Genomic DNA, 288358 nt, shown 5'->3' on the forward strand with positions numbered 1-288358 from the left:
TTCAGATCATGCCAACTCCATCAATTCTTGGCTACTCTCAGTCTGTGATTCCATCGCCCCACTTAGGCGGGTCCCCTCTAGACGGACGAACGATTCCAACCTCTGGTTCAACGATGAACTGAAAGCGCTAAAACTTTCAGTCCGTCAAGCAGAACGGGCCTGGAGACGCCAGTCCTGCCCCATTCTCAAAGCTCAGTACACCTCCCTCTAGTTGCAATACAAAAAATCTATTCTATCCACCAAAAAGGACTACTTTTCTTCAAAAATTCTAGTCGCGGAGAATAAACCCAGAGAAATCTTCTCTATCATTAATAAACTTGCCTATTCCGATAGAACTACCCTCAAGCCTTCCCCTTCTCAACCTCTATGCGACTCCTTGAATTCTTACTTTCTGGAAAAAATTGCCACTATTAGAGCTAAAATATCCCCCCCCTCTCCTTCTATTCACAACCCGCCCTGCACCCCTACAGAGGCTTGCCTCGACTCCTTCCCTCTTCTAACAGAGGAATCCTTTCTCTCCCTCCTTCCTCTGGTTAAATCCGGGTCCCCACTTGACCCGTGCCCTGCCCATGTTCTTTGTCACATTTTCACGAATTGCCCGCTGCCTCCGCTCACTTTTCTCAACTGCTCCCTGTCCCAGGGCGTGGTTACCCCTGCTCTCAAAACCGCCATAATCCTCCCCATTCTTAAGAAACCTGGCGCGGACCTCTCTGTCCCCGCCAACTATCGCCCTATCTCTCTGCTCCCCTTCTTAGGGAAAGTCCTGGAGCGACATGTCACCAGAGTACTCACCACCTACGTGGAAGAAAACCGAGTCTTAGCTCCCTGCCAGGCCGGTTTTCGCCCAGGTCACTCTACCGAGTCAGTCGTACTCTCAGTACTTGACAATCTTAGAGAGGGATTAGACACGAACATCCCCCAGGCCTTGGTGCTACTCGACCTCTCCGCCGCCTTTGACACGGTGGACCGCTCCATCTTACTCTCCCGTGTCAGGGCGGCGGGGATCGGTGGCTCAGCCTTGGTCTGGCTGTCCTCCTTCCTAAATGATCGCACTCAAGCGGTCCGTCTGGGAGATTTCTCAGCCGATCCTCGGAAGGTGCTATGCGGGGTCCCTCAAGGCTCCTCGCTCTCCCCTTTACTATTCAACTTGTACATAGCTCCCCTCATCTTTGCTCTTCAGCAAATGGAGGTCTCCGTATATAACTATGTGGATGACCTCCAGCTCATTTTTTCTCTCTCTCACTCTCCTGACTCTAAATCTAATTTCCAATCCACTATGCTCTTCATCCGGGACTGGATGAATCACAACCACCTGAAACTAAACCCAGATAAAACAGAGTTGGTTTTGACAGGTGGTTGCTCCAGTCCCTGGTCCCCCCTATTTTGGTCCCCTTCCCTTGGGCCCCCTCCTTCCCCTTCCCCCTCTGTTAAAACCCTCGGCATTAAACTCAATGACCAACTCACTTTGCATTCCCAGGTGAGCTCGGTGGTTTCCTCCTCTTTTTTATCTCTCCGTACTATCCGCAAGGTCTCCCGCTTCTTCTCCTTCACGGCCCTAAAACTTATTGTACTTGCTATGGTCGTCTCTCGATTGGACTATGCCAATGCCCTCTACCACGGCATGCCTGCCTACAATGTACGATGACTACAGCTGGTTCAGAACCAAGCTGCTCGCTTGGTTTATAATCTCACCAAATCCCACCATGTTACTCCCCTCTTAAAATCCTTACACTGGCTTCCCATTCGTGAACGCTCCCAATTTAAGGTAGGCTGCCTCGCCTTTCAGGCCCAGCTAGGCTCTGCTCCTGCTTTTATCTCATCAGAGATCAAACCTTATGCCCCCGCCAGGGAACTTCGCTCCTCTTCTCAACAGCTGCTGACCGTCCCCCGATTTCGCCGGAAAAAATGGGGAGGCTCTAAATTCTCCACCCTTGCCCCCATTTTCTGGAATTCCCTCCCAGCCCACCTCAGATGTTCCACCCAATATTCACTTTTTAGAAAGGCTTTAAAAACCTTTCTATTTTCCAAAGCCTTCCCCCAATAATCTATCATTAGTCCCCCCCTCTGCTATTCTCGCTTTTTAGGACTTGGCATACTTTAGCGCCATGGAACCGTTCTGGTGAACGCGCGCTTTATAAATAATTTAAAACTCAAACTCAAACGCCCTGTGCGTGGTAGCATCCCCAAGGTCATCTCTGCCACTTGCCTTGCCAGCCGGCTGATGTCGTCCCACCTCTTGTGGCTGTGGGTGCGTCGTCTGCTGGATACCCCCAGGGCTCGCACCTTTTCTGCAATGGCCCTCCACAGGGCCTTACACTGGTGTACCTTGAGCTGCAGGTATGAGAGAAAAGAAGGGTAAATGACCAGTTATACAATGTAAGGTACCAACATCTATCAGTACAGTAGCAAGACACAGACTCAGGACTAATTGTAACCTCCCTCCCTCCAAAACTGTGGGACCCCTGATAAGGGCACTCTGCATGGCCCAAACATTTGTGATTGAATGCACACATTGGGGCGTAGAGGCTCCATTATAATCTCACAAATGCAGGATGCCTCAACACAATATGCATCGACAGAAGTGTGTAAGTCTGAAATTATACAGGGCACAGATGGGGCATATCTGCTATTCAATGTGAAGGAACTGGAGCAAGGAGCATGTAAGTCTGGTGATGTTTTATCGTTTGGGTGGGCAGGCACTGAATCTACTCTCTGGGTCACACTGACTCAGACTATAGGGGCACACTGAAATATTCAAACAAGCAATTACAGTCCTGGCACCTACATGGCTAACATCCGTTGGCTCTGTATGGCTGACAATGCAACACACCCCAATCACACATACAAGTACAGGCATGGAAAAGAGTGACAATGGGACACACACACTCCCTCGCCCAGGAGACAGCTTCTCTGTCAGTGTTTAACACAACCCCACACCCTCAGGCATATGCTGCAGCTGCACAACTACACGTCTGGCATCCCCCTGCCCTACAGCTACCTTCATGGTGACTTACCACTACATTGGGACCACCAACCAGCCTTGGGTACTGTGCCAGCACCTCGTCCACAAGGACCTCCAGCTTCTCACTTGTGAATGGACTGGCACGGATCTTCTCTGTCCTTGCCATCCCTGTGGACATGGAACACCTGTGGTGGAAGTGAGTGGTGAGGGGTCCCAGGCAGCAGGCTCTTCAGGCAGCAGCAGGAAAGATTAACAGGCAGAAGGCTCTTCAGGCAGCAGCAGGAGAGGGTCCCGGGCAGCAGGCTCTTTAGGCAGCAGCAGGAGAGGGTCCCAGGCAGCAGGCTCTTCAGGCAGCAGCAGGAGAGGGTCCCAGGTAGCAGGCTCTGTGAGCAGTGGAAATGCGAGGCTCACACCCACAGATTTATAGCCCCCTGGGGTCGTATGGAAGCTGCAAAGCTGCAACAATTGCTTATCCAGGTCTGCCTCTTTCAAAAGTATCTAATGACCGCCTCCACGGTGGCGGAGCACACCTTCCGCGATTTTCAAATCTGCATCATGCCACCGCGTTCATCACTCCCATTGGCTGTAGGCAATGCTCCATGGCGGTGATGCACCGCGGGTGCCCGGGATGCGCTACCACGATGATGCATCATTCAAAAGTATCCAATGACCGACTCCGCGGTGGCGGAGCATGCCCACCGCCATCTACACATGTCCATATTCCAATGGCTACCGCACTTGTGAAGGGGGTGGTGCTGGTGTCAGACCGCCGGGGCCAGGCGGTAGGTACCGCGATTCATGCGGCGGAGCATGCCCACCGCCATCAACACATGTCCATATGCCAATGGCTACAGCACTTGTGAAGGGGGTGGTGCTGGTGTCAGACCGCCGGGGCCAGGCGGTAGGTACCGCGATTCATGCAGCGGAGCATGCCCACCGCCATCTACACATGTCCATATGCCAATGGCTACCGCACTTGTGAAGGGGGTGGTGCTGGTGTCACACCGCCGGGGCCAGGCGGTAGGTACCGCCATTTTCATAACATTTCATGGCTATGTCCATCGTGAACACTGTATCAGTCCCTAGCAGGAACATGGTGAAGGGCACATCATTGTACACACAATGCCATTCTTCCATGTCATTCACAGGTGGACGCACGTTCTGTGTGACACACTGTGGTCTGTGGTCCCTACCATGTTAGTTATGCATTTGATGGTTGATGATGCTTGACACTCTTGAGCTGATGTTAATGATGTTGAAGAAATCAATGTGTTGTGGGTTTGTGCTGACCTTGACAAGGCTTGCGTCACTGTATGGTATTGTACCAGACTAGTGCGTTCACATCAGCTCATGCACACAACTGGAAGTTTTCCTGCTACTGTGATCATTGTGTTAATGCATGTGTGCAGACTTTACATGATGCATTGAGGTGTGACAGGTACTGCAGATGGGTATAATACAGTCATGGTAATTTCAGACACATTGGCAGATGTTACAGCACCTGGCGTGCACATGTGAAATGTGTGGTTCAGTATGTGTGCATTCACATTCACCGATGTGTTTGTGGCACTTGTGTATTGTTAGTGGAGAGGTGTGCCCTCTGTGTGTATCAAAAGGCAACCCATGTAACCTGGTGTGCCATGCATCTCTCAGACAGTCTTTTTTTTCCCATGACATCGTTGATGGTATGTGCTGTGGCCACCTCATGATGGTTGTCACTGACATTTTCAAATTTACATCTCAATTAGGAGGAGGCCAAATCTCCTACGTCACCTGACAGTGCTGGAGGACATGGAGAATGTTGCAATAATTCGGAAATTCCGCCTGGACAGACCAACACTGAAGATCCTGTGTGATCATTTGGAGCCCCACCTGCAGCCTCGCCGTCACAATCGAACTGCATTCACACCCACATACAAGGTGATGGCAGCCCTCCACTTTTTTGCAACTGGTTCCTTCCAGGAGACCATGGCTAGCACTGGACGGATGTCGCAGCCCATGTTCAGCCAGGTGCTGAGGGATGTTCTTGCAGCCAATATGCTATATAGTAATCGCTACATTCATTTCCCTAGGGGAGCAGAATTGACCGGTGTGAAGGGTGACTTCTATCCTCTTGGGCGCATCCCCCATGTTCTTGCTGACATCGATTGCACCCATGTAGGTCTGGTGCCACCACAGGCAACAGAGCACATTTATAAAAACCGTAAACATTATCATTCTATCAATGTGCAGGTGGTGTGCTTTGCGGATATGACCATTTCGCATGTGTGTGCAAGATTTCCTGGCTCTGCACATGATTCGTACATCATGAGGAATAGCATGGTGCCACGGATGATGGAAAATCTGCATCCCGAGTGTGCTTGGATTGTGGGTGAGTATGCCTTCTGATATGGCGTGCTGTGTGTTACCTGCTGCACTATGGCTGTGCAACATTGCAACGGGTGTTTGTCATTCACAGGTGACTCTGCATATCCCAGTAGGCCATGGCTGTTGAGCCCGCTAAGGAATCCCAGGACCCCGGCTGACATCCGGTACAATGAGGCCCATGGCAGGACCCGACGTGTAATAGAGCGGACTTTTGGCATGCTGAAGTCAAAATTCCGCTGCCTTGACTGGACAGGAGGTACATTGGCATACTCGCCTGGGAAGGTCTGCAAGATCGTTGTGGCATGCTGTATGCTGCACAACCTGGCCATCCACAAGGGGATCCCAAAGCTCCTGGACGATGGTGAGGAACCAAGGCCACCACCTGCTCAAGGACCGGAGTCCAGTGATGAGGACAGTGGAGAGGAGGAAGGAGTTGATCTGCGCCAACAGCTCAATGACCGCTACTTCACTTGAAGGTGGGTGACGAGGTACGACATGTACATTGTCTGGTGTGGTTGCTGTTGTTGTGAAGGGCTATCCGTGGATGTAACAGACAGGCCCATGTGGAGTTACCTGTGTGTGAAAATGTGGCAGTGACATTTCAAATGTGAGCATATGCAGGACTATGTTTGTTGACACTTGCTGCACATTGTGTTGTCTGCCTGTACAGTTATGTTGATGTTTGGTGTTGTGTTATGTCTGTGATAGCACACTGACGCCAGTGACTGTTGTTCTGTTGTATCTCCCTAGGTACTACGGAGTCATCCTGTCCAACATAATGTACATCTTCTGTATGCATCATGGACATTTTGGACACTGTCAAAATAGTACTAAAGAACAGACTGCACAAATTGTAGTGTGTAAGGTATTTTATTTACAAAGTTGACATGTGAGGGGTGTGGGCATTTTCACATGTAGGTGGTGATGGAGCAGTGAGTTGACAGTCATAGTAGATGATATGCAAGAGGAGAGACCACATGGATGTGGTGACCCAGTCCAACAGACATGTGCCATTCACAAGGCAGTGCGGGGAAGGATAGTCCAAATAGTCAATGGAGTGGAGAAGAGGGTTGCCATCAGGGCTGGCTCCGTGACTGGCGTGTGGTTGGTGCTTTGCCTCCGGAGACTCCCAGGCTCTTCTTTGGATGCCCCCTAGATCTTTTTGGCGGTGGGGGGCCTGCTGAATGACCAGCGGCATCAGAGGACTCGCCCCTCTCTGTTGGCGCAGAAGAGGATGGTGCACTGTCATCCTGCGGCACAACAGGAGGGGGCGGAGGTGTTGGTTGGGACACAGGCCTGTCCCTCTGCAACGCCATTTGCTGGCCCATGAGGTCCACCATCTGTCCAAGGCGGTTGTCGATGGACCTCATCAGCAGGATGAGCTCCCTTAATAGTTCATCAGACCGGTCACGTTGTCCCTGGACTTGTTGGTATGCCGCCACAACTCTGGTGAAGTGATCCAGGGATGGTGTCCACTCCTCCCGAGGTCTGGTGGTGACCCTGGCCCTCCCACCTGCCCTGCTGCCACGGACCTGTTGCCTCACCACTGTGGGTCCACGTACACTCTCCCTGCCCTCCACAGTTGTTGGTGTGGCCTGGTCATCCCCTGGGACAGGGAGGGTGCTGCTGGTGGTACTGGTGGTACTGGTGGTACTGGTGGTGGTGATGGTGGCACTGGTGGAGGCACAGGCCGTGACTGCAGGGGTCTGCTGTGCTGTTGTTGTTGCAGCAGACGTGGTGGTGGGGAGGATGGGGTCTTGGGACCTGTGGGTATGTGGCACACCAGATGGGCCGACCTGGAGCTCATCGTCCAAACTGTCCTGGGAGTCAACATCTGAGAGTCCATGTACCGGGGGTGGAGACTGGCACTGCTGTTCGTTGTTGTGGTCCTCATCAGTGAGTTCTTCATCACCTGTGGATTAGCTGGGGAATGGTCAGCATTGGGCACTGTGCAAGTATTGTATCATCTGCGTATCATCGACTGATTGTACACTACACAATTGTGAAGTCTCCACTAGTATTATTAATTGCAACACTGTGTGCAATTTCATAGTGCAGAGGAACAACATTTAATCATACATGTCAGGTGTCAATGCATTGCATGCTTTGTGTAGGGATGCAGGTCTCACACACACACACATCGGGAAGAGTTAAGATGGCTACCTACCTGTTAGGTGAGGGGGAACAATGCAATGACTGACACATGCTCCTGGGTGGGGGAGGCCTCCATCTTGGTAGGCTGTGGAACAGGAGGCATGGTGGGAGTTGTAAGGCAGGCCTCCCTCCCACAGACAGACATCAGAAGTTAGATGGCTAACCTACCTGTTAGGTGAGGGTAGACAGTGTAATGGCTGACACATGCTCCTGGTGGGGTATGCCTCCATGCTGCTGGAGTGTAGGACAGGGGGCATGCTGGGAGTAGTGATACTGGCCTCCCACCCCCAAACAGTCCTCCAATACAAGATGGCTACCTACCTTTAAGTCTGTTTGATGAACAGTGCAATGGCTGACACATGCTCCTGGGTGGGGGAGGCCTCCATGCTGCTGGAGTGTGGGACAGGGGGCATGCTGGGAGTAGTGATACTGGCCTCCCACCCCAAACAGTCCTCCAATACAAGATGGCTACCTACCTGTAAGTCTGTTTTCTGACCAGTGCAATGGCTGACAAAGGCTCCTGGGCGGGGGAGGCCTCCATGCTGCTGGGGTGATGGACAGGGGGAATGGTGGTAGTGGTAGTGCAGGCCTCCCTCCAACAGACAGACATCACAAGCAAGATATCAACCTACCTGTTAGGCGAGGGTGAACAGTGCAATGGCTGACAGATGCTTCTGGGTGGTATTGGGGGAGGGATCCATCTTGGTAGGCTGTGGTACAGGGGGTATGGTGTGAGTTGTTGTACAGACCTTCCTCCCCCATACAGGCCTCCTAAGCAAGATGGCTAGCTACCTGATGAGTGAGGGTGGACAGTGTAATGGTGTTTAGGTTGTGCAAGGAAGTACTTCTCAGTGTGTTGGTTGCCATTTGTTTGTACATACCAGCCTCCGTTCCCCCGGCTACTCCTGTGCGACATGCAGTATGGCAAGTACCTTCTCCTCCTATGGTGTGAATGTTTTGTTTGGGATGGGAGGGCCACTGCCAGTCACGTTCGCTAGCTCCCAGTAGTTCTTGCTCCTCTTCTCTTTGACAACCCTCTTGAGATCATGGCACCACTTCATAATCTTCTTCTTGGATCTTGGGGTGGTCCCTACTGCATTGACTCTTTGTACTATCCTTTCCCACATTTTATGTCCTCGTGGCTAATGGTGTCTGTTTGACCAGGCTACCAAAGAGTTGTAGCTCTACTCTCACCATCTCATTGACCATGACTGTCAACTCACTCTCTGTGAATTTGTGCATTTTCTGTGATGTCATGGTGTGTGGTGGTTGAAGTGTTTGTGGGTGCAGGTGTGTGGGTGGCGGCTGTGGTGTTGGTGTGTGAAGTGTGTTGTGTGCTCGGGGATTGTTGGTGCTGGTGTGATGGTGGTAGTGATGGTGGTGGTGGATGTGTGTGTGTGCTGTGCTCTTTTGCCTCTCCCGTCAGATGTGGTGTATGGCCTCTTTTGAAGTGTTGCAAAGGATTATGGTTAGTGAAGGGAGTGGTTTTATACTCAGCTGTGTGGGTGTGTCCAAGTGGAATTTGGCTGTCAGGTGTGTTGTGGGAGTTGTCCTGTGCTTTTATATTTTTATTTGCATTATTTTGTTTCATTTGTATGTGTTTTATGTATTTGGGGGGGCATGGCTACCTTGATTTGTGCAATATTTGGCATCACTGCAGTGTTTTGGCATCGTCCGCCATGTTTTACATGTACCGTCCGCTGTAGTGGCTATGCTGCAGCTCTTCCGCTATCTCTCCTGTGTGCAACCGCGGCGGTCGGTAACAGCGCTTCCGACTGCAACGCCCTCGAGATATCCTAATTTCTCGTGCGGTGTCTCCACTTTCCTTGTGGCGGGTTGTTGCTTTTCCGACCACCGTGGTCGGTCTTTTGTGGTGGCTGATCCTAATGTGGCCGCCGGTTTGTCCGTGGTGCAGGCGGGCGGTTGGTTTTCGCCTCCATTGCGGTCGGGATGGTATTCCGCCCGCTATCCTAATGACCCCCTTAGTCTCTTTTTTGGAAATCATAAATCTCCAATGGAATGTAGTTGGAGGCTGTAGCTGAAAGAAGTCCCAGGAGGCCGGATTATCTTTGGCGAATGCCTACTGAACATGATTTGCTGCGAAGAAGAAGAACTTTTTAAACAAATTAGGCTTGGGTCCTTGTGCTATCTGGACTCGACCACTATAATTCTATAACATATGAAATGTCCAGCTAGAAACTTTATGACAAATTAATGGAAACAAGGCCTTAGACAATCAATTGAAAGGCCTGAGTGCTGTATTTTATTTTTCTTTACAGGTTTTTTAGAACAAGATTAAATCATTATTTTCATGTCATCTTGTCGGGCAACACTTTTTTTGTTGAATAACATTTTCATAATTATAAGTAATATTCATACATAAACAATTTGAAATGAAACACAGTGGAATGCAAAAACATTAAACATGACAGTGAACAAGTGACATAATCATAAGTTGTGAAATAAATTCCAAATGACCAGTCCTTATTTCTAAAGTGCACTGGGTGGACACTTAGGGGCCCATTAGAATGTCGGGCGGATTGCCACCGCTCGCATTGCAGTTGGGATCCGCCCGACATTCTTTCCTGCCCGCATGCCATTTCCCCAGCCACATTACTAAGGCCGAGGGACCCTGACGGACGGAAATACCGTCTGCCGGTTTTCCGCCCGGTCAATGAGTTGACCGGGCGGAAAAGGTTTTTATATGGTGGCGGTGTCTGTTAGACACCGCCATCCATATCATGATGCATGATGCATGTACATGATGCATGTGGGGATTTGCCTTTCCGCCACAGAAAGGCATGCTGTGTTTGCTATTAGGCCCCAGGAAATTGTGGGGTGGGTGATGCACATGGGGGGTACCCTGCAGTTTCATGCACAACATGGCAGGGACTGCACGGTGCCTGCCACGTTGAGCATGAAAATGAACGACATGCCTTTTTGGCATTGTGGCGGGCGGTGCTGAAAGCACCAACCGCCGCAATGCCAAGAATGCAGGATGCAGCTGCCAGTGTGGCAGGCGCATCCTAATCACCCCCAAGGGACCACTGCACTTATGGCGGGCGGTCCTTTTCTACATCAGGATGGAGGGTGGAGAAAGTCTGCCCGCCTTCCTAATGATGCCCTAAATGTTTGTTGGCAAAGGCTTTTGCCTACTATCCTGCCTGTGTCTGATGCTTAAGGAATAGTCATTTTCAAGGGTGGTGTCCTTGTGGGAAAAGAGAAGGGATGGAGAATATTCCCTTGTGGCACACAGTAGGTCTTATCACTTAAGCTGAAGTCAACGTGTTTCAAACCCCTTCCTTCCGGGGGGTTCTTATCAGGACTTGCACTCGGTCGTGGACAATGTTTCTCGAAATGCCAAGCATTTACTTTTTAGTGGAAAATTCTTTGGCGTTGTCACTCGTTCCGTTGCTGGGTACTGGAATATGTTGGAGATAAACAAATATCTGTTACATTTTTGCCTCTTAAATTCTAAGCAATCCAATGCGGCACTGCTGATGGGTCTCTGCTCCGACTCATCTATTAGTGGTGAAGAAGAACTTAGCACGAGCTGCTGCAAAATCATGACAACTGGTGTTGGCCCCTTAAGTAGGGAGACAAGCAGGTTGTTCCCAGTCTCCTATAAGGTTCTAAGAGCTGTTTTTAGCCAAACATTTTCTAAGTTTCAAGTTTGGATTTTGGCATTATGGGCACCTTTAATACCACCACCAATGGCCTAGAACTGGAAGGGCAATACTTGGGGGGCCAGGGGGTGGATTAGACTCACTCAGAATGGGTCCAGGTACGGGTTCAAGATGGTTGAGCCTTTTCTGTCCCTGAGGCTGTGATCTGGAGGCCAGCCAACTAGCTCTTAAAGTCACTCTGGTAGTCCTGGGTTCAGCAATGGAACGGGGCTCAAGCAGCAGATCAGACCTCTAAAGGTCCAAGCAAGCTCCAGGCAGCAGGCCAGTCTTGTGGAGTATACAGCAGGCCACAGCAGCAGGCTGGCTTCTGAGAATTCTTCTGCAGGTACAGAAAGTGAACTGAAGATTTGGCCGGAGGATCGTATTTTTAAACCTGGTGCCTTATTTGAAGTAACAGATGTTTCTACAAAATGTCCTTTGAAGTGACTGAAGTTTGCCTATTAATTTGTAAGTGGGTCTGTGCCAGCTCCACCGCCCCCACATCCTGCCAGTGATAGCCCATCAAGGCACACCTAATCCCTCAATTATGTGACTGTCTGAGAGGAGTAAGCAAAGTCCAAATGCCAACTACACCCAGTCACGTGACCCCGGAACAGGCTGGAAAATGGCAACTTTCTAAAAGTAGAACAAATGAAAATGGAAACTCAGCTGAGATGCACTCAATCTAAACTCAAAGTAGCCATTTAAACCAGTTTTCCACAAAGTAGTTATCTCTGGTGTGCACCCTGTGAGGGGGCTCTGGCTAGCCATCCGATTCAAAAGAGGAAAAGAGAACTAGGATAAGTGTCCTAGATACTGGGTGCACTACCACAAATCACTATAAAAGTGTGAACAATGTAAACAACAAAATGTGGGACATATTTATCATAATTTAAAACCATAAACATGAAAATGAATCAATGAAACAGTTCATAGTCCAAACAATAAAAAGCATTGACTGTTGCTCAATCTGTTTTATTTTCAAATGAAACATACACAAAATGGTAAGGACAACAAATTCAGGTAAAGGTCACTACTGTAATACACTCTAACAACAAGTAAGTACTGCATAAAGGTAACATCATGAGGACACATAAGTAGCCCGGTCAAACACACATGCTAGATGGTACAAGTAATACATGAAGAACAGGGATCACACATGTGGTGCTCATATGAGGCCAAGGTTCCTACTCTCTAAATGAAACAACATAGTGAATTCACAAAAAAAAGGACAACTCAAGTTTATCATTGAGACCCTTCAGTATAAGTGAGTCAAGAAACTATATCCAGTGTGTCTCACGTTGAGACAACAGTTTGGATATGTCCCTTTCTGGTGGAATCCTGACCACCTCCAAGATGGTGAATCTTATCTGAGCGATAGTATTTTGACATTCATACCAATGTGAAGCTAATGATCAACTGAGGGTTTTGGTTCTAATCCTGCTTCTGTGCTCTGTTATCTGGGTGCATAACGATCTCTCTGTTTTACCAACATAGTATAGTCCACTGGGACACCTAATCACATAAATGACATGCTGACTGTTACAGTCAGCTGTGCAATTGAAATTTAAGTGGATGTGTTTCCATGACCATGGATGAGAAATGCTTTGACCAATGAATGTGTTATTACAATGACAGCAGTTAACACATTTCAGCATTCCTTTGTGTACAATGTTAGAAACATCTAGCGGCCAGGCGAGAATCTCCTTTAAATTGTGTGATATTTTGTACGCAAATAATGGTGGGTTGGCAAAAATCCCTTTGAACTCAGTTTTAGACTGTAACAGATCCCAACATTTCAGTAGAATGCTCTTCATTTTTTGAGAGTGTGTAGAGAAAGTTAAAACAAAGACTTCACTGGGTATCACCTGCCTGGTCTGTTTCTTCAGAAGATCAGTCCTGTCAAGGGATAAAGCCAGTTTCTCTGCTTGATCCACAACTTCACCAGGGTAACCAGGTGCCAAAAATGCCTGCTTGTACTCATGCAAAGTGCTCACGCATTGTTCAGGGTCCGAAGTGATACGTTTGATTCTGGTAAATTGAGAGTAAGGTAATTGGTGTTTAAGAAATAGGGGATGAAAAATGCTATACAATAAAGAATTGTTGCATTCTGTGGATTTCTTGAAAACACCAGTTCTGATCCTGGATCCCATAGAATCACTGCAGATTATTGACGTCGAAAATATCGACGTCAAAAATATTGGAGGCGGAATATCGACGTCAAGAATATCGAAGTCCTATCTAAATTAGGGAAAGTACAAAAACACCAAGAAAAAAATATTGTTGTTAAAAAAATATAGTTGTAAAAAATACCGTTTTTTAAAATATTTAAAAACTAATATAACATTAAATAAGTAATACATATAATACAAATAAACATAAATAACAATATAATTAAAATTATAAGTAATACATAAAGGGGTCGATTCCGATTCAGGAAAAACCACTCCGAATAGTCGTTCAGAACGTTTTTCCTGTACAAATTATACCCTGCAACGTCCCCCATACGTACGACAAAGTACGATTCGTACCCAGAGCTGGACTCGTACGAATCGTACAGAGACCGTACGACTCAAATCCCCGTACGAATCTCCCTCGGAACCCGCTGTACGCGACATCCATATGGTTCGCGGCTGGTTTTTCCGACCCAGCAAGTACGATTCATGTCGGGTACGCACCGTACGACCCTTTTTCTACGGGAGCTGAAAACAACCGTAAAAGCAGAGTTCGCCTCGAAACAGGTATGGAACGCCTCCCCCGGGTATGGTGAGTAGACCCCATGATCGCAGGGGTACGGTGCGTACCCCTGCGATCATGGGGTGTACGCACCGTACCTCACGATCATGGGGTGTACGCACTGTACCCCATGTTCACAGAGGTGTACGGACCGTACCCCATGTTCGCTGGGTGTACGGTGCATACACCCTGCCACCGCAGGGGTACGGACGTACCCCCGCGATCATGGGGTGTAAGAACCGTATGGCGTGTATGTGATTGTGTGCTTTACCATACAAATCGCACTTACCTGACGTGGACCGTATGAATCGCGTCCTCATACCCCGGTCCGGATCGTACTTTTCGGGTCGTACGGCATGTTTACGATTCGTACGGAAAGGGCTCCGGATACGAATCGTACGGACGTTTTTTTTCCAGGATTGGAATCGACCCCATAAAGTAAATATATATATATATATATATATATATATGTATATATATATATATATATATATGTACATATAAAATATAATATATATACTTACTTAATATTATTTACAATTAATTACTCTAATAACTTATAAATTGTTAAAAAACATTTTATTAATTATAAATACATACACCTACAACAATAATATAAATAAAAATATCAAAACTATACATAACATATATTTTAAAAAATAAATTAGACACTACATTAACTAAAATAGTAAATTACTGTTCCAACTCCAGAGAGTGGAACAGTAGGGAACGTGTTGGATAGCGTAGGGGTTAAAATTACTATTGCAACTCCAGAGGGTGCAACGGTAGGGAAAGTGTTGGATAGCGTAGGGATAAAAATTACTATTCGAACTCCAGAGGGTGCATCAGTAGGGAAAGTGTTGGATAGATTAGGGATAAAAATTACTATTCCAACTCCAGAGGGTGCAACAGTAGGGAAAGTGTTGGATAGCGGAGGGATAAAATGTAATAGTCCAACTCCAAAGGGTGCAACAGTAGGGAAAGTGTTGGATAGCGTAGGGGTTAAAATTACTATTCCAACTCCAGAGGGTGCAACAGTAGCGAAGTGTTGGATAGCATAGGGGTTAAAATAACTATTCCAACTCCAGAGGGTTCAAAAGTAGGGAAAGTGCTGGATAGCGTAGGGGTTAAAATAACTATTCCAACGCCAGAGGGTGTAACAGTAGGGAAAGTGTTAGATAGCGTAGGGGTTAAAATTACTATTCCAACTTCAGAGGGTGCAACAGTAGGGAAAGTGTTGGATAGCGTAGGGGTTAAAATTACTATTCCAACTCCAGATGGTGCAACAGTAGGGAAAGTGTTGGATAGCATAGGGGTCAAAATAACTTACTAATAATTAAAATTATAAATTTTTTGTAAAAAAAACAATTTAATTAATAAATTACAACCAATTATTTCCAATACCAATAAATAATTATATAAAAATAATTACCAATTAATAATAATTAACAATTAAAATAAATACAATTAAACAATCATTATTAAAAATGTATTAACAAATAATAATAAAAAAAAAATGTAATACCAAAAAAACAATAATTATTAAAAAACATTTAGCAATTAATAGTTAACAATACATTATTGATAAATACCAATACATTATAAAAAATTCTAATTTAATTACCAATTAATAATTAATGAACACTTATTTAAAAAAACTAATTATGAAAAATGTATTACCAATTAATAATTGATTAACAATAATTTAAATATCAATACTCAACACTAAAAAAATTATTACTTAATTACAATTCAATTACTTCCCACCCTATTACCTATAACCTCACAACACACGTCAATAATAAATGAATACACTTAATATAATTACCAATTAATTAATTAATACAAATGATTTACCAATTAATAAAAATTAATTACCAATTAATAATTAATTCACATAAAAATATTTAACAATATCAATAAATACAAATTAAATAGTTACTTAATTACAATTAAATTACTTCTCACCCTATTCCCCTATAAACTCACAACCTGCTATAGAACTAAAACACAAAATGTATTTAAAAATATTTAATAATTCCTAAAAAATATTTTATGAATTCACTGTAATTAAAGTACTTCCCACCCTATTCCCCTATAAACCCACAACCCGCTACGGTACTAAAACGCATAACTTACTTAAATAAATTATTACTAACTTCTAAAAATGTAATACATATATTTTAAAACTAGTACAATAATTTACTAAAATTATGAAAACAAACATATAAAATGCATAATAAAATATATAACACTAATATTACTATCGATATTAGTAACATAGATATTTTTGCTATTGATATTACTAACTTCGATATTAACAAAAATTATATTTCTTACCTTCAGGTCGATATTCTGGTTGTCGATATTCTTGATTTCGATATTCTGTCCCTCCGAAATTTTGAACTCAATATTATTGTGTGTTGAAATAGGAAAGTCAATATTTAGACTGTTTACCGTTCCGATACATTGTATATTGACATCCAAGTATGCATTGCTATGTGGATCCATGTTGAATGTGAATTGAATCCTTTCTGTTTTTGTTATTTAATGCCAAAATTCGAATCTCCAAATCGATCCGTGAACATGCCAAATGATCAAAATATTGTCAATATAGCACCGATATAGTATTATGTTCCTCATCCATCCTTCATCTGGTAGAGTATGTTCAACCTCAAATTTCATCATGAAGATATTAACGTAGCTGAGTGCACCAGAAAAACCCATTGAGGTACTGTTTGCTTGGAGATAGTAGCCATGTTGCCACTTAAAGTATCTGTAAAATAGGCAGAAGTGCAACAGCTCTAATAAAAAAACTTTGCTTGCTTGCAGTTCATCGTGCCTCAAAAGTGCCCATTCTATGGACTCAATGCCCTCTAGGTGGGGAATAGAGGTATAGAAAGCAACCACATCCACAGAAGTTAGCCAAATCTCTTCAGAATCAGGTATTGGAACTCTTGTTGTAAAAGATGGATCGTGTCCTGTAAGTATGATCTTTCCACTTTCAAAAACATTTTCTGGTACTCAATTATGGACACGCAGGGTATGGGTTGTTTCCTATGAATGGTGCTGGCACAGATGTACACAGTGGAATATGCGTCCCTCTGGCATTTTTTCTGTATTTCTTATCTAGTTTTTGGGTTTGCAGTTCTAGATTTTGGGTTTCTGCACTACTTCAGTCTTGGTAAAGGTCAGATCGTTTTACATGTAAAATTCCTCTCTGTATCTAGATCCTTAATCATATGTCCTGCCCGTGTTTGAGCCTTTCTTTTCATACTTTATGTTGGTGTTTGCAAGTCATACTTACGACTATTTTTGACATTGTTGTTTGCAGATTCCCCTGTTGAAGAGCTTTTGTAATGCCCGAATTGCATTAGGATCAATTGTTTTGACTGCATCATCTTATGTCATCATTGAATTCAGCTTCTTTTGAAGAACACTATTGCTCCTGCATCGTTTGAAAATAAAACAGATTGAGCAACAGTCAATGCTTTTTATTGTCTGGACAATGAACTGTTTCCTTGATTAATTTTCATGTTTATGGATTTAAGTTATGTTCAACTGTGATAAATATGTCCCACATTTTGTTGTTTACATTGTTCACACTTTTATAGTGATTTGTGGTAGTGCGCCCAGTGTCTAGGACACTTATCCTAGTTCTCTTTTCTAACTTTATAAAAGTGGCATTTTCAAAATTGTAATCCGACTTTACCATTAAAGAGGGTTTTAAAACAAACATGAAATTGGCGCCTGTTCCCAAACAGAGGTAAGCATGTATTAAATGTAATAAAGCAACCCAATGTTATCTTATGGGGAGCGGTAGGCCTCACACAGCGAAAAATGATTTTAGAGGTTTTTCTCTACGGGGCATTTAAAACTTATCGGTACATGTCTAATCTTTTAATTGCAATACACTGTGCACAATGGCTTATCTACCTTTGGAGAAACTTTAATATAATAAAAAGTTAGCTTAAGTAGTGGCAAGGGGTTTATTTTGTCAAGTCAAATTGACAGTTTAAAACTGCATTTAGGCTGCAATGGCAGACCTCAGACGTGTTTTTATGGGCTACTTAAGTGGATGGCACAATAAGTGTTTTATATAATTTAATTTACAGGTCTTGGGCACAAGGTATACTACTTTACTTGGGACTAAATAAATTAAATAGGTCAATCCGGTGTAAGCCAATTTAACCATTCTGTAAGGAGACAGTACAAGTACTTAAGTCCTAAGGTAAGCAAAAACTAATTCAGCCAAAAATAGGAGTGGTGAATGCATAAAGTTTGAGGGTGACTCTGCAGAGAGGACCAAGTCCAACATGTGGTTTCTAATGTAGTTAGATTACAACCACACTGGGTCTGTCTCTCAGCCATGCCAGCCCAGAACAAAGTAACACCACCAAACCATCAGGGTTCTTCAGTTTTTGCATGTATTTATGAGTCTCGAGAGCTTACAATATAATGCGATCAGCCTTACGCCCTTCTCATAATATTTCAGCCCCAAATATATCTTGTTTCTGCATGTCTCGTACATTCAAATCTGTTTGTGTTCTCCTCTGACTTCACATAGAGATTTGAAGGTGTGAGGAAGGCAGCCAGTCTTATGCTGCTGTTGAAGTGCGCATTTATCGGGCTCAAGCTCTTCTTTCCTTGCTCTGAAATGTGGCTTTATGTGAAATGGCTTTGCCTTCCATTGTCCTCCTTTGCAACATCAAATACCACGGTGAGGGAAAATTCCCCAGTATTGCTCTCGTGAAAGTAGTGATGGATGACAATGTATCTGAACCTTAAGCATTTGTTTCCTCACTTTTGCTAGCCTCTCAAAGAAGTGATTTTAACCTCATATGTTGTCCCCCTCGTGACTCTTAGGGGCCCATAAGGATGTCGGGCGGCCCGACATCCTTGCCCTCCCACCACCCATTTCCCCTCGCCATATTACTATGGCAGGGGGGACCACGGTGGACGGAAACAATGTCCGCCGCTTTTCCGCCCCAGTCGCCTTGCGGAAAAGGGTTTATATGGTGGCGGTGTCTGCTAGGATATTAGGATGCAGGCGGGAGAGGATGCAGGCGGGAGAGTGCCTTTCCGTGGCGGCGTTGCCGCCACAGAAAGGCATGCGGTCTTTCAGTTTGGGGGCTCGTTGTGGGCCCCCAGGATGATGGGGGGGTGAGGGAGGCACATGGGTGGTACCTATGGTACCCCCCTACATGTGCATGCATTTTTAACATTGTGAGCCATCAGTGAGTGCTGTAGACCCTCACCTGAGTCTTCTTTGAGTGGCTGAAATTCTACCATTCACATTTTTTCCTTAATCCCATTATTATTAGAGCATGGTGAGTGCTCTTCCAAAAGTCCACAGACACAAATATTTGCTAGGGCTGTGCTATCCCTTTTTGAAGATGAGGCACATTACTCATGGGTTGTGTTTTATTTATGGAAAAGTTATCTTTCTCTATCACATAATAAAAGCCATCTCAGAAGATGGAGCAGCGATGAGAAGTGAGTGAGGACAGATGGATTCCTTTGTTTAACCACACACACAGAATACAGTATTCAAAACCTCAATCTAATCATTTTGCTTCCTGCCACTGATTGGCCACAGGGGTATAATGTATCTAAGTGTTCTACAGCAGGAAATGCTTCTGAGAATTGACAGCTTCTTTGGGACAACCTCCCTGGACAGCATCAGTCTTGCATCAGGAGCAATCTGTCAGCACAGGGGAGAGTTATAAAAGGCACTGCTGTCTCTAGACTAAGCATTAGATCAACAGGGCAGGTGTGCATGGATCTTTCGCTGTGAGATCATGATGACCTGTGGGACTAGATCTTTTATCCGCTCCTAGTGGGTGACTTCAGATGAAAGCAAGATGAATTTTACATTGGGAAATATCTTTAAAGCTTGTAGCCTCTTGGAAACAGAGGGTGGGGTAGTCAGCAAGTGGTTACTATGGCTATTAGTCGAAGAATAGTTTGGCTCCTATCTTCTTTTACTCATTGAAGAGGGTCTGCAGGTCCATAGAGGTTATTTCCTGTAAGTCAATAGAGGGCCACAGAGGGCACAGCAAGCATGAACACAGGGGATTTAGAGTTAGTCTCACCGCTCTCAAGCAAATGTCACCCATTGTCTTTTCTGGAGTAAAGATCACGTTATCTGAAACTTTAGGCTCTGTCAAGGAAAGGGTTGTATCAAGGTTGGAGAAGACAGATGGTACATCTGACATAGCACTTTCCAGCTGCTTATGAAGGTAAGCAACTTTACTGCTTTTTGAAACACTGAAAGCTTTATGGAGATGCCTAAAAGGCACTGTGTCAAGATGACATCCACTCTGCTTTAGGTATCAACAGCCTCCATCTATCATTGATGTTCACATTGATTCCTGCACATCGGCTGTGGGATTCACTGACTGGCTCCCCAAATCCAAGCCTCCACTATAACATCTGCCTGAGACTGAGGACTCTTTGGTAAAGACTGAAAGCTGACAGGTGGGGAAAACACTACTCAGGGCGATCAGCCAAGTAGTGCAGGCTCGCGGAGAGGAGGAGCTGGATGGTTGAAAAAGGCCCACGAGAACTGTGTTTTAAAGTTATTCTTATAATCCGCTCTTCAGGAGCACCCAGATGTAATTTTTTCAAAACCTCTTCCAACCAGTAGATTGCCCTGTGCTGCTGACTTTTTGCCAAAGCCTTGACTCAGGTGGTTTTCTTTTCCTTCCCATTTTGAGCCCTTGCTGTTGTCTACATATGTGTAAGATACAGTCATCTACCCGTTGGCTGGCACTGTGTCTTATTTGCCAGTCCACAACTTTCATGTTAATACAGTAGTCATTATTCCAGGGTTTAAGTCTGCTTACAACTTTAATTGTCTTAAAATAAAACTCATCACCACTACACACAATAAATCACACACAATATAAACACAATATTGCATTTAGGAGGGTGCTTTGGATCACACGTCTCCTGCCACTGGCAACAAACACTGGCAAAGCCAATAGGTTTCCCCTATGCAAAATCTGTTGTCTATGTCAGTGTTTTTTCAATGTTGTTATGCCTTTTGCCAGGAAGAAGAAAAACTCTGCTCAGGATCTCTCCCTATAAGATGACAGAGTTAGGGATGGGGTGCTGATTAATGAGCAACTTGGTAATGAAAAATGTGGTTCACATATTTTTCTCTATATACTCTGAATGTTAATATATTTGCTGCTGACAAGGAAAAGCAAAAAGAATATGCAAAATCTATGCCTCCTCATCTTAATAAAATTAAAAAATGTGTACACAATTAGTCAAGAAAATCAGTATTAAACAAAATAGCTTAGAGAAAACATTTCTAAAACCAAAGCTAATCTGCAAGTGACCAGGTTTCCAGGCAGGTGGGTTAACCTGCTCTTCCCTGGCTGAATACAAATGAAGTGGGAATTGTTGAAATTAAGGGAAGAGTTCCTTTCTCCCACCAGTTAAAAATACACAGTTACTCTCTGGGTGCCCCGAACTCCTGTTTCAGGTGGCAATGTGATGAGAGGTCAAGTAATCTGAAACAAGGGGAGAGGGCGGTCACAGGAATGAGGAATCTGCTAAGCTTGAAGCCTGGATCCAGAGCCCACATAATCTGCTTTCAGGGGAATTTCATAAAAGCACATACCTTTACTTAGGACTCCCATGAATTCAATACTTTTACAGACTCACAAAATGTGTAAATCCTGATGGAAACAATTTAAGTTATGCAAACACTGTCCTGATTAGAACACTGCCCAGATCTGTGTGTGGCCACCCATCATGGGGAATGGAAGGTAGAAAAGTGCACTGCCTGAGGTGTGCTTTATGAGGAATCGGCAAGCTGTGCGACATCAGCTCTAGAGAGGATGTGAAAGGGTAAACAAAGCTTGGGTCCAATCAGAGCAGGGAAAGGAAACAGCAAGAGCATGAGAATAAAATAAATGTGAGGCAATGCAGTTTCCAAAGGATGGGAGGGAGTGAGATGCTAAGGAATATAGGCTAGGAATGGGAAAGAAGGTGTGAGGAGCAGAGGATGGATGGCAGGGGGCAGAGGGGTAGGTAGCATGAGACAGAGAGGCAGGAAGTGAGAGGCGATGGAGCAGAGAGGAAGGGCTATAAAGGAGTGGGGGTGTGGCTTGGTGCAGCTTCGAGATGGCTAGAGTTTGAGGAGCTCCACAGAGGTTACGGGACAGAGTAGACCCGGACTTCTTTAAAATGCTCTGAAGTGATACCACTCATCAGGATAACAAATATAATCCTCTTCTGCCTACACAGGTTAGGTATCTCACCAGCTTTATTGTTTATTTAGGCTTAATTGAAGCAGGCACACTGACAGGAACGCCCACCATTTTGAAAACATTCACAAGCGTTGCCTCAGCAATACCTGCCTCATTTTTTCGGCGTTTGAGTTCATCTCATGTTGTTTCTGTTTTTGTAAATGGATACCACCAGAATGTTAATGTTTTTTTAAATATAAAGCAAAATCATCTTCCTTCCTGTTGTTTAATACTCCCTTTCCTCATCACATTTGATATACTTATTACAGACATTATCTGCACTTTCTACTGTAATACTATTTTTTGATATATCTTAACTCATTTTTCTTTTGGGATGAGCCAAACAAAAGAGGCATCTCACGTCCATGAACAACAGCTCCTTACATAATTTCTGCGTTTGCACTGCCAATTCTTTTACTGTGCTGGCAGGCGATATGGATGGCAGTAATCAAGAGTTGACCCTCCATTTCTCATAAACCACATAACGTCATTTCAATAAAGCTTTTTGCTAGAGGAAATCTGAGCTCTTCAGCCCTATATGGAAGGCACTAATATTAAAAGGCCGATTTTAAATGATAATTGGTCCCTAATGGACACCGGAGTAACACATGTAGAACAAAGAGTTAGTGACATTGAAGATACTATGCAGACTCTTACAAATCTATGATCTGCGGTATGTCAACCCAAAAGGCATGCTGAGGACTCAGAAAATTGAAGCAGACTAAATAACCTTTGTATTTATGGTTTGGTGGAGGGGGTGTAAGGTAATAAACCTGTATCATTTTTTCGAACATTTCTTCCTAAAATTTGAGATCTCCCTGCCTCTTCATTACTAATTAGTTTTTCTGCCAAAATACTGTCATCACTGACAGTTTGTGACAGTAGATATGGGACTGACAAAATATTTTCTCATTATCATAAGGGTGGTGTCTGAAATAAATATAATATAGCAGAAACGCTGTTACACATAAAAAATGCTTTTACTGGTGTTCTACTGATTAAGCCCACTGCTCAGCGATGTAGCACTAATTACCACTTGCTAACTGCATGCCCCCAGACCTATGGGCCTAGATAGAAAGGTGCTTCATGAAAGGAATGCAAATCAAATTAACAGCAAGTAATGCTCACCAATTAGCAATTATAATGCTGTTAGAGTGATCTATCATTCATAAAAATATCCCAACAATCCATGTCTGCTGAATGTGCCAACTTCACTCTGTCATTGCCATCAATCAGCAATCAATCTTTTTATTGTTTTAAGTTAATGAAAACCATCACAATATTAGCGTACACATGTAAATGTCATAAACATATAACATTTAGACAGATAATACATAATAGTTGGTCACCCTAAAAAGTTACCATTTTCAACAATTTTCATAAAATTCCTATTAATAATTAGATGTTTGGCAGAAAGTTTGAATGCTACGATCGACCTAAGCAAACTGAGCATGTAAGATACAAGTATAAATACATGTTTCTTGCTTCAGTAGTTATGAAAACGTTTAACATTACAATATTGATTCTTGAGCTGCTGACGAATATTTAAAGAGCTAATGTACATAAATACACATTGATAAATATGTAATCCTGTCTTCTAGTAATATAGGAGATGTTGTGCATTAAAATATCAGCACCTAAATCACATAAAATTGTTAAAATGACATGGTATATTGATGATCAAGTTCTTGGTCACCAGGGTGCCGCAGTGCTACTAAAATGGTCCAAACAACCATAATTTATGCTATTTCCAGAGAGATCAAGCTTTATTTAAGTAGTTCATCATGTAATGTCAGATATTTCAGCAGTTTGCTGTTAATCTATGGGCCAAGGCTCTTTAATATGGCCATCCGACAAGTTTGAATCCCCTGTTCATTAAATATTTATTTAAGCAGAAAAATATGTGATTACTTTATGGCTGGGCCTATGCAAACCAGATGTATGATATCTTCTTTTGGGGCACAGCATAGTCTGCATGAATTTCAGCTTTTATGTTTTCAAGCTGGTTGATCAGTCAGAGATGCCAAGACTCTTAGCGGATGGCCAACGGCTTTCTCTTTTCAAACGCTGGATATGTCATGCTGAGATATGCTACTGGCTTTAAAGTGTCAAAGGATTGTATTGCCATCCAGGCATATTACAGAGCAGTAAGTTTGTGCTTATCTTTGATGAGGGAGTGCAATTTGGTGACCTTAATGATGGCACGGCCAAAAGCAGAATGCTGTAGATTTAGGTGCTTTGGGTCAATTGTGTTTGTTACTTGTGGTGAAGACCTCAAATGGATGGAGGTCACTTTCCAAAGCATGCTATAAGGTGCTGAGCAGATGGCTGCTATGATTTATCCATATTTGTACCATGTTTTAATGGTGAGATATCTTTTCCCTATGGTTTGCTGCATAATCCAAAATTCCAGGTGAAGTTGTGCGGGAGAGGCTCTCAGCGGAAGCCCACAAACTCACTGATAGGTGTTTTTTTGCAGTTTGTCCAAAGTTGAGGCATATTTTCCATGCATAACAGTACTTGCTTAAGCCATAACAGCTGGTAGAGGTTTAAAAGATGGGCCATCCAACTTGTTGGTAAGAACACAAAAGGCACAAAATGGCCTTACTTTTCTTTACCATGTACTTTTTATGCGCTGGAAGTTAAAATTATTATCGATATAGAGTCCCAGATATTTGTAATTGCTGGCCTCTTCTAAACATACATCTAGCTTGAACTTGAGGGGGGGGTCCTATCTAATTAGACATTGCTTTTGTCTTAGTCATATTTATTTCCAATTTGTTGGCCACAACGAATTCTACTAATTCTGCAATTGATCTTTGCAATCCGATCCTCGTGTGGCTCAATAGGAAGATGTCGTCCGCATATGAGAGGTGAGTCAGACTTAGTGGTCCTCGTCTTGTAGGGTGTGAATTTACCTGATCAAGCATGGGAAATAGGTCAACCATAAAAATATTAAACAATTGTGGGTCGAGAACACACCCTTGTTTAAGGCCGAAAGCTGTGGGTATACTCCTGGACAGCCTCGTCCTCTCCGGCAACTTGATTTGGATCCAGGTATGTGTATAAAGTTGCTCAATGGCTCACAGGATTTTGTCGTGGAGGCCACACTGCCTTAGCTTTCCCTAACAAAAGAGCTCTGTACATCCGATCAAATGTGACTTCAAAATCTACAAAGCGTAGATGCAGCTTTTTTTCTTTAAGCACTTCCATTTGTCCGCAATTGTTGTCACCACTAATGTATTGATGGTGGTTCCGTAGCCTTTCCAAAACCCTGTCTGGTTGAAAGAAACCAAATTGTTGGTGTTGGACCACTCAACAAGGTCTCCCGGGATAAGTGAAGCATAATATTTGGCTTTTTAATCGATGAGCGTGATTAACCATTGCTGGGTTAGATCGGTTTGCTCCCTCGAAGATTGGGTTTATATCGACCCTCTACAGCTGCTGGGGATCAGACCACCTCATTATATAGTGCAGTTAGAAAGTTGGCCAAGTAATCGGGGTCTAATTTATAAATGGTCTGCAGGATGCATTTTGGGCCTGGCGCTCCATCCCTTTGTGCTACCACGATCACCTTTGCCATTGTACGATGTTGGTTTCCTAGTATGGGTGACTGATGTAACATCTCACATGTTGTAAATGTGGCCAGGTCTTTTACATCATTAGCCTCAGCATCATTGGTTAGCCCTTGCTCTGGACAATATTTTTATTTAGCAAAAGGCTTAGTCAAATAAGCTGCTCAGTCTTTTTCAGAGACACTTGAGCTATTTGTTATTCTTGCTTCCCTACTAATGTTAATAACGGTTGCCCTGAAGGGTTTGGTGTTGGTTCGTTTAGAGTTGAAGAGGAGCTTGCTCAGAACTCATTGGTTTTAGTTTTCTGCTCTACCCAGAGTTGTTTTTAACAGTGCTTTTTCGTGTTTTTTATATTCTCCCATATGTGTGTTGTAACAGTGGATTTCCTGGCCATCCTGTTTGCACATCTCAATTCTTTTCTCAGCTTTAAGATTTTCCTGATCTCTGGTTACCAGGTTATATGCCTCTTTCTGGGCAGAGGTACTGAGCTATGCATTATCAGTCTTGTTGAAAACAATATCCATGTTATTATTGGACTAACATAAGATGTTGTACTGGACTCAAGTATTGCTTTCGCCCTGGCGGATAGCTTTGCGAAAGAATGGTATAACCATTTTGGAAGCTTCTGGTTGATCGTTTATAGGTTCTGAATTTCCACTGGTGCCTAATGGTGTTTTGCCGGGCTTAAGCTCATCGCCCGATGTTGATATGAGGGCTCGCTTTGTGTAGAGCTTTGCTTGTATATTGCTTTAACTGCTGTAGTAGTGGCAAGGAGAGATGTGTATAGTCAATTAGAACATTGGAATGTTGGGAGCTCCATTGAAAACAATGGAGTGCTCCGGGCTTCTAATGGCTGGTATAAGCCTGGAGCTCCAACATTCAAATGTTTCTTTGTTTACTGCTCTGGCTGTGAACAATGGCTTCAGGGAGCCTGAGGGGATTCCAATCCCCTCACGCTTCCATAAGGCTTTGTTTTTTTTTGTTAGAACAGTCTGCCCTCTAGTGGTAGAATGTTCTAATAGCCTTATAGCCCTGCGTAGTCCGGCCATACCGGCTATTAAAGTCCCTCTCCCTTGTTAAAGGCCCTCGCCTTCGGCTCGGGGCCTTTAACGCTGGAGAGGGCCTTTAATAGCCGGTATAGCCCTCTACGGCGGGCTATAAGGCTATATTATTGATCCTTAGGTCCCTCCACAGTATGTGAACTTGAGGGGATTATCATCTTGAGTTCTCCCATTAATTACCCTTAAGCCTAGGTGTTCCAGGGCAGTGACCAATTCTTTCCCAAAGTGGGCAGGTCGTTTTTCAGGATGGCTGGCCTGCGGGTGTACCATCCAGATTGCTTTTTCGGCTGCCAAGTGCTCATCTTCTTCCGATGTCTATATTAAGTTGGTGTTAAAGTCGCCTGTCACAAGTACTTGCCATCTGGAAATCATGACTCTTGTTCCTGTTACTTTGTAGATTAGCTTCTTGAATAATATAGTCTTTCTTTGTGTATTAAGATGTGCATAGATACTGAATACTATTACTGGGGTTGCCAAATTGCCGTGGCGGAAACTGAGCTTAATTACTTGTATATCTGGAAACAAGGTAGGTAATTGCTCCAATGTAATGCTTCATGCTGTTGATACATAGACCGATAGTCCCCCTCTGGGCCTCCCAGATTGATGACATTTATGTGTATCAGCCTAGTGGGGGACATAACCAGCCAATTGCATTGGATTGGTCAGCCAAGTCTCTATCAGGGCTATGATTTTGTATTCTTCCCAGTTTGCTGGTAGTGTGCCATCTTAAATGTATGCTTTGCTCCTGCGATGTTGCAGGATAGAATGCTTAGAGAAGTCTTGTCTTGGTTGTGTTTCACTTGGTTTAAAAGTCATTCCTTACTTGGTGCGTTTATGACAGATGCTCGCCAGTACCATTGCTCTTGAGTCTCATCAGTTGCTTGTTTCTTTAACTGGGTGCCTGTTTCAGTTGATCCACATGCATTCTGTAAAACAAAATACACAGGAGCGGTACCCAAGCCGGAGCTTGGCCTCTGGGCTGGAACTAGCATGGATGATGGCTAACTCTGTTTATGGGTTTTAAAAAAGAGCTATATCCCAGGATTCAAACTGTTGATTTTTGCTGCTAACTAAGGGCTATTGCCTCCGATCTCCATGTAGTGAGAGTTTGCTCCAGATGGCTGCGATCTTCATTGGGTAGAAATCTAACCAATGTTAGATCCGTTGACTTAATGTGCTGCGGTGTCTGTATAACTGCGAGTAGCCTCATGATGTTTTCCCTATTCAAAATGTCCTGCTGGCCTTGTGACACGTATTGAGTCATTCGAAAAATATGCTTAGTAACATTATTCATGTTACTAAGTATTCACAATTAAGGTAATGACAATTTTTTGTGATTACCTAAATTGTGACTGCAAATAGGACATCACAATTTGCGAATCACTAATGCACATGTAAGAAGCCTTTCCTAAATATGACCTGTGCGTTTAGGAAAGGCTAACTATCATCAACTTCAAGTTGATGACAAACATGTGCAAACTTTGAAAAAAGCACAAAACGGCATTTTTCAAAGTGCCATGTAGCGGACATTCCCCTAGGGCATGTATGTGCTTTACATGTGCACACTTTCTTTTTTTGGGATACTTTAGGGGGGCCTTAGGCCCCCGGACACGCTTGGCTTTGCCTCAGCTAATTTATTATTACCAATTAGGTAATAGCAAATTAGCTAATGCAAAACCATTCCTTCCTATGGGCCTCGGCCCATAGGAACAAATGGAGCAATATTACCTAATAGTGATTTGCTATTTACCGAATCGCTAATTGGCCATATTCAAGAATCGCAAAATCTTTGGCTATTTCTGCATACTTAGCATTTTTTTATTACCAAATAGCGATTTAGTGAAAATCGATATTTGAAAATTGCAAAATGATTTTTTGATACATCTGGCCCATGTGTCTCTTAGCCTGATCATTAGGGTTTTTGTTACCAAAAGATCTTGATAATTCTGCCTGACAGTAAAGATAGGGTATAAGTTATGAGTGTGCGCGCCATTCTTCTCTGTACAATGAGGATTCTTTATTGCCTTCCTAGCACATTTCTTTTGTCTTTTAGTTTGCACTGGAGTCTTCATTTCACATTGTTCAGTAGCCTTGAGACCCTACGGGTGAGTAGTGCGCTATATAAATGACCTGATTGATTGATTGATTGATTGATTGGTGGTTCTGGAAGGAGAGGGCCTGCTCGGTTGTCTTCGAGTTCACAGGTATTATGCAAGGGATATTGCTTATGTTACTCGCGTCTGTTTTTTGCTGGTTGTCTATTATTTGTGCTTGCTGAGAAATGTTCCCCACTGGAGCATGCCTGGTAGATGTTATTACCTTCTCATGGTTTTTAATCTCGTTTAAGATGCCAGTTAGAATAACTGGTAAAAACCTTAGCTTATAGATGATAAAGCTGCATCTGCAAGCTTCGTGTTGGGCTGGGTGAGTTACTGTCTGTGCAGTAGTAATCCAATTTGTTGGCCTTTCTAGCTTAGTGTTAATATCAGCGATATGCGATGTCATGATGTTCATCAGGGCCATCTGGAAATCCAATTTGTCTGATTGCAATTTAAGTGCAGAGATTGAAGTTTGCAGAATGCGTTGTCGCAGGGATTCCATTCTCACACAGAACTGTGCATAGAGACTTGGAACCTCAGTGAATTAGGGTGTGCCATAACTCACCTTAGTACCCAAAATCCCCTACCAGACTAGCAAAAGTGTCTCATTGGTTCTTACAAACTCCCAATTTTTTGACAAACTAGAACATGGACTTAGAACACCTCAGGTAACGTGGAACACATGAACACTCTTTCGTTATACAATCATTTCATTCCAGAACAAGGAGTAAATGAGGACACGTGCACATTTGAAATGTTTATTTTCTAATGCAGTGTTCTCAAGCGCAGTATCTTAGCTAATACAAGCAAACATATTATAAGAAACACAGTAATCAGCATAGTTACTAGTCCATAGAATACAAAAGGTGAAAGCATGTTAAAATGCTAGAGGGAAGAAGGCTAAAAAGACACCTAATTCTCACCCTCCCTTTCTAGTATATTATATTATATCTAAGAAGGTCTCTTTGTTTTTTAGCAGGGCGGCCCCATACCTCAGATTCTAGTGGTAAGGGATCACATCATCTTCCACCAGCTCTCTGCATGCCAAGCACCATCAAGTGTGTGTAATCGCTGTGCGTTGCAATATTAAACACGCCTAAAGCCCGAATTTGGCCGCAGCTGCATGTATGTTATGTCTAAGATGTGCGAAGATCAAACCTCACAACAACCACTGTGTTGAGATATCCTTGAAGGCCTCGGCACTCACTGTACAGACACAGCTCACCAAGCAAAGCTGATATCAGAGTAACAACATATTATTCTCATGTGAAGCAAAACATTCTACTAGGCTCAAAGCTAAAGTAACAATTATGTGCCGTGTGCAGAAGCAGCAGAAAGGTAAAATGGCGTTTAAACTCCTAATAAGCTCATGCTAACTTAACACAGTATGCAGGCAAAGCATATCTATATGACAACGTAATGGGGAGGAATGTAAAAACAACATGTTCACTGCCTTTGTATGTTCGTGGTGCGCATTAGACTGAGGTCCCCTACATTTGTCTCTATTATTACTGCTTGGCTGTGTTCTGGGTGTGACCAAGCTGGTTCTGCATTAGACCTACGGTATCATGTTGTATTACCTTGCGTGCATTGTTTAAATTGGCTTGGGCTGATAGTCCTGAATGACTTGAAATTTCTATTATTGTAGGAGCTAAGACATGTTTTGCCATTTCTGAAGTTTTGGTTCGGTCTGTTTGTGGCAATCAAACAGTTTGACTCAAGTTCTCTGTTGGAAAAGGTGCACACACTTCATGATTACTAGTCAAGATGATGGTCTTGGCACCTGGAGCTTGTATAAGTTCCCTGTTATTCTTTACTGAAGTGGAATGGAGTCAGGTATTCTCCAGGTCTTCGTTTGGATTACCCGTACTATTACACGTGATCCTTCCATGTATGAGGGAGTGATTTGGGTCCGCTCTTTGAACCATTCTTGGTGTTGAGTCCTGGTAGTTCAGTGCATGTGGCTTAACGTGTGTAGGGATGGTGTTGCACCCTGACAGTACACTAAGTGCTAGAGCCAGTCTTTGTTCTGGTCCTGCCATTGGCTATTGGCAGCTTGCGGCATGGACCTGAACTTGGATCATGTTGGTGTTCCCCTGGGTGGACCACTTGATGCTGGGCTTTTGTTATTTGTGCCCCTTTCTACAATAGGATTTTGGCGTGGCCAGAATAAATTAATAATGAGTCCAATGAGTCAAATTGTGACATGCAAGGGAGTTTGGCACGCCCTCAATATTTTCTGTTGTATAGTAAATAGTTGCAGCTGAGTCCTTTAAAAATGTGAATTTACCAGTAAAACCTGACTTCCCCAAAAAAGCTTGGAAAGATGATATTAATGGGCTGACCTGGCCTGTGACAGTGTTTGCTGTGTTGGCTGCAAAGCCAAGTATCTTCAAATTCCTTGAAGGCGTATTTGGATTCTGGATCTTCTGCGCGGCTTGTTGTTGTCTGACCCTGCCTGAACTCATGTTCCTTTTAGCCTGTGGGTATCTTACTTGAGAGGATCCCAAAGAAAGTGTTAAAATGTCGTTATATGAGTAAGAAAACTTACCTCCTGAGAGATACAAATATGCTGTTAATGATATCACAATTGTATTTCTCCAATGTGTTGACACATGGATTCCAAAATTATCTGAGGATTGTCACTAGACCATCCCATCGGTTTGTCCTCACTCGATTACGATTAGGAATAGTCCACCATCTGGTGGCATTCCCTCGTATGAAAAATCATTCTCCCTCCCCCTGCCCCTGTGACAAGGTTACTAAGCAAAGTACTGTGCATTTTCTACTTATCTGTGACCTTTACTTGCACTTTAGAATTATGTACCTGAAACCATTATTTAAAAAAAAAAAGGGTGTAACAACCACAAAATCAGCAATGAGCCTACTGTTCTCCCTAGAGGATCCAGATATATGTTTTTGTACAGCTGTATTTATCTTAAAATCCATGGCCATTCGAAAAAGTATGGTTTTTTAATTTCTTTTAAGTCGTATTGTATCTCAATGTGTTGTACTATCTTTACATTTCTGTTGTGTTTTCTACCTTAATGTTTATGTATTGGTATTTTAAAGTGAAATTTACAACAGTGTGTATTTCGAGGAAAGTAAATTGTACACATTTTGTATGCTTATATGATTGTTTTCTGAAAATAATCGAATAAAGCTTTTGAAACGAAACGAGAGGATTTGGCAATATTTGATGAATCAATGCCTATTTGGTAACTTTTCAATTGGTAAGTAGGTGCTGCGTTCAACTTACAAACTGCACCCCAAATGGGTGGGGCTGTTTCTGCAAAGCTGCAGCCAGTCCCAGGTGACACTGCGCTAGTGGCCTGGTCCTCTGCTGCGTGTTGCCTTCTAATGAGGGCTAGGATGCCCTACCTTGATTAGCAGATAAATTAAGTAGGGCTGGTTAACTAGTGGCATGCCACCACACCTTTCTTAAGTGGATTGCCGGGATCCTTTGCCAGGTATCGGGGGCACAAGCACACACACACTGGCAGATGTACCTATGCACCAACACACCCTTTCTATATGAAGTGGGTACGAGCACGCATTTATGATGCTTACAGGCATAGACATGGGTTGAGCAGGTGAGGAGCTTAGATGAAGGCCTGCAAAAATACAAAAAAATAAAAAATTGACTGCATTGTACAAGACTCAGACACAGCAGATTCACAGTCAGAAGCTTCCTCAATGCACAATGGGTATCACAGTCCACAAAAGTAGCCATTTTCAGAAATTATCCCCTGGGACTGTGACCACGCCTAGGCGCGTAATCTGAGAAGTGTACTCTTAATGTTGTAATGGGACTCAGTAACAGTGTATTGTGTGCCCCTCAAGATATGCTCCTCATTGGAGTGTGAGCTATCAATTCAAATGTACAACATATCACAAAAACACTATTTTAACACATGTAATGCACAAGAACATAATCATTTGCACTAGTGTCTGCCCTGCCGACCGATTAGTGGCAGGACACAGTAGCCATATCCGAACCGAGTCCGTAGCACCCATTTGCTGTTGGTCATCATGGTGAACGACACAGGTGAGTATTCAAAGGACGCATGGTGAACGACATGAGTGAGTATTCAAAGGACGTGGTAGACGCATCCGAAATGAGCCGGTCGCACCCATTTGCTGTTGTTCGTCATGGTGAATGACACAGGTGAGTATTCAAAGGGCGCGGTAGACGCATTCGAACCATGTCCGTCACACCCCTTTGCTGTTAGTGGTCAGGGTGACAGATGAGCGTTTTCTTTCATGTCCAATTCGCGTGCAAAACTAATCGGTAACCTTCAATCACCAATTCATCTAAGTCAATAGTGGGACAATGTGGGCATTTTGAACATCGCGATAGGCGTGTCCTATGCTACCAATGTTATGGATTGTACAGATTCGGATAGTGCGACCAAGTCGGACCTATTGCGTTGTCCGCATGGAAAAGAGTCCGCCTCTGCTGTACCGATAAAAGTCTGTCTGTTCCCTACAGACCTCACCTACCTGCACTACCTGCATATTACTTGCATCTCCCAATCTCTCTGCTACTGTCTCCGCATCCTCTGGGAGCTACCATGGGACGTATAGTGGACAGGGCCTGAGCATTTACTGAAGAAGAAAACCAAGCCCTGCTGGACACCTTCCTTCCACTGTACATCCAGCTGTATGGCAAGCCAGAGGAGCAGCTGAGAGATCAGTCCACTGCCTTTTCATTGGACATGTACAAAAACGTGCACTGCTAGCATTGGGAATCTCAAGTGAAAGCATGCAAACAGAGTTTATGTACGTTTTGCTGTGTGTAGAATTGTGTACTGGGCAGGTACATTGCTGTAGAAGTGTGTGTACTGGGTGGTGTTGACTTCTCAGCACTGTTCAGATGGGATGGAGGGATCATTGCCCACAGGACAACTGGCCATAATGCCATTTGTTCGCCCCTTAGACATTGTTTGCAATCTTATCCTGAACAATGTGTAAACTTGTGTGACCCGGAAACATGTAGCATGTGACTTAAGGGACTGTCACCATGTCATCCTCACAGGTAGATTCCCATTAGAAGGTCAAGATGTGGCAGACCAACGCCCGGAGAGTTAGTTCAGTGGGGGTCACCAACCGACATGCCTGCCACTGCCAGAAGAGGTGGTAGGACCTCCGGAGCTGGACGCGGAGTATTGCGCTGGTCCAACAGAACCTGTCACCTCCACGGAAGAGGGCCGGACGCCGGACCCTGACTCCCCACATGCTCCGGATTCTGGCAGCGGTCTTCCCTGACAGGGATGGGCAGTTGAAGGCCAGACAGCAACAAGGAGGAGGTGAGTATGTGCCATGTCACACACCTATGTTCAACATGCATATTGAAGTCTCTCACCCTGCTGCCCCTATTACAGTTTGTAAGTCATCCAAACACACAGTTCTATCTCTAGAGATGCATATGCACCATGACTACTAAATTCCCTGTTGTGCCCCATTCCATCTCCTACATGTGTGTCACTTGTGTCCAAGGTTGTGACTGTAGTCTCATGCTCATGTGATCTGCACAATCTACAATAACATGTGCCCGGAGAATACCTTCTTGGAGTGATGCAATTGTCTGACATGTGTCATCACGGTGACTAATATATAACATGTACTCAGAGTGCTTCAAATATATATGTGCTGTATGTTGCAAGTGGTATAGTTTAAGAAACAAGGGTACCCCATAAAGTGAACCTGGGGTTGTAATGTATTTTAGAAAAACAATGGTTCAAGGGTGGCCTAATTAGGTCCTGAATAGCGTAAAGGAGCTACTTAAATTTGATATTAAATCAGTCTGGGAGCAGAACATGTAGGGTAACGTGTGAATTTTTTTTTAATCATTTCATATTTTCAGCATGTAGATATATTTTCAGGTGCTCACATGAGTGACGGAGTGCATTTCGTAACTTGAGGGAAAATGTGAAAATAGACGAAATGTCACACAAACAACAAGGGGTAATCCACAGAAATATATACAATGGGGTGGGGGATTTTCCTAGGGGGGGTCGACGACGTTTCGATCTTTAGCGAGTTAAGATCATCATCAGGACAAGGTGAGCTTCCTAAATCTTTCTCTTTCAGAGGCCCAGTTAATGGGGAGTGTAGGAGACACTCAGTCCGGGGAAGTAGATACTGCTTTGCTTGGGTACAATCAGGGACAAGATCTAAAATTGAGACTAGAGTAGTAAAGTCTAGTCCACACCGCTTTAGTAGATCAAGAATTATTAATTCTCTGTTGTTTGAAAGTCAAGGTAATTATTTTCATGGTGCTTGGGTAAATTAAGGGGATCTTGCGGAGCACCACAACCAATGTGACATACGGAGTCCTGCGGGGAGTTAATCGCCGCGGTCCGCGGCCCTAAATAGAGTCCTGCCTTTCCCCGCTTCACTCGGGTCTGCTTGGATGTTGCAAGTGGAGCACACAGGTGTGTGATGCCAGTGTTATACATCCTGGCTGCAGGTGACACTAATGGGGATGCCTTGTTGAGTTTATCTTGCTCATTCTGGCAAATTTCTGTCCCAGATGTAGTGCTCAGCGTAATCACATGTATACCATGGGCCAAGGGGAGGTATGCCACTTCTGGGCAACTGTGGGACTGGCCTATCACATGTTTGTATGTGTTATTACTTTTCCACATTAAAATGAGAAAATCCATGTGTTAGACTCTGTTACAGTGACTACAGGTGACAATCTTTGACAGACACAGGTGGTCACTGTTGTTGAAAAAAAGGCTACACTTCAAATGTATTGTTTATGTTTTGCATACACAACTGTTTACATGTGTGTGAAATCTCTTGACTAGACATACTTGTGGCTTGGTCATCCATGTGCATGCTGCATTACTTTCATCGTGATAGATGTCAACTGTGCATCCAACGTCGCTTGTGAGTTCACAAACCCTGATGGTGAACAAGAGCAATGTCAGCTTGTCAAAATGTGCAAATTGTGTCTACCACTTAAGGGACATGCAGACTTGGCAGCCAAAGATGTGGACTGAAGTAGTCTGGACAGGATTGGAACACAGTGTTGACTGGAATCATGTGATGTTGAGGTTCTGTACTAATAGCCCATACAGATGGTGCACCCAGACAGACCAGTGGCATAGTGTACCACATGAATCATCGTAATGATGCTGTAATTGGTCTTCAAATTGTGTTTAACATTGTACACATATGTAACTGTCAGGCTGCTTACAATGTGCATGACATCCTGGAGAATCTCCCTAACACTGTCCATGGCTGACAGAAGACAGTGGACCAAGTGCCTCCACCTTGTGGTTTATAAAATGAGAATCAGATCTGTGACCTGACAGCAGAGGACCTAAGACACTGGACAAATTACCACTATCACTGCTATCTGTTTAAAATGAGTCATGCACTGACTATGACATTCTGCTGTATTGCAGGCTGATCATTTTACCAGTCATGCCATAGCCATGGCTTCAAAATTTGAGGACTGGGGAAGGAAAAATGTTTACCATGTCACATTTCAAATGTGTGTATCCCATTTACAGTGTTAGTTCAAGACTCCCTTGCAGGAGATGAGACAGGTATGTAATGACACAAGACCATCAGGAACTTTACAAATCAGACCACATGCTATGTAGTGTAGGAGTTGACAGTGTGGTTGTGGGCTTTCACATTGATCTAACCAATGTGTCAGTGGACCATGGTTAAAAGGCAGACTGGCCAGTGCCATGTACACATGTGTTTAATGTGTAGAAAACTTCAGTAAAAAATGATGTATATGATTGATTTGTGATGATACCCATGTGTCAAGGACATGCGGACAACTCATGTGAACCTCATTGGCATTCTTGTTCACAGTATCAGCACCGGCAACTAGAGGAGGCAGTTACAAGGGGAAGCAGCTCATCAGACTGGGTCCAGTGCGGAGGAGGTGGAAGAAGGGCCTAGTGGCACACAGGGTGAGGTGAGCCACACTGAGGGCAGCTCCACATCACCATCAGAGGTAGCTGCTGAAGATTACACCTCCAGTGATGACTCCCTTGTGGTGGTGGGTGAGCCAGGATTGGTTCAAAGTACATCTGGGTCTGCCACCACCACCATCTCCACCCTCCCAGCTACTTCCATGCCCAGTCTCCATAGCCGTCCCTATGTAGGGGAGCATGTCTCCTTTGGGCCAGGCATGGCACCCCCTGCACCAGTCACCCGTGCTGAAGTGTGGAGACCATGGATTTGCTGAAGCAGATCCATGTGAGGCTGACATCCATGTTGAATGTCCTCCATGCACATACCAGTCTTTTGACACAATTGGTGTCTTACATGGAGGGCATCCACTCGGACATGTTTGCCCTACGCAGATCAAACTAGGCCCTGGCCTCCACACTGATGGCAGCAGTCTCCCTGATCCAGCAGTCCCTCACCCCGCCTTCTGCTTCCCCATCCACAGTCCCAACTACCCAACCTGACCCAAGCACACGCAAACATGCACATGCACACACATCAACATCCACATGTAGCACACGACCCCATACACATGACTCCAAACACACAGGATTGCAAACAAAGGGGACTGACAGTGTACAAACCAGGAAGAGGATGAAACAAGACAAACATGCATCCACAGGCACTCCACATACCTCAGATCCCTCTGCCTCCACAACCCCTAAACTTGACCCTCCTGCTCCCCCTCTGCCCAGTAGCTATTCCTCTCTGACCTTGGTTTCTTCCCCGAAGACCCATCCCAAGGGAAAGATGAACCCTCCCTGACCTGACATTTAAACCCGGCCCCACTACCCCACCAGAGAGGAATAACCCAAATCCCCCCACCCAAAAATTCCCTTCAGAGTCCCAAAGCAAAAACAGCACTTTCGACCCGTATTTCCCCTGCCAAAAAAAGGTCATCCCACTCCAAGGACCCCCTCACAAAGATCCAGAGTCCATCCCATCATACACCCCTCAATCTGCCCCATCTACAGCAGAGGACCCACACACCCCTCCAGATCTCATCCACTGCAGTGGGCCCACACACCCCTCCAGAACCCATCCACTGCAGTGGACCCACACACACCTCAATCTGGCCCATCCATTGCAGTGGACCCACACACCACTCAATCTGGCCTATCCACTGCAGTGGACCCACAGATCCCTCCATATCCTATCCACTGCAGTCGACCCACACAACCCTCCAGAACCCATCCACTGCAGTGGACCCACACACCCCTCAATCTGGCCCATCCACTGCAGTGGACCCACACACCCCTCAATCTGGCCCATCCACTGCAGTGGACCCACAGACCCCTCCAGATCCTATCCACTGCAGTCGACCCACACACTCCTCCATAACCCATCTACTGCAGTGGACCCACACACCCATCAATCTGGCCCATCCATTACAGTGGACCCACATACCCCTCAATCTGGCCCATCCACAGCAGTAGACCCACAGACCCCTCCAGATCTTATCCACTGCAGTGGACCGACACACCCCTCCAGAACCCATCCACTGCAGTGGACCCACACACCCCTCAATCTGGCCTATCCATTACAGTGGACCCACACACCCCTCAATTTGGCCCATCCACTGCAGTGGACCCACAGACCCCTCCAGATCCTATCCACTGCAGTGGACCCACAGAACCCTCCAGAACCCATCCACTGCAGTGGACCCACACACCCATCAATCTGGCCCATCCATTATAGTGGACCCACACACCTCTCAATCTGGCCCATCTACTATAGTGGACCCACACACCCCTCAATCTGGCCCATCCACTGCAGTGGACCCACACACCCCTCCAGATCCCATCCACTGCAGTGGACCCACACACCCCTCCAGACCCCACCCACTGCAGTGGACCCACACACCCCTCAATCTGGCCTATCCACTACAGTGGACCCACACACCCCTCAATCTGGCCCATCCACTACAGTGGACCCACACACCCCTTGATCTGGCCCATCCACTGCAGTGGACCCACAGACCCCTCCGGATCCCATCTCTCCCACAACCCAACAGTCTTCCTTAGTCCGGTCCTATTGATGCCTTGCATGCCCCAAGATGGCCCTCCTAGGGGAGATATCAGCATGCAATATTTTTGCATTTCAGCAGATGGACGTCACCATCTACAACTATGCTGACGATCTCCAATTGGTTTTTAATTTATCCTCTTCCCCCGAGTCCATTCACAATTTTCACTCTACTATGTTGTTTATCAGGGACTGGATGAGCTTTAATCATCTGAAGCTTAACCCCGACAAAACCGAGCTGGTGTTGACGGGAGGCTCCTCCAGTCCCTGGTCCTCTTCCTTTTGGCCTCCTTCCCTGGGTCCCCCTCCCCCCTTCTTTTTCGGTTAAAACCCTAGGGATTAAACTCAATGCGCACCTCTCACTGCACTCTCAGATCAGTTCAGTTGTTTCTTCGTGCTTCCTCACTCTTCGCACTTTCCGTGAGGTGTCCCGTTTTTTTTTTTTTTCTTTCTGTGCCCTCAAACTTATTCTGTCTGCGATGGTGATCTCCCGCTTGGACTATGGCAACGCCTTGTATAACGGTGTCCCCGCTTACCATCTTCGGAGACTCCAACTAGTGCAGAATCAGGCAGCCCGACTTGTCTACAATCTGTCCAAGACCTATCATGTTACCCCGCTGCTCAAAGCCCTGCACTGGTTGCCTATCCGGGAGCGTGCCTTGTTTAAGATGGGCTGTATCACCTTCCAGGCAAGGGCAGGGACAGCCCCTCACTTTATCTCTTCTGAGATCAAGGCATACTGTCCTAGCAGAGAGCTGCGTTCCTCCTCACAATCTCTTCTGGTTGTCCCTCGTTTCAAGAAGAAGAGGTCAGGTGGCGCAAAATTTTGTACGCTTGCGCCTACCTTCTGGAATGCCCTTCCTCCCTCCCTTAGATCTTTCATTCATTACTCAGAATTCCGCAAATCCTTAAAAACATTTTTGTTCACCCAAGCTTTCCCATGTTAGTTGGCTGGTTCTTCTCTTCCCCTTGGTTTTATGTCCTAGTGCCAAGAAACCGCGTGGTGTATGTGCACTTTATAAATATTTTAATTTCAATTTCAATTTCAATTTCATGCATATACAGTGAAAGCAAGTGCTGGAGGGGGATTACCCCGGATTCCCTCAGAGACTTTACAATTATGGACTGGCCATTGGCCTTATGTTTGAGTTTACAATTCTTGCATTTTCATGCTGAATAAAGCATATTTGAAGTATCTCACTGGTGATTTCTGTGTCCCACAACTTGTTTATAAGTCAACTGTCACTCATGTACAATTTTTTGGGGGGGTATTCAATGAGGTTGTTATGTCATGGACAGCATGTGGTCCATGGAGAATGTGACCTATTACAGTATGTATACAAGTCGACATATTTACCTTTGCAGGGTATCATTATCCATATCATTTTGGGCCATGAAGGTGACATGAATCTGCCAAGCTTCCCTGTTTTCATCTCAGCTTTGCACATAGGCAAGACTGACATATGTTACCATAGTGCAAGTGTTGCAATGTGTAACAGTTTATGATGAGCATTCAGAATATGTTTGTGATATGCAGCAAGTCACCTATCTCATCAGTACATCTGGGCACATCTGGATTTTGTGGTGGTAACTAGTTTGAACAAGGTATTGGTCCAAAAGCTGTCATGTGACTTGATAGTGTTGGAGCCATATCTGTGTCTCCTTTTGATCTGGTAGGCACAGGTGGCCTTCCACTGTAGGGAATTAACTCATGGCAGTGTGACCGTCTGTGACATATCCTGACACATGGTGTGTGTGAGGTGATCAGGAATCTGACAGTCTTCAGACCCTGTTGCTTCCAAATACTCATGTTTAAGAAGATGTTCTTGTTTGACAAGGTTTCCATGGTCTTACTAGTCCAGTGCTTTCTCATCCAAATGTGTGTGGTGCTATCCTGCTTTTGTCTGGATACTTCATGCTGATGCTGTTTTTGTCAGTGCAAGCTTTAACATCATGTATTCACCAACACACCATTTTTAATTGAGCATGAGATTTGTGTGTAGGTTTTTATTTGTGCTAGACCACTAATGCTGTCCTTTTGAGCTATGCATGATGCTGAGCCTAGTCACACTGATCTGGACTGGGATGTTGTGATGTATGTTGCTTGCCGTGTGCTCCATGTGTTCAGACAGGTGGACTGTGTGTGCCCAGATGTGTAGTGTGTCCGTCTGCCATGCAGATGCCACTTGAGCCTGTGTCATGTCTATGCTCTGCAAAGCCACACAGGTGAGTATGGTGAAAGGTGTTTGAGGAACCTAACAGCAGGAGTGTTTGGCAATGTTGATATTGCATGTTATGAACTGGCACAACAAGGGTAGAGGTGATGGAGACTGGTGTAACATTACATTTCTGTAGTGTAGACTCCTATGTGATGGCGAAAGTACAATTTAGGAGGATGTCAGAGGGTGTGGGTTGTGACTAAAGTACATTGGCAGTTCTTGTGTTGGTGACATGGTGTGTTCACGTTGTCCCTATGTGAGTGCTTGTCATGCAGGTGTGTGATTCAGAGTATGCAAGCTTGATTTCCTGCTCCCATACTGCAAAAGGTACGGTAAGAATGTGTAGATGTGATAGGGGAAAATCCAGCTGGACAAGGTTGGATTTTTTCAGGTGATGATTGCTGTGCTCTGTTGCACTATTGTGCAATTTGGCAGTGAAGGTGCATTTTTGATGAGTGAGGTTTGTTGATACTGTGCATGAGTCCATGATGTTCTTGCTCATGGAAGTCTTATGTGCATGTGACTAGGCCACATTGAGACAAGGTTTAAATACTCATATGTGACAGAGTTGATAAGTGTTTGGGAAGGTATGTACACCAGTAGTGTGATTATGGGTGCTGGATGGTGAAATGAAAGGTGTGTAGGGTTGTGGTATGTTGTTTTTGATTCTGCAGGAGACAAGCCTGCACTTACCTGCAAGACGCCTGTAAAACGCCGCCACCGCCAAGAGTCATTCTAAGGCAGTCAGGAAGCCCTGAAAGCACGCCGCCACCGCCAAGAGTCAACTAACAGCAGACTCCACGCGCCGCCGCTCCGGGACTACAATTCCCGGCAGCCTACGCGGCGGCGCGCGTTCTGACAACGCGAGGGCGCCAGGAGGCGCACTTAAGCGGCGCAGATACCGGCGGAGCGGGGGAGACAAGCCTGCACTTACCTGCAAGACGCCTGTAAAACGCCGCCACCGCCAAGAGTCATTCTAAGGCAGTCAGGAAGCCCTGAAAGCACGCCGCCACCGCCAAGAGTCAACTAACAGCAGACTCCACGCGCCGCCGCTCCGGGACTACAATTCCCGGCAGCCTACGCGGCGGCGCGTGTTCTGACAACGCGAGGGCGCCAGGAGGCGCACTTAAGCGGCGCAGATACCGGCGGAGCGGGGGAGACAAGCCTGCACTTACCTGCAAGACGCCTGTAAAACGCCGCCACCGCCAAGAGTCATTCTAAGGCAGTCAGGAAGCCCTGAAAGCACGCCGCCACCGCCAAGAGTCAACTAACAGCAGACTCCACGCGCTGCCGCTCCGGGACTACAATTCCCGGCAGCCTACGCGGCGGCGCGCGTTCTGACAACGCGAGGGCACCAGGAGGCGCACTTAAGCGGCGCAGATACCCGCTCCGCGGGACGCGAGCGGGACGCCCGGGGCTAAGCCCGGGCAAAGGGCGGGCCCTCTACGGCCCTCATCGGCAAGAAGAGGCAAGGCAGGGCCAGAAACTCTACAGGACTCATATGCAAGTAAGCTACACTGTCGCAAACATTACAAATATTAAGTATTTTATTATTCAAAAGTAGGCTGTGAGTACATTGAAAATTATGCCTGCTAAAGTGAAGGAAGCCCCACAGAACACCCTTGACAATTATCTTGTCCAGACAGTTAGGAAAATAAACACGCAAAGGAGAGACTCCCTTGGGTTAAGTCAATCCCCAGACCTTCGCTGTTTGTCCCCGACTGCTTCTACTGTGATTGATGACACTATTCTGCAGGAAACTAGTCAGGAGAATGTAACTGGCGGCCCCATTCTCCTTGATTTAAGCAGTGCACCTGATAATGCAGTCCCGGCTATCGAGACCTCCAATATACAGGTCGAGGGTGGTTCTGACATTGACTCTGATCAAGAGAGACATGTACGAGTTGCACCTGAGGAGACGACACCAAAAGGGCGTGCAACAAGGCCAAGACGTTTATGCACCAAGAATCCTCCTAAGTTGAGTGGCCCACGCATAGGGGCAAGAAAGAAAAGGGTTACTACCCCAAAGATAAAACAAGCAAACGCCGTGGAGGACAATCAGAGTCATACCTCCGAGGATGCCTTCTTTGAAAGGATTGCTGACTTTCTTGAACAAAAAATGAATGCCATTGTTAAACCCTTAATATCTAAATTAGATAAATTGCATGCAGAGGTTAAGAGGTTGGGTGGTCTAAGCACTCAGGTCGTAGATGGGGTAGAAAATATCACCAAGATAGTCACAAACTTGCCCAATAATATAGGGGGAGATGTGATTAGTGAAGTCTTCTGTGATAATGAAGGGACTCAGTTACCTGTTGAAAATGTATTGCCCCAGCCATTAATACCTCTGACTACCATCACTGAGGGCCCTCTTCTAGTTAACATCCCAACAGATGATCTCCCTTCTGCCAGACCACCTCCAGCAACTACCCACACTACGGCCCCCCTCCAATTTCTAGTCGAGGCCACTCCGGTGGTCCTGGTGCTAGCAAATGTACCCCCCTTGGAAGGGGGAACAGTGGAAAGCCCTACCTCCCTTACAAGCAAGGCTCTGCACTGGCTAACCAGTAACATGCGGTTAGCCCCAGGGGGTAAACATCAACTGGCAAATGTTATTAAGTCCGCGACCAGGGTCCCCTGGCTGGGAAACCGGCCGAAAAAGTTTAAAGGGGACTGTGTGGCAGTGACCCTTTCGAATCAAGATGTTCTCCCTAACATACTGGCCAATTTATTCCCCCCCCAACGCAGACAAGGCACTGTTGTTCCTCTAACCCTGAAGTTTTTCTATGGGGAGCAACAAAATGTCACTTATCCAAGGACTCCTGCGCTGGGGTGGGATAGATCCTGGGATTTTAACCCCAGACGGGGGCAGGATATAAGACATAACTCAGTGGCTCATTATCCCTTTTTACCACAGCAAAACTCTTTTGTTGAACCTCTCCAGTTATTTAACCGCTATGCCCCATTGTCCTTCATGGATCAGAATGATTGACTCGCCCCTACAGAAGATACCAGTAATGAGGGTTCTTTACCTGCCCCTGCACTCCTAGACCAAAAAATCACAGGTAGCAGGGTTTGTAGTATCTTGAGCTGGAATGTCGCTGGTATTAGTTCTAAAATTAGTAATAAGAACTGGTTGAAAATGGTTAGATCAAACGACATTCTTGTATTCCAGGAGACTTGGGAGACGTCCGAGGGATTTGCTCTAGACGGCTTTTCCCATTTCTCTGTACCTGCTGTATCTAGCACATCCGGAAGGGCAAAGGGAGGCTTGGCTATATATATTTCCTTAGATGTTCAAGGGAAGCCAAGACAGATTAAAACTAACTCAACAAATATATTAGCGGTTGAATTAACAACATTTAACTCACAGCCTATTTTATTAGTTAATTTTTATAATTCCCCTGTCAGTCAAATGTTCAACGAGCATTTGGTAACTCTAGAGGATTTCTTGTCTACCCACAGCGAGAATAGTGCTCACGGCTTTGATGTGATTCTCATGGGGGATTATAATATCCACCCATGCAACATGGATTGCCGCGAGGAATATGAGGATTTTCCCCCCTTCCCCTGTATTCCGCACTTTGAACACTCATCGCGTGGAGAGGCTTTGGAATCACTCTTAGCAACTTTTAACCTTTATGAATTTTCCAGTAGCAATAGAGGCTTGAGGTTACCAACATTTGTGGGTAACAACTCTGGCACAATAGTAGATTATATTTTTTTGTCGCCTAGTATTTTGCCTGAGGTTTCATCCTATAAGGTAGAAACCTCAGTTTTCAGTGATCACAACCCAGTAATTTTAGAGATTTTATCCCAGGGAGTTTTGGGAAAGAGAGAGGCTGCAGTTTTATGCGCGACTAACCTAGTCCTGGGAGATCAGAATCGTAGGCTGAAGTGGGACCAAGTCACCCCAATTACCTTTATACAGGACACTTTGTCCAAAGTTGAGGGTGAGGTTGCAATCTGCCTGGATAATAATAACCTGCCTATTATTCTGATAGAAGCATTTAACACCATCTGCAGCCAGGTTAATCTAGATCTGACTGTAAGGAAAAAGACCCGGATATGTAGGGGCAAAAAATGGTTTGATTCAGATTGTTCAAAGGCCCACTCAACCCTCCTGAAGGCTTTAAAAATTGTGCCAAGAGATAAAACACAGATAGCGTCGCTAAGGAAAAATTATAATGACGCTATCAGGAAGAGAAAAACAGAGATTAAAAAGGAGGCCTTGATGTCGCCCGACATACAGAGAGACAGCTTAAAATTCTGGGCGATAATAAATCATCCTTTTTTTGTGGATCTAGACAAGCAGAGAGCAGATTGCATCATACCGGACGAACAGTGGGTCACACACTTCAGTAAAATTTATAGTTGTCCTGATAACATCCCAGGCTGTGGATCACAATCCACACAAGCAGCACCTCTTATTTCCCCTTTTAGCATAGAAGAGGTAAAAAAAGCGATCAGCGACACACATTCTAAAAAGGCTCCGGGCCCCGATGGGGTTCCCGTAGACTTTTTTAAGAGTGCTCCTGAACTAAGTGCCAAAATTCTTACTAACATCTTTAATGCCACAAGAGACTTTGTTTTCCCTATCAGCTGGTCAAAGTCTACCATTATACCGATTTTTAAAAAGGGTCAAAGAACAGATCCAACCTGTTATAGGCCAATTTCCCTAATCGATTCTAGTATCAAGATTTTGGGAAGAGTTCTTTTAGGAAGACTGACCCAGTTTTTAGAAGGGAAGGGCATCCTTTCGAATGCACAATATGGCTTCAGAGCCAAAAGAGGAACCTTAGATCAGTGTTTAAATCTAGAACTGATCATAAGCAAGTATGTAACTGCCAAGGGGGGCTCTCTGTACATGGCCTTTATGGACCTCTCCTCAGCTTTTGACTTGGTTCGCTAAAAAGCTTGGTGCTCGCCCCATGGAAAGCATTATAAAGGTCTATAAATCCAAATGTTTGTCGGTCGCTCAATACGGCTCTGTTATCTGGGGGCATACTAATCACGAGCATGACAAAATCCAGAAAGTAGAAAACAAATTTTTGAGAACCTTGCTTTCTGTCCCCCAGTCGACCTCTACATATATAATACATACAGAGCTTGGTCTGGGCTATATTACCGACATTCTGAAGGCAGCCCCAGTTATTGGTTGGTTGAAAGTGTGGCTCAATCAGGAGCTTACTCTAAACCACCAAATTCTAAAAGATTGTTTAGCCTTGGACAAAGCACATAACATTCCATGGTTAAAATATGTTAAGACGCAGTTAACTCTAGTTGGCCGATCTGAACTTTTTTCCTCCCCACATTTGATAAATTCGGAAGACGTAAAGATAGTCAAAAATCTTTTGACTGACTGTTATGTCTTGGAGAGGGAAGCCACAGAGTTGAACAAACCTACGGTTAGGAAACATTGCATGATAACATCTGTCCTAGGTATGGAACCATATCTTTTTTCGGTACATAAACCATACCACCGTTTCCTCCTAACAAGATTTCGTCTTGATTTAATTCCTTTTATTCTGGGCAATTTTAAAAAATGGACTAGACCTGAAAATGCTGACCCATGTGATTGCGATCAATTTTCTATTCAAGACACGACCCATTTTATCCTGTTCTGCGGTCACTACAAAGAGAGTAGGAAAAAATTCTTGCTGCCTATATTGTGCAATATGGGTTTTACACAGGTAAAACCAGCTATGCTGTTCCTGCAACTTTTACCTAATCTAAAAGTGGCATTTCATGTTGCTAGCTTTTTGGTTGCCGGTGCACGTATAAATAAGCATCGTTTTAGTATTAGGCACTCTGTCCCTGATTAATGTTTACCCTCTACATTTTATCGATTTTACATTTTTAAAGATTATTGCATAATTTATTCTGTAATTTATCCTGTATAATGTGTTTTTAGGGTTTTTTAAACAAACTTTTGATTTATATTATTATGTGTCATGATGAAATGTTCCCGTGTATTGCTCGCTCTTTTATGATTTTAAATAATCGAATAAAGAAACTTGACTGACTGACTGATTCTGCAGATGGATCTTTTACTCAAGTGACAAGTGGTTGGACTTGTGCAGATATGAGTGGGTATGTGGGATAAGCAAATGACTGAGTACGCATCCATTAAGATATGTATGTGTTGTTTTGTGAGATGTGGTGATGTGTGGGGTGTGCATGTCAGGGTGTGTAGCTATGCTGCACGTTGTGGCATGAGTGCAGTCTAAGGTATAACTGAGTGTGCTACTGGTGATGGGAATCGTCCATCTGGCATGTTACGTTTAATGTCTGCTGAGGAGTGGATGTGTACTGTACATTTTGTGCATGTCATGCATGTTAGAGGTGTTGTGCACATGCTGATGGATAGTGGTGCTGCCAGTGTAAGTGCGGATGAGATGAGGGCAGTGCACATGTGAGTGAGGATGACTCCGATTGTATTGGTTTGTGTAGTGGGCCTGAGCTTGTGTGTCAGACATGCTTTTATGTTTAGATAAAACAAAGGGTGCTTGTGACATGCGTGTGTGTCTGTTGGTAATGAGAGTTAAGCATGTACTGTGAACTGGATGTTAGGGGGGTGATACCTGCATATGTTGACGTGATGCAGCCCTTGTGTTGAAGTTGACATGTGTATATGTGTTGATTATGTGAGTATGAAGAAACAGTAGCCAGAGTGAATCTGTGGTTGTGTTATGTGTTTGCTGAAGCTTACTATTTGACAATGTATGTACATGGATGATTGTGGTGATGGTCTCTTTGAGGACACTAGTGTGTGCTAATACAATTGGAATCACAGGAAGAGTAGCCTCCACTTAGCCTTGGCTTGTGTGAGTCGTTTGTGCGCATGAGTAGCAAGTAACCCTTTGTAGTCAGTAGTGGACACTGATTGGTCAACAATACCTTGTATGATGCCCTGGGATTGAGGTGGTGCTTGCTTCTAATGTTTAAGCATAATGCGGGATCATTTTCTGGCATTCCATTGCTTAGGGTGTTATTGGCCCCTCAATGGAATGTGCAGGGATGTGTGTTTTTATGCCACCTGTGCTCAAACTAGTCCAGACAGGCATCCCCAGACTTGCCAGTAGACTACACATGTGTGGATATTCATGGCATTCTGACTTTGAATGGCAAAGATGTTGGGGCACCAGGGGAGTGGACTCATTATGATGACATCTCTGGTTGAGCTGAGGACAACACTGTGCACGGTGAGCAAAGTCACAAGTGGCACTGGAACAGTTTCCACATTTTCAAGGGTATTGGCATTGTGAATTTCTCAGTAGCTATCATCTGGTATGGGAAGGATGGCCCTCGTAGGAGTACACGAGGGCTCCCAATCAGAACTTTGTACCCTGCCCTGGAGCTTGAGGTACATATGTATTTGTTGTGGGTCTCCTTTACGGATTAATGGATACAGATTAATGGATTTAGATACAGTGAAGTACAAAATGTGACCAAGACAGATTTCATTCTGCACATGTCCACCATCCTCATAATATGTAGCAATTTCCACTATCTTGTGGATAGCTATGTGGATTATGTATGTGAGCCACAGATTGATCCCCCCTGGCATTGACACCAGGGCTGTCGCATTGTCTTACACATTTGGCTATGCATTGGAGCCTCCAAAGCCTATTGATGTAGCCTTTGTCTGGTGACTCATCAGTCATCCAAGTTTTCTGCAGTACACAATCTGCATTATTGAAATGGCATTAGTCATTAGCTGTACATACCTTTGCAGTTTTGTGCAGACTTTCTGTGAATGACATGCAACAAAGTTGACAGTGTACATGTTCTGGATTAGAGTTATGTGTAGCACCACCAGGACACACATGGCGACTGTCTCCAACATTGTTGTTGGTTTAATGATTTTCCCTAATCAATTACTTACTTTCTCAGTAGGAATGTAGTCTACAGATTGGGCTCTGACAACTGTGACATATACACTTCTGATTTGTTGTAGTGGTAGGTTCATAAATTATTTTTTATAGTTTGTATACTTATGAGCTGTTGGTCTAGTATCCTCTGCATCAGTGTACAGAGACTCATCACAAAGTCATCCTTCTGTGAGTATGTGTACTCCTGTTGCCCTGCAATGTTTGAGTGTGTGTTGTGTTAGACAGATGCTTGGACTATGTGTCAAATACGCGTTGTAGGTTTGGCACTACCTGAACCACCTCAAATGTGTGTTTCTCCTAGTATGTAGCGTGCTGGGTGTACCTACCTGATGCTGATATTCCCTCATTGGTCATACTCAACATGCTATGAACCCATGGTACACAATAGAATATGACTGGTTTGTGCGCGGTGACAAGGATTCCGCAAATTCTACTTAGACTATATATGGGCCACGGTGCAATACACTGTACCATTTGACAATTTTGAAAACTTTGAAAGTATTTTGTATTTTGGATCAGTTGGTTTGGGACAGCCAAATCACATTGCGGCGCTCCATATCATTTTTCCGGTTGAATTTTCGTGTACACGAAAATAACAAACTCTGTGGAGTGTTTCGAGGCAGCCACAACAGTTTATTCGTGGATATTAATTAGCTTGCATGGGGCTAGATTACTTCAATTGGATCCACATGTCATGAAATATCTGGCGTACATATAGGATTATACCAAAGAAGTTAACCGTTGCTTTTACAACCGCAGTTAACAAGTACTGAAGGCATCACTTACAAAGTATTTTCAACTAGTGATACATTTTTTGCCCTGAGGAAGTTCCCTATAAGGGAATGAAACGCGTTGGCTGGATTGTTTATATTTGAGATATTTAAAAAAAAAGAGATTTTTGGAATAAAAAAGTTATTTTTTAACTATTTTGGTCTATTGGACTTCCTGAGCTGCGCACCTCCGTTCATCATAATATACTTTGATCTGGAGCACAGTGACTCCACTCAACGGCTGGCATAGGGGTAGCTTGCACAGTGAACTCATTTATAGGAACTGCCATGAGGTGCGGCATAGGAGGTCTGCCGTTGTTGCTTTGAGAGATCAGTGTACATAGACTAATCACAAAGTCATCCTTCTGTGAGTATGTGTACCCCGGCTGCCCTGCGATGTGTGAGTGTGTGTTGTGTTAGACAGATGATTGGACTATGTGTCAAAGACATGTTGTAGGTCTGGCACTTCCTGAACCACCGGCAAATGTGTGTTTCTCCTAGTATGTAGCATGCTTGGTGTACCTACCTGATGCTGATATTCCCTCATTGGTCATAATCAACATGTTATGAACCCATGGTCAGATTTGAATCACAATGATGCCTAGGCACCCATGGAGTTCTTACCATACATTCTCTGATCTTCACCTTCGTAGTGGCCTCTGCAATGTCACCTGTCGATGTTGTGTTAATGAGGCACAAAGGTGCTGATCAGGGGGTAGACTGTCCAATAGTGACTCTGCTTCCTGCAAACCCCCTACCTCCAATACAGCCTTCCTGCACATGCCCTGAAAGTCATGATTGGGTGTGTGAGAAGATACTGCTACTTGCAAGGCACGTGACACAGGGCGCAAAAGAGTGTCTGCTCTGAAGTCTAGCCCACATCATCAATTTACAGCACAGCAGCTCAGCGGACCAGATACTGTCACCACTGTGCAGTGACATGGTGGGGACTTGGGAAGTGAGTCAGTCTCTTAATGTGGTTGTTGGAGGCCACCCACAGTGTGGGCTGCAGGTTACCCTGGTGCAAGCGCTCATCAACAAATGCCTAATTGCCCACATTGCCAATCCAAGGCCTATCCAGGCCACTGACCGATTGGGCTCTACACACATATGGCTCAATGGAGTTCAGAACCCCTGTTGTGTGTGTCATACCAGGCTGACACAGCTTACACACACACACATGTTGAAATTGAACTAATGTGTGTGGCTGGCATGTTGCCTTTGTGCATCAGCACCGGTGTATTTCACCTGCATTTGATGTATATAGAGTGGATGTTGTTCTTTGTTCTTTTTTTTCTCCTGGCCCTGGGCCTCCAACATCCCCACTCTTGCCATTCTTTAAGCTTGCCAGTCAACATTAATGCCAAAGTGTGGCACTGTGTTTCGTTAAAAGTGAGAATTGACTTGGAATATTTTGTTTTTGCAGCAGCTTGTACTCCAAATGTGAGTATTGATGCATTTTGATGGTAAAATGTTACATTGTCCAATTTCACATTGCTGGGAGTGTTAACCCACCCAAACACCAGATTGGCTACAAATAGCTGTGTGTATGTAACCCCCAACCAATTGCCTGTACATTTCTGTGGGTATTTGACCCCCAACACACAAATATTATCTAACAGCCATTATGATTAAGCCATGCTACGGTATTTGACGCCCAGATTGGACTCTACATTGCAAGGGGATTTACCACGAAAACCCCACATTGTCTCCACTTTGCTGGGGGAGTTAGCCCCGAAAACCTCATATTAACTCCAGTTTGCTGAGTGGAAGGGTTAGCCCCCAAACACCATATTGTCCCCACATTGCTGGGGGGTTAGCCCCCCAAACTCCATATTGTCCCCACATTGCTGGGGGGTTATCCTCCCAAACCCCATACTGTCTCCAAATTGCTGGTAGTGTTAGCAAACTAGTCCCCTATGGGCATTAGATTACTGGTAGTGTTAGCCCTCCCCCCTATGGGGTAGACAACGCTGGTAGTATTAACCATCCACCCCCCTTTGGGGTAGACAATGCTAAGAGTGTTAGCCATCCCCCCCATGAGCATTAGATTGCTGGTAGTGCTAGCCATCCACCCCCATTAGGCATTAGATTGCTGGGAGTGCTAGCCATCCACCCCCCAATGGCCGTTAGATTGCTGGTAGTGTTAGCCATCCACCCACCCTATGGGGTAAACAATGCTGCAAGATTTTCCCCCACCACAATGGGGACAGTGGTTTCTCACAAGGTGTGTGTAATGTTGCCTTTAACGGGTAGTGGCGTTTTTGTGTGTCGTAGGTGTCTGACTCACCATCTGCGATGAATGCGTCAGTTAGGGTTGTAGTATTGGCCGTAGGCATAGAGTATAGGTATGTTGTGAGTGACAGGATACATGGCTGCATCGTCTCATTTGCAGGAATCTTGTTGTGGCGCGAAACAGAGCTGAAATACTCCTCTTCTGGATGCTCCGACGTGGGGGTAGTGGTGACAGATTTGGCACATGGAAAGTACACATCATACTTTGCCGGTCATAATCGGGCTGGGATTATGCCTCCGTATGACTCCATTAAGCGTTTACTGAGGCTTCTCGATGGGAAAAGGGAGACGGATTCAAGGTGACTATAAGGGATTTTGAGCATCGCACTTCGTTGTTTGAAAGACGCAGCTTCCAGTACAAGTCGATCGGAGGCTACAGCTCCGGACGGCTCTGGGAAGGCCTTCCATATGGGATCGAAATCGACCCCTTACTCTAAATTCAAGAGGGTCAGCCTTTATACCAAAAGGGACAGGGTACGTAAAACAAGTAAAAGACAATTTTCCTTTTGTGCTCACACTATTTATCCATTGATCATCTGTATCTTAGATCAATTAGAATGCATTGAATAAAATCCTTTTTGATATCAGTAATCATGACTGCCTCCTTATTATAAGAAAAATATATATTTATTTAAATAATTCAGATTAATTAAGTTGTGTCCACAGTATAAAAGTCGATCAGTATACAATACAAATAAAAGATTAAAACCATGAAACCTCTTAATTAAATACCCAACATCATCAGGGCGAAATCACAGCATTCATTAAACAGTTTCTAAAAAAATCATAGGTAACCTACGTAGAACATACATGTAAACAAACACACATTTATTTACAAAACTGACAATTGCTTTACATCAAAACACTGTCACTCAACAAACCCTTTATTTGAGCAGAAAGATGAGGAAAAATAAGTGCTGGTCCCCTAAAAATGATTTCTAGTTGGCCCCACGTGCAACCACCGGCTCAAATTAAGCACTGACCAAAATATTCCAATCCGCGCCTGCAGACTGTTCAGAATTCTGCAGCTCATTTTGAATTAAATCTGCAGAGATATCTTTCAGTTTGAAACCATCTTAGTGATTTGCCTTGGCTCCTTATTTGTACACAGGGTTTCTTCATCACCCATAGAGCAGTGATGAAGACTGAATGAGTACATGTTTCTGAATCCGTGACTGCTGCTGCTCCTAGAGTACGGTGCTGTAGTATGGGTGGTTGAATTTTCTTACTTCAGGCTTCAAAGTACTGGAACCATCTTCCAGGGAATGTGTGATCGAGACCACCTGTTTTGGAAAAAGCATAGTACCTGGTTCTCCCAGCATGACTAGTTCTCCTCGTTTCTCCTCTTTTTCAGTTGCAGCCTCTCCATTCACACTCAAAAAATGGTCTCATCCCTTGATCTACTGTGAAGCTACTTCTCTTGATATTGGGAAAATACTAGGTTCCTCATGTACAAAGAATTACCATAGGACAGCGCAACAAGTCATTTTGATGGGCTGCCCTACGCCAATTCGAAAGATCAGGAATGTACCATATTTACAAGATTCAGTGTATTTCTGTTCTTTCAGCAAGCACTGGCACACAATTTGTAGCCAAGTGCCAATGCAGCCACCCTTGCACCATGGTGCAAGGTGTCTGTGTTGTTGGCATGATTGTTTTTGCCCAAAAACAATAAACGAGAGGCTGTTCCCTCATTCTATGTGCCTGGCAAAATGCAGCATATGTGGAAAGCATTTAGAGTAGTGGGAGGAAAATTCCTTACACCTGAATAGGCCTGGTCTGACTTACACAATGCTGTCTCAACCTCCTGCCAGGAAGCTGGACCAGAGAGGACACAACTGGTTTGGGTTAAGCACAGAGTTTCTCTTCCACGAGATAACACAGGGAAATGTGGTATACATATCGGGGCCCACACCCCAGAATTTTAGAACTCTTTTGGGTCAAGGAACCTGCCAAGAAGAAGAGTTGGAGAAGATGTCATGTATGTAATGTATGTATACTTGTAAAGCGCACTGTTACCTTGTTACGTGGTGTCCTGGCGCTGTATACCGCTGGGGAACCCATCCTGGCTTTCCCTGTGAGAGGGCACCCCAAGGTGAAGCCAGGCATCCCCGGCGTTGCTGGGGCCGTTGTGGAGATTAAGCAAGCTATTGCCCAGAGTTGCAGAGTGGGATCCATGGTTAGCGTAGGCACCTAAGCGAGAATTATCGAGTCCGCGGACATTGACCCAAGACCCTGCCGCGTCAGGAATTGAACCCTGGTCCCGGGCTGACCTCTGCTTCAGGGTCTGCCGCTTCTAACCAGTGAGCCACTGGCCTGGTCTGACTTACACAATGCTGTCTCAACCTCCTGCCAGGAAGCTGGAACAGAGAGGACACAACTGGTTTGGGTTAAGCACAGAGTTTCTCTTCCACAAGATAACACAGGGAAATGTGGTATACATATCGAGGCCCACACCCCAGAATTTTAGAACTCTTTTGGGTCAAGGAACCTGCCAAGAAGAAGAGTTGGAGAAGATGTGAGGAGGAACTACCACTTTGCTCTGTGCTTTACTGTGTTGGTCTGCAGTGGCTGCTTCGGGCTTGGGCAGAGAAAGGACTAGACTGATCTTTCTGCAACTTCTTTGTATGAGTTTCTCCAAGGGCTTGAGGTGGAGTTTGCCCCCTGTTTAAGAAGTCTCTGGAACAGTAAAGACTTCAACTTCATCTGCTACTGAGCCGGTGCCTGCACCGCAACCTGAGGGCCCCACATGCCGCACCGCTGCACTTTGCACCACAGCCCTGACGCCAGCGCTATGGACTTCAACAGCGAGGAGCTCAATCTTCAATGCGTGTGACTTCAAGTGCCCTGCAATAACCTTTGGAAATGACGCCGGTTCTTTGAAGCTCAACGAGAGGTCGCAGACACCCTGCATTTCTAAAGACACTTTTTGTGGGTCTTCCCGATGCCTTAGCCGGCCAACAACACCGGGGTCAGCTAGAAATGTTTGGATTTGTTCTTCATGATAGCCCAAACGGAGCTGTCAACTTCAAGGAACTGTATTTAAGTCTATTTTTGGTTATTGATATGAACTGTATGGTGGATTTGTATTGTTTTTGATATTGTTTGCACGGATAAAATATTGGATATTTTTCTAAAACCAAAGTTTTCTCCTGTTGTAGTATTTTCAGTGTATTACTGTTGGCTATGTGCAAATGCTTTACATACTGTGGCAGACTTCAGCGGTGGGCAGGCTACTTGCGCGTTCCTACGCTGACTACTTTCATTTTTAAACTTGCACAACCCAGCCGACTGAGGGCTGTGTTGCGCACGCTGTGTGTATTTGAACACTGTTTTTATGCTGATTAAAAGCATCGCGCCTGTGTAGTGATTTTGAATATTGTGAATGTTGGCAAATTGATCCCAGCTTACCTCCATCATTTTCGCTCCCGACCCCGTTCCGCCCCGGCTGTGTGCCGTTTGAGCGGAGGGTCAGCCCATGAGCGACACTTCCTGTCTGGTCCTGCACCACTTCCGCCCTGCCTCTCCCCCGTGCAGGTCAGCGGACTAGTGGTTGCAGTATCTTTTTGCATATCTTGTTTCCTGTTCCACCCCGCGATCAGACAACTGTGGCAGACTTCAGCGGTGGGCAGGCTACTTGCGCGTTCCTACGCTGACTACTTTCATTTTTAAACTTGCACAACCCAGCCGACTGAGGGCTGTGTTGCGCACGCTGTGTGTATTTGAACACTGTTTTTATGCTGATTAAAAGCATCGCGCCTGTGTAGTGATTTTGAATATTGTGAATGTTGGCAAATTGATCCCAGCTTACCTCCATCATTTTCGCTCCCGACCCCGTTCCGCCCCGGTTGTGTGCCGTTTGAGCGGAGGGTCAGCCCATGAGCGACACTTCCTGTCTGGTCCTGCACCACTTCCGCCCTGCCTCTCCCCCGTGCAGGTCAGCGGACTAGTGGTTGCAGTATCTTTTTGCATATCTTGTTTCCTGTTCCACCCCGCGATCAGACAACTGTGGCAGACTTCAGCGGTGGGCAGGCTACTTGCGCGTTCCTACGCTGACTACTTTCATTTTTAAACTTGCACAACCCAGCCGACTGAGGGCTGTGTTGCGCACGCTGTGTGTATTTGAACACTGTTTTTATGCTGATTAAAAGCATCGCGCCTGTGTAGTGATTTTGAATATTGTGAATGTTGGCAAATTGATCCCAGCTTACCTCCATCATTTTCGCTCCCGACCCCGTTCCGCCCCGGCTGTGTGCCGTTTGAGCGGAGGGTCAGCCCATGAGCAACACTTCCTGTCTGGTCCTGCACCACTTCCACCCTGCCTCTCCCCCGTGCGGGTCAGCGGACTAGTGGTTGCAGTATCTTTTTGCATATCTTGTTTCCTGTTCCATCCTGCGATCAGACAACTGTGGCAGACTTCAGCGGTGGGCAGGCTACTTGCGCGTTCCTACGCTGACTACTTTCATTTTTAAACTTGCACAACCCAGCCGACTGAGGGCTGTGTTGCGCACGCTGTGTGTATTTGAACACTGTTTTTATGCTGATTAAAAGCATCGCGCCTGTGTAGTGATTTTGAATATTGTGAATGTTGGCAAATTGATCCCAGCTTACCTCCATCATTTTCGCTCCCGACCCCGTTCCGCCCCGGCTGTGTGCCGTTTGAGCGGAGGGTCAGCCCATGAGCAACACTTCCTGTCTGGTCCTGCACCACTTCCGCCCTGCCTCTCCCCCGTGCAGGTCAGCGGACTAGTGGTTGCAGTATCTTTTTGCATATCTTGTTTCCTGTTCCATCCGGCGATCAGACAACTGTGGCAGACTTCAGCGGTGGGCAGGCTACTTGCGCGTTCCTACGCTGACTACTTTCATTTTTAAACTTGCACAACCCAGCCGACTGAGGGCTGTGTTGCGCACGCTATGTGTATTTGAACATTGTTTTTATGCTGATTAAAAGCATCGCGCCTGTGTAGTGATTTTGAATATTGTGAATGTTGGCAAATTGATCCCAGCTTACCTCCATCATTTTCGCTCCCGACCCCGTTCCGCCCCGGCTGTGTGCCGTTTGAGCGGAGGGTCAGCCCATGAGCGACACTTCCTGGCTGGTCCTGCACCACTTCCGCCCTGCCTCTCCCCCGTGCAGGTCAGCGGACTAGTGGCTCACGGCAAGCCAACATAAATGATGACCTGGAGCAAGCGCAGCGGGAGCGCCGACTTCGCGCCAAAGTCTCGCACAAGTCAAGCCCGTCTGCGCCCGTCCGCGGCCTGCCGGGGCTCGGGGCACGTTACTCTGCCCAAGGCATTACCTATTCCCCCGCTCAACTCCGCTGTCTCCAGGGCCCATGGCCTCTAGCCTCCACTACCTGTTCCCGCATTTTTTCCCTTGGTCTGTCTCCTGCCCTCTCGTCCGTTACCCCCCCCTCATCACATACCCGCTCCGCAGTAGCCCACTCGCATGAACTGTCGGTACTGCTGGAACTTCATGCACCAGACCTTCTCTTTTTAACAGAAACCTGGTTTTCCGAAGATTCTCTCCCCGTTCTATTGGCCACTCTTCCAGCCCCATATTATGCTATACGTGCGGAACGCCTTAATGGTAGGGCTGGAGGTGGCGTAGCGGTCATCGCCCGGGCTGACTTCCCTTTTCAAAATCTCTCCCTTCCAGATATTGCCACTACGGAGTACCTGGCTATCCGCACCACTGCTATTACGCCCTCTCTCACCTGCGTACTTATCTACCGTCCCCCTCAAACCCCTTTATCGTTTCTCCCCAATTTTTTGGAAGTATTGGCCACGATCACGGTCAATAACTCCTCCATTTTGCTTTTGGGTGATTTCAATTTTTGGCCCTCAGACCCCGCAGAATGCCCTTCCTCAAAAGATTTTTCAGACACTCTTCAATCTCTCAATTTTATATCCCATATTCACTCCCCTACCCATGTCAAAGGACATATCCTGGACCAGATTTGGTCCTTGAATTGTCCCGTAAAATCCCTTTCCATTTCACCTTGCACGTGGTCGGACCATCATCTGATTTCATTTGCCCTTGCCACCCACCCCCCGGTTAAGCCCCCACTTCCTAAGAATGTCTGGGTTCGTGGTTGGGGGCGAGTAGACCCCGACAACTTATCCGCCCTACTCACTGCTTCCTACCCCTCACTACAAGGTTTATCCACTCTTTCCCAGGCTACGTCCATTGATCAGTGGCTTTCCTCAGGTTGCGACTCCATTGCCCCTCTGAAGCAGGTCACCTCAAAGCGGGAGAAGGATGCCAACCTGTGGTTCAATGAAGAGCTCAAGACCGCCAAATTAGCGGTACGCCGAGCAGAGCGTGCCTGGAGGAGAAACTATTGCCCCTCACTCCGATTGGAGTTCATTAACATCTTGACTCAATATAAAAAGGCTATCTTGGCGGTTAAAACAGCCTATTTCTCCTCTAAAGTTCTCGCAGCTGAGAACCAATCGAAGGAAATTTTCTCGATTGTGCATAACCTGGCATTCTCCGACATAACTACCCTGAAGCCCACCCCCTCCCAGGAACTCTGTCACTCCCTAAACCCCGTTTTCATCCAGAAAATCGCCTCCATCAAAGCCAACATTCCTCTTCCTTCTCCTACTTTTGTAGATCCTCAGTGTCCTCCTCCCAAGGGACAACTCAATGCCCTCTCTCCCTTGACCAAGGAATCCCTGGCTTCAATAATCCCCCTTGTTAAATCCGGCTCCCCCCTAGACCCTTGTCCTGCTCACATCCTCCGTCACATTTTTATCACTTGCCCTGACCCCCCCCTTCATCTCCTCAATAGCTCTCTCTCTCAGGGTATCGTACCCATCTTACTTAAAACAGCAGTTATTGTCCCTATCCTGAAGAAGCCGGGCGCAGACCCCTCAGTCCCTGCCAACTACCGCCCCATTTCCCTCCTGCCATTCTTGGCAAAAGTGCTCGAGCGCCATGTCACCTGCGCTCTGAGCTCTTTCGTGGAGATGTATGGGGTTTTAGCCTCCCGCCAGGCCGGTTTCCGCCCCGCACACTCTACGGAGTCCGTGGTACTTTCGGTCCTTGACAACCTCAGGGAGGGAATGGATACTAACCAGACCCAGGCCCTGGTCCTCCTCGATCTCTCAGCCGCCTTTGACACGGTTGATCATACCATCTTACTATCCCGTGTCAAGGCGGCGGGGATCGGGGGTACTGCCCTGGTATGGTTGTCCTCCTTCCTGAGGGACCGCACCCAGGCGGTTCGCCTGGGTGACTTTTCTGCGGACTTCCGGAAAGTTCAGTGCGGGGTCCCCCAACGCTCTTCCCTTTCACCCCTTTTGTTTAACCTCTACATCGCCCCTCTTATTTTTTCACTGCAGCAAATGGAGGTCAATGTATTTAATTATGCGGGTGACCTCCAACTTGTCTTCAATCTGTCCTCTTCCCCTGCTTCTGTTCTTAACTTTCAATCTATTATGATTCATATCCGGGACTGGATGAACCACAACCATCTGAAGCTCAACCCAGACAAGACCGAGCTGGTGTTGACGGGTGGTTCATCCAGTCCCTGGTCTTCTTTGTTTTGGCCCCCTTCCTTAGGTTCCCCACCTGTCCCCTCTACCTCAGTAAAAACATTAGGCATTAAACTCAATTCCCAGCTCACCCTTCACTCCCAGGTTAGTTCTGTGGTGTCTTCTTCCTTTCTTTCATTGCGCACTATACGCAAGGTGTCCCGTTTTTTTTCTTTTGACGCTCTGAAACTGATCACCCTGGCAATGGTCATTTCCCGCCTGGATTACGGCAACGCACTATATGCAAGTATACCTGCTTATAGTTTAAGGCGTTTGCAGCAGATCCAGAACCAGGCGGCACGGCTGGTGTTTAAATTGCCAAAGTTCCACCACGTCACCCCCCTCCTCAAGTCTCTACATTGGCTCCCAGTACGTGAACGTGTCCAGTTCAAGCTTGCCTCTATCACCTTCCAGGCTCAACTGGGCATGACACCGGCTTTTATCTCATCTGAGATCATCCCATATGTACCTACTAGGGAACTGCGCTCATCCACTAAAGCCCTTCTCACAGTCCCGCGGTTCCGGAGGAAGAAATGGGGAGGATCGAAGTTCGCGACTCTTGCTCCACTCATTTGGAATTCCCTCCCTCCAGAGCTTAGAGCCTTAACTCTCTATCCGCAATTCCGGAAACAGCTCAAAGCTCATCTGCTTACTAAATCTTTTAATTAGTATACTAGCAGTCCTGATTTCTTTTAAACTTAGTTTCTGCCACTCTCGCCCTGATATCTGTAAGTTGTAGCGCCATGAAACCGCTGGTGTACGTGCGCTATATAAATAATTTTAAATTCAAATTAAATTCATACTGCCTCTGTGATAAGTCTGACTGCTTGAGCCAACCTACCCAGGGGGATGAGCAGGGGTTATCCTGACAATGTAGAAGGGTTCCTACTTGGGTAGGGTAACTACCTGCTAACTAGAAACCCCCATTTCTAACAAGGGTCAAGACTGATTTGTAAACAGCTGGGTTTAAATGGAGGTGACATGGTGTGCAAAATAACAATATATTGGGTACTGGTTCTGAGTAATTACCAGTGGCTGAGATTAATTCAAGCATTCCATCCGTCCCTTTCTGTATGCATTACAAGTTGATAGCACGGGCATGGATATGTATGTGTCAAAAAGCAAAAATGTGTAGAATAATATTGATGTCAGTTAAAAATTCAAGTTAGACCTAAAAATCAATGTAGATTAATGATTGCCCTTCACCCATCTGTGTTGCTGCCAGAGGGGGAAAAACATTAATTATCTAGTTTTCTAAGACACTTGAATATCACTACAGTGTCATGTGTGTACACCTAAAAGTTCAAGCTAAGGCAGTTGGATAAATAACAAAATGATCACAGCAGTGTGAAGACTAAGCACATTTTTGTGGAAGTACATTACATCTGCCTAATCAAAACTTGTACTCCTTGTTCCCAACATGGGGGTGGAGCCCAAAGCTCTCTCCTGGTGATTCTCACATAATTGTCTGGCAACAACTGCGCTATCAAGCCAGACAACGAGAATGATCTGTTGATGGATGTCATGAGATCTCCACCAACATTATCACCCCATCTCTACTAAAATGTTTCACATGCTTTCACTTGTCAATTTTTGAGATACCCTTAACACCAGATACGTTGCAGCCACTTCTAGTACAAAAGCTTCTAATATTAAGTCACTCATTCATTAGTATATCAGTGATCAAGCACAAGCTATGCTTTTACCATGTGTAGACCATCTTTTAGTTGTGATGGGTTACATTGTCTTCCATCAGCATAATGTAAAGTTTAAAACATGTAATAGCTAAAATCTTTGTCCTGGAAATTCAGGGTGTTTCTTTGTGGTGAAATTGTTAATCACATTACACATATTCCATTTACATTTAAGGTGTTTTCACTTGTTTGTTCAACTGAATAAGTACAACAAGATAAGTATCCGCCCATAGAGGAAAGAGATTTAGCCAATTGAATCGACATTCATGGCTCAAACTGCAGACTGAAACATATGAATGAGGCACTGTTTTTTAACAAATGAAATTATAACAAAAGACAAATGTCCAGTAAGGGGAACCAGAGATATGAATGTGTGAAGTTTTAAATAAAAATAGTGGCAATAAGAGTTAAGCACCAACTGGAGTCAACTGGTCGCAATTTGCAGCACATCACAATGGAGAACAGGAGGACACAGAATCCAGGTTTGACCCGATCAGGTGTTTTACTTCGAGACTTAGGGCCAGATGTAGGTAAATGTCATTTACCGATTCTTAAATACCAAATTTTACCGATTCGGTATTAAAAAATCGGTAAATGAGATGTAGGTCAAAAATCTGTATTTTTTACCGATTCGGTAAAAGTCGGTATCGGACTTTCTGTAATTACTGATTCGGAAAATACCGAATCGGTAATTACCAAATCGGTAATGCCCATACAACCCTATGGGCCAAAAGGCCCATAGGAATGCATTAAAAATACCGATTCGGTAAATACCAAATCGATAATTACCGAATTGGTAAATACCGAATCGGGAAGCAAGCAAAAGTGAAACTAATGAGAACAGCCAATCAGGTGCTACCACCCTCCCCCTCCCAACCAGGAAGTGGCTACCCAGGCAGCTGCAACTAATTAGAAAGTTCTGTAGAGGCAGTCAGAGCTGAGCAGAGAGACAGAGCAGCAGGGAGAGAATTGTTTAGTGTGAAATATAGAAACAATGGCAAGCAGCACAGAGAGCCAGAAGGTTGCCATAGGGGAGAAGGTGAATGCTGTGGGTGTGACCAGCAGGAGCCAAGAGGAGCTGAAGAAAAGGTTTTACGACCTCAGGAGCCTCACCAAAAAAAAATGGCAGAGATCCACAAGCAGGCTGGTGTGACCGGTGGATGCAGGAACCCTGCGCCCCCCCTGACTGACCTTGAGGAACTGGTGGCCTCCACCATCGAGCCTGACAGTGTCGTGGGAGTAGGAGATGTGGACAGCTTAGCCAGAGCTACTACGAAAGGTAAGAGGCCTGCGCAGCGTGACACCCCAAAGCAAACTGCTTCCCTTTAGCCTATGTGTACAGCCCAACCCCAGTCCAGTACTGCTAGCACTATACATGAGCAATGCATTATGGGAAATGTAGTCAGCAAATGTAGGACCACATGTAAGTGCACAGAAAACAGCAATGCATTGAAAGCCAATCACAGTAATCAAAGTGAAATGTGCAATGCATTTATTGTAGTGACTGTAAGACAATAGCACTCAGTGTACATACGCTTCTTTATACCTAGGGCCAACATCAGGCAGTGGACCATCTGCCTCACAAGGAACTGCGCCAGCGAGGGAGGAGAGTGTTCAGGCAGGGCCAAGCACCGCAGAAGCCTCGCAGGAGGAAGAAGATGCCACTGCCCTCTCCCATGAGGATGACACTGTTCGTTCCCTTGTGTTTCCCCACTCCCCACACGTTTCCCAAACCCCCCCATTGGTGTTCTCACCTGAGAACTTCCCATCACAGTCCCTGACAACACCTGCTACCTCACCAGCCAGGAGGAGACATGTGGCCCCACTGAGAGTCATGGCGGGAGGAGAGGGTGAGGCTCCAGCAACCATTGAAGTCACTCCTACTGCACAGGTGTCCACACATCAGTCCAGCAGCACTCGCAGCCGCCAATGCACTCCCAGCAGTGCACGTCCACCTGGAGAGGGCACTGTGTTCCGTGGCCTTGAGGGGAGCATGGTGCGCATCCAGCGCATGCAGGGGAAATCGATTCAGGCCTGCCACTGCCAGTTTAGGATCCTGAATCAGCAAATGGGAGACATGGGCAAGGACATCAGTGCTTTAGTGGAAACAAACAGGGAGGTTGCAAAGACCAACACTGACATGACCACCGCCATCAACCAACTGTGCGCAAAGATGGATGCCCAGGAGCAAACAAGGCGCAGGGATGCGCGTGTGCACAACAGGGCTATGCACCGGCTGGCCACGGCAACATCCCAGCTATGCCGTAGGAGTGCCAACATGCAAGAAAGCCTCACGCAGAACACCGCGGAGGTAACCAGGGGCATGGCCAGGATTACCAGTGCCCTGGAGGCCATGATAATCTCCCATACTGCTGCGAATCCTGCCCTGTACGTGGCTGAGGCATACGACAGCAGCAGCCGCAGCAGCCCGGCTAGCACAGTTGTTGAGCCACGCCGGAGCACCAGGCGCTCAGCTGAGCCTGCAGGCCATGCCGAAGGGAGTGAACCACACCCCAGTGGGTCTGCGAAGCGCGCCCGTAAATGACATTTACAGTGTGGGTGAGGCAACCTGGGACATTAGCAGTCCCCACGTTCAAAAAGTTATTATTTGTTCAACATCAGTGCATTAACATTGTGGCAACATTAAAAATACTTTTTTTCACATTCACAAGCTGTCTGTGTCTCTTTACTCACTCAGAAATAGTTGTCTGTTATCTCCTCACGTCTGTATCTGCCATCACTTGGTGTTGACACTCCAGCAGGTTGTCTGTCCGGCACAGCATTGTCGTCGTCATGATCCTCGTAGTCAGACAACTCCACCTCAGTACCCTTCCTCACAGCCAAGTTGTGCAACATGGCACAGGCAGCAATTATCTTGCAGCAGGTGATGGGGGTATACTGCCTTGCACCTCCACTCTTGTGAAGGCATCTAAATCTGCTCTTTCAGATGCCAAAGGTCCGTTCTACCACATTCCGTGTACTTTTGTGGGCCCGGTTATATCTCCTTTGGCTGGGAGTGGAGGGGTTGATGTAGGTAGTGAGGATAAATGAACGTAGGGCATATGCACTGTCTCCTAAAAGGGAAATGGGAATACATTACTCAAATGCATACTTGTAATTCTTACTGCAATAGGTGTTGAAGGGGTCGCACACTGTGTCTTACCTAGGAGGTATCCTTCGCCAAATTCCCCTGCAGACAGCCGTGCATAGATGCCGCTGTTCTGAAATATATAGGAGTCGTGGGTACTCCCAGGGAATTTCGCAACAAGGTCTGTGATGACGAACTTTGCATTGCAAATCACCTGTACATTGATGGTGTGGGTGGACTTCCTATTCCGGTAGATGTATTCTGTGGCAGCAGGGGGACAAATGGGGATGTGTGTGCCATCAATGCAGCCGATGATATGGGGAAATCTAGCCATCTGGTAGAACTCGGATTTGGTTTGAACCAGTTCAGCATGGGTGGATGGAAAAGAAATGTAATGCTCCATCCTATGCAACATGGCGTCAATTAATTTTTGAAAAAACCTTGAGAGGCTGCTCTGGGTCACCCCACCCACCGCAGCAACCACGCTCTGGTAGCTCCCTGACGCCAGCAGGTGGAGGCTGCACAGCACCTGTACATGGGGTGGAATTGCATGAGCCCTTGGGGTGGTGTGCTGCAACAGTGGTTGTAGGTCCCTGATGAGCTCCAAGATGGTGTCTGGAGCCAACCTGTACCTCTGCAGTATCTCTTCCTCTGTGAGCATGAACAGGGTCACCCTCTGCCTGTAGACCTGCTCCTGTCTCAGCCATTCCCTCTCTCCTTCCTCCTGTAGCCGTAGCCGTCTTGCAATGACATAAAATGCCGCCAGTGTGCAAACAGAATTGCATTTTTGGGTCCATTTTTAAAGGCTGCACCTGGTTTCCATCTGATTTGAATCCATGTTAAATACAGACTCTTAAATACCGAATTTTAAGCAAAATCGGTATTTCAGAGCCTCCCTACATCTCAATCTTCAATTTTACCTATTCTTAATTACCGAATCGGTATTTTACCGATTCGGTAAGTTTACCGAATCAGTAAATTTTCCGATTAGGTAAAATTTCCGATTCGGTAAATATTCCGAATCGGTAAATATTCCGATTCGGTAAATATTCAGATTCGGTAAATATTCCGAGTCGGTATTTTACCGAATCGGTAAATCTTCCGATTCGGTAAATTTACCGATTCGGCCTTCTATCACCTACATACCGATCGCTCAATACCGGTCGGTAACGGCCGAAAATACAGATTTTCGGCCGTTACCGACCGACCTACATCTGGCCCTTAGTCTCAAAAATTACATTCCAGATCTTCAACGGAGCAAGGCAGCAGGCTGTAGCCCAAGAGGGTTCCACGAGGTTGGACAGTCATCTGACAAGGTCATGGTGAAGCATTTGTTTTTTACTGAAAATGCACAGGGTGGGAAAAAATAGAATTTCACTCCCAAGGAAGGTACTTTGCCGTTGGAATACTTTCACCACCTTCGCCCAGTCAAGATTTCTTCCTTCACACTTAGTCACTTTTGTGGAGCTTGGTTTCTTCCAGTGAGGTAAAGCTGAAGCCTGTAACTGGTGGAGGCTCCCCAAGGCTGTATACCTTCTCCACGAGGTCTAATTGAATCTGAGTTGCTGCTGCAGAAAAGAGTGGGAGAAAACTGAATCTCTAGCCTGGCAACAATGCACCCTGGTCACATCAGCTTGGCAGGTTTCTCCCTTTCTTCTAGAGGTCTTTGGAGCCGACATGTTTCTAAGTCCATATTTTCAGTATTGGTAGGAGGCATCCAGCCAGACACAGCCTACGGATCCAGGACCTCAAGAACATCACTTGGGGGACAAGAAACCCTACAACAGAGGCCAACAGCAGGATCCAGGGAAAGTCCAGTTGGAACTGGTCAGCTGGCAGTTGCAGGAAATGCCACTTGTAGTTTGTTTTGTCCCTGTAGCTTGAGGAGGAGGTCAGCTTTATGAACCTTGGAGTCCACATCATTGTCTTGGGTGGCTATAAGAATGAGCGAACATATATATGTCCGTCTTTGAGGACAAATTTGTTGACAACGAGGTGGCACCATTCTTCGAGTCCATTTCCCATTGGTCCAGATACATAGACGATATTTTCTTTATCTGGACCAATGGGGTGGACTCGTTGTTGGAATTTTTAGAAAGGATCAATCTGACAGACAAGAATCTGCATTTCACTGCCCAATATAGTACCAGCCAAGTGGAGTTCTTGGATCTACTTATTCGTGAAAATAACAGCAAATTGGAAGTAGATCTTTTTGTAAAAAGTACAGCTCGTAACACGCTGTTACATTTTGATAGTTTTCATCCAAAAAATCAGCGCGAGAGTATTCCATTTTCTCAATTTTTAAGAGTGCGTAGAAATTGCACGAACCTCGCAGATTTCGACAAACAGGCAGCAGTGATGCGTAAGAAGTTTTTAGAACGGGGTACCCGCACAGATTGGTCAGGAGCTCCTACAAGAGAGCTCGGTTTTTTGACCGAGACTCATTATTAATTCCCAAAGATAAAAAGTCAAAAGATCAACTGGTCTGTATAACTACACATTCAACATTGAATGAACGTGTACGCCAGATAATTAATGCAAACTGGCATGTCTTAAACTGTAACCCGACTTCCCACAGCAAGCTACCTAAACCAATGTTTGCCTATAAAAGAAATAGAAATCTGAAAGACAAGATTGTCCACTCTAGATTCAATTCGAAATCCCCAAATAGAACTCTGAATCAAAGATCTCTGCTGACTAACATTCCAGTACGAGGAACTGTGAAATGCTCCTCTTGCAAGTCCTGTACCAATATTATCAGTGGGGAATCTTTCACACATAATGGATATACAGCAAGAGCAAACGACATTTGGAACTGCAAAACTACAAATGTAGTTTATTTTTTGAAATGCACGTGTGGCTTAGGCTATGTCGGAGAGACTAGTAGGTCTATCCAAACACGCCTGACAGAGCATAGATCTGCCGTGAGAACTCACAAACTCACTGCTCCCCTAGTCAAACACTTTTTAGAGAGCAATCATAAACCTGAAGACTTCCAATGGCGCATCCTCGAAAAGATAAGAACACCTGATAGTAAAGGAGGATGCGCCATTAGGAAGAAAAGGGAAGTCTTCTGGATTTTCGTTTTTAACACTTTCAAGATAGGGTTGAATTGTGACATCCCTTGGGAAAATGCCATCACATAGGGACTCAGTATAAACCTAGAATCTGTATCCGCTAGGTCTTTAATATGTAAAATATTGTGAAGTTTTTACAGATGAAAAATGTTGCTATTTCTAGGCTGGAAAGGTAGTTTACGTATACTTTCCTCCTTTTATGATAATTATTGTCAATATATGTTGTGAAATCTTGTTTTGGTTCATTTATATTTTTAATTAAATTCCGTAGTATATTGCCATTAGTCGACCTATCTGTACAGGACACATTATCATTGGCATCTAAAACGATGATAGAGGAACAAAGAGATCGATAGATCTGTAGATACAGTTCTAACGATGAGGAGATCAGACATAGGAGAATATGGCTCTATACGATGATTATTATTGATGACTACTGACGGCTCGCTGTTTGAATCCCTTACATACGGGTTCCACAGTGTAGCCACCATCCGGAGGGTACTGTCGCTTTAAAACATTTTGACCACAACCGCTAATGGCCCATTGGCTGATCGTGTCACATGGGCCGTTTTGATTTTTGCGCGCGGGAAAGCTCCATAAGAGAGACTGCTCTGTGGTGCGCAGTTAGTATCAGACGCAACGGCCGAGAGACGCCGTCTCAGAATATTTGGCAGCCCCGCTGAGCCCTTGTCCATCGCTTTTCGGGTAAGAGGATCGAAGTAAATCCTTAGTACCGTGTAGAGTAGATGTAGGTAGTTTGGAATATCTAAAATGACAATAATATTAAATAGGATTGTTGTATATGTCTTTGTAGGGTATAGCGGTATACATCCATATCTAAGGAGTTACCCGACAGGAAAGCTAAGTGCAAGAATCCATGACTGCACGCTTACATATTGTATCACGAGTATCCCGGATAACTATTTAACTTTCACCGACAACCGGAATACGGCTCAATAAATTAAGACAATGTAAGTATTAGGAACATTCTCAGTAAGTGTAAAACGAGTTTGGAATGAGACCGGCATTTCGAAATAGTGAAAATGGTTTCTTTCGTTTTTTTCAATAGTGGAAAGGACATTGTATTATAAACGTCCCTGAAAACCGGCTAATTTCTAAAAGCAGCGAGACAATGTTTCAGCTAACTAAACAAAAGTAAGTGCAATTAATATCCCCGTAAAGGCTAAGTTGATTGTCTAAACAGAGAGATATCACAAAACAATTAAACTGGTGTTTGTCTTATTAACAGTTAAAATACCTAAAGAAATCCTGGGTTGTTCTACATTACACGAGAGATGAAACATATATCCAAAGAATTCTCTCAAACTAACCTGGAACTTTTAATTTAGGTAAGCACTTTTGCCCAGAAATGTGGTCCAGATTGTACTGAACATTGACAAAGGGAAAGGAGAGCCTTTTATCAGATGATGCATCTTAGCTGTAGTTGGACCTATAAACCATGCTAAATTAGTAGCTGCTTGGTATTTCGTACTTTTTTAGCCTGGCACTGGCCACATTTAAATGAGTACCAGTGTGTTTCAAGTGTATAGAGCGAATACCATGATAATACGACCTCATGTAAATGTTGAGATGTATATGTATATACATAAAAAATAAGGGGAATTACCGTTTTCAAGATGCACAGTACTTGGAGATTTGCTTGAGAGAAGGGTTTACTTATGTCTCCTAAAAAACGTTTTCCAAATCCCCCCTCCCCCTCGGTTTCCTCTTTTTTTCCCCCCCATTTATCCTCCCTTTCTGTTACTAAAAAGAAACTGCTGATTTAAGTGAGTTAGATATTAGAATGCCTTTCTTATATTTTAAATCCGTAGAGAATAGCCTAGACGTGTCCCTCCTGAGGATCAGCGGACTATCAGATAAGGGGACTTGAGCGGTGTTACTATCATCGACACCAATGATCTATGATCCTAGTAAGTAGATTGGTTTTAAGAAAAGTTAACTACTAAGAAACTAATAAACGCATCTTTAGATCACTATATTAAAAAGAGATGTCTAGATAGGAAATTACCTAGAAGGGTGGATGTTTGAGGTGTCTGAAGATTAACCTGCTCAACACCCTCTACTATAGCAGTAGATTTCACACTTTCGGTTGTAGCTAGAGTTTAACATTCAGATAAACCCCCTCAATAGTTACCCGCTTAGCAACTGCTCAAAAAATTATTCTGTAACTATGAATCTGTGCTTAGGATTATCTAATGTATGAGTTGTCGTATAGAGATGGCTACACGCAAAAGAGGACATGAAACTTTGTATAGAAGGATAAGATTGCTTAAATGTTTAAATGTTTGAATATGATTATAAATATTAATGATTCGTGTTTCTTGGATTTCGAGAATGAATGGTAGAAGTACACAAGAACAGTAACTTGACAAATTATAGACAGGTTTGAATAAATTGTGGAGGATTGTGAGATTTGTTGAAATATGTGCTTATATATGCTCTTTCTTTTTTATGTATATTTTAGTGTACTTGTGTGGCTCCTGAGGAAGGCGTTTGTTGGAACGCCGAAACGCGCGTCGAGAGACTATATGATGTCATGCCACTTTGTTTGATATGTTCTGTAACATTCAAATGTTTGAGTTTTTAATTTAATATGATTTATGAAATATAACTGTCATATTTTTAGCTGTGTGTTTATACATATATATTAGGTACTCCTTGTGAATAGGGTCCTTTAGATTATTGTTTAGGATCTGTGTTTTGTTTATTTTTCTTTGTGTACAAGATATCATGATTTTAGATGTTTGTATTTTTTAATTAATAAATGTTGAGCTATTGACAAAAACAATTTTCGAATTTTCTAATTAATGCTTATCCTGATAGTTATTAATTGCTTTTCATGAGTTTCCTCTGTAGCTATTATATGTTGACCAAAGAATTCCAATATATAGGAATGAGAAGGTACAGTCCTTCAGGGCCCTACTCAAGTCTCAAACAGTAGGTTCAGTCCTCTTTTAATCTTCCTCAGGTCTAATAGTGTTCCTAAAAGAATGCTGGGGATGACGCATTTATACCTGGCACCAGCTTGTTGGTAGGAGTGACTCTAGGTTCCAGGCCCCTCCCAAACCAATGGAGTAAAAGTTCCCAGGGTTTCCCAAACCACTTGTGCATTTTATCTTTTGTTATCTACAGCAAATAATCCTACTCTGTCTAAATCCAAGATGGGGAAACCCTTCTCCCATTGTGCAGAGCATCTGCCTATTACAGAGGTGTGGCCAGGGAAATGAGCAACCGCTCCTCAGTGGTCAGTTCAAACTAGTTCTGCAGGAAGCTCCCTCCCCACAGGGATTGGATACTGCCTGACTAGAAGAACAATGAAAGGGCCTGGCCAGGAGCCATCTACCTGTGACAAGAGAGGCCCCTTTGAAGTTAATGAAGTCACTGAGGATTGCTAAAATGGTATTCCTGCCAGAGGAACTGAAACGCCTCTCCACACCCTGGCTTTTGTCTCTGCTCTGGGGGCAATTTACACACGTCAGTCAGGACTTGAGGACTTAGAGGGCTCCAACTGGAGACTAATGCACATTAGCTTTTAGATGTTCTAGGCAGGAAAAAGTTAATTTTCTAGATGTATCTTTTCCATAACATCTATCAAAACTTCGCCCGTGAAATGGGCTTTTATCAAACCCTACAGAGTCCAATTGTTACATTTCTATGTGTTTTCTAGCCATAGAAACCATTATTAGACCTAATAGCGCATGTCATTGTTTCTTTCTCTATGTAACAGCCAGCTTTGGTACAGGGGAATAAGCTATTCAGTGCTTTCTACCTGCATTCATTTTAAATACCATGCACCCTGCATTATGGAGAGTAAAGCCTAGTTAAGGGGTCGCCATTTATCACTTGAAAGGAAGATTTGAATCTGTTAAAACATATATTTTGACACGTTGAATTGCAGTTTAAGAAATGCTTTAGTCAGGCTCTAATGTGATGCCTGAATCCATGTTTGCACTGCCACTGCAGTAAATGGGACAATAGATGCTGCAGTCCACTAGTTGCCTTTACCTTGCAGATCAAGGAAACATTTTATACCATATACTAAGGACGGATAGGTAAGTGAAATATGCCAATTAGGCTTATGCTAATTCACCCATGTTAAAAGGGGGAGCTTTACAACTGGTTTGCAGGTGCAGACAGGGTACAAATCTGGTGGTTCCCCACGTAAAAAATGGTTACTTCCTACAAGGAACATTATTTCCATAACCAGTTGACACTGAAAGACATTTGCAGCAAGATTTTAAAAAATAAAAAATAAGCTGCTACACTATTTGGTAGGGGGTTTCACTGCTTCAAATAATGTGGAATGTTGTTTATATTAAAAATGTAATTGTTCTCATTCTACAAAATTGCTGTGCAATAATCTAACAAGTTCTCTTTTCAGCAGTTTTAATTAATTACACACCATGCAATTCTATTAGACCTGCCAGAAGGAAGAATGCGAATCAGCTCACTGCCACTTCTGAGATGGCATTGTAGCATTCCACCATAGGGGAGGTTGGATGCTATCCGTAAAACTTACTAGTTGTTCTAGTTAATTCTACTTAAGTCACTTCATTAGTTGTCATTACCATTGAGAAGAATGGATATGGGTGTTGTAGCTACTTGCATCAGAGTAAATATGCATACATTATGTGACAAAGAAGAGCACTAGGTAGACAGCGCCCCCAAACACTCCTCTTAGAGGCTGCTTTTTTTTACACCAAGCATTTCTTTGACAGGTTTTAGCAGATAAACAGCTATAGAAATGCAAGAAATGTAAGAGAACTACCCGAGTCTGCCAAAAACATTTAACCACTGACGACATAGTATCCTGATGCCAACCTTTTATGAGGTCTTTATAATAACAGAATACAAATATATATCTCAAGTGTCATTCTCTATCTACTTTTTCTAGTATTTTTGATACTTTTAGTGTGGACTGTCTGTAACATGGAATACACCATCTATAAATATTTACTGCAAAAAATCTTGCTGCCATCACAATCCATGTAATCCTTCCAAGAAAGTGAACACTAGAGTACGGTAAAGCGGCTGTGAACACAGTTTACTGCTTACTGGCCATCTCAGTGATGATCCCAGGTACACTGTCTCATCACTCTCTCAGGGAAATACTGCTCCTCATCAGCAACAACCTACACACAGGAGCTGCAGAAGCAGTCAGTACAGAAGAGCAGTGAGCGAACTGGGCGTGGCCAATTCACAACCCAAGAAAACAGCAGTAAATATGCCACTTCAGAGCAAAAAAAGCAACCAGCGAAACCTATAATCGGCTGCTCGGACCCGTTGAAAATAAGATCCTGGACTTGGTGCAAGAAAGGGAAGCCCTAAAGTGCACTATGCCGAAGGCGGCCCCTATAAAAGGAGGCCTCTGTGAAAGAGTCAGATGTGACTTCAGCTCATTGATCAAGAGCCCCAACGATATCAGGTGGTTTGCTGGTATGTGGAGGTAGTCTTCGACTGACAGTGGCAAGCGTGCCTTCAACAGCCAATCATCAAGGTAGGGAAATACTGGTATGCTCAACCTCTGAAGTAGGGTGGTGAACACCATCATTTTCATGAACAACTGTGGGACACATGTGAGGCCAAAGGGGAACATGGCAAACTTAAATTGCTTTTGGACTACTGAGAACCACAGGTAACATCTGTGGGAATCCAAGATGTGTATATGGGTCCTCAAATGGTTCACATGAGAAGGATACAAAACCCAACCTGGCCAGAAAAAGAATGTGTTTTTTTTTTTAAAGGCACTGAAGTTTGTCCCCAAGAGTACAAGGCAGGGGAAGGGGATGCCAAGTGTCCCACCAGGGCAGAGCCCTACACTGGTGAGCAGACCCAAGGATTGGCCAGCGTAGCACCAGGGCAGGAGATAGACCAAGTTAGTGTGGTGGTAGGGTGACAAAGCGATGATGCCCGAAGCCCAGATGCCTGCAAATACTTCCAAGTGCAGGCAGGGGATCACCATCAATTGGTGGAGGATGGAGGTTCTCAGGGACACAGAAGCCCTTATGACTACTGTACAGTGTCATCTGTGGTCCTCAGAGCAGGCAATCCCCAATGCATTCTAGCAAGTTTTGGTAGCTGACAACCACAGGAGTCACTTTCTCAGGTTCTCTAAACATTGTTGTGTGTTCTGCCACGCCTGTAGATTGTCTTCAAAGAAATGATCTGAAGCACACTCTCTGGAAGGAAGTAGAGTTCAGGTCTCACTAGGAGATGGTAGGTTTGCTGAAGTCGGTGTGCTTGACAACACAGTCTGTGGCCACCCAAGAGCGGAGTCATGAAGGCCTGGGAAAATGGCCAAGGCGGTCGGGAGATAAAATATCAAAATTAAAATATCGATATACAATAATATCGATGTTTTAATTTCGATGGTATAGAATATCGATGTGCAACAATATCGATGGACAGAATATCGATTTTAAGGTATGTATGTTACTAATATCAAAATTTTGTTTAGTGTTATGTATTTTATTATGTATTTTATATGTTTGTTAAACATATTTTTAATGTATGATTAGAAATTAGTAATTTTGTTTACATTTAGCGTTTTAGTATCAGAGTAAAGTAAAGTAAAGTCCACATTTGTAAAGCGCACAATCACCCGTAAGGGTCTCTAGGCGCTGGGGGCCGTCGGGAAGATTAAGCGAGCTATTGCCCAGAGTCACATGGTGCTGGGCTAACCTGCCGCCGGAGCCGGGGATCGAACCGTGGTCCCCAGATTCCAGCATCAGTCGCCCTGGCCGCGGCGCCACACCTCTTCCCTGGGTTGTGGGTTTATAGGGGAATAGGGTGAGAAGTAATTTAATTATAATTAATTATTGTTTTAATATTTTTGATTCATAATTAATTGTTAATTAATAACTAATTGGTAATTAATTAATATTAATTATTTAATTACATTAATTAGAGTTAATGTAGTAATATTTTTACATTTTTGTCATTGTTAATTAATAATTAATTGGTAATTAATTATTATTATGTAATGAAATGATGATTACATTTTTATGTGATTTATTTATGTGTAGTGGGTTGTTTGTTTATAGGGGAATAGGGTGTGAAATAATTAAATTAAATTAATTAAAGAGATTGTATTTATTTATTGGTATTTATTATTAATTAATTGTTAATTAATTAATTGGTAATTCGTTTATTTTAAGTTATTTTATAATATTAATTATACATCATTTATTAATAAATTGTGTTTATTTTTGTACATATCTTGTTAATTAATTATTAATTGGTAATTAATTATTAATTAGTCATTACTATTTGTCAATTACTTAATTTATAATTACATCAATTTAATAATATTAATTGTTATTAATTGATATTTATATTAATCGTGTCTTTTTGTATGTGTAGTGTGTTGTGTTTTAAAGGGGGAGTAGCGTGAGAAGTATTTTTTGTTATTTAAGTAAATATTAATTATAAATATCTGGTATTTAGTAATATATTTTTGTAAATAAAATATTATATCTTTTGTTTGTTAAAAAAAAATCTAATTGATAAGTATGTTAATATAACGTCTACCCTATTCTGCACTTTTGCTACTATTGCACCCTCTGGAGTGGGAATATTAATTTTTACCCCTACGCTATCCAACGCTTTCCCTACTGTTGCACTCACTGGAGTGGGAATATTAATTTTTACCCCTACGCTATCCAACACTTTGCCTACTGTTGCACTCTTTGGAGTGGGAATAGTAATTTTTACCCCTACGCTATCCAACACTTTCCCTACAGTTGCACCCTTTGGAGTGGGAATAGTCATTTTTACCCCTACGTTATCCAGCGCTTTCCCTACTGTTGCACCCTCTGGAGTGGGAATAGTAATTTTTACCCTTACGCTATCCAACGTTTTCTCTACTGTTGCACCCTTTGGAGTGGGAATAGTAATTTTTACCCCTACGCTAACCAACGCTTTCCCTACTGTTACACCCTCTGGAGTGTGAATAGTAATTTTTACCCCTTTGCTATCCAACGCTTTCCCTACTGTTGCACCCTTTGGAGTGGGAATATTAATTTTTACCCCTACGCTACCCAACGATTTCCCCACTGTTGCACCCTCTGTAGTGGGAATAGTAATTTTCCCCCCTACGCTATCCAACGCTTTCCCTACTGTTGCACCCTTTGGAGGGGGAATAGTATTTTTTCCCCTACGCTATCCAACACTTTCCCTACTGTTGCACCCTCTGGAGTGGGAATAGTAATTTGTACCCCTACGCTATCCAACGCTTTCCCTACTGTTGCACCCCTTGGAGTGGGAATAGTAATTTGTTCCCCTATGCTATCCAGTGCTTTCCCTACTGTTGCACCCTCTGGAGTGGGAATAGTATTTTTTACCCATACGCTATCCAACACTTTCCCTACTGTTGCACCCTTTGGAGTGGGAATAGTAATTTTTTCCTCTACGCTATCCAACGCTTTCTCTACTGTTGCACCCTCTGGAGTGGGAATAGTAATTTTTACCCCTACGCTATCCAGCGCTTTCCCTACTGTTGCACCCTCTGCAGTGGGAATGGTAATTTATACCCCCTACGCTATCCAACGCTTTCCCTACTGTTGCACCCTTTGGAGTGGGAATATTAATTTTTACCCCTACGCTACCCAACGATTTCCCTACTGTTGCACCCTCTGTAGTGGGAATAGTAATTTTCCCCCTTACGCTATCCAACGTTTTCTCTACTGTTGCACCCTTTGGAGTGGGAATAGTAATTTTTACCCCTACGCTATCCAACGCTTTCCCTACTGTTGCACCCTCTGGAGTGTGAATAGTAATTTTTACCCCTTTGCTATCCAACGCTTTCCCTACTGTTGCACCCTTTGGAGTGGGAATATTAATTTTTACCCCTACGCTACCCAACGATTTCCCTACTGTTGCACCCTCTGTAGTGGGAATAGTAATTTTCCCCCCTACGCTATCCAACGCTTTCCCTACTGTTGCACCCTTTGGAGGGGGAATAGTATTTTTTCCCCTACGCTATCCAACACTTTCCCTACTGTTGCACCCTCTGGAGTGGGAATAGTAATTTGTACCCCTACGCTATCCAACGCTTTCCCTACTGTTGCACCCCTTGGAGTGGGAATAGTAATTTGTTCCCCTATGCTATCCAGTGCTTTCCCTACTGTTGCACCCTCTGGAGTGGGAATAGTATTTTTTACCCATACGCTATCCAACACTTTCCCTACTGTTGCACCCTTTGGAGTGGGAATAGTAATTTTTTCCTCTACGCTATCCAACGCTTTCCCTACTGTTGCACCCTCTGGAGTGGGAATAGTAATTTTTACCCGTACGCTATCCAGCGCTTTCCCTACTGTTGCACCCTCTGCAGTGGGAATGGTCATTTTTACCCCTACGCTATCCAACGCTTTCACTACTGATGCAATATGTAGAGTAAGTATATATATTAATTTATATGTAGAGTTTTTAATTTATTTTAAATGTATATGTATTAGTTATTATTTTTTAAATATGTTTTAATGTTTATATCTATAATTTGTTAAATTATATGTATTTTTAAATTATTTTTACATTATTATTAACACATTTAAAAAACGATATTTTTTACTTCTATATTTTTGTACTACGATATTTTTTTTCTCAATATTTTTGTACTTACCCTTATGTAGATAGAACTTCGATATTTTTGATGCCGATATTTTTGCTTCGCTATTTTTGTATGTCTATATTCTGTCTGTCGATATTATGTCATAGATTCGGTCTTCTGGGCCCCAAGGAATTTGAGTATTTGAATAAAAAATCACCAAGAACGCAGGTTCTTTATTTTTTGCCAAAGATCCACAAAAACGACCAAAGACCACCAGGCCGACCAATTGTGTTGGGCTGTGATTCCGCATTAGAACCGGTCTCTCAATACATTGATTTTTTCTTAAAATCGTTTCTACCGCAGGTCAAGTCATACCTCAGGGACACTACTGACTTCATCGCTAAAATAGAAGGACAGTCATTTAATGAAACAACACAAATGATGGTGACCTTAGATGTCGCCTCACTTTACACCCAAATCCCCCAGGATGAGGCCCTGCAGGTATTAGAACTATACTTGGACGAACGTGACAGACCCCATAAGGTACCTACCTCATTTATTCTATCATTGGCTGAAATCACTTTACGCAGCAACTATTTCAAGTTTGAAAATGCGTTTTTTGTCTAAGTCAAAGGCTTCGCCATGGGCTGTCCCTATGCACCTGAGATGGCGGTACTATATATGGCACAGTATGAAGAAAGATTCATATACAACAACAATCCATTCTCTGGCCATATAAATCAATGGTTAAGATACATTGATGACGTCTGGCTCCTGTGACAGGGGAGCCAGACCGAGCTCGATCAATTTTACGACTGGCTCAATTCGAGACAAACTGATATCACATTTTCGATGGAATCTAGCCGAATCAAAATGACCTTCCTTGACATCACAGTAGGCACCCGCGATGATAGTCTAACAACCACTTTACACAAAAAGGAAACTGACAGAAACACCATCCTCCACTACAAAAGCTCGCACCCACAGTGCTTGAAAGAGAATCTCCCTTTTGGACAACTATTGAGAATAAGACGTAACTGTACGGATTTGGCGGATTTTGAGTATCATGCGACACGGTTTTGTGCTGAAATGGCGAAAAGGGGTTATCCAAAAAAACTTCTACATCACTCCAAAAAACGGGTGAGATTCACCCCTAGGCAAAATCTCCTTCAGAAAAAAGAAAAAAGTGAACTTAATAAATTGGTCTGTGTAACAACCTTTGGGTCACACACAAACCAATTCAAATGTATCATTTTGAATAATTGGCATCTATTGAAGAATCTGGAACATCCGTTGGAGAAACCCATCTTCGCCATGCGCAAAAAACACTAGCATTGGCCAGCAAAGTTACATTCCCAAACAGAAGAGCGACTTGATAGCACAATGGAACTTAAAACCTATATGCGGGCACCATAAATGTGGCAATTGTGTATCATGCTCAACGACATTGGAAGGTAACGTTTTTGACCATGACGGGGTCAAATGGAAACATGAGATGTTCACAAACTGCAAGACCAAGAATGTGGTCTATGCCGTGGTGTGTCCCTGCAACAGAGTGTATATTGGCAAAACTTGCCAATCTATAAATGTACGAATCACGCAACATCGCTCGAGAATAAAGAAAAAGGTATCATCTGCACCTATGGTTGAAAATTCTTTGTTTAACAACCATGGGGGAAATCATTTCAAGTGGACAGTACTAACATGGGTTGATCCAAAACATCAATCGTCAAATGTTGAAGCGGCACTTCTGCGCAAAGAGGCGTACCTAATCATGAGATTTGATAGCGTAAATAAAGGTCTGAATTGTTTGAGTGAAGTGTACAGGATATAACCTCTTTTAACACACTCATAAATAAAACCCAATGTCGTTTTCATGCTTTAAGTATTACTACAATTCCCATAATTCATAGCAACCAGCACGGATGCCCCCGATACACTTGATTGGCTGCATCATATCATGTGACCGTATTGCCGATTGTTAATTTAAACCACGCATGCACGGGAGACTCTGTTTGCCCCAAGCCGCCGGCTAGAGATATTGACAACGCGTCAAGCTTATAACCAACGGTAAGACTTGGCACCTCGACTTTTAGAGTATACCTCCTGTTGTCCTAGTAAAATTTGAGTCAGCTTAGTGATTTCTCCTTATTCTTTCCGTAGGACACGGAATTTGGTGATTCATATTGATAGCGGTACCCGCTTCCGCCTAATTGCGGGGCCTTCACAAGTAAGCAATTTCTCTGGTAGCCCGTGGCGCATATTTTGTTCAAAAATCATGGGTTGCTCCCGGGTGTTCGATTTACATGTTGTCCAACATTATTTTTCAGAATTAAATAATAATCAACATTGGGAATTAAAATTCCCTCGTCCGTCGAGGTTATATGGATGTATCGTCAGACCTATAAAATACAGGTAAATCCATTAGATGAACATTGCGCCTCAATTTGTGGCTGCAGCCCACACTCTCGAAACAGTACATTCAAAGTTATTTCGCTCTGTTGCAGGTTGATACACACAGAAATTGATGACATTCTAGAAAGACCAGCAAATTCCTGGTCCTTTAAGGTATGCTGCATCATGGGATGCACTCTTTAAAAGCAATCTTGGTTGGATAGAGGACCAATTTCTAAAATATTTTCTCCCTCCTTTTTTTAAAAACAGTTCCTATGGATATGACTTATCCTGCCCTGATGAGAGTCCTGTGACTAATACAGTGCGACTCGAAACGCGTCAGCATCCATTTATTCAGTAAAGGAATTGTGCCATCAGCATTTGTTACATTCCCTGTGTTAAATAATATCCAAACATAGTAAATACTGGAACATGAATGTGGGTGGCATCATAATCTGTTCACCCCCTGGAATGTAATTCATTTGTCAACCGCAGTGTTTCTTTGTACTGTCCTTTGGCAACTGTTTAATGATTTTTTTCATATTAATTTGTTTAGTAATTAGAGAGTACATTTGTATTGTATGATTATTTGTTTCATATCAATTGGACATATTGCTTTTGTTTTTCAATAATGATGTATGGTTTAATGTGAAGTTGATGATGTTTCTTCTCTGATCTGAAATGATACAAGTTTTAAAACAAAAAAAAGAATGACATAAATCAAGTGTCAGGGCAAACTAATAAATGTTGGTTTACCCATCTTTACGCATTAATTGTTTTTCAATTAGTATTAGAGGTATAGGTACAATCCCGCTTTTGTATAGATTCGGCCTAGGCAGTTACCAAAACAAGAAAAAAAGAAGGTGCACGTGAATACAGACCCTGAAACTGCTGTGATCCAGAAAGAAAAAAACACAAGATGATGGACGGAATGTTGCACTTTGGCAAAACATTCACCCCAGTCACAGATCTGAGTTTAATCCATTGTTATTTTGCTCACCACGCCACCCCAGTTCAGACATGGCCATATGCAAATCAGCCTTGAACATGTGCCTCAGGGGAACAGTCCAGCCCGAACTGCCAAGCCATGTCTTCCCTGGACCGGAATCAAGCATCCTAGGACAGGTTTCTGGCTATCAGCCGTCATCAGCCAGGATAGCTTGACTCCAGTATCGTCGTGAGCACTAGACCCACGTCTGGGCATACACTTCCCACACAGGGCGAACAGCAAAACACACAATATGATGGAAGGAATGTTGCACATTGGCAAAATATTCACCCCCGTCACAGATCTGGGTTTAATCCATCGTTATTTTGCTCACCACTCCACCCCAGTTCAGACATGGCCATATGCAAATCAGTCTTGACCCTGTGCCTCATGGGAACAGTCCAGCCCGAACTGCCAAGACTTGTCTGGACTGATTTGCATATGGCCATGTCTGAACTGGGGTGGTGGAGTGAGCTAAAGAATTATGATGGATTAAACCCAGCTTAGTTGACTGGGGGTGAGTGTTTGATTTGCTCAATCGCTCTGTCCATCATCCCCTTTGATATCGCTTTGTTCGCCCTAAGTTGGCAGGGTATGCCAAGACGTGCGTCCCTTGCTCACTTTGCCACTGGATTTAAGATAGCCTGGCTGATGAGAGTTATGAAACCGAAACCAGTCCCAGGATGCTTGTTTCCGGTCCAGGGAAGATATGGCTTGGAAATCCGAACTGGACTGTTCCCATGAGGGACAGGGTCAGATTGATTTGCATATGGCCATGTCTGAACTGGGGTGGTGGAGTGAGCAAAAGAATGATGATGGATTAAACCAAGATCAGTTGACTGGGGGTGGGTGTTTGATTTGCTCAATCGCCCCGTTCATCATCCCCTTTGGTATCGCTGTGATCCACAACGAAGCAGAAACTGAGTGCACTGACCTGGAGCCTAGAGGGGAAGACATTGCAGCCCTGGGAGACCTGCCTGAGCTTGCAGCAGGGCAAGTTGAGGGTGGGCCTACCAGGAAGGATGTCTGTGGAGCTCAGAAAGAGTGTCAGAATCTATAGGGCTTGGGATGACATGCTTAGGCCCAAGCAGCTGCTGACATCTCTGGAGTTCACCTTATCTATTGAGGGGATGACTTCCCATATAGTGAGTTTCATACACCAGGGGCAACCCATGTGTTAATAGTCCCCCAGTGCTACAGAGCCTTCCTACTGAGTCAGGCTCATAATGCACCCCTGACAAGGCTCACAAACTGTTATAGGCCATGTCCCACCTGCCAGATTGTGGGAAGTGAGTGAAAAAACTCAAGGCTCCCCTGTTTCCATTACCCTTTGAAAGGGTGGGTATTGACATTGTTGGGCCCCAGGACAGCCTTATGAAACAGGTTTACCCTGCTTTTAGTGGACCTTGCCTTTAGGTACCAAGAGACCATATCTCTGAGATCTTTGACTGCGGCCACAGACCTTGGTTTCTATGGCCATGATTCAGATTTTTACCCAATGTCTGCATACATGATGAGGGTGAGTGTGGGGTGACCTATGTGTTTTTCACACCCTATCACCCTCAGACCAATGAGGATGTAGTGAACAAGACCCTGCCTGAGCCCATTCGGTGGAAGTAGGGTGTCTTCTTACAATGGCTGCTTTGGTCTACAAGGAGGTGCCACATAAGGGAGTTAGGCATTGCCCTTTTGCGCTCCTCTAATGCCACGCTGTTGAAGGATCTCTTAGTTGAAGATGAATTGGTGGGAACAAGCTCCCAGGAAGCACCCTCAGGATGTAGTCAGCTACATGCTGGATTTCAGAAACCAGATGCAGCACTTCTGGAAGAAAGCCTCTGAGAATCTGGAAACCATCCAGGAGGTGATGACGCACTGGTATGAACAGAAAGCCACTCTAGTCTAGTTTTAATCTGGAAAGAAAGTGTGAGTGGTGGAGCTAGTGAAGCCCAGGGTCCCCAGAGACTGTTGATTATAGCCCTATGATGTAAAGGAGAGAAAGGGGGAGGGTCCCCCACTTGGTAGAACTCAAGACCCCCAGGAATCCCTTAAGGTTATCCCATGTCAATCCCCTCATAGCACTCTATGGGAGGTCTGAAGTCACCTTGCTTCCGGTGTCAGATGATGAAGTGGAGTGTACCTCTCCCCTATCTTTTATCTCCAAAGGAGCAGGATGGGTCAGAGGATGGTGTCAAACTCTCCCCTACCCTATCTCTAAAACAGCAGAGAGACAGTCAGCAGTTGCTGGGGCAGTTTGCCTCCCTATTCTCCCTCACTCCTGGGCTTACACATTTGTGTACCCATGATATTGGAGACATCATGCCTTAAAAGAACAACATTTACAGACTGTGTGCCAAGGTAAGGGCTAGCATCAAGGACAAAGTATCCAAGATGCTTGCTTTGGGAATGATTGAGACTCCAATGGTATCTAGTCCATCCCAGTGGTGCTGGTACCCAAAGCTATCATACCGAGTATCACCCCAGAACTCGATTTTGTGGGGATTACAGGGAGCTCAACTCAGTTACCAAAACTGATGCTCGTCATCCAAAGCTGAAGAGCTCATAGACAAGTTGGGAGCTGCCAAGTTCCAGAGTACCGTCAGTCTCACATCAGGCTACCGGCAAATTGCCCCGATTGAGGGGGCTAAAGAGAGGACTGCATTCTCTACTCAAGAGGGCAGTGTCTAATTTAGGGTGATGCACTTTGGATTGAAGAATTGCCCTGCAACTTTTCTGAGGTTGGGTAACGGACCTGGCTGGGATGGAGGCATTCAGTACTGCCTACCTGAATAGCATAGCTGTCTACTGCTCCAAAGCCACCTGTTCGACCTCCAAGATTGGGTTCTTGCTCTGCAACTGGGAGCCCTTACTATCAAGGCCAGCAAGTGCTAGATAAGAAGGGGACACCGGGAGGGTGGGTGCCACATGCGGCCCCTCCAAGTCAAGATAGAAACTCTTCTGGCCTGGGAACCCCTCCCGCACCCCAAACAAATATTATACTGAAGTGAGGGCCTTCCAGGCCTTCACTGGATACTTTAAGAGGCTTGTGAAGGGGGATGTCACCATTGTCTCACCCTATTGAGCATACCTCAAAGAAGTAGCCCAAGTGATCTGGACAGAGGTCTACCGGAAAGCCGGTGAGACTCTCAAGCAGACCATGTGCACAGCACCTGTGCTCAGATCCCAGAAAATCATTGTGCAGACAGCTGCCTCAAAACATGGCATAGGGGATGTATATCACACTTAAATGAGGGCCTAGCCCAACCTGTAGACTTCATAAGTAGGACGTTATTTGCCAGGGAAGAGAGGAGGAGTGCTATTGAAAAGGAAGCCTTTGCTGTGGTCTGGACAGTGAAAAACTGAGAAAATAGCTGGGATTTACTTTCGAGTTCACTTTTGAGTAGGGGAGAGGAGTTGACCTAACGGCTAGAGTGGCTGACCTCAAATCTGGGAAACTAGGTTCGAGTCTCGGCAATGACAATGAACATCCTGTGATTCTGGGAAAATCACTTAATCTCCCAGTGCCTAACAAAATGAATGTGACCTCATGTAATGCAACTGGTGCTATGTAAGGCGCTCTGGTACCCGATTTGGGTCAAGTTCACACTATATAAAACTCTGCAAAAATAAAAAATTGCTCATGCTGAGAATACCAAACTGGAGAGGTGGTCCATCACCCTACAGAGAATGGAGTTTACAATGGAACACTGCCCTGGGTCAGACGACATCAGTGCTGATTGTATGTCCAGGTTCTTCTGCCTTAGTGATGATAACTCTCATAAGGCTGGTTAGTTTTTCCCCACTTCCAGCTGGGGGGGGCACAAATTATACATAACAGCCTGAAGGTGGCCGTCCCCCAAACTTGTTGCCTTCCCCCCTCCTGTTTTTCTGAAATTCAATTTTGTTGGCTTTATCACTCTGTGCACTTTACCATTGCTAACCAGTGCTAACGTGATTGTGCTCACTCCCTTAAACATGGTAAAGCTGACTTACACCCAATGGCACATTTCATTTACCTAAAAGTTCCTACTAAACTGGTATAACATGTACTTAGGGCCTAAAATTAAATGTTACTAGTGAGCAGCAGCACTTATTTTGCCACCCTCTAAAACAGCCTTTTAAAACTTGCCTCAGGCATGCAACTGTAGCCTCTGGTGCAGTTTAAACTACCATTTGACCTGGAAAAATAAACCTTATGCCAGGCTTAAACCTTCCTTTTTAATACTTATAATGTATTCATAAAGTAGGCTCTAAAGACTCATGTAGCAGGGTGCATTGTATTTAAAAAGTAGGGCATTTGACCTTAAATTTTATTTGCCCAAGCAGTGATAAATTCCCCTAAAGTAACTTTTCCCAGTCATAAGGCATAACTCTCCCACTGAATAACAATAGGTTACCTTATTACCATTAGTAAATGCTAACTGTGTATTGGGAGCAGGCATGCTGTTTACACTCAAACGAAAGGGAATTTAAAGAACTCTTTAATGTTAAAGTTGGATTTCAAGTCGCAGAAGGACTGCCCAGCTGCTTGAAGGATTGCCTTGCTGTCTGAGAAGGAAGACAGGACCTGCTTGCTTTCATCCCAGGCTAGCTGGAGTGACTTCAAGGGTCAGTTGGCTGACTTCTGTGAGCTACAAGGACACAATAGGGTGACTTTTCCCTGGTCTAGCACAACCAGACGACTGCCAGTGGCTCTCATGCACTATTTCACAAAAACTTTTTTTATTATAAATTTAATTTAACGTCATATCTCTGGTTCTATTGACCGAGCTTTTGTCATTTTGGTATCATTTTAGTTATTAAAATTGACTTTTTTTTCTAAATTGGTTTGTACTTTTCTTGTGTTGTGTTTTCACTTGATTACTGTTGGTGTGCTGCATGAATACTTTACACATTGCCTCTAAGTTAAGTCTGATGGTTTGTGCCAAGCTTCTAGAGAGTAGAGCACAGGTTAACTTAGTCACTTTTATGGTTCACTCTGACAGGGATTTTGTTTGTTGCTTGACTAGGTTTCCAACCCCTTCAACCAATAACCCAATTTCTTACATAATCTAATTCAAAGGGGAGGTAGTTTGGGCATCGGTAAATCTGAGCTGCATGGTCAGGAGTGAGCCTTAGACAGAAAGGCAGTGGACATGATGGAGTTAGCTGCCAGGGGGCAAGGGGAGGGTTGGATTTAGGATTTTACTTTAGCAGCAGTGTATTTTTTTACAGATTTGTTCTTATTTTTCTACAGGTAAGAGAACAAGAGATTGATGGAGACGTGGAACGGAAGTTCAGTGACAGAGTTCCGGCTGGTGGGGCTAACTGAGGACCCTACGCTGCAGATTGCTTTCTTTGTGTTATTCTCAGTGATGTATATGTTCACGCTCATTGGAAACATTATCCTGATCACTGCCTGTGTCCGTGAGCCCAAGCTCCACACTCCAATGTACTTCTTCCTGGTCAACCTCTCATTCTTGGACATGTGCTACTCATCAGTGATTGTCCCTAACATGCTTGTTCAATTCTTTCTTGTGAGGAAGATGATCAGTTTCGCCGGATGTGCAGTCCAGATGTACTTCTTCATGCTCCTGGGCTGTACAGAAGGTGTGCTTCTAGCAGTCATGTCATATGATCGTTATGTAGCCATCTCTTTACCATTGCATTATAGCATCAGAATGAGCACATCTGTTTGTATCAGGTTGGCAGTCTTCTGCTGGATCAGCGGCAGCGTGGTAGGACTTCTGGATACTGTTTTTACACTGATATTACCTTTCTGTGGTAAGAACGTGATTGATCATTTCTTTTGTGAATCCACAGCTCTAGTAAAAATGGCGTGTACAAACACCTTTGTCACAGAGATGGTGATGCTTGCTGTCGGGACGTATGTGTTACTGATCCCTACTCTGGTCATTCTCTTCTCTTATATCCGAATCATTGTCGCCGTGGTGAGGATCAGCTCATCCGCAGGCCGAATCAAAGCCTTCTCCACTTGTGCCTCCCATTTGATTGTTGTCACCATGTTCTACAGCACCGCCATCTATATGTACATGAAGCCCACATCAAAAAAGTCAGCTAATCTTGATAAAATTGTGTCAGTATTTTACACTGTCACCCCCCCAATGCTGAACCCCATGATCTACAGTCTAAGAAACAAGGATGTTAAGATGGCTGTGCATAAGATTACACAGAGGCACAGAGTTTAATATATACTGCCATCCTCTTTTGAAATCTATGTGTAACTTGAAGGTCACAAGTTTGAATCATTGAAGTATAACCTGAGCCTTTTAACCATCAAAGTCAGTAAATTGAGTACCAATAAACTAAATAGCACTAACACCTGGTAACAAGCCTGTGTTAAGAGGTGCTATGTAGAAATAAGCAATTATTATAAGTTCCTATAAACAAAATTATATTAAGAGTTTAATGCTAGCATCCTTTTAGGATTGATAATGGTTGCTTTGTTGTTAAAATAAAACAGCACATTACCTTCAACTGACCCAGTAGCCCTGCAGCTTACTGTACTATATAACAGTTGGGTAACATATATTTGTGAAATGCAATGTGTTTAATGTATATTATTTACAGTGCTAAATTTCTATTCAAGAAACCTTTTCTTTTATGATGGTGCAGGATGTGTATCATGTATACATGCTATACTTGTCTGATGTCTAATGTCTAACCTGACATCCTTGGCGTGGTAGTACCCCAGGGTTTTTGTCTTCACTCCCCTGTTTTGCTGAACTCATTAGTTGGCATTAGGACTCTGATAACTGGGGTAAAGTGCTTGTGCTCCCTCCTTTAAACACAGTAAAACCACCCTACACCAGATTGGTAACTTTAATTTACTCATCAGTCCCTAGTATATTGTGTTTACATGTATCCAGAGCCTTGCCTGTAAATTAAATGCTACCAGTGGGCTAAAGCACTCATTGTGCCACACTCATGCAAAGCATGTCTCAAGCCTGCCACTGCAGCCTGAAGTTAAGTTTTAAACTTCCATTTCAACTTGCCGAAATGAAACTTTTGCAAGGCCTATAGTTTCCCTTTTAGTACCTACGAGTCATCGCTAAGGTAGGCAAAGTCTTATAAGGCAGGGTACGTGGTATTTAACCCCTTCGCTGCGGCCGCGATTTTTCCGCTGTGCGGTAAACAAAAGAACAGGGCGGGGCCGTGACGAACCCCAGCCGTCATCCGCACACGCCCACCGCGGGGCGTGACGGCTGGGGTACGTCACCAGCATGGGAGGGGTTAAAATGTTGGTCATGTGTATTTAGGTTTTACATGTCCTGGAAAACTCTTAAAGTTATTTTCCACTGCTGAAAGGCTATCTCTAAGATAGAATAACGCTGGATTACTCTATTACACTTAATAAGCGATAACTTACATTTGGGACAATATAGTGAAATGCTGTTTCCACTTGAATAGATTGTAATTAAAAACATCTTTACTGGTGCAGTTGTATTTTAGGTTACTATTCTGAAAATGCTGCTTTTAAAAAGTTGAATTTTTTCTGCCTAAACCAAGAGTCTCATTCTGTTAGTGTCCGGGGTCACAGGACTGTGAATTGCTCCACTGTGGTATCTTGTGTGACAAGGTATTCAACTCCAGAGCAGATTGTACTGTGGGGTTCCTGAGCTTCAACGGGTAGCATCAGGGCTTGCCCTCCTTTCCTGACTCCTAAGGGCAGCCTGCCCTGCCATTGACAAATGCTGCTCACACCTAGGTCTGCCTGTCTTTTGTTATCTCAGGCAGATTGGTGCCAAACCAAGCAAAGGTGGTAGGTCAGTCAAAACCACGGATTGCCACTAGGGATAAAAGTGGCAAGTTCAGAACCTCTCACCAGAACACTTCTGGACCTGTGGAAGATTCAGAAGAATGACTTCCCTGCTGTCTAAAAGAGAAAGACTGGTTTTGCTTGCCTTGAACCCAGGCTCCCCGGAAGAGTCTCCAAGGGTCACTTTGATGACCTCCTGTTTGAGCTACAGGAACATAACAAGCTTGCAGAGGCCATTCCTGCTTTCCAGCTCACCGGACCCACTGGACCAGATATGGTCCCATCTACTGGCCTCTGTGGTATAGAGTCGTGACCCTCCAAGTGCTGTCCTCCAGAACCTGGACCCTTGGCTTGAGTCGGAGGGTACTATTCCCTGCACAAGTGAAGAATTTTGCGGATCCAATGTAGTGCAGCTCAGCCCAACACAGGGACTCGAAATGCAGCACCTCACTGCTCCGGATTGGCAGCTTCACTGGAACCGATGCAGTGAGGTGCAGACTCTGGTAGGACCTTGCATCACAGTCCCATGCAACTCCTGTCTGAGGCTTAACCAGAACCGATGTAGCGCGATATAGAGTGACGCAGAACTGTACGGCTCCTATGTGAAGACATCAGCCGATCCAGATCTGAGCGTCGGTGAAACACATAAAGCCATGCCATGCTGATCTCACATCAAGGACAGAAGGTACAATTCCCAAAGGGTCAAATTCTGTCTTATACCCGCACAGCGGTCCATCCCAGTCAGCCTAAATCTGTGACTTTTTCCCCAGTCTAGGGTGACCAGATAACCGTTTTATACTTTTTGGTACTTTTTTCACTAGAAACTCATAACTCTGGTTCTACTGATTGGATTTTTTGGTTGGGTGAAGAGCGGTTAGGTGACTGATTGCAATGAGCTGTACAATCTACCAGTGAGCTTATGTTCAGTAATTGTTTTTCAGAGCTGTGCCAACATGTGATAGACTCCAAGATCACTGTACCCCAGGAGCTTGCAAAGGAAGCAGACCGCTGGTTCAGTATCAGGATCCACAAGAAGCTACAGGGATCACCAAAAGGGTGGACATGGTCCCCCCAGAAAAAAGTGAGGTAACAAAAATACGCCTAAAGAGTTCCCTAAAGGCCCCCGAAAGAATTTCAGAGGAAGTATTCCCTGTTCAATGCTACATATAAAAAAGGAGGTTCGCCAAGGAAGAACACCTCATGTCACTTTATACCCAAGTGCTATGAGTGTGACAATTATAGGCACTTTCAGGGGAAATTCCATCTTCAAGCATAGGAAGCAACCCCCCGCTGGTGGATCTAGCCCGGGAATGGGGAATGCAGTGTTCGGGTAGGAGATTGCCCCAGTTAGTGGTGGAGGGAGTCCAGATGTTACCCTGGTGTCCCTGGGGCAAGTGCCAGTTTGCTAACCTCCGGTTTGAACTACAGGGACAAAACAAGCTACCCGATGCGCTTCTTTCCCGCTGATAACACCCACTGGACCTGGCTTAGTCCCATCTGCTGCACACTGTGGAAATGGGTCCTCATCCCCCAAATGCAGTCCTTTAGGTCTTGGACACTTGGCTGATACTTGGCTGGTACTCTTCCTTGCCCAACTGAAAGTTTGAGTGGATCCGATGCAGCGGGGAGCAGACCGACGCAGGATCTTACATTACAGCACCTTGTAGCTTCTGAATGGTGGATTAACCGGAACAAAAGCAGGACCTCGCATTGCAGCACCATGTAGTTCCCTATTGTGGATTCATCTGAAGTGATCCAGTGTGCACTAATTGATTATGAGTCCAACAGTGCTGAGCAGCTCCTACTCAAAGGCATCAACAGATCCGACAGCAAGCAATGTAGAGCCTCGCAGAGTCGTGCAGCTCTTGCAGCAAGGACAAAAAGGTACAACTCCTGTGGGATGAACACGGTCCTATACCCGAACTTCGCTCCAAAGTGGTCAGCTTGAACGTGTGTCTTTTTCCCAGCCCAGGGTGACCAGATAACCACAGCTGGTGCTTTGTGGTGTTTGGAGCTATTTTTACTACAAACTGATGGCAGAAATAGATCTTTTTGCATAAAGGTTTAGGCAACTGCTAGTGAGCATAAAGGGTCAATGACTAAAAGTACATTTATTTCTTGTCTCAATTACAGGTTATTGTGTTTTTATTTTAGTCCTACATGTACATGATTCAGTGATTGTCAGATTAATGTGGAAACGTCCTCAGGAAACACCATTACTACTATGCGTTTAGGGCTGGAGGCCCTCAACTTATCCATCAACCCAAAGAATGCACTTTCCGGATAAGTTGTCACTGATTAACCACTGGAGATTTGTTTTCAGAGATGTGGAAAGAAGTACCACAGGGTCAAGGAGTTCACACAAAACCTAGCACTACATCTCCTAATTGAAACATGAATCGTTTTTTGAACCCCAACAGGCGTGTTATTTATTTCCTAACATATAGCCACCAAGGACCACAGGTGCAAAATGCTGGTTGAAACTGTACTGTGCAGACTCACTGATCTGCACTTCTTAGTCTCTCTATCTCCAGGCCAGACCCCTGCTGCTATTACTCTGCATATGGGAGGGTTTCCATGGGTGTTGAAGCAGGCGTTTCTACCCAACATCTATGGATTTTGAAGCATTTCCAGATTTACCACACCTGGTAACCTAGGAGTGCACCTCTATGGATTGTTTTTGTGGAGGAATGTGTCCCTTTATGCACAAAAACAATCATGCCTGCAACGCAGGCACTCTTGCACCATGGTGCAAAAGTGCCTGCATTGGTGCTAGGCTGACAAAATGTCACCATAGCAGCGGAAAAAGACAGGAATGAGCGTACTGGATAAATCTGGTGCATTTCTGCCCTTTCTCTGTAATGTAATGTAATGTAATGATGTCTTGTAAAGTGCATTTATCACCCCACATGGAGTATCTCAGCGCTGTAGACTGCTGGGGAACCCATCCTGGCTTTCCCTGTGAGATGGTCCCTACTGGGTATCTCCAAGGTGAAACCAGGCATCCCCGGCGAATGTGGGGGGCCGTTGTGGAGATGAGGCAAGCTAATTCCCAGAGTTGCCGAGTGTGATCCCTGGTTAGAGTAGGCACCGAGGCGAGAATTATCGAATCCGCTGACCCTGGTCCACGACCCTGCCGCGTCGGGAATTGAACCCTGGTCCCGGGCCGTCCTCTGCTTCCGGGTCTGCCGCCTATAACCAGTGAGCCACACCACTCCACTGTGATGCAGGGCAGCGCCGTAATGTAACTTGTGACGCTGCCCTGCTCCACAATTCTCGAAAATATGCCCCTCTTGCTTTTTCCAGCACCTCTGTGAAATGAGGCACGTCGAAAAAAATGCCTCAATATCATAGAAAAATAACCCATGTCTGCATCTCTGGGTGCCTGTCTTCTTTCTTCAACTCTTCGTGACTTTTTAAACAACCTGTCTCCAATAATCCATATATGAAAAAATTACCATTAACAGGAAAAAAACAATTCATCTTGAAAAAACAGGGTTTTAATTGGAAAACCGTCACCGGCAACTCAATTATTAAAAATATATGCATTTTGCTGCTACAAAACTCACTGTAATAACAACAAAAAAATTCTAAAACTTATTTTCTGCTACAGTAATTTGGAAAAAAAGTCCATCTCCAGAAGAAATGATTTCACGAAAAAGCTAGCAGTAAAGAACATCCATATTGGAAGCAATGTTAATGGAAACATCACCTTGAAAAATAATACTGTTACCAAATTATAATGTCCCAAAATTATAGCTTCAGTACTGTATTCAATACATCTATCTTAATCCTGAAGCCATGTGATGTGTGTTCAAATAGTATAAAAAACACGTAGGCAAAAAAATTAAAATGCTGATTTTCTTTCAAACAAGTTTAAAAAACTTTTACTAACTTATCTTATAATTTTTCTGAACTGACTTTGAAAAAAAACAACCGTCCCGGCGTAAGAGTGTAAGCATATGAACACAACCTGCATAGGACTGAAAATAGAACAAAAACACATTACAAAAACACAATATTTTAGTATCTAACATCTAACTACATACCTCCTGTATTTACAATAAGCATAGCCATCAATATACTAAGGGCCAGATGTAGGTATCCAAATACCGGTCGGTAACGGCCGAAAATACAGATTTTCGGCCGTTACCGACCGGTATTTGGATACTGAGATGTAGGGCATCCTAAAATACAGATTCGGTAATTTTACCGAATCGGTAATTTTACCGAATCTGTAAATTTACCGAATCGGTAAAATTACTGAATCTGTATTTTAAGATGTAGGTGGCACTGTAAACAGTGCCACAGGACTTTAAAGCTTTGTTATTTACCACCAACTATTAGTTGGTGGTAAATAACGAATACCTGTGTATATGCAAATCTAAGCATGTACACCTGTGCCATGTGGCACACATACATGCCCTTAGGGCACACAAGCCCTAATCAGGGGTGCAACAGGGAGTCAAAGTAACACCCTGCCACCCTTGAATTTTATCGGTATTTACCGAATCGGTAATTACCGATTCGGTAATTGACATTCATTCCTATGGGCCTACAGGCCCATAGGAATCAATGGCAAATACCGAATCGGTAAATACTGATTCGGTAAATACCAAATCGTACCGATTTGGTATTTTTTACCGAATTATTACCTACATTGGATTTACCGATTCATAAATACTGAATCGGTAAAATTCGGTATTTATGAATCGGTAAATCCAAATTACTTACATCTAGCCCTTAGTATTGTAACGTAAATTGTTCTTACCTGACCACAGGTCTTCCTTGCTCCAAGCCTGCTCCAAGCTTGACTGTAGCGCTTCAACGACTGTTGAAACATACATACAACCGCAAGTTTAATGTCAAACCGCGAGCAAGTAACAGTTACATATTATGATAAATGTGTTTATATTTTTTTAATATGTTATATTATGTACTATTTTTGTAAAAATGTTTGTGTTTTTATACAATATTAAAATAAATATTATAAATATTAAACATTTGTATTACATTCACATTTTTACAAGTATTGTGTTAAAAAATATTTTTGAAAAATAAATGTTTGTAAATTGATACATTATATTTTAGAAATGCAATAATATATATTTGTGTATAATAAAAAATAAACTTTTTGGATTTAATATCTCATTTCATTATTAATATTCAACTTCTCCAATTAATACCAAAGTATTAACACATCTCACCAACAAATGCCCCTCCATCCCTTACATTCCATCCCTAAATACAATTTTATTTAATTAATATTTTTGTAAAAAATTCCAAATATAACATATTAATACTAATAGCATGAATACACTGTTCCACCCAAAACCCCTATATTAATTGCATCCCATCCATAAAATAATTTTAAAATGTTATTTAAAAAGAAACCAATTTAAATAATTTATATCAATTACAATTAATAAATATCAACACGTCAGTATACAAATTTATACCCAAGTATGAATACACTTACCTGCCCAATAGCCCTGTATTCCTTACAACTCATCCCTAAAAATGAATATGAAATATTTTAATTAAAATTGTCATTAATTAAAAAAATTACTATTCATAAATATTATTCATAATGTATTAAAAATAATACCAGTGTTAATACACTTACCCACCTAACCGGCTTATATGCCTAGCATCTCATCTCTAAATACTAATTTTTGCCTTTAAAAAAATATTTAAATACATTTTCATTAATTTAAAACAAAATTCATAACTAATAATAATAACTTATTCAAATTAATACCCGGGTAGTAATACACTTATCCACCCAATTACCGATATACCTTACATCCTGTCCCTAAAACTTATCAATAAAAATATATAACAATTATTATAAAATTAACATTTACCAAATACCTATAATATATAATTACTTATGTACTTACATATTGGTGGTAATGACACAGTGATAAAACACAAGTATTAATTACACTACTATTAACAAAATGCATGGTAATGAAACTAGTTGTAAAACACATAAGTAGTAACAAAACTAGTGGTAAAAAAAGCATAGTATTGACACATGAGTGCTAAATATCCAACTCAAGAAATTGGTGGAAATTAATGTATACTAATGAGACCGATATCCAAGGTTTAAACTCACCCCTCCTCATTACAATGACGGGCGTCAGTTAATCTGACTGGCTTTTGATGGGCTCAAGGAGCCCGTCCGCCAGTCAGAAGCCGCACATGATCCTTAACGGACAGCGTTTCTCTCATCAGGTTTATGATGTCGGTTTCCCATTTCTCTATGGGAGCTTGTGCTGCAGTGGGTTTCCTACCGCTTCACAAGTTCCCATAGAGAAATGGGAGTTTGTGACCGCACCATATGCAGTCGCATCATATTTGCAGTTTTGGGACCATCTTATCCTATCTTACCTTAGTAGGAATTTATAAAGCGCACGGTCACCCAGAGGTTTCATGGCGCTACTCAGGCAGAAGTCATACGAGAGGGGAGTTACCCAAGAGCTTGCTCATACAGCCAGGTTTTGAGCATTCTTCTGAACGCCAGAAGATTGTTGCTCATCTGGAATGGCAGTGGTAAGGAATTCCAAAATTTAGGGGCGAGATAAGAAATCCTACACCCTCCCTGGCGTCTGAGCTTGAAGGTAGGGATAGACAAGAGCAGGAGATGGGCAGACCAAAGGTTGCGAAGAGGTGCATGCCTAACTGTTCGGCAGCTGATAAATTTGGGGCTACTGCCATGCAGGGCTTTGAAGATTATACAGCCTGACTTAAAGGCAATGCGTTACTTCATAGGAAGCCAATGAAGTTTGTCCAACATAGGTCTAGCCGATAGCCATCTGGATTGCTTGTGAATTAACCTAGGCAGGACGAAACCACTGCCCGCACTTGGTCTCTAAGGGAGAGGTTGGCGTTGATGATGACACCCAAACTTTTTACCGATGAGGAAAGGGCAGGAGAGGGACCCAGTTCCGCTGGCCAATAGTGAGGGACCCAGGAAAGTTCGCTCTTCCCAGACAAGATTAGTTCAGTCTTGCCCGGGTTGAGTTTCAGATGGTTCCGGTCCATCCAGCTCTGAATGTGGAGCATAGTAGTTACACTTTTTTTTTTTTTTTTGGTAAGACCTTTATTAACAACAATCATTTATTACACAGCCGCGAGCCTACAACCCGGGGGCCGGCTGGCAAGGCGTGAGCAGTCTGAACATAAATGACAATAGTAAGAGAATCATGTTCATCAAAACAGTTGATGCTGCCCCTTCGTGTAATCTCCGTAGTGCATGCAACTAGCATCTTTATATGAGTCTTGCTTTTTGTAAAGTTAATAATCGGAACATTTTGAGAACTCAACTGAAAGACCCGACATTAAGAACATTTACATTGTAATCTTCGATCAACATAATCGACCTGGTTCCCCCCTCAGAACAATTAAATAGGAGCGTTCAGCCTGCACAAAATTAATTAACACCTTTAACCGTATAGGCATACAGTTTAAACTTCTGTGTCTACCTCTAAGGAGTTGATATAGTCCGACAGGTAGCACCAATAATCCTTGGGCCTAGATTTTGCAGGGAGGTTCTCCTCGTACGTCAGCAGCTTATCCCTACAGAGGGCCATATCGCGTAGCCATGTGGATTTCTTGGGCACCCTGCGACTATGCCAGCATTGTGCGACCTGTCTTTTAGCCAGTAATAAAGAAATAGCACAGAACTTACGCTTCATCGCCCGAAATTGTGGGACAATACCAAGGAGACAGGTTTGTATCGTGCATTCCACCTCCTCTTCTAGCATGAGAGTGAGCGTGGAGGTAACGTCTACCCAGTAATCTGATATCCTGGCGCAGTACCAAGCTAGATGCGTAAAGTCTGCACCTTCCCTGTTACATCTTTTGCATCTATCCTCGTCTTGAAGCCCGAATTTATGTAGTTTTGTAGGGGTATAGTATGCCTGATGGATGAATTTGTAGTGTGTAATTCTCAGGTTCCCATTAGGTGTGAGTATTTGTGTCAATGCACAGGTCTGCTGCCAGTCCTCATCTGATAACAGATTCTCTAGCTCCGAGTCCCAGCGTGCTTTGGCCTTAGCTGCGGATTGTGCTATCTCGGACTGCGCTGCTGTATATAATCTAGATACCAAGTGTGATAAATCCTGTGTGGTAATAATTAATTGTAGTGATTGTAAGCAATCCGGTTCCACCGGTAATGATGGATAGTGTTCTTTCAGTGCGCGTGTTAATCTATAATACGTGAAGCGAAACATGGGGGTCTTGTTCTGTATATATGTTAAGTGGTCGATGTCCATGAATGTGCCCTCGTGAAACAGATCACCCATCTTGTCTATGCCCGCTCTCTGCAAGAGAGACATGCCTACCCTCTCGTTGGTGACTGACAGCGCATGATGGTGATGTAAGGGCATTGCTGGCGCATATAGCGGGAGCTTGTTAGCCAGTTGTCCAAGTTTATGCCAGGCTTTCACTGTGGTATCTACGGTGTTAATGTCTTTCGCATGTAGCGGTAGTCTAGTATGTGATACTATCGCTGACAGGGGGATAGGATCCGTGTCTCCCTCTTCTATGGCCGTGTGAGTGAGATATGGTATCTCATGATACCAATAAGCCGCATATTGCGCTTGGGCACAGAGGTAATATAGAAGAAAGTCCGGTACTCCAAAACCGCCTTTTATATATGGGAGTGTTAACGTCTGAAGATCGATACGGGCTTGTTTGCCAGCCCATATCAGTTTCAAAACTAGTGACTTTATACGGCGAAATATTTCTCCAGATGGTGTGATGGGAATATTGTTAAGGAGGTATAATAGTTTAGGTAAGATATTCATCTTCACTATTGCTATCCTGTCCGCCAGTGATAGCGGCAAGTGGATCCAGCGTTGGACTTTGTCCTCCAGTTTAGATATTACTACCCCATAATTAGATCGTATGACTTCCTCTGGGTCCCTGTGGTACATGATCCCTAGGTAGCGAATGGGTTCCTTCTGCCATTCCAGCGGATAATCGGTATCAAAGAGAGCGGTAGAATCCGTTAAGGGTATTATAGAAGATTTGGACCAATTGATTGCAAGTCCTTAATGACCCCCAAACCTAATGTATTCTCTAAGCAGGCTGTTAAGATGAATGTCGGGATCGCGCACATATAGCAGCATATCATCTGCGTACAGAGATATGTGCAGTGGTCTGGCCGCAAATTGTAAAGCGGACGGTTTGTAATTTTGCCGTACTATGCACGCCAGGGGCTCTAGCGCCAACGCGAAAAGCAAGGGAGAGAGAGGGCACCCTTGTCTGGTGCCCCGTTCCACGTCAAATGGTGCTGATATGTAACCATTAATACGGACTCTGGCGCATGGTTAGGTGTACAGTAGGGAGACCCATTGAACAAAACATTTGGGGAAGCCCATCCTGTGTAAAATAGCAATCATATAGCTCCATTCAATGGAGTCAAACGCCTTGGCGGCGTCAAGAATGACCGCTACGGCTTTAACGGAGGGCTGGAGGTAGTGAGACAGGGCAAATAGGGATCGTGTATTGTGGGAAGTCGACCTGGTGGGGATAAATCCAGTCTGGTCTGGAAGAACCAGATGCATCATCAGAGGGGATAGGCGTACTGCAAGTAGTTTCGCGAGGATTTTTGAGTCCACATTAATGAGAGATAGGGGCCTGTATGAGTCACACTCCTCCGGGTCCTTGGACGGTTTCAAGAGGGCAATGACCAACGCCTCACGAAGTGTAGGTGGAAGTATGGCCTTCTCGAAGGAGGTGCCAAACATGTCTACCATGTAAGGTGCAAGAAGGTCGGCAAAGTGTTTGTAGAATTCATTAGTGTACCCGTCTGGGCCTGGTGCCTTGCCAGTAGGTAGTGATTTGATTACCGCTGTCACCTCTTCTACTGTAATGGGCATTGCTAAATGTTCCCTCTGTGCATCCGACAGCCATCCAATTGCTATATCCTGCAGGTAATGAGAAATTTCATCCGCCGGCGCTGTGGGCTGAGATTTATAGAGTGTGCTGAATGAATCTACAAAGTTATGTAGGATGTCCGCAGCTTGTGTCTGTAACTGACCGTCCCTTGATTTAACGCGAAGTATGGCCGACTGACCCCTCCCCTCGCATATTTTCCTTGCCAGTGTCCCTCCTGGCCTGCCTCCTTCCCCATAGTTCCTGGCAATGTGTTTGCGATCTAGATATTTGATTTCTGCATCCATGAACTCGTTATGTTCAGTATGTAAGTTACGCAAGTCTGTCAACAGGGAAATATCTTGCGTGCTTTCAAAAACCCTTTCTATGTCTCTTATGCGTGTCTAGCAGCGTTTAATCTGATGTCTAATGTCTTTCAGAACCCCTATAGTGGTGCTGATGCATACACCCCTTGTTGTGGCCTTGAAGGCCTCCCATAATAAGCCTGGATCCTCAATAACTGGTGAGTTGATTTGAAAATATTCTCTGATTGCCTTTGTTAACGTATCTGTGTAGATAGAATCGGATAGGGCTTGCGAATTGAACCGTCACTGAAATGGAGGTGGTGTGTATTGCGGTATATCGAGCTGTAGCATAACAGGGTTGTGGTTCGACAACGTGCGTGGCAGCACCTGCACCCCCTTTACCCACAAAGCAATAACTTTCGTGCCCAACCAGTAATCCAGGCGGGACCAACTTCCATGTGACGCTGAGATGTGAGTGGCCCCTGGCTCGTTAGCATATCGAATTCTCCAAATATCTGCTAATGACAAATCGTTCAACATATGCCCTATCATTGTTCGCGTTTGCTTATGCTGTTCAGTGGAATTGGAGGAACGGTCCAGCCCGTCCATAAGGGTGACGTTCCAATCCCCCTCACAAATGATATGCGTGTGCGCGAGTGGTTGTAAGTGGCCCCATATCTCACGGAAAAACTCTGGTGTATCCGTATTCGGACCATATACGTTAAGGATTGTGATGTGTTGGCCACGTACTGTGCCTGAGACTATCACGTATCTGCCAGTGGGGTCTAGCACTACTTGATGTGATGTGAAATTTGCTCCTTTCCGAATCAGTATGAGTACTCCCCGGGAATAGGAGGAATAGGAATCCCTATATGTTGATTCTGCCCACCGTGTTCCCAGACTTGAGTGTGAGTTGGGTGCGTGGTGAGTTTCCTGTAATAATGCAATGTCTATATCCCACCTGTTGAGACAAGCAAAAATCTGTCTGATTTTCCGTGGTTGGGTGAAGCCCCTAACGTTCCAGGTGAGGAAGTTTAAGTGTTTTCTACCTGCATGTCCAGTATTCTGTGTCATCCTATGGGCCGTAATGAGCTATCCACATGCAAACAACAGCTAGAGGTGAAGTTTGAACCCGGTGCATCGTGAATACATATATCAGAGTCAGCAGTCATCCGCCAGGGAGAACCTAGTATCACGTCCAGTTTTAATGTTCGCGGTCTTTCTAAACAATCAAAACCCTCAAATTCACCCATCCCACCCACTTCAGCAACCCAAACATGCCGAAGCCATATTCCCTTTGAAAACAAACCCCACAATTCTGAAACAAACATACTATTACCCATATTGTAGAAATGTGTTGGGTATTACCCTTGTGGAGGACCGCAGGGAGCACAACTCTGCACCCGATGTATCGGGTGTGGGCGATACTTTCAATAGCTATCACAATTGCAATTGTTCGAGTCTGAGTACCCACCACCCCCCACCCCGCCAATGGTAGCAGCGGTAGAGAGCGAAATCCAATGCAGTAGTGATAATCCATATCTCCTCATACCATGTCGTTAGGTGTAACAGAGAGTTCAGGCTTTTCTGCGGTGTCCACAATATATAGCCCATCGCTCCCATAGATCGAAGCGCACCTTAAATGTCAAGCACCATAGATTCACGGGTACACATGCACGTCTATATAGTTCTAGCGACAAAAATGCATATGTCTATAGCCTTCCACAGTTATGTAGCTGCGCCGTCTACAACCCATTGTGAATGTGCGAGTGGGGTGCGCTTGTGACCAGAGTAAGTAAGGGCCTCCTATAACACCGTGTCTCCGTAGTAACCAAGGAGGAGACCATCGATGATGAACAGAGTGGCGTGCGTAGTATCAGTGTTTTCGGCCTGCAGCCTCATGACTCTGTGTGCTAGAGTGCGCAATAAGTCTACCCGTTAAGCAACCCAAGGCTACATATCCACAAGTGTATTGAGAGGCACGGGGAGCGGACCGGGCCGCCGCTCTGAGTAACCAATGTTTTGCCACGGTAGTCAGTTCGTCACACCCACAAACACACAACCAGTCATAGTCTATTGGTAGTGGTGATCCACCGGATCGTGTGCAGTCATTACCCAATCATAAAGAGTCTTACCGCCAGGTTTCGGTGGGTCTTACCGGCGCCTTCAATCCGAGTCTTGGTGCTGACCTTCTCGTTCAGTGGACCTGCCGTCTCGTAGCACTTTTTTACCAAATTCATGGGCTGCTTTAGGTGATGGCAGCACAATCGCCTTGTCCTTCCATGTGACGCGGAGCCGGGCCGGATACAGCATAGAGTAGCTGATGTTGAGCTCCCTCAATTTTGCCTTGACGGTCGTGAATTCCTTCCTAGCCTGCTGAACCGCAACAGTATGGTCCGGATAAAATTCCAAGGAGTTACCTTGATGGGTGATTTTTCCCTTTTCCCGTGCCAGCCTGAGGATGGTATCCCTGTCGCGATAGTTGAGTATCCCCGCCACTATCGGTCTTGGCGTCGCTCCAGGTGGCGGTCGGGGCGCCAGTGATCTGTGGGCCCGCTCCACAATAAACACTGGTGAGAGCGCTTCTGCACCAAAGAGGTCTTTGCATAGGTTTTCAACGTATACCTCCATACGCCCGGTGTTGGTCGTTTCCGGCAAGCCTGTGATGCGCACATTATTGCGCCTTGAGCGCGCTTCCAATTCTTCCTCCTTCGCTTTAATCACTTCCAGAATGCATTCCATACCGGTACACTTTGCGGTTGAAGTGCGTGCTTCGTCCTCAACGGCTGATATGCGTGTTTCAGCTTCGTCCAGGCGCTCACCATGCTTCTCTTGTCTTGCAGCCATACCATCCATTCTACATGTCAGGTTATCCAGTTTACCGTTGATGTCTTGCAAATTCGCCTGGATGGCCAGTAATATTTTCTCCATGTTGGAATTCGGCGTCAAATCAGTCGCACCGCCGGCGTCCGTCACGTCCTCTGCGGGCTTGTTGGTTTTCTTGTTGTCGAACGAGAGCTTGGGCTGCTGTTTGTCTGGCTTACCCATTGTCTCAGTCCGAGGAGTAGCTGTTCTAGAAGCGGGGCCCGATGCCCTCGTGACTCTCGCTGCTGCCGCCGTGTTGCCCTCGAAGTGTGGAAGACGCCGATGAAGGCTATATGCGCGTGGAAATGCCTGATGCCTCAGGCTTAGTGTGCCATGCGTGCCCGCAGGACCACGATGTTGTTGTGTGTTGCCTGGAGGAGTACCCCAGGTGCCCCACCAGTGAAGGAGATGCGAGGGTCTACCCCACAGGACAGCTGGGGGGTTGGGAGGGAGTTCGCCGCTTCAGGTGGCCAAATCTCAGCGAGTTACCCCATGGATATTGTCCCCCTTCTATCTCACCCTCCACACAGGGGTATGGGAGTAGACTCACCAGCGCGATGCCTGCCCGTTTATTTCCGCTGTTTCTCACTGCTCCGCCCTGTCTTCTAAGTGGTGGTGCACTGCTGCGTCAATGCGTGAGTCTGCGGGTAGGCTATGCCGGAGCGTCGGCATTCCGACGTGCTGCAGCGCGGTTTGAGGAGCAGGCAGGGAGTTATGGCTTTCCCTGGGTCGGCTCCTAAACACGCTCGGTGTCCGATGGTGCGGGTATCTGCGCCGGCTCCGTGGGCGCCACCATTTTGCCGAGAGCATGGTCGGGACCAGCGCATGGGGTATTAGTTTTCTTTCGCGCTCCGGTATGCCTGAAAACGCTGTCTGCAGCAGTTAGGGGCGCACCTCACCCGCTCATAGTCCGCATCTTGACCGCACGCCTCCCATGGTCCACTCGTCAGCCGCGATCACGATCCAGTCGGTGAGTTGCAGTCCGCCATCTTGTTAGTCGTGCTGCACTTCAACTTGGTCACCGCTGATTATTGCCGCACCTCCGGGGGGTAGGTAGTCCATTTACACGCCTGCATATGCACTGTGCCCTCCCATGTATAATGATCTGTTCGGCAGGCGGTATGGTGGGGTCAGTAGCGGGGACAGACCATGTTGTTTGTGGTCGCCCGGCGGAGCCGTGTATCACACAGCCATACCGCTGTGCGCCCCCTAGCGCCTCTTGGAGCATAGTAGTTTGGAATTGAAAAATGTAGTCAGTGGAACTGTCCAGGGTAAAGACCAGCTGGAGATCATCTGCGTAGTTGAAAGTGGTAACCTTCATGTTTTTTAAAGAATGAATCAGGGGCCGGAGATACAGATTGAAGAGGAGTGGTGAAATGGACGAGCCCTGTGGGACTCCGCATGAGGTTGCGAGTTTAGGAGCATTGAAGGAGGTGAGATAGACAGCTTGGGTTCTGCCCTTGAGGAAGGATTTGATCCAATTGTAGGCAGCGCCCAGGATGCCGGCCTGTTTGACACGGTCGAGCAAGATTTTGTGGTTGACCGTGTTAAAAGCGGCCGACAGGTCTAATAGCACTAACGCCTGGGAGTCACCTTTATCGGCATTGGCTCTCATAGTATCCAGCATAGCCAGAATTACAGCCTCAGTAGAGTGGCCAGGCCTGAAGCCTGCCTGATGCGGCTCTAAGTATTCTATGAAATTGGATAGGCTCTTTGTCACATGAGCCTCTAAGATCTTAGCCAAGAAAGGGAGAAGAGAGATGGGCCGATAATTAGAGAGATTCACAGGGTTAGCCCCCGGTTTTTTGAGCAGGGGGACAACTATAGCATTCTTAAAAGCAGAAGGGACCCTGCCCTGCGTGAGTGACTCATTAAGGAAGGGTAACACACTGTGAGGTAAGTAAGAAAGGACGTCTCTCATGATGTGTGGGGGGGGGAAGCAATCATTAGGGGAGCTGGATTTGACAGGAGTCAATAGATCTGAAAAAGTCAAAGGGCAGATGATGGGAAAATGATCCAGGGTGTATACATTAATTATCGGGTTGTCCGGGGATTCTGTAAGCCATGTAGTGGGAATGCTGCCTTTGATGGTAGAGATCTTCTCCAGGAAGAAGTTGTTCAGGGAATCACATAGGTGTTGAGTGGGAGTTTGTTTGGGAAGGATCCTTTCGGGCTTACAAAGGTCGTTAACTATTGAGAAAATGTCCTTCGACTTGTTCTGGGAGTCTAATATTCTTTGTGGGAAGTAGGCTGCTTTGGCTCCCAGAATGGCAATTTTATATTCTTTACGGGCTAAAGAGAACTGGTGTTTGTCTTCCGGGGAGTAGCGTGATCTCCATTTTCTTTCCTTTTGACGGAGCTCAAGTTTCTGTTTTTTTAGTTCAGCATAGAACCATTTTTGGGAGTCAGAATGTAGTGCGGGTGAACTTGGTAAGTGGGGCGTGAATATTATTGGCCGATCTGAGTTGAAAGTGGGTACTGAGCTGGCCAGTGTGTCCGCAAAGGCTTGTTTATTTAAGGCCCTCCACTTTCTAGTGACTCTGCCCCCTGAAGAGATGTTCTTGGGCTTGGAAAGCATGACAACATTAAATTGTATTAAGTGATGGTCCGACCATATGCAAGGAGAGATGGACAGTTCTGTCAATGAGAGATTGATAGACCAGATTTGGTCCAATGCGTGGCCTTTAACGTGGGTGGCAGAATGAATGTGCGGAACAAAATTTAAATTTAAGAGTAAATCGAGTAACTCTGTGGCATGGGGTCCTCCTAGGGTGTCGTTGAGCCAATAGTTCAAGTCACCTACGAGTAAGATACTTGTAAAATTCATGGCCAAATTAGCCAGCTGTTCACATAAGCAGATGGGAAAGTTGGGCATGGGCTGGGGAGGCCGATAAAGCAGGACAAAAATAAGAGCTCCAGAGCTGGAGTCAAGTTTAATAACTATATTGTCCACCGCCAGCAGAGCCAAAGGAGATATACATGAAAAGTTATGGTGATTGAGTATAATAGCGGCGACTCCACCACCGGGTCTGCCTGAAAATCGATTAGCCTGCAGAATGTAATATTCCTGGGGTAGGGCGGCCAAGATATCAGGAATAGAATCCTGGGACAACCAGGTTTCTGTAAGCAAAAGTATATCTGGTTCGTCTGCTGCGAGCAGTAAGAAAATATCAAGCTGATGTTTGACAAGGAAACGTGTATTGAGATACAAGATGCGGAGAGCAGAGTGTTTAAAAGTGGTTGAGTCAGGGGTAAGGAAGTGGTAAGGAGTGCAGGTAGGGGCAGGAAGGGAGCTATGTATGTGGAAGATTCCGTTATTTTTTAGGCGGTTACCAGCGGGTGCATCAAGTGGTGAATGCTGTTTGGAAAAGGACCTGAGTTCCTCTGAGGAGTATGTAAGAGAATGGTCAGAGTGCCTAGTCCCTGGGCCCGTCGGGGCACGGACGGTCGCAGACGGGCTTGCCTTTGGCGCGCCCGCTGCGCTCTCGCGGTGTCGCATCCATTTAAGCTTAGGCTCAGCCTCAATCTCCTCCCCCCTTGCGGCCGATTGGTTGAGGCCTCAGGGTGGTTTCAGGAGTGTCAAGAGGGCAGCAAGAGTTTCGAGTGATTACTGGTGAGTGCAATTTTAAAAAGACACAGAAACAAAATCAGGTAACAGTTTTCAAGTGACAATTTTAAAAGTAAGTTACAGCGAGCAACAGCCCGTCAGTGTGACAACAGGCCTAGAATCGCCTGAGGTCGCGTTGCGGTGAGCTTTCTAGCCTAGGCTCCGCCTCAATCTCCTCCCCCCTTGCTGCCGATTGGCTGAGGCCTCAGGGTGGTGTCAGGAGCGTCAAGAGGGCAGCAAGAGTTTTGAGCGATTACTGGCGAGTGCCATTTTAAAAACACACAGAAACAAAATCAGGTAATAGTTTCCAAGTGACTTTTTTAAAAGTAAGTTAGAGCGAGCAATAGCCCGTCAGCGTGACCAACGTGACTGTAGGTCGATCGGTTCAGCAACCGCAGAGATGTCGGTCGAAGGCAACTCAGACTGACATCATAATGAGGCCCTTAATAGTTGTTAAAACCTACAGGGTAAAGACTGAAGCGTGGTTAAGACTACCTTGTAAAAGTACATTGTAGTTTAGACTGCATTGTAAATGCTGTTTCCCCTCTTGTTCTAATCGGGTTGAGTCAGTCCCATGGGACAGGTTAACCTTGGACTAACCTAGATTCAGGTTATTTGGTTTGAAGTATAGATAGGGAAGCACAATCCTCTCACTGATATTTTCTGTGAGTAGTGCATTGGAAGCAGGCCCGAAGTAAGCGGCCTCTGTTTTGCCAGAAGTGGCATTCTTTTGGACTTGGATCAACTTGTTAAGACCTTCAGTGATAATGATGCAGTTACTGAGACTATGGATGCTGGGGATGGTGCTGAGGAGAGGAAGTTGATCCAGTGAAATGCTGACATTCCTTTCAGATTAATTCCCTTCTCTATACACCGTTGTGTTTCTCTCCGCTCTGCTCTCTCTCGCAACCCCTCACCTTGTGTCTTTTTTCTCCACCTTTCCTGTTCATCCTTCTTCTTTCAGTGCTTTCATCTTCCTCTATTTCTCTCCCTCCTTCCTTCTCTTGAATTGAATTGAATTGAATTGAATTGTGGGTTTATATAGCGCTAGGAATCGACTCCCGGAGGAGTATCTCCACGCTTCGACCGCTGGGGAACCCGTCCTGGCTCACCCTGAGAGATGGTCCCAGATGGGTATCTCTAAGGTGCGACCAAGCATCCCCGGCGATCTGGGGGGGCCGTTGTGAAGATGAGGCAAGCTGATGCCCAGAGTTGCCGCGTGTGGTCTCTGACTAGAGTAGGCACCGAGGCGAGAATTATCGAGTCCGCTGACCCTGGTCCACGACCCTGCCGCGTCCGGAATCCAACCCTGGTCCCGGGCCGTTCTCTGCTTACGGGTCTGCCGCCTCTAACCAGTGAGCCACACTTCTCCACAACTCTTGCAACCTTTACTCTCTTTTCAAACTCTCAATTATTGTGACTTTCATTCCCTACCTCCTTTTCCCCATTCCTTTCTTCAGCTTCCTCTTTCTTAGCATTGGTCTTTCCTTCCCCATATTCTCACTTCCACCTTTTCCCCTTCCCTCTCCTAGTTCTTCTTCTCCTCTTTTCTTGGGCCCTTCAGTTTCTTTCCTCACATCATATTTTGTGTATTCCTCTCTTCAGTCATTTTTCTCTCCCTCGTTCTCCCTTTCTCCCTCTTTTACACATTACCTTCCCTTTTTCACTCTGATCTCTTCCCTCCATTACCTCCTGGTTGGACACCTGCAGGTAACAGGTAAAGGGTCTGAAATAGATCCAAAGAGAAACTGTGCATGGATTCTGCACACTGATCCACAATGTTTTGAGTTAGACAAATTAAATGTATAATGAATATTGTTTCCTTGTTAATTGTCTGCTAATTAAGAAGTGCACTGGTGCTTTGCTGAAAGACAGTGCTGCCTCTTGGCGAAACCTCAAGCTTGATTAACCACTGGGGTGTTTCACTTCAGATAACACCCTCCTAATTGGTGGTATTTGTTTGTGTCTGATTGTGAAGCCCTTGTGAATCACTCATTAGAGATGTATTTAGTGGTTGTAATGTCCAGGTAGATTTGTCTGTTGCTAATATGTTTTTAGAAATTAATCATTCTAATTTAAGCCACTTCATATGTCAACAGTTGGTTGGTCTCTGGTGTCTCTGTTGTTCAAAACGTAAAATTGGTCTTAACATTTTCTGGGGAAATGGCTTTTTGATTTCTTCTTGGAAAATTCAGCACCTGAGGCATTGCTCTAGTTAATGAGGTTGAACCACAGGAAGAAATGGCTGATAAATTGTCTTTAATATACACCCTTAGGTCCTATTTTATTGATAAAAAAGAATACAAGGAGGGAGGCTTATTTTAAGGACAACTTCATCAAAGCATGCTAAAAGGCCCCTTGGCAGTTCTTAGCCTCTAAGAGACCCCGAAGATTTTAAGCTGGCTTCTGAGTTTGCCTGTTTCTAAACTTCATGTTTGCAACAAGCAGTGCATCCAGTGAAAATAGTTAAGGCATTAAAACAAGTATCACTCGACAATAAAGCAGGGAGTGGGACCGCTAAACAGTAGTTATAAATAGTGCATCTTTACCAATACGTGGAAATTCATGGAGTCCTGAGCAGTACTATGTCGCCTTACCACGTAAACAAATTTTTTAGTTGGTTAAGTAAAAATAACCCACCTCTATTTCATATAAATATACTTTAAAAAATATACCTATATATATGTGTGTGTGTATATATATATATATACACACATACACTCACAAACATGCAATTTCTAGTAATATAATGTACCACATGATATAATGTTTGGCACCCAAGTGGTCATAAGTATTATAGAAAGGATGGAAAAACCTGCCACCGAACAAAAGAGCCTCCGTCTAACTTCTTTGAATTCCACAAGAAGCTGAAGGTCTGGAATTGTGTGTAGTCTCACTAGGCCTTAGGTGTACCTTGACTAAGCACTGTTGGAGAGCCCCGCTATGCCTGTGGAGTGTGCGGAGATTTGCCTACTCCGCGTTCCGCGAAGAAAGCGGAGCAGGCAAATCTCCTCAGCGGAGCGGAGTTGTCCAGCCCCCGCCTCACCCCTGCCTCACCCCCCTTAAGAATTAATAAAAATAAATTTAAAGGATAAAGAAAAAAGACTTACCTTGAATGCAGCATCCCCGGACTGCCGTCCTTCTCTTCCTCACGTCTCAGGGGGATCTGCCCATTTTTCCCAAGGGATACGCATGCGGGGGCACGCATGCATGCGTGGGCGTGCGGGCATGTGCAGATCACCCTGAGACGTGAGGAAGAGGAGGACGGCAGACTGGGGATACCTCAGTCAAGGTAAGTCTTTTTTTTACCTTTAAAGGTAATTTTTTTATTAATTCTTAATGGGGGGAGGTGGGTGACGAAGCCGAGTTCCACGGAATCTGTTCCCAACTCTGTGGACCTCTACGTAGTCCCGCTCTGCCAGCTTCACCCAGGATTAGCCCTGACTCACATCCACTCAGCGCCTGGATACCTTCCAGGGTGATCGTGTGCGCTACAAATCTGCATAGCATAATATAACATAACACACTGGTTCTGCACTCCCCTAGTAGATTGAGAGGCGGTCTGGTCTTGAGAATGAACTGCTAGGAAATCCACTGCTTTGTCACCCACTTCATACTTGAAAAATTGATTGAGCCTAGTTTGTTAGCTGGGTCCCACACTATAAAGCGATTTTTTAATGGATCTAAAACATATAATTTTCACCCAGTTATTTAAACTTCCTGGATGTGATGATTGCATTTGAGATGAATGTTGGTCTTCAAGCAAACCGAGTTCACCCCAAGGGTATCCGTAAATGCATGTTACGTTCTTTACTGTTGGGTGATGTATTTTATTGCAAACCCTCTAATGCAGAGGTCTTCAAACTTTTGGGTGCCGAGACCCCCCTGTCAACATTTTCAGTCATAAGCACCCCCTCCTGACAAACATTTCTAAACCTGTAGGCAGCGCTACTGGAATTATGACGCAGGTAAGGACCAAATTAAATGACAGGCTTGACTAAATTGTGTGGGAAGAAAATGTAAATAATGTTATGTGATGCCGCGTTATTTTGGGATAGAATTGCTTAATTTTTGTGACATTTTTTGTACACAGTAACACTGAGAAAAGATTTCACCCCATCAGTACCAGTTTATAACCAAAATACAGCAATTAACATCTAGTCAACCTTTGTGATGGGCCTTCCACTCCACAGGAATACGCGCTACCACATTAGAAGCTCACCTGGCCGGGAGCAGCAGGGGTCCTTTAAAACCCTGGCGGTTTTGCGCAGAGTTAAGGAATTTACCCTCTCCTCTCCTCTCCCAATCCTGTATGCCTCTCTCACTTTGCAGGCCATTTTCTTTCACCCCATTTTACAACTTCAGAACTCTCCCCATTCAACTTCTCACTTCACCCTTAATCACCTCTTGTCTTCTCACTGCCCTCACCTCTAACAGTCTCTCACATTTATCTCATGGCCTCTCTGGCCACGTCACCCCCCTTGCCCATCTGCACTTCTCATTCACCTTAAGTCTCTCCATTCAAATTGTTGTCTATTTGTACTTTACACCTCTCCAGTCCCCCCATTCATCTTTCACATCTCCCCTTTGTTCTTCTACACGTTCCTGAACCAATGTCCCTCTCCCCTGTTACCTCAGCACCAATGCTTAATTTGAGCAGTTTGTTACCGGTGCTCCACACTGGCAGCTAATTGTGCATACTGGCAATATGACCGTCTGCCACATAGTGGCTCTGTCTGTGTACTTCAGAGATGAGCAGAACAGCTGTTTATTAATTCAATATACATTAAAAACGATAAACTCCTGACATCCATGCCATTCTTATAGCCTTAGGGGCTTGAAATAGACACACTTGTACAAGTGTTATGATTGGTAGTTGCATAGGTATTGTCATTGGCCGCACTGGCAAGGCAATGGGTGGGTGGTTAAAGTTGCAGTGGCCCACTGGTGAGGTCCCTGGCACATGTTTTGTTACAAATTAATCACTGCTCAGCACCCATCCCAGTACTCCCTCTCTTCCCTGATTGCTGCTGTCCCTCACCCATGTCGCATCAAATTACTTTATAGGTCACAGATCATCTCTCAGCTATCTTCTCCTCATCCATGACCTCTTCAATCGAATTCTTTCACTCCCTTGCTGTACTTTCTCATCCTCTCATCTCTCCTCACCGAGCATACTGGTTGGACCCGTATGCTCCTCTTGGCCTGTGCCACTCTGCTTATTGTTCCCTAACTCAAGAAGGCAGAAATTGTCGATCATGCTGTTTTGGTGCAAGACGAACAGTTATGGAACATGCACCCTTCTTTGCTTCCCTCCACCAACAATCTATTATCCTTTAGGAAGATATAAAAACCTGGCTCTATGTTCTGTAGGTTACCCCATTTGGCTGGTTCGCCTTCCCCTTCTGTGTGTTTCTCATTTGCCTTCAGGCAGCAGATGGCTATTAGCCCCTGGGCACCTTTTGGTAACAGTAGCGCACTACAAATGTAAAAAATAATAGTAATAGGCAGAAGCAGGGGAGCCACTAAACCCAAACTTCTTGTGTTCTGAAGTACCAAACTTCGCGGGGGCCTACAGTCTCAGGCAGGCCTGGCCCTAGCACTGGTCACACACGGTGCAACAGTCTTTTTTGGTGCCCCCTCCCCAGTTTCCTCCTTCTCCATAAATTCCCTCACTACCACTCTCCAACAATGCAGCTCATCTCTCTGTAGCACCTTTCTGACAAACTTAAATTTTTATTTATAGCGCTACTCATAGTTTACTCACACTCAGTTCTGTGATCTGCATAGTACATGTTCTTTGTAGCAGGCACATTAACCCTCTGCACTCTGTGGGTGACAAGAGTGATCCTGTGAGTGCATGGTGAGCGAAGCAACAGTGTGAGAGTATGGAAAAAGGAGTGACTGCAGGGTGAGTGAGGTGACCATGTGCATTTGGGGGCAGATGTAAGTGCAGAGTGGGACATTGAATGCATGGGTAATGATGGGCTTGTTTGAGTGAGTTGCAAATTGAGTAGTGAGGGGGCAGGTGAATGAGGTGTCACATGGTGCAGGATGAGTGCAGATGAGTAGTGTGACTGCAGGGTGAGGTACAGGGTGAACAGTGCAAGTGCATTGTGAATGCAAGGTGATCGCTGTGAGTGCTGGGTGAGCGGTGAATGATGTGAGTGAATGGTGATCAGTGTGAGTGCATTTTGATCACTGTGAGTGAATATTAATCCTGATACTTCTTTTTATTTTGTATGGGGTGCTTGTAAAGCCACATCTAGAGGATATATAATAGATTATTTTACAACCAAAATTAAATGAGCCCTTAAGGAATCCATCTTGTACTAGCTTCTATAAACAACCTGAGTACGAATATTATGCCTCAAACCTAAAACATCTTATTCAGGCCAAGTTGGAGTTTAATAAAAGATCAGTTGAAGATGCATCTGGTGTATTAACAATAAATGCTAAATACTATGGTGGCTGCAACAAAACTGGTAAATGCTACCTGATTACTTGAAAGTATGACAACAGAAATCTAAAATTGTTACCATTACTGTTAAAAGGGAAAAAAGCATTTTAAGGATGCTAAAGTCTTGAATTGCTCTATGGAATATTATCAGACATTATATACATCAGAACACTCTCCAGCCGAAGATGCTTGAAACACTTTCTTTGACTCTCTTCCAAAAAACCAAGACCAGTTAGTTGATCTTTCTGCCTTCAACAATGACATATCTGTCCCTGAGATAAAAGGCAGAACTTGCCAAACGACCTAAAGACAAAGCCCCCAGGCCAGACTGTTTTTCAGTTGAGTTTTACTCTTAATTTTCACATATTTTGTTACTACAATTGTTGTCTTGATTTCATTAGTTTCTTTCCAATAATGAACCCTGTGGCACTTTTTTTGGAAGCTATGCTTTGCCTAATTCCCAAAAAAGACAAACTCTTATTTATTTGTAATAACTGAAGGCTAATATCCCTTATCAATTCATATTAAAAGATTTTTGCAAACAATGTGGCCCTACCTATCAATGATTTTATTACAGATTTGATTATTCCGAATCATCATTTTAATTTACTCAGTGGTACGCGACTGGAATGTTCCTGGTCATCTTTATTGTTTATTATGTCCTAGGAACTCTTTTTAGAAACTCTTTGTCAGCCATCCTCCTTTAATGGTTTAAAGTATAAAGAAACAGAAATTAAATTCACTGTGTATGTAGATGATGTTATATATGTCTCAGACCCACAGACCTCTCTTCTTGCCCTTAACTCAATAACAATATCTGTCCGGCTATAACTTAAATATCAAAGAGTCAAATGTCATGCCCTTAAATAAGTATTGTTTACATTAAATGTTTATAAATTCCTGTTTCGGTGGAATTCTAAATATATCAAATGTTTAGGAATTAAATATTCCACCTCTATCAAAGAAACAATTCCGATTAATTTAGCTGATTTTCTCATAAAATCCTCAGCATGTCAGAGAAATGGTCTGCGTTGTATTTATCATGGTAAACAGATCACATACAATTAAAATGTTGATGCTACCTGTTTCTGTTTATCAATGCGCCCTGTGAAGCTCCCTCGAATGTTCTTTAAATCCATTAATAGGTTGGTTAGCAAATCTCTACGTAATAGGTGTAAAGCATGTATGTATTATGTAAATCTGAAGACTTGGGCGGGGTAAATATTTCTGACTTTCGAAATATCATTCCTCTTTTGTATTGAAACAAATCTTGCCTCATTTATACAGTGATGAGGGTACTCCTCTTTATGTCTGGCGCAAATCCGAAGATTTAAATTTTTCCCCTTTCCCCTTTAAGGCTAATGCTTATATTTATCATTCTCCCAAAAATGTTGCAATTCCTACTGTTATGAATTCAATTCAACTAGTACAACCTATTCTCACCTAGTCGCTGTTGACAGGCATTTTTAGAATCTTCTATATGGTACAACAAAAATATTAAATTATCTAATCAGTCAATTTTTGGGGAGGAGTGGGTGGCAACATATGCCCTTACAAACTATTGATACCGCTATTCCTAGAACACCTCATTATATTTTAAAAGTTTCTCTTGTTGTTAAGGCTTCCATCTTGAATACCTCCCTCCCACTGATCCAATCCTAGAATGGAGTTACAATGTTTAAATTGCACTTTTCACCACACACCTGGAATATTATTTGGTCTGAAATTCACTCCAGTTCTTGCTTGGCTAGCAGCAACTACACCTTGTAATATTCCTATAACTTATTATTTCTAAGTTCTACTTCCATTCACAAAAAGAATTACAGCATAGATAATTATTGTTGGACTTGTAGACGTGCAACTGATACTCCTATACATATTTATTTAATGTATCCCTCAATTAAAACATACTAGCTGGAAGTTTGGACAAAGGTTTCCACCATTTGTTCTATTACTCTTCCTTTTGACATTCTACATATTTTCCAAGTCAGCTCTTCCCAGATATAGTTTGCAAATCTTAGAGTTGGAAAATGAGTTTACTTACTTACCACCATTGCTTTACAAATTATTAAATCCAGCTGGAAGGATGGGAATATGGTCAATATTACTAGATGGTGGAATGTTTTATGTCCTTATCACAGACTTGATTGAGCAAGTGCAGCTTCTATAAAGCAACTCTTTAAGAGAAACTGATTGTGGCTACCACTTTCTACATATTTAACTTGTAAACCTGTTCAATAATGGGATGCAAATACTACCTTTCAGCCTCCATGAATAATATATTCTATTTGGTGTTATGTTGAATTGTAATACATGATTCATATAACTAATAATTGCATTGGTTTATATTTTTCTTCACAAACGCTTCTTGGATTTTATTACTTTCTATTTTCTTCCCGCTCTCTTTTTTCTTTCTCTTTTTACTCCAACTCATAATGATACAAAAGATAAAATGCTAGTTATTATGATTTGATGGTGCATACTGCTATAACTTTTTCTACAGTTATATATTTCTATTTGGCTTATTGCTATTTATTATGGACCAACACTATTGTCCTTTTTACATTCAACATATTGACAAACTATAGATATGTTAACTAAGTTATTTCCTTTGAAATTCTTTCAATCAATCAAAAATCTTTATTCAGAGACAAATATATCCATAAAAGCACAGGTCAAATAGCAGTATGATGGTACACAAGTCAATAGGAAAAATAAAATCAATTAAAATAAAACATCATAAAAAAACAATTTCCAATTAGGGCCTTTCAGTTTATACATGATCTATGTCATAAACATTGAGAGAAAATTAATTAACGGTGGTCATAATTACAGTATAATATAGAATTGATAAAAAACGGCCTTCAGAAAGTACACATACTGTCATGAGCCCGTACTACAGCTTTCAGGAACAAGCCTATGCGGAGGATTAATTCTTCCTCTTCCAATTTGAGGATTTTCATGTAAGCTGCTTTATAATGAACAAAGGAGCTTTTTAAAAAAAATATATATCAAAAACCATTTTGTATATTTTAAATAAAAATGACAATAGAATAAAAAGTGGAACATTGTTTGTCTACTATGATCATCACAAGGACATAGCAGTTGGTTGAGATGGGCATTGTAATCCAGAGGAAAGCAAAGTTCTTTTAATAAAGCATTTTCAAACCAAAAACTGGCTATGGTCAGTACCATTAGAATTATGTAATTCTGCGGTTCTGTCATGTCCCACATGGTGCTTGGCACTCAATCCCTCATCTTCTGCATAGTTTTCAGGTTTCAAAAATGTTTTTTGCTCAAACTGATCAAAAATGACTCAGAAAAGCACAAGACAGTGTGCTATGCTGAGACAGGATGCTTGCATGTGTTAACGGGTAACATATCAGTTGCTCATTACTTATTCAGATGTAAAACTGATATAATTTTGATGTATGTTAAAATGACACGATAATCGAATAATACAGTGCCAAAATATGCTCCATCATGCTGCCTAACTTTCTGTTTCTGTTTCTTGTCACATAATGTGGCCAGCCATGCTAAATAATTTTATCCTTCTATATCACATGATTTCAGTGGTCCTCGGTATGTTGCTTTGAATATCACACAGTTCTACCTTTCAGTTTCCAGTATATTAATGGGTTTTTTGGCGCATGCATTCCCATGTAATGGTCTTAGGTTTTCTTTTAGGTTTCACTTATCCGTATTGTTCAATGTTCATGTCTCTTAATGGCTCTTGTGTCTTCTAGTATCTTGTGCTTTTATCGCCATGTTACGCTGTCATGTTACTTGACAGTTTGTTGACTGGGTACTGTTAAAATGGTTCTGCGGCACCCAACAGCCTAGAGGCTTGGTCTTTCTGTCTCAGTGAAAGTATTGTGACAAGGAATGAGTTTTACCTTGCGTGTATTTCACCAAAATAAAATGATAAAGAATGAACATGAGATGCTACTAACAGGGGCTACATAGAGGGAGTAGAGGAGCTACCAGTGTGGATCAATTAGGATAGGTTACTTGTGTCTTCTACGGTGTGCAAATGACAGGTTTCTGGTCAGATCCTGGTCTTCAGTAGACATTGCATGAACCGTATATGCAGCTCGGATCTTCTTGAAGGTTATCAAACACTTGCTATCATTGTAGAAGAGATGATCAGCCAGCTCTTGTTTGACCCTAGACAAAGAACCCAAATAACTGTCAAAGCAGGGAAAACCCTTAGGGAGGTTCCACTGCATCATATTAGACAAGTTTGGGTCACCATCTAATTCTAACTGTGGGATATTATTCTAACCATGGGATATTACTATAAACACCTCAAGACATATCAAAAACTCATATGAATGACTGGAAAAGTCGTAGCAGCTCTCTTGACTAATAGTACTGAAAGCTGCAGACAGTTCTAGTGATGTTAGTACTTCCAGCTGATGTCAATCTTGTGCCCAGAAGGTGTAATCTCTTGCACTCATCGGGATAACCCAGTCCCATGGACAAGAAAACCTTGGACTGACCTTTATCCAGGTTAAATTGGTTCTAAGTAGAGATAGGGAGCCACAATTCTCTCACTGATATTTTCTGGAAGTAGTAAATTAGAAGCAGGCCTGAAGTTTGTGGGCTCTGTTGAGCCAGAAGTGGCATTCTTTTGGACTTCACTCAACTCGCTAAGACCTTCAGAGATAATGTTGCTGTTAGTGAGACTATGGATGCTGGGGATGGTGCTGAGGAGAGGAAGTTGATCTTGTTAAATGCAGACTTTAATTACTTCCAGTATGTTAATTTCCTTCTCTATACACCATCGTGTGTCTCTCTTCTCTGCTCCCTCGCGTCTCTTTTCTCTCCACCTCTCCTATTCTGCTTTATTCTTCTGAAGCTTTCAACCTTCCCTTTCTATCTTCTTCTTTCCATATCTTGCAACTTTTACTCACGTCAAACTCTAAGCTACCTTATCTTGCAACCTTTACTCACATGGCAAATTCTCAATTATTGTGACATTCATTCCCCACCTCCATTTCCCTTCCTTCATTTCTTCTGCTTCCTTTCTTAGCATTGCTCTTCCCTTCCCCTTATTCTTATTGCCACCTATTCTCCTTCCCTCTCCTAATTCATCTTCTCCCCTTTTCTTGGCCCCTTCCATTTTTTCCTCACATCTTATCCTGTGTCTTCCTCTCTCATGCCCCTTATCTCTCCCTCATTCTTCCATTCTCCCTCTTTTACACATTACCTTCCCTTCTTGTTTCCCTCTGATCTCTTCCCTCCATTACTTCCTGGTTGGACTTCTGCAGGTGACAAGGCATGAAATAGATCCTAAGAGAACCTGTGCCTGGATTCTGTGCACCAATCAACAATGTTTTATTCTAAAATTGGTGATATTATTTTACTAGAACACAATGGAAATTGCACTGACTCATGCAGCCAGGGCTTGTTAAAGAATTAGACAAATTAAATGTAAACTGAATTCTCTTTCCTTGTTATCTGTCTGCTTGTTAAGGGCACTGATGCATTGCTGTAAGACAGTGCTGTCTCGGTGGGAAGCCACAAGCTTGATTAACCTCTGGGGTGTCTGACTTCTGGTAACACCCTTCTAATTGGTGGTATTTGTTTGTGTCTGATTGTGAAGCCCTTGTGAATCACTATTTAGAGATGTATTTAGTGGTTGTAACTTCCAAGCAGATATTTTTTTGTTGCTAATATGTTTTTAGAAATTAATCAATCTAGATTAAACCCACTTCATATGTCAACAGTTTGGTTTGTCTCTGGTGTCTCTGTTGTTCAAAACTTTAAATTGGTCTTAAGATTTTCTGGGGAAATGGTTTTTTGATTTCACTTTGGTAAATCCACCGTCTGAGGCATTGCTCTAGTTAATGAGGTTGAACCAAATGAAGAAAAGGCTGGTGAGCTATCTTTACTGTACACCCATAGATCCTATTTTATTGACAAACAGAATGCAAGGAAGGATACCTCTGTTATGGATAGCTTCATTCAAAGAATGTTAAAAGGCCCCTTGGCAATTCTTAGCCTCTAAGAGACACTGAAGATTTTAAGCTGGCTGCTGAGTTTGCCTGCTTCTGAGATAGAACTTGATGTTTGCAACAAGCAGTGCATCCAGTGAAAATAATCACATCATTAAAACGGGTATCATTTTGGCAACAAAGCCGGGAGTGGGACCTCTAAACAGAAGTGAAATCTAGTGCATCTTTACCAATATGTGGAAATTCATGGGGTTCTAGGCAGTATCATATATATATATACACACGTACTCAAAAACATGCAATTTCTAGTAGTAGACTGTACCACCTGGTAGAATATTTAGCACACAAGTGGTCATAAGTATCATACAAAGGATGGAAAAACCTGCCACCCAACAAAAGAGCCTCCTCCTAACTTCTTTCAATTCCATCTGACGCTGAAGATGTGGATTTTTGAGTAGTCTCACTAGGCCTTCGGTGTGCCTAGACACACATCCGCTCAGCACCACGATATCCTGCAGGGTGATCGTGTGCTCTACAAATCATATAATATAACACTCAGGTCCTGTACTCCCCTAGTAGATTGAGAGGCGGTCTGTTCTTGAGACTGAACTGCTAATTTATTGGCTTGATCTCACACTATAAAGCAATTCTTCACTTGGATCTAACATATTATTTTCAAATGAAGCATCAGGGTCCAATCTAGCACATTCCTAACATCCAAGTATATAAGGGCAAACTATTAAGCCTCCTGATCATTTCTTGATATACAAAAGATTATCCAATAACAGTGACGGTTGGACATCATAAATGGACAAAAAAGTTCAGTTTCTCATGTTCTTTATTCAAAATTCCATTGAGGTATGCTTGACCAAAAAACAGCCGACACGTGTTTCGTCAGTGCTAGAAGTAAGCACTAAAGACGTTTTCAAGGCTAGAAAAGACGAAGAATAACGTCATGTGTCACACTGGGGTTTGTCCAGACATGTCAATTAAAATGTGGAACCATATACAAAAAAATCCGGAACGTCAAGTAACAGTCCAACGTATAGAAGAATATGGAATCAAAGCATCCTGGTCTGTGTGCTATAATAAAGCACTTAAGAAGTTCTGCATGCACGAAACGCAGGAATCCCTCACGCAAATGTTGTAACCAAATATGCTCAATCAAGACGACAGAATGATCGTTGTCTTAGTAAAAATCTCCAATAGTGGAGAGTAAGCTTGTCGAGGGTGTAATCCAGTGCTCACATATGATTGTGTGAGTTTACAAAAATAAACGTCCCTGGAGGAGTAATCCAATATGCTGCAGCCAAACCCCACTGCAGCGAGGGTGGAAAGTACCGCTTAGTAGCGGAGTCAGCAAACTTATTATTTTCACCCAGTTATTCACACTTCTTGGATATGATGATTGTATTTGAGATGAATGTTGGTCTTCAAGCAAGCGCAGTTCACCCCTAAGGGTATCTATAAATGCATGTTACATTCTTTACTGTCGACTGGCGTATTTTATTGCAAATCTCTAATGTCTGCCTTCACGGTGTCCCACACAATAGCATATGGGCCAGATTTGATATTTTAAGCATGGAGCATTATTATATGTACTTTTAGATGTTCTGCAAATACTGTGTATTTTATTAGAAATTGTTTGAATGTCCATGGTGGCCTATGTATTCTTTTCATACATGATAACTTGATAGCATGATTGGATACCCAGACAACGTGATATCGCACCCAGGATGTTTCTAGTTGGGACCAAATTATTAGATCACAATCAATATTAGAGTAGTGTTGGTGCGTTATGGAGTATAAAGAGTATGCCCTTGCCTGACAGTGTCTCCAAGGGCGAGTGATATTTAGGGTTTGAGATAGTGGAGATGTGTTTTTGTACTTGGGACATTGTTAAGTGCGACTTAGCATTGGTGGCACAATTAAATTCTCCTGCTATCATATACCTATTGGCAGGAGTGATTAGACAGACAGACCTTTCGGGCATGGAATGAGATAAAGGTTAAGGAACTGACGGAGTTCTATTCCAACACAGTTCCTTCTTTTTCAGGTGACATTGATCACAATGAGGATACAGTCAATACCTGGCTCGGTTGGCCCTTTTGGCTTTAAAGTCATCCTATATGCTGATGATACTCAGCTGCTTCTCTATTTTGAGACTAGTTTGACAAATGTCGGGGCATCATTTAAAGCTTGTCTCACTGCAATTTTCAATTGGATGCACATGAGTCAGCTGAAGTGCAATTCTGGTAAGACCTTAATTCTTCTGTTTGGGTCAGATGATGGCAATTGGGGGGAGCCAAGCTGGCCATCAACTTCATCATTTCCGCCACCCCATCACAGTTCATCCTGTCATTAAGTTTGACTACCAACTTTCCTTTCAGCCTCCGGTATCGGGAGTGGTACGCTCCTGTTTTGCGTTTCTCTGTGTCCTCAAGAAGTTTCTTTTCCTGCTCCCACTGCAATCCTGGAAAACAGTGGTTCATGCATTGATGACTTCTAGACTGTATCACACCAGATTTCTCTCTTAGCCTGTCTGAAGGCATTGGTAGATGGTTGCAAGTGGTACGGAATACCTCAGATCATCGAATTTTGACATTACCTTGGCAGGTATTGGTCTCTAGTCATCTTGGTTCTCTTCATTGGTGGTTAATTAAGAAGAGGCTCCTGTTCAAGTCCTTTGTACTAGTTCACCACAACCTTTTCTCTTTGGGTCCTCAGTATATTTCTAAAAGGTTTAAGTTTTATCGCCAGTCAAGAACACTTCAGTCAGCTAAGGCTGCTGTGGCAGTTGTGTCAAGACTCAGGCGGCTGAGACAGTGGGGTCACTCCTTTTCTTTCTTGGCAGCCAAGGCATGGAATCAGCTCCCTCTCGAACTTCGGTCCCTGGTATCACAAGTATTATTTTAAAAGAAACTGACAACATAGTTGTTCACGTGGTTGTTCACTTCTTGCTAACTGTAGCAAGGACTATTTGAGTTTCGCACTCTACAGTGCCGGGACACTTTCTTGGAGTAGCTGCGTGTTATCTAAATCTTCCTCATTCATTCATTTATTCATTAGTGCATTTAGGACTTGGCTGGGAAGTATAATGTAATTATTGGACCATGTAGGGAGCAGAAACGCATTTCAAAACCCAGCTTAATTGTAACTATGACCCAACAGCCAATACTGCCTGGCATAGTCTGAGTAACTTTTAGGGAAATATTAAGCTTAATCTCCTCCTTGATTTTATATCGCTTGGTCCATGTGTTTAGGCCTTTACCACGTAGTGGTAAAGGTCTAAACACTATTGCACTATTGGAGACTGGCCATTATGCTATTGCATAAGTGACTTCTGATTTCAAGTAGCACAAAACGCTAGCTTTTTTTTGCATCTGTTCATAAACTCAATTCCTCTCTCCCCACCATCTTTGCCCCTCCTCTAATCATGAAGTTGCAGATATCATGAATGGTCCCCTCTCTCTATTTGCTCCTAGTTGCAATGCTACATGGCTTTCCCGAAGAAGGGCATATTGCAGCTCCTGCTCATTTTTTTAAGGAGAAAAAAGGGGGATGTGGGAATCCCTCAGGCTAACAGTCAACTACTCTTAACCATAATTTGAAAGTCTCTTGTTGAAATATGAGTTTATTTAGTCTCCTCAAACATTTTGTAGTTTACTTGCCATGAAACTTTCAAGCTCTAGTTCAGTTTGGCAATTCCTCACTACCCTTAGGGCCAGATTCAGAAAGTTTTAGCGTTGGGTTAACATTAACACAATCTAAACCTATTTGGTGATTAACAAAACAAAGCTACATGATATTAGCATTGGTTTGTATGGAAAAGTAACACAAAGGAGCCCGAAACACTGCTTTGCATTACTTTGCATCAAAGGGGCGCTACATAGGCACTCCCATGCCACCACCTATGCTGCAGTTTTCATTTCTCCATTATTTTCCAACTTTGCATGTGTGCACCACTGTGCAGCACACATACAAAGTAGGTAAAGCTTTAAAGTGTGTCTAGACATCGTATTTTGTACATGAAGGATACCTTCCTGTATAAAACCTATGCTAGACTCGGGTAACACCCTAGCAATAAGGCACTATGGTGTGTACCTGACACACAATAGTTGAAATCAGCACCAGCCCTAGAGAGAGGAATGGAGAGTACCATTTCTCTGTGAATATGGCGCTCTCCTGGTCTACATTGTCAAAATGTATAATTCCCTTTGAATAAACCTATCTTGAAAACACTCCACATGTACTCATATACGTGGAACCACACCCATCAAAATCACAAATTCACAGGCTATAAAAACACTTATAAATTCATTTTAATAAAAAGCCTTTATTCACAAGTCCATAATATTGGGTATAAAAAAGTCAAAAATGCATAAGTCAAATAATTTGATAATATAAAAACAAAAAACAAACATTTGATAATATAAAATTTGGGAAAGGACTCTAAACAGACTATCACATTTGTCATAAGAATGTTAATTCGTAAGAATACATAAAACCAACATGCAGCCAGAAATCAGTTCTTTGTCCCAAAGTCGTTTTGTATAATACGAATTTAACCACAAACAGGGCGTCAACGCATTTCGGTGGGTTACAACGAATGGGACCACCTTCTTCAGGACAAAAGCTTATGTAACTTCTCCTCTCTGACCTATTTTTACTAAGACCGGTAAATAACACTCGATAAGACACAGTCTGGTTAAGATAGAATGGAGGCAAGACAAACATTAGCCTAAGAGGGAGAGGTGTGGCGCCGCGGCCAGGGCGACTGACGCTGGAATCTGGGGATCAGGGTTCGATCCCCGGCTCCGGCGGCAGGTTGGCCCAGCACCATGTGACTCTGGGCAATAGCTCGCTTAATCTTCCCAACGGCCCCCAGCGCCTAGAGACCCTCACGGGTGATTGTGCGCTTTACAAATGTGGAATATTATTATTATTATTATTATTCGATAAAATGTTTGCAATTTCAACTGTGCATCTAGTCGTTAATGGAGAGTTGTCTATATTCTGCCCCTGGTACCGCTCTGATCAATGGTCAAAGATCAAGTATCCTGCTGCTCATGTAGATAAGTGTCACCTCGCATAAGGAGTGGAGATACTATTGATAGAGTGTGCGGGACCACTAGCTCAATTTTATCATACTCACCTGGTACCATAAACATTCACAGGTTTGAACTAGTAGTCCTGCCTGGCTTACTACTAACAGTCTTTCAGCACTTGAGTCCTTTAGGACTTATACCTTTAAACCATTGACTAACCAATCCTTTGTCACATTAGCTATAAGTCCTGTGGATCGAAAAGGGAGTTAGCATAAGGTATTTATTTAAACATTTATCCTTCCTAAAATAACCACAGGCTCGGGGAAAAGTTTTAAAGTTTTATCTATGCAAGATTCAAGTGAGTCTTTGACCACATTATAGAGATCATGAATTTCATGAGCAAGAATATGGTTAATAAAAGGTAAAGTTTGCAAGGAACCACAGTAACACCTTTAGACATTGGTACCTGGGAAGGGTGAGAAAGGGAAATAGCACAAGGACATACCACACAGATTATATTTACCTAGAATGACGCGATGACCAGTCCTAGCTACGGGCTGGGGCAAAACTCAGGACCAGGCACCAAACTAATCAGGCGCCCACGGAACAAGACAGGTGCAGTTCAGGACAGGTGACCTCTGCTAAAGTGCACCGCCAGCGTCACACCCCTCTCTCTGTATAAGCCAATTGGGTAGCCTGATTGGGTAATCGATAATTTCCCACACCCAAATTTTCTGGCGGAGTGCTCCGCCAGCACCTCTGTTCTCGATCTCCTATAGCAGTCATTGGGTCAGTGACAGGTCAGCTATTTGGACAAGTCGGACAATTTCTCTATCTAAACCTACCTTAGATATACTATTTCGAGGGCAATATACTACCCCTAAATGTTGCAAGTCTATGTGTTCCCCTTCAGTGATTGGTTAAAAAGACAAGGAGAGGTCATCGCATCATATTAAGATGAGATTCTCTCAATGGTCTTGAAGTGACCAAGTTCCCCCCAAAAATGTTTCTCATGTCTGTATTCCCCCCACAATATTATTTCATTTTAGCATACAATGTTACATATTTTGTATGTCTTCTTCCTTTTCCCAGGTCAAGATTTGTGGTTTCAAGGTGCATCGTGGGTAATACAAGTGTTGGCTCCTGTTCAATGCCAATGCTTCAGCAATTTCGGAGTCTGAGTGCGCGTGCGCGGCGGCTCAAAGATGGAGACTTTCACAGTATTCAGGCCCAAATACGAGCTAGCAGCAAAGTAAAAAAGAAACACATTATAATACAAAAAATAAATGAATGCACTGTATACCACTTATCTCTACTCTAACCCCATTACTTTATTTTAAGTTGTGCATTAATAGTTAAGCAGAATGAACAAGATTTAGTACAAGCAGCAGCATAAGCATTAGCATGTGAGGTTTAAAGCGACCATTTTGGCAGTATTGCACAGAAGCAGAAAATTCCCTCCAAGCAAAGAACGTCACACGACGCGAGAGTGACAAACGCATGCGCAATACAGTTCCCGCATTTTAGGCGGGCATGTTAATACACTCGAGTTATGGTTAGTATAAGCACATAGGTAAGCTTCCCCTAGATACTAGAAATGTCATATAATGTGATTATTAGTTGACAAAACATGCTGATTAATATAATACAAGTTATTTAGAGAGAGTTGAGTACGAGAAAGTTTCGGTATATGTAAAACCTTGCTCCATCAATCCCCTCTTTGATGATATTTTATATCATTACAAATTAAGGAACCAAAATCCCAACTTCAACATTCTTCCAATTCAATCTCTTCAATTACTTGAGGAGTTTCCTTTTTACCATTATTCTGATAAACTTTCATCTTTTTTGTATATATCCCCCTTTAATTCTTCTATTTGAATTTCATCAAGTTTACGTTTCTTTGTTTTCTCATTCACAGTATACCTTTTTCTATTTCTGCAGCATTTGCACCAAATCATTATCACTAATATTACTAGTGATATTCCCATTATTGGCATCAGTACTTTACCTACGATACTTCTACCTACATTCGAAATCCAGTTACCAATAGAGGAGAGACCATCAGTTAGTCTCTTCCATGCACTATCAACTTCCAGTGGTTTCAGTTCTTCTTCCAAATGTGTAATATTTTTTCACATACCTTCCAATTTCAACACTTTTATCAGGTATGTAAGTGCAACAATGTTGCACCTTCAACAGTCTACAGACTCCGCCTTCTTTAGCCAATATTATGTCAAGAGCAAGTCGATTTTGTAAAACCATTGATCTGATCGCAATATACTCAGTATTGATCAACAGGAATCCTCCAGCAGTATCAGACGATAAGTGATCCACCACTGTAGATAATTTGCAAATTCTTTAAGTATTCAGAACTACTCCCACTGAAGGTATCAATGCACTGAATATATCATCTACAATGTCTGAAAAACTAGATCTTTTATAACGTGTTAGTTCATTTTCGTGTTCATTGCTTCCAGTGATCCTTTTTATATGGTATACCTTTGGGAATACTTTTCCGAAATAGCAACTCCCATACCAATGATCAGGCAGCTTAAAGTAAGCTTTGTCCCCACAAATATAATAGACTCCAGAAAATACTGGATCAGTTCCCCCTGTTAGTCCCCAACCCCCAATTATGAGGAAATTGTGTTCACATTCACTGGAACCGATGAATGCATTGTTATACTCAGTTTTCTTTCTATGGAAACAGATTTTCCCTTTCTTTTAAAAATCCAGTGACATAGCAGCATGAGTCTTGCCAGTTGCCATAAATTCCTCCCTTTCAGCCCATTTGGGTATCTGGGGTTTCGGTTCAGTGGCTTTCTTATGGAAATCCTGTCTTCTTTTCTCTACTAAATTCAGAAATATTTTCTTCTCCTCGTGTAATCTACAAGTTAGATTGTCTTTGTGTGCTTCAGCTTTATCTATTGATTTCATTGTTAGAAAATATTCATCCATGAATTGGGAGTCTTTACTACTAAGGACAGGATTCATTTTCCTACGGATAGGAATTTCAGAGAAAATGACATCCATGTTAGAATAATAATACTGTAATCTTCCAGTTCTATAAAACAGACTAGTTATTATACCACAGGAAATACCATAGGACAGGGGTAAATGGTGGTAAGTAACACCTTCAGTTACAGATGCTGGTAGTTTCATACATACATAGGAATCACTAATTTGCATTGTCTCTACATAGTGTACTAACAGATTTGCAAAAACATTCATATCTGTTTAATTTCCATTTCTAAAGTGATGTAAATCTAACTCATCTGGTGCTTCTAAGTCTACTCTATCTTGTTTGTGGTGCGCTATCTTTCCATGTATACTAGTGTCATTTTGCTTAGCAGCCATTATGTAAGGTCTTGCTATCGTCAGTCCTAGCCATACTATGAGCACTATTGCTACACTACATATGTATATTCTGCAGCATGTCTTTATACAACTTCTTTTCGATTTTCCAGTAACTCTCTTATCAACCATTTTTGACTAAGGAGGCTTAACCCCTCTTTGAGAATTTTACACAAAATACACCTGTGATTTTATCCCAAGTTGGCCTCACTTCTTCAATATTTGGATCAGTAATCAATTCTTCATCACTGTCATCACTGATTTCCGTATTCTCGAAATCCTCAAGGATGATATACATCCATTCAGGGCCTTTGAATTTATTATTCAGCTTTTTCAGGTGTGGACTTCTCCTTCTTTGATTACTTGTAGATGGTTCAGTTTGACTTGTCACTCCGTCCACCTGTTCAGGTTCCTCATCAATTGTGACTAGGTGACATTTCAGTATTTTAATAAAACCAGGCCATTTATCGCCCTTTCTGAGTCTTTCAGCTTTCTAATTCTTCAAATGTTCTTTTGTTTTCTTTAAGTTGTGGCACAACTTCATTTTCGTCAACTTCAGGTATCCTCTCTAACTGCCTTGGACCAGGGCTTATTCTAGACTAATCTGACCTGATTCAGGATATGACTTTGTTGGGCCTGGAGTTTTTTCTTCGTCCTGATCCCGTTTTGCTAATCCTGTCTGGCCCTGCACAGGTCTTGCTGATTCTTGATTGTCTTCTTCCTGTGCGTTTTTTATAGTATCTATCTGTCACTCCTCAGACAAAGGCGTTCTTGTGGGGATTTCGTTGGTCTGAGTATATTGCTCTTTCCGTTTCTGGTCATTGGCTTTGTTTTCTGTAATCTGAGTACGTTCTTCTATGCCTATCTCGTTCTCACTATCAGTTTTGCTATCTAGATATGTTTGGCTTCTTGTTCTTATTCCTATTTCAGGTATGTTGACTACTGGAACCCATTCATCCTGACTGGTGCTCAGTTGTTCATCATGAACTACTTCAGGCTCAACTTCTTGAGATCCTTCAGCTGCACAACCTTCAGCCTCAGATTCTGGTACCCTTTTGGTATGGCATGCGTGGATCCAGTTGGCGATTCCCTTGCACTTTACAGCTGTGGTGGTAACCAGTATCACTTGATGTGGCTTTCCCTACCTAGGTGCTAAGCAAAATTCCTGGGTGTGATTATTTATCACTACCCAGTCTCCAGGGTTCAAATCATGTGCTGGAGTTGAATGTCTGGCTTCATCGTCTTCCCCAACCTGGTGAGATATAGAACGCACTTGGTCAGACGATTCTTTGCAGTACTCCAACACTAAATCATCAGATATAGTTAACAGCTGTTGTCCTGTACACAAGCTTGCCTCATTGCCCTTCCCATGAGTATCTCATGGGTTCTCAAGCCTGTTTTCTTGTCTGGAATGCTTCTGAGTCCCATCAGGAAAAGAGGTAAAGCATCAGGCCATTCTAATTGGGTAGATTTGCACATCTCTACCAATCTTGCTTTAATTGTGCCATTCAATTGTTCTATCACTCCAAAAACCTCTGGGCGGTATACACAGTGCAGCTTTTGCTCAATTTTGAATGTTTCACAAATCAATCCAATTATTTCACTATTAAAATGTTTTCCTCGGTCTGACTCAATCGTTACTGGAAAACCCAACCGAGGAATGAGTTCTCTTAAAAAGAGTTTTGCTACAGTTAAGCTGTCATTTCTACGTGTGGGGAATGCTTCTACCCATTTTGAAAATAGGCAGACAATGATCAAGACATATTTTAATCCTCGACAAGGAGGTAACTGAATAAAATCAATTTGTAACCTAATGAAGGGGCCTTCTGCTCTCCCAATTTTCCCGGGGCAAACCACAGTTCTCTTTCAGGGTTAAGTCGCTGACAGGTTAGACATCTCTGGCAAGGACTCTCTGCTATGTTCTTAAACTTACTATTGAACCAGTCCTGTCTGATTAATCGGACCATAACATCTCTCCCTATGTGTGTATCCCATGGTACATTCTAGCCATTGGTACAAGCATACAGTCAGGTAGTACTGGCCTTCCATCTAGGTAGACCATCACACCGTCTTCAGGTCTTACTCGACACCCTATTTTCTGTCAATCGTCCTTTTCTTTCTATTCTGCCTCATTTTGTAAGTCTTTCACTTCTTCCCAAGTATTCACAACACTCAACAACATAAGTTGGCAGCTGCGTCCACATGATTCTATTTTCTTGTTTATTAGTTGTGAGAACAAGAGGTATCCCCGACTAAGATTCCTATACCGAGATAGACAAATAAATTGAAAGAAAAATTTTTAGGAAACATATATAAAATTGCGGACCTAAACAGACATGATGTGGTAAACGTTACCATATAATCAAATATCTTCTAATAGACAATAAACCAAAATTCTAAATGTATTTCATATTTATTTTTCGATTATATAATCACTTCAACAAATTCTATTTCAGTGTACAATGTTGATAATATTCCTACTGTGTTAATACATATTTAGTTAACACAGCAAGTATAGTGCAATAGTCACTTTCAAAATTCATCAGTTCTGATTGGACACATTTGAGAAGCAGAATACAATCATTATTAACATGGCTAAGAGTTTTAAAATTGCTACGCGCGTTTCGGCTATCAGCCTTGATCAGGAAGCCATGTTGTGAATTCAAGAGACACCTAAACAAAACAAAAGTAACCAAACTTCCACATCAGTGTCGTAACACAGTCCTATATACATAATTAAAAACATGTCTTATATATAGTACACTATTTACAATAAATTTAGCCACATAAATTCATTAACAATCATAGAAACCTATTTCTAACAATCCTAAACTGACTACCCAAAATGAAGAGGGTCTGTGTCATTTAATGCCTAACACCCTATCACCTTCCCCATGTGACTTTGTCAAATATTGTCCTATATTCATTATAATTTGGATTCATGAGATAGGCACAAAAATGAACAGAGTCTAAGCAAAAAGTCACAAAAACCAAGAAAGAAGAAAATGAGAAGCAAAAAGGATAGGGCTATTTGCAAACAGTAAGGCACGAGTTGCACTAACTCTAGGTTTTGTTAACTAGCCAGGATATAAAAGGTTATACCCTGTTACCATACTTGAATACTTCTTCATGGTAAGGGATATTATATATAGATGGATAGTTCTGCAGACTTACTGTTGTTTTAAAGCAGATATACTCTTTGTAATCAGGTGGTACGCCCAGGTTTCAATCTAGGCTGGAGCAATTAGCTGTATATTATGGCCCTTAGCATAGATGTGATCTCTACGCTGGGGATATGTTCTTATACAATGCCTTATTACCATGCATGAATGTTTGTCCTTTATAGGATAGTTATATTGGTTCTAGATGCTTAGTGTTGTTTTAATACTGATGTACTCTTTATGATCAGGTTATCTTGGCAGGTTTCAATCTCAGCTAAAACAATACACTCTATGACAATGGGACCCTTACCATAGAGTTAATCACTGTACTGGGAGTATGTTCCTTTCTTTTCTAATACCCGGAACACCGGTATTGTGAAGAGGTTTGTGTACCACCAAACCAGTAGAAAACCGATACCTTAAGGAGGAATAGAGCTGTACAAGCGTTCTTAATTTCTAAGAAAAGTGGATGTAGGGTATGTATCCTTGAAGGTGAACAACTTACCGATTGGTTAAATTATGTGTAAACTCAGTATTGAGTTTTCAGTATTTGCCGATTTTTCAATGGATAGTAACTGCCTCAGAATTAAACACTGGTTCCAGTGGCACAACAAATGTATGACTAATAATCAATACAATCTATGTTAATTAATAACAATTAAAGGGTTGAAGGAGGGTGTCCGAAAAAGAAACGACTCTACACCATAAGATTTCATACCATCATTGAAATTATATTTATTTTTTTATTTTTTAACAATCAATAAATATTTCTACACGTAGTGTTACAAAATTAAGTGCAAAAGTGACCCAAAGTGTAATGTGAGAACCAAAAAGGTACAGACCATTATACAGAAACAATAAGAACAGAAATGATATACAGGGTTTCTAAAAGGAATAATGTACAAGAAAAAGAAAACGACCAACAAGTAATTAATAATAGCAACAATCAATGTAACAATGGCTATCGAGAATCATAGGCACTGTTTGTAGGGTTCGTTTTCTGGGGGCGTCGATGGCGTTTCGACCCAAGCAGTATACTGGGTCTCGTCAGGACTGGGCAATGTGGGACTTCTAGACGTGTATGACGCACGTGGACAGGATAATAGAATGAGATTGTAACCACCATGCGTGAATCATACAATAAATGCACTTACAGTTGACCCAGCCGGGTACACTGTAGTGGTGCAGTCAAGAGAAATCGACGAGTTGGACTGGATATGTCTATGATTTTGCAAAAGGGCAGGACAGGACGATACCAAGTAAAGCTGAGTCATTCACGTAGTATATGGCTTGTTTGGGCGGCGTCTGGCAATTGCCGACTTAGATGAATTAGAGACGCCTCAGGGATATTGCTCAATGGCAACGCCGAGCCGGAACGATACCCGATAGATTACAAAATGTGGCTTGCTCTTTGGATAACTCGCGAACTCTTCCGGGATAGGATTTCAGTCTGACTTGGCACTACCCATGCAGTCATATAATCACTCAGACACTACCTATGCATGCATTCAATCATTCAGGCACTATCTTGCACTCAACCATTCACTCAGGCAATATCCATGCAGTCATCCAATCACCCAGGCACTACCCATGCACTCATCCAGTCACCGAGGCACTACATATAAACTCATCCAGTCAACCAGGTACTACATTTGCATTCAGCCATTCACTCAGTCACTACGCATGCACTCGTTTAATAACCCAGAGACTATCCATGCACTCATCCAATCACCCAGACACTACCCATGCACTCATGTAATCATTCAGGTACTTCTCATGCACACATCCAATCACTCAGGTACTACCAATGCACTCATCCATTCTCTCGGGTGCTACCCATGCAGTCCTCCAATCACCCAGGCACTACCCATACAGTCATATAATCACTCAGGCACTACCTATGCATGCATTCAATCATTCATGCACTATCCCTGCACTCAACCATTCACACAGGCACTATCCATGCAGTCATCCAATCACCCAGGCACTACCCATGCACTCATCCAGTCACCAAGGCACTACATATAAACTCATCCAGTCAACCAGGTACTACATTTGCATTCAGCCATTCACTCAGGCTCTATGCATGCACTCGTTTAATAACCCAGAGACTACCCATGCCCTCATGCAATCACTCAGGTACTTCTAATGCACATATCCAAACATTCAGGTACTACCCATGTACTCATCCATTCTCTTAGGCACTATCCATGTACTCATTCAACCATTCAGGTACTACCCCTGTACCCATCCATTCTCTCAGGCACTATCCATGCACTCATTCAATCATTCAGGTACTATCCTTGAGCTTAACCATGCACTCAGGAACTATACATGCCGTCACCTAATCACCCTGGCACTACCCATATTCTAATGCTTTCACTCAGACACTACTCCTGCACTCAACCATTCACTCAGGCACTATCCCTGCAATCATACAATCACCCAAATGTTCGAGGGAGATTTAATATGGGGCAAAAGGACAAGGGGCTGAGCGCAGAGCTCTGAGAGCCTGCAGGGAATGAGCAAGAGAGTACGTTAGGGACAAAGAGGGCACCTTAATTTGTGCTGGGGTGTCCAGGAACGCTTGCTCTAAAAATAGAGAAAACAGATATGTGAGCCATGGAAACTGAGGCTGAAAGTTTAACAGTTTTATTAAGAAGATGCAACTTCAAGAAACTTCAATATAAAGGCTTAAAAATTACGAAGTTCTGAATCCAGTGCTCCGCATTCTTAGATAGCCGCATGGAACAGATTGCATTTACAGAATGAAAACTTTTGAACAGTTAGAGAGAGTCTACACCTTAAAGACACATTTAAAATTTGTTATAATTGTGAGGTAGAATGTATTCAAAACACAAAGTACATTTTTATCTGGGAATGCTCACATTGGCCTATAAGTGAAAACTCCTGCAATTACAATTTGAACACTTTAAATGTAAAAAGGATAAAACCAGGTTAAAAGAGAACATAGCAAACATAACATTTCATATGGCAGAATATAAAATAGAGCAGCACATTTAAAATAGGTGAACAAGAGCTCTTGAGTAGCTCTTGGGAAAAACTCACTGTCTGTCACTTATGTACAGACGAGGAGTAGTCCAAAGATGTCTTTCTGGCCCCCTTTTTATATTCTTTAAGGTGGTGAGAAGTCTATGGTAATGTCATCTCACGCCACCCCATGCCACTTCTACCTGCTTCACTTATGGGATTGTGCTTCGTACTTCTTTCTCCATACATTGTGCAGCCCTTCCTGTAACTGTGGCACGTAAGCTAGGTGAAGGGTCATGCCTCTTAGACTGAGCGCCTGTCGTAAATTTGCCCTATTTCACCACATCCATCACTCCAGCTTGACGTAGCTGTGGTGGGAAACTTCCCTAATTTCATGCACGTACCGAGGATGTGGTCTTATTGTATGTCGAAAGAACGGGGGGGGGTTGAACTTTGACGTTCGTGACTGGTCAAAAGTGTAAACAACTGTGTTTTGGAGATTACTGACCCAGTCTGATATTTGCGCAGCCTGTTCTTTTTTAAGTTGGGTACGCGATGTATATCTGACTGGCACTTTCTTGCGACCAATTTTATATATGACACTTTGGTTTTTTTTTACGGCAACGTTTAGGCGTACCTGACACAGGGGGATTCAAGGTGATATCAAGTACCATGTCCCATTCTGTAGGGTCGGCATGGGATGTGGAAGGTGTCAGGGTGGGCGGTACATGGGTGTCATAGCTACTGCTGGTACTTATCCCAGTTTGCTTGTTACCGTGAAGTGTCTTAGACATGGGGTGGCCTGTGGTGGTGGTAGGTCTGATATTGCTAGCAGCACCTCTCTCTCTCTCTGAACGCACTGCAAACCAGTGGAATAGAGATATTGAAACAACAAACATAACAAAGAAAATAATGGCGACTGTACATATCTTTTTGACTGATAGGTTGGTTTGAGGGGTGTGTCTCAGTCCATAGACCACCATACGATCTCCATGCTCATGTTCTTGGGTAGTCAGTGGAAATACGATGCCCTCCTCTCAGTCAATATTCAGATCTTGGATGGTGCCGGGTGGATCCTCACTACCCATGCACTCATCCAGTCCTCCAGGCACTACACTTGCACTCAGCCATTCACTCAGGCACTATGCATGCACTCATTTAATAACCCAGTCACTCCTCATGCACTTATCTAATCACTCAGATACCACTCATGCACTCATCCCATCGCCCAGACACTATCTATGCACTCATGCAATCACTCAGGCACTTCTCATGCACACATCCAATTACTCAGGTACTACCCATGTACTCATCCATTCTCTCAGGCACTATCCATGCACTCATTCAATCATTCAAGTACTATCCTTGCACGCAACCATTCACCCAGGCACTACCCATACACTCATGCAATCACTCGGGCACTACTCCTGCACTCAACCATTCAAGAAATGGTCCTTACCTTACTTATTCCAGTAGTTTAGCTAAAATGTTTTGCATTGCTTTGTGAACATTTTATTTTGAAGGAAAAGAATTATCAGTCTTGCTTTCAGGCTTCCGAAAATGTTTGCATCTAATTGGAAAACATTCTGAGAGCAGTCTGCATAGCGTCACATTGCTAAATATTGAAAATGCGTGTACACATTTCTGTACGATAACTACTATCAGAAGTGCAGTCTGAGCTTACAGCTATTACTTAGAGCATCACCCTAATAATAAGGCCTTTGCATTTATGAACAATTTTTGCCCTTGACCTCATAGGAATTCCACATCGCTGGGCACAGTTTGACAGCTGTGAGTGTTTTGATTCCTACAAGTGTTACTGTGAAAGAGATTTCCATCTGTGTTTGCTGTTGGGTCAAGATATAATCATATGTTTTAATTCTTCCTTTGCTTTTGGAGATAATACCTTTCTTTGTGAAATCTTATACTGGGATGACAGTATAATTATTAGATTCTTTTATTCATTTGGAGTTCCCTCCTTACCTCAGCTGGTCACCAAATGCAGCGTGCTGCATTTTATGGCTCAACTATTTCAAGGCTTGTTGCTACCAAAGTTTCAACTGTAGAATGTGCTGCACACATCTCCTCCAAGGCCTATGTATGAATTGGTAAAGAATGTATTGATACAGATGTACAAAAAGGAATAGCATTAACTGATTATGAGTACACAATGGTTCACATTGCCTCTACTCCACTTGATATAATGATATAAAGGTGAAGGATGATGATATGCTATGCACTATGACCCTAAGTATACTGCTGAAAAGGGGGGGAAGAAAAGGAAGTAGGGAACAGGGTAGGATGGAGGAAAACAGAAGAGGGAATACAGATAGGCCCAAATGAAAAGAGATGTTTACCAATGATAATGCTTGCTCCCACGGCCTGACTTTTTCATGGTTCATAATGGGCTGGGACAATCAGACTATTTTCCTAATGCTGTATTTTCACTACCCCTGGCCACTTCATTTCCCCCCATTAAAAGGACTTCATCAACATACCCCCCTACTCAAACTACCAGTACGTGTTGGTTATTGTGTGCATGTTCAGCAAATGGACTGAGGTATACCAATCCACACACAACAATGCACAAACTGTTGCCAAATGCTTCCAGAAAGAGTTCATACCGCGCTTTTAAGTAACTTTGATTTTGCGTTCTGACATTAGACCAGCGGGCATCTCACATGTGATTGAGGGGTTGTGCAAGGGGCAAGGAGCCACACATAAATTACATGTGTTCCACCAAAACTACCAAGTGGGAATGGTATCCCTAGCTGATCCTGAAGGGTTGCACGTGCTACAACTACACGGGAGTTAAAGGAAGAGTGTGTAGGCGGTCCCAAGGATACATCACCTAAGGAAACGTCTGGAAACATCAACGCCCCAAACCCCTCAGTCTACAAGTTGTGACAACGAGACATCTTTACCTCTTCATCACTTTGTTATTTTCATATTAAATGTGCCTAAGTAACAGAAGTGCTTGAAAACCTCTCAAATTACTTGAATACAGGCACCAACGGTTAATTTTTCTGTTTACAGGTATCATCTCTGAGGCTCCACATTATTACTCAGCAGACTTTTTTTTTTAAAAGAGTAAAAGTAGAGCAGGAGTTAAGACATTCTTCCAACTAGTCACACAAGCCATACGTACCAATGATTGGAACAATGCCTCAAGACTTTCAGAATAATTATAGAAATGATCATTATAATGACTATGTTCCATATAGTGAATTCTGATCACAGTGTTATACCTGAGATATTGTACCAAATTGAATCAATGCCCATTGATAAAGAAGGGACAGGGGGACAGTGGACAGTGCAGGATGTTATGTTTGCACCAACTGGCCACCCACACAGAAAACAGCATGTGTTACAATGTCATACCTGTCTGTCCTAATGTACGATATGCTCTTCAGTCAGCACACCAAGTCCCTAGTGGTTGCACCTCCTGAGGAAAGCACAATTTGCAAAGGGAGAGCAAAGATAAAACAGGGATTGTGCATAACGTAGCACTTGTAAAAGTTGTAGAGGTAACAACAATAGGGATACACTAAATGCAGCCTGCTGCCATAACGTAATACCTCAAAGACCTGAAAGGTATGCTGTAAGGATTTTGTTCAATAAATGAATAAGAGGAGGGAATGACAGAGGGTCTACTTTTTTATCATGGGGTATTCCTGGCCCGTTCTGCCCACGCCTGAAGTATGAGCCCCTACGTAGGACCTGCCAGCCTAATTTGTAGGCCTTTTGATAAGTTGACCAAACTTCTGCACCCATCTTTACTGAGCAGCAGGCTCTGAGCTTGTCTGACCAAGAATCACAGCCAGCCTCTCTCTGTGAGGCCTCTTGCTCCAGACTAAGCCCCCACCCTACCCGTGCACCAAGTTCACGAACGTTAAAGTTCAACATCCCCCCTGTTCTTTCGACATATAATAAGATCACATCCTGGGTACGTGCATGAAATTAGGGAAGTTTCCCACCTCAGCTACGTCAAGCTGGAGTGATGGATGTGGTGAAATAGGGCAAATTTACGACAGGCGCTCAGTCTAAGAGGCATGACCCTTCACCTAGCTTACCTGCCACAGTTACAGGAAGGGCTGCACAATGTATGGAGAAAGAAGTACGAAGCACAATCCCATAAGTGACGCAGTTAGGAGAAGTTACACGGGGTGGCATGAGATGCCGCTACCATAGACTTCTCACTGCCTTAAAGAATATATAAAGGGGTGTCAACAGAGACATCATTGAACTACTCCTCGTCTGTACATAAGTGACAGGCAGTGAGTTTTTCCTGAGAGCTACTCGAGAGCTCTTGTTCATTTATTTTAAATGTGCTGCTCTATTTTATATTCTGCCATATGAAATTTTATATTTGCTATGTTCTCTTTTAACCTTCTGTTATCCTTTTTACATTTAAAGTGTTCAAATTGTAATTGCAGGATTTCTCACTCATAAGCAGATGTGAGTATTCCCAGATAAAAATGTACTTTGTGTTTTGAATACATTTTACTTCAAAATGATAAAACATTATAAATGTGTTTTTAAGGTTTAGACTCTCTCTAACTGTTCAAAAGGTTTCATTCTGTAAATGCTATCTGATCCATGTGGCTATCTGAGAATGCGGAGCACTGGATTCAGAACTTTGTAATTTTGTATGCATTTATATTGAAGTTTATTGCAGTTGCATCTTCTTAATTAAACTGTTAAACTTTCAGCCTCAGATTCCATGGCTCACATATCTGTTATCTCTATTGTTAGAGCAAGCATTCCTGGACACCCCGGCACAAATGAAGGTGCCCCTATTGTCCCTAACTCACTCCCTCGCTCATTCCCTGCAGGCTCTCAGAGCTCTGCGCTCAGCCCCTTGCCCTTTTGCCCCGTAATAATCCTCCCTCCAACACTCAGGCACTATCCATGCAGTCATCGAATCACCCAGGCACTTACCGTGCACTCATCCAGTCATCCAGACACTACCCATGAGCATATTCATTCTCTCAGGCACTATCCAGGCACTCATCCAATGGCACAGCCACTGTCTTTGCACTCATCCATTCACTCATGCACTCCTTTGTACTCATCCAATCATATAGGCATTACCCAAGCACTCATCCAATCACTCAGTAACTATCCTTGCACTCATCCATTCACTCAGGGACTACCCATACGTTCATCAAGTTACATGATTTACAAAGTTAAGCAATGTGTTGGTCATTCAGTTATTGTTATGCTAGGTGATTGTAAAGCAAAAGACACACAGATGATGGACGAAATGCAGAGCAAATCAAACCTTCACCCTCAGACAAAAGATCTGGTTTAAATCCATCGTTCTTTTGCTCACCATACCACCCAGATTTGTGACTGGGAGTGAGTGTCTGAAAAGTTACAGTACTCTGTCCATCATCTCCTTGTGTTTGCTGTGTTCGCCCTATGGCAGGGTATGCCCAGACTTTGGCAGTTCGGGCTGGACTATTCCCATAAGGCACAGGGGCAAGACTGATTTGTATATAGTTGGGTCCGAACTGAGGTGGCTAAGTGAGCTACAGAACGATGATGGATTCAACCCAGATCTGTGACTCGGGGTGAGTGTCTGCAAAGATTCAGCACATAGTCTATCATCTCCTTGTGTTTGCTTTGTTCGCCCTAAGTTGGTAGGGTATGCCCAGACGTGGGTCCCTTGCTCACGTTGCCACTGGATTCAAGCTAGCCTGGCTGATGAGGAATGTTACCCTGAAACCGGTCCCAGGATGCTTGTTTCCGGTTCAGGAAAGACCTGGCTTGGCAGTTCGGGCTGTGCTGTTCCCATGCAGCACAGGGTCAAGACTGATTTGGATATAGCTGGGTCTGAACTGGGGCGGCGAAGTGAGCTAAAGAGCGAAGATGCATTCAACACAGATCTGTGACTGGGGGTGAGTGTCTGAAAAGTTTCAGCACTCCGTACATCATCTCCTTTTGTTTAGGTGATTGTTAAGTACAGCTTTTGCACACAGCTACACTACCTCCCTGAGAAGCCTGTGACTGCTTGCTGTTGCCACCTAGACACGTCAAGTTCTGAAAATGTGTACCAGGCCCAGTTTGTAGAGCCATTTAGGATGTACACCAGGACATCAAAGGCAAAAAAACTCAAGTCCCCACGGCTGTGCTCAATAGCCTCCCATCCCTGTTTCTTGGCCCGTTGTTTCCCGATCGTGGTCTAACAGTACCTACAAAACAAGTACTAAGTACTGAGGTCAATTGCTTGCTCATTCACACTGGCCATCCTTCTGTCTTGCCAGAGTTGTCTTCAAACTGACAGCTTTTCATTGGCATGAGTTAGTATTACCATGTTAAACAGGATCTAGAAGTTTACTTAAACTTTACTTATTTAAGCTTCAGCTTCTCACTTAGACTCAGTATTAATAATGGGAAGGCTTCCCGGTCAAGAGCATTTGACGTAATGAGTAAAAGAGGTATCATTAACTACTAACCAAGGAATGTCCCTTAAAGAGATCTCACAATGGGTGACATCTCATGGAATTTCTTCACCTCGGCAATACCTAAAAATTAACCCCACAGAGTGTTCACTTCTGGATCTGCACCACATTTTTACTCACAACCTTTTTCTATTTATCTCCTATCTCAGGTGTAGGAGCAGCCCAGTCAGGCTCAGCATTCTTAAGCGGCTCTGCTGAGACATCCAATCAGCATGCGCTATTAAGAACAATGTAGTAACTTTACTATTTAATCATTGCACTAGAATGTCATCTACTCCAATCAAGTGGCATATTTACCCAACTTATATAAACAACCATTTGACAGTACAGCATGATGGCAACCCTCGAAGTAATTCTGCACTGCTGAATCTTATATTAGTTTATTTATTTATTTGACAAGTTGTACATAGCGCTGGCTAGACCCAGAGGTATCAGAGCGCTGTACATGAGGACAAGCATTGTTTTAGAGCATAGTTACAAGTTACATAGTTGCAAGTTACACATTTTCAGAGCGTAGTTACATGCGTTAAAAAATTATACGTACGAGAAAAAGCAGGTAAGGGGAGAGATAGAGGGGATAGGAGCAGGGGAGAAAGACAAAGAATGAAAGAGGGGAAAAGGGTGGGGGAGGGTGAAAGAAACACAACCGGGAGATGAGGAAAAACAGTGTCCAACGTCCGGTGTGCTGTGATCCCAGTGGAAATGTTGTCATTCCCACACCTCTGCTGTGTGTGGCTCCCTTTTTGCTGTAGACTCTCTCAGAGGGGTCTCTGAGACTCTAGGGCATACACACTGGATCCCTCCCCAACAAAGGGAGAGGGAGTGCTTTGGCAAGGGGTGCCATTCCCACACCTCCGCTGTATGTGGCTTCCTTGACCCTGTGGACTCTCTCACAGGGGTCTCTGAGACTCCAGGGTATAAATGCTGGATCCCTCCCCAACAAGGGGAGAAGGAGGGCTTTGGTAAAGGGCACATTGTTAAAATAGTTAGAGTTGCAAAAGTCCAATACAGGAGAAACAAGCCCCAGGAGAGAAAAGAGGGAGGGAGGCAGGGGGCTGGGAAGCGGGTCAGATCTGGCAGATCAGAAGTGGGAGTGAAAAACCTTGTGGGGGCCCAAGAAGGTAGAATAAACAGCCCAGTGCTTAGATGGGGTCTCCTAGTCAAAAATAGAAGTCTGGACACCATTATAGAGTCAGGCAAGTCCCAGGTAAGGAGTGATGCTTAACCCGTTCAGCGCGGCGCGAATTTTTGCGCTGTGCTGAACGTTCTGAAAAACGGGTGTGGTCGTGACGGAACGGTTCCGTCATGAGCACAGCTCAACCGACGCTCATGACGGAACCGTTCCGTCATGAGCATGGAAGGGGTTAAGGATGGACTGTTTAACCCCATGACTCAGCAGCATCACTTACTAGCAATGCAAATAGTGATGTGCAATTCTGGTCACATCAAATGTTGGATTTCATACAGAAAAGTGAAACTCAGCATTCACCGACAAACACATCTGAAAGGAAAATATTAACAAGATCATTTGTGAAGGAGTACAGATAACAGTATCAAAACATACGGTAGTTGACAAGAATATGAAATTTGGTTCACATTATCGGACGCCTCACAGGACAAAAAGGTTTTTCATATTTTTAGGTGCTTAAAAATAGAATTCCCCACACACATTCTATTCTGGCATGGCTAGGACAGAAGGAAGGTGGTGTGTATGATGTTGCAAGTAAAAAAGTAATGGTGAAATTAAGGATGCTATGGCAAGAAATTGGCAGTAAGTCATATTTCTTTATTCAGACACACATAACACACACGTCACTCTAGATCCATGGCACTCAATTTAAACAATTTTTTAGTGTCACATTTTCCACAGAGCTACCCAACATTGGTCAAATTTGTTTCAATTTTTTAACAGTGCTCAGGAAAGTTTGTACTGAGCCACTGTGAGAAATCATCTTTGACAAAATTATCCGAAGTTAATACTTTAGAACCTTATACCATAGCTTTCCATTAAAGCATTGCAAATGTATCCTGGACCACTGTGACATGTTTTTTTGAGCCAGGATCTTCACTAGCCCTGCAGAGAGACAGGTCTTTGGGTAGTTGTTCATGGGACGTGTGGTTTGAACTATCTTCAGGGATGGTGCATTGACAGACTGAGCCAGAAGCTAGACCAGGATCACTGGTAGACTGAACTCCATAGAAGCTCTCTTCATCTTTTCTGATAAAATCCCCAGAGCATTCATCTTGCAGCACAACACGCGGCCAAGAGATCTTGCAGGCTCAAATCATACTTCTGGCCATGAGTACACAGGAGAATATAGTTTGAAGAAGAATTACTCTGACTGGGTAATTAGTAAAACAAGAAAATGCAAAGTGCGGGAAAAGATTATTAGGGAATGACAGCTTATCATATCATTCAAACAAATCTCTCAGAAGGTGAACTCAAGGTAAGCTAGCAACTATGTGAAAAGGCTTCAGTTCCAGTGGGATGGGGAGAAGTTGTAAACCTCAGACAGGAAGAGCTTGGACAGAGCTCTACTGTCTCCAGTCCCGGGATGGCTACATCTGGATTTGCACAAAGGCCTCCTTGCAGTTTCATGGTCACCTCCACACATCAGCTCCACTGGGCAGGCCAGGGTACACGGTGCGAAATGTCAGGTTGACTCTTGCACCCCGGTTGTAATACTCCTTGGGCACCCGGTGCTGCAAGTCTTTCAGAGTAGTGCCTTCCATCAGCAGAAGATTCCCATGAACCAGAGGACACGGACTTGTTCCACATATGTTTAATCTCCATGTTCTTCCGGTGGTGGCTTCTGTCTTATTTCAAAGACTCGAGTGTCCCCAAAGCTGAGAGAAGTGATGATGGGGTTCTTCCCCAACGCGGGTTCATCGTTGCTGTGCCAGTCGATGCTGTCCTTGTCATTTATGTACAGGTTGCAGAGAAGAGAGTTAAAGTAGTAACCAGTCACCTCTTCAATGCGGTCCTTCAGCATGGTCAGCAATGGATGCCAGTGAGGGTTGGGCTGCATGGTGCTGTTCGAGTACGTGTACGGGAGCTCCCCGTACCAGGCGGTCAGCCACGGCTCCTGGTAAGAATGCTCTTGGCCTCTGTCCCGTTGAATGTTGATGACTAATGTATAATGTATAATGACTAAGGGCCAGATTTAGATCTTGGCTGATGGGTTACTCTGTCACAATGGTGACGGATACCCCGTCCGACTAAATATAAATCCCATAGGATATAACGGGATTTATATTTCGGTGGACGGGATATCCGTCACCTTTGTGACAGAGTAACCCATCAGCCAAGATCATAATCAGGCCCTAAGTTTATCAACATAGAGAATCCCACAGTACACCTGCATTCTCCATGGGAATGCCTCCAACCTGACTTTACAATAGGTTCATGTTGGGTCCCTTTATGTGAGGGCTGGCCAAAACTTCACCAAGAATGTCCAATGTGTCATTGATGAAGTGTTATTATCAGGGAGAGCATGAATCTCTCTAAAATCTAGTTTTATCCACAAGTGTGCCCGCAAGAAGTCTTGATCAATGATGGCTAACAACGTTAACAATCTCAACAATTTCAGTCAGACAAAGTAGAACGGTGTTGCAGACAGTGTGTAGGTTAATTATGTTAAGCAGCTTTATTTCAACAACTTGGGAGCAGCAGCAACTCCGGTTCACCCACCATCTTCCTACAGTTTAACTCCACAAGATACCCGCATCCGGGGGGCCTAAGTAATAGGCATCATCAAATCAATGAGAAATGACAGGGCCCCTTGACCCAATAGGATCCCAGCAGTAGTCTTTAAATCAACTCAATTATATTGGGCCGGGAGGCTTACACCGTTATTTAATTATGCCTTCTTTACTGTAATGGTGCCTCTGACATGGAGCGGTTCAATCCTCTTTCCCATCCACAAAAAGGGTGACTGTTTTAACTCAGCCAGCTATTGACTCATTGCACTATTAGATCTCGAAGCAGAAGCTTATGTCCAAATCCTACTAAATCCTACTTGGTGTATTAGAGGCCTGAGTAACGGAAAATACCATACACCATTTTTTCAATCTGGATTCAGACCAGAAAGTTTCACCATTGATAACATCCTAGCACAAACATAACTGTCCAGTCGAGCTACTCATGCCAAGCAACCTCCAGTATTCTGTTGCTTTGTGGACTACAGTGCAGCGTTGGATAGAGTGGATTGGGGTACTCTGTGGGTGAGCTAACCCTCTGGGGGATACTGCCACACCTTTTTACGCCCACTAGATCTCTTTATCAGGGGCATGGGTCAAGACAAAAAACAGTCCACCACAGTAACTGTGAAAGTCTCAATACAAGAACCTCTCTTTCCGAGCTTGTGCTGTTGTTGTACATGTATTTCCAATCGCATCATAAAAGCCAACTCTGAAGACGGAGCAGCCATGGGAAGAGAATGAAAACAAGTGTACTCACGAGACAGCCTGTCTCAAGACTCTGAAAACACAATTCAAACCCTTCTTCTAATGATTGTGTTTACTTCCATTGATTGGCCCCAGGTGTGGATAGTTAAGTGTACAGAACCATGGAAAGCCTCATAGATTTAAGAACTCTGTTGAGACATTCTCCCTGCACACTGTCAGTGTAGGATATTGCATCAGCGGCAGGTTGCAAAGCAGAGGACACTTTATAAAAGGTCACTCTCCCTCCACTCAAAGCAGCAGGCTCGGCTTGGATGTGTGATGCTCTATAAGTTGAGGATACTCTGTGGTACTTAACTGCCACCTGCCAATTGCTAACATTCTTAACCAGTAAGACCTAAATGTAGAACCTCTATTAGTGTAAGTACTAGAGCCGCTAAGTTTTATCTATTTTATTACGCAAAAGGTAGGATACTGGCTTCTTTTTTATCACTCTTTCAGCCTATTGCATTATATGTAAATGAAAAAAGGGGTAGTTTATGTTGTATAATACATATCTGTACCATGAATGTTACTCAGCTTTTACATCCACTGTGTATATATTTGTTGTTTTATGCAATGCGATTTCAACAAAGGACGTAAATTATGGAAACGTCTAACATCTATATTCATAAATAACCCACAATTGTCCTCTTTATCGCTATTTTTGCAGTTTCAACAAATGACGTAAATTATGGAAATGCCTTACATCTATATTCATAAATGACCTACAATTGTCAGTAATCTAATTTGCAATACTGTTCAGCTCTAAGAAGCTTGCACATAACTGCAGCGCCAATCCTGTCAATGAGCAACAATTCCAGAAACCTCACTGCAACAAACAGGCGATTCTTTGTTCTCGGTGCTCTTGATTGTAAGCTCTGCTTCACTCCCCTTCCCCACCATGTGTCTCAGCCCTGGCTGCTGCAGTTAGAGCTGTGGGCATGGCTGGGCAGAGTCTGGAGTCTTATCTCCGGCACGCCTAACGTTTTCACAGGTCTTTAACCACAAGCGTGCGGCCGTTTTTCCCGCGGTATGCGGCAATTTGCGAATTACCTCGTTACATGATGAGCTGAGCTCGTCATCAGCATGGAAGGGGTTAAAGACCATTTGCATATTTACATACCGTTGTGAAACTGGTTACCGAGGCCTAGTTTTTTTCTGGTTCCAGTACCACCTGGGCCCCCACTCTGCCTATCCCTTTTCCATAGTGTCAGATTGCATTTCATAAAAAGGAATATAACAGTAGGGTTGTCAAAAGAAAAATGCCAGCCATGTGTTGTTTAGAGAGCCTGCAAAGACCTCGTCTTTACACTAAATGGGGTTATAAATAAAAAAAGTATGTATTCATTTGTAATGTGACTTTTCTGTCTTTGTTCCCTTCAATTATCAGTCATGGATCATTCAGGCACACAATTAAAAGTGATTTCTATTCATATTTGCTGTTCTAAGTATGAACAGATAAGTGCTGAAAATATGGCTTTAGGTGACTGTTTATTTTTGTACCATCTGGGACATCAAAATAATGAGCTGGCAACCCTAATCATAAGACTGGAACTTTGTTGCAGGATCAGCACATTATTTATTTCCTTCACCATCGATCCCTGATTAATGCCTTAACAGAAATAGTTTAACTTATATCTGAAACATTGCGCCGCTGTCAATAACATGCTGAGGTTTTTTTTTTCAGAGTTTTATATAGCGCAAACTTGACCCGAATCGGGTATCAGAGCGCTTTACATAGCACCAGTTACGTTACATGAGGACACACATTCATTTTTGTTAGGCACGGGGAGATTAAGTGATTTTCCCAGCGACATTACCGAGACTCGAACTCAGTTCCCCAGGTCCGAGGTTGAGCGTCCTAGCCGTTAGGCCAACTCCTCTCCCCAGTTACTTCAAGTGTCTGGGAATGCACCCTGTATTCAGGCAACTTACTCCTCATTCTCACCCTTCACTTTCATACTCACCCTGCACTCACAGTGATCAGAATGCACTCACACTGATCACCATGTACTCACCCCATTCACCCGCTCACCCTGCACTCATAGCGATCAGAATGCACTCACACCATCACTAACCATGCATTGGTTCGTCCCACTCAGCACCTACACCTGCACCCAAATTCAAATGGTCACCTCACTTACCCTGCAGTCACTCCTCTCACCGTATTGTTGCATCACTCACTGTGCACTCACATGGGCTCTCCTGCCACCCACACAGCGCAGAGGGTTAATGTGCCTGCTACAATGTATGTGTACCTTGCAGATCACAGACCTGTGTGTGAGTAAACTATGAGTAGCGCTATAAAAAAAATGCTTTCGAGAGAGGAGGTGCATTGTTGGTGAGTGGTAGTGAGGGAACTCATGAAGAAGGAGGAAATGGGGGGAGGGGCACCAAAAAAGACTGTTGCACCGTGACCGACCAGGGCTGGGGGCAGCCCTGGCTGGGAAAGTTAGTCTCCACCCCCCGGAGTTTGGGTCTTGCTGCGCCCCTGCTGCTCACTAACTACCAGTTATTATCCTGGGAGCACACTCCTGGTTAGTACTTGGTTTTGCACCCCATCTGGTCTGTTTTTTGCTGCCAAAACAAGGATACAACCCTCCCCCCTCTCGCTGCAAACACATTCACAGGATCAAAGAGGAACTCGAAATCTGTGGTTTTAAGACCCGGAACGCACCAGCGTTTCCAGCCAGTACAGTAGCCCCATAGCACCAAGATACCCTTTTCAGGATAAAATGTGCCCTTTAAAAATCCCCACAGCATACCAGAAGTGTAAATGATAACTAATGGATTTTGATTGCGCGATGGCAAGGCGGAACCCAGGTTGTACGCAAAAGGTCAAGGATGTTTAAATATATGGATTATGGATTATCTTGAAAAGTCAGGTGTGCACACCACCACATTCATTATTAAATGATGACTATGTCAATTTTTGGGAGATTGGCGCAGTCGATGCTCCTTTGGAGCTTGGGGGTGGTGGAAGAGAGGCGAGAGTATATATCATGGTCACTTGGAGAGTATAATGGTCTGTGCTGCTGAACATGTCAGCTTCAGTGTCCCGTTTGATGCACTGATGATGCATGAGTGATTGACGTCTGCCGGTCTTTTGGGGCGTCTATGCCCCCTGTGCACAGTGCGGTCCCTGCTGAGGTGATGGGAGGGGAGGGAGGTGGGGGGGCTTGCTCTGCTGTTTCCTGGTGAGTTTATCTTGTGACTCTGAGCTCTGCTTTGCATTCCTTCTGCTGGAGGCTGTGTGTGAGGGAAGCTTGACTCTGGGACACTCTTCTGGTCATGTGTGAGGGAAGCTTGACTCTGGGACGCTCTTCTGGTCATGTGTGAGGGAAGAGTGACTCTGGCAGGCTCTTCTGCTCAGAGGACGGAGGTCGCATCTGTGGGGGGTCCTGTGCGCCTTCGGGAGTGGGACAGAGTTCGGCTTCAAGGCGCTCGGGCTTGTTCAGGTGCTGGTGGGACTTCAAAGGGCGGGGGCAGGTCTGATGGGGCGGTAATTTCTTCTGGTAGTTTCTCAATGTAAAACCTTCATGCTACCTCTAATTTACCGCTCAAAAGGTGTTGGGCCCTTCACACCATGTATTACCTTCAGGAGACTTTAAATAATCATGAACAGTAAAAACTGCAATTATTATTCAAGCCAATAAAGAGAGTTGTTGAGTATTTTAAAGGGTTTTATTTTCTAGTCAAAAGTTAATTTTTTCTCTGACCCTTTATTCATTAGTAAAATATCAATCAGGTTACAGAATTTGTAAAACAGGAAAAATATCAATAATACAGAACACATTACAGTCTGCATATAAGCATAACATGTAGGGAAGAAAATGTGGCGCAAAATTTCAGTCACAATTCTTAAAGAGTTTCTAAGAAAAATAGTCTTGCAAGGCTAATCAATAATTAAATAGTTGGCAAAAATCTCCCATTAAGAGAAATAAATGCATAAAACAAATAAATCTTTTTAGACCCAATTAATTAGTCAAAACATAAACTTAAAGTTTAGCATCTAAATCTAAAGAGCCTTTCTATCTGTTGCTGCTCTGTCGTCTATCTGTGTCTAAAGAGCAAAAAGGAGGGAGACAGCCCGCCCTTCACCAGACCTCAAAGGAATGTGGCCTGATGTGCCAAGATATGACGTGGAAGCAAGAAACCTCCCCCTGACGCTCCTCGGACGCACCTCCCCTTCAGCAATCTCCCGGGACGTTTCGCGTACCTAACCCATAGAAGCCAGCTGAGCTGAGAAAGCCAGCTCCCATCCGGAGAGGACATTATTTTATACCCTAATTATTGGCAGACTACACAAAGATGTAGCATCTTTCAGGAAAACCTGTACGTGATTGGTCAGTCATGATGGCATGAGTTCTCAATACCCTGACTCATTCTAAAATCCTTACTTTACCTGTTTTAACAAAAGAAGCATACATGAATAACTACATTTATAAACATTTGCAACATTTACTAGGAAAAATGTTTCATTCTAGTTCTCCTTCCTTCCTTCCACAGCGTAGTCAGATGGACACTTTTAACTAACACTGGTACATTGGCAGAATCACAAGAATGTACAGTTGAAGATGTCCTTCACTTCTTGTCATGAGGAAAGCTGCCACAGTCTGCGCATGCTCCCTTCTCATTAAATTGCAAGCCATAGCCTTGATGGATTCACAGGCAGCCATGTTTTGTGTAGGCCCCAAAAATAAAACAAACACAAAGATAATATTAATTTCATGTAAATCCGCCCATTATGTTTCCCTCCCTCATACTAATACCCCTTATAAATGTTTACCTAGCCAAGTTATTAGTATAAAGCTGCTTTTTCTAATTTGTGTACAACATGCAAAAATGTGCAATGTGCAAAATAGCATCTTCATGCTTTAGTGTAAATTTTAAAAGCACACACAATTAATATAGTGCACACAGCAACATGCATTAGTGTTTTAGATAGCTTTTCATGCAAAAAGCATTTAGTCCCCTGTGTAGTGTTTGGTGCATTTGTTAATTCACACACATTATAAAAAGAGGTGTTATTTAACTGAAAATATTTATCAAAATATGCAACAAGTCAAAGTCCTTTAAGACAGAAATTACATGGGATGAGCTGGGAAGAGAGAAACACATTCTATTAATCTTCAAAGGTAAAAAGGCCACTTTTCTCTACATTGAAAAAAAACACATGTTAATTCAGCAAAAGCATTTCAGACTGAATAGGTCTCATCTTTCATGTTTTTCATGTGCCATGTTTTTAACTTGCACCAAAATGTGCGTGGCAATTTACATGCAGCCTGTCTGAAGCACAAAAAATAAAACAATGCCTGACTGCAGATGAAATCTGCTCCATCAATCCACCCTTCTGATGATTCAAATCATAATAACATGATTTATAATTCATCACACATATTTAATTTCACTAGTGACATTTCTGATTGCAAAAGCTGAGCATACAACAATGTTACTTCTATTTCTAAGGCAAACACAAGTTTGGTCTGTAGTCAGATCATATATAGCCAAGCTCAAATGTTTTAGTGCAGAGATCTGTAAGTAGCTTCTTGGAACAGTTAGTCTTCTTTAAAATAAGTAACTAAAATAATAAAAGGAGAATTCAACAGGACAGTTTCAGCATTCCTTTGCTCTTTGTCATCAGCTTGCCATCAGAATGGCTCATACAGTGTGGCATTCTGTACTTTTTCCATGCAAATTAGACTACTTAGGTGCTGAGAAACTCTGACAGAGCACCATCAATCTTTTTGCACTTTTTCAACCAAGGCCTTTCACTCTTATTTTCACTTTGATCAGATTCAGATGTTTCACCACAGCATCTCCCAGATCAAAGCTGTTGCACCATCCATTATGCAGATCTTGTGTAGCAGCTGCAATCTGGTGAGAAATTACACACTGTACATCAACCAGACCTACACAGCAATGGCTAGTGTTCTCATCAGTGTTTTCCACAAGTGCATTTGCATATGTATTTTCAAGCCACTTTAGTGTTGCTGAAACACAGTCTTTTGCAAAAGGTAACTCAGTGCTACCATTGTGTTGCTTTATTATGCTTGACACTTCAGGCAGATAGCTACAATCCACTCCTTGTCCAATCTGTTGTTCTGCACTCATTAACTTTGGGACCACATTATGATCTGCTTTCAGAGAAACTGGCAATCTATACCTGGGCATCAGTCTTTGCAATAACACTTTTGCCACTTTGAAGTTGTCATTTTTCTCAAAAACTGTTCTGATACAACACTGTTGTTCTGCTTCAAAAACATTTTCTTGAGCCTCTTTTAATTCAACTGTGAAGACTCCACAGAATGTATATGCTAACAAAACACAAATTTGTGCAACTGAATTATCATTTCTCTCTCCCATGACAACAGTAACTCTCATTTGAGCAGATAAACTGCATGTTATGGTAAGGGCAATCAATTTCGAATTTTGGGCTGGGGTAACTACTGAAAGCCATGAAGCTTTGACAACATAATGTATAAGGAGCACAGCATGTGCTGCTTCTAATGTGTCACCTTTCAAACATGGGCCATCTACAAAATGGACATTGTTGGGCTGACTCAGACATTTATCATTAAAGTCTGAATTTGGCTATATGCATATTTTCATGATATTTAGACACTCATATTCGGTTTCATCATAATCCAATTGATTTGCTGACATTTCTGTGAAGTTAGGGTCAAAGGTCATTGGGCAATACACCACAGACCTTTGAACACAGTCATCTTTTTCAATAGGCAATGAGAGAGCGCAGCCCTCCCTCTCACTGCAAATTAGTGTATTTTCTTTCAAATAAACTTTCATTCCTAGTGCTGGGGCGCGACATTTTTTCTCTTTCAACTCTAGGAATACTTCTGTGTAATTGTTGTCCAATGGAAGCCGATCAGACACACCTGAGTGTGTCAGCCTCAGTAAAGGCTTAGCCACTAGGGAAAGGTTTAGTAACCACTCTCTACAGCAGCTAACCATTCCCAAAAATGTCCTGACTTCTTTCTGAATTTGAGGTGGATTTTTCTTGGAAATCATTTCCACCCTCTCTGGTGACACCTTTCTACCTCCCTTTCCAATTTTGTGTCCCAGGTATTCATCTTCTTTTTGACAGTACTCCTGACTATTCTCATGCAATGGCACTGTGACATGAACTTGGCAAAAATCAATAAAAATAAGCCATTCCTCACCACATGGAATGTGAAAAAATATACTGGCTGGATTCGGTACCACAGGACAACATGGAAAAAATATGCTTTTAATCTCCTGCACTATTCTGTTCTTTTCATTTATTTTCTGTGAACCTATGATCAGAAAGTTACACAAACTTCCAATCAATTCCATAAAATTTTATTGGTAACATTCCTGCAATTGAATGTGTTCCTGAATACATGTCATCTGGTTCAAATTTTAACAAGACATGTTCTGCACATTTTATTAATCTGGCATCCTTCTCTGTGAACTCTCTTATTTCTGTGTTTATTATTTTTTCCAAAGCAGAAGGTAATTTTTCAACTGTCTTTTCTGAAATTAATGCTACAGCTGTCTCTTGTTGGGCCATTTTAAAATGTACATCCTCATCAGGAATCTGAAAAATAACATTATCTGATGTACAGTAATCTGTGCTGCTTAATTTGCAAAATAATCGTTTTTCTACTAGGCCTGAGTCACAGACAACAGTTTTGCAGTTTTCCTCAAATGGGCCTAATTTTGGTGCAAATTCTTCTAAAACTGTGTTTGTAATTTCTCTGTTTAAAACTCCTGCAACTAAATCTGGACATTCCACTGCCTTCACAATGGAATTGGTAAATTCAGAATTGTGAGTGTTAAAACTCTCATTTGCAAACAAAGCAACCTGTTTGACTGGGTTCTCATTTTTTCTCTGGAAATAATTCACATTTGCTCTGGACACCTTATTTAAATTAATTTTAGCAGTTTTCATATTTTGTGGGACCATCTGTGCTTGAAAAATTCCTGCCATTGGTACCTGTTTCTGAACTGACATTTGCATTTGCTTAGCTGGCATAATTTGCACCTGCATTTCTCCATGTTTTTGTGCATCATGTTTAAATTTATTTTTCTTCTTCCAATGCTCAAATCTGTTATAAAGATGGCAAAAGGACACATTTTCCAGCAGTACAACATCCATGCCTGAATTTGCACTAACCAAAACACCTTTACTTCCATCCTGTGTTCTTTTAATCTGTACCCACTCAACATCCTTTGCTAGCACTCTGGCCTCTAGGAAATAAATCACTGCTATATTTTCCTCCATAACAACAGAAAATGATGGTGCATTCATGCAAACCCTTTTCACTGTTTCCTCACCTGGCCCTTGAACAACAACTTTAGATTCAAACCACAATTTAGTCAGCATGGCAATATAAAAGAACATTTCCAAATGAATGCACAACTCTTTCAATATTTCAACAAATCCATCAACTTGTGGGTACCACAGCACAATCTTGTCTCTCAATTGTGGGAATGTGTTCAGAAATGCTGCAAGTTCCCTTTTATTCTGTGGCATATGCACATACATTTCTCCCACCGTTTCTCTCAATGAGTAAGCAAAAGCTTCTCCCTCTTTCTGCTTATTATTTTTCTCAACTAGGTCTGGTGGCTTCTTTTCCTTATCCATTTTCCTTGCTAGGTCTAGTGGTTTCTTTTTCTTCTCATGTTTTCTTGCCCACTTGTCTCCTAATTTCTCCAACCCATTGCATTTGAAAATATATTTTATTTCTGCAATGTGCAAATGCATTCCTGAAGAACACATTTTTTCATTTGCCTCATTATCCATGTGTACCCTAAAACTTTTCTGAAATGGAAAACTTCCTGAAACATCAGTTTCATATTTTTGAGCCAAATCTGTCAGTCCATTATGTGTAGTTAATGCACATGCAGCTGTTTCCATACTCAGGGAAATGAATTCTTTTTCCTGACACTGGTTTACATTTTCATTATTTAAACAGCAGGGACTGTTAATTTCTTCATGTTCACATGTTCCATTTAAAACACTAAGCTGTTTCTCTTTTTCAGGGCCTGTGTTAATATGTTCCCCAATATTTTCTATATTTTTAATCACTGCTGCTTCCTCAAAGCAGGTTTGAAAAATTACATTTTCAATTACATTTATTTTATCCTGGGCTGCAGAAGTTGTAAATACCATTTTTCCCTCACCTTTCAGTGCTTGGGGTAATTTCTGTTCACTAATCTGTGTATTCTGAGTTTCTGAAATAAACCCTGGCACTGATTCTGCAGCTCTTTGAACCTTTTCAATAGGGACCATATTAATTGGGACAGTCATAATTTTCCTAGGCATTATCTGTGCATCTGCAGTTAGCAATTCTTGGACTGAATCAGGCACATTTGAAGCAGTAACACCTGGAGGTATCACTGTCAGTACTGAATCAAAAGGTAATGGGTCAATGTAAAACGTCTGCACAGTTCTCTCAGTCTGTATTTCTCTCTGTTCAACAGAAGCAGTAGCCCCTGTAGTTTTTACTGGTGCACTATTTTCAGTGTTTTTCATGGGAACCACATAAAGTGGCGGACACTCAGTTAACAATGCATCCATTATTTCATCACCTGAATCATTATTTATTTGAAGCTCTTTATCATGATTAATTCTCTTCTCCTGTATCTGGTGTTTTACCTTTTTATCCTCACTTGCTTTATCTCTGCTTTTTCCCACAGGCTTAATGCCTCAAATTGTGCAGCTTTAGATTGTGTCTTTATTTATCACACAAAAAACTTCCCTTAATTTGTCAATAATTTGCAATTCAAAAGTACCATCTTTTGGAAACCTCAACTCACCCTCTTTTTCAGCAATCTTGCACCATTGGTGAACCCACATACATGTATTTTGTCCCAAATTGGTAGACATAAAATGCACAGGTGTTCCTTCAGGAGCATCACCGATAAAAAACGCATTTTTCACTTTACCTCCTAACAGCTTCTTTAAACCTTCAAACAATTTCATTTTTGCAATAGTTCAATGCAATTTCTTTTCTCCAAAGCTGTCAGCCTCAATTTTAGTCAGTTTTACTCCTACCACTGACCCTCCACAAAATCTTACTTCAATATTTCTCTTAATCAATACCTCTGTTAGTAACAACATAAATACATTCGCTACTCTGTCAGTGGTGCTAAATAAAGGATAGAATTATATTCACTGCGAGTAACACATTCCGCTTACCCTTCACAAAGTAAGACCTTCCGTTTACTCTTCAAACACCACAGGTAAATCCCTTCCGCTTACCTTTCACTCAAGCTCAGAAGAACCTGCTACTCTTTGGACTTATCCTTCATGGTTATATCTTAGGCCAAAGTTTCACCAGCGAACCCTTGTGCTATCAATCAAGCTCAGAAGAACCTACTACTCCTTTGGTGTGACCCTTTCTAGGTGATATCAGACCAAAGTTTCACCAGCGAACGCTTTGCTATCAATCACTCACACAGAAAATAGTCCCTAATTTAACACTGCCAGCCCTACCTAGCTTCTCAGTGTTATTCCAACAGACGAGTAACCTTAGTGCAGTGTGGCTTCCATTTACCACCCGCTATTCCTTCCCGGGATTCCACAGGTGTGCATACCTGCGTGTTCCAGACAACACAGAACAAGACACTAACTTAACATGAAGAGTTAAAACATGTAATCAATAACCAAAACAGTATGTCCTATGAAATTACCAATATAATCAATAACACCATCAATTCAAAATGAGCAAAATTTCACCAACAATAAAAAACTTAATATTTTCAACACTTCAAAAATACATGCTAGCATATTAACAACATTTCACAACCCTATTGATAATCACACCACTTCTTGCATCACCTGCCAGTACTGCTTTGCCAGTCTTCAGGTTCTGAGCATTGGAGTCAGGGATCAGGACTTGGGCATTTATCTAACTTGGGCAATTATTTTATTTCCCTTCTAAGGTCAATGATCCATTAGTTGAGTAGTTGATGGTGAAATCAATAATCATTAATCACCAAACTAATCAATAATGACCATCCTCTGCTTACCAAAAACTGATGGAGCGGTAATTTCTTCTGGTAGTTTCTCAATGTAAAACCTTCATGCTACCTCTAATTTACCGCCCAAAAGGTGTTGGGCCCTTCACACCATGTATTACCTTCAGGAGACTTTAAATAATCATGAACAGTAAAAACTGCAATTATTATTCAAGCCAATAAAGAGAGTTGTTGAGTATTTTAAAGGGTTTTATTTTCTAGTCAAAAGTTAATTTTTTCTCTGACCCTTTATTCATTAGTAAAATATCAATCAGGTTACAGAATTTGGAAAACAGGAAAAATATCAATAATACAGAACACATTACAGTCTGCATATAAGCATAACATGTAGGGAAGAAAATGTGGCGCAAAATTTCAGTCACAATTCTTAAAGAGTTTCTAAGAAAAATAGTCTTGCAAGGCTAATCAATAATTAAATAGTTGGCAAAAATCTCCCATTAAGAGAAATAAATGCATAAAACAAATAAATCTTTTTAGACTTAATTAATTAGTCAAAACATAAACTTAAAGTTTAGCATCTAAATCTAAAGAGCCTTTCTATCTGTTGCTGCTCTGTCGTCTATCTGTGTCTAAAGAGCAAAAAGGAGGGAGACAGCCCGCCCTTCACCAGACCTCAAAGGAATGTGGCCTGATGTGCCAAGATATGACGTGGAAGCAAGAAACCTCCCCCTGACGCTCCTCCCCTTCAGCAATCTCCCGGGACATTTCGCGTACCTAACCCATAGAAGCCAGCTGAGCTGAGAAAGCCAGCCCCCATCCTGAGAGGACATTATTTTATACCCTAATTATTGGCAGACTACACAAAGATGTAGCATCTTTCAGGAAAACCTGTACGTGATTGGTCAGTCATGATGGCATGAGTTCTCAATACCCTGACTCATTCTAAAATCCTTACTTTACCTGTTTTAACAAAAGAAGCATACATGAATAACTACATTTATAAACATTTGCAACATTTACTAGGAAAAATGTTTCATTTTAGTTCTCCTTCCTTCCTTCCACAGCGTAGTCAAATGGACACTTTTAACTAACACTGGTACATTGGCAGAATCACAAGAATGTACAGTTGAAGATGTCCTTCACTTCTTGTCTTGAGGAAAGCTGCCACAGTCTGCGCATGCTCCCTTCTCAATAAATTGCAAGCCATAGCCTTGATGGATTCACAGGCAGCCATGTTTTGTGTAGGCCCCAAAAATAAAACAAACACAAAGATAATATTAATTTCATGTAAATCAGCCCATTATGTTACCCTCCCTCATACTAATACCCCTTATAAATGTTTACCTAGCCAAGTTATTAGTATAAAGCTGCTTTTTCTAATTTGTGTACAACATGCAAAAATGTGCAATGTGCAAAATAGCATCTTCATGCTTTAGTGTAAATTTTAAAAGCACACACAATTAATATAGTGCACACAGCAACATGCATTAGTGTTTTAGATAGCTTTTCATGCAAAAAGCATTTAGTCCCCTGTGTAGTGTTTGGTGCATTTGTTAATTCACACACATTATAAAAAGAGGTGTTATTTAACTGAAAATATTTATCAAAATATGCATCAAGTCAAAGTCCTTTAAGACAGAAATTACATGGGATGGACTGGGAAGAGAGAAACACATTTTATTAATCTTCAAAGGTAAAAAGGCCACTTTTCTCTACATTGGAAAAAACATATGTTAATTCAGCAAAAGCATTTTGCACTGAATAGGCCTCATCTTTCATGTTTTTCATGTGCCATGTTTTTAACTTGCACCAAAATGTGGGTGGCAATTTAAATGCAGCCTGTCTGTAGCACAAAAAATAAAACAATGCCTGACTGCAGATGAAATCTGCTCCATCAGGTCTGCCCCAGGTGTTATGCAGGTTACTCCTGTGATGTGCGTCCCTGACTTCAGCTCATTATAGCGCAGTGAAGTGAGCGGGTTTGCGCATGAACTGTGCGTCAGCTGACAGGTGCAGGGAAGTAGGGGCACGTACCTCCACTTAAACACGACTGGTGTGAGACAGGCATGGGCGCGAGCTCTGCCTGTGGGAATCATGTCCAGATCTTCATAAACCCTCTTTCCGCCCCTCCACTGTGACACAACCGGTGTGACCCCGAGCTCAACACCTGTGACTCATGTTCCATTCTTCGTGGGCCCTTTGTCCTTGCCAGAAGTGTTTCCAGAGCCCTTCGGAAGCAGGCTCTGGGGGGCACAGGTTTAGGTTCATCAGGGCACTTTGTGAGGTATCCTTTTGTTACGGTGGGTGGCAACTCAGTAAAGTCTTGGAGCAGCGCGAAGTGCACTTGGGAAATATTACTATACATTTTTTGGCATGAGAATGAATGATACAAGTCCAGTGGGAAATAATACAAAGCAATCATGCAATGGATGGATAAAAAGGTTGTTTTAGAAGCCCCATGGGCCGCTGGAGTGTCACTTTTAAAATGGGTAAAATTGACACACTGATGGCGCACGGCGCTTGTAAATAAGCCCCCACATGCTTTGTTCAATGTAAAACATGATTCTTAGAAGCTGTGGGCCTTAGGGTGACCAACCGTGTGTAAATTTCAAGGATTATCTGTGAATTGGATCTCACGAGGATCTCTTTTACCAACACCTTTTATCCATAATTTTGGGCGTAGCGGGGAGCAAAGCTGTTCCCCTGCGAGAAGCCACAGCCCCCTGATGGGGCCCCTCACACCCCTCCTCTGAGCACAAGAGCAGCCCCACCCGCCGTTGTCCTTCTGTCTGGAGCTGATGATGTCACATACAGAATGACAATGGGTCGGTCTGGGCTCTTACAGCATGTGGTGGCCTCCCCCTGCCTCAGTCTAGGGCAGGGCACTCTGTCAGATGGAAGAAATGTGCAAACACACCCCTGCCGCGAAGCGAGAATCCAGAACCTTCAAAGACGCTGGTGAAAGTAGTTAAAAAGAAGGGGTTATAGTTCTCTCACAGTCTCATCATTCTAGAACTGACGCATTTTCAATATTGTATTTAACAAAGCCATGGTTGTGCTTTTTAATTTGTGCAACTAACAACCACTGGCAAAGTCAATAGGTCTGGCTTGTTAGAGTGTAACTTTACTTGTTGTATTATATATCTTGAGCAATGATAGAAACAGCAAAATACCAGTCCGGTGCCACACTATACTAAGCTCAGAATTTTTGCTTTGGTATTTTAAGCCATACCCTTAGTTACATTGAGCACCCCATATGAAGAGTCCCCCCAGTGTTGTCATCCCACTTAAAGCCCTGGAATCAACACCATGCCACAGTCACCTCCTGGCCTGGCACTGTGCATCATGCATGACTCAGGACTTCCACTTTCTCAGGTTACCTGTGTTCAGGAGCATAGTGAGCACTCCCCCACCCCACCCCACCCCTTATTTTAGGAACTACAGCGAGGGTGGAGCACTTGATGGCTCTCTTCTGTCTGCAACACTGCAGACAAAGGCACAGCTCATAATGTGAAAAGGTGGGTGAGTAAGTGAAGGAATGGGTGAATGGCTGGATGGATTAGTGAAAGTATGAAAGAATGAATGAAGGGGGAATAGATAGATTATGAAAGGTAGGCTGGATGAGTGAGTGAGTGAGTGAGTGAGTGGCAGGATGGATGAGAGAAAAGGTAAATAGATGGATGTATGGATGGCAGGGTAGATGGATGGGTAAAAGGATGGGTGGATGAGTGAAAGGGTGAATGGATGGATGGATGGATGAGTAAATGGGTGGATGAAAGGATGGATGAGTGAGTGAAAGGGAGGGTAGATGGACACAAGGATGGATAGATGAGTGAAGGAGTGAAAGGGTGAATGGATGAGACAAAGGATGGCTGGATCATTGAAAGGGTCAATGGATGGATTCATGAGTGGATGAGTAGATGGATGGGCATGTGGGTGGGTGGAAAGATGGATGGATGAATATGTGACAGTTGGTGGAGAGAGAAAGGGAGGATGGATGGATGATTCAAAGGGTGGATGGGTAGATGAATAAGTGAAAGGATGGTTGGATGGGTAAAAGGGTAAATGTCTGGATGGATGAATGAATGGATGTATGGGTGGATGAGTGGATGGATGCGTGTATGAATGGATGGGTGAGTGGGTGAAAGGGTTGATGGATGGTTAATGGATAGATGAGTGAAAGGGCGAACAGAGGGATGGATGAGTGAAATGATGGATGGAAGGATACATGATGGATAGGTTTGCAAATGGTTGAATATGTTTGGATATCGATGGGCACACAGATGGAAGAACAGAATGAATGGTGAAAGACTGAATGATGGATGAAAGAATGATTACACCTTGTAGCCTTTAAGTAACATTTCCTATATATTGACTTTCACATTTATATGAGTCATTGTCTCTATATAACACACCCCGACACCTGCCCTACATACTTTGGATGAGTAACACTATAAAAGAAATTAAATGCACATGAGAGAGGGTATTTGTGAAGATGAGGGGCACCATTGGAGGGCGGTAGCAAGGCCGGTCTGGCTGGACCGCGCATCTGGTGTTTCCCTGAGAGACTGGGAAGGGGGAGGGGCTGTTTTGATACTGCGGGCTGGTACTGTAAACTTCCCTGTATATCCAGCAGTTTTCAGGCAACAATAAAAGCGGCCTCACTTATATTCAGGTGTGGTCCACCATTGCCTTGTGACTAATGTATCTGCAGGATCGAGATGGGCGATTTGAATCAGCTAAGGTGGCACAGAGGGTTAATATGCCTGCTTCAAAGAATGTGTACACGGCATATCAAAGAAGAGTATTTTATGTGCAGATCTCAGTGAGTTACTACTTTTGTTAATGAGACTCTTTTACTACTGTGCAGTTCATAAGTTACATATGTAATCTAGCACAGTGAGCTATGAACTGCCATCAAAGAGATGCATGGTACAGGTTACAAAGCTATGTTTTCTTCCCAATCTTTCATTATCCTGATGTTGCTAGTTTAGGAATAAGTTCTTATAATTAAAGTTAACCCTATGCTCAGTGTTATGTTCTGAATCTTCAGTTTGTGCTTCGTCAGACCAAACCCTCTTAAAAATGCCTACCAGTACATGGGCATCCTACACCTTGTTGTACCATTTGCCTTATGTAACATGTTCTATACACTGATTACACACGTAGGATTAATTGTCTCTGTCTGTGTGTGTGATGTAAAGTTCTCCGACACCTCATACTAGTACGAGAAGGGCTATGAAACAAATGAAATACATGTGAGAAAGGGGCTGTGGAGATATGAGAGGCACTGTTGGCGTTAGTGGAGGGAATCATTGGGGAGCTGATCAAAGATTGTCGTATCAAGGTGCACAGTAAAGTCATTATTTACTATGCTTTAGAAGCTCATACAATTGATATATAAGGACAAATGGGTTATAGAATGCACCATGTTTTCCCAAATTGTCTTGGAGGGGCAAAAACAAAGGCTGTAAGCTGTCAGTATGTTTGTTACACACAACTTTTACATTTCTGTAAATAATCAGTAGGTAGGAATACACACATTAACCACTTGTTTGTAATTCAGAAGTGTGCTGGAACAGAGTTTTAATAAGATCAACACAATCAAGAAACTTTACATGGTGATGTTCAAATGATACATATTTGCTGAAACCACATTTCCACACAATAATATTTGTTTGCTGTATAGACTTATCAGTAACACTTCATGATGGCATTTTTGCTTCCATTCAATCGAAAATGTTCTGTATGTAAAAGACAGTGCCTCCTTTAGCTCTACAATAATGCCTCAACAGCTTATACAGTTTCTAGTTTGTAGTACACTTCTGTGCATCAATGAGAATTTGCAGTTTATAGCTCACAGAAATGAAACAGTTTAATCATTATATAGTATTTACATAAGGAGGGTTGTTATAGGCTAGCCAGGGCATGATATAGTAATGTCAACTGCTATCTAACCACTCTGCCCCACAATAATACCATAACACTCAGCAGTGTGCAGCCAAATATAGCTCATGCAGTCTGGTTAATAACTCCCTTTACCTGCGTAATGAACTTACCCTCTTACAAGCCCTCTCCGCTATGAGTCTTATCCATCACTCAGTACTGTACCAGCACCCACACCACTCATTGCCCTCTGAACAGAAATGGAATCATTGAAGCGATCTGACACATAAAGCTGGTCACTCTGGGGGCTGCACTCCAGTCCAGAACTGCAGGTCCCAATTAGCTGCATCCAATGTGTGCCGCTTTACATCTCACAATGTCTTATCGAGCAGATCTTCCCAACCATTTCTCTCACCAAACATGCCTGCTTAGGACCATGAATTGTAAACAAAATATCAGACTGGACAACTTATTGCAGTAAACATATAAATAGATTATTATCACACAAAATACATCACATTGAGAACAACAATTAATAAAACTCCAAGTTGTGAAGGTCGATGGCGAGATCATCATCAGGACGAAACAAGTGTAAGCAGGTGGAATTTTTATTGAGGAGAAAACCAGAAATCAAACAATGGTCCTGAGAAGAACTCGTAAAATACAATTAAAACAGTATATCTTACAAATCTAATCTGTGAATCAATGAGATCATTTCTAAACAAGCGACGATAGACAGGTGAATAAGTTAGAAAGTTAGAAGTGGACCCTGTTTTAGTTCCACCTCATGGAGGGTGAGTACAGAGAAGTAGAGACGGTAAGACCAGGATCCAAGTATATCTTAGAAATCTAATCTGTGAATTACTGCGGTCAATTATAAAGAAGCGATGACTGTCAGGTGAAAAAAGTTAGAGCATTAGAAGTGGAGACAAAATTGGTACCGCCTCATAAAAGGTGAGTACAGAGAGGTAGAGATGGTAATTCCATTGGCCAAGTAAGGATAAGAGGCCTAGTGGAGGACTACAACTGGTGCCCTGGGATGGGAACGTAGGTAGGGAGCCCCAGAAGCGGGTGTCCGGGTGGGGCGGAGCTCTGGAGAGGGGTGGTCAGGGTGTTTGGAAGTGGAACAGAGCCAGAGGCCGCCAAATCCCTGCCAGGGGACGCCACACAAATATGTATCCATCCTCAGAGGATTATAATATTAAGGATATATATTGGCGTGGTGGCCCCTGGGGTTTGGTGGCCCTGTGCAGGTGCACAGCTTGCACATGCCTAAGGCCGCCCTTGACTCGCGAGGCCACGGGGGGCCACAGGCAGAGGGAGATCTTGTAAATAGTTGCGCCGTGGGGCTGTCAGCATCAGCTAATTCCACTGCGTTACCTCTGAAAGTGAATCAAGAAGCTCATGAGGAAGCAGTACGAGTGGGGGGAAGGAAGGGGAGGGAGAGCATCTAGACGGTCGGGGACTGGGGGAGCCAAGCAAAACAGCAGAGTCCGGGAACGATTCACGGAGAGACAGAAGGTGGCGGGAGCAAATTACCGATAGCTGCTCAAGGGAAGAGGAGTGTATTTATGCGTAGCATGCGAGTGTCGCACATGGGCAGTGACACTGGGTCATAAGGACCCGGTCTGTGACAAAGGTGACGTCCATGTTGGGTGGGTGCCTATACAATTAGGTTGCCTAGGAGTATCTAGCGGATTAGATACTGCAAGAATGAAAAAGGGCCTAAACTGAGGACATTCGGTAATAAATACATATTTGCATAATTGCTGGGCCACAGAGTGCATGGCGGGAGACAGTCTGTGGGGAAAGGTGGCTCAAGAGTAACAGCCTGTTGGATGAGTTCCTATAAAGAGTGTATAAATTGGAATGTTCACCATAGTGATTGAATCAGACAGGTTGTAAAACAGAGTGGAAGGGTTTATAGCCTAATCTGAAGGCAGTAAAGAATTGGAAATATTTACAAAATTATTTACATATTATATACATTGTGTATGATTCATGAGAATGCAGTCTGAGTATACACATAACCAAAAACAACAGTTGATGGACAGAATGCAGAACAATGTCATATATTCACCCCAGTACAGAGAACTGGGCCTAAATCCATCGTTTTTTTGCACTCCACACCACCCCAGTTCAGACCTGGCCATATGCAAATCAGCCTTGACCCTGTGCCTCATGGGAACAGTCCAGCCCGAACTGCCAAGCCATGTCTTTCCTGGACCGGAATCAAGCATCCTAGGACCGGTTTCTGGCTATCAGCTGTCTTCAGCCAGGATAGCTTGACTCCAGTGGTGCGGAGAGCATGGGACTCACGTCTGAGCATACCCATCCCACTCGGGGTGACAAATGCAAAAACAACAACAGTTCAGGCTGGACTGTTCCCATGAGGCACAGGGTCAAGACTGATTTGCATATGGCCATGTCTGAACTGGGGTGGCTTGGTGAGCAAAATAACGATGGATTAAACCCAGATCTGTGACTGGGGGTGAATGTTTTGCCATTGTGCAACAATCCGTCCATCATCGTGTGTGTTTTGCTGAGTATACACATAAACCAGGAGGATTATCACAAAATCATGTTCCACTCATCCAGAGTGTTGAGTCCATTTTCAATGGAGCGACAGTTGAACATCCATTTACATTTGAGCCTATTGAGAATAGCTTGAGTATCACCGCCTCTAGACTGTGGGTGAACGATGTCAATCACTTGCCAGTGTAGGTCTTGTTCTGAGTGTCCTTTTTCAATGAAATGTTCCACCAATGGTGCAGTTGTTATCCCACAACATATCCGACTTTTGTGTTGGCTGATCCTCGCTTTTACTTTTTGGGAGGTCTGTCCCACATAGATGAGATCGCATGGACATTGGACACAGTAGGTTACATTGGTGGAGTTACAATTCGATAATTAGGTAAATGTTTGCGTAGCAGTGCCATATTCAAACACTTTCGTGTTTTTCGTGAGTGGGCATGCAGCGCAGTTTCCACACTTGAAGTGGAGTATGACAGGTGGGAGACCTAAACAAGTTTGTAAAGTGATCTCGTAGCGCGATGGTTTATAAGCCCGAACTAAGTGGTCCTTAATGTTGCGTCCATGTTTAAAAGAGAACAGAGGAGCTTCATTGGTGATATTGATTGAGGTGAGTAAGGGCCAGTTTTTTCTTATCATTTTGGTGATTTTGTTGCTAGCAGGGCAGAATGTAGACACGCATGCGATACATGAAGTGATTTTCTTGGGTCTTGCTTCCAGTAGGAATTCCCTGTGTGAAAACCAAGCACGTTTCATTGATATTTTCACAAAACGCCTTTGGTAGCCCCTGTTCATGAGTTTGTCACACAGGATGTCTAGTTCCCTGGGGTAGTCTTCTCTTATTTTGCAATTTCTGCCTATCCATAAGAATTGGCCATGGGGAAGGCCGTCCCTAAGTGCTCTAGGATGGGCACTCCTGTAATGGAGATGGGTATTGAGTTCTGTGGGCTTTCTGTATAAGGTTGTTGGAGGGAGCGTTTTTCTACGGGGCAGGGGTCACTGGGGCACTACACTGAATGATCAAAGGAGGGATATAGGGACAAAAGGGGCACCTTAATTTGAGGCGGGGTGTCTGGGAACGCTAGCACTAAAAATGAAGGAAACAGATGTGTGAGTCATTGAAACCAAGCCAAAAGGTTAACAGATTTATTTAAGAGGCACGGTGTTGCGAAAAAGGCATTATTAATGCAAAATACAGAATATAGTGGCAAACGCATTTCTGCATGAATGCATTAAACTGTTTGAGAGAGACAGACACTAAACCTCAAAGACACATTACAAATGTAGTATGAAAACAATATAATTCAAGGAAAACGTTCTCAAAATGCAAATCACATTTGATCTAAAAAACTGAGACTATTCACGCATCTACCTAAAACCTAAAAAAAGCAGCCTTGCAAATGTAATATAAGCTTTAAATTCTCAATAAGAAAACACCAATTTAGAGACAAAATAGCATAAATCGTATTTACAGCAAATATATTGCAAGTTAAATTGTATCTTAAAAACAAAAAACAAGAGCTCTTGGGGAGCACTCACACCCGCCTGCCATCTACTAACAGACCGGTGGGGTAGTCCGACGAGAAGTCTGTGAGGTGTCCTTTTATATTCTCTAATACAGTGAAAAGTGCCTACACATGATCTCACGCCACTTCTGCCTATGTCACTTATAGCGTGCTTCGCACATTTATCAGACATTGTTGTGTCTATCTTACTAAATTCGGAACATAGACTAGGTGAAAGGTTATATTCTCAGGCCAAGCGCTCATTGTAAATTGCATAGGGCCAGCCGAAAATATGTAACGTAAGGAATAAGATATATACCAATGTCTTGGTTGCAACATCCATCACCCCAGCTTGACGTGGCTGCAGTGGGAACTTCTCTTCTCATGTCCAGGCCCAGGATGTGATGTGCTATATGTCGACAGAATAGAGAGACAGTGAACTCTGCGCCAGTGAACTTTGCACACGGGTAGGGTGCGGGCTATCCAGTTTGGAGAAGAAGTGCCTCACAGACAAGGAGCTGGATTAGATTTTTGGGACAGACTGGCTCAGAACCTGTTGTACAGAAAAGTTGCAGAACTATGGTCAATTTAACAAAAGGCCTACAAATTAAACAGAAGGGCCTACATAGAGACGGCAGGGCCTAGGTAGGGGTTCATGCTGGCTGAGTGATGAGGATGTCCCAGGGAATTTGGACCCTCTGGACAATTTAACACGGCCTACAAATTAGGCTGGCAGGGCAAGGATAAGGGTCCCATACCTCATGTGTGGGCAGAACGGTCCTGGGGTACCCTATGATAAAAATAGACCCTCTCTCAATCCCTCCTCTTGTTAATATTTGAACAAAATCCTTACAGCATTCCTTTCAGGTATTTCAGGTAGTTGGTAAAGGTAGAAGGCTGCATTTAGTGTAGTCCTATGGTTATGCACATTTCCTGTTCTATCCTTGCTCTCCCTTTGCAAATTATTATTTTCTCAGGAGGTGCAACTGTTAGGTACATGGCGTGCTGGCTGATGAGCATATTGTACATTAGAACACAGCCCACGTATTTAGAGACAGGTATGACATTGTAACACATGCTGTTTTCTGTATCAGTGGCCGGTGTGTGCAAACATAACATCCTGCCCTGTCAACTGTCCCCCTGTTCCGTCTTTATCAAAAGTTATTTATTCAATTTGGTACAATATCTCTTTTTCATTTAAGCAGTATCTTAGGTATAACACTGTGAACAATGGGGGTCAATGCTGCTAGTGGCACCCATTATCATTTTCTCTAATTGTTCTGAAAGTCTTGAGCAATTCTTGAGGCATAGTTCCAATCGTTGGTACGTGTGGCTAGTGTGATAGTTGGAAAAATGTCTTATCGTATGCTGTACTTGGACTCTTTTCAAAAAAGTCAGCTGAGTAATAATGTATAGCCTCAGAGATGATACCTGTAAACAAAAAAAGTAACCGTTTTGCCTGTCTTCAAGTAATTTGAGAGGTTTGCAAGCCCTTCTATTTCTTATATTTACAACAAGGGGTGGTGATGGACAGAGTCTCTGAATTAAGCAGAATACTCTCACCCAGTCAAGAGATCAGGGCTAGATCCAACACCGTTTTTTAGCTCATTGCACCATCCCAGTTTCAGAACCTGGCTGTATGCAAATTAGTCTGTCCCTGGCCCAGTGCATCATGGGAACAGGGCAGACCAGACTACAAAAGCCAATTCTTACACTGGGAAGGAAACAAGCTTCCGGGGACCGGTTTCTGGCATTTCAGCCGTCTTCGGCCCGGCTTGCTTGAATCCTGATGGTGCAATGAGCAAGGGACTCACATCTGAGTATACCCTTCCACGCTTAGGGTGGACAAAAATATTTACAACAAGGGGTGGTGATGGACAGAGTCTCTGAATTAAGCAGAATACTCTCACCCAGTCAAGAGATCAGGCCTAGATCCAACACCGTTTTTTAGCTCATTGCACCATCCCAGTTTCAGAACCTGGCTGTATGCAAATTAGTCTGTCCCTGGCCCAGTGCATCATGGGAACAGGGCAGACCAGACTACAAAAGCCAATTCTTACACTGGGAAGGAAACAATTCAGCCGTCTTCGGCCCGGCTTGCTTGAATCCTGATGGTGCAATGAGCAAGGGACTCACATCTGAGTATACCCTTCCACGCTTAGGGTGGACAAAAATATTTACAACAAGGGGTGGTGATGGACAGAGTCTCTGAATTAAGCAGAATACTCTCACCCAGTCAAGAGATCAGGGCTAGATCCAACACCGTTTTTTAGCTCATTGCACCATCCCAGTTTCAGAACCTGGCTGTATGCAAATTAGTCTGTCCTTGGCCCAGTGCATCATGGGAACAGGGCAGACCAGACTACAAAAGCCAATTCTTACACTGGGAAGGAAACATTTTTGGCCACTATAGGTGTGGCAGGGTATACTCAGACATGAGTCCCTTGCTCACTGCTCCATCAGGATTCAAGCAAGCCGGGCCGACGAGGCTGAAATGCCAGAAACCGGTCCCCGGTAGCTTGTATCCTTTCTGGTGAAGAATTGGCTTGGTAGTTTGGTCTGCCCTGTTCCCATGATGCACTGGGCCAGGGACAGACTAATTTGCATATAGCCAGGTTCTGAGCTGGGATGGGGCAGTGAGCTAAATAACGGTGATGGATCAAGCCCTGATCTTTGGACTGGGTAAGAGTGGTCTGCTTAATTCAGAAGCTCTGTTCCTCACCACCCCTTTTCTGAATCGTTTTTGGCCACTATAGGTGTGGCAGGGTATACTCAGACATGAGTCCCTTGCTCACTGCTCCATCAGGATTCAAGCAAGCCGGGCCGACGAGGCTGAAATGCCAGAAACCGGTCCCCGGTAGCTTGTATCCTTTCTGGTGAAGAATTGGCTTGGTAGTTTGGTCTGCCCTGTTCCCATGATGCACTGGGCCAGGGACAGACTAATTTGCATATAGCCAGGTTTTGAGCTGGGATGGGGCAGTGAGCTAAATAACGGTGATGGATCAAGCCCTGATCTTTGGACTGGGTATGAGTGGTCTGCTTAATTCAGACACTCTGTTCATCACCACCCCCTTTTCTGAATCTTCTATTTCTTAGGCACATCCAATATGAAGAAAACAAATTGATGAAGAAGGTAAAGATGCCTCGTTGTCAGAACTTGCAGACTGAAGGGTTGGGGTGTTGATTTTCCCAGATGTTCTTTAGGTGATGTATTCTTGGGGCCCGCCTACACACTCTTCCTTTCTCTGCCGTGTAGCATTTGCAACCCATCAGGATGAGCTTGGGATACCATTCCCACTTGAAACACATGTAGTTTCTGTGTGGCTTCTTGCCACTTGTACAACCCCTCAATCACATGTGAGATGAATGCCGGCCCAATGACAGAACGTAAAATCAAAGGAACTTAAAAGCGCGGTATAAACTCTTTCAGGAGGCATTTGGCAACAGTTTGTGCATTGCTGTTCGTGGATAGGCATGCTTCAGTCCATTTGCTGATCATGTACACAATAACCAGCACGTACTTGTAGTTTGGGTAGTGGGATAAGTTGATGAAGTCCATTTAATGTGGGGAAATTAAGTGGCCTGGGGCAATGGAAATACAGCATTAGGAAAACAGACTGATCATCTCATCACGTCCTACAAGTGATGAACCATGAAAAAGATGGGCCATGGGAGTAAGCATTATCGTTGGTAAACATATCCATATTCCCTCTTCAGTTTGCCTTCATCCTCCCCTGTTCCCTTCTTCCTTTTCTCCCACCCAGTCCTTTCAATATTATATTTAGTGTCATAATACATATTGTCATATATCATGTGGAGCAGAAGTAATTTGAACCATTGTGTACTCACAATCAGTTAATGCTATTCTTTTTTGTACATCTGCATCGATAAATTCTTTACCAATTGATACATAGTCCTTGGAGGAGGTGTGTGTAGCACATTCTACAATTGAAACTCTGGTAGCAAAAGGCCTTGCAATAGTTGAGCTATTAATGAATAATGCACGCTGCATATGTTGGCCAGCTGAGGTAAGGAGGGAACTCCAAATGAAGGAAAGAACCTAAAAATTATATTGGCATCCCTGTACAAGACTTTAAAAAGAAATTCATTATCTTCAAAAGCAAAAGAAGAATTAAAACATTGTACTATACAGCAAACACAGATAAAAATCTCTGTCACTATAACACCTTTAGGAATCAAAACACTCATAGTTGCCAAACTGTGCCCTGGGATGTGGGATTCCTATAGCCCCACGCCCAGGACATATTTCTTTTTTTAGGTCAAAGGCAACAATTTTTCATGGGTATTTTGTCCATGGGACAAGTAGGCCCAAGCCCCTACAGTAAAAACCCTTTGGCTGCCAATCTATAGTACCACATTATGGACCAGGGAAGGGCATTGTCTGCAATAAAGATAATATTTGTGTCCATGTCTTAATGTTGTTTAAACTTGTATTTATTGTTCATTAATACAAAGGCTTTATTATTGGGTGAGCACTCTAAGTAAATGTTGTAAGCTCAGACAGCCTTACTGACAGTGGTTAGAGTATAGAAATGTGTACACACGTTTTCAATATTTAGCAATGTGAGCCTATGCATGCTGCTCTCTGAATGTTCTCCAATTAGATGCAAATATTTGCATGAGCTTGAAAGCAAGACTGATAATTCTTTGCTTTCGAAATAAAATGGTCACAAAACAAAAATGCAAACACATTTTGCTAAACTGCTGGAATAAGGAAGGTACAATTTCTTTGCAACATAAACATAAACAAGCAATGGTAAAGCCAGTAGGTCTGAAATTGTTGGCCAGCCCTTTGGCTTTGTCAACGCACAACTTATTTTGGAAATATATTTGTGAAACCTCATTGGTGTGGGAGCTGCTGGGCACTCGCCATTATAACAAACATTAGCAAAATCAAAAATTATTTTGGTCTCAAAAATCACACATTGCATAGTAGTTCCTGGCACTGAATAACACAACTGTGTGTTGATATGCTCCTTGTGAAAGAACAGAATGATGTCACTCACAGTGAAGCTAGCCAAGAGAGAGAGAGAGGGAGAGAGACAACATTTTACTAAACATAAAGGTCATGGTTAACGCCAGACCAAATTAGGGGCCCAGTTATTAAATAAAGTGCACCCATGTCCTTGGATTATGTGCAGATATACAACTTTTGTGAATTTACAAGACTACAGAAGTAGGCCAAGAAATAGAACTGCTAGAAAATATTTGTGAATGCAGTTAAGCATGAGCAAATATGCAGGTGTAGATTTGCTCAAGCAAAAATCTGAGTGGTTGCAAGTTCCTATTACTCCTATCCTCGGTAGTCCCTGGCGAATGCACTGAATTAGAATCCATTTTAGCACATTCCACCTTACAATCTAATTTGTTACAGCAATATTCTCTTCAACTCTGAAGAACCTGGGAATTAAAAACATTAACTTACACCCGCATTGTTTCTTTTAGATACACATATAAAACAGCACTTCTCCTTGCGTCATTCAAATAGTCAAAACCCTTCAAGAATGCAATATACCTAGTGCTATTTACCTACTGGCGGTCGCCAGTAGGTAGTTATAGTTAGGAACTATTTTTCATAGGAAATCTGCAGCATTCTATTCCCAATAACTTTGGTGCCGATTGACGAATCTTCACGAAATTTCCAAAACGTATTGCCCGCTCTGGTCCACTCCTATCCTGAAAGTGATTTGTCAAGCGGGGCCTAGAAAAAAGGGGCGTCCCAAAACGTGTTTTCCCCATGCAATTTTCCATAGGAAACTTTAGCCGCAGCTACAGCCTAAACTGCTGCACGGAATTACACAAAATTTTGCAAAGAGGTAGCCCTTGGTTCTGAAAGGTGCCTTTTTGTTAAATCATGTAAATCTGTTCAGTAGTTGCTGAGAAATTCAAAAGTAAAAACACATATATATATCTAGGGCAGTGGATCCTCCCGAGCACGAGCTTCTTGCTAATTGGTTGTCAACACTTCAAACCAGGGAGTGTTGGCAGCCATCTTGTGCCTCGGTAGAACGGAGGCACAAGAAAGCAGTGAAAGAAATGCGCAAAACACGCAAAGGGGGCAGGGTAGAAACACCCTGAGCACCTAGGCCTGCTCAGGGGGTCCCGCAAGGACCCCCAAGGCCCAAAATATATATATATTTTTTTGAAATCGATGCATGTGCGTAGGATTTGTGCATCCCATTGCCAAAAAAAAAAACAATGTGCGGGCTCCCGTGCTTCGTTGTTAATTAGCTCCCGGGGGGCCAAGTCCCGGGGCAATATGCATATTGTAATGGGGGTCCCTTCTGGGCCCCCCAGCCCTGGGAACCGCCAACTCCTGGTTCTTTTCTGAAATATGTGGAGGGGCTCTGTTTTTTCTTTTAAACAAAACCTGTGTGGGGGGCTCAAGCACCCCCCACATGCCCCAGGGACCGCCACATTCCCAGTGTTCTAAATATTCAAATTGAGCCCCAAGGACCACCACCCCCGGGGCCTTGTAAAATTGTTGGAGTGGGGCCGTGTGGCCCCCCTCCTGGAGCCTTGTCATGGCCTTCAGGACCGCCACCCCCAGGGCCGGCTCCTGCAGTGTCCCGGGTGCCCACTCCCGGGACACTGTAGTTTGCTATGGCAGGGTGGGAGCCTGGCGGCTCCCGCCCTGCCTTAGTAGACTTGGTTTGAATTTTGAAAGAGAGAGCAGGGAAACCTGTTCTCTCTTTCAAAATGCAAACCAAATAGGTTTTCCACACGGGGAGCTGCATCTTAGCAGCTCCCCATGTGCAAAAGATATGCTAGCTCCCACAGGAGGCAGGGAGCCGGCGGGACCATGGGGGAATTGGGGACACCCTCAGACTCGCCAATGGAGAGGGCCAGCCCCGGGGGATGGGGTCCCCGGGGCTATTAGTGGCCCAGTAGGGGGGCCCCATGGCCCCCCTCCCAAAAATTTTAAATAAAAAAATGTCCATGCCCCTGGGGATGGGGTCCCTGGGGCAGATTATGGCCACAGGAGGGGGGCCACGTGGCCCGGTTCCCATTTTTTTTTATTTAATAGATACATTTGGGGGCAGGATGGGTCCCCAGGGCCAAGAATATTAGGAAAAGAGGGGGGCCACACAGCCCCCCTTCTTTAAAAACAAAGAAAAAGACGGTCAGCGCCCCGAAGGTCGCGCTCCCTTCTTGTAGAACTCTGCAAACGTGCCCCCTGGCACGTTTGCAGATGGGGAACGAATTCCCCTTGAATACTGGGGGTCCCTGGGTGCCAATTAGTCCACCAGGAACCTCCAGTATACGCCAGAGGGCTGCGTTGTAGAGAAGTGCTCTGAGGCCATGCCCCTTTTTACACCTCTCTGCAACGCAGCTCTGTGGCACTTAATGGAGGTAGCTGGTGGGCTAGTTGCACCCCAGGGACCCTCAGGATTCAAGGGTAGTTAATCCCCCAACTTAAAACTCACCACGGGGTGTGTTTGCACAGTGGTGAATGGAGGGGGCGGGGCCTAAGGTGACATGTGTGCAAACAGGCAATGTGGCGCGTTTTAAGTTGAAGAATTAATACCTCTTCAATCCTGAGGGTCCCTGGGGGCCAACTAGCCCACCAGGTACCTTCAGTAAGTGCCACAGAGCTGCGTGGCAGAGTATTGTAAAAAGGGGCGTGGCCTCTGAACACCTCTCTGCAATGCAGTACTCTGGTGCATACTGGAGGTACCTGGTGAGCTAGTTGGCCCCCAGGGACCCTCAGGATTGAGGTGGAATTAATTCTCCAACTTAAAACTCACCATAGGTCGTGTTTGCAGACATGTCACCTCAGGCCACGCCCCCTTCCTTCACCATTGTGCAAACGCGACCCTAGGGACACTCAAGTTCAAGTTCAAGTTCGGGCATTTATATAGCGCACTACTCACCCAGAGGGTCTCAAGGCGCTAGAGGGATGGGTTCATTATTTGTCGAATAGCCAGGTTTTCAGTTCTTTTCTGAAGGAGATGTGGTTCTGAGTAAGGCGGAGGTGGGTGGGGAGTGAGTTCCAGGTTTTGGCAGCCAGGAAGGAGAATGATCTGCCACCCATGGTGGTTTTTCGGATGCGCGGGACTGCGGCGAGGGCTTGACTGGATGATCTTAGTTGGCGGGTGGGAATCTAGAAGGACAGTCGGGTGTTGAGGCATTCGGGTCCCAGATTATAAAGGGCCTTGTGTGCATGGGTAAGAAGGCGGAAAGTAATTCTCTTGTTGACGGGAAGCCAGTGGAGATTTTTTAGGTGTCCGGTGATGTGCTCTTGGCGGGGGATGTCTAATATGAGTCTCGCTGACGCGTTTTGGATACGCTGGAGCTTTTTCTGCAATTTTGTTGTAATTCCGGCGTAAAGTGTGTTGCCATAGTCTAGTCGACTCGTGACCAGTGCATGGGTGACAGTCTTTCTTGTCTCGAGGGGGATCCAGCGGAAGATCTTTTTGAGAATGCGAAGGACGTTAAAGCAGGAGGACGATATGGCGTTGACTTGTCTGGACATTGAGAGAGAGGAGTCTAGAATGAAGCCAAGGTTGCGTGCATGGTCTGTGGGTGTGGGTGCTGATCCCAAAGCGGACGGCCACCATGAGTCGTCCCAAGCTGAGGGGGAGGATCCTAGGATGAGCACCTCCGTTTTGTCTGAGTTGAGTTTTAGGCGGCTCTGTTTCATCCATTCGGCTACTTCTTTCATACCTTCGTGAAGATTGGTTTTGGCGGTGTTGGGGTCTTTGGTGAGTGAAAGGATTAGCTGGGTGTCGTCGGCGTAGGAGATGATGTTGAAGTTGTGTTGACGTGCGATGGAGGCGAGAGGACTCATGTAGACGTTTTCAGGGGTGGTAGTTCGTCCACACTGTGGGTAATCCATTGTCTGAGGTTGGTGGCCGCTTGGTCTGGGTCCATTGCTAGGGTGGGAGGGTTTTGGTTGAGTGATGTGAGGAGTTGGTCGGTGGTGATTTTATTCCATTTTCTCCTGGGAATGGGTTGTGGACGGTTGTGGGATAGGGTGGTTTTGTAGCTGAAGTGAACACAGCTGTGATCCGTCCAGTGGAGAGCTGTAGTGCGATCGAAGGAGATGTGCTTGCTGGAGGTGAAGATAGGGTCGAGCGTGTGTCCGGCTGTGTGAGTGGGGGTGTCAACAAGTTGTTTGAGTCCGAGATTGGACAGGTTGTCCAGAAGGGTGGTGGTGTTTTTGTCGAGTATGTTTTCAAGGTGGTAGTTGAGGTCTCCTAGAAGAATGTAGTTCTCGGAGGCGAGGGCGTGCGGGCTGACGAAGTCTGTGATGTCGTCGCTGAATTGAGATCGGGAGCCTGGAGGCCTGTAAATGAGGGTGCCTCTAAGGGTGGTCCTGGGGTCGGTGTGGATCTGAAAGTGGAGATGTTCGGCGATTGCAAGATTTTCGTCAGAGCTGGTCGTGATTTTGTTGGTGTTTCTATGGACGATGGCGATGCCTCCTCCAGTTTTTTTAATGGTGCGGTCTTTTCGAATGATCTTGTAATTGTCCGGTATGGCTATGGCGATGTCGGGGGCAGAAGATGCGTTCATCCATGTTTCAGTAAGGAAGGCGATGTCAGGTGACGCAGTGTCGATTAGGTCCCAGAGTTCTGTTGCATGTCTATGGACCGAGCGGGTGTTCAGTAGGATGCATTTCAGGCTGTTGAGTTCGGAGCTGTGTGTGGAGGAAGTGGGTTTGGTGAGGGTCCTGAAGCAGTTGAATTTGCAGGAGAGGCAGGCGAATGGGCCGTGAGTACGTCCTGGGGAGGCTTTGCAGCATAGTGGGGTGCGTCCGGGGTTGAGGGCGAGGAGAGTTGCGGCATCATATGTGACTCTAGAGGGTTGGGAGCGGCGGGGACCAGGGGGTCTGGTGCTGGGCGCGGTCCAGGCGCAGACGGGCGTAGACGGGCTTACCTTTGGCGCACCTTCGGCGCGGCCGTAGCGCGTGGACGCTGAACGTTGGGACATCTGACATAAATGGAGAGTGGAGGGGGCGGAGCGTGGGAGGGTCAGCTGGGAGGCGGTAGCAGGGGAGGGTAGGCGGGCCAAGGGGGTCAACAACAAACAAACAGGATAACAAAATGGAGGATGGCACGTGAAACGGGGGCAGATTACTATAAGGCTAAATTGCACACATTAATGCACACAGTAAAGCAGCACTTAAAATAGAGTCACTGGCGGCAGTAGTTGCAATCAGAACAGACAACGTTGCGCTTGAAAGGTAATTAACATGCGAGGTTCGGCGCTGTATTAAGTCAATGCGCTATGATTTTAAAGTCTATTGCATTCGCGACCAGAGCGCTGTGTGTACGATACCAAGGCCAAATCGGCAGAGGCGCTTCAGGAACGGGGATAGCAGGCAGATTCTGTGGCCAGGGAGCGTGGGGGGAGCGACCTCTTAGAAGCAGATCCAGACGGTCACAGCTGCGAGAAGGAGGAGGTGAGCGCTGTATTCGTGGGTGGGAGGGTCAGCTGGGAGGCGGTAGCAGGGGAGGGTAGGCGGGCCAAGGGGGTCAACAACAAACAAACAGGATAACAAAATGGAGGATGGCACGTGAAACGGGGCAGATTACTATAAGGCTAAATTGCACACATTAATGCACACAGTAAAGCAGCACTTAAAATAGAGTCACTGGCGGCAGTAGTTGCAATCAGAACAGACAACGTTGCGCTTGAAAGGTAATTAACATGCGAGGTTCGGCGCTGTATTAAGTCAATGCGCTATGATTTTAAAGTCTATTCCATTGTGGAAAAGTAAATTTTGCCATGTTCTGTGTCCCTACGCGTCCTCCATCATATGTTATCTGTGCATGATTAATATGCATATGTATTCCCCATGTTCGATTAAAGACGCAATTACAGTTGTGTCCATCTCTAGTATGCCAGTTTCCAGTTCTCGTGACTACTACGAATATCAGGCCTATGTAAAGCTACGTTGCCACGTTTCTCAGTGTGCACGTTATTTCATTGTAAAGTCCCCGTTTCTAGGCCTCAAAAGGGCCCGGACACTAGATTCAGCTCCTGTCTCCTGAGCCTCGCTGAGGAGCGATACAGCCCCCACCTGTATCCTCGACCCTTCACTTACTTCCTGCCTCGCAGTGCCCGGCTCAGCCTGGCTCTGCCTCTGAGTCTGCCAAGAGTATGTTATGATTCTAGTTATCAGTCCAGCCCTCCTTCTCTGCATTTTTAAGCTACTGAACCGCATCAATAGTTTCCGTCATTGTCTAGCCTTTACGTCTCCATGTTAGAGAAATACTGTATTAATGGTCATTTAATATTCTTCATCACGCACTACATGTAGAATAATGCATGCTCCAGTCTTAGAGTCTGTTAGCCTTTACCCCGATAGCTTTTGGATTCTATCAACATGTTCTCTAAACATCAGATACTAGATACTGTTTAGGTACATGTCGCCCTGACTCTCCAGACTTCAGTCTCTGCTCCTAGCACAGAGTTCGTAGCCCCCAGTTTCTCCTAGTAATACGTCATTGCCAGCTTGCGCGCACCATCAGGTTAGAGGTCCCGGCTCCTTAGGTAGCCCCCTCCGTGTTTCCGCCCCATTTATGACATATTCTGTTACGTTTGCATCACATGTCTATGTATACGCCCCTGTTACACCCATTTTCATCCTTATCTTTCACGACTGCTATTGACCACACCTACTGCTCCGCCTATCGTATGTATTGTAATGCAACTGTTTTTAGTATATATGTTCGTGTATTGTTATTAAATGTTAGCGCGCTCATCCCAGATCCAGCCCCGGCAGCTGCCGGGCCCTGCCATCCTATTCCTGTGCAGGTTGTCCTGTTCCTGTCCTTTATGCTGTAATAAACCTGCAAAACTCCTACTACCTCGAATCTTGACTCTTATTTATTGAGCTATCTGTTATTCATTTATCCATTCAAAAATAGAGGTATTATTTATTTATTTACCACATAATGGCGCCCGAACAGGAACTTGCTCTTTCCCCACGCGTCGGTGAAGCCACGCCGGCCCCCTGACCCTCTGCAGTCGTGACGGAACTCTTCTGCGCACCGGCAGATATTTCTGCTTTAAGTATCCCTCAGGCCCACGGAGGAGACGGAGGAGGCGGTCCAGCATCCAGACGAGACGGTGGAGGAACGCGGCAAGTCCCGACCAGAGCCCAAGCCGAGAGTTCAAGGTCCGAGGTATCCGGAGGCCCACCCGTAACAGAAGTCCGAAGTTCGTCCGTCCGGCGTCGAAGCAGTCCAGTCCAGTCCGAGGCATTCCGTTCTTGCTGCCCGGTGAGTACCGTTGCTGGGGTAGTATCTAGACAGGGTCAATCTAAATTGTCTCTGGTCCGATGGGTCTGGGTACGCAGATCTGAAACGAAGTGTTCACCTAGGTGGATACGGGTCTTGATGCGTCCCTTTATGGGACCGGTATGTTCCGTGCTGTTTCAGCAGCGCATCCAGTAATTCTAGTCTGTTCTCGAGAAATTCATGTGTTTCTGTTCTCAGTGTTCCAGGTAGTATTCTGTCCGAACTGTTGCTTCATAATGTTATTCAATGTATTTTCAATGTCGTGGTATGCCTGAATTGTTTTCTCAGTTGTTATTGTTCCTCGTGTATTGTATTGTGTTCAGATTCAAGTTTGCAATGTCCCTCTTTTCGAGATTACGTCAGTTAAAAACTAGAAAGGGTCTGCTAGAAGAAGCAGTTCCTGTCCCGCCTAGGGACAGTCCAGGTCATTTTATGTATCAGAAGCATGGCATAAGCGCCATATTATATCTAGATTTATGGGTAGAGTATACCAAGGAGTTAGAAGAAAAGTATAGATGGCCCGTATCAGGTACGTGGGATGCCGAGTGCATCATGAGAGTAGAAGAAGCATTATGGAAAAAGAAAGCCAGACAGTCACAGAAAGATGCCATCGAGCTATGGCGCAAAGAATCTCATAAAAGAACCGAAAAAGAAATCAGAAAGTCAGAACTAAGTAGAGAATCCTTAGAACGAGCCCAAGAAAGGGAACTAATCGAGATAGGTGAACGAGTTAAAACAGAACAGTCAGACAGACAGAGGCATGCCCTTATTAAGGGTATGTATCCTCTTCTTGCCGAGGGCTTGCCAAAAGCGACCCCGGAGGCATCCAGTAATTTCCCGCCACCATTAGTTCCGCTCAAGCTACGTCACAAACCGACCGCAGCTGATAGTTTCATTTCGTCCTATTTGGACGACACAGTCCCAGAATATGCAAATCCCGCTCCGCCAGTCCCTGTAAATCAGGCACTTCCTGCTCCTCCAGACACCGGGGCACCCCTTGCAGTACCTGCTACGGCACCCCAGGTCCAGCCTGCATTTCAAATTCCCGCTCTGCCAGCACGTAGAGCGTCAGTCGATGGTTCCAGTTTAGGGGCCGCAGGAGGAGGTCCTCCTCAGACCCCGCCGCCAAATAGACGTCCAGGAGCAGTCGAGTTACATGAACGTGCGTTACAGCGTACGCCTAAATATCAGTCTATTGCAGAAATCAGGCGAGCTCTTACCGAATGTGGCTATGACCCAGTCCCAGGCGAGGATATTATGGTTTTATATTCATTACGCGTAAGAAAGGTGACCGAGTATCTAGTCACTTTACCGAATATGAAGGAAGATCTAGACAGAATATATCGTTTCATCCGTACAGGGGATGATCCAGAAAGTATTAGTGAAGTCATGTCTCAAAGGAAAGTTGAGATCCAGCTCATGATATTAAAGTTTCTGATTAATTGTCTAATAAGAGAACAAGATTATCCGACCAAAGATCAAGTCGAAATGAGAACCCTGACAAGGTGGAGTGAGAATATAGCCGAGGGTAAGCACAAGACTATCAGTAGTATAGAGAGTATGTACAAGAAAATTCGTAAGGAAATAATAAGGTTACATGACCAACGTAAAGCAGCACAAGTAAGCGAGAAAGAAAATGACTCTGCGGAAGAAGTAGAGGACGAGAATCCCGCCAGAATAGCGTATGTAGGAAAATCTAGACTCCCAGATCGCCATTTACGCCTAGAACACAAGTCAACTTTCCATCATCCGGCACTAGAACAAGGTTCCCTAGAACAAGTATTTCAAGCTACCGATCACATTCTGAAATCACGAATCGGTTATAACGAGTTAAGTACTATGCATGAACAAGAACTAGTCCGATCAGATCCGATGGATTACTGATTCTACCACTTTTCCAGACGAAATAGTGGCACAAATGTTTCTGAAATTGCCCTCAGCCGAGCAGCAACTGGTGGGTATGTATATGATCCAGCACCTCATTACATTGTATGAGGGTCAACATTCTGATCCAGGTCCGTTACATGATGTCCTGAACGAGTTACTCCAGTATAAATGGAAAGGTTTAGGTACTGATTTAATTAGTGTCATTCTAGAACAGCGCCACAAATATAGTATGTTTCTGAACCCGCATTTTGTTCATGTCTCACCCCCAGAAAGTAAACCCTTTTACATAGACAGACAGAATCCGTTACGAGAAGTGCATCCAGTTAAGACAGAGGGTGGTGAAATGCAACGAGTGTTTGTTTACACCCCTATTACAAAGATGGAACTCTTAGAGATGAAAAAATTAATTCCCTGTCATGATAAAGATCCAGCAGGGTTCCACCGAGAATTAAAAGACATGCTCCGTATGGGAGAATACACGTATCCAGATATTATTAAAATGTTAAAGGTCCTGTTGCCCGCAGGGGTATATGAGAAACTCAAGGAAAAAGAATGGGAGGTGGGAGAGAAAAAAGATCGATTGGGCAGTTCTAGAAGCTGAAGATAAGGCACGAGTACCAGGTACCGGTCTTGGAGATAAATGTAAAGAATTACCTGAACTGTTAATACAAGTTTTGCCCAGACTATTAGCAACTAAAAAGGAAGACTGGGATGCAATCTCAGCATGTAAACAGAAACAAGACGAAGACACTAGTGATTTTTACTCTAGATTTGAAAAATGTTTTATTATAAACAGTGGCCTCAAGACGAGTAGCGAGTCATACCCTCATCTTTTTGTTACTAAACTAGTCGAGAATTCAAGTCCACAAGTTAAGAATCGAGTTTTGAAAGTCGAAAGTACCTGGCAAGCTAATACCCCGTCCCAGATGTTACAGATGCTTCAATACCACCAGAATAGAATCAGAGAAGAGCAAGATCACGAGAGAAAACGTATGAAAGACACGAAAATGAAAGTACTAGTTGCACAATCTGTTCCTCAAGACAGTCAGAAGAGGGGACCAAATCAAGCCAGTCATCCTGTAGCTCCCGTTAAAGGGAACTGCAATTATTGTAAACAGCCAGGTCATTTTATAAACGAGTGTGCAGTTCTGAAACACAACATAGCTACCGGTAAGACTAAAGAAAGACCACGTCCGCCTAGACAAGAGCAAGTTTCACAGACTTCTCAGCCACAGAATGCACAACAGACAGTTACTGTACCGCAACCCATCGCTGCAACACAGCATGTTACACAGCAGATGTACCAGTATGCTCAGTCAGAGTATCCAGAGTATCAACCGTATTCATGAAACAGCCTAGAGAGGGAGGTAGGCTTGCCTCTCATCGAGATACCTGTAGATCAAGAAGGTCCCTATGTTCACAGTCAAGTATTAGGGAAAGACAGAAAGTTTCTGATTGATACAGGGGCAAGTAGGACCACTATAAGTCACGCCGAAGTTCCAGGGGCTCCGCTCTCAGGCTCTAGAAATGTTTCCCTTGGATTTTCAGGAAAACCTATCGTAAATGAAATATCAAAGCCAGTTACTCTAGAAGTAGGTCCATTGTCCCGCACTACTGATCTGTTACTTACTAAGTCATGTCCAGAAAATCTATTAGGCATTAAAACACTGAAAGAATTAGGTGCAGTTATATGCTGTTCCCCAGAGGGAATACGATTGTTCCTACGTGACTTCAAGGGTCACTATGTATTACGAGATTTTGATCCAAGATTGTCTAATGTTCCGCAGCATCTATGGGCGCAAGGTCCAACTGATGTTGGTTTTATGCAAATCACACCCCATCGTGTGACTCTCAAGCCAGGTGTAGTGTTACCACGAATCAGACAGTACAGATTGCCACCTGAGGCTGTAGCAGCCTTATCCAAAATTATTGACGAGCTCATCGCTCAAGGAGTAGTTGTAGAAACTGACTCCAATGTATGTAATTCTCCGATCATTCCTGTCATGAAACGTACTGATCCGAATGCACCCCCAGTATATCGATTAGTGATTGACCTACGAGAACTTAATAAATGCATTATTCCCCAGTACCCAGTTGTCCCAGATATCTCTTCCCTATTGACAGCCATTGATTCCGAAGCCTCATTTTTTTCAGTCATAGACCTCAAGAACGCATTTTTCAGTGTCCCCATTCATCCAGACAGCCAGTTTCTTTTCGGATTTTGTTTAAATGGAAGGAGCTATATGTTCACGCGCGCTCCTCAAGGTTTCACAGAAAGTCCTAGTATTTACAGTCAAGCACTCAAGAGACAACTAGACAACATTCACATGCCAACTGACACTGCCCTGCTCCAGTATGTCGATGATCTCCTAATCACAGCCCGTTCTGAACGTGCTTGCGAGCAAGCCTCACTTACAGTCTTGTATTTCCTTGCCGAGATGGGGCACAAGGTGTCCCCTTCGAAGCTTCAATTCTGTGTCCAGCAAGTGATCTACTTAGGCCACTTGCTGTCCAAGTGGGGTAGGCAGTTGACACCAGACCGTATCCAGTTAATAGCGAGTCTTCCTCAGCCAAAGACCCAGAAGGAGGTACGTGCTTTTATCGGCCTTACTTCTTATTGCAGACAATGGATTCCTCAGTATGCATTCCTAGCCAAACCACTGATACAGTTAACAACACAGGAGGCAGCCGTATCGACTGTTCTCCCTTGGACATCTGAACATACACTTAGTTTCAATGAGTTAAAGAAAGCCTTATGCCAAGCTCCAGTTCTAGCTACACCGAACTACAGTAAGCCTTTTACACTTTTCGTCACTGAACGTGAAGGTACAGCATTATCAGTTCTCACACAAGATCAAGTAGGACAATACAAGCCCTGTGCTTATTTTTCGAGCACATTAGATCCTGTAGCCCAGGCTCTGCCTGCGTGCCTCAAGTCAGTTGCAGCCACAGCACTAGCTATCAGACAAAGTGATTCCATAGTGTTAGGACACTCCCTGACAGTACAAGTTCCACACTCTGTGGAAGTTCTTTTAAACCGAACACAAACTCAGCACTTGACAATTGCACGTTTAACAGGTTATGAATTGACACTGTTTCAGCCACACATAGAAATCAGACGCTGCAACGTCCTAAACCCTGCTACATTGTTACCATCAGCTACTTTGAATCCTGCCACACACGACTGTGTGGAAGTAGTTAACATCATGACAAAGCCAAGACAAGATCTGACAGATATTCCATTACCAGATCCCGACCTGACGCTTTATGTGGATGGTTCATGTATGAGAACAAGTACAGGAGAACTAGTCGCCGCGTATGCAGTGACTACTGACACTGAAGTTATAGAGACACACCGTATTGACACCCTGTCTGCTCAAGCGGCGGAGCTAGTTGCTCTGACACAAGCCTGCATACACGCCAAGAGCCTGAAAGTTAATGTTTACACAGATTCACGCTACGCATTTGGAGTCGTACACGACTTTGGAGTGCTCTGGCAGGAGAGAGGTTTCATGACTTCTCATGGAACCAAGATTCAGCATGGTCTCCTTATTCAAGCTCTGTTAGATGCAATACACTTACCGACATCCATTGCTATCATGAAGTGCAAAGCACATACGAAAGTTACTGACACTATTTCTCAAGGTAATGATCTAGCAGATCGCACAGCCAAGCTTACAGCTCAGACTCCAGACATTCCAGTTAATAAGACACCGACACACACTCCAGATCCGACTACATGTATGACAGTTAAGGACCCTACTCAAGATGTCATAGATATCCAGTTACATGCTACTCCCAATGAAATCAAGAAATGGTCCGAACAAGGAGGGGTCCAGACAGATCAAGGATGGTTAACGAAGGGTAGAGCCACATGGTTTCTCCCCGACTCTATGGTTCAAGTCATTATCAATACCGCACATAGTCCAGCACATTTAGGAGAAAGAGCTATGTTAGACAGTATCCAGAACATTTGGTTCAACAAGCATTTACGAGCTGCAGCCAAGCAGAAAGTCCGTACCTGTATGATATGTTGCCAGTTTAATCCAGGTAAAAGTGTCCCGGTGGAACAAGGGGGATTCCAGCCTCCTGACCACCCTTTTGAAGTCCTCCAGATGGATTACATTCAGATGGAGCGATGTCGAGGTTTCAAGTATGTCCTTGTAGTTGTATGCGCTTTGTCCAGGTGGACGGAGGCATATCCAGTTCCAGATTACACAGCCACGACTACTGCCAAGCAGTTTGGTTCGTGAGTTCTTCCCCCGTTACGGACTCCCTAGAGTCGTATATTCTGATAACGGCCAGCCATTCTCATCTGAGTTGATGAAACACGTGTCCCTTTTGTTAGGGTACCAGTGGAAGTTCCATTGTGTACGCCATCCTGAAGCAGCTTGTCTCGTAGAGAGACATAATCAGACCCTGAAAATTCGAATTGCAAAGGTTTGTCAAGAGAAAGGTGTGGACTGGCTAATAGCTCTGCCAGTTGCCCTGTTCTATATGCGCATGGTCGCACATTCCAGATCAGGTCTGTCCCCGTATGAGGTCGTTTTCGGCCGCCCCCCTAACATGTGGGGTACTCCTAGACCTCGAAGTATTACCGATGTTTCAAGTAATATGCTGACAGATTACCTAGCTTCCTTGATGTCTGCCCTCAACTCTTGTCGTTCACAGGTTGCCGCCGCATTTCCAGACAATACCGAGGTGGCACCGCATGAAATCGTTCCCGGATCCATGGTCTTAGTGCGAAACTTTGATCGTTCAAGTCCGCTGGAGCCTCGCTGGAAGGAGCCCCGACAGGTCCTCCTGGCCACCCGTACAGCCGTGAAGTTGGAGGGACGCAAAGGCTGGGTGCATCTTTCGCACATCAAGAAATTTTATGGATTGAGACCAGTTTCAAAGAACATTTCCGAGGATTTAAAGGACTGCCAAAGTACTATTCTTAAGGACTGTCCCGCAAAAGACAATGATACTGCACCCTCCCTGTTAGAGACAACTCCGCAACAGGAGTATAAGAAAAAGTTAAGGTCTAGTAAAATAAGTCAGCCAGTTTGATTGTCTAAGTCCTCCCCTAGGTGAAACGGTTAGACCGGTTTCTGACATGTATAAAATAGACCCCCATAGTGAGAGAGTTAGTCAAAACTCAATCCGATGTATCGTTTTTCTAAGTTTCATATTATTTCTCAGCATTATGATTGCCTGCACCAGTTATGCATTCTACTTGTATTTTCCAGTTTCTCATGTAAATAAGTCTTCTAATGTTACAGTAGAGCACACGTTTAGTGATCTGCCTCCTCATGAACTTTCTTACCGTCTTGCTATGCGTAATAACTCTTTTATCCGCATGTTACATTATTCACACCAGACCAGCAATGCCACTAATTGTTGGGTGTGTGGTCGACTCCCCCCTTTCCAGACACCGAAGGGAGTTCTGCCACTCTTTCCTTATCCATTTTCTCATAATGGTTCGTGTGGAGCATGGTCCACGTTAACGTCATCCTCAACAGATATGTCTTTTCTTAACAGTACATGTTTTCCAGACAAGCAAGGTCTTCCCCACAGAACAGGGTTAGATCTCGAAAACGAAGTTTACAATCTAGGTAATTATTCTTCGAATCTTATGGTCCTGAATGTTCAGTCTGATACTACTCCAGACTTACCTGCTATTTCAGTACTACCAGTAAAAGGCGAATTATGTGTCCGAAATAATGGTTCCGTACATGTAGGACATAGTGATTGTACTACTATTATCAAGTATAGGGACAATGGGAAATCTATTTTCAAAGCTTCACGTCATTCTTATTTTATTTGTGGTCAGACCGCATATGTTCGTCTGCCCCTCGATTGGGAGGGAACCTGTTACATTGCCTTCCCACTGCCACCAGTTTTCCTAGCCCCATCTGATTATCATAGAAACACACATCTAGTACACCTTAGACATAGAAGGGAGATTGAGTCCCCAATTGTCGATTATACTGAAACTGCTCTAGAACAGTATACAGATTTCAATAGAGGTTTCTTCTTTTTTATAGGACCTATCCAGAATAGTAAGCTAATCCGTAGGTTAACCAGAACCCTTGAAGCTGTAGTAAATGAGACTGCCTCTGCTCTAGGTAACTTAACCGAAGAGCAATCTGCTATGAGATTTGTCGTGCTCCAGAATCGTCTCGTCCTTGACGTCATACTGGCCGATAGGGGCGGGGCATGTAGAGTCATCGGATCTAGTTGCTGCATTTTCATTCCAAATAACGCGCCGTCTGTTTATTCAGCTATAACCAGACTCCATAAAATTGCCCATCTGTTACACCAAGACCCAGGCACCTGGACATGGTCCGGTTGGTTCTGGAATATAATTTCCGCTTGGGGATGGAAAGTATTGTCCTTTCTAGGTATTGCAGTAGCGATCATATTCAGTTGCTGCCCCTGTATACAATGTGGCCCTGTGATTTGCGGCATTTGTGCTACCTCTTGTATTCCTAGTCCCAAGTCCCGTTCTAAATCCCGTTCCAAGAAAATTCGAGACGAACAATTGATGCTGTATGAAATGATAGATGGTATCATGAATATTGATGTTTCCTGATGGAAACGTAGTGACAAGGAGGGAATGTGGAAAAGTAAATTTTGCCATGTTCTGTGTCCCTACGCGTCCTCCATCATATGTTATCTGTGCATGATTAATATGCATATGTATTCCCCATGTTCGATTAAAGACGCAATTACAGTTGTGTCCATCTCTAGTATGCCAGTTTCCAGTTCTCGTGACTACTACGAATATCAGGCCTATGTAAAGCTACGTTGCCACGTTTCTCAGTGTGCACGTTATTTCATTGTAAAGTCCCCGTTTCTAGGCCTCAAAAGGGCCCGGACACTAGATTCAGCTCCTGTCTCCTGAGCCTCGCTGAGGAGCGATACAGCCCCCACCTGTATCCTCGACCCTTCACTTACTTCCTGCCTCGCAGTGCCCGGCTCAGCCTGGCTCTGCCTCTGAGTCTGCCAAGAGTATGTTATGATTCTAGTTATCAGTCCAGCCCTCCTTCTCTGCATTTTTAAGCTACTGAACCGCATCAATAGTTTCCGTCATTGTCTAGCCTTTACGTCTCCATGTTAGAGAAATACTGTATTAATGGTCATTTAATATTCTTCATCACGCACTACATGTAGAATAATGCATGCTCCAGTCTTAGAGTCTGTTAGCCTTTACCCCGATAGCTTTTGGATTCTATCAACATGTTCTCTAAACATCAGATACTAGATACTGTTTAGGTACATGTCGCCCTGACTCTCCAGACTTCAGTCTCTGCTCCTAGCACAGAGTTCGTAGCCCCCAGTTTCTCCTAGTAATACGTCATTGCCAGCTTGCGCGCACCATCAGGTTAGAGGTCCCGGCTCCTTAGGTAGCCCCCTCCGTGTTTCCGCCCCATTTATGACATATTCTGTTACGTTTGCATCACATGTCTATGTATACGCCCCTGTTACACCCATTTTCATCCTTATCTTTCACGACTGCTATTGACCACACCTACTGCTCCGCCTATCGTATGTATTGTAATGCAACTGTTTTTAGTATATATGTTCGTGTATTGTTATTAAATGTTAGCGCGCTCATCCCAGATCCAGCCCCGGCAGCTGCCGGGCCCTGCCATCCTATTCCTGTGCAGGTTGTCCTGTTCCTGTCCTTTATGCTGTAATAAACCTGCAAAACTCCTACTACCTCGAATCTTGACTCTTATTTATTGAGCTATCTGTTATTCATTTATCCATTAAAAAATAGAGGTATTATTTATTTATTTACCACACCATTCGCGACCAGAGCGCTGTGTGTACGATACCAAGGCCAAATCGGCAGAGGCGCTTCAGGAACGGGGATAGCAGGCAGATTCTGTGGCCAGGGAGCGTGGGGGGAGCTACCTCTTAGAAGCAGATCCAGACGGTCACTCAGGATTCAAGGGGACTTATTCTCCCAAATTAAAACAGACACAGGGCGCGTTTACACAGTGGTGAAAGAAGGGGATGGGGCCTGAGGTGACATGTGCAAACACGCCCTGTGGCGGGTTTTCAGATGGGGGAAATAATTCCCATTCAATCATGAGGGACCCTAGGGGCCAACTAGCCCAACAGGTGCTTCCAGTAAGCGCCACCGGGCTACGTTGCACAGAGGTGGTCCAGGCCGTGCCCTTTTTTACACCTCTCTGCAACGCAGCTCTGTGGTGCTTACTGGAGGTTCCTAGTGGGCTACTTGGACCCTAGGGACCCTCAAGATTCAAGGGGACATAATCTCCCAAATTAAAAGGGCCACAGGGCGGGTTCACACAGTGGTGAAGGGAGGGGATGGGGCCTGAGGTGACGTGTGCAACCACGCCATGAGGCACATTTTAAGATGGGGAAGTAATTTACATTTAATCCTGAGGGCCCCTGGGGGCCATGTAGTCCATCAGGTACTTCCAGTAAGCGCTACTGCATTGTATTGCACAGAGGTGGTCCAGGCTGTGCCCTCTTTTACACATCTCTGCAAAGCAGCTCTGTTGCGCTTACTGGAGGTACCTAGTGGGCTACTTGGACCCTAGGAACCCTTAGGATTCAAGGGGACCTTTTCCCGCAAATTAAAACGGGCACAGGGCGTATTTGCACACGTCAGCTTAGCCCCCCCTCCTTCACCAGTGTGCAAACGAGCCCTGTGGCACGTTTTAAGAGGTAGTTTTAACTGCCCTGCCCTATTATATACCAGGGGCTTACAGAGGAGGTCATTCTAATCGCAGGGGTACCCTAACGCATAATGATCGCTAGTGTATGTAGGTGTATTAACCGTATTCTAAGTGTCTTTTAGAATAGCACTGGCTCTAGGACTGGTTAGTCAGAGTCAGTTACCACCAGTACCCATCTGAAAAAATTGTAAAACCTGCACCAAAACCCAACCACTTAAAAATTGACCCAGGCACTCTCCTTGCAGTACTTTAATCATTTAGTCAGTAGCCCAAGTACTCATGCAGTGAGCCAAGCCTTAGCCTAAACTCCTATCCACTATGCATGCAGTCCTCTAACCACCTACACACTGGTCTTTCACACCTTCAATTCCTCAGCTAGTATTCATACACTTCCAGCAAACACCCGGTCACTCCTCTTGCACTCCTCTAGTGACCCATTCAGCATTATGTACTAATCCATTTACTGCACCAAACCCCAACCACTTATAAATTCAGGCAGGCACTCTACTTGCAGTACTCTAATCATTCAGTCAGTACCGAAGTTCTTATGCAGTGAGCCAAGCCTTGGCACATGGACTGCTTCAAACACCTATCCACTATGCATGCAGTCCTCTAACCACCTACACACTTGTCATTCACACCTACAATTCCCCAGTCAGTATCCATACACGTCCAGCAAACAACCAGTTACTCCCCTTGCACTCCTCTAGTGACCCATTCAGAACCATGTACTAATCCATTCACTGTGCCGAAACCCAACTACTTATAAATTCGCCCAGGCACTCTCCTTTCAGTACTCTAATCATTCAGTCAGTACCCAAGTACTCATGCACTGAGCCAGGCCCTAGCACTTGGACTGATTCAAACCCCTATCCACTATACATGCAGTACTGTAACCATCTACACACTTGTCTTCACACCTTCAATTCCCCAGTCAGTACCCATACACTTCCAGCAAACACCCTGTCACTCCCCTTGTACTCCTCTAGTGACCCCCCATTCAGCACCATGTACTAATCTATTCACTGTGCCAAAACCCAACCACTTATAAATTCACCCAGGCACTCTCCTTGCAGTACTCTAATCATTCAGTCAGTACCCAAGTACTCATGCACTGAGCCAGGCCTTAGCACATGGACTGCTTCAAACCCCTATCCACTATGCGTGCAGACCTCTAACCACCTACACACTTGTCTTTCACACCTTCAGTTCCTCAGTCAGTGTCCATATACTTCCAGGAAAAACCCTGTCACTCCTCTTGCACTCCTCTAGGGACCCATTTAGCACCATGTATTTATCAATTCACTGCACCAAAACCCAACCACTTATAAATTCACCCAAGCACTCTTCTTGCAGTACTCTAATCATTCAGTCAGTATCCAAGACCGCATGCAGCAAGCCAGGCCTTAGCACATGGACTACTTCAAACCCCTATCTATAATGCATGCAGTCCTCTAACCACCTACACACTTGTCTTTCACACCTTCATTTCCCTATTCTGTATCCATACACTCCAGAAAACACCCTGTCACTCCCCTTGCACTCCTCTAGTGACCCATTCATTACCATGTGCTAATCCATTCACTGCGCCAAAACCCAAACACTTATAAATTCACCCAGGCACTCTCCTTGCAGTACTCTAATCATTCAGTCAGTACCCAAGTACTCATGCAGTGAGACTTGCCTTAGCACATGGACTGCTTCAAAGCCCTATACACTCTGCATGCAGTCCTCTAACCACCTACATACTTGTCTACTTGTCTTTCCCACCTTCAATTCCCCAGTCAGTATCCATATACTTCCAGGAAATACCCTGTCACTCCTCTTGCACTCCTCTAGTGACCCAATCAGCACCATATACTAATCCATTCACTGCACCAAAACCCAACCACTTATAAATTCACCTAGGCACTCTCCTTGCTGTTGTATGACTTTATTCGATATAAAATATATCATAAAAGTGTACACGTAACCAATTTCATAATTTTTAAACAATCAAATATTAAAAGGAAATGGTGGCTCGTTGTCATACAAACTGTGCAAATAGCGACATTCCACATGATTAAAACAGTATTACAAAATGCGAAAGATTCCTTAAAAACTGTACAAGACAAAAACAATTTGACATAAACAATAAAAACCACAGTGTTAAAGGGGGACCTCACTTGCATTCCTAGGTCTAAGCAGTTTTTACCCTCAGAAGCTTGCTTCTGGTTAACCATGCACAGCCCAAGTATTTAGCTCCCCCACAGATTGTGCTAAGGGAGGATGTGCCCCTTCTTAAGATACGCAGTGCTTCCCTATAATTCTTGGCTCTCTACTTGCAGTACTCTAATCATTCAGTCAGTACCCAAGTACTCATGTACTGAGCCAGGCCTTAGCACATGGACTGTTTCAAACTCCTTTCCACTGTGCATGTAGTACTCTTACCACCTACACACTTGTCTTTCACACCTTCAATTCCCCAGTCAGTATACATACACTCCAGCAAACACCCTGTCACTCCCCTTGCACTCCTCTAGTGACCCATTCAGCACCATGTACTAATCTATTCACTGTGCCAAAACCCAACCACTTATAAATTCACCCAGGCACTCTTCTTACAGTACTCTAATCATTTAGTCAGTACCCAAGTACTCATCCAGTGAACTTGACTAAAACAAAATTTCAGTTTCAATATTTAATTTTTTTAAATTTTAATTTATATTAAAAATATCTAATGTATAAAATATATAAAAATAAACAGTTAAAAAACTGTAGAAAATCAGTATAAAAATATACATATAACTATTATTACGTTTAAAAATTATCATTTAAAAAACCTTTGAAATTCACTGAGAAAACCATAGGTTTCAGACATGTTATAGTTAGGAATTAGCATTTAAAAAACCTTAGAAATTCACTGAAAAAAACATAAGTTTCAGGGCTGTTATAGTTAGCTGTACATTTCACTCGTACAAAACCACTGAAATTCCTCTGTTATAGTTAGTTCTGCTAACTATAACTCGCGTGCCCACAATCCACTGCCGATGGTGTCACATATTACATCATTCATGACATGGTTAGTGACATCACTGATGACATCACTGATGACATCTCAAATGACATCACTGATGACCTCACTGATGACATTATCCACGTGACAATCAGATACACCTCATCATACACTAGTATAACCTTTCATCACTCAGTATAAAATACAGAGTACCATATTTGAATCCATTGACACATCAATGCAAGTTTCTAAAAACCCACTCAGTGAATTCTAGATCTACACACACATCTAATCACTTACCGATAGATTCACTCATCCATGCTGTCATTGATCAATAGAACACTATCAAATATACTTACACACTTATGTCGACATTACACACCAACAAACATCCTATTCACTTATGCCGTGATCCTACTCACTTATGCAAATAATGGATCATACTTACATTTAGTCAGCTACACACTTATACAAATACCACTTCATTTATTCTTATAGATAGTAACTCATACTTAGTGTGTTATAAAATCACTATTACATGTATACAGTTATCCATACAGTCACTCATACAATCTCTGAGTCGTATGTATATATATTTATATACAACAACTGTCACCTACACTGCCTTTTATTTTTCTAGTTTGTTGGACATGTACCATTGAGAGATACATTTGCTCATCACCAAACCCTTAAAGATATTCACGCACCCAAACAACTATTATAACATGCAGTTTTAACCTCATATACCTACTGAATCAACTATTCACACATCTTTGGGCAGTCACACCCCCCCCCCACCGAACCACACACACACATTCCCTCTCCCATACAAATACTCAGTTCAATAATCAATAACCAATATGGACTTTCACGTAGCTAGTAACCAACTGGTGCAGCAGTTTACACAAAAACTGTCAAAACGATACAGATATTCACACAGTTCAGTCACTATCCAATATATTTAGTGAGACACTATAAATTAGTCAATTAAACAGTCAATCACACGGCTACTGAATCCTCCATCCAGATATTTGTATAGCCACTCATTCTTCAATGCAGATTGCTATATATATAATACATATTGTAATAACTAACCATACCATACTCACTGGATGATGTCATCAGTGATGTCATCAGTGATGTCATTTGAGATGTCATCAGTGATGTCACTGACCATATCATGAATGATGTAATATGTGACATCATCAGCAGTTATAGTTAGCAGAACTAACTACATATATTTAAATATTTAAACATTACTCACTAATATATGTATTCACTAAGATACACTTAATAAGCCTGTTAACCAATCAAAATTTTTTTTTAAAACATCCATTTAAACACTTATTTAAACATTTATTCTTCCATCAACTTTTACATATACATATATAAAACATATTTATTTTTTAAAACGACACACATTCACTGGATGGTGTCATCAGTGATGTCATGAGTGATGTCACTGACCATGTCACGAGTGATGTAATATGTGATGTCATCAGCAGTGCATTGCACGCGCAAGTTATAGTGAGTCCAACTAACTATAACGTGGAAATTTCAATGGTTTTATGCGAGTCCAGCTAACTATAACTGGTGTGAAACCTATGGTTTTTTCAGTGAATTTAATAGGTTTTTTAAATGTTAATTCCTAACTATAACTGGTGTGAAACCTGTTTTTTTCAGTGAATTTCAAAGGTTTTTTAATAGCAAATCTCTATATGTATGAAATGTAATATTTTTTATACTGAATTTTATATTGTATATTTATGTAATACTATTTTTTTTATGTTTATTTTTTATTTTTTATTTTTATTTATTTATTTTTTTCGCCCCGGAGCGCTCCCGGGCGTGTACCGATGCGCTCACCGGTAAGCGCAGCAATGCCGTGCCCCGTTGCGCGTAAGGGTGAGCTTCCCGTTAGCGCTATTGCCACGAACGAAAACATCATCGTGACGTATCGCGTAGGTAGTGATCCCTTAAAGGTCTAAAAGATGATGCACTTAATGCTGAGGATGAGCACTGGTCCATACCTACAATCCAGGCTCCCTCACCAAAGGCTTGGACCCCGTTAACCATTCAAATTTTGTCATTTTTTTTTTTTTAGGTTTATAGTCTTTATTTCGATTTAACACAAATCATAAAAGACACATTATAACATATTATACAAATTTTCAAAATTATTTGATTATCTTAACAATGTGCATTTGTGGTATTTAATTTAAGAACAACACAGCATCAACTTAATACAAAACTAAGGAAAAATAAAACTGAACAAAACAAAACAAAACAGAACAAAACAAAACAGACCACTTTTGAGATTAAAATATTATTAAACAACAAGAAATGCAAAGACAGACCTGTCCAAAGAATAAGAAATCTCTAGAATTCGAGAAATTCGGATAAATACAATTTAGCTAAACCATTCCTAATACAAGATATATAATATATTATCCTATATTAAAGGGGGATGGAAACAGTTGGTCTTAAAGTGGGGTCATCGGAGGCTCTATCAAGGAGTTTATCTGCTTTTTAACCTGATAATCCAAGCCCACCCTAAGAATTTGGCTAGGCTCACCACAATCACCTCTGAGGTGTTGGTTCTTAGAACCCAAATGGCCTCTGCTGACTTGCTAAGGGGGAGACACTGAAACAGGGGTTTTAGCCATTCAGTTCGCGGTGCTGAGTAGATAGGACAAGCAAACAAAAAATGGCCCTCGGTTTCCTTATGACATGGGCACCATCTGCAGAATTCAGTAGCACCATTAGTCCACTTATTTGTGAAGGTGTTTAATGGCAAAACTCCTACCCGAAACTGATGGTAGAGTTTCTTATTATTATTATTATTATTATTATGTTTCTTATATAGCGCCTGAATCGACCCCCGAAGGGGTATCTCCGCGCTTGCCTTGGGAACCCGTCCTGACTTTTCCCTGTGAGATAGCCCCTACAAGGCATCCCCAAGGTGAAAGCCAGGCATCCCGCCGCAGGGGGGCCGTTGTGGAGATTAAGCAAGCTTAATGCCCAGAGTTGCAGAGTGTGAACCCATGATTAGGTCAGGCACCGAAGCGAGAATTATCGAGTCCATGGACATTTGAGCTCAAGACCCTGCCGCGTCGGGAATTGAACCCTGGTCCCGTGTCTGACCTCTGCTTCAGGGTCTGCCTGCTCTAACCAGTGAGCCACACTTCTCCACTCCAGTTTCTTGTCCAGTGGTTTGGTAATAACATCCCAATATGACTCACGGGAGGGATCCAATTTGAAGGTCAGAAACCTACCCGTGAGACTAGAGGAGCTGGAGACAGAAACACGTGTTTGGCAGAGCGAGGCCCAATATAGTGCCTTGAATTCCTGTTTGGAAGGAAAGATGCTAGTACTAGGAGATATCCACAACTGTTCCAACCCCATGTCTACTAGAATGTTTTTTACCATTTGGAGCCAAGGAATTCTCCCGGAACCCCCAATTGACCTTACTTCAGCCAGTTCCTTTGCAAAAAGGGTAAGATCGGGAGAGGTCCATATGCGCCTCCAAAAGGCCACCAATCTAAATCTGGCCATCTCATTAATAGGAAGGCACCCCAGATCTAAACAAAGGGGAATGGATGGGGTCGATTGGGGTAATCCTATTAAATTCCGTAAAAACTTACACTGAGTTTTAAATAGACTAGAGAGATCCATGTAACCCCAGAGGTCGGCACCATATAAGATTGCTGAGTTAATTTTAGTGTCGTAGATCTTAAGTGCTGGGGTAACCCGTTTTGTAATTGATCTCTTTTGTTCAGTTAATAGACAACCAGTAAGTCGGTCGAGCTTAAGCTGTTGGGCACCGACTTGGTCTTTCCATCCCAGACGGCGATCAAGAGTAACCCCCAAATATGTCATAGTCTCAACTTGTTCCAGGTTGACTCCACTCATGCTTACAGAGCTCCGGACAAGATGGTTCCTTGTAAGGACCATAAACTTGGTCTTGCCCACGTTTACCTTAAGGTCGTTAATGACACAAAACTCCTCAAAGCGGTCCAACGCCCGCTGTAGTCCACTACGTGTTCTTGAGAGGAGTAGGGTGTCATCAGCGAAGATGAGCATTGGGAACCTTGTCCCTGCCAGCAGAGGGGCATCGGTGGGAGTGTCCGCGAAGAATTTGACTACCTGATCTATAAATAAAAGGAAGAGTCTAGGCGCCATGACGCACCCCTGACGGACGCCTCGAGTTACGGGAAACGATTCCGTCACTTGACCCTGACCCCCTCACCTCACCCTTGCATAGTTGTCTTGGTGCATTTTAACTATTAGATCAAGTAGCTCCATGGGTATTCCTAATTCCCTCAAGACACCCCATAGTTTGTCCCTCGGCACTAGATCGAAGGCGGACTTCAGATCGATGAACGCTGCAAAGATGGTACCACTGCCAAGCAGGACCACCTTCCACTAGATCAGACAAAATCTGAACACCTGGTCGATGGAGCTCGTTCCCGATCTGAAGCCCGCCTGCATGGGAGATAGTATGTCCTCTAATTCGATCCAACCTTGGACCCTGCCCAGAACCCTGCGTGCAATGATTTTTTGAATGGAGTCGATGAGACTAATCGGGCGATAATTGCCCGAATTAGACCTGTCACCTTTTTTATGTATTGGGAGTATCTCCGCCCCCTTCCACGACTTGGGAATTCTAGCTCCTTTGGCTATTGCATTAGCAATCTTGGTTATATAAGGCACCCAGAGGGCGGGCTTAAATTTAAGCATAAGAGCGCCTTACCCAATATGCAAGGGGGATTAGTATTCTCGACACTAAATTGTGCCGAATAAAAAGTCACCCAAGCTTCGGGGGGCACGTGGTTTGAGGGGGTGCGTGAGTCTGGATCCTTACCCCATTTTACTAGATCCCAAAATTTAGTCGGGTTATTTGAGGTGGAGGCATCCAAAAGGTCCAACCAATACGTATCCTCCCACTCCCGTTTGGCTTCCCACTGTATTTTCCTATATTGTAACCTAGCTGCTTTAACTGCATCCATGTTCCGGGATTTGACTGCCTTAATAAGGCGGCTATGGGCCTCCCTACACTTTTTATTGTACCATTTCTGGCGGGGGACAATTGATTTAGTGGTTCCCTTCTGACACGGAAGAGAAAGTAGGGTCTTTAGTTGGTCAAAACAGCGTTCATGGAGGTCAATAATCATATTTGTGTTTTCAGGGCTACCCCCCGGCAAGTCATATGGCAGTATTTCATTAAACATTTTTAAAACCACAGTATTAACATTCTCCTGTAAGGTCTCATCCTCCACGAACCTAGACCATTTTAACCTTTTCCGATCATTAGTCAAAAACACATCCCCTGTCTGTGAGGAACCAGGTCCCTCCAATCTCTTCGTTCCCGGTAGCCTTAGTTTGAGTATCAGGGGATTGTGATCACTTTCAGGGCGGGATACCACTTCCATATCCACCAGCAAAGGCCAATATTCCAGATTTAACAGAAAATAGTCTATCCGGCTTTTCCTTAGGCCATTATCAAAGGTGTAATTGGCAACTAGATCTGATTTGGTGCGACCATTTGTGGCCCGGAATCCCCGGGTTAGACAAAGAGCCGTCCAACTTACTGCTGCCTCACTCGCATTAACAGTTTTATTAGACAACAAATCAGGAATGTCCCAAGCTGCATCCTCTGCTGATCCCCAGCTGTCCCCTATATCGTAAAGCGGCTCAAAAGTACAGTTTAGATCTCCTGCTAGGATGATAACATTTTCACTGCCCAAGCCAGCAAGGTTATGGTCCAAAACATATAACATAGCGGGGCAGCGACCGCCAGGTAAGCCTCGAGCATATATGTTAAATACAACCAAATCCCGTTGGCCAACTTTACTTAGTTTAATTATCAAAAAGTCCGGATTCTCTACAAATATCTCTGTAGGGTAATATCCCAGTGACTGCTTCACCCAGATCAACAAACCCCCGGAAGCTCGCCCCTTACCACCTCTAATTGCTGGTTTAAAAAAGTTGACATAACCCAACCTATAGATTGGGTCTGGTGCCCATGTTTCCTGTAATAGGATGATATCAAATGTGTCCATGAACTCCAACCAGTCTTCAGAGAGCATACGGCCCTTAACCCCGGCAACATTTCAGGACGCTATATTAAGTGTTTCTAGAGAGGAGGCTGTAATAGGGATCACAGGGACTAAAGCTGCGGTAGACGCCAGTTCACCCCCTATGCCCAGCCTACTCTCTATGCTCTTATGGTTATCCAAAGTTTTCCCCACCATCAAGGCCTCTTTTGAAACCTTAGATGCTAAAACAGTGGCTTCTTCGGTTGCTGGAGCTCCCGAACACTCCTCAACATTATTAGTAGGCAATGGGACCTCCTGACATGGCGTCACTACCACATACCCACAAGTCTCGACGGGATTGGTCATCCTAGATGGTATATGATGTCAATCTATGGCCTCGAGGTCAGAGAGGGGGCCAAAATGATTGAAGAGAAATGGAAATTGCTGAAGCTGTGGTGTCGTTGCTGTGGGATGCCTCATAACAGGGGGTCTCCTATAGTTAGGGCCAGTTTGAAAAAAACTCTGTCTTTGGGGGTAGAAGTATGCTAGCCCCAAGGTTTGAACGTCCCCCTGTCTAGCAAACCTAGCTTCTCTTCGAATGGTGTCCACTACCCAGGGGTCCTTAAATGAAATTAGTATGCAGTCACCCTCCAAGTCTTTGGTGCCATGGCCCACCCAATCAACTCTCCTTACAAAGAGAATTTCAGTTGGCGAGGATGGTGGGAGGGGACGGTTTTTATTCAGCCAGAAGATCACCTTATTACGTAGGTCCTCATATGACTCCTTACTACCAGCTTTTAGAGGGGCAACACCTGTTAATACTATTGTATATTGTGTTGCCTCCGGGGGAAGGTCTGCACGGGGGATAGTATACCTAGTATTTTTTCCCGCCGTTGGGATTTTGCTACTTTGATGGTTAGATGTATGCCCTGGTGGTTGCTGTCGAGGAGTGCTGGGGTTAGGTTTCGTCCGATCGGTTGTCCTGGCTATATGAGGTCTGACAGAATGATATATCAGTTACCTTCATCTTAAGAGCCTGTGATAGAGTACTCTCGGTTGCCTTAGTGGGGGTATCTCTTGGCCTCCCCCCCCCTGTCGATTTGTTGTTCACTGCCCCTGTTACTATTGGTTTAGTGGATTTACTGGTGGAGGCGTTATTAATACATGTTATCTTAGGTGTTAGCTGTGTAGTAATACCTCCCACTGAGCATGGACTGGTTAACTTTTGTAGCAAGCCCAGATTTGTGCTCACTACAGACTCCAAGGTGTCTATTTTGGAGGTCATCAGTCTTGTACGCTCCAAGACGGGGAGTAGGAGGGTTTTGATCATGGCCTCCATTTTTACCAGTAGAACTTCATCACTGTTTAGACACATTGGGCAGGGATTGGAGGATCCCAAAGAAATAAGGGAGGGGCATAGCACATTGGGGAATACTGGGGGTATTTGTGTATCTGGGGGGTGCTCGAGGACTGGAGCAACATTCCTAGATGTGTCTTTTAATTTGGGCATCTTACGGTCTCTCCCCCCCGGTGACTCAAGTCTTGCTTTCTCTTTCGAGATGTTATAACTAGGCCCGAGGGGTCTACCTCTACTGGGAAATTCGATACGGTAGTATTGATGTTGGGAGCGTTAAGAGATAAGTGGCTAGATTCTAAACTAAGGTCAGTTTCCCCGCTATCCTGGGTTTCACCCCCCCCGCTTGATTGGGTATCATCTAAATTATGATCTACATGGACCAGGGAAAGAGCTGAGGGGCCCTCTCCTGCGCTGTCTATATGAACTATTGCCTCAGTGGTGACGGATTGTTTGCAATTAAATGCTGCATGTGTTACAGGGCTGGTAATAGTTGCCAACCCACCCAGCGAAGATTGCCTCCCGCTAACGAGATCGAGAGAAAGTCTTTTTTCCACCATTGCGATTTCCTTTTCCAAAATCCCTGTGGCTCGAGTAATAAAAGCATCCAGGGGGCCTGAAACAAATCCATTGGTGGTTTGAATTTGGACTGTGCATTCTTTGCCTGATCTTAAGGGCATGTTGATATCTGCTTAGGACCAATTATAGCTATATTATATCTCACACACTAATGGATGGAATATTTTGAGATCTATATGGCCCACATAGTCTGTATGTTAATTCTTTTACCTAAACACGATTAACCATAGGGTTTTGTTCAATCAATGGGCTCTGACTACATGGAGCAAAGCAGGGTCGGGCAAAGAGGATGGGCCCGGGCCGGACTCTGCCGTACTCGAACGGCCTCAAACGGCCCGCTCTTTGCCCGGTCTTCGCCCGCACTTCCGTCCGCGCGCGTCCCCCGTTCGCGTCTAGTAGCTGGGCTAAGTAGGAGGAGGAGGGGGGCGGGAAGAGGCACCAGGTGCGCGCAATGACGTGGCGCAAGCACCTCTGGGCCTCGCAGTCCCGCTCCCGCTGACCGCTTCTACTCCCTCAGCTGTTGCACAAACCCTCTGGTGGAGCACACGGGCTCGGATTTCTCAAAGTTCCAACTGCTGGGCAAAGTCAATAAAATAAAGGTTCCTCCGCTTTCTCCAAGACACAAAGCACGACTACAAGCGGCGCCCGGGAAGCGGGAGCCGTGAGTCGTTTAAGAGCCTTCTGGGAGGAGGGGGCGGGAAGAGGCACCCTGTGCGCGCGATGACGTGGCGCAAGCACCTTTGGGCCTCGCAGTCCCGCTCCCGCTGACCGCTTCTACTCCCTCAGCTGTTGCACAAACCCTCTGGTGGAGCACACGGGCTCGGATTTCTCAAAGTTCCAACTGCTGGGCAAAGTCAATAAAATAAAGGTTCCTCCGCTTTCTCCAAGACACAAAGCACGACTACAAGCGGCGCCCAGGAAGCGGGAGCCGCGAGTCGTTTAAGAGCCTTCTGGGAGGAGGGGGCGGGAAGAGGCACCAGGTGCGCGCGATGACGTGGCGCAAGCACCTCTGGGCCTCGCAGTCCTGCTCCCGCTGACCGCTTCTACTCCCTCAGCTGTTGCACAAACCCTCTGGTGGAGCACACGGGCTCGGATTTCTCAAAGTTCCAACTGCTGGGCAAAGTCAATAAAATAAAGGTTCTTCCGCTTTCTCCAAGACACAAAGCACGACTACAAGCGGCGCCCGGGAAGCGGGAGCCGCGAGTCGTTTAAGAGCCTTCTGGGAGGAGGGGGCGGGAAGAGGCACCAGGTGCGCGCGATGATGTGGCGCAAGCACCTATGGGCCTCGCAGTCCCGCTCCCGCTGACCGCTTCTACTCCCTCAGCTGTTGCACAAACCCTCTGGTGGAGCACACAGGCTCGAAAGTCAGTAAAATAAAGGTTCCTGCGCTTTCTCCAAGACACAAAGCACGACTACAAGCGGCGCCCGGGAAGCGGGAGCCGCGAGTCGTTTAAGAGCCTTCTGGGAGGAGGGGGCGGGAAGAGGCACCAGGTGCGCGTGATGACGTGGCTCAAGCATCTCTGGGCCTCGCAGTCCCGCTCCCGCTGACCGCTTCTACTCCCTCAGCTGTTGCACAAACCCTCTGGTGGAGCACACGGGCTCGGATTTTTCAAAGTTCCAACTGCTGGGCAAAGTCAATAAAATAAAGGTTCCTCCGCTTTCTCCAAGACACAAAGCACGACTACAAGCGGCTCACAGCTCACGACTTCTGGTGGCCGGTCTAACGACAGACACGTTTGCATCTGTATCCATCACCTTCTTGATCAATGTGTGAAATGTTAAGTCTTCGGTTGAAGAATCTGCCATTTTTGAAGCTCCTCCGGTCTCCACCTGCGAACTCTGGTGTGGGCACAGCCCCTCCAGTGAGTAATTCAGGAAAATCCCCTAAAAAACTTTAGGTGTAATAAAGTATATCTCAAATTCTTTCAATGTTTAGCTTACTTTAAATTATTCCCTACAGGCCTGTAATGGTCGTACTCCTTCTGATACCCCAGCAAAATATACTTATAATAAACCGGGACAGATGTCTCTTCTTGATTATATACTGGTGGAAACAAGGCTGTGGCCCATGGTCATTGATTTTAATGTTGTCACGAGAGCAGATAGTGATCATAATGCTCTTATTTTAAAAATGGGTTTACCTTATAGCTGTGGAAGTGATGTTGCATCTACTGAAGAGACTGACAGCAATCTCACCGTCTCTAATGAGAGACGCAGAGTCAGCTGGCGTAAACTGGTCGAACATCCAGACTTATTAGGGAATCTCTACAATTCAATTCTTCCCATGTTCAGTGAGCTCGCAACACTAACTGGCCAATCTCTATCCCAAAATGTTCTACCTCAACTAGAGGAACTTAATAATAGGGTTTCTTTGACTCTGGCTGAGCTACTGAATCCACGGGTAACTGGAAGGATCAAATGGGGTTCACACTGCTCTTGGTATATGCCAGCTTGCAGGTGGGCTAAACAAGAACTTTTGTTGGCCATTAAGGATAACGACAGAGCTAGAATTAAAACTAAGAGGGTAGACCATAAGAGGACAGTTCATTGCGCCTAAGAACAATGGGACCATGAAAAATGGTCCAGTCTTTCGTTGGCACTCGAGGCTAAGGACTTCCGCAAATTTTGGAACTTAGTTAATAATGGTACTGGCGAGCTGAAATCAGCTATCGAACCGAACATAGCCCCTGAAGCCTGGGAAGATCATTATCGGGTTTTATATTCTCCCAATGGTCTCACTAACCACACAGTGGACTCAGCGGTCCAGGCCGCTGTATCATCCCACCTTGATACGACTGAGTTCACTGTGCAAGAAGTCTGTAATGCCATCTCCAAACTTGCCTCTGGGAAAGCCCCGGGCCTGGACAAACTCCCTGGAGATCTCTTTAGGCAGGAGCCGGGAATCTGGGGCCCTTACTTTCAGATCATGTTCACGCGATTCTGAGAGGCATGTCGGTTCCCTGTACTTGGCTGGGCACAGAGATAGTGCCCATATTCAAAAAGGGATCGCCTCTGCTCCCATCCAACTACAGACCGATCAGCCTCATTGATGTTCCCCAGAAGATTTTTGCCAGACTCATACTGGACCAGATCCAGGACTGGATGGAAGAGTCGGCAATTCTCAGTCCATATCAGGCGGGGTTTAGGAAAAATACCTCCACTGTGTGCCAAATTTTTCGACTTCAACTACTATATTGGAAAACAGTGAGAATAGAGGGTGGCAGCCTCTATACGGTATTTGTAGACCTCTGCTCCACCTTTGATCTTGTCCCCAGTGTCAAATTTTGGGCCGTCCTTCTTGATCTTGGCATACCTATACACCTTCGGACGGTTTTGATGAGGCTCCACGAGGTGAACTTTGGGCAGGCCAGGTGTGGGAAAAATGGTTCACTTTCATCTAGATTTCCCGTTGACAGGGGGGTAAGACAGGGCTGTGTCCTTCCACCGACCCTGTTCTGCCTCTGTGTCAACGGAGTGATCAAGCATCTTAATGATGTTCCCCGCAACGATGCTCCAAAGTTGGCCGGCAACAGGGTACCGGTAATTATGTTTGCCGATGATACCCTTTTGATGTCCCAAACCCCGATGGGGATTCAGAGAATACTGAATGGTTTCCAGGATTTTTGCACCATCCGTGGCTTGGAGATCAACTCTTTAAAAATGAAATTTATGATCTTCAATCCACCACGAATGACCAGGGCGAATCCCAGCTTGGGGCCGATACCCTTGGAAAGGGTCAGTATCTTTGATTACCTGGGGGTAACACTAAATGAAAATCTTACCTGGGGCACCCAACAGATAAAATCCCAGTTAAACCTGTCCCAACTTTTGGGTGGCATCCTCAAAACATCTCACAAATCTTCAAACAAACCTTTGAGACCACCTATTGAGATCTATAAGGCAAAAGCTAGGGGTGCTATCATGTATGGGGGTGAACTGTGGGGTTACTCATTGAGGTCTGAAATCATCATGACTGAAAACAAATTCCTAAGAGGGCTATTAGCTCTACCACCGACTACACCGCTGCTTCCCCTGAGGCTCGACCTGGGCATAAGACCAATACAAGAATAACTAGAACTCAAACCCTTGAGATTTTGGCGCAGACTCTGGGTCACCCTGGAGCAGCTATATTATAGAGACGAACTCAAGGAGATTCTGTCTTTTCCCGGCTCAACGAAATTCCCCTGGCTTGCTTACATAAAGAAAGAACTCATAAGGTTAAAACTTCCAATGCTTTGGTTTAATCCAGAACAGGGGTGTTCCAAACTTCCACGCACACAGCACACGAATGTTCTTCATCCAGATAGTCTGACTACTTCTCAAAGTAATCCACATGCTGGTTCCATAACAGTCTCCTTTCTTCTGGTTAAAGATTCTTATCTCGATGAGGATTTTCCAGATAACATCTACCCTCTATTGGCAAAAAAATTATACGTGCAGTGGAGACACAGTGTTTTGACTTTCCGAGCCTTCACCTGCAATTAGTCACTCTCTGCCCCGTCTAGCTGTTCAGCTTGTAAATCTGCTACTGAAAATGAGTTGCATGTCCTATTTTTTTGCCCAGGTTACTCTAAGGCAAGGAACTACTGGTTGGTTCCTCTATGTAAAAACCTGGGCCTTCGAAGATGCATGCAGGCATTCAGAATTCTGAAAAACCAACACTACTGGAATAACTGTTTTTGCCGTGTCAATGTTTTTGGCTGCTATGTGGTTTAGGCGAAGGTTATTGATTGAACAAACTTAACCCTGTTTCCTTTGCCCATGGCAAACAGTGTCTTTTTATATGCTCTTAAATGTAAGATGATATTATTTATTGTTTAAATTTTTTAAATAACTGCTTATACCTATGTAACCTGTTTAACCCTTTTGTGTCGCTAATTCTGCTGTAATTGCTTCTTTCATGATGAACTGTTATAATACTATAATGTTTTTTTTTAACTCCTGTATTATTTTATGGCGCAACGCCGAAATAAAGATCTTTTGAATGAATGAAAAGCATGCGTGGTAAAGGCATGCGTGTTAAAACCATATGCGTGCTAATGAATTTGTGGTGACGATCACGCGTGCTTATGACCGCATTGTAATGGCTGTTTTTCCCCAGGACACTTCAGGAACCGAGTCTGGGTGTGGCAGACTCCAGGGCATCAGGTGGTCGGCGACGCAGCCTCCCTCACACTATATAGAAATCTCCGGGGGTGGTTTTTTCCGTGGTTTGAGGGGCGTTATTGAGGCCCACATAGTTAATTTTGTAGGGGGGTAGCTTTGCACGCGAAAATGTTGCAAGAGGTTTGTAAATGTGGTACACATTGTTTTACTTTGATTTCCTTTCTATGTTGTAGTCCATTCAGAGAAAATATAACTTATTGTACAGCTAGTACTTTTCAACCCTACTGTCAAATATCTTACTATAGTATTTCAAATTATAAATATTTTTGTTGTAGATCGTTCCTCCCAACAAAAAAAAAAACAAGTATATAGTTTTTTTATTAACTTTTATTAAAACAACAATAACTGTCAACGTAACTTAAAGGTAATTTAATAAACAACTAGAAAAAACAGTATTATAAACAAATTGTGATGTGGACTCCAAAAGACTTAGGGTAGGTAATCTGCAAAACAAAAAAAACAAAAAAAGAGTTTAAAATTGTGTAGATGTGTCTAAATAAGGTGAAGCATTACAAGTGAAGGTAACACTACAATTTTATGTGTGCAGTGTGTCTAGTACATTTCACTTCTGTTATAGTCCCGCGTTAAAGTGGTGTCTATATGGAAGTGCCTACTGCATTACTGACACAAAAGTGGCACAACGGGATTGTAAATACGCCGACAAATTTCTAATGCATTGCAATGGAGGCATTGTATATCTAGGCCGCTGTGCTTACCTTCTATATTCACTGCGGCCAAACACTGCGTCTCCGGAGTTCACAACTTCAGTACACCTCTGCTTCTACACGTCAAAGTAGACAGCAGTGTCTATAATTTTAAAAGAGAAAGAGAAATGATGTCACAGAGAGTGAGAGAGAGAAAGAGAGAGAAATCAACATTAAAACTGTCTCGCAGAGTCTGGAGTTGAGATTTTTTCTTGAAAAGTTAAATGCAGATTTACCAGCTCCTTGCGGGGGGGGCTTAACTTCAAGGAAAAAGAAGAGTGGAGCTGCAGGGGATTTAAGGGGGGGACATCAACGCCTCATTAACAAGCAAAATGTCTTTAAAAGACCTGTGAAGTACTCAGGTGCGAATGTGTGTGGGCCGAGGAAGCTATCTCATCCTAGCTGAAGCCCCGTTAGCCCAATGTGTGTTTTGCGTGCCTCCTGCATAGTACACATTCTCTCCTTTCGCAGATAATTTGTCGTTCTTTCGGAAACAAGCTTCTTTGCTCACATTGTGCCATTGCTGTCGTCCATGTTACATAATCCATCGCGAAGCTCTACATCTAAAAGATATTAAAAGAAAGATGTTATGATTGATAATTGTTACCATATTAATTTGGAGTTAGATAACATCGCTCTTTTATACACGTCCCTTTTCACATTTCTACAAACTGTTTGTATTGGTAATATTCCAGACATTTCAGCGATTATAAAAACGTTCCTGCTATTGGGAAAAAAATTCATACTTGTAAATGAATACACTATATAGGAGTGCGTTCGTCTAAAATAGTACGTTGCATTTTTGTATCTGGTCTGGAACAACCCTGACTCCCTCCGATGTGTACTCAAGCCTCACTGCTCACCTTTTCGTGGATAAGACACCTTCTGTATGATGTAGTCCCGATCTCCAACAAAGAAGCCTCATACGTGGTGCAGAGTCTTGATATCTGTATGGCTAACGACATACTCCTGCTCCCATCATCATCATCATCGCAGGTTCTTCATCCGCTCAGTGCTTCGGGCACCACTAACTCAGTGACCAAAGAGGCCACGCATGTAGTAGTGGGCCCCCTTGTTCGGAAGTTTGGGAACAACTCTAAAATGGCGTACAGCACATGCGCTCTGTCTTTTTTATACATAGGGTCACGTGTGTAGTGACGGAATACGCCGAATGGGTGTGCTGTGGATGTATACCAGCCATGAGGGAGTGTGTGTGTCGATCTGACAACTAGACCTGCAACTAAGAAATCACTACCATGAAAAGTTGGGCCTTATACTGTTGCTGTGTTTTCCTGGTAGCGTAAGAGTGGCGTGTACTAACGTATTCAGTATGAATTTACCATTTCCCCCTGGGGCTTTTAAATGTTGGGAGAGGGGCCGTGCGGCTCCGGGACACTGTAGGAGCTGGCCGTGGGGCGTGGCAGTCTCTAGAACCTTCGAGGGCTCTGGGCATAGGGTCAAGCACTCGCACTAATCCTTTATGTGTTCCGGAGTGGCGTGCTACTCGCCAGAAAAGCGCTTCAACACCCATCAGGGGTAACAAGTGCTATATGAATGCAAATCTTTCTTCCCCTTTTATCCCTCCGCTATCCTTCACACTCCAAGTAACAGACTAATATCCACCACTGAAATTACCTCATATTTCACCATATTAATTCACTACTAATCCTTTATAGGCTTCCTGAATAGCGTGCGTCAACAAGCGATAAATAAATACAAACCTTTCTCCCTCTCTATCCTTCTGCTATCTTTCCAAATCCAAATAACTGACTAACCTATCCACCACTTAAAATGTACTTGCATGTTTCACTATACTAATGCAACACTAATCCTCTATGGTTCCCGGAGTAGCGTGCTACTCGCCGAAAAAGCGCTTCGACGCCTCATCAGGGGTAGTAAGCGCTATATAAATGCAATTACAATACAATACAATACTTCATACAATACACTAAAAAAGAACACAAAGTGATGAGAGATGATTTTTGGCGTGTTTAAGTTGAGAGCTTGGATAATCATTAAATGGGGTCTGGCAGTGAAGTGCGTACTTTTTTTTAAACATGCCTTTTGGGGTCTTGCGAAAGCAAGCAATCTTTAATAATTCCCTCTCGGTTCATGTACATGCAAATATATCTGATTTACTTGTATGTTAAAAAAAAAAAAAACTTTTTACACCTGTACATACGTCACTACACACGTGACTCTATCTACAAAAAAGACGGAGTGTACAATGCCTCATGGTCCCGCCGACTCCTCGTGAGCGTTATGTTCGATTAGAGCATGCGCAAATGAAATGAAAAACATTAGGGGTATACGGACTGAGGGTGGGCGTGGTGAGGCATATTGTGCGCATGCGCACCATTAATACACATGCGCTGAGTGAAAAGGGTACACAGGTCAATGGGGTACACTTCTCTAGAGAACACCAGAATTGCTTTTACACATGGGGAGAAGCTAAGTTGCTTGTTTGGATTTTGAAAGTGAGAACAGATTTCACTGTCATGTCTTTCAAAGTTCAAACTAAGTTTGCTATGGGAGGGTGGGAGCCGCAGGACTTTTCATAGCAAACAGGAGTATCCCGGGGGTAGGCACCCCGGGACACTGCAGGAACCGGCTCAGGGCATGAAGGTCTCCTGGGCTCTCGAGGGCACCAGGCGGAGAGCCACCGAGCCCGCGTCACACAATACAGAAATCTCCGTGGGGTGGTTGTTCCCGGAGTTTGAGGTGCACACACGTAAAAAAAAATTGGGGGGGGGCGTGGATGCGCAAGTGGCGCAAGGGGGTTGTAACTGTGCTACAGAGTTTTGTTTTACTTTGCTTTCCTGATCCAGGGTAAATATAACGGTTTTTGTACAGCCAGTACCTTTCTGCCTGTTACCATAGTAATAGTTCATGGAACACTTGCGTGAGCACAGAAGTTAGAAGTTCACCACAATATGTTGCTAATTGAAATAGTTACTGTGCTGGAGATTTTTTTTTTTCTCATAGGAACCGTTAGTCGTGGAAAAGTTTTGTTAGGGATTCCTTCCTGTTTGGGGAGTATTAGGGTAACGTGCTCTAAGCGGGACTTTATGAAGCTTAATGTTCATTGGCTGTGAAGTATTAAAAGTAGAAGATTTGGCATTCATTCCTTGCTAGTCTGTGGAACAACATGGACATTTTATTGGCTAAAGTGTTCCGAGCACAAGCTTGCTCCTTATTGGGTTGGAGCGTTTCACTGTTGTCAGTGATATTGTGATGCACTTCCAAAGGAGTATGGGAAAAGAAAGTAGTAGAGGGCAGGTTACGAACACTATTAACTCTGTGGAGTGCCCATAAGGTGGTGGAGAGGGATTATGAGGGAAACAATTTTTTTTAAATGTTTCAAGGGCCAGTTTGCGGGTGACATACTTCTTAGGAGTACTATTTACTTATAATGTGGTGTTTACTTTCCTGATGGGGAAGTGTGGTTACGCAGCAAAAAATTCAGTCTAGGTTTGAAACAGTTTTTTTTAAGCAAATGCAAATAAACTTTCTTCAGAAACTGTCGCTGTATATATGAAAGGGGTGACAATTAAAAATAAAATTTCATAAAATATCAGTTAAGCGTGGCTATATCCTTCTTTTTTATGCTACAGTTTGTAAAAGTGTTGCCCCACATTCTTGGTGATGTAAGAGGGCATAAGTTACTTTTATAGAAAGTAGAATAGAAGTGCTACAACAAACACTCCCGCACTACATTATCTCAGATTAAGAGAACATTTAAAACAAAGTTAAATACAAATTATTTCATATTACATAGAAATGCATGCATTATTATTTTTCAAATTTGTATTCTGTACAATTCAGAAACGTGCTGTCATAGTGCATACAGGTTGCAGATCGTTCCGCTAATAAATCACATACTCACTAAAGAATATATAGAATTCTACTCTTATAATATACAGTACAGGTCCTATATATTCTTTAGTGAAAAGGTGAATAGGAACCGCAAATAAGAATAGAAATTAGAAAATAACATTCAGAAATGTAGGGTTTATTAAATATTTAAAGTAACAAAGTATGCATGATAGCTATATTTTTTTGTTCTGCTGTATCGTTGAATATCGTAGAATATCTGATGAAGTACTTTTAAATATTTAAAAGCTATATTATAGATGGCGCTGAAAAATCTCCCATTCCTCTTCTGTAGCCATAGGACAATCTATTATAATATTACGATTGATACCATTGTTACAGTAAAAAGAAAAGGAAAATAAAGTTATGTATTTAACAGAACATCCATAATGAAATAGTTTTGAGCGGTAATTATTTACTGAACTTCTTATCTGCGAGAGGTGTAAAAGTTTGATCTTATTTGTGATGGGTCATAAACTCCTCTGAGATCATGATGGTGAGAATGATAATACGTATATATTCTCACAGCACATGATCACAAGGGGAAAATAGATTGAAAAGCGCAAGCCGGTAACGTTGCTTACTTATCGTTACTCTTTGTGATGACGGATCGTGAACTCCATTAAGATCACCAAGACTGTTTATATTATAATATACATATTAACAGTATGTGATCTCTAGGGGAAAACACATAAACAACTGGAAGATGGTGACGTCGACGGGTCACCAACACCTCTCAATCGAAGTAGAGTGTCAATATTATAATATAAAAAGTCACTACATATAAGGTGAAAGGAGCCAGAAAAGGAGCAATGTTTGTTATAATCTATCTGTTTCTGAAAGCAAGGTTCTGATATTACAGAGAAAAAACGAAAAACATGCAATACAGTTTTTTTCTAGATATAAATGTTTAAATTATGACAAATCGCCACAATTATAACTAAGTTACAACTCCGGTATATGCTTGTTGACGCAAAAAGAGAATCCAATGCTAGAAAACGGAACTTGCAACATAGATTGGCGACTCAGAAATAACTCGCGAAAACTAAACTAATTGCACAGTAGGTGTGGTTTATATAGTTTTTGTTTGTTTTGAGGAAAATTAAATTTTGCCTGACCAAGATGCCCCCTACGTGTACCCTATGTTACATGTATGTGCATGTCACCCATGCATATTTCTCTTAGTGGCCTGAATCACAAGGCCTCTGCAATCACGTCCTGCATTAAGATGCCAGTAATGAAGTCTCCCATGTAACAAAGTTAAGTTAGCAGAAAGGCCCATGTATTTGCATTGTGCACTTTTAAATAAATATCGTAATGAACCCTTTTGTGGTTCAGTCTGAACCACTTTCTGAATCAGGGTTTTCATGACTCCTGACACACTGAAAACTGCAGTTACGTATCTCTGACCTCGCATACTTCTAGCTCAGCCGAGCAAGGGTTGCCAAGACAGTATATTTTGCTTAACAGTTATCTGCCTGCTGTACAGAGTCACATTCCTGCCCGGTGAGGAAGGTAAACAGAACCCGTCTGCTGAGATAGGGCCAGGCTTTTCTGTCTCTGTTTAAATGAAATTACAGTACTTGCATCTGTAGAGAGCTCACAGCCCCCATGTAATGAACGAAGAAATATATGCTTTTTCTGATTCTTAGCGATGAGCAACCTTTGCTTCAGATAATACATCCCCTGACTTAAGATATCAGTTAGTACCAGACGTGCTGGTCGCCTTGACACTAAAGATCTCCCTACTAGACTGAAAGTCAGCTCTCCTCCCAGTTACACGTCAATTGCACGTCATGCTCAAATTGCGTGCACAAGTAGGGCAAAGTTCCAGCCTGCCATGTAACTCCTCCTCTATGTAGCCACCCACCTATCACCCACCTGTGACTCATCAAGTGTACACCCTCATGCACGCCCACATGCTCTTATCTCTTTCTTTCTTTCTCTGCCTGGAGCGCTCCTCCCTATGTACAAGAATAAATGTATAAATGTATGTACTCTACAAATAATGTTAGAAGACCATTCCTGAACCTCAGTGGTGATGGAACAGATTCTCCCTTAACTCGAGTTATTGGAATAAAGCCCTTTTAACTTGGACACCACGGACTCTCTGCCTCTCATTTGATACATGCTAATTGTTAATGCCTAGAAATTATACCAGGGTAATATTTTGTTTACCACATTAATCTGGCGCCCGAATAGGGACTATCCCTTTCCCCACGCGCCGGCGACGTAGGTCCAGCTTTGCCCCCTTCTACAGCCGTGACGGACTTTAAAGTGTACACGCCATCGGGATTTCCCGCTACTCCCTCAGGCCCAGGAGGAGGACGGACTGCGACCAGGCGTCCACACGAGGCGGTGAGGATTGTGGATCATCCCAACCAGAGCCCACCCGTGAGAGAGCAAGGTCCGAGGTTTCCGAAGCCCACCAGTTCCAAGGCGCAGGCGTAGTAGTAGCAGTATCAAGTTTCCGAGGCCTTCAAGTTCTGCTTTCCCGGTGAGTACCACTATGGGGAATGCATAAGGTTTCAAGACGGGTTCATTTTATAGGAACACGGTCAAGACGGGTTCACGGTAAAACGTGAGCACGGTAAAGACGTGCCTCATTCACGTGAGCACGGTCAAGACGGGTCCACGGTAAAACGTGGGCACGGTAAAGACGGGTTCACGTTATTCGTGAAAACGGTAAAGACGGGTCCACGGTAAACGTGGGCACGGTAAAGACGTGTCTCATTTTTGAGACCGGTATGGTTGTACTGTATTCCAGTGCATATAGTTTTTCAAGTACATGTTTAGTTCTCTGTATTGGTTTGGATCATGTTTGTTTTAATGTTATGATGTTTTAGTGTGAATGATTGTTGATTGTTTCAGTCTTTTTTTGTGTATTGTATTTCCATTGTGTTGGTTTCAACATGCCACTGTTTTCGAAATTGCGTCAGATAGGGACCAGAAAAGGTATACTAGAAGAGTCAGTTAACATCCCGCCTAGAGACACACCTGGTCATTATATGTATAATAAGCATGGATTAGACGCCATCTTGTTTTTAGATTTATGGGTAGACTACACAAAGGACCTGGAGGAAAAGTATAGATGGCCTATCTCAGGAACATGGGATTCAGAATGCATTATGAGAGTAGAGGAAGCGCTATGGAAAAGGAAGTCAAGACCCTCTCAGAAAGATGCCATCGAGTTATGGCGCAAAGAGTCACACAGGAGAACAGAGAAAGAATTCAATAAAGCAGAGAGAACTAAACAAGCAGAGGAAACAGCCAAAGAAAAAGAACTACGGGAGGAGGGGGAACGGGTCAAAACAGAACAGACTGATAGAGAAAGAAACGCCGTCGTTACTGGTATTTATCCCGTCCTGGCTGAAGAACTAGCTAGAGTGACCACCTCAGAGAGACCCAGTAGGTCTCGAACGCCACCACCTGTACCATATAGAGAACGTAGAGTAAAGCCGACAGCATCAGAGGCGTTCATTTCCTCGTATCTAGACGATTCCCTTCCGGACTACGTTAATGCAGGTTTCCCTCCACCCCCACCAGCAGATCAGCTCCAGCAACTTCAGCACCAGCTAGTAAAAGATGACGTAGGTCACGGGGCAGTGGGAGGGGTGCCTACTGTAGATGTAGCCATTCCATTTTGTGTATATGATCCAGAACCAGGAAAAGGTTCAATGGTCGTGATTTCACTTAGGCTAAGACAAGCCGTTGCATATCTAGAGACATTACCAGACATGAAAGAACACCTAGATAAAATGTACCGTTTTATTAGAACGGGGGAGGGACCAGATAGTATAGCACAAGCCATGGCACAAAGAAAGGTAGGGGTTAAGAACCATATCCTACATTTTATTATTAACTGCCTGATCAGGGAACAAGACGAATGAGACGGAGATGTAAAACAAGGTTTGATAGAATGGAGCGAGCACATAGATGCCGGTAGACATGATAAACAGGGACAGATAGATGCCATGTACAAGAAAATACGAAAGGAAATAATAGAAAGACACAGAAAAGAGTCTGACGAGAAGGGCGAGTCATCAGCGGAAGAGGTAGAGGATCATCAGGATCCGAAAGGCAAGATTAATTATGTAGGAAAAGCGCGACAGTTTGACAGACCCAAGTGCCTTGATTCCCGTAAACAAGGGCCAGCTATAAAAGAAAGGTATTCCCTTGAAGCTCTATTCCAGGCTACTGAAAAAGCACTGAAACAATGGATAGGGAGTGAGCGACCTCCCACACAACACGAAATAGAGTTGGCCCGGTCAGCCACCCAGTGGGTGTCCAATTCCAATATATACAGCAGTGATATAGTGGCCCAGACTTTCTTAAGCCTTCCACCGAACGAACAGCGTTTGGCTGGTATTTACATGGTCCAACACTTGATAACGTTGTATGAGAGTCAATATTCTGATCCTGGTCACTTGCATAAATTACTAGACAACATTTTACTAGACAGATGGACAGGTTTAGGTACCGAATTAATTAATGTTATTCTGGATCAACGACATAAGTACATAGATTCTCTGACTACATGCATGCCTCCAGTCTCACACCACGGTAGACATAACGTACACATAGACAGACAGAACCCCCTACGAGAGGTTCATCGCGTCAGGAATGCGGCCAATGAGTTACAACGGGTGTATGTTTACACCCCCTTAACGAAATTAGAAATCCTAGAAATGAAAAAGATGTTGCCTTGTCATGATAAAGACCCAGGGGGGTTTCACCGAGAATTAAAAGACATCCTCCGCATAGGAGATTATACGTACGCTGACATTCTGAAGTTATTAAAAGTACTGTTACCTGCAGGGATTTATGAAAAGCTTAAGGAAAAAGACTGGGAAGTGGGTGATAAAAAGTTAAGTTGGGATGCACTGGAAACAGAAGAAAAAGGCAGGGCCCCGGGGGTTGGTCTTGGGGAAAAAGCTAAAGAGCTGCCTGAATTCCTGATACAGGTCTTGCCGAGATTATTGATTACTAAAAAGGAAGACTGGGATGCTATTTCAGCATGTAAACAAAAGCAAGACGAGGACACAAGTGATTTCTATTCTAGATTTGAGAAATGCTTTACTATTAATAGTGGCCTTAAGCCAGGTAGTGAATCATATCCACATCTTTTTGTGAGCAAATTAGTTGAGAATTCCTTGCCCCAGATCAAGAATAGAGTACTGAAGGTTGAGAGTACTTGGCAAGCAAACAGCCCTTCCCAAATGTTACAGATGTTACAGTATCATCAGAACAGGATTAGAGAAGAACAGGATCATGAAAAGAGACGCATGAAAGAGACAAAAATTAAAGTGCTGGTTGCCCAGACGGTACCAGCGAATAAGACCAGAAATAACACGACACCTGTTAAAGGGAACTGTAATTATTGCAAACAACCAGGTCACTATGTAAATGAATGTACTGTCCTGAAACACAATATTGCAACAGGCAAGACAAAAGAACGACAGTACACTCCTAGACAGAATAGCACGCAACAGAACACACAACAAACAGTAGCGAATTTTCCTCCACCACCGCCTGTACAGGGCACACCACAAATGTATCAGTACACACAGTCTGACTATCCTGAGTATCAACAGTTCTCATGAAACAGCCTCGAGAGGGAAGTAGGCTTGCCCCTTATTGAGGTTCCTGTAGATCAAGAGGGTCCGTATGTACATAGTCATGTATTAGGTCAGGATCAAAAGTTTCTGATTGACACAGGGGCGAGCAGAACTACCATCAGTCATGACGAGGTTCCAGGGGCACCTCTCTCGGGCTCACAGAATGTATCCCTGGGATTTTCAGGAAAACCTATTGTTAATGAAGTATCGAAACCAGTTTCCCTAGGGGTTGGTCCACTGTCACGTACCACTGACTTGCTACTTACTAAGTCATGTCCAGAAAACTTACTTGGTATGAAGACATTAAAAGACCTAGGAGCAGTTATCTGCTGCTCTCCAGAAGGAGTACGCCTGTTCTTACGTGATTTTAAGGGACATTATGTACTGACTGATTTTGACCACAGACTCAAGAATGTGCCACAGACTCTATGGGCACAAGGACCGACTGACGTAGGTTACATGGACATAACGCCACACCATGTCACACTCAAAGCAGGAGTAGTACTTCCACGTATTAGACAATACAAGTTACCTCCTGACGCTGAAACAGCCTTATTGAAATTAGTTGACAAACTTATTGCACGAGGAGTAGTGGTAGAGACTGACTCGAATGTATGTAACTCGCCTGTCATCCCTATCCTTAAACGATCTGACCCTAGTGTACTGCCAGTGTACCGACTAATTATTGACCTACGAGAATTGAACAAATGTGTAGTACCACAATACCCAGTGGTGCCAGACATTTCTTCATTACTGACTGCTATTGATTCTGAGGCTACTTTCTTTACTGTTATCGACTTGAAGAACGCTTTCTTTAGTGTTCCCATCCATCCCGACAGCCAGTACCTGTTCGGATTTTCATTAAAAGGTCATAGCTTTGTCTTTACAAGAGCTCCTCAAGGCTTTACAGAAAGCCCTAGTATTTACAGTCAGGCACTGAAAAGACAGCTAGACAGTGTTCACATGCCTGCCAACACTGCGCTACTTCAGTACGTAGACGATATCCTGATTACAGCACGTTCAGAAAAAGAATGCGAAAATGCATCACTGACAGTTTTACATTTTCTGGCTGACAAGGTACACCAGGTGTCCCCTTCAAAGTTGCAATTCTGTGAAAAGCAAGTGGTGTACCTTGGACACTTGCTTTCCAAGGAGGGTAGACAGCTAACACAAGAACGCATACAGTTAATTGCTAACCTTTCACAGCCCAAGACACAGAAGGAGGTACGTGCATTCATTGGCCTCACTTCATACTGTAGGCAATGGATTCCCCAGTATGCATATCTAGCCAAACCACTCATACAGTTAACTACACAGGAGGCAGCCACTCCGACTGTCCTCCCTTGGACACAAGAACACACCTTGGCATTTGAGGAATTAAAAAGAGCATTATGTCAAGCGCCAGTTTTAGCGACTCCAAGTTACAGTAAACCTTTTATGCTTTTCGTAACTGAACGAGATGGAACAGCGTTATCTGTCCTCACACAAGATCAAGCAGGAAAACACAAGCCTTGCGCTTATTTTTCTAGTACACTAGATCCAGTGGCCCAGGCTCTGCCTGCGTGCCTGAAATCAGTTGCAGCAACAGCCCTAGCCATAAGACAAAGTGACTCGATAGTGCTAGGACACCCTCTGACAGTACAGGTTCCACATGCAGTGGAGGTTCTCTTAAACAGGACACAGACACAACATTTGACTGTAGCAAGACTGACAGGATATGAACTGACATTATTTCAACCACACATTGAGATCAGACGTTGTAATATTCTGAATCCTGCAACACTTTTGCCCTCAAGTACAGTAAATGCACCGCCACACGACTGTGTGGAAGTAATGAATATAGTGACGAAACCAAGTCAAGACCTGACAGATATTGCACTTCCAGACCCAGACTTAACGCTCTATGTAGATGGATCATGCATGAGAACGAGTGCAGGAGAATTAGTAGCAGCTTATGCTGTGACCACTGCTACTAAAGTCATAGAGACACAGAAAATAGACACACTATCAGCACAAGCAGCAGAGCTCATCGCTCTGACATAAGCCTGCATAAGAGCTAAGCACTTGAGAGTAAACATTTATACAGACTCACAATATGCCTTTGGCGTAGTTCATGATTTCGGAGTACTTTGGAGGGAGAGAGGTTTCTTGACCTCCCATGGGACCAAGATCCAGCACGGCCAGCTCATTCAAGCCCTGTTGGAAGCAATACATTTACCTACAGCCATTTCTATCCTGAAGTGCAAAGCTCACACCAAAGTTACAGACACCATTTCTCAGGGTAATGACCTGGCAGACCGAACAGCTAAACTTACAGCCCAGACAGCCCAGACACCAACAGACACGACAAGGACAGAGGTACCATTACTGACAACATGTATGACAGTCAGGGATCCCACTCAAGATGTACTCGACATACAGACACATGCCACTGCAGATGAGATAAAGAAATGGACTGAACAAGGAGGGGTCCAGACTGAACAAGGTTGGATGACTAAGGGAAAAGGTACATGGTTTCTTCCAGATTCTATGGTACAAGTAATCATAAACACAGCACATAGTCCAGCACACTTGGGAGAGAAGGCAATGTTAGACAGCTCACAGAATATCTGGTTTAACAAGCACCTGCGAGCAGCAGCGAAACAGAAAGTACGAACATGTATGATCTGTTGCCAGTTCAATCCAGGTAAAGGCATTCCGGTGGAACAAGGTGGATTTCATCCTCCTGACCACCCTTTTGAGGTTCTCCAGATGGATTACATCCAAATGGACAGATGTAGAGGTTACAAGTATGTCTTGGTAGTTGTGTGTGCACTATCTAGATGGACAGAAGCATATCCAGTTCCCGATTATACTGCTGTGACAACAGCCAGGCAATTAGTGCACGAGTACTTCCCCAGGTATGGTTTGCCTCGGGTCGTATATTCCGATAACGGTCAGCCATTCTCCTCTGAATTAATGAAACAAGTGTCTCTTCTGTTAGGATATACTTGGACATTCCATTGTGTAAGACACCCTGAAGCAGCAGGCCTTGTAGAAAGACATAATCAGACAATTAAAACGAAATTGGCTAAGATATGTGCAGAAAAAGGCGTGGATTGGATGGTAGCCTTACCGGTTGCCCTCTTTTACATGCGTATGGTAGCCCATTCCAGAACAGGCCTATCTCCGTATGAAGTAGTTTTCGGTAGACCGCCAAATATGTGGGGTACGCCTATGCCTAAAAGAATAACTGATGTTGACAGTAACATGCTGACAGATTACCTGGCTTCCTTGATGTCTGCACTACTCTCTTGTCGTTCACAGGTTGCTGCCGCCTTCCCTGACAACACCCAGGTCAAGGAGCATGCCATATCACCAGGCGATTTTTTATGTGTTCGGAACTTTGATCGTTCAAGCCCCCTCGAGCCTCGCTGGAAGACCCCGAAATTAGTGCTTCTTACAACAAGGACTGCGCTGAAGGTGGAGGGACGCAAAGGCTGGATTCACGCTCATCATTGTAAAAAGCATTTTGGAAAATCTGGAACATTGGTAACAAACACAGACACTAAAAACATTAAGGACAATACAGACTTTGCGCCGCCTTTACTAGAAAAGACTCCACAGCAGGAGTATAGGTCTAAGTTAAGATCTAGTAAGTCAGACGTAGTTTAATTGTCTAAGTCCACTCGGTGGTGAATCGGTTAGACTAGATTTCTGACATGTATAAGATCACAGACGAGAATAGTAAGAAAAACAAGATGAAAGCAAAATACTGCAAGTTATTACACAGTAGATGTATAGTTACTTTGATCATTCTTTTTATTCTGTGCATTGTTATAATATGTATCAGTTTATTACTACATGTTTTCTTCCCTATTTCCTCACATATACACTCTTCCAGTAACAGCACCATAGAGCATACATTTAGTGAACTGCCACCTCATGAATTGTCATATCGACTTGCTTTGCGTAACAATACTTTTATTCGAATGTTACACCATTCTCACCAGACCAGCAATGCGACTGATTGCTGGGTATGTGGCCAACTGCCTCCTTATCAAAAGACGAAGGAAGTTCTGCCCTTCTATCCTCTACCGTTCTCACACAATGGTTCATGTGGAGCATGGTTTGCCTTAATGACCTCAATAGATAGAAAGTACATAGCTTATCCAGGTGGCTGGATATATGGAAACCTGAATAAAGTAATGAATGAAGCATGTTTTCCAGACAAAGACGGATTTCCCCAAAGGAAGGGAACCGAATTAGAGAATGAAGAGTACGAGCAGGGAAATGCATCCGTTAATTTTATAATGTTAAACGTTCAGCCCAAGCAAAATACAGGTCCACCGTTTATTTCAGTTCTACCAGCAAAAGGTGATTTATGTGTTAATAAGAAAGGCTCAGTACATATGGGACACAGCGAGTGTAAAGTTGTAGTAGAGTTTAATGATAAAGGACTTTCTTCTTTCAAAACATCACGCCATACCTATTTCATTTGCGGTCAGACAGCCTATGTACATCTGCCCTTAGACTGGGGTGGGACTTGTTATATAGCATTCTTATTGCCACCTGTATTCTTGGCCCCATCCCATTATCATAGAGATTCACGACTAGAACATGTTAGAGTAAGGAGAGAGACAGATGCCTCAGGGATTGATCAGACTGAAACAGCTTGGGAGCAATATACAGATTTCAACAAAGGATTCTTTTTCTTCATAGGTCCCGTCCAAAACAGTAAACTGATACGCAAGTTAACAAGGACTCTTGAGGCAGTAGTGAATGTGACTGCATCTGCCCTGGCGAACTTGACCCAGGAGCAGTCTGCCATTAGACTTGTCGTTCTTCAAAATCGCCTCGTTCTTGACGTCATACTGGCGGATAGGGGCGGAGCCTGTAGAGTGATTGGCTCCACTTGCTGCATTTTCATCCCGAATAACGCGCCATCTGTGTATGCAGCGATAACAAGGCTCCACAAGATCGCTCATGTCATACATCAAGACCCAGGCACATGGACTTGGTCCAGTTGGCTCTGGGGTGTGATATCTGCTTGGGGATGGAAAGTGTTGTCCTTCCTAGGAATGATCCTACTTATGATATTTGGTTGCTGTCTCTGTCTGCAGTGTGGCCCGGCCATTTGCGGCCTGTGTGCAACTGCATGTGTTCCACATCCAAGTATACAAAGGGTTAAGGACGAACAAATGATGCTGTATGATCAACTATACGGTCTCATGAATATAGATGTATCCTAAAGGGTTAAGTAGGGGACAAGGAGGGAATGAGGAAAATGAAATTTTGCCTGACCAAGATGCCCCCTACGTGTACCCTATGTTACATGTATGTGCATGTCACCCATGCATATTTCTCTTAGTGGCCTGAATCACAAGGCCTCTGCAATCAGGGTTTTCATGACTCCTGACACATTGAAAACTGCAGTTACGTATCTCTGACCTCGCATACTTCTAGCTCAGCCGAGCAAGGGTTGCCAAGACAGTATATTTTGCTTAACAGTTATCTGCCTGCTGTACAGAGTCACATTCCTGCCCGGTGAGGAAGGTAAACAGAACCCGTCTGCTGAGATAGGGCCCAGCTTTTCTGTCTCTGTTTAAATGAAATTACAGTACTTGCATCTGTAGAGAGCTCACAGCCCCCATGTAATGAACGAAGAAATATATGCTTTTTCTGATTCTTAGCGATGAGCAACCTTTGCTTCAGATAATACATCCCCTGACTTAAGATATCAGTTAGTACCAGACGTGCTGGTCGCCTTGACACTAAAGATCTCTCTACTAGACTGAAAGTCAGCTCTCCTCCCAGTTACACGTCAATTGCACGTCATGCTCAAATTGCGTGCACAAGTAGGGCAAAGTTCCAGCCTGCCATGTAACTCCTCCTCTATGTAGCCACCCACCTATCACCCACCTGTGACTCATCAAGTGTACACCCTCAAGCACGCCCACATGCTCTTATCTCTTTCTTTCTTTCTCTGCCTGGAGCGCTCCTCCCTATGTACAAGAATAAATGTATAAATGTATGTACTCTACAAATAATGTTAGAAGACCCTTCCTGAACCTCAGTGGTGATGGAACAGATTCTCCCTTAACTCGAGTTATTGGAATAAAGCCCTTTTAACTTGGACACCACGGACTCTCTGCCTCTCATTTGATACATGCTAATTGTTAATGCCTAGAAATTATGCCAGGGTAATATTTTATTTACCACAGTTTAGTAGTCTACGGAAGGAAGCTGTGGGTCCGCCTATTTAGATGTCACATTTTGCAGTTTACACCTGCTCATTTTTTAACTGTTTTTCTTCTGCACGTGTTCGGAAAAGTTACAAACTGTGAGGCTGTAAAGGTTTCGATTTCGATGGTAAAGTAAAAAGTCCACATTTGTAAAGCGCACAATCACCCGTAAGGGTCTCTAGGCGCTGGGGGCCATCGAGAAGATTAAGCGAGCTATTGCCCAGAGTCACATGGTGCTGGGCTAACCTGCCGCCGGAGCCGGGGATCGAACCGTGGTCCCCAGATTCCAGCGTCAGTCGCCCTGGCCGCGGCGCCACACCTCTCCCTAATGGTAACACGTATAAGGTATTATTATCTACATACGTTGGAGAGTTTTAAAAAGTGTTACTCGGTAAACTGTGTTCTTTGCATTTTCATGATTAAAAACATCTAAATAGAAGACATAAAAAAATATCTTTATCATTAGAAGAAAAAAATTATTAATATTTGTTATTATTATACTTCTTAATTAAAAAAATGCTAGCATTTGTTAATCGTAAACTTATCCTCTGAAAGGTGTGCTTGTGCTTGGGGCTTTGGGAAGAATAATAAATAATAAATGCTCTTTTCTATGCACCTGTAAACTTGGCTTTTAAACTTTCAATTGCCCAGTCTGTATCTTTACACTTCCACCAAACACTCTGTCACTGCTGTTATACTTTTGAAGTGACTCATTCATCGGTATGTAGTAATCCATTCACTACATTAAAACACTAAAGAGCACATATACAATAACTGGCCTATGCCCAGGAATACGCTAGTTTTTGTGCACCCTGACACCACCACCATGGATGCGGCATATTTACAATGCGATGCACATTGGGAGAAAAACGGCACATGGCTTTGCGTACGCTTACGGTGTGCTTTCGGTGCTCTTACAATGTGAGTACATATGATGTCCCACCGCGATTTGCGTAATTGCTTTTAAAAGTAATATATGCATATTAAAAGTAAAAAAAAATATTTTCATAATTATCTAGATAATGTCTTCTCTTAGTATGTACATTAAATACTTAAACAATTAAAAACTTTTGCACCTTTCCCGTACGGGGCGCCGTACATGATGTCACACAGGAGCGTTGATGCGACGCGTAACGTCAAAGCATATTCCTAACATATGCGCGGGTGCGCACAGAGTACGATTTGCCGTACAAAGTATGATGCGAACACCATACGTGTACCGTACGATTATCCCCCAAAACACAATGAAAAAGGAATTAAATAGAAGGTAATTTTAATATATTGAAAAAAAATTAATTCATAAAAAAAAAATTCAATTTACTTTTGTTATTATTTTACATTTAAAATATGAAATATAACTTAAAAAATGAAATAAATATAAATATATATAAGAAAAATGTAGGAAATTAGTATAAAAAGAAAGAAATACAAAAATTAATCCATTTAAAAATTATCATTTACAAAATTTGAAATTCACTGAAAAAAACCACAGGTTTTACACACGTTATAGGTAGGAATTAGCATTTAAAAAACCTTGCAAATTCACTGAAAAAAATATAGGTTTTACACATGTTATAGTTAGCTGGACATTTCACTCATACACAACCATTGCAATTCCCCCATTATAGTTAGTTTAGTTAACTATAACTCGCGCGCCCGCAATGCACTGCTGATGACGTCGCATATTACATCACTCATAACATGGTCAGTAACATCACTCATGACATCACTCATGACATCTCAAATGACATCACTGATGACATCACTGATGACATCATCCTTGTGAAAGAGTGGCAGACCTCCTCTCACCCTAATATTACCTTTGATACACACATTCAAAAATAGAAACTAACATTTTCAAAAAAATAGAGATACCAATACCAGTTACATCAACCTATTCAGTAATTGCAACATCTACATACACATCCACTCATTCACCAACAGTTCTATGTAGTCTCTCATACATGTACTCACTCATCATATGTGCTCATACATCTATACATCCTGTTGCACACCAATACTCATCCATACAGTTACTCACACACATATTCACAGATTCAAATAAACTTCCATTTACTTGCATATACAGCTATACACACACACCACTACACTAACTTCTACAGAAACGTACACATACTTACTCTCTTAAACAAATACTTATAGAAGCACATACTTATTTATACAGGAACTCTTTTAAACTCGCACTCACATATACTCACTTATATACATCACTAATCACATATACTAGTTTAAAACATATGTAGTTAGTCACAAAGTTACTATAAAGACAGTTATTCACTCACTAACACACCCATACACACACTCATCCACCCTTGCAGGCCTGCACATATGCTGTCTTCAAAACACATACAAACAGTCACTTGTGTGGGTAGGCAAAGTGGCTGATACAGGATATGGCCCAAATCGTATTGTGGAGACTTCTAAATTACCTATAACAAAAGTCCCTTTTTTTAGAGGGGGTGCCTGAGTTTTTGTCCTCTGGCTCGGTGGCCATCTTGGGAAACTATAAAACCTAGAAATTTCTGAAAGCTAGACACCCTGGGGAGTCCAATGAGGTATGGCTTGCATGGATCCCCCAACGTTTCCCTACCCAGAATGCCCTGCAAACCTCAAATTTAGCTAAAAACAACATATTTTCCACATATTTTTGCTTGGAATCATCGTGCTGGCACAAATGTCCTACTACCCAGCATTCCCCTTGTTCTCCTGGGGTAAAATGATACCTCACCTTGTGTGGGTGTCCAAAGCATAACTGGCTAAGAACTTATTTTGAAAAAACATGTGGCGCTTCGAATTCTCGGTGCTATCCTGTTAATCCCTATGTTTTGGGCTCTTCCTAATCACATGTGAAGTATAATTTTACTCAAGAAAACAAGGAGAACGCTGGGTGGTAGGACATTTGTACCGGCACGGTGATCCCAAGCAAAAACGTATGGAAAACGTGTTTTTTCAGCTAAATTTGAAGTTTGAAGGGGATTCTGGGTAGGAAAACATTGGGGGACCCACGCAAGCCATACATCGCTGGACTCCCTAGTTTTCAGAAATGTTTGGGTTTGGTACTTTCCCAAGATGCCCACTGAGCACGGGGACAAAAACCCAGGTGAGCCCCCTTGCAAAACTTGGTTGTTTTGTAATAGGTCATTTTGATGTCACCTCAATAGGTTTTGGGCCCTTGCCTGTCACAGGTACTTGACCCACCCACGCGAGTGAGGTATAATTTTTATTGGCAGACCTGGGGAAACACCGGGTGGAAGGAAATTGTGGATCCACGTAGATTCCAGGACTTTTCACACAGAAATTTGAGAAAAAAAGTGATTTATTCAGCTAAATTTGAGATTTGCAGGGGATTCTGGGTAGGAAAACGTTAGGGGATCCACGCAAGGCATACATCGCTAGACTCACCCAGGTGTCTAGTTTTCAGAAATGTAGGGTCTTGGTAGGTTTCCCTAGATGGCCGCTGAGCCCGGGGTCAAAAACTCATGGTATCCACCTGGCAGAACCAGGTTGTTTTGTGATAGGTAATTTTGATTTCGCCTCAAAAGGTTTTGGGCCCTTGCCTATCGCGGGTACTTGACCCACCCACGTGGGTGAGGTATCATTTTTAAAGCCCACTTGACGCAGGTTTTTTTTTGGCACAATTATATTTAGGGTGGGGGCTGCCCGAAACAGGCACACCAATGCCCCCACCCCCTGCCACCATTACAGCCTTTCCCTAGCCTTCAAACTCCCCACAGGGGGTGCCGAAAGCCCACTTGACACCAGGGATTTGTTTGCGTATTTATTTTTAGGGTGGGGGCTGCACGAAATGGGCACACCAATGTCCCACCCGTCACCACCATTACAGTCTTTCTGCCCACTGGGGGTCCGATGGGGGCAGTAGCCGTCAATCTGCTCCCCCCAGAGGGGCAGAAAGCCCACTAAACACCAGGGATTTTTTGGGGTGCAATTTTATTTAGGGTGTGGGCTCCCCAAAACAGGCACACCAATGTCCCCATCCCCCCACAAAATGACAGTCTTTCTGCCCCCCAGGAGGCAGATGAGAGCTGTAGCCCCCAATTTCCCCCCCCCGGGGGCGCAGTAAGCCCACTAGAAACCACAGATTTTTTTTTTATTATTCGTGTAGGGGTAGGGGCTGCCCAAAATTGGCATGACAATACCCCCACCCCACCCCAGAGAAATTCCAGTCTTTCTGTCTCACGGGAGGGCAGATGGGGGCAAAAAGCCAACTAGGCGCCAGCGATTACGCAGGCTTTTTAGGTCTCGCCCTGGAATTAGCATTCAAAGGATGCTTCCAGGGACGGAGACGTATAGTCAGCTGTCTCGAGGGAAGGACGGACGAGAAGGTGCACGAGCGCAGTCCAGGCTGGATTGCTGTGCGCGAACGCGCCCGTTCCGTCCTGCGCCGCCCTCCCAGCCTACCGCGCATGCATGCATGCACACAGACAGACACAGACACACACACACACGTCGCAGACAGACACTCGCTCACACACACCCCCTCCCCCACAGTCACACACACGCACTCCAAGACACATACATACACGCACACACGCACGCACGCACACACACACACACACACACACACAGGCCGCGCACGCGCGCGCGTGTACATGCTCCCCCCTCCCCCCGCCCGCCCGCCCGCCCGCCGCTCAGCAACGCACTCACCGGCTTCCTCTCCTCAGCTGCAAGGCCCGGCAGCAGGACTCTTCTTCCCTCCTTCGGCACCGGGGCGCAGGGTAGGCTCCTGCCTGCTCCGGTGCTCCCTGCTCCCAACACGGCTCCAATCGCGGCTCTTCCGTGGGAGGCGGGGTAGGCTCCCGCCCTCCTACTTCCTGTTTCCGGGTGTCGCGCCGGCCTGCCTGACTTCCTGGTCGCAGGCCGGCAGAGTAACGAGGATGTTTTGCGGTATGTATTTATTTAGTTAATTATGCATTTTTATATAGCGCAGACTTTACCCGAAGGCGGTATTTATTTATTTATGTATTTATGCATTTTTATATAGCGCGGACTTTACCCGAAGGCGGTATTTATTTATTCATGTATTTATGCATTTTTATATAGCGCGGACTTTACCCGAAGGCGGTATTTATTTCTTCATGTATTTATGCATTTTTTAGCTTGTACTCCAACATCCACTCTCGCACCAGACAATTTATACTACCCTGTCTTGTAGTTGGGCTTGGGAATTCATATTCCGGACAAATCGGACATGTCTGCAGTGGCAAACTTGGGATCGAGTGGATGTTCGCTGGCAGCTCCATGAGGCTGTTTTAATTGTGGACTGTTCACTATGCCAGTAACATTAATGCTTGCTGAATCCTTCTGCTGTGCCGCTTAGTGTGTGTTAAAAGGATCAAATATGAGGAGCTTTATTGTGAAACACCTGATCAGTAAACTGGGGTCTGCTAGATTAGTTAAGCATGTGGCTGTCACACATAAAACATGGTCCCTTGAGGCATCCTCTGTGCTCCCTTTCTTGAATCTGAAACTGCATTTTCAATGTAATACATAAACTGCCGTTGCATGCCCATTCAGCAGCAGATGTCAGCCAGCTGGAAAGTGTGGATTAACGTTCAAATGGCAAAACCTTAGTTTTGGCTGTTGGCTGTTTTCCAAAGGCCCTTTGGATAATTCAGAACAAAGGGGGTGGGGGAACTGCAGGCCGCAGTCATTTCCCTTCGCAAAAAAACCTCATGAGGACAGGAAAGCGGACAGGATGGACACACACCATCTGTGTGAACTCTGGCAGACTGTCAACATGATGATGACAACAGCAGCAGGGCCAGGTGAGCAGCCCCGCCCCCGCTGCCAGAAGGGGGAACAGTAGGTGATGGCGATGGTTGAGCCAGAGATGTGTCTGCAACGATGCTTCCCGAGGAGAATTGGCCACACCCTTCTTTTAAGGAGAAAACGTGTAAAGTGTGCAAGGCTTGAACCAAAGGCGACACGAGTCATCGGGAGAGAGGCTGCATAGTTGACAAGGCCCCGTAGATGACCCATGAAACTAAGGGCACATTGTCAGCATATCTTCTCTCAGCCCCTGTGCGGGCTCTTTACACATGGTGAACACATCTGTACAAAACGTCCCGTAATAACTGTACAGAATATAAACACGTCTCAAGATAGCGCCTTGAAGGTCTCTGTACACACTGAACTCATCTGTACACAGGCTATTATACGGGTCTGTACATATGGTGAAGACATCTGTATTAAACGCCATGTACTTTTTTTTTACGCACTGTAAACGCGTCTGTACACAGCGCCATGAAGGTCTCTGTACACCCTGCCAGCACATCTGTACACAGCCTCGGCTTTGTAAACGTGAATACATCTGTACAACGTACCATATCGTTTTCTCTGTACTTTGTGGATCCATATGTACACGGCCTGCACGTAACTTTCTACACGTTGTGAATTCACCATCATGTGGGTCTCAGTACTCCTTATAAACACATTTGAGTCTGTTAGTTGGATGAATGGAATAAAGGATGAACAGAGGAGGGAAGAGTTTAAAAATGATTTTTCGTGAGTTCATAGTAGTAAAATAGGTTTGGGATGAGTCAGACATTGGAGGTGGGGAATATTTTGGAAGAAGAATGCAATGAGTCATGGAGTGGTGGTTTGGGGGGGTGTTAGGTATTTTTCTTTCTCTGCAGTGGGTGGAAAACAATATATAGATACACAAGAGGTATACATATACATTGCATCATATAGCTCGCCCTTCTCATTTCAAACGTATCAGATTTCTGCCGTGACAAAGCAGTATCTTGTTCATATTAAACAGCTTGGTTGGGTTGTTCCTAGTCCTCTCTTATAAGTGATGGTTGCCAATGCGTTTTTACTGTCCAGAGTGAACTGTGGCGAATCAGCTTACTTTGGCTACCTGAAAAATTAATTATTGAGCTGGCTACAAAAACTTCAAAATATGGTTGTTCAATTTGACAAAGTTCGACCGTGTGACTAAAACATCACCATCAACTATGTAAAACTTATTTGTTTTAAAGTTCTTTGCCTCGGGATTCGAGTCTTGCACAACCACTCTACGGCATTCTTTTCTCATTAAGTCAGAAAACGCATCCCACGTCGCCAGCTGAGATATCTCAGCAGTCCACTGTTCTGTGTCCCAAAGTATAGACTTCAGAGATGACGAGAACGATCCGTTCCGGTAGCCTACCTGTGGAATCCACTTCCATCTTCGAATAGAGCTGAAACAATTCTTGACAAATTAAGGAATCTGCCTAAAACCTGGGTTCCTGCCCCCTCATCATGTGCCTTGTATTGGCCACTGCACTGTGGTTGAGGTACCATTAGAACAAAGAGACTCCACCCACGAGTGTAAGTTTGCGCTAAAAGCAACATGAACATATATAAATAAAAACATTCTGAACATATATAAATAAATGCATTCTGCCCAGCCAGACACAGGTCTCTGTACATTCTGTGGACGTTCTTCGATACCAATGTTTATCATACAGGGCACTGTACACACTGTTATCTCATTTATAGGCATCATGTAGGTCTATGTACACACAGTGAACAAGTCTGTATATAAAAACATTCCACCTCACTTACTGCCTTCATCAAACTCTCTTGGAGACCCAAGCTGGGGCCTTCAGAGGCAAAGTAATTAAGTCGAGAGGTCCCACCTTTTTACTAGATGATAGATAGACACGTTTTAGCCAATTTGCAGCTTCCTTGAAAGTTCAAGACCCTTTTATTTGCTGAAAAGAGATTAATTAAATATTGCCGCGCTTTCTGAACATTCCCATGAGATGGCAGTCCAACGATCCCTTTCCAGGCAGTAGCTTCAGGTGTCACGGAAGCAGACAAGGAAGTGAGCCCCTTAATTGGCATTCCTCGCGGTTTTGACACAAACCTTAGTTGCCTCAGTGGAATTACTGGAGTGCGCATGTGTTTACACCAATAGCCCGCGCAGACCTACCAAGGACCTTTACAGTAAAGCCAGCATATTGGTACGTCCCTGGTAGCACCGTGGGCCCGTCTAGCCCCAATTAACCTCTTCTTTATTGGTTTCCAATAGGTTTACTCGATGTGATTAGCACCTTCAGGGGCAGAGCTACACAATCTTAGTGTCTCTAACAGGAAGGCAGCCAGGTTCACAACACATATTGCATTGCAAATGCTATAGGTGTCACATTTGTGAAAGTTAAAACTATTGGCATTGTAAATGACAAAGCTATTACTTTAGCTATTACTATAGCTAAATAAAAAAAATGTAATTCGCAATACCAATGGCTCAAACTTTCCTAATGCGAGACCTATTGCATTGCAAATGCTTGTTTATGTGTGGGGTGGGGGCTGCCCAAAATGGTCATACCAATGCCGCCACCCCCATAAAAAATAGCCACAGTCTTTCTCCCCCCCTTTGGGGCATATTGGGATGAACCCCCGCCCCCAATTCCCCCCTAGTGCAGCAGAAAGCCCACTAGGCGCCAACTTTTGCCAACTTGTGGATTTTGGGCCCTAGCGCAGCTGGCACATAGGGAAACCTAGCAAACCTGTACATTTTTTAAAACTAGACACCCAGGGGAATTCAATCCAGGATGGGGTGACTTGACCGGCTCTCACCAGGTTATGTTACTCAGAATCCCTTGCATACCTAAAAATGTGTCTATAAATATACATTTTCCTCACATTTCTGTGGTGGAAAGTTATGGAATCTGCGTGGATCCACAAAATTCCACCCCCCCCCCACGATACTCAAAGCCTTCCGCGAAAAATGGTACCTCACTTGTGTGGTAGGCCTTGTGCCTGTGACAGGCAAGGGCCCAAAACCTATTGAGGCGACATCTAAATTACCTATCACAAAACAACCTGGTTATACAAGGGGGGGGTCCAATGAGTATTTGGGCCCCGGTCTCGGTGGCCATCTAGGGAAACCTACCGAACCCACACATTTCTGAAAACTAGACACTCTGGAAAGTCCAGTGGAGTATGGCTTGCGTGGGTCCCCCAACATTTTCCTACCCAGAATGCCCTGCAAACCTCAAATTTAGCTGAAAAAATCACCTTCTCAAATTTCTGTGTGGGAAAGTTCTGGAATCCACGTGGATCCCCACATTTCCTCCCACCCAGTGTTTCTCCGGGTCTCCCAATAAAAATGATACCTCACTCACGTGGGTGGGTGAAGTACCCGAGACAGGCAAGGGCCCAAAACCTATTGAGCGATACAAAAGGGGATGATGGATGGAGCGTTTGAGCAAATCAAACACTCACCCCCAGTCAACTGATCTGGGTTTAATCCACCACCATTCTTTAGCTCACTCTGCCACCCCAGTTCAGACATGGCCATATGCAAATCAGTCTGACCCTGTGCCTCATGGGAACAGTCCAGCCCGAACTGCCAAGCCATGTCTTCCCTGGACCGGAAACAAGCATCCTGGGACCGATTTGTTGCATATCAGCCGTCATCAGCCAGGCTAGCTTGAATCCAGTGGCAAAGTGAGCAAGGGACTCACGTCTGAGCATACCCTGCCAACTTAGGGCGAACGAAGCGATACAAAAGGGGATGATGGACGTTGCGCTTGAGCAAATCAAACACTCACCTCAGGCAACTGATCTGGGTTTAATCCATCACCATTCTTTAGCTCACTCCGCCCACCGTGTATCATGACGGCTCCAGGCCGTCATGACTCATGAGCACGGAAATGGTTAAGAATGTAGCATTAGTAACCCAACATAGACGGATAAAACCCTTGTTGAGTGAAGATTTGCAGTCCACTCCAAAGTAGGTTACAAACACAATGCACCATGTCCCCACTCATGTATTATTCACAGTATGTTTGTTGTTATTTTTCAAATTTTCCTGGGTTCCCTGGTCCAATTTGGAATGCACACTTTTACTTTTTTTTATCTTGGGGCAATACAGGAGTGACATTTTGTTTAACTGAAGGGATGCCCCTTTGCCCACAGAGGGCACCACAGATCATTATTTTCTTTGGAACCACCGGGGAGGCCCTGAACCGCCACTGCCCACTGGCTCTCTGCGCCTGCACAAGCTGGCTTTTTGGTTTTTTAAATTGGGGTTCCCAAGTACCTACCCAGGGCACCGCATAGCTGCTCCCTTGTTGGAGCTTCGGGGAAAGCCACAGGCCCCAGCATCCGCGTACTCTCAGGCAGGGAAAATATGGAGCTTCTAGGGCCATGGTGTGTCTCTGGGAGAGGAGCCATGTGCCCCTTTTCCCCCTCTACTGACTTACCACCCTAGGGGATAGGGTTCCAAGGCCTCTTCAGGCTCAAGGATAGGGGCCGCCCCCTTTATTAAAAGGAGATCCCCAGGGGATAGGGTCTTCAGGGCCTATTTAGGCTCAGGAGTGGGGCTGTGTGCCCACCTTCCATTTAATAAAATATCGGCTCAGTGGTATGGGGTCCCCAGGGCCTCTATGAGACTTGGGGAGGGGAGCTACTTGCCTTTTGACCCTAAATGATCAATGAACTGTCCCCATGGGCCTTGGCATCAGGGCATCCTACTCTAATCATTTTATTCATTTTGTTTTTCTTTTTTCCAGGAACTTGGACTGAGTACAACAAATCACAAAGAAAACAATCTTCTGGACCAAGATCAAGCTTTCTGCCAATTTTGGGGTAAATCTGTTCAGCAGTTTCGGCTGTAGCTGTGTCTAACACCCCTATAAAGAAATGAATGGGGAAAACACAGTTTGGGCACCCCCCCCCCCTTTTTCTCGGGCATCCGCTTGACAGATCCCACCAAAACCTTTAAGTTAGGAACTAAAGTGGAAGAACATTTAAAAAAAGAAAAATGTTGTGAGGATTCATCAAACGCCGCCAAAGTTATTAGGAAAGCGAAAAATGAAATCAAGTTTTGTTGTTCGTGAACTCCTTGCACTACTTTGATTGATCCAGTAATCAGAGATACATGAAATTTACATCTTACCTTTGTTATTGTGAAATGTTGCCATGCATTTTGTCCCTTTCTTATGAGCCTCACACGTGACGTAGAAGATGTTCACATTGCCTGTGTTTTATAATAATGTTATCACTACAAATCCCAGATACAAGATTGTAGGCAGAATGGGGTAATCATTTGTAAGTAAAAATCAAGAGCAAACTCACCAACCATAGAAAGACCATTTGGTTGAAACGTGTTGGTGGTTTGATGTTGATCTCTGAATAATAAAACTACTTTTCAGGCACACTAAGTGCAATAACTTCTTTTTGCAGAGGAATCTGTATGGGAAACTCTGTCAGCATCTATACCAGCTGTAAGTGCACAATGCCATCAGTAACGTCATAAGTGATGTCATAGAACATATACTGAGTGATGTCATATATGAGGTGATAATCAGTGCATGGCGGGCACAAGTTATAGTCAGTACTACTAACTATAATTGGTGAATTTGTGTTTTTTCAGTTCAAAATGTTAATGTTATTATTGACATAATCACCTAACTACAACATTAATTTAACCATTGTTCTTTATAGTGAATTTCTATGTATTTTTTAACATAATGTAACACTTATTTACCATATGTATATGCAACCCCCTGCCGTGTATGCACTGCCGCAATGCGGTTGGTTGCAGGTCTTGGTTCTGTGGCCAGGCCATGCAGCCAAAACCCCCTTATACAGTCAACTCAATGCTGCACACAGCCTTCAGCTGTGCGCAGTAGGTGGTGGGCCATTGGACCTGATCCTGGTAATCCCATCCCCCAGGGCCATTTTTTTTTAATTAAAGGGGAGAGGGCCATCTTCCCCAAGCTGTTACTGACCCCTGGGACCCCATCCCTCAGGGTCATTTATTTAAATAAAGGGGAAGGGGAGCATTTGGCCCCACTTCCAGGGACAATTTTGGACCCTGGTATCCCATCTCCCAGGGAAATTTTTATGGAGAGGAGGGTACATGCCCCCCTCCCCAGGCTGGTTTCTGCCTCGAGGACCCCATCCCCAGGGCCTTTTTTAGGGGGAGGTGGCATTTAAAACCTCCCCCAACTGCGGCCCTAGGGCTCCCATACCCTGGTACAATTATCAGGGGGCACGCTGACCCCCTCCTCAGGCCAATTTCTCCCCCGGGGATCTCATTCCCCGGATCCTAGCACCATTTAGAAGGGGAGGGGGACACACAGCCCCCCTCCTGGGGCCGACTTCTGCCCTCTGACATTAATATTAGGGAGAGGGGGTACATGGCCTCCCTCCCAGGGCCAGGTTTGGCCTGAGACTCCATCCCCTGAAGTCCAGCAGCATGTTCAAGGTGGAGGGGTCATAGCGAATTGAGAAGTTGACGGGCATGGTATGGAGAAATTCCCAAAAAGGCTGCAGAAATCTGTGTGTCCTGAGGTAATATGGGTCAGAGATCCTGAAAAAACAGTCATTGAGGATACAACAGCACATGTTCTCTGAGGGTGCAGTGGCTCACAAAGTGCAAGGGCAGCATCAGCAACATCAAGAAGCCCTAAAACAGGACTCCTAGCTGAGGAGTCTTGAGGCTCTGAATTGTGCTGGGCAAGCAAATTACAAGTACAGGTAACACAGGAAATAAAGATGAATGAGAAGAAAGTGTCGGCCATCTTTAAGTGCCCGACATCAACTACAGTGATATCTATTCATGGTATTTTGGGCTTTGCAAATGTTTTTATAAGATTCAATCATAAGTTTTCTGAAATTGCTGGATCTGTCACCCTGTTACCACATAAGGGAGCACTTTTTGTGAATCCAAAGAAGCCAACCAAGGATTTTATTTTTTTGTAGGAATGCTTTTCCAGTGCTCCTATTTTTCCAACAATCCAATGCATTTATTGTTGTGACAGATGACTTATCATGCGCTGGGACACTTTGCCTCAGAAAATCCAAACGTGGTTCAGATCCATATCCATCATTGGCAAAGAACGTCTGCATATTCAGTTCCTTTGAGGAGTGGAACCATTACCTGTTTGGAGCCAAACACATGTTAGAAACGTTCACTTATTACAGCAATCTACAATTTTTATAATCAGCTACAGCACTAACTCCCAGATAACTCAGACAAACTGTATGGAAGATTTACAAGAACTGACACATCTCTTCATTTTAGCAGAGATGCGTCAATTCAATTGCGTCACACAAAAAAACCCTTGCGCCACCATGGATGAGTCACATTTATAATGCGGTGCATCGTGGCGCAAGGATTGACAGATTTGTTGGAGTAAAGGTAATGCATTGCTGGAGTCGTGTCGCAAGCACAACACAACTCCAGCAATGCTCAGGAATGCCTATTCCTATTGTGCTGATCACTCCTTATGCCTGCTTCAAGCCGGCATAAGTTTTTGACACAGTAGCATCGTAGAAGTGATGCAGTGAAATCTTGTAGATTTCTCTGCATCACTTTTACGAGGCTTTCTTGCATCAGAACGCCCACTCTGCATACATTATACCTGACACAGGTATAATGTGACGCAGGGCTTTACAACGTGGCGCGTTGTAAATGTGTCGTAACGTGGCACATTGTTTACGACGCCGCTGATGCAAGAGCGGCATTAAAGTGTCGCAAGGGGCTTGTAAATCTACCCCTGTGTTTTTTTTAGCTGTGATTTTGTAATCAATTATAGACCACATCCCAATATAGGAACATTGCATGTCTTCTCTCAAAATAATCAACCTTAAAATGAGGGTAAGTAGATGTATAGTTCACCAAGTATGTGTTTTCAAAGGCTTTGAACAATCATTCTAAAGACTGAATAAATGGGGAATCATACATTATTAAGCAGGGTTTATAGAAACCAACATTTGGATACAAGAACAAAAGATAGACATGGCAAAGAAAGATCACTGTATCAAGGAAAGGCCATTTTTCACTTCAATTAAGGGAGCGGGCTGTGAGTTGGATTCATGGTTTTAAACTTTCAGACCAATACATTAGGAATAGTTAAGGGAAATGTTTGGTAGGCCTTATTCTTTGCTAATGTGAAACAATATGTTCAGATGTGTTGCTTTTGGTACTTAGTTAAACAAATGCTCATGTTAAACCTGTGGGCCTTTTGAGACCATTACTTGTTCCAAATATACTTTGGCATACAGCGTATATGGATTTTACAGTAGAATTACCGAAAAAGTCAAAATTACACTGCAATTTTGGGAGTGGTAGGCTATGTGACAAAGATGGATCATTTCAGTCTATTATCAGGGTTATGTGTAAATAAGTAGATACAGAAGTTCATCTATTTATTACATTTCATCCTTAGGCAGGTGGGCAGACTGAAAGGTTAAACCAAGATGTTGAACAATAATAGAGACACCTAGCCTTGCAACAACATGAGGATTAGAGTAAGCCGCTATGGATACCAGAACCGACACAACAATACTGAACATTCAGCTTTTGGAATGTCACCCTTTTACATGTATGGACATCATCCCAGAAAATTGCCATTAGATTTATCTTATTCCACATCAGTTTCTTCAGTGCAACAACATAACAACATAACTGAGTTAAGAAAGATACAAAAAATAACACAAGATGCTTAAGAAAAAACTAAAGCAAGGCACAAATGGTGCGCTGATGATGAATTAAACCACTGCACCTGAATATGCTGCAGGTAGCAAAGAATGGTTACTATCAAAACTTTTAAACTTGAAATAGTCCTACAAGTTGCAACCACAATGTATGGTCCATTTCTAATTGAACAGATTATAACTCTAAATATTGTATAGTTGAAGTTCTCCAAGCCCATGATACATCATCCTCTATTCCAAGTATCTTTGTTGAACAAACACGACTTGCTCAAACCCTGTGCTGTTTCAGCTAATGTTGAAAAACATTAGGAAGTGTGTAACAAGAGCTCCAAATCTTCACCTACAACACCCAGATGATGTCTCCAGATCCATCACCTACTGCAACACCCAGATCACCTCTACCGCACACTCCCTTTCCCCACTCAATACCATCACTACCCCAAGGATCAGACTTCCAGATATTTAGTGTACCGAAAGCCTGCGGCCCTCCAAACACCACTAAGAGCAAGTAGTGCGCTGGTGGAGACTCACTGACACCAAAAACAACAAATCACCTCTGGTTTTACCATCTGAAACTCACATCTGATAAACACTCTGCTCTGACAAATTGAGAAGTGCTCTAACAACACCAAACTAGTTTTTGCCACAGTAAAGGACTTTATCTCCCCCACTGCCAGCTCCACTACCATCACCACCAAAAGGATCTTTGCATCCAGCTCTCACACTACTTTACTGACACAATTAGCACCATAGAAAACCCCTTTGCTCCGCAACCTGACTTACACACCCTTGCTGCCCTCCTATACCCCCAATCCAATGAAAACGACACCATAGAAACCTCTATGACCTGCTGGCCCACCATAACCCTGTCATAAACTACCACTACCATGCACTTTATCCACTTGGGAACCATATCGGACACATGTCCACCTTTCATCTTTAAAGGGCTAGACCCCATCTGTGCTGCACTCACCCAGATACTTAATGACTCCTCACCCCCACCACCTACCCAACAAGACGCCAACATACTACCTTTTCTGAAGAAACCCTCTGCAGACTAGAAAATTCTGGCAAGCTACTGACTGATTTCCCCCTTCCTTTTCCAGATAAAGTCCTGGAAAAACTAATCAATGAATGGCTGGCTGATTACCTCAATGGCAACCACCTCCTACACCCCTCTCAATCTGGATAAAGGCCTAATTACAGCACTCAGAACACCCTCAAAGCCACCACCGATTACATTTGTATGATCAAGGATAGAGGAGACAGCATTCAACCTGCTCGACCTGTCAGCCACATTCTACTTCATCTCCCACTGCATCCACATCCAACGCTTACATGGAATTGCCCTCCAACGGGTAAGCTCTTTCCTCACTGAGCACACCCAGTTGGTCAGATTGTTTGCATATTCCTCCACCTCTGCCAACTTGATCTGTTGAGCCCTCCAAGGATCCTTGTTAAGATCACTCAGCTCAGTGTGCTTGCCAATATCATTCAAACCCATGGAATCGGCATCATCTCCTAAGCTGGTAACACCCCGCTCATCCTCTCCTGCTCCAAAAACTCTCCCAGCAACCGGATGAAGTTTGCCATTTACATGGTCAAAGCCATCATCTGGATGAAGATCAACAGTCTGAAGCTCATCTCAGAGAAGACAGAGGTGGCACTCTTCAGAAAAGGCACCTCATTATGGACTGCAGCCTGGTGACCAACTGAACTTGAACTAGTACCCAACCCATCTAACGAAGCCAGGAACCTAGCAACAGTGGTTGACTATCAACTCTCAGTAAGACTCCTCATGTTTCCACACACTCAAGCTCCTCAGAAAATCCTTCGGATCGCCTCTTCCCAACTCCCATAGAACTATCACGCAGGCCCTGATCACCAGTGAGCTGGACTACAGGTGGCACTCTACATCGGCATCTCCACACATCTCATCACATCCTCTGGCTCCCAGTACATAACAGCACACTTTTCAAGTTCCTCACACTACACAATCAGGGACCACACACCTCAAAAGCTGCATCAGTTTCCATAACTGTTACAAATGGGATCTCTGGTTGTCTAAGGCTTACACCAAAGCCAGGCAGAGACCACCACTCTAGCCATTGGTGGCAGCGGTGGGAGATTCCAGGAGACAGGGTGAGTCAGCACAGGTCTGAATAGAGAGATCTACATGCAGATGGGTGAGAGGGGTTGCACCTGGGACCTGACTAGAGCTGTGCGGTTAAAACACAGGATAAGACAAGGATAAATTCAGAAGGAAAAGAAAGAGTGGGAGGCAGACAACTGGGAAGACCTTAGAATTGCATTAAAGTCCAAAGACTCGAAATCCTTTTGGACAATTGTCAGCTGTGGGAGTAGGGCGGGCAGTTTGGCAAATTAACCACATATAGCTGCGTCCGCTTGGGAAGCACACTTTTGGGCCCTGTACGCCTTTTCGAGCAATTATGGCCCCGTAATTCCTCCCCCACGAGTATCGACTGGAAGGGGCCTGGGAGATTACCTCCTCGGAGGTGGAATCTGCCATATCTAAACTAGTTCCTAATACGGCACCTGGCCTAGATAAGCTATCAGGGGACTTATTTCGGTCTGAACCGAAAATATGGGCTCCTTACGTGTTCTTTATAATGCCATACTAAAAGGTATGGATCCACCAGAAACCTGGCATGGTGGCGAAATAGTCCCTATTTATAAAAAAGGCTGCCCCCTTAAACTGTCTAATTACAGGCCCATCAGCCTGATAGACGTCACCCAAAAATTGATGGGACGGATCATCCTATATAGAATACAGAGTTGGATGAAAGAAAATTTGATTTTAACCCCTTTTCAGACTGGTTTTAGAGTGGGTACATCAACTGTGGATCAGTTATTTAGACTCCAGGTCTTATATTGGAAAACGGTGTAGAGGGTGGCAGCCTCTACATGATCTTTGTTGACCTGCGGTCAGCATTTGACCTGGTCCCCAGGGATAAACTGTGGAGTGTACTACTCGAACTTGGCCTACCACGCTATCTCTTGAATGTCCTAATGAGGCTCAACATTGGTACCTATGCGCAAGTTAGGCGTGGGAAGCACGGTGAATTGTCAGCCCACTTCCCGGTGAACCAAGGGGTACGCCAGGGATGTGTCCTGGCCCCCACCTTGTTCTGCCTGTACATTAATGGATTAGTCAACCATCTTCTTGGAGCCAAGGATATAGATGCCCCGAGGTTACTCACAGGTCGGGTGCCCGCTTTGATGTTCGCACACGACACTTTGTTGTTGTCCAAGACATCAACGGACATCCAACGAACCTTGGATGGCTTCGCCGACTTCTGTGCATCTAGGGGTCTGGAGATAAACCTAGACAAAAATAAGTTTATGATTTTTAACCCCCCGAGGCAGAAACGCCCGAACCCCCTCCTGGGTGGAATCCCACTAGAGAGAGTTAGGACCTTCGACTACTTGGGTATCACTTTGGGAGAACACCTGGATTGGGATCCGCAGTTGGCGAAAGCTGCACTTAAGTTAACAAAAGTGGTGGGGGGGTTCCAGAAGTTGCACAGAGAGTCTGAGTTTAAGCCTGCGGCCCCAGTTATTGAAATCTATTATGTACAGGCTAGATCGGCAGCATTATATGGGGCCGAACTTTGGGGTCACCAAAAATCTCCCAATTTAGTTAAGGTAGAGCATGCATTCATGAGGAACATATTGGGTCTTCCTGTCAGCACTCCGCTCGTACCTCTTCGTATGGACTTAGGGCTACTCCCTATTGAGGAAGTCATGACACTACGCCCTTTAACATATTGGAAAAGATTATGGTCCGTGCCTGAACTCGTTTGTTACAAAAACTAATTTAAGGAAATCTGGGATGCATTGAAAAGTGAGAAAATCCTGTGGTTGACTTATATAAAGGCAACTAGTACTAGGATTGGTCTATCGGAGCTCGGGGAAAATCCTGATGTAGCCTGTCCAGAGTTAACTAAAGCTGACTTGGTTTGCCACTACAGGAACTATAATTTAGCATCCCTCCATGCGAGTTCTGAGGGGGGAAGACTGACCACTGAGTTCCTCCAAGTCAAAGTAGACTACAAAAAGGAAGAATTTTTAGATTTGATATACCCTGCATCAGCAAGAAAACTATATATGCAATTTAGATTGGGTACTCTTCCACTTAGAGTGTTCACCTGTAAATGGGATAGTAATAAGAGCACGGACTGTCCAGCTTGCGAACACACCTGGAAAATGAAGCTCATGTCTTCTTTTTTTGCCCCGCGCATCAGGCTGTACGAAAACACTGGGTGATACCAATATGTAAAAATCTAGGCTTCTGCCAGTGCGCTCAAGCATTTAGAGTGCTAAAGTACGATAAGCACCCCCCTATCATTTTCGCCGTCTCACGTTTTTTGAAAGGAATGTGGGATAGATGCAGGAAATTGATTAATGCAGCTATTGACCAGTAGGAACTATTTTGTTTGGATGTATGACGTTACAATGCATACTTTTACAACGCCTACCTTTACATCGCAACTTTTACAACGCATACCATTACAACGCATAATGCTTTTAGGCGCTGGATAGTGAATGGTTTAATTTACTATTCCAACTCCAGTCCCCGTGGATAGTAGGGAAGGTTATTGGATAGTAAATTAACCTATTCCCTATCCTCGAGCGCCCCCCAGAGCAATGCGTTGTAATAGTTTGCGTTGTAAAAGTTGCGATGTAATGGTAGTTCGTTGTAAAAGTTTCGTTGTAAAGGTTGTTTCCCATTTTGTTTTAACTATAATGTGAACGCTTGATAATGAATTCACAGGCACATGCATCAAAGGATTTTGCGATCGCAAACGGTGCGAATCGCAAAAATCGGCCGTTTGCGATCGCAAAATCTGCTTTTGGAATGCATGATGGGTGAAGGTCCTCGCAATTGGAGAATTCGCAAATATTTGCGAATTCTCAAATTGCGATTGCATTTAAGGAATCGCATTTTGCGATTCCTTAAATGCAATGCATGAAACTTTAAAAAATTGCAATTTTGCAATTAGGGGGAGCAAATTACCATGAGGTTGAACCTCATGGTAATTTGCGAAAACTTAGAAAAATGCACTTTTGTGCATTTTTCATAGTTTCATGTGGTGCACACACATGCCCTTAGGGCATGTGTGTGCACAGCATATGTGCACAGATTGATTTCAGGGGTGCAACAGGGTGTCCTTTGGACACCCCTGCACCCTTGAAATCGCATTCTCAATTTGCGATTCGCTAATTGCTAATCGCAAATTGAGAATGTCTTCCCACTCTTTCCTATGGGCCTCTAGGCCCATAGGAATGAATGGGGAGGTTTCCTTAATTGCGACTCGCAATTTGCGAGTCGCAATTAAGGAATATTAAGAAATCGCAACTTTTTTTGCGATTTCTTGATGCATTGCATTTTGCGATTCCTTAATTGCGATTCCTTATTTTTCGCAATTAAGGAATCGCAAAAAGCAATAATGATGCATGTGCCTGTCAATGTTTAATCTGGTTTTATGTCATTGCACAGTGCTAGAGCTCTAATCTGTAAATTTGTGTCTTTTTATTGTATCTTAGGTGTAGTCTGTATTTATTATTTTAATCTTTGCATTGTATGCATTTTTAACATGAACTTTTATGGTCCGCCGTGAACTAAATAAAGTTATCGGAACGAACGAACGAACGAATAGAGCTGTGCCTTCCCTCCACAATGCTGGCTCCATCACCTGTGGTGCGTCTGCTGTCTCTGCCCTGCAGTGTAAAAGGAAAGAAGCAGACAAGGAAACAGAGTGCTCCAAAACTGACCAGAATGGTTTGGACTAGGCAAAGGCCTCTCTGCCTTCAGAGAACAAAGAGAAACTGTGTATAAAAAGGGGACCCAGACCCCAGAGAATCTGATCACTTTTGGGAAACAAGAAGAAACCTTTGCAGCTCTAAGCTGTTATATAATATAGCTATATCGTTTTTATTACTGTTTTTAATGTTGCGGTTTATAAAATTATAACATTGAGCACATACTACTGCAGAACATGTATTCAAGAAACAGAAATCAGTTACCTTATAAGAAAGGAGAATGAGAATTATGTGAAAGGTTTGCATCACATTCATTTAACAGATAATATTTCTGCTCTAGTTTCAGAAATATCAGCATTTCCAATAAAGATAGAATGAGACACAGAGATATATATACTGATGTTATATCATTGTTGTAGCAAAAGATAGATTGTATAATATGATGAAGAGGTGCTAAAGGTATTGATGTTAATTTTGTCTTTAGATAACCACTACATAGATGTCAGTGTTCAAAAGATTGCTGAATCAGAGTTGCAATATCCAATGTCTCTCTGTTTTCTCTCTTATTCCATTCCCCTTTCACAGATCTAGTATTACTACTATTTGTGGTTGGCTACAGATGTGTAGAAACTTTCATCTTTTCCATGAGTAGAGACCTCAAGGTTAGTGATGTTGGGTAATTTGCTTGAAAGTTAGTTAATTTGAATCATCAATTGGGACAAAATACAAGTGAAAAATGCAATATATTGATAGTTATGAAATTCTATGAACGTAATAGAAGAATACATGAATGGGGTTTCAGATCAATTGAAAACATGAAAAGTTATGGAATAAAATATTGATTTCAATATTGGTAGAACTTAAAATTCATATATTTTAGTGAATCATGTTAATACAGTAATGTAATGACCATAAAAAGATGTCATTTTCTTTGATATTTTTCAGACCATCCTTTGGTGATCCCATTCTGTAGATCCATCCAAACAAAATTCTTACAGAAACGGTTTGTTGTTACCATCCCTCCTGCCTCCACTAATTCTATAGATGTCATAAATCTCATTTCATCAATTTTCTTTTTACATTATGACTTGTTGGTGTGAACTGACATGGGTTATTTTGGGTCAATGTTTAAAAATGCTCGAGGGTGTGCTTATACTGGTCTAATGGAGTACATATGATTATTATTGCATAGCCATACACTATTATGTGTATGCTCTATAAGCTGTTGCAACTTAAGAATTCACCAATAGAATGAAGTTTGTTCATGCTTGGGATCCCAAAATATTTTTGGTTCGTTTTTAGTGTATGGACAGCAAATACAATTGTTACATTTGTAAAAGACAATCAGATTAGATATTTTAATTTCAGTCTTCATAATAGTAGCACTCACACAAACTCTATTTCGCAATGTGGTATCATATTGAAATTATAAACCAAAAGTAGGGTAATGAGAAAATACCAACCTCCAATGATGCATTGTAAAAATATTGTATCATGCTGGAGGTCTTACAAACAACTTCTAAATCAGAATTCACAAACCATGTCAATTGTATGTTTATTTATTTAGGTCTGTTGCATTAATTCACTGTGAAACATCCAACAAAGACAGCTAATGATGTATCGAGTTTTAACGAACCATATAGACTGCAGAAACTCACGATACCTTAGAACAGAAGTTGGCACGGAAACTGGAAATACAAAGGACAAGTTTATTAAGACCTCATGGAGTGGTGGTACATTCAAACAGCACCCTTCGGTAATGCAAGAAGTATCACACCGAACAGAGAGCACATGGCTCTTTTATACCCATACAAGGGTTTGAAAATAGGCGGTACACACATAAGATGATTTCATGTACATATAAGGACATTTCTGGAACACAGCCAACATGTGGGAGGAGTTTAACACTTTGGTCAGTTTGGGGGAACATTCCTTAACAGTGATCGATTAGAAACAGATGTGATTTAATTGCGCTTGTGCAAAGCTTGACCATGAGCTAAAGATAACCTGTTGCTGGGCAGACCATGCGGCCAACTAACGAAGAGATAGGACAAAGGGCATGATGACCACAAGGCAATGTGGACATTCAAAATGGAGGCCAGGAATACAAAATGGCCTCCGAAACATGGTCAATATAACAACGAAAACTCTCGTAGATTCAGCGAATTCTAACCCAATCGCTGCCACTTTACGACAGACGACCCTTTTAGCATTTAGCTGAAACTACCTTTATATTTGAAGTAATCCTGGTACTCATCATCGAATTTGATAAGCATTATGTTTGTGATTTCTTTGTTTATCATTTGTTGATCTTTTGTTTCAATACTGTATCTTTTGGACGGGATACAGGCAGTAATACATATAGAACATAATGCGGGACCACATTGTATACACAAACAGAGTGTGAAGAATATCCCAATTATTACACATAAGATGGTCAATAGTTTCCAACCCCAGGTGGTGAGCAAAGTCCAGATCCAACCCGAAAATGTCCATGTACCGTTCTCAGGATGAATTTCGGCAGCAATTTTATGTAATTTAGAAATTGCAGATAAACAGAAGGTGAATTATAAGGCACATAAACACAACAACTACTTCCGATAATGCGACATGCTCCTCCACGATCAGCTAATATGACATCTAAGACCATACGGTACTGGAGGGCTACAATTCTAGTAATTTGTAGCTCTTCAGGAAGATTGCCTGAAGCATTAGCAGTTTGATTGGCAACAGTTTCTACAATACGTGTTAGTCGTCTCACTTTCCTACTATTTAGAGCAGCTCCTACAAAAGCGAATAGACCCAAATTAAAATCAACATACTGTTGTAGTGAAGTTTCAGTTTGATCAACAGTATCAACATTTTAGTCCTCTTTACTCTATTAATAATTAAGTCATGAAACAACACAAAGTTGTTGTGATACATTTCTGGTGCTATAAACACAGGGCCAAGATGCTCCCCGGAGCGATAGTTGCGCTATAAAAATGTGTGCTTACATTACATAAAATAAATGATATATAACATACTCCTGACCATCCCATTGGAAGTCGATGATAACCCTTGTTCCCGCATACAAAGTACGTATTTCGTGAAGTTACAAATGCAGCATTACTTGGACTATCAAATGCTAATATTGTTGTACATTCACTTTCCCCAACTGGAATTGTTCCTTTATTTTTAATACACAGATTTGATTTTGCTTTAATGACAGAAATTATGAGCAAGTCGGACATGTTCGTTATCCTTATATTAGTGAAGATGTGTGGTGTAGATGCATTGTTCGGTCGATATTCTTCCCACTCCAGCTTAGTCCCTTCTGCTTGTGGGTAGCCATCTTCATCCTGATGACAAACTTCATTCAGACGAAAAAGAAGTCCAACTTTTGACGGCCATCTCAAAGTGAACAAAAGCGCGTACCGAGCATAACAAGAACCATTGTGAGAGAAAGGAAGAGGAATAAGAGGAGTTCCTCCTTTCTTTTGATGACCTGGCAACATTCTGCACACCCAACAGTTTGGTAAGTTCGTAGTATTGTGCGTGTGGTGCAGAATCCGGATGAAAGTGTTATTCAAGTAAGTCCGTCTATGCTTTTGTTCATGGTATGGCAGAGTAAAATGGAAATGCTCAATCGGAGCAGGAGTAGTGGCAAACAAATATTTTCTTGCTGGGGCCATTCTTTCTACGACCCAAGCTATTATCGCTATAATCATCATAGCTACAGCAAAACCTATGATGCAAATAATCTTCTTGTTTTTCATCATTCTTGTGATAGCAGCGTAAATTCTCCTATAAAAACTAAAAATGAAATGAGTGCTGAGCCCAAAGGGCAGCCGTTGGTTTCTTCTCCGAAGGTCAAGACGGGTGTCGCTATACTGAGCAGGGCTGATCCCCCCCCTTGCCATTTCGGTATTCCATTTCACTAACCCTGGGCGGTAGCTCAACCAGTCTAGTTCAAAACAATTGTTTTCCTTGGTCGTAGATGGTATCTCGATGTACCGGAAACAGTGTGGTCCGGGAAGACTTCCTCAGATTCGTTGGGCATGATGGCTGGACTCTTTTCCGCGTTCAAGATGTCTCGACAATCAGACAACACAGTAGGTTTCACCAAATCGGTGGAGACGCGGCAACAATGCGTAGAATGTATCCACCTCTTCCGGTTCGTCACTAGCACTGCAGTTCTAGTGGATAAAAGGACTTGTTCCGACCCATGCTACCTCGGCTCTAAACTGTTAGACCTCTCAAAGGATCGGACCATCACATGGTCCCCAGGTCGGAGATCGTGAGCCTCACCCATGGATCTATCTGGAAGACCTTCTCGAACCTGTTGATGAATAGAAAGCAAGTCATTTGTTAATCATGCCAGATAGTCACTCATCAATATGCAAGGTACATCATGTATTGGGCGTGGCTTAGGAACTCCCCAAATATTCATCGGCCTTCCAAATACCACCTCATAAGGTGTAAAGCCAGACCGTGAATGGGGCACCGATCGTATAGATAATAACGCTAGAGGTAAAACGTCCGGCCATTTCAGGGATGTGGAGGCCACAATCATTGCTAGCTTAAGTTTCAGAGTAGCATTGTATCGCTCTACCAAACCTGCAGACTGTGGGTGAAATAAAGCGTGAAATTGTTGTTTTATTCCTAATCTCTTCAGGACATATTCCACAACCTTCCCTATGAAGTGAGGTCCATTGTCGCTCCACAAAAATTTACAAACACCAAATCTAGGGAAGTACTCCTTCAATAACACCTTAGCTGTTGTCAACGCTGTATTGTCGTTCGTAGGGTAGGCTTCTATCCACTTACTGAAAGCACATACCACCACTAGGACATACTTTAGGTTATTACAGCACTCAAGTTGGATGTAATCCATCTGTAGTACTTCAAATGGTGCAGTTGGTGGAGCGAACCCTCCTGTAGGAGTGGATGTCCCTTTAGCAGGATTATGCTGTAAGCATATCAAACAGGTCTGTACTACTCTCTTATCTGTACTGGCAATCTCAGGATGCTCCCAAACTCGTGCAAGCAGTTTAGTAATTGCGAGAGCTCCAACATGTGCCTGTCTATGTGTCATCTGAACCATTTGGTTGCAGATAAGCTGCAAGCAATTTCCATCTCTCCATGTTTTTACTACGCCAACAACCCTCATCGTCCAACACTCCCTCTGTAGACCACTGCTCAAGTTCTGCTTCGGAAGAAGATTTCTGTATGTCTAATATCTCCTCTCTAGCATCATGCCATCGCTCAGCCTACGAATTCACCACATATATGGGAGCAACATTTTTCAACATCGCAGTTTCATGAGCTGTTTGGTGCGCAAAGGCATTTCCTTGTCCTATTTTATCCGTCACCTTTTTATGTGTGCTGCACTTCACTAGCGCTATCTTTTTCGGGCACATCAATGCAGTTAAGAGATTATGCACCAATTCTCCGTGCATAATTTGTCCTCCATGGGATGTCAAAAATCCTCGCTCCTTCCAAAGTATGCCAAAATCATACACTACTCCAAAGGCATAACGACTATCGGTGTAGATATTCACACACAAACGAGCACTAAGCTCACATGCTCTTGTCAGCGCTATTAGTTCAGCTGCCTAAGCTGACCTTTGTGGTATGCGAGCTGTTTCTACCACTGTCTCAAGTGTCGTGATCGCATGGGCTGCGGAAGTCGTACCATTTGGCAACTTCAAACACGATCCATCAACCTACAGTTCTCCCTCAACATCTGGAAGGGACGAATCTTGCAAGTCAATACGACCCTTTGTCTGTTCCTCAGTGAGAAAAACACAATCATGTGATTCTTCCGACTGAGACTCAGATGCAGGATATGGTAGCAACGTAGCAGGGTTTAAAGTTGCGCACCTTTTCAGTGTAATTTGGGGTGCCAACAATGTTAACTCGTATCCTGTCAAACGAGCGCTGCTTAAATGCTGTGTTTTTGTTTGGTTCAACAAAGCATCTACCGCATGGGGTACTAGCACCAACAATTTGTGCGACAAAACTATTCCTTCGCTCTGCCGTATAGACACAGCTGTTGCTGTAACTGCTCGAAAACACCCAGGCAACCCTCGTGCTACAGGATCGAGTACCGCTGAAAAGTACGCACAAGGCCACTGCTTGTCTCCGTGTGTCTATAATAAAACTGACAATGAGCACCCATCTTTCTCATGTACATAGAGTGTAAAAATCTTTGTATAATCTGGTGTGCCTAACACTGGTGCACAACAAAGAGCTTGTCTTAACTGATGGAAAGCATTCTGACATTCATCTGCCAATATAAGAGGAATCGGAGTATCCTTTGACAACAGTGCTAACAAAGGTTTTACAATATGTGAACATCCTAATATCCATTGTCTACAAAATGAAGTCAAACCAATGAAAGCACGAACATCTTTCTGAGTAAAAGGCACTGGTGTGTCTAAAATTGCTTGGATACGATCTGGTGTCAGTGCACGCCCCTCCTTAGACAGAAGATGACCTAGGTAGGTCACCTTCGGTCTACAATATTGTAATTTCTTTCGTGACACTTTATGATGATTCAGAGCAAGAAAAGAGAGCAAAGACAAAGTACTCTGTTCACATTGCTCAGGCGTATCGGCTGCCAATAATATGTCATTGACATATTGAATGAGAGCCACTCCTGGCGGTAACTCGAAAGAATCGAACTGTCTTTTCAAGGTCTGACTGTAAATACTTGGACTTTCCGTATAGCCTTGAGGAACTCTACAAAATCTATACGATCGATTATTCAAAGTGAAGCCGAAAAGATATCTTCTATCAGGATGAATAGGGATCGAAAAGAAAGCGTTCTTCAAGTCAATAACAGAATATGTAGTAGCTGTAGGGGGGACCAAAGCAAGCAAAGTAGTGATGTCAGAAACTACTGAATATTGAGGCACCACAATTTTATTCACCTCCCTCAGATCAATAATACAACGATAAATCCTAGTATCAGTATCTTTCTTTAGAATCGGAAGAATAGGACTATTGCAAACATTATAGGGAACTTCCTCCACAACACCAACTTCAATCAACTCCCTAATAATATGTGTCAATGCTTCTTCACCTTCTCGAGAAATCCTATTTTGTGGCACTCTGGGCAGCAAGGCACCCATCTTGACACTAGTATGAACAGAAGTAATAATCATCTGTCCTACATCTGTATCTGAAGTGGCCCACAAAACACTCTGTAGGGAAGCTAGCGCAGCGTCTTCCTTAAGAAGACACGATCTTTCAACCTCAGGATAATTCTCATTCAAAATAATGCGCACCCCTTCTGAGGAGCAGCGAATCGTACCTCTGGAATGTTTCAACATATCCAAGCCCACAATATTATCCAGTGTATTCGGGGACAACAAGAATGGGCAAGGAGCAGTAAACTTATCAATGTGGAATGGAAGAGGCTGTGACAATTGGCTAAGGGAAGGTGTTCCATCGAACTCTATCGATGTAATCGTTGTGCCAGGCAGGGGAGCCCTTGGAAACAATTGTTTGGACAAGGCACTACGAGTAGCTCCTGTATCAACCAGAAACTGATCAGTAGAACCCAAAACATGTGCTGAAATATATGGACCCCTCTGATCTACTGGGATTTCAACCGATTCTATACCCCATCCTATGCAATCCTATGCATACGTAACATCTTGAAACTCAGGAGACCCGCCATCTGCTATTTGGTACTGATTTCATCTATAGAAGGTATTATACCCATCCTGTCGACGCCCACTAGATTCAAACCTAGCGCGATCATTCGCCCCTCCCCTAGGACCTGAGTAGCCATTCCTGGATCTATTTTGGCCTCGGCCACGCTGATTCCTCTGGGCACATAGCACCGGGCAATCCGAAATCCAATGTCCAAGGTGTTTACAATATGCACACTGATCTGCAGAGAGATCAGGACGAGAGGAAGACGGACCATAAAACCCACGTCTACCTCTATCATTCCCTCTAGTCTGTGGGGCATAAACCTATGCCAACATAACTTTCGTATTCAAATATTTCGTCTTTTTCTCATCACATTATTTTGCCTCCAATTCCTGCCTTTCATAGTATTGAGCCATTGTTAAAAGGGAAGCGGGAGTGGAAGTGGTCCACAAACTTTCACTACCTTTCAATCGTCTAGCAATCTCTGGTGAGTGGTTTGCTACATAATTGTCGACAAACAGCTGTCTACCAGTATCATCCGTCAATGATCGACCACTATAATCATGAAATGCTTCCTCAAAACGCATAAAGAAATCTGACACTGACTCATCTGCTTTCTGTTTGCAGGATGCTAACATAGTCCAATCAATCTTTTTAGCCGGAATGAGCAATTTCAACGTATTCAAAATGGCTATAGGGAGATCGAAAATTAATTGACATGGTTTACATGCGGGCTCCCTTTCTCTATCTGCTTGTTCCAAATCTCTCCAGTCTCCTCCTAAATGTTGTCGATCATCAGTTTTACGAATCACCCTCCACATATCAGGCGGCAATATCAATCCAAAGAATAGATCGATATCTGTTAATGTCATAACACAAAAACTAGGAGCCCCGCCTACCTCCTCATAGAAAGCCGCTGGGTTTTTACGTGGATCAGGCAAAGCATTCTTAAGGGCCATAACATCAGCTCTATTCCAAGGGGTATAAACCCAATTATAAATAAAATACCCCTTCGCATCGACAGATGACTTATTATCATCTGTACCTTGACCTTTAGGAGGGACATACAAAGGTGCGGCTTCCCGCATGGGTTTTGCATGAATTACATGACCCTTATCTGATCCGAAGATATTGGCTTCCTTTTCCGTAACCGTCGACTCAGGCACAGTCGAACTCGCTGCCTTTTTCTCTTCTCGTAGTCGTATTGCGGAATCACATACTTTAATCAGACGCCGGAGAAAGTTATCTGACTCTGTGAGAACAAAAAGAGCATTACGCAATTTTTGAAAATCATTTGCTACATACGTAGGTTCTAATTCAGGTGAATATTTCCTAAAGCGATCAATAACTTCTGCCGCCAAAACCTACAGAAAATATAACTGCTCTTTTTCTGACCACCCCTTTATCCCAGCTATAACATCAAGAGCAAAAGCAGCATTAAGACAAATTTTACGAGCATCAGAGCGCAATTCAGAAGCACGAGAGGCAGAAAGCATAGAACGAGTGCCCCGTCCTTTGTCCTGCTCATCAGAGGAGTCATCGTCTGCGTCCGGAGCCGAGGGTATCACTTACGGTGGTGGGGAAAAATCGTCAGGTAGATTATTAAGGACAGGATAGAGAGGACGTCAAATAGGAAACTGACCATCAATCTGTATATTACGCTCCCTTATCTCCCTCTCTTTTTGCTCCTGCACTTCCTTATCCTGTAGCTGTAAAGCTTTGACATGAGCAGCCTTCCGTAGCTCCTTGTCAGCCAAGGCCTGCTCACGCTTCATTCGCTCACGCACCGCTTTCTCCCACATACGCACACAATCAAACATATCTTGTCTAGACCTGCGCTGAAACAAACATTGCTCCACATACTGAACCTTTTGTAAATCAAATGACCCATGCATTGGCCAACGTAACTCAGAGTCGGCCTTTGTATATTCGTGCCATAATGTGCTATACATGATAGGTGGGAGGCCAAATTTTATATACATTTCCCTATTAGGTATCCCCTCTGGGGGGGCTGTGATTCATTTAATCGTAAATTGGTACCATTACCAAAGCAACACATCCTTTGAAGTGTGCTAAAAACAGGCATGTCAAAAATATCGCAAAATATGCAATATTACACGTAAAGTAGCACTTAAGGTATTTCAAATACGATGTGCCGTTCAAAAAAATTCAAAATCAGAGAAATATCTCCACATTACCTGCCTATGTGATGTGCACTCCAGATATCATACAAAGCATAGATCCAAATGTTAGCTAACTCATACAAATCCAAAAAGCAACAGTAAGTGTCCATACACTACCTTACCAATCCAAAGCTTACCAAGAATTCCAATCGTCCAGATTCCAACTGCCAAGTTCCCAAATCGACCAAATGATCACTTCACGGCAACCTAACGATCAGGATCTCAGTCGAGGACCGGCGGCGCCTGGAAGGTCAGATTGGAAGGAAAGGGGATACGCCGTAGATGCTGAGACTCACGTCTTACTTTGGCTGTGATCACTTCCAAAGCGAGTTTCCAATCCTTCGTCACAACCAATCCTTTGGGCATCCGAGTCGCCGTTGAGTCACTATTCGGGCGCCAATTTGATGTATCGAGTTTTAACGAACCATATATACTGCAGAAACTCACCATACCTTAGAACGGAAGTTGGCACGGAAACTGGAAATACAAAGGACAAGTTTATTAAGACCCCATGGAGTGGTGGTAATTTCAAACAGCACCCTTCGGTAATGCAAGAAGTATCACACCGAACAGAGAGCACATGGCTCTTTTATACCCATACAAGGGTTTGAAAAATAGGCGGAACACACATAAGATGATTTCATGTACATATAAAGACATTTCTGGAACACAAACTACATGTGGGAGGAGTTTAGCACTTTGGTCAGTTTGGGGGAACATTCCTTAACAGTGATCGATTAGAAACAGATGTGATTTAATTGCGCATGCGCGTAGCTTGACCATGAGCTAAAGATAACCTGTTGCTGGGCAGACCATGCGGTCAACTAACAAAGAGATAGGACAAAGGGCATGATGACCACGAGGCAACATGGACATTTAAAATGGAGGCCCGGGAATACAAAATGGCCTCCGAAACATGGTCAATATAACAACGAAAACTCTCGTAGCTTCAGCGAATGCTAACCTAATCGCTGCCAATTTACGACACTAACACACATGTTTGTAAATAAAAATAAGAATTACAACATGCATTTGATATATCACATGACCTGCTATTTCCAAATATCAAATAAGATTAAAGTTACATAAAATGTATTGTGCAATATAATAAGATACATTTTAATATATTGATTAAACAAATTGATAACACATTTATTATATTATTTACATCTAATTTATTTCAGATAAAATAGTAGGGACTCAGGTATAAAGAGTAATAAATTATAATTCATAAATCGTCTTCTTTTTTTGGGTGACAGTTCACTCTAGCTGAACATCCCATATTTCTCCTACAATGTTATCAGTAAAAAACTTCAGTTCCAAAAATGTAACATGAACATGCTAATTTTGTAAACTATATACAAATGTTGCAAATATGCAGTAAATAAAAGTTTTGAATGAACACTTTTACATTGAATTGAGCATGTCACTATTATGTAACACCTATATGCATATCAAATGGGAGTGAGTTGTAAAATCATGGATCGTCAAAAATCGCTGGATTGACACATTTAATGTAAAGCTTTGCTTAATAGTTATCCTCATAAGTGATACAAACTAATCAACATTGGTATCTGAACTGGTTCTTTAACTTGCTAACTGTCACATCAGATTCCCATACTGAGTAAGAAAATTCTAGATTTTGATTAACACATTAGTCCCAATCTTCTGCTTTTCCCTAAGACATTCCTTTAGGTTCAGCCTAGTTTACACCACAAGATTCTTATATACCCAACTAGGCAATCCATTGCTTATGAATAATGACCATCCGATTGGATGCTAAGTTCTTATACAATGTATCAAATGCTGGGTGCACTAGGACAATGTAATCTACATAAGAGACCAAGATAACTCATCAGAAAATTCAGTTGATCAATAATAAATTACAGCTAATTCCTAATTTTTAAATTGGACATCTAATATCTGGCCTTCCCCACATTAGAGGAATCTACCCATTTAACTTTAAAAGCCTTGGAATTGTACATTGTTGGCCTAACCGCTAGGGCGGTCGATCTCGAATCTGGGGAACCTGGTTTGAGTCTTGGCAATGACGCTGAACATCCTATGATTCTGGGCAAATCACTTAGGCCCTCATTAGGATGGTGGGCGGACTTTGCCTGCCCGCCTTCCTCCTGGGGATTGGGACCGCCCGCCATAAGGGCGGGGGTCCCGTGGGGGTATTAGTATGCACCCGCCACAGTGGCGGGCGCATCCTGCATTTTTAGCATTGTGGCATCACGCTGTGCCTGCTGCTTTGTGTATGCAAATGCTGGGGTGTACCACAGCTACCCCCGTGTGCACCCCCCACCTCTCCTTCACTCAGGGGGCCCCGGATGTGAAGACCGCCTGCCTTTCTGTGGGCATCAGTTTGGGCCCATGCTAATATGGGTGGCGGTGTCAAACAGACACCGCCTCCATATTAAACCTTTTCCGCCCCGGTCGCCAGGTGACCGGGCCGGAAAAGCGACGGACTGTCTCTCCGTCTGCCGCGGACCCCCCACCATTCTAATGTGGCCCCTTAATCTCCCTGTGCCTAACAAAAATGTATGTGTCCTCATGTAATGCAACTGGTGCTATTTAAAGTGCTCTGATACCCGAATCAGGTCACGTTCACGCTATATAAAACTCCAAAAATAAATAAATAAATAAATAAATAAATTTGTACATTCAATTTAATACAATATGAACACAGAGACCTAGGAAATACAATCTACCTACAATCGAATCAGCTGGAGACTACGGGTCAGATTACTATGTTATTGCATCAGGTTTGCATTACTTTTGGGATGAAGGCAGGAAGCAAAATCATTTTTGGCACTTACTAAGCCATAAAAAGCTACTTTGAATTGTTTAGAAATAAAAAGCAGCACAACACAGCGCACTGGCTTGTGTTGCTTTGTGCTGGATAGGTGTAACATGGATGGAGATTGGGAGTTTTTTTATCAAACACGAAGAGAGAAAGGGTTTTTGTAACCAGGGATACCCCCAATCCCCTTGAGAAAGACTAAGTAAACAGTGGAAGGAGTAATTCACTGAGGAAATCAGTGTTGAAATCCGCTAGGTACCGTAAAAGTGGAAAAAAGGAAAAATTATTCTTTTTTAGAAAAAGACCCCTCACTCACTAACCTAGTTGGTGACATGCTTCATCATAGGGGTCCCACCTGAGTAACTGAGTGTTACCTGGGTGTGCTTCAACACCTGATTGGCAGTGGAGCTGTTTTTTTTTTACATAAGTGCAAGTGAGTGAAAAGTGGCTTAAAACTGTCTTTATTGTACTCCCTAAATTTTTAATGCGGAGCAATAAGACAAGATTTAAAATAAGTGCGTGTTTCCCTAGGAGGCTTAAATGAGCAATTGTATCATTAGTGAAGGTGATGGTTACATGTTTCAACCTGAAGGAGAAAGTACTAGGTTTTCTTCAGGACCAAGTGGAATGAACCGAGCGGTATGCACACACTAAGGTCCACGCATGGAAACCTCTCATCCTTTTGAGAGAGGAACAATCTGAAAAACAGATGAACAATCACACATAGTACATGTTAATTCTGTATGACAGTCTGAACAGCTCTTTCATATCAGGTACTTGCATACATACACCGTGGAATATGCATAGTCATACACACGTCTCACATCAAAGACATGTAGGTGCATATCCAAGTCCGCCTACTCACTGTGGTTTATAATGAAAGCCAGGAGTGCAACCACCCCTTACAGACCCACAGGAACATTCAACACTGGGAGACATACTAGTAACCACCCGCCCTCGCAATAAGGTACACCACCATCTTTTGAACCACCTCATGGACAACCGGTGATTGTAATACCCGACACTTATTGACAGGAATGTGTCTTTGATCACGTATGAAGTTAATTATACTAAAAGTAAGGGAGCATACATGTTGCCATTTCAAAGAGACTGAATGAAAAATGGTTAAAGTTCTCTGGCTTTGAATCCCTCCCATACTCACGTTGTGAGCATAATCAGCGCGGTGGAACTACCTGTCCCATGATCCTTCAGTACCCACATATGCTTCTGGGCCGCCCAAACGTAAAACTTCTGGCTACATGCCGTAACAGCAATCAATCAATCAATCAGTGTACTTGTAGAACTCGATACATACCCGTGAGGGTCTCAAGGCGCTGAAGGGAGGGGGTGCTGCTACTGCTCGAAGAGCCAGGTCTTGAGGAGTCTTCTGAAGGCGAGTAGGTCTTGGGTCTGCCGTATGTGGGTAGGGAGGGTGTTCCAGGTCTTGGCGGCGAGGTAGGAGAAGGATTTGCTGCCGGAGGTTGTTCGTTGGATGCGGGGGACAGTCTCGAGGGCGAGGCTGGCGGAGCGGAGCTGGCGCGTGGGGGTGTAGAAGCTGAGTCTGCTGTTAAGGTAGGCTGGTCCGGCGTTGTGGAGTGCTTTGTGTGTGTGGGTGAGGAGCTTGAAGGTGATCCTCTTGTCGACGAGAAGCCAGTGTAGGTCTCTCAGGTGGGGGGTGATTTGGCTGCGACGGGGGACTTTGACGATTAGTCGGGCAGAGGCGTTTTGGATGCGTTGTAGTCGTTGTAGATGTTTGGCTGGGATTCCTGCGTGGAGTGCATTGCCGTAGTCCAGTCTGCTGCTGACGAGGGCCTGTGTCAATGTTCTTCTTGTTTCGGTCGGGATCCACTTGGAGATCCTGTAAACTGGAGTACCTATTTAACATGACATCCAGCCTGCAGCTATCTGTACCACGGCACCGAGCGGGACACGACGTAGGTAATATAGATGGGCGTACCTTTTGACGAAGTAAGTAGGTCTGGGGGTCAGAGGATTTTAGGCACAGTGCCTCTCCTTTATGAGTGAGTGTCGGATACGGACTGGCATAATTTCCCGACATATGAGTACCTGAGCTCCTGTCTGCATTGTGTGTGAGAGTTTGTACCTCATGTGGAGAAACACCACAAAGTATGGGCACTTTAACACATTAGTATGAATTATACATGAGCCTTTCGTTCAGTGTGACAAACGGAATGCAATAGATGATTAAGGGAACTCTTAGGGATCATTGGAATTAGCACATTAACCTAGTGATCACCGAATGGTGTTTTTCTAACAATCAGATTAATATGCAGGCTAGTACATATTACTCGTCCAGTAAGATGGAGAGAGATCTGTTAAGAAACTAGTGATCATTGAAGTGAACCAATAGTTGGCTTTCCAAAGTATTTGAATGATGTCAACCATATCAAATGTTTCATTTGGATCCATGACATGAGTCACATACATTTTATTGTAAGACATGATTATCCTTCCCTCTTCTTCAATTAACTACATTTACTTTTTGTTGATTGCTCTTCTGTTAGTGTGTGACTAAAAAGGACCATGCCTTCTCTGTGACCATGACGCTGGTATCCCCTATACTATAGGGTAAGGGACTTATACATTAGCACCAAATGTAGATTTGCACAGGACAATTGCCATAGCAGCATGGACCACATAGGATTCTTTCCTATTTAAATAATAATCCCTTTTGTTTTCAAATAGAGAGTACCTGCAGTACCACAACCTTAGATGTCCCAAGCCAGAATGTAATCTTAAACCTACTTATGTGTATAATTAAGACACCTTAATAATCAGTGTACCATGTTTTGTTTTGTTTTTACTTTGTCTACCCTAGGTTGTAAAGACAAATTACTTACTAACAGGTAGGAAAATATGGTAGGACCTAAGTAGGAATCCACCGTAAATCAACTGTATTAATACTGTATTGTTTAGGTTTTTCACATAGGGATGTGTATACCCTGATGAATGCCCCAGACCTTATAGGCTAGCAATAGTGGACAGAAGCATGCTGGCAAATTTTGTGCGTGAGTCATTATACTCCAGTACCCAACACTTTTCATTTCCACTAATAAAGATAGATTTCAAGTTACTCAGAGACGCATTTTTTAATAAGTATGTTTTTTATTTGAATTTATTCAGCACATTCTCAAGATTAATTAAAAGTGTCATAGCACTTTGCATGTGAATAGAGACAATCTCACAAGATCATTAGGTTTGCATAAGAGATGTCACATAAAAGACTAAGGGGTCTATTTACTAAGATTTAAAGCCATTTTTGAGTCACGAAAGTGACGCAAAATGATGGAAAATCTTTTTTACTCATTTTCTTTCCAGCACTAAAGCAGTGAAAAGCGGCACATAGCAATTCACAATCATGTTGCTTGAAGAGACATTCCCCTGGGCAAAGGCAAGTAACCTAGCAGACGATATCAGCCTTATGACTGAGCTCTTGAATGAAATCTTTTTCGCTCAGAGAGATCTCCCAGATTCATGGAATGAGGGTATTATAACCATTCTGCTAAAACCTGTGAAAGATCCAACAAAATGTGAATCCTATAGGCTATACATTTTATACACAGATATTGGCAAATCATCTTAATAAGGTTGCAGGGTCCTAAGTCCACCCAACCAGAAAGGTTTTATCAAAGGGAGACAAATATAAGAATTAACTCAAGAGCTAATAGGAGCCATAGACATAGCCACTCAGTACAACACCCCACTGTCAATCATTACCTTTGATGCCGCCAAAGCATTTGATAGCGTCAGCTGTCCTTTCCAGAATAGAACTCTAGGGAAGTTTAACCTGGAAGAAACCTTTAAAAAGGCCATACAACTAATCTATAAAAACCCCACAGCAAAGGTCCCAGTGAATGATAGTCTTACTGACAAAATATCAAGTAAGAGAGGCACGAGAAACGGTTGTGCCCTATTCCCTTTATTGTTTAATCTTTATATAGAACCACTGGCCTGTTTATTAAGAGGAAACCAGGAGATTGTACTAATTAAACATATCAGGGCTGGGTGACAAAAGTGGCACTGTAAGCTAATGACCTGATGCTATTTTCTAGTAAGCTAGCAACATCACTTCCAGAAATAGAAGAGGTTATGGCCCAGTTCGGAAAGGTATCAGGATATATGATGAATCAATCAAAATCCTAGATCATGGACTGGAAATGTGACTCTCAAAACCCTTTGGCGAAAGAAAAAATAAAGTATCTTGGCATAGACTTAGTAAAAGACATTAAAAAAATAACGAATGTGAATTACCACAGAATTTTGGTGTAAGTAAGGAAGCTTCTCAATCTTTGGGGTGGGCTTCCACTAACCTTTTTGGGAAAATCCAATGTAATCAAAATTTCAATCATCCCTAAATTTACATATAAATTCAGTGCTATACCGTTGGAATGTAAGAAAGAATGGTTGAAAAAAATTACAAGGAGAATTAAACAGCTTCATTTGGGCCGCGAAAGGGACAAGAATTGCCTGGAAAAAAACTAAGATGGAAGAAAGACAAGGGAGGGATAGCAAGCCTGGATCTGTTAGAATACTGTAAGGTTTTTCAATTCAAATACTCAAGAATATTACTGGACAGCTATGAGGTCTACCCCACACATCTGCAGGAGCTACCTAATAATGATGACAGCCACTTTCTGTATACATTTGGGCACCCCAAGTTCTTCACAAAAAAAAACTGAAGACCCTCTGGGTAGCTGCAAAACTATGGTACCAGATAAGGAGTAATTGGAAAATCCCCTACCACAGCGATCTCGCCCCTAAATGAGATTCGTCTGGTTTCCCGGAATGTCTTAAAGGCAGACTAGCCATCGGGGCGAACTTATAGAGAAAAGCTCAATTATTAACTGGGATGCTCTCGTAATCAAGACCGAGGGTACTTCTTCAAAATTTAAATATTATCAACTTCAGAATTGGGTCAAGAGCCTCAGAGAAGAAGAAACAGGGACTAGAAAAATCTAGAAACTACTCCAGAGAAACAAGATACCCAAGAAAACATTTCTTGTTGGTACTGGGCTCCTATTCAGGCAGAGGAAAAGGATTTCACGATTCCGAACAAGTTATGGGGGAAAGAGCTGTAGAGGCTGGATATAACACACATATGGCAAGTATCTAGGGCAACATGCTGGCGCATAGCGAAATCCGCCCCCTTGAGAAAAAATCACTTGTTTTACCCACAGAGCATACTGGACACAGAGGAAGCTATCTAAGATCAATAAGCAAAAGGTGAGATGCTGACCAAAATGTGGGGAAGAAAGGGCGAATGATCTCCATATGTTCTGGCAGTACCCCCTTCTCGAGCAGTTTTGGAATGAGGCGGGTAAGACTTTCTCACTTCTCCTGGGCCAACCAAATAAGGTAAGCATAGATGTTGTTATTTTTGGGATTTGCCAGAACATCTCAGGCTACCAGAAATTAAATAAAGTCTGTGAAAATCTTCTCTTCCTATTAAAACTGTTGTCCAGAAGAGAAATCTGTGTAAAGTGGGTGGAACCGGTACCGCCAACACATAGAGAATGGCTAGTCTCAATTCAGAGAATATCCAATCTAGATAAGGGCGGGAGGGTAAGTAAGAGTTATACATTTCATGGGTGTGAGTCATTATACTCCAGTACCTAACCCTTTTCATTTTTATTCTTACCTAGTGTTCCACTAAAAAAGGTAGATTTCCCCAGGGACTCTAAGGTACTTTTTGAATATTCATCTGGACCCCCTGTTACATCGTGTTGTTTAATAAGATTTATGCAAGAACTCCCTCCTAATTAGTCATTCTTCGAGGAGGTCGAATCCGCCCGGGTGGCATTGGCTTACCAGGGTAGGGAGAGGACTCCTATAATGAAGCATGACACTAATAAGTATGTGAGGTTTCCTCTTCCACTAACAATGACTTCTCTGAAGACCGGAATCTAAAGTTCTAGTCCTGCAAAGTTTGTATTTGCATCGGAGCCAATAATTGTGGCACTCTGAGTACACAGTTCTGTGTATCACTGTCACCGTACATTTACGGTGTGTTAAATGCTATTTGAAGGGACGTACGGTGCCATATTCTTCTCTTCTCTTTACTGTGTTTCCATTCACTATAGTTTATTCATAATTTTTCTACAGGTAATTGGAAGACGGTTTGATGGAGAAGTGGAATGGAAGCTCAATCACAGAATTTGTGCTGCTGGGACTGACTGCAGACCCCAATTTGCAGACTGCCTTCTTTGTCTTATTCTTAGTCATGTACACCATAACTCTCATTGGAAATACTATGTTGATCACAGCCTGTATCACTGAGCCTAAGCTCCATACTCCAATGTACTTTTTCTTGGTCAACCTCTCTTTCTTGGATGTCTGCTACTCATCGGCGATTGCCCCTAACATGCTGGTCCAATTTTTTCTTGTGAGGAAAACAATGAGCTTTTCCAGCTGTGCAGCTCAAATGTACTTCTACCTTTTCCTGGGGATTACTGAAGGTGTGCTTCTAGCAGTCATGGCTTATGACCGTTATGTAGCCATCTCTTTACCATTGCGTTATAATGTTATTATGAGCAAGTCTGTTTGTATCAAGTTATTGGTGTTCTGCTGGTTCAGCGGCTGTGTGGGGGGGCTCCTTGACACTGTTTTCCCACTAACATTGTCTTTTTGTGGCAATAATGTTATTGACCATTTCTTTTGTGAAGGAACAGCTATTCTAAAGCTGTCATGTGTAGATACCTTTATCACAGAGATGGTCATGCTATCTGTTGGGACCTATGATCTGCTTATCCCAAGCCTCCTCATTCTTATCTCCTATATTTGCATCATCAACGCTATTCTGAAGATCCGCTCCTCAGGAGGCAGATACAAAGCCTTCTCCACCTGTGCCTCCCATCTGATTGTTGTCACCATGTACTACAGCACCTGCATCTACATGTATATGAAACCTACATCAAAAAAGTCAGCTAATCTAGATAAAATAGTCTCTGTGTTTTACACCGTGACTCCTCCAATGTTGAACCCCATTATCTACAGTCTGAGAAACAATGATGTGAAGATGGCTCTGCTTCAAGTTACTCGGAGACGCATTTTTTAATATGTATGTTTTTTATTTGATTTTTATTCAGCACATTTTCAACATTAAGTAAAGGTGTCAGAGCACTTAACATGTGAATAGAGACAATCTCACAAGATCATTAGGTTTGCATAAGAGGTATTACATAAAAGACTAAAGGGTCTATTTACTAAGAGTTAAAGCCATTTGTAAGTCACAAAAGTGACGCAAAATGATGCAAAATCTTTTTTTACTAATTAACTTTCCAGCGCTACACTTGTTTAGCACTGGAAAACACTTGAAAGCAGTGAAAAGCGGCACATAACGCTGCTTTCCTTTACTCTGCAGTTACTTAGTAGTTCCCATGCAACCACCAAGGTTTCTGATGCTAAACCCTATTTACTTAAAAACGTAAATAGGGTTTAGCATGAGAAAATAAAACCCATTACAAATAGCCACTATGAAGGACAAATACTTTCAATTCTCCTTTATTTTTCGACTTTGTATGTGTGGTGCACTGTACTGTTATAAAACAATTCAAATCAATATTTTTGTTTGTGAGAAATTGGATTGTTGGTTGAGTAGGGAGTGAGCCCTGGTCAAACAATAGCCACAATCCCTTGCAGGGTGAACCATCTAGTCGTGCGAGAATGGTTCAAAGTCAAAAGTTAAGACCGGCCATGATAGAGTGTTGTACGGATGCAAAAAGTGGATTGGGTCTGGTCAGCGCTTACCTTCTTACTTAGAAACATTTGTGAAGAAAAATGTCTGAGAAGGTAAAGTTCAGCAAGGAAAGGCCGCAGGAGGTGTCCGAGGAGGGAGTGTCATCAGATGGCCTTGGATCAAAGCCGCTGTGATGATTTCTATATTCAGACTTAGTTGCCGAAATCGAAATAAAATAAACGCCAGTAGGATGTAGCCAAAGACAGTTCCACAAGATCAGATAACCCTTTGGTGAAGGACCACTAAAAAGAATGTGCTGCTGTGAAGAAGAACGTAGCAGGAAAAACCACAAAGTCAATTTGACCGGCAATGCACCTTGGATGGATAGACGGGCAGGTTGGTCCTGGTCTCCTCCTGGTTCTCGTAGCACTGTTTGGTCAAATTTTGTCTAAGTTTTCAGTTTTTGAAATTGGCCATCTGGGCACCTTTAGAACCACAACCGGGGTTCCAGGACTGGTGGGACACCTCTTGGAGGTTCTGGACTCACTCAGACCAGGTCCAGCTGCCGGTTCAAGATGCTGGGAGCCTTTTATGTCCCTGTGGCTCTGAACAGTAGGCCAGGGTGCAGGTGAAGATGAACGGTTCAACAGCAGGGCTGGCCTTTGAAGGTTTAAGGGAGAATCCAGGCAGCAAAGTAGTGCTTCCACATACAACAACAGTCTGGCAGAGTGTACAGCAGATCCAGCAGGAAGTTCTCCCAGAATCCTTCCGCAGGTCTAGTAGTGAACTGAAGAGAAGGAAGGTAGGAGAAGCTGCTGGAATGGTTCTTTGAAGTGCCCAGAATTTCCTGCATCCGCTGCCCTGGCTCCAAGCTCGATGCAAAGACAATACAGGGTCATTAGACCCTTTCTGCGAAGGCTGAGTAGGGTTGTGCTTAACTCCACCCCTCATCCTGCCAGTAGATGGCCCATTGAGGCATACCTAATCCCTGTATTGTGAGACTGCCTGGGAGGAATTCACAAAGTCCAACTGTCAGCTACACCCAGTCATGTGACCCAAGACAGGCTGCAGGCACAAAGGGCTGATGGTAGGAAATTACCAACTTTCTAAAATTGGCATTTTCAAAATTGTAATGAAAACGCTGTCTTTACTATTAAAGAGGGCATATCATTAGAAGTACATAGGTACCAAACATGATATAGCTACCTGCCCCAAATATGAATTACATCTTATTAAACGTAATAAGGTATCCCCAATGGTATCCTATGATAGGGGTAGACCTCCCAGTAGTGAAAAACTAATTTGGGAGTTTGTCACTACCAGGAGAAGGAAAACTTAAAAGTACATGTCCAACCATTTAATTACACAAAGGAAACATGGGACAGGAAAGACATTACCCTGATCAGTGCTTATGCCCACCCACAACTACAGAAACAGATGTTAGGAAAGCTCACAGACATCCTCTTTCGAGTGGGCTGAAATACTCACCTAATAGGGGGAGACTTTAATGATATCATAGACCCCCAGCTGGACCACACCACAACAACCACAACCAGCCCCAAAGACACACAACTCAAACGATTAACTGACACACTAGCCCTAACAGATGTGTGGCATAGACAACACCCACATACCAAGGCATACTCATTTTATTCAGGGGACAATTGAGTCTTCTCCAGAAATGATTATATTTTTGCCCTGGCTGGGGAAATAGCAGAGATCTAGAAAGTAGAATATCTGGAAAGAGGCCTCTCAGATCACTCGCCTCTTTGGCTCACAGTGGGCAAAAAAAGACAGCCAACCAGGAATGGTTGGAACTGCCTGGGAACTTAAATACCCTAAAGATGTCCATGAAATTAGAAAGGACACAGAAATTTACTTTAAAGAAAATGCAGGATCCGTAGAGTGTGACACAACGCTCTGGGAGGCATACAAAACAATCCTAAGAGACAGAGCCCTGATCATAATAGCACATAAACAAAATCGAGAAACAGAAGAGATAGCAGAAATTGAATCACAACTTCTTCAACTAGAAAAACAAGCCCTAACCAGCTAAGATACTTTGCTAATATGAAATATGCAACTTCTCTGCAGAAAGTACTTGGCCCACTCCCAGAGAGATGCCAGAGATAAGGCAGGCAAGCTGCTTGCATAGCTCAGCAAGAAAGAACTAGAAGCAATATGGGTGATCCAGATAGACTCCGAAGATGGTCAAACCTACACCACCCACAAGATAGCGAGCGCTTTTGCTCGGTATTACGAGACCTTCTACGCGGAACGCCCTGTAGCAGAGATAGCACAAATAGAAAGATACCTAGCCAAAATAGATGGTCCCTCACTAGATAAAGAGGAGGCCCAAATACTAGAGGACATGATAATGCTTACTGAAATTAGGGAAGCCATTAACTCTCTGAAACCCGGGAAAGCTCCGGGTCCCAATGGAATACCACCAGAGTTATGTAAATAAAACGTAGATATTTTAAGTCCTCACCTTCTTAATATGTTCTTAGAAATGCAAGAAATAGGCATCCTTCCACTGGATCTTCAAATGGCCAAAATAGTGGTAATACATAAAAAAGGAAGGGCGACAGAGAGGTGTAGTTCCTAGCAACCCATCTCCCTATTAAATACGGAGACAACGGAAGGTAGCTAGGAAGCTACTAGTAGTCACGCAGGTGATGATAAGTGGAAGAAAGCACAAAGGCAGGTGGAATGCAACAACCAAATCACAAAAGAGACTCCACTCTAGGTGGGGAAGAGACTCTGTGAATTCACTAAACTAAAGGGTTTTATGAAGTGGGATCTGCTGGCCATCTCTAAAATTAAAGACATACTAGATGGTAAGGAGCTCTCCACTTTTTCACATCTCCTAAAGGAATACAAACTGCACCAGAAACAATATTACAAATACATGCAGGTGGCACACACTTGGAGGGCACAGAGACTGACATGGAGAAGATCCCCAACTATGGCCCGTTAGAGGGGAGGATTCTCACGGGGGAAATCAGCGAGAAAGCAGTCTCATGGACATAAGGAACCCTAATCAACAACAAGCCAACAAGCAAGGTGGTAACTAGAATTGGGAGCCATGGATGACCCTGACTGGGAGACTGCACTGATGCACCCACGAGAGATTGCTATTAAGTCTCGACTTCGCCTTATCCAGTTTAAGGTACTATATAGGACTTACTATGATAGATCCCGTTTACACTAAATGGGAAGGGCCGATACTCCTGAATGCCTCAGATGCACCCATGAGACAGGCACATACATACACACAATCTGGGAATGCCAGGAGATACAGGGGTATTGGGAAAATATAATGGCAGTGCTGGGGGAAATACTAGGAGACAGGATACCTATGGACCCCAAATGTGTGCTAACAGGCATATCCATAGATGCTGATCTCCCCAGAAAAAAAGCTAATATTAGCTAACTTAGGCCTGGTGGTCGCCAAGCGAGACCTTGCACGCAAGTGGGGGATGGCACCGCTGCCCACACTATGTGAGTGGAGAAGGGGAATGGACCTATACATGTCAGGAGAAAAAATGACATCTACAGCCCATAGATGTCCAAAGTTCAAGAAAATCTGGAACCCATGGATACAGTACTATGGACTCCTGGGCGAGGGATAACAGGAATCCCATAAATTTTGAATTGCAAAGTAACGCGGAAGGGTACCGGGGAGGGTCTGAGACATTGGGTAAATGAGACACATGCATCACTAGGTTATATATCGTCTTTGTACGTGACCAGATTTCTTGTTGATTACTTTATGGTGATTTAAAATCTATTATTTGAAAGTATATGCTGTACTTGTATTAAAAAAAACAAAAATATTTAAAAAGAAAAAAATTGGGATGTCAAATATCCGGTCGCCATACATATACATAGGGGGCACCTGATGATATGAGGATCTGGTTCCATGCGATAGAGCATGTGTCCGTCCATGAGAGAGGACGGGACAAAGAAGTAGACTTTAGACAGGCAGAGGAAAAGTAGAATTGAGGCCTTCAAACAGTGTTACTTGGCATGAATACCAATAATGAATTCTATCAGTTTTTTATAGTGATTTTAACTTCCCTGTCTTGTGATCAAGTTAATCATTATCCTAGGGAATGCCACTTTGTGTTGCAACTGGGCACTTTGCTTAATGAGACATACTTTGACTTTATAATAATGTTGTTGACATTACTGGCCAGGTGTGGGATGTGAAATTTTTATATAATCTGTGCTACAATGGCACAGTGCGCAGTTAAAATATTGAGTTTTTTATATTGACCTACTAGCTTTAAATATCGTAGGGACAGAATATCGACAGCAAGAATATCGGTGAACAGAATATCAACCTTAAGGTAAGTAATATCGTTTTTGTTAATATCACAGTAAGTAATATAGTTTGCAATAATATAGATGTCAATAATATCAACATTTATATAAGTGTTATGTATTCTAGAATGTATTTTATATGTATGTGTTTAAAAAAAATTGTTATGTATTTTATTTATTTTTTAAATATATGCATTAAATATTTTGGAGTTATAACATGGTTTTTTAAACTTAATTTCACGTTTTAATGTTGTAGCAGATTGTGGGTGTATGGGGGAATAGGGTGGGAAGTAATTTAATTATAGTTAATTAAATATTATTTTTATTGAAATTATTAATTATTTTAAATTACATTTTATGTTTTAATTCCGTAGAGGGTTGTGGCTTTATAGCGGAATAGGGTGGGAAGTAATTTAATTATAATTACGTAATTAATATTTTCTATTGATTGTTATTGATAATTAATTTTTTTGATTAATTGACAATTATATTAATTGTCTAAATATTTTTACAGAGTGAGTTGTGGGTTTATATTCCCAATAGGCAACCGCATAAACATGACATCTTTGTTTCCCAAGAATAAGAAATGTATCTCTAGAGTCACGGAAACTTCATTTGAATAATTGATAATTATATAAATTGTGTAAATATTTTATGAAGCGGGTTATGGGTTTATAGGGGTATAGGGTGTGAAGTAATTTATTATAATTAAGTAATTATTAAATTAAATGTATTGGTATTTTTTTTTAAAGTTTTCATTCATTATTGATTGGTAATCATTTGTTAATAATTGATTAATTGATATATTTTATTAATTGTGTTAAATTATTTTATGAGCGTGTTGTGGTATTTGTTTATGGGTAATTAATTATTATTTTTTTACTCAATTTATAACAGAACAATTATTAATAAGTATTTTTATTTAAACCCCCTGCTATCCAACACTTTCCCTACAGTTATAATTTCTGGATTGGGAATAGCAATTTTAACCCTTACGCTGTCCAACACTTTCCCTACTGTTGCACTCCCTGGAGTGGAAATAATCATTTTTACCCTTACGCTATCCAACACTTTCCCTACTGTTGCACTCACTGGGGTGGGAATAGTAATTTTAACCCCTACGTTATCCAACGCTTTCCCTACTGTTGCACACTCTGGAGTGGAAATAGTCATTTTTACCCTTACGCTCTCCAACACTTTCCCTACAGTTCCACTTACTGGAGTGGGAAGAGTAAATTGTATCCCTATGCTATCCTACACTTTCCCTACTGTTTCACTTATTGGAGTGGGAATAGTAATTTTTACCACTACGCTAGCCAACACTTTCCCTAGTTTTGCACTGTTTGGAGTTGTAATAGTAATTTTATTCCCTCCGCTATCTAATATTTTTTGTATTATTTTAGTTAATGTAGTATAGAATTTATTTTAAAAAGATAAAAAATAATAGTAATTTTTTTATTTTGTTATACATATTTATTTAATTTTCATTTATATTATTGTTTTATGTGTATAGGCTGCTTCCCGCTCCCATTGTAATATGGATGGTCGTGTCTAGCAGACACCGCCACCATATCAGACCCTTTTCCCCCTGGTCAACTGTGTGACCGGCGGAAAACCGGCAGACGTTCTTTATGTCCGCTAATATGGTGGGGGGTTAATGGCATGCGGACAGAGGAGAATGTCCGGTGGATCGCCAATGTCATGCGGGCGGTGGCGATCCGCCCGACATTCTAATAGACCCCAAGGTTTGTTGGGGTATTACGTATAGGGAGTTGTTACTGCAAAGCAGTTATCTTTATTTCAAATGTTTAAGGTTATACACTCATTTTGTTTGAAAAATACAGTCTATGAGTTTTCAATTGACGCATTCAAAGATGGCACCTGTGTGGTCACTCTGTTCAATAAACGAGTATTTTGTTGACTCCACTCACGCTTATTTTATCTTACATTTTCTCACCGCCTGATGCCCTTGTGGCATTGCGATGTGTTCGATAAACATAGCGTTGGTATTACTCATAATCACTATATCGAGTGTGTACCTATCTGAGAGTAGAATGATGACTTTTACCATTCCCCACCCTTTTGTCATCCATTTAGTACGAATGTATAATTTAGACATGCAAACCGGTGACTTTGATACAGAAATTTGTGTTTCAAATACAAACTGTATGCAATATAAAAAATCGAATACATTCTGAAAGTGGAGTTTGCACTGATTTCGTAGAAATCAATTGTTTTCTTAACTGTAGATCAGGATTTTGTGTTTCAGGAATGTCATGTATACATTTTAAGCATGCCACATCATACATTTGATGTACACTTATAATAGCTAATAGTATCTATTGTGACACTTTGCATTTCACAGATGATTCGATAATTCTCCTCTTGTCTATGATACTCTATAATGTTGTGGCATCTCCTGTAAAACTTTGTAGTTTATATGGGACTCTACAACACTTCTATGATTTTTATGATATTTTACAGATTTTTTTTACTGAACGGAGGGATAACAATTTGGACAACCTGCACGATATCAGACTTTCATGACCTAGGGATGGTTGCATTAACATTTGAGATATGACTAAATGAATATTTCTTATGCCGATACTATTTAATACACATGCTACTTTATAAATATATGAATTGACTCGTTTTGGGAATTACCTTCTGTATTAGAATACTTTTTTATCTGGAGTGTAATTTGTCTTAACTGCTTGTATATTTTGTAAATATATGTTTGTGTTTTTCATATATTTTTGTAGCCCGGAAGTAGTCCGTGTGGGATGAAACGTGTTGCCTACTTTGACCACTGTTCAATGGCATGATTTTAAGAAGAATATGAATAAAGAATAAATGAATACAGACATCTTCTCTTTATGTGATAATCTCGGATTATGTGCTATGTTTCCATGAAAAATACTGTTGCAAGTGAAATGAGATTTGTGGATAACTCATAAGAGTCAGATTGAATTTAACTAACTCTGAGTGCTGAACCGCCATCCACTGTTGTTTTCAATTTGAAGTAGGGAGGGGCTGTACTTCAGGTTCTGTGCACCACAAGAGAACTCCTAAACTCATCCCAATACATTTTGACAAGTGCGGTACCTTATTGCCTCAACCCCTCTGTGTATATTAGTTTCATGAACAGCATTTCCAGCTGCACTCCTGTAAATCATTCTGATATGTACTTTAATTGAGGGCTACAGTTATATTTAAAAACCAATTTAGTCCATATGTCCTGTGTCCTGATTATAAGGCTTTCTAGTTTGCTTTCATTGCTCTTGTATTCAGGGTTATTTGTAAACCAGTTCAGTCTGTATGTCCTGCTTGTTTTGCTTTCTAGTGTTCTTTTAGTGCTTTAGTATGTTCTGCTTATATACACACGCTCCTATTGAATTACTAAATTTAACTCTGCAACTTATTCCAGTTGTATGTATGTATCCATCTATCTATCTATCTTTCTATCTATCTATCTATCTATCTATCTATCTATCTATCTATCTATCTATCTATCTATCTATCTATCTATCTATCTATCTATCTATCTATCTATCTATCTATCTATCTATCTATCTATCTATCTATCTGTCTGTCTATCTATCTTTCTAAGTATCTATCTATCTATCTATTTATCTATCTATCTATCTACATATCTCTGTCTGCCTATCTATCTTTGCAACCCTATCTTTGCTTTTGTGTCTGTTTTGTGCACACCTCTCTGTCTGTGTAAGCTTCTTCGCTCTCTGTCCGTGCAAGCCTCTCTGCATTTTGGTGCCAGCCTCCCTGTCTCTTTGTGCAAGCCTCTGCTTGTCTGCTTAATCTCTCTTTCTGTCGAACGGCCTGTGCAAGCCTCTCTGTCTGTTTTTCTGTGCAAGCCTCTCTGACACTTTCTCTTTGCAAGCAGTCTAGGTCTGTCGCTCTGTACAAGCCTCTCTTTCCATCTCCCTGTGCAAGCCTCTCTGTCTGTATCTCTGTGCAAGTCTGTCTGTATGCTGTCTCTTTCTGTTTGTTGGGCTGTGAAAGTATTGTTATATTTGTGCAAGTCTGTCTCTCTGTGGAGGCCTGTCTGTCTGTACAAGCCTCTCTGTCTGTCTCTGTGTGCAAGTCTCTGTATGTTGTATCTCTTTCTGTCTGTCTGTCTGTGCAAGCCTCTCTTTCTATCTTTGCAAGCCTGCCTGTCTCCCTGTGCACATCTGCCTGTCTGCTGAGTCCCTCCTCTGGTCTGTGGGTGTGTTCAAGCCTCTCTTTCTATCTTTGAAGCCTGTCCTTCCATCTGTTCATGCCTCTGTCTGTATGCTGTCTCTTTTTCTGTCTGGCACTCTGAGCAAGCCTCTCGTTCTATCTGTGCAAGCCTGTCGGTCTCTCTGTTCAAGTCTCTCTCTGTTTGCTCTCTCTCTTTTTGTCTGTCAGTCTGAGGAAGGCTCTCGTTCTATCTATGCACACCTGCCTTTCTCTCTGTGCAGCATTTTTGTGATGGAGTACCCTGTCTGCCAAACTCTAAATCAGTCTCAGCGCTATACTTCAAAATGAAGTGTAAGCCAGACTGTTCTTTCATTTGACAGGTGAGCTCTGCAAGGTTCCACGAAATCTGCTTATGTGTGGGTAAGTTATAAACAGACCTAAACACCATGTGATCTCTCTTGCTCCCACAGGACCAGAGCACCTTTCTGTAGGTCCCATAGCATTGGATGAATTGATGAATGCGTTCTCATCTGTTCTTTAGTGATCCTCCATGATAAACACGACCTTGTATTTATTGCTATTTTGTATCTGAATACTATTCCCATCAGGTGTGCTACCTGCAAAAACTTACCATCCAGCTTCTCATCAACAATCCTGACATTTGTAGCCCCTGAGGACATGGTGAGAGGTTACCTTGGTCTTAAAAAGGATAATTCCAACACTCCATGGAGCATCTTGACAAGTTTGGGGGACATTTGCTGCCTTGGAGCACCTTTGAGGGAGGGGGGAGTTCAAAGATTGATGTGTTTGGCTAAATCTGCCTACATAAGCTGGATATGTGTAACTGAGCTTTTACTTTCAGGAAGATTCAGACTCTCTTTCCATCTTTCCGTGCACTCCGACTTCAATATTACTGCACGCAATCACTGAATGTTTAAAAGACATCCGGCAAATAAATGATAGACACTGGCCCAACATTCTATGAACGTCCTATGGACCCCTTGTGAGAAAAGCAGTTTTTTATGCAGGGATACTGGGGGTTGCAACTTTGATTCCGATTGGTACTGAGATCAATGACGTTAGCAAAACTCTTAATTAAAATTACTAATATGTAAACAAGAAGCTGAACCGACTCCATGTTGAAAACAATCCTGTGGGTGTCAACTAAATATGTGCACTTAGGCTAACATTGACACCCACTTTCAGAGTTTCATAACAAGATTTAAAATGTGATTTTGCAGAGCTTGGTGATGAATACAATTGTTTCAGCATTTTTAATGTTATTTTGAAAATGATATCCACAGAGTGAAGGGTGCACATTTAGCAAGAGTTATTGAAATGCACCAGGGATGAGGTGTTACACGTTTAATGCATATACAACTGTCTTCTCTGGCATGGGTCTGGGTGTCGCTGGTCATTTTCCTAGGCCTTGGGAGGGTACAGCTGTTGGTGTTGAAATGTGTTACTTTTAGCCATTTGGGCGTTTACAGTATCTAGTCGCCGGAATTCTTCTGTTGGGAGAGAATGAGCCCAGCAATGGGATTAACTTTTACACTCAGTTTTATTGCATCCCTTTCTGTAGATATTTGTGGGCCCATTTCTGCTGCAGTTTACCATCTGTTTGGAGCAGGCAGTAAACTGCAGCAGAGAAAGGATACCAGGTGGGGGTTTTAATGATGTAATCCACACTGTACTTCAACATCATTTTAACATTGTAAGTAATACTGGATTTTTATATACAACATACTACAAATCTTCAGCTTTAATGTATAAATCTAATATTTACTGATGATCTTGATATTGGCTTAATTTGAAAAAAAATCTTGATAATTCAAAGTATACATCTAAATTGTATTTACTAACCCACAAGTCAGTATTGTAGAAATATAACTATACAACAAAGCATTAAGTGAGGCATGAATTGCTAGGCCCCATCCATTCAAACACACTCTACAAGCACATGTTGACATGCAGCAAGGCCTGCACTCTTCTGATCATTGTTGAAACATATAGAAAGTACAAACCACACACCTCATCCCGTCTTGAGCCACGGCACAATAATCACAGCTAACAACAAACTACCTGGCACAACAAAACAGTTACTGGACCTTGAAACAAAGATGGAAGACACGCAGGTTGGTATCTTCACTAAAGAGGACAAAGGCCCTCACTCACCGAGACGACATGTCTCATCCTCACTGTGGTGACCTGCAAGTGTCACATACGCGTGCAGCCTGATGAACGAGGTGCCGCTTTTATAGAAATACCTTTTTAAAAATGTAAACTGTCACTTGCACTTTACCTAATTTTATCGTGGTGTTTAAATCGCTCACTCCTCAGCCCACGTACTCCTCTGTGCCCCAAGGCCCCGTTCCAGCCCGGCTTGTGCCATTTGACTGGAGGGCTACACCGGGAGCAGATACACCCCCACTTCCGGCGGATGCCGCAAGCAGCGCTCCCGTCTCTCGACGGCCCCAGACTACTTAGGGCGTAGAGCAAGCGCACGCGCGCAGCGGGCACGCCGGCGGTGCACCGAAGGCGCGCAAGGCAAGCCCGTCTGCGCCCGTCCGCGCCGGTACCGGGCCCAGGGCCACAACTCCTAGCCCTTTAACATCAGTCTCCACCCTAAGCTACAATCGTCAAGCCCTCCTTGACTTACGACCACCGACTAATTGCCCGGACTTTGATTTCAACCTTAGCAAACCATCTTACTTTCATAATTTCTGCCCAGGCTGTCATTACAAACTAAGGGCCCCACAACGAACATATGCATGTACCCCACCCTCTTCCTCAACGAACACAAAACAAATTTATGCTGCACTCATTAATGCTCGATCTATAAGTAAACATAAAGATGAAATCGCTGAGTTCATTAATGTCAACAAACTTGACTTACTCTTTATAACCGAAACATGGACCTGACCTCCTGATAGCCACTCCAGTAGGCTACAACATACTAAGTCAGGACAGAAAGCTAAAAACGGGTGGAGGAATTCTAGCATAGTCTTGAAAAGCATCTTTTACAGAATAAAAGATCTGCTAGTACCTTAGAGCAATTTATCCTTGAAGAATGTGATGCTGATACATTGCACTAACCTTGCTCCATAAGTACATAGAGGTATATTTGTGTGTACATGTATTTCTGCACGTATAAAGCTTAAACCTGGCTATACAGCTACAGCATGTGTGTTGGACAATTAATGTTTGATAAGGGTGTTAGAAATGCACCCACCACTAGTAATAAGTCCACCAACACGGTATTGGGTCCAGTAAAGGTCCCTTGCTCAAACCTTGGTAGCTGACAACGAGTAGTCATGCCAAACTTAGGAGACAGGAGTGTAAAACATTTAAAATAACAATAGATTAAATAAGAAAGACACAAAACACAATAAAAATCCCACACCAATTTATAAACATAGGTTATAATTTTATGAGCAAATAAACACATAAATGACAAATAACCAAAGTAGGGAAGCAGAGAAATTAATTTATAGTGGTTAACCCCTTCCATGCCGTACGCGGATGACGAGCTGAGCTTGTCATGTAACGCGGTAATTTAAAAATTGCTGCACACAGCGGGAAAAGCCGCCGCAGCGATGCCGTTAACAACCTATAGGGCCACTTTGGGACATCTGGCTGCACTTGACCGGAACAAAGGTCTGAAGTCTCTTAGATGGTCCCTGGGATATCTGGACTACAATTCCCACAACATACCTGGCCAAATCCTAAAGACACTCTCCAGGATGGGATGGGGTCTCTTTATGGAGATGATGCAGATGGGCTCTGTTAACCTGTAGCTTTCAGAGAGTCAACTTCGTAATCCTTCTTGAAGAAAGGCACAATACCCAGGGATGTGTTATCAGTTTGTGCAACAGGTGCAATTTACGGCCACATGCATCAACCTATTTAGGAAGTGCAAACGGTGCGAATCGGTAAATTCGGCCGTTTGCACTTCCTAAATTCGTTTTTGGGATGCATCAAAACTATTTCAAATCTCGCATTTTTTTGCATTCTTTAAAAATGCGAATGCATTTAAGGAATCGCATTTGTGCGATTCCTTAAATGCAATGCATCCATTTTTTTAAAAATGCAAATTTTGAATTAGGAAGTGCAAATTAACACGAGGTTGACCCTCGTGTTAATTTGCGAAAATCTTCAAAAACGTTAAAAAATGCTTTTTTCAAACTGTCATGTTACAGACACACATGTCCTTAGGACATGTGTGTGTGAAACATCCACTTAAAAATACATTTCAGGGGTGCAGGGGCGGGGTCCTTTGGGGGGGGGTCCTTTGGACCCCCCCCTGCACCCATGGAATGCATGAACATTATACAAATTCTAATTTGCGAATTCGCAATCCCCATTGATTCCTATGGGCCTTTTGGCCCATAGGAATCAATGGGAAATGCGAATTAGCAAATTAGAATTCGTATAATATTTGCGAATCGGTAAAAAATGCGATTTTTACCGAATCGCTAATATTATGAGAAAATATTCATGCATCCCGTTTTGCGAATTCCAAATTGCGATTCGCTATTTTTCGCAATTTGGAATTCGCAAACGGCCGTGATGATGCATGTGGGGGTTAGAGTGCAGGCCTTTGGGTGCACATCCAGATTCCAGCAGCGGAGTCATTCTTCACATTGTAATTTCAGGCTGCAGCTCTGAGCGCCTATGCAGCTCTCACATACGTATTAAGTGGGCTGAAGCGACAAACATGGGGGTACCCCTGACCAATGATATGCTGGGTGCCACCCAAAAGCATTACAGTTTTCTCCAAAGTGTGGCACCCTCTTGTCCCACAAAGCACTGCACTTTCAAAATCCAACATTGATGAATTCTCTCTAGAGGAGTAAGAGCTGGCAAAACCAACCCACAGTGTAGCTCATTTCCACTAGCTTTTCTCCTCCTGACCTCTGCAAATTCCTGCCCTAAGCCTGACATCTGGCTGGAGATACAGAATGTGGGGGTAGGTAAGCCTGGCATTCCCTACTGATCTGCTCCTTCTTTGAGCTCAGTTTGATTTACTCCTCCCCCTGCCTGGCGTGGTCTTTGCAGCTGCAGAATTCCCACCCTCAGATAACCTCTGCACCGGGCAGAACACTTGTCACCTAATCAGAGCAGCCTGGCTAATTCTGTTAAGGCTGACCAATCAGCAAAACCTACTAAAACGCTGGATTTTAGCTTACAGAAGAGTAAGTTCTATACATTCTTTTTTGTACTAATTATGATCAACAGTGGCAAGTTGTTGATTGTATCAATACCAATCTTTGAAGTTTTTGAACAATCTTTGGACTCCTTTCCTAGCAACAGTTATATCTAAATAAAATATTCCAATGTTAGCCAATGGAGCTAAGTATATACAATTGGGGGAAATGAAATGGGCAGTTTTCCCCTCTCCAGAGCATATACAACATCTTTTAGAAGGTCCTTGCTTATAATTACATGCCCCCCACCCCAGGGAAACCTAGGGGAGACCTTGGGGGTGCCTAATATGTACAAATAAGGTGAATTATCACTTTTTAAAGTGCCCATACCACCAACGTCAAATTTGTATACCATTTACTTTAAAAGACAGTCTGCAAACTAAGGCTGCCTTTAAAAGGACAGCAGGCACTCAGCAGTGCACCCATGCAAGTGCAAGAAATCTGCTGGGCCTCTAAACGTCCATGCCCTATTATATACAAGGGATTTATAGGTAGTTTGAACCCCCTAGCTCTATGATATACTAGGGACTTATAGAGTCGGTTAATACCAATTGTGAGTGCACCCAACTACTTGTACCTTTTTAATCAGGGCGCTGGCTCTAGTTAGCAGAGCCCAGGGAACAGTCAGAGTCAGTTACCACCAGTGTAAATTGACTTTACAACACAGCTTCAAGCATGTGTTCCGTTTCATCGCAAGCTGAACACTGCTTGCCTTAACCACGTTTAGGGCTGAACCACGCATATGTGTGGTTAAGACAGTCGGCTTTCTAATTGCTGGCTAGTGGGGAAAGGAACCAGAATGGAGGATCTGCACAAAGGATTGGTATTTAACGAGGTACGTTGGGCTGGGGAGGTAGGTTTTAAGGGAGGGGGCATAAGGGGGTAGTTTTAAGTGAGGGGGCTGATGTTAGAGCTGAGGACGAGGGGCTGGGGTCGGGGTAGGTTTTAAGGTAGGGGGCAGAGTTTCCAGGCTCAGGGCAAGGGGGGTGGAAGGGGCAGTTTCCAGGACAAGGGAGCAGTTTTTAGGACAAGGGGTCAGGAGAGTTTAAGGTTTAATGGGTAGGGTCAGTTTAAGGGCTTGGGGTCGGGTTATAGGGCGGGTGCCAGGGTTCTAAAACTCAGAGTGGAGTGTAAGGGGCTTGAACTTTACCACACAATTGCATAGTCAAGGCATGCGTGGCAAAGGCATAGGTGGTAAAGGAGTGAGTGGTAAAGGAATGCGCTGTTGAGAAGCATTCGTAGTTCGGGCAGTGTGGTAGAGGCATGCGTGGTTCAACTATGCATGCCTCTGTCATACAACCACCATCAGTACCAGTCAGCAAACAAATGGGGGTGAACAGGGCAAAATGATGCCTTTCAATGCTGTTCTAGGTCTGGGGAGGGATGGCACACAATGCAAAAATGAAGGGGTCTTAGTTTCAGGTTGCAGGAGGGCTGCTAGTGGGTGCATTAGATCTAATTATTTGGGGACTTAATGGTTTTTGAAGAGGGTTTGAAGTTGTAGAGGGAGGGAGCTTGTTGATTTGATTTGTGTGTCTTAGCAAGTGAGGTTTTATCATCTAGTTTTCTCCTATTTGCACTTCTTGTTTCCATAGCTGCAGATGTCACTACTGTGGATATCGTGAAGACCACAGAGCTCCAAGTGTTGCTGTCCAGATATTATGATGTGTGTTGAAGGCTTTAGTTTGACTGTGATGCACCAGACCTTGCAGATAATGTCATAGGATCGGGGAGCAATGGAAGCTCTTTGATTCAGGTGATCTTTCTGGGAACCTGGAACAATCATGCTTCTTTCAGGAGGACACCATTGTCAATAAGGTCCTAATAGACTTTTACATTTATTTTGTCTGAGATTTGCATTTGTTGGGCTGTCAGTTGTTGAGAATAACAGTAATCTACTCCCAACTTGAAACCTACGTACTGATTTACAGACTTAGTAAATGCTCAGGTTCTTTGATGTTACTTCTTATTTATAAGTACATTTCCTAATCATTTTAAGTCTAAATTAAATATTTGGGAAATATGTCTAAGAGTTTGAAGTAAACAGGTGAAAATTGAAGCACTCCAAGATAATTAAAAAAATATGAACTAACATTCCAGACTACCAGCAAACTTCCCTGAAGAAGGTCCTCCTAGAAGAAGCATGAATCCTCCCGGATCTGAGAAAGATTTCCGGGAACAAGGAGCTTCACTTGCTCCATGATCCTCTGACATTATCTGCAAGGTCTGGTGGATCACAGTCAAACTAAAGCTTCTTCATCTTCAGCTATGGAAAAAAGAAGTGCAAGATGGAGATGCAAGATGAAGAAAACTAGATGGCAAAGCTTCACCTGCAAAAACATCAATACACACAAATTAAATCCAACAAGCTCCCTCTCTCTTACACCTGAATTTTAATGTACTTACAGGTCCCTTGTAGAGTTGTATACCATACACCCAAGGCCTCTAAAATCATGTCCCAGGCCTGCCATTGCAGCATGAATGCAGTTTTAAGCTGAAAACCCAAATTGGCAATATAACCCCCTTGCCAAGCCTTAAACCCCACCTATTATTGCATATACATCACTCACAAGATAGGCTATAGGTAGCCCATAGGGCAAAGTCAATTGTAATTAAAAGTCTGGACACGTACTTTTAAGTTTAACATGTCTGGGAAGTGAAAAACTCCTATATTTGTTTTCACTACTGTGAGGCTTACCTTTCCTCTAGGATAATATTTGATTGCCTTATTACATTTAATAGGTGCTAACGTTTGATTGGAAACAGGTAAACATTTTGTGTTTGGTGTATGAGAAATTGTAATGAAAAATCCTCTTTGATGATAAAGACAGATTTTAAGTTACAATTTTGAAAATGACACTTTTTAGAAAGATGATTTTTTTCTTGCCCTAACTATTTATTGCCTGCAGCTTTTCCTAGGTCACATGACTGGGTGTAGTTGGTAGTTGGACTTTGTTTATTCCTCCCAAACAGCGGAGGAATTAGGTGTACCTGGATGGACCATCAACTGGCAGGATGGGGGCAGAGCTGGGCACAGTCCCTCTTGTAACTGAGTAGGCTGTGCTCCGCATTTGTACAAAGGACGTATCATCCCTGCATTCTTCATACAGCAAGCTTGGAGCCAAGGCAGGTTAAGCAGGAACCTTCAAGCACTTCAAAGGGATTTTTCTGGAAATGTATCCAGGCACCAGGTTTGAAAATAGAACCCTCAAGCTGACTCTTCAGTTCACTCTCTGGACTCTGCATAAGGACTTCCAGAGGACAGCCTGCTACTGTGGCCAGCTGGGTACTCCACACGCCGGCTTTGCTGTACATGGAAAGACTGCTTTCTTGCCTTTGAGAAAGCCTTGAACCCTCAGAGGCCCGCCCTGCTGTTCGAACTCTGTTACATCATTTGAACCCAAGGCTACCAGAGTGACTCTAAGGCTAGTTGGCTGGTCTCCTGATCAGAGCCTCAGGGACTAACAATATTAAACCTGCACATAGACCCAGACTGAGTGAGTACTACACCCTGAAGTGGTACCACTCTCATCCTCGGTTGTGGTGTTAAAGGTGCAGAGATAGCCAAAATTAAAAATTTGGGACTTAAAAATGTTTTGGCTAAAAACTGCTCTGAGAATTGAGAGAAGACTGGGACCAAACTGCTAGTCTTTTCCCATAAGGCGCTTCACTGGCTGGCCTGACTTCACTACAGCTCCAGCTTTGATCTCTGTAGCAGCAACTCGTGTTTAATGGTCCTTTGGCAAAGGAGTACCTGATCTCCTGGAACTCTTTTCTACTACAGCCTCCAGCTTTTCGATTTCCAGAAAGGAGACCAAGTCCAAATGTAAAAATCTTCTCGGCAAATTCATCCAGTGGCTCCACAGCGATGACCTGCCTACAGCCATGCTCCGCTGCACTTTACATTCTCAGAACATTGTGTCAGAATTTCTTTATAAGTCCAAAGGTAAGGACCAACTGGGTCCAATCCGATTTTTGCATCCAACTTGCGCTCCATCATGGTAGGCCATATTTTTTTACTTTGACCAGGTCCTGTGCAACTAGATATCCACGGTTGGCGCATTGATCTTTTAGGTGCTATTCTTTAGCTTAAACTTTAAAAATTCATAACTCCGGTTCCATTAATTGGATTTTGTCATTTTGGTGTCAAATTATTTATAAATATTTACTCTAGGTTATAGAATTGGTGTGGGGATTTTTTGTTGTGTTGTCTTCTCCCTTTATTGCTTTTTGTGTGCTGCATAAATACTTTTGTGTCAAGCTACCAGAGGGTTAAGCACAGGTTAAATTAGTGTCTTTTATGGTTAGACCTGACAGTGATAGTGGCTGTTGCTGGGTCAAGATTAACCAACAACTTAGTTTCTCACAACGTGGTGAACCATACTCCTGCTGATCGGTCCATGAGCACACAGTGCAGTGTTACAAGACCCTAATTCCTTCAGGAGATGAAAGGTCCCAGGTTACATGAAGAAATTCTCCACTCATTCAACTGGAATGAGTTGTTGACGATATGGCAAGCATTGCAGGCTTTTACCCCCAGTTGGTGGGGAGGAATGTCTTTGTGAGAACAGATAACCAGGTCACAAGATGCTGCCTAAATTGCCAGGGTGGTATGAGGAGCAGGAAAAAGCTTCACATGGAGTATCAGATCCCTCCCTGGGTAGAATTCTACCTTCTTGCATTGGGAATGGTCTACATCCAAGGTCATTTGAACTTGCGGGCAGACATCCTCAGTTGGAATCTGCCATCTTCAGTCTTATACATCTGTTGACTCAGGATTTCAATCAAGTACGTCCCACTACAGCCCAAACTGGATAGAACTTTTCGCATCACATCACAAGGCATTGCTACCAATCTTCTGTTCTGAGAAGTGGTGTTCTCTGGCATGTGCAGTGGATGCTTTATAGATTTTTGGGCTAAGGGCATCCTCAATCAATCAATCAAATCAATCAGGGGTTAATTAAGCACGCTACTTACCCGTGAGGGTCTCAAGGCGCTGGGGAGTGGCGCAGCTCCAGTCAGTCGAAGAACCAGGTCTTGAGAGTCTTCCTGAAGATGTACATCTGATGTTTATTGGGAGATTGTTCCTGGTCTTGACCGCGATGTAGTAGAAGGTCCTGCATGCCTTCCTGCCAACTTACCTCTGAAGATTTGGGAGAAGAAGAGAACAATGTCACTAACTGACTTCTTTTGGTCTCTGCTTCTCCATCATTCTCTCTCCTCATGACCATGCCTGAAGATAATTTTTTGCATTGTCTAGCTCCACCCTTTGCCTCTCCAGGCTCCACTATTACAAGTTCTGCAACTAACTCAACTCAAGTTGACTGCTTGATTCTTAAGAGGGTAGGTCTGGAAGAGATAGATTGCTCCAAATTAGTTGTCCAGGATATAAAAGTGTCAAGGAATCCATCAATCTTACTTTCATATCAGAAGCATTGCAATTCCTTTCAGAGATTAAGTGTCTCTACAAACGTAAATGCATGAAGGAATGTTTCCAAAAGGGCTTTAGCTCCATCTCCTTTAACATCTCAATGTGTGGCTATAAAAGCTCTTAAAGTGAAGAAAGACCGCTCAAAGGGTTCTCCTTTGGTGGTCAGAATCTTAAAGATTTTTCAAATATTCCTACCTGGGATCCCGCTATCATTTTAAATTGTCTACAACAAGACCCTTTCGAACATTTAGAATAAGATAGGTTGGCAAGGCTTTTTTCGAAAACATTATTTGTTGTTGCTATTGCTTCAGCAATGAGGTTGGGGTTTTTGGAAGTTCTGATTACTTTGTCTGATTGAGTGACTCTAAAATTAAATCTGAAGTTGGTCCCAAAAGTCCTATCTCATTTTCATCTAGCACAGGAAATTGATCTGCCTGTAAGACTCTGGCTTTGATGGTCCATCATCTCTAGATGTTTAAAGAGCTTTGTCTACCTAGCTTGGCCAACCTAAAGATTTAATGTCTTCTACCTACTTCTCAAAGCTTATGGGTCAGCCAGCAAGGGTAAGAAAGCAACACCACAGACCAAAGGTTGGTGTTTCTGGCAAGTGATAAGAATTTACCTTGAAAAAATTGAAAGACCAGAGTCGTTTGGCAAAACAGCAACAAGTTGGTTTAATGAAACACAGTGGTTCGGAGAGCAGCAAGAGTCATGTCTGAAGACTATCTCAATGTACAGAGGTTTTGGCCAACTTTTATACAGTTCTTGGAGTACAATAAACCAATTACACATGCTTGTACAGCCTATATTGCAGGGCATAGGAATGAACCGGAAACGCAACCATTTGATAAGGGGGCACAGATGGTTCTAGACTTTGTGGAGACAGCGTGTATGTCCAGCTGTCCAGCATGGGGAGCACGTGATCATTGCACGTAATGTGCATGCTGTGCTCTGATTGGCTCAGTGTTCCTAGCTACAAGTGGCATCTGACTTTGTGGTATTTTGGGAACGTGTGCCTTTGGCCAAACGTATTTTGTTGGGGCTAATCTTCTCTGACTTGTTGTGGGGTAGCTGCCCAGCTGTGGGTTCGGTTTGGGTTTAACTTGCTCGCTCTTTTTTCGTCGGGCAAAGCGTAATCCCACCTGTGGCCTATCAATTGGTAGGCTTGGCAGTGGGTGATAGGGAGGTCATCTTAGGTGAATGATACAGCAAAGATACAATTTCGTCATTACGAGTACATATAGCATGGCGGTCATTGATATCGCATTTACTGACATTCTCATTATTATGGATACATTTGTCATGATATACATTGACATCATATTTACTGATTTTGACGTTGTATGTGTACATATATATGGCGTACATTGACATCACTTTCACAGATATTAACAGAGTACTGTTAAGAATCGTGCTTCGCACACTTTTTGCCAAAGCAGATCAGGCAAATGCTGTGAAACGACCCCTCAGGCCACTCCATCAGCAAACCAGTATACATTCCATTGTAGCCATCCATCACCCTTTTATTAGGGTTTCACAATTTCTGATGATTTTAAAAGCCAAACAAACCTGTCTGAATAATCCCACAATGCCCAGACCCCCTACTGATAGGCCTGCAAGGTTTGGCAGCCATCTTTGGGCTTGGCCTATAAATACCTTGCCCAAACACCCAGATTAATTGGAAGAAGGAGCTTCTCCTTGGCTCCCTGTGCAACAACCTGACTGCCTATCATCCTCAGACCGATGCACAAACATAACAGACAAATCAACATATGGACAGTACCTTTGGTGTTTATTGTCTACTGTAACCAGTAATTGGGTTCATGCCTTGACTTTGGCTGAATTTGCATATAGTACCAGTAACCACTCAGCCACTGGAATGTCTCCCTTTTACTGTAACCATGGTTACCACCCCAAAGCAATGCCAATTGTATTGTCTTAGGAAGCTCAGCAGATCTCTGCAGTGGGAACCCACTTCCATAAGTTACAACAGATCTGGAAAGACAATAGGGAACATTTTCAAGTATCTAAACAACTCATGAAGAAACAAGTAGACCAGCAAAGATGACCAGGCCCTTTCTACGCAGTAGGAGATTAGATTTGGGTGGCTGCCAAACATTTGGGTTTGGAATGCCCCAAGAAGTTACAACCCTGTTATTTAGGACCTATAAGTAATTAACCCTGTGCCCATAAAGTTAGAGTGACTAGAAGAATATCTGAGGGTTCCAGACATCCCTATTGAAATCATATGTGCTGTTAGAAATTCAAAAACATAGACCCAGAGGTATGACATTTTAAAGATTAAACCAAAAATTAGTATTTATAAGTCAAACGCGTTTCGGGATTACTTGATGTCGTACCTGACTGGGGCAAATCCAAAGTTAAAGCCAAATGCAATGGAGAAAAGACCAGCTACAGGTCTCATGCAGATCCCACTGAGAAAGTCCCTGGGTTGGAGCAAGCATTGACGTTGAAGACGATGCGAGGAGTAGAGGAGGTGCTGTGGCATAATCGTTCCTGTGGATGGAGGCAACGCGGTGGTGACAATATGCTCAATCAATGAAGGCTTCGGGGTTAAACTCCTTTACGATGCAGGCACTGCATCATCATTGAGCCGTGTTGTCAGTCTTCGTTGAGCTGCGTAGTCTGTTGAGGCAATGCCAACAATTAGAACAGAAAAACCCTGCCCATCATTTTTGGATGTGGTCCCATATGGGGATCCTACAATATCAAAGGGGTGACGGACCTATCATTCAGAGCCAGATAGCAGATCAATCAAGTATTGATATATATTTTTGTATTTATTTATTCATTTTCTTTAGTTTTCAAATTTTCAACAATGGATAGTACAAAATATAAAAATACATTCAAAATTCAGAACATTGGATAAAAGCACACATGATCAGTATAGCATGTCATGTCCCACACACACCGTACATACCTCATACTCCCATACTCACTTACTCAAGAAACAAGCTCACAATCAATCTTTCACACATCCAATCATAAATAATCCCACTAGTACATAAACACCATCAAATGAATTGATAACATAATGGATCACAAGTTGTAATGTATTCCTATAGGTTCTGTATCGATCCCCCTATTCCTGACCCTGTTCTGGTTAACAATTAACTAGCAGCCATCCCACGGTGCAAAACCGTTATCTGATTAAGCCACACCACGGCACAGGAACGCGTTATCTGATTAGGTCATAACGCTTTCCATCTAATTAGGCAAGCATCATTCCTTCAGCCCCTGATAAGGCATACGGAGTTCTCAAAACAAATCAAACCTATGACAACCTGGGAAAATCCCTGCGGCCATTGTTTTGATTTCACCAAGAACTTCAGTAAAGAATGTGCTAACGACTAGTTCGTATGACATCCTTATTGACGTATCTATGTCCATCCTTACGTCAATCTCGGCACCTTACAGGTATAAATATTATCGACATTGCCTTAAGCAAACACACGCGGTGGTGACGAGATCGGAGCAGCGAGACTTGCCGAAGAGGCCAGCACAGAGCGGACCCCGCTGGCGCTGCCCCGCCTTCCTGACGCGCTGAGAACGAGACGCTGCTTTCTCCTGCCGAGAAATCCAGCTCCGGCGCTTCCAAGCAGCCCTTGCAGGCAGCCTGGAATATCGAGACCAAAGACGAGAGATACCAGCCCTTAACCATTCTAGATCTCAGGTACAGAACTGAATAACCCCTTACAGAGAATTCTTGAGTCAGTCACTTGGCAAAACCCACTTAACTTAAACTGCTACTTATCTACTCCCGCCCACGTATTAGGCTTAGGTCAGGTACACTGGGGTAGGCGTAGTTAGAAGCACCAGTTGAGTACGGTTAGTCAAATGTATATATATATATGTATCTATTTTATCCATTTTAACTATCATATGGCTTAGAAACCATATCAATGTTTTTACAGTATTATTTTATACTTCTGCTTCTATTGTATGCACTTTACTTAACCATAAGTATTACAATAATATCGATTCATTTCTCTTGTACTAGAAAAGAGACTGATCAATAAATAACATCTTTTATTGAACACGCCCGTCTCTTCCTTTTCTCTACACTCTGGTGAAACTAAGAATGCACTGAACTGACTGAGTAAAATAAGTTGTCTTTTGTTTTCACACGACTCTAGAGATACACTCTTGATTAGGGGAGAGCAAAGTTGTCATGTTCTATGGTTGTCAGAAACTAAATCCCTTCTTGTCTATCCAGGGAGGTTCAACTCCTCCTTGCCTATTCGAGAAAGTTTCTAGTGAACTCTGAGCTAGCTGGCAAACCCAAAACTTTAAGTCTAATATCGTCAGTAGAAGACCTAGTTAACCTCCGTCCTAGGTCTATACTATTGAAGGTATTATTCCAATGCGCAGAGCCTATTGGGATAATAGGAACTACACTACATGGCGCCCAAACGTTTGGAAAGGCGATAAACCTAACGCAAGACATTAGAGTAACTCAGTCGTGCTTTTTCACACAGAACCCCTTTTTTCCCATAATACTCCAAAGACGTCTGGAGTGGGTGAAAGGTCATATCCGCCAAACCTCGCAGGAGGAGACTCCTATGTATGGTTCTTGGTTTAGTCAACGTTGAAGGATACACTGTTCCAAAATATTGTGCATCTAATCTTTGTTTCCAAAAGAAACCTGATCTGCAAACAAACGGAATAACCTTCCTGTCGGTAAAATGGTAGACAGTGAAGAAGAAAGAGAGACAGCTAGAATAGCAGCTGATCTAGAAGCAGCTGATAATACTATGCAAGAAGCAGACCCGGATATAATACTCATCCCGGTCAACAAAAGGAAATCTGTAACCTTAAAACTTATAGAAAATGGACTGACACCTAGAGGTGGCACAGTCATATTCGTAATAGAGGCACACGAATATCGGCAGACAGAGGTATTCTATTCATAGATAAACTTTCCAGCAGAGAATGCTGTAACAAAGGTCTTCCACTATTACAAAACAGAGGAACCTCCTGAAGAGTACATTCCTTTCGAGGAGGTGGAAGTACCACTCAAATTCCAAGAGAACCTGCTCTTGTTTAATGGCGTCCTAAAACATAATAATCACATCACCAGGCTCGGTCCACAATGTAGACCAGGAGCAACGTGGCCGGTCCTAGCCGGATACACACCACATCCAGACATCGAAGGAATGTCTGCAGCAGCTCTTTTAGTACAACTAAAACAATTAATAAAGGTACATAGACAATTAGTCCAATATGTAATGCGGACTTCAACAATCCAGCCAGCAATCAAAATTCCACAGCTGACCCCTCATCAGGGGAACACAAATAAAATTACACCATAGAACATACAGTCCTGTCTAGGTAAAGTACCCGCAAAACGGGAACAAATACCTTTCTGGCTAGCACAAAAAATCACTCAAATAGAGGCGGTGTTTCCAGACACCACTCCTCTTGAGAAACACAGGATTCTGACTATCTGTCTTCCAATGGGAATCGCACCACACGTGGAGGACTGTGACACTTGGGGTACAGTCTTTGCTTCCATCTACACAAAAACACATGGTGTACCATCCATGTCAGTAATACCAGATGTGCTAAAACAAATTCAAGATGAATATGGTCCAGAACCCGCTTTAACTCTTGGTATGAAATTGCTGAAAGACTTCAAGCAGGTCTCGGCTATATTATTAGCCAACATAAAGGGAGAAGCAGCAAACGTGGCGATCCGCCAAAGGTTAAAAGAAACAGATATAGCAGACCAACCAGCTGAAATTGCCAGAATCATAGAAAAATCCTATGAAGAACTAGGAAGAGATAGTATGGGTGGAATACCGGTGAAACCACAACTGATTGAAAGTCCTGAAAAAATATTTATTAAAAATAATTTAACAACACAAAAAAAGAGCTGGGAAGGAAATAAACAATCCTATCCTAAAGAAAAAAGATTCCAGACCAGAGGAAGGTCTCCTCGGCGGAGAGAAAGATCTCCTGACCAAGGACGCAAGTCTCCCCAAAGGGAGCCCTCTGTGAAAAAATACAACCTTAGAAATAGAGATAATATAAAGAAACCTGATAGATATCAAGATAATGATACACGTCCCTCTCAATCTTTTCAGACTTCCTCGCAGAAATCGGAAAGAAGAGGACGATCAGAACACAGGGAAGAGCACGTCAAGTCCAAAGACAAGGAACCTGCTCATCCAAATAAAAAATTACAATTTCCAAAAAAGAAGGTAGCCAGCATTAAAGTAATCAATAATGCCGAGAATACTGAGGACACAACTGAAAAACGGAGAATGGGCTCAGACAATGCTAGACAGCGCAGCAGAAGTGAGCATAGCTCGCAAAGTCCTTATGAATCATCTGGAGACAGTGGACACGAATGAATATATTCAAGTGGAAACTGCAGACACCAGAGTTAGCAAACCTCACAAAATATATGAAATAACATTACGTATAGAGGGGGATAAGACTAGAAAAATAAGGGGTCTATTTTGGGATAATCTCTCCCAGGGCTATGACATCCTTCTAGCTGAACGAGACTGGCCACCCGAGTTTGTCAGGGAGTGCCCTCATGGCGAAGAAATAATTATGCCTGCCTTCTCAAATCATATTCCAATTCATAAAAATATACACTTGCAAGAAAGTGGGCAGTAGCTCTAGCTCCTGCTTTATATAAAAATCATGTAGGATGGGATAAAGACTCTCCTCCTCATAAAATCCAGTTAAAATCACAACCTACTGCACAGAGGCAGTACCCAATTAAGCAAGAAGCTAAAAAACAGGTAAAAGAGATCCTAGATCAACTTGAATACCAGGGGGTGATTGAAACTTGCACCTCACAAATGAACAACCCTTTGTTTCCTGTCTCCAAACGAGACAACTCATATCGTCTAGTTTTGGATTACAGACACCTTAACTCATGTTGCAAAACCTTTGCAGTGCAAAACTCGCATAGTGCTGCACTAATGAATAACATAGTGCGCAAAAAATACAAAACAACATTAGACATCTCTAATGGATTCTTTTGTCAAAATATAGCACCAGAAAGCAGATATTTGACTGCGTTCTCGGTAAATGGCTCGCAAAAAAGTTTCTGCCGTTTACCCCAGGGGCACAAGAACAGCCCAGGATTATTCTCAGCGAGAGTAACAGAATTACTACAAACATATGATGACGAGGGATTATCTTATGTCGACGACATTTACCTAACAGATGATGACTTGGATACCCACTTGAAGAGAGTGAACACCATAATACTTGGGTTCGCATCAGAGGGTTACAAATTCAACTTTAAAAAATCAAGAATTGCCCATCTAACAGTCCTGTTTTTAGGATATGAATTATCAAGTGAAGGCAAAAGCCTGGCTGACAATTTCCTAGAGAAATGTGCTGTACTCCAAGCACCTAGAACACTAAAAAACCTACAATCAATTCTAGGCTTCCTAAATTTCGGAAGAACATACATTACAAATTACGCAGGAAGGGTAAAACCCCTTTATGATCTAATAAAACCAGATTTTAAAAGAATCAATTGGACTCAAATACACACAGAAATTTTGAGATCTTTACAAACAGACATGTTAATTAAAACAAAATTAGAAACACGTGATAACACACGGAATCTTGTGATTCGAGTCATCCCAGGAAGATGCGGATTCACATACCTGACCTCTAATGAGGGAGAAAAGGTACCAATTGCATACAAATCACACTTGTACACAGAAGCTGAAAAGAGTTTCAGTATTAAAGAAAACATTGTTCATGCAGTTCAAACGGCTATAGCAAGAGAAAAAGACAACGCTGACGGTAGACGTATCACAGTCAGAACAGCGGAATCAGCCTTTGAGGCATTAACAACCCCATGTAATTTACCAACAACAGCGTTGAATCCAGAATGGATACAATGGGTGAATTCAATTACAACGGACAGAGTAAAATACTACTTTGATCCAGAATTAAAAGAATTAAAATATCTAGAATATGAAATGACATACCCTCTGCCAATCGACATTCGGCCCTTACGACAGTACGCCTGTGTAATCTATACAGACGGCCATGCTCAACCACCAGGGTGGGGAGAACAAGCATATAACCCCACATGTGAAATCACAAAAGAAGTGTGGCACGGAGGGAAACTGAGACCTCTGCTAATAAAAACACACTCAGTAAAAACTAATTCAGAAGAACAAACTGAAATAATAGCATTGAAATTGGCGCTAGATAATGCAGATCGCGAATTCCCGACACTTATAGTGTCCGATTCATATTACTGCCTCAAATCATATAACAACGATTTGCAGAAATGGATTCAAAACGGTTACAAAGATGACACAGGTGCAACAATAAAGCAAAAAGAGCTTTGGAAACAAATAGTTCTTTTGCAGAAAGAACTACCAAAGACTCACGTGATACACTCACTGAGTCATCAGCGTGATGGCGTTCACGTTGCAGGGAATTCATTGGCTGAGACAGCCACAACGGTAGCAACTGAATCGGCTTCCGTAGTTAGAAAAAAGCGTGCAGTAAAATACATTGACGGTGAAACTGTGCTGGCGGTGAAAACGTCATCAAAAGGTGACTGCTCAGCGCTACCGATCAACTATCCACTCAATTATACATACATAATCGATGCAAACTCCATTCCTTTTGCTCGAATCCCTGGAGTGGGGGACAGAGTGATTCCAAACACGGACAGGAGAGGCTTGTTAATAGCAGACGCACATATGGGTGAGGGTCTCAGACACCTCAAACTAAAAGATTCTCTGGAAGAATTACAATCAAAATACTGGTGGCCAGGCATGAGCCTGCAGCATCACATTTTTGTAAAGAAATGCCCTGACTGCAACAGAGAACGCAGTGGCGAGAGAAACGGTATATTACCATGGCGTTTCACTCCAGAATGGATCAACAGTAAAAAGTAATGCGTCCAATTAACATATACAGACTAGTTTCCACTTATAATGTAGATCCCCAGCACTCGGCTGACGTCTGAACTGTTATAAAAAGATTTGCGAGTCTATATTGGCATATACGCTAGAAGCATGCTACGTTTGGCTAATGTTTTTTCCTCTTGCCCTAAAGCGTGTGGGAAAACATGGCCAAATGAGCATAGCATAGCGGGACTCTTCTCACTTCCTACCTGAGGGAACGGGATGGTGTAAAGAAAAAACCAAAGGCATAGAGCAATCTATAACAGCGAAGGTATTAGGTTCGGGAGCTGGGTGGGTCAAACATCTAATAAGTGTCCAACGTAGTCTAAACAACCTGCCAAGAAATTCTCTGAAGGGATTCAGTCCGTACGAATTATTGTTTGGGACTAGAATGATGGTCTTAGATCTTGACAGTCAGACTTCAGTGGTTAAAGAAAAAAGCTTTGATATCAAAGATCGTTTGGCTATTTTACAGGACTTAAACGAAACAAGGAAAGACCTGAGCAACATAAAGTTGAAACAACAGCCAACGACCACTGAAGAAAAACCACCTGTCCCAGCAAGACCTGTCTGGATTCCAAAAGTCGGGGATCTAGTCAGAGAAAAGATCGCGGTAAAGAAGGAATTTGGGCCTTCTTACAGAAAAGCAGTTCCTGTCT

The 288358-nt window shown here is 43.4% G+C and overlaps 2 protein-coding genes across 2 annotated transcripts; both read left to right on the forward strand.

The window, feature by feature from the left end:
* Positions 1-85670: 85670 nt before the first annotated feature.
* Positions 85671-86603, forward strand: LOC144762050 (olfactory receptor 2D3-like). The gene has a single exon (XM_078647199.1). It carries the CDS (start codon positions 85671-85673, stop codon positions 86601-86603), a length of 933 nt encoding a protein of 310 aa, XP_078503325.1.
* A 171469-nt stretch (positions 86604-258072) lies between these two features.
* Positions 258073-259005, forward strand: LOC144763044 (olfactory receptor 5AR1-like). Its single transcript, XM_078648355.1, has one exon. The coding sequence runs from the start codon at positions 258073-258075 to the stop codon at positions 259003-259005; it is 933 nt and encodes a 310-aa protein (XP_078504481.1).
* Positions 259006-288358: the final 29353 nt, after the last annotated feature.

This window comes from Lissotriton helveticus, chromosome 6 (assembly GCF_964261635.1).
Source record: "Lissotriton helveticus chromosome 6, aLisHel1.1, whole genome shotgun sequence".
Classification (NCBI taxonomy): domain Eukaryota; kingdom Metazoa; phylum Chordata; class Amphibia; order Caudata; family Salamandridae; genus Lissotriton; species Lissotriton helveticus.

Bases quoted from the DNA above. Each gene is read 5' to 3' on its own strand.
- LOC144762050 (XM_078647199.1), top strand. From the start codon at position 85,671: ATGGAGACGTGGAACGGAAGTTCAGTGACAGAGTTCCGGCTGGTGGGG.
- LOC144763044 (XM_078648355.1), top strand. From the start codon at position 258,073: ATGGAGAAGTGGAATGGAAGCTCAATCACAGAATTTGTGCTGCTGGGA.